The sequence below is a fragment of the Petromyzon marinus genome, chromosome 51 (genome assembly GCF_048934315.1).
Source record: "Petromyzon marinus isolate PM22_M1 ecotype Great Lakes invasive population chromosome 51, UKy_Petmar_22M1.pri1.0, whole genome shotgun sequence".
In the NCBI taxonomy this organism is placed as follows: Eukaryota; Metazoa; Chordata; class Hyperoartia; order Petromyzontiformes; family Petromyzontidae; genus Petromyzon; species Petromyzon marinus.
The window spans coordinates 9,652,392-9,872,899 of record NC_133717.1 but is presented as its reverse complement, the minus strand read 5'-3'; the positions used below and the strand labels follow the sequence as shown (position 1 = coordinate 9,872,899).

At 47.8% G+C, this 220,508-nt stretch overlaps 3 protein-coding genes, 1 long non-coding RNA gene and 1 other non-coding gene across 17 annotated transcripts; 2 read left to right on the top strand and 3 right to left on the bottom strand.

Annotated features, from left to right (window-relative positions):
- The first annotated feature begins 8,075 nt into the window (after nt 1–8,075).
- Nucleotides 8,076–57,376, top strand: STX11 (syntaxin 11). 7 transcript variants are annotated; one of them, XM_076074963.1, is made up of 6 exons: nt 8,076–8,300; nt 10,482–10,551; nt 49,604–49,798; nt 51,287–51,571; nt 53,918–54,187; nt 55,240–57,376. In XM_076074963.1, exons 3-6 carry the CDS (start codon nt 49,661–49,663, stop codon nt 55,414–55,416), a joined length of 870 nt encoding a protein of 289 aa, XP_075931078.1. In that variant the 5' UTR covers nt 8,076–8,300; nt 10,482–10,551; nt 49,604–49,660; the 3' UTR covers nt 55,417–57,376. The 7 variants fall into 7 exon arrangements, 5 of the variants coding, with proteins under 5 accessions (XP_075931078.1, XP_075931077.1, XP_032829477.1 ...); XM_076074962.1 differs by lacking the exon at nt 8,076–8,300 and adding an exon at nt 9,490–9,944; XM_032973586.2 differs by lacking the exons at nt 8,076–8,300; nt 10,482–10,551 and adding an exon at nt 32,127–32,375.
- On the bottom strand, nt 8,182–8,264 carry TRNAL-UAA (transfer RNA leucine (anticodon UAA)). The gene has a single exon. It is a non-coding gene; the product is annotated as a tRNA-Leu (tRNA).
- ARL13B (ARF like GTPase 13B) lies at nt 17,307–66,039 on the bottom strand. Its single transcript, XM_032973584.2, has 10 exons — nt 65,866–66,039; nt 63,845–63,916; nt 61,703–61,773; nt 60,101–60,350; nt 33,428–33,533; nt 29,450–29,652; nt 28,727–28,838; nt 25,627–25,864; nt 24,983–25,105; nt 17,307–21,545 (listed from the first exon to the last, which is right to left on the bottom strand). Exons 2-10 carry the CDS (start codon nt 63,901–63,903, stop codon nt 21,469–21,471), a joined length of 1,239 nt encoding a protein of 412 aa, XP_032829475.2. The 5' UTR covers nt 63,904–63,916; nt 65,866–66,039; the 3' UTR covers nt 17,307–21,468.
- An 8,919-nt stretch (nt 66,040–74,958) lies between these two features.
- LOC116953431 (fibronectin type III domain-containing protein 1-like) lies at nt 74,959–152,451 on the top strand. 4 transcript variants are annotated; one of them, XM_076074958.1, is made up of 23 exons: nt 74,959–75,208; nt 78,944–79,156; nt 82,559–82,645; nt 86,900–86,968; nt 88,939–89,163; nt 93,343–93,441; nt 94,660–94,783; nt 97,188–97,375; nt 100,840–100,947; nt 102,007–102,195; nt 103,057–104,682; nt 107,292–107,392; nt 110,843–110,954; nt 118,302–118,790; nt 123,874–123,930; nt 125,755–125,853; nt 126,967–127,191; nt 136,786–136,894; nt 137,921–138,000; nt 138,835–138,864; nt 143,588–143,749; nt 145,067–145,189; nt 148,444–152,451. In XM_076074958.1, exons 1-23 carry the CDS (start codon nt 75,139–75,141, stop codon nt 148,551–148,553), a joined length of 4,695 nt encoding a protein of 1,564 aa, XP_075931073.1. In that variant the 5' UTR covers nt 74,959–75,138; the 3' UTR covers nt 148,554–152,451. The 4 variants fall into 4 exon arrangements, with proteins under 4 accessions (XP_075931073.1, XP_075931074.1, XP_075931075.1 ...); XM_076074959.1 differs by lacking the exon at nt 82,559–82,645; XM_076074960.1 differs by lacking the exon at nt 102,007–102,195.
- Nucleotides 118,784–220,151, bottom strand: LOC142931260 (uncharacterized). Of its 4 annotated transcripts, none has more exons than XR_012947269.1 (5): nt 219,836–220,151; nt 192,176–192,343; nt 136,765–136,820; nt 135,071–135,157; nt 118,784–120,647 (listed from the first exon to the last, which is right to left on the bottom strand). It is a non-coding gene; the product is annotated as an uncharacterized LOC142931260 (long non-coding RNA). The 4 variants fall into 4 exon arrangements; XR_012947268.1 differs by lacking the exon at nt 118,784–120,647 and adding an exon at nt 129,305–131,268; XR_012947267.1 differs by lacking the exon at nt 118,784–120,647 and having other exon boundaries at nt 133,404–135,157; nt 219,836–220,148.
- Nucleotides 220,152–220,508: the final 357 nt, after the last annotated feature.

The following is a 220,508-nucleotide window of genomic DNA, read 5'->3' as shown; positions in this document are numbered from 1 at the left end:
CGAAATGGTTTATCAAATCCTTACAAATTATTTTGTATGTTAAACTTATTTCTCAGGGTACGTACCCAACCGTGCTGATCTCAAGGACAACAAACATAACACAACAACAGTTATAGAGAAATTCGTTTTCAATAACTCTCTGAAAGATGAAGCAATATGAAATAACTTTCATATAAAGTGGTGATGCCATTAGGAACAATTGACTGTTGATTAAACATCGGAAATGCATTTGTAATTCTTGCTATTAAAATTCAATGTTCAAATGTCATTCCTTTCACTCGTGTCACGTATGTTATTTTTAATGACTTACTAGATTTTTATTGTACATAGTTCTGAATGTTTATTTGTATTCCTCATGTTCATGAAATGTCCCTGTTTTTATTATAATGCAACCTTGTAAACCCACATTTTCAAATGTAACATGCTCAGCCGTGTTGGCCGAGTCCCGATTGAAAAACGCTTATTAGCTCAATGGGCCTTCCACGAAATATCTCACGACTGAGTGACTGAATTGATTAAAGGGTTTCCCAAAACTTTGTTATAAACCAGCGCTAAAATCATTATTCGTGGAGACAAACGCGATGGCGACGGCAGTATCTCTTTGCTTCACACGTCATCCCTGCGTCTCCACTCCCAGTGGCATCGTTGGGAACTCAAAGTTGTTATCGTTGATTGAATACCGTACTTCAGAGGCTAAATCCATGTGGATAATATGTTGCGGAATCCAAGATCAAGCATGGGTGAGTTTGGGGGGGGGGGGTGGGGGGCAATACCCTGCCCAAACTGGACACCATTATTCATTTATTTTCAGTAGTTGACAATAAAGGTTAAAAAGTAAATAAAATAATTATATTAATTCATACTAATGTAAGGACCCCTGCCTCCGCCCCCCAAATATAGAAGTCAAACTCCGCCTATGCTTTTCTTCCTGGTTTAAATTATTTTATTTTATGACCATACATTTGTAATGGGCGACTTCCGCGACACGTCGTGTAGAGGGTACTTCTTCTTTCATTCATATACGGGCACAACATAGGCCAACCATATCTATCACTCTGAGTACAACACTTGATGTTAACGTCTCTACAGGCTACACACACACGGCCGATCACTCGGCGTGGTTCCACCGTCCGCACTCGGCCACGCCGCTGGCTGGCGGCGTGCCGAGGAGGGTGATGGAAGCCCGCAGGAGATTTTCCACGTGGCCGGACGACGGAGAGAGATGACGGCGAGCAGCGACGCAGTCCGGACACAAGACTCCACGCACGTACCCCGAGTCCTCCTCCGTCCCCGCTTATATCACCGCAGGCGCGGCTAGGCTCCGCCTCTGGCCACGCCCTATCGTGGAACCTTCGAGCGGGTTTCCGGAGCATCCCGGCCAGCCCCGCCCATTACCTTTGGCCCAGATAGCTCTCCCTTTCGGATTGGATGCTGTTTTAGCGGTGCCTGTACCCGTGCTTCCCTTTTCTCACCAGCAGGTGTCATCATGTCATTACACATTCATTCAGAAAATGGTGCTATGAAGATAGGCCATTTCCCGCAAAGGCCACAGTGTTATTGGTGTATATGTTGAGGGTTTTTTGTTATTGTAGTTGATTGTATTTGTACAACATAACCAAATAATGTATACACTCATTAAGAGGTCTTCCAGTACAGAGATTCTGGGTTGGCTTTCTCTTCCCCAGACCGAGAACCACTTCTTACCCTCCAGCAGGGCATAGCACGGCTCGGGAAGAGACACCTCCTTCAGTAATGACCAGACTACTGACCCGGTATCCACTGCGCTCATACAAAAGCAATGACTTTAAACAAATTGGTCTTTATTTAAAGATTGCTATCAAAACACATTTTCTAAAAGTATTTCAAGGGTGTGCCAAATTAACTGAAAAGCAAAGTGCGATGCTCATTAAGGGCACGATTCCAGCTAAGAATCGGGGAGGGCATTGCCAATTAATGAAGGGCACGTTGCGGACAGACACAGGATTAGAGATTTACAAGTCAAATCCTGCTTGAGCTAAGTGTGCCGACTTCAATACATGCGCTGTGTAGCACCGTATAACAACATAAAAAACGCACCAACAATTGCCGAAACTCTGGAATCGCCTCGCCCAAGAAGCAGGCGCCACGTGTCTCTTATCATCAAGATATCGTCCACTTCCCGTTGTCCCATCGAGTTCTTTACTTTTTAGTGCGCTTTAAAATATATATCATAGGCGACGTTTCGGCCAATTGCCCTTTTTCATAAGACGCGTAATGAATGACACTCCCAGCTTTAACCCCGTACCAATTTCTCAGAATTCAGCACTGCGTGATGCACATTGCAACCTGATTATGCATTTTGCGACGCAGGCTGCGGCTTAAGTGTATAAGCCAGGGCCTGTCTCGCCATAATTCATTACCACGCATGTTGTTCATGCCACGGTTTCCAAGACACGTGCGTATTCAATTAGGCGTATTGAGACCGGCCACGGGTCAGACAGGTTGAAAGGCGTGTGAATATCTACAAATAGCGCTTTGGTGTTGCGTCCTAGTTTTAGGGCAACCCTTTGATCTGCCTGGCACGTTTTCAAATGGGTACGCTCCGAATAGTAATACGTGCTCCATGCATTATATTTGTGGCTCATGCATGATTGTGTATTTATGTTAAAAAAATCGACAACATATTTTATTAACGTGTTTAATATATACCCAATGTATCGTCAACATGTTAAATACTTTATATTATCGTCGACATGGTAAAACATTTCCACGTTTTTAAAAATAATAACGTTTGTTGCATTGATCATTGAGAATGTATTACGTAAGTAAATTAAATAGCTTGTCGGTGTTTGAACACACAAATAATCAAACGGCAACAAAATATCATGCCATCTGTGTCTGCTACCTTGACTAACCTGCACTTAGTTTGGCGACGTATGGTCATATAACACCCACGACCTGCACGGCAGTGCAATTCACAACTAATGCTGTAGTACATGTGCACACGTACACACACACACACATTAATTGCTCTTGCCACACAGTTGTATATTGGGTATGAGTTCAGAGCCCACAGCATTCCAAATCAATTGACTGTGCAGGACACGTTTTCATGAGCTTCGCACGCGAAATGGAAAACACTCCCTCCCATAGATACGTGAGGTCCTAGCCATTACGGGCAACGGCCCAGCTGTGGGGTATGAATGACTGCCCGCGTTGGTCTGCATGGGGGAAGGTGGAGTGAGGTTAGGTGAGATGGATGAACTGCAGGTGTTCTCAAAACCCAATTCTCGCTCACCCGAACGCACATTAAAAGGAAAAAAAACAATTTGTGTGTGTTCTCTGCCAACTCATTGAAGCCATTATCATAATTCTTATTGCATCGTGTTATTTTGCGAAGTAGATCGGCTGAATTCAATCATTCCACAATTTAAGGCGAAATCAGAGGTAAATGGGAATAACCCACTTCCCGAATTCATCAATTCTTCAATTGGCCACGCCGGGCCAACAGCTTTGCGCGTTGTACTTTGAAGTCTGCTAGAAAGTACCGAAACAAGCTATTTACTTATTGCAATTTGCTTCTACCCTTGGGGCAATAGCCCCTATATATAGGATAAGACACGGCGCCTTCTGTACAGCATCAAATATAGAAAATTCCCTGGTCAGCGAGGGTAATGTTTATATTCGTTTTCATGTTTTCTTTGTGATTGGGTCGGTGACCAAGTGTGTTAGACATCTTCAGGTGCAATGGTGTTCCCTTCTGCTGGTTTATAATTACAGTTCGACATTAAAATAATGCATATGCAGTTTGTTCACGTGCATACTGATATGTACGAGACAATATATTGATGGGAAACGATCTGTTTCAACGCCAAAAACGTATATATTTATTGTAATAGGTTTTTACCCTTTTATCTGGCACCAAAACTGACACCTTTATACAAGGGATCATGTGTGCAATAACCACAACACAAGCAGTTAAAATGCAAACAAAAAGCGACAACTCTGATAATATGCACTGTCCTTGAAATTGATTGGTCCACACCCGAGACGGCTTTTCTTAGAGCCTAGTCTCCACTGGTGTTGGACCAGATGACGCCAAAAGGCGTACAACTCAAAAACAGCGCACTACCAGAGTATTGAGAGCTCGGGGTAAGCATTTACATTATGAGAACTCCTTTGCCAGTAGCAAGATATAGTAATAGGTTTTTACGCTTTTATCTGGCACCAAAACTGACACCTTTATACAAAGACAGTGCATATCATTATCAGAGTTGTCTTTTTTTGTTTGCATTTTGACTGCTTGTGTTGTGGTTATTGCAAACATGATTCCTTGTATAAAGGTGTCAGTTTTGGTGCCAGATAAAATGGTAAAAAGCTATTACTATATCTTGCTACTGGCAAAGGAGGTCTCATAATATAATATATATTTTTTATGTCCATCAATATACAGGCGTTCTGAAACAATTTCAACGTTCATTCTACAAAGTCCCATCACAAGGGAGAACACAAACAAATGGACATGTTTTTTTTGTTGTTCCCCGTATTGAAACGGCTGTACGCCGTATGGACCTGAAAACTAAATTTCCCTGTTCAAGAATACGAAGTAAACCGCATGGGTTGACACGGTTTTATAGGTAAGATTAAAAGTGCTCAATTGCAGGCGAGATTCGTCCACTAGGGGCGTTGGGTCGCTACCAAGCAGCTGGAGGTGAGATTATTTTACGAATAAAAATACTTTTCTATAAATTAATCTAGAATTGAAGCCTTCGTGACTGCAGAAATTACTATACTCATTAGTTTTGTCGGTAAAGTCACGTATCTGGAAATGAAATAAAATTTTAATAAATAAAATAAAATTGTGATTTATTTTAATCTAATTTTATTTATAATTTTTTTAATTTATTTCCACATACGTGACTTTACCGAAAAAAACAATGAGAATTTTCTATAAATTGTTTTGTTGTGTTTAAAAAAAAAGAAACATGACTCTTTCAACGTGAATTTCCTAATGAAGGTAACATTTAAAGTTGCTGCAACAGCGCAGTCTGATTTGTGCCTAGGGGAGGTCTCGGGGCGGCTGTGAAGGCGTCCTCCGAGTGAGAGATTTCCCCTTCGTTCGTTGCGATGAGCTTCTAGCGTTGTAGCCACGCCGTTTGAAACCCATTCAAAGGCGGGGAGAAAGACGCCCGTGGCTGTAATGAGGCGAGGTCACGACGAGAGGTTGCACCGTGCAATTAGTAGCAGCTCGCAATACGCTGACTCACTCACACATCATACACTCACTTACACAACCACTGACTCACTCATCATACGATGACTCACTCATCATACGACGACTCACTCACACATCATGCACTCACTCACACTCCCACTGACTCACTCACACATCATACACTGGGAGTATCATGCTGCCAGATATGGCTGCAAGTTTGATCGTACATGCTATGTATATCGTTTATTGTTCATATTTTGTTTGTTGCTGTTTCACCCGACTCAAGAGTCGCGTGGCTCACAGGGCTGTACCAAATAAATGAAACTTGAAGGGCCTGTACACGCTCCAGGAGGAAGCAACAACAAAGTTTGTTTCTCAGAAGGAACGACGTGCAAAAATATTGTACAAATAGGCCAATTTAGAGGAAAGGGAGCCAGCTATTATGGGTAGCCGATCTTGGGGATATTATATACAGTGAGCTATGTTAATTATTTAATGGCGATTTAATGGGTTGATTGAAGTAAAGTTAAGGATGTAGCCTAAGAGCACTCATGTAGCCTTAAAACCAGAAATGTTTGTTACATTGCACTTAATAGCGTCTTCAACCCAAAATCAAATGTATAGGTTGTCAGTATGAGCCTAGCTATCCATCCGTCAAAGTGATGTTACTGTTGCCACAGATAACAGTGAGACAGAGTGACCACAACGAAAAGTGAAGTACATCGTAGGCCTGTGTACATTGTATGAATGTCCCCAGTGAATACAGATCAAAGGTTTTTGTGTAGGACGGTGTACGAGGGTATGTGGCTGTTATTGTTCAGTATGCGGTGTCTTTGTTGCCTTGGTTAATTTTTTTGAGCTGATCTTTAATTGTTCTTTTGCCAGTGTCAAAGGGGGTTGTGTAGTGTGGACTTGAGTGTCATGGGGACAATATTTGAGTGCTTTGTTTCGTATTTATTAATGCCTACGGCTGGTAGACGAGACAGAAAATCACTTTCACGGGAAGGCCAATATAACACGACGAGGTTGTTCTTTATTAGAACATAGGATTTTTTTTATTAGAACACCGCATTTTTCAGAGGTCACTCACGAACAGCCCCGCCTAGTGGAGATTTCGCGAGCCACCACTGCTCAACTGTCGAAAGCATATTCTTGGTTCTTTCGGTAAAGTCACGTAGAAGGGAAACCAAAAAAAATTATCACGACATTTCGACTGCAACACAAGCAATCATCATCAGGTGTGAAAACCACAGCAAGAACATTTGCAAAAAAATTATTGTTGTGGTTTTCACACCTGATGATGATTGCTTGTGTTGAAGTCGAAACGTCGTGAGATTTTTATTGTTTTATATTTTTTATTATTTTAATTATTGTATTGTTTCCCTTCTACGTGACTTTACCGAAAGAACCATGAATATGAACCCCTGCAGTCACGAAAGCTTTAAATACATTTTTTGTCGAAAGCGTGTTTGTTGAGTTTATTTTTTCAACGGTTTTACTCAATTTGAATCTCATGTTAGTCGTGGTCAAATCTTGTAATCAAAATGTAGTCTACTTCGTGTTGTCCAATGAATTCAAAATTTTGCACACGTACTCAGATCCGGTGACAATGCATGCCTGTATCAAAATCGGCATCAAATTAATCAATTAATTGCCTCTTTTAAAGCAATTCACATTTTGTATGGGCGGCTTATTAATTAAATACTTATTTGGGTGAGGTCAAAAACGCCGCGGTCCCTAAACTCTGGAATCGCCTCGCCCACGTGTCTCAGGCGCCACGTGTCTCTTGTCATCAAGATATCCTCCACTTCCCGTTGTCCCGTTCATGCTGCTCGGTGGCCCTTGCCTCGTTGCGCGTAGGGGGAGGGGGTGGGGAGGTACGGCAAACGAAATCGTTAACGGGGAGACGCCGTTCCCGTTCGTCCGTGTTGACGGTCAAATGACGTTCATATTGTGGCGCGACTCACGTAGGGGGTTTTTTAAAATTTTATTTAATAGTCGCTTGCGACGTTGTTTCGTGGTGGTGGTGGTGGTGGGTAGCGGCCCGTTTTTCTGAATGTTCACCAGGGGCTCGGCTGAATGCTACCCCGACTTATTTTTGTTCTCGAATGAGGGGGGCGGTGGGGGGGGGTGGCCCTTGCGAGCTATTTGGGTGCACTTCGAATCTATGTTTGCGTGTGGCAAATTCGTTCACTATGTTTATTTTCACTATGCTCATTATCTGTTAAATATGTTCACGAGCGACACATTTCAAAGTCGAGGTCTGCCGGCCACGACGAAAGGGCTTCATGAGAGAGTTGGTGTACAGCAGAACAGCAGGATGGTCCAGATGTCTTGTGACACCCCCCACTCCCCAAATAATTGACCCCTAACATTTGTTACCCTTTGCATATTAATTGCTGTTTTAAATAGCCCTTTACAAAAGTATATTGCGTTTTAGAAAATTAAATGGGGGGGGGGGGAAGAGGTCACAAGACAACTGGAACCTGCCTGCACTGCTGACTCGCCCATACTGAAAGGCATCTGTGTGTAACAAACAAAAAAAAGAGCTTTATAGCTCATCGGATTCATAAAAGGAATCTCCGACATGAGCAGCGCAGCCACCGGGGCCACTGCTGCGTGTCACAGCGCCGGCAAACAGCGCCGCCTCGTGGTGACAGGGCGCTAGTGCACGCCGCGACCCCACGCAACCGCAGTAACCCGTGGCCACCACTGGCGGCATTGGCGCTGGTCGCGGTGACGAGGGGGAGATGCCTGAAACACGTTTCCGCAACTTGCGACCGACGTCCGTCCTCTTCCCATCACATTTTAATAATAAATAAATAAAGCTGTTTTGGTGGCGAGGAAGAGTTATCCTAGCGGGGGGGGAGGAGGAGGAGGGGGGGTGGAGAGACGACGAGACGGCGTGGCACCCCGGGGAAAGGGGAGCGCTCGGATAATGAAAAGCGACGGATCGCAAAAAAAAAATGCGATCAAAAAGTAATGGCTACCAGGAGTGGGGTTCGAACCCACGAAGACATACGTCCATTGGATCTTAAGTCCAACGCCTTAACCACTCGGCCATCCTGGTCTACAGTGCTCGCTCCCGCACGATGGGATAAATAAGGTGGGAAGACCGCGCTTACTTGGTTGCCTACTCCGCACACGACAACAACAACAACGTGATGGGTGATGTTGGAGAGCGTTCGTTGGGAAGCGTGCGCTGCGCTACGCACAACCTCCCCCCACCACTACCACAGTTCGATTCTTGCTCACGGTCAACATCGGTGACGATTAACTGAGCCGTCTCCTAGGTCGACTCAGCCGCGAACGAGTAAAGAGAATATTTGGTGTGCGGTGCGGTGGTCGTCGCCGCCGCTCGGGATACAAAGGCGGCCGTGCGTGGTGCTGGCCGGCACCACCTCGTGTGCCGTGTCGGCCTTCACGCGGTGCTCTCGCTAACAGCGCTTGCCGCAAAAAAAGTTATCTTAATGGCTATACGGGAGCTTACCTTCATCCCTTGGCACATGGTCTATCCACCGCTGGATGATGGCCTCTCCAAGCCCGTCGTAGGTCACAGGGGTTGTTTAATATACTCCACGATTGTCAACGCCGGCATGGGTTCGATCCCGACCCTGACACCTGCTGTATATTTGGTGTTGACGTCTCTCTCCATGGGTGAGATGTTAACTACCTCGCCTGGTATACAGGAGGTCGTGGGTGTTCAATCTCGACCCTGACACCTGCTGCTGTGTATTTGGAGTTCGCGTGTCTCTCTCTCTCCCCGTGGTCGTGTGGATTGTTATTGGGCTATGTATATAGCTCAGCTGTCGCTACCTTCCACGATATATCCCGCGATGTTAAAGGGCTTCGCACACGTTGATTTAATCGCTCCGTCTCCTTCCTCGGCGGACGAAGAAACCAACGTTGGTTGGACGTTTGATATTCGTTTGACGTTCGCAACGAAAGCACTTTAGCCACACCATTACAACATTTACAATCCGAGTACATTTTACGCGATCTAACCACTCCAAAAAAAAACCTGTATCATGGATGATATTGGTCGCGAAAGCCTACGTGTTAAACTAATATGAAGGCAATTATGACCGAACAAAAATGCGTGAAAAACCTGTAAAATACTATAGTCCGTATATCTGTTCTTTGTCTTACCTGTTATAACCATTACACAGTCCAAAATCATATCTGCGATGCACGTTTGCTTATTAACATATCCCAGATTTTGCACACATTTTGGATTATAAATAATTAAATGTAGCTGCCCCCAAAGTGTTTGAACCACCGAAGTTTCGTTTCTTGGTATCCCCCCCCCCCACTATTAAACCATCTCGGTCTTCATTGAACTGTTGTCACTCAAAATCACTAAAGTTTAAGTATAATTTACCAACATTATTGCTTTTTTGGAATCTGCAAATGTGGGAATTGCCTTGATGTTGCAAGCCGGCCTAGTCGCCCTTGAAGAAATAGTTTATTAGCTGAATGGGTTTCTACTGGGCAAATAAACATCTTGATTCCCTTAATTGTGATCGGTGTATCGAGGTATACGGACTTCCCGCCCACCTCGACCGAGTCGCCAACTTTAAAAGCAACGTGGTTTCTCCGGCCACGTGGTTTGTTTTCTCCGGCCACGTGGTTTCTCCGGCCACATGGGCTTGAGCAGTCATCAATGGCAGCGCCTTTCAGCCACGTGTCTTGTGATTGTGAATAATTGCAGTTAATTTAACTTTTTTTTACCCGATATCGCCAAAGAAAGGTGAGTGAATGGTGTGACTGTAGTTTTTCTTGTTTTAACGGAGACACAAACCGCGTTTTTGTGTAACAATGTGCAAAAGAAAGGTGCCTTCTGATGGGAGTGTTTCGGCCATGGTCACGCCAGATACAAAATATTGTATCTCAAAATAGCGTTGTACTGTGCACCCACACAGAATGATTAACTCTTATTTTTTTTACTGTATTCTCGAATTGTCTATGATCTCAAACTAGGTATAGTTAACTTTCAGTAATTTATTGTACACCTGATGACGACCGTTTGTGTTATGGGCGAAACGTCGTGAGAATTTTTATTTTATATATATTTTATTGTAGTGTTTCCCTTCAACGTGACTTTACCGAAAGAACCAAGAATATGAATTAGTCTACGGTTAACGCCTTATTTTGAACACTGTATATAGGCCAGGCACCCAGACTTATCCGATCGATACAGACCGATGATGGCAAAGTCAGAATCGAATCTTTACGTATTTTTGGAGCAATCCGATGAGCTTTGAAGCTCTTGTTTTCGCATGTCCAGCAGGGACCGGATCCACAAGTAAGAACAACAACAATACGGGCATCGAGAGGAGTGCAAAGCTAAACAAAAGGTAAGCAAGTCACTACAAAATAAATCACAAAAGTAAAACATTGCGTGAGTAAATTTTGATTTAAAGCTTTCGTGACTGCAGTAATTCATATTCTTAGTTCTTTCGGTAAAGTCACGTTGAAGGGAAACAACAAAATAATAAAATATATAAAACAATAAAAACAATTCTCACGACGTTTCGACCATAACACAAACGGTCTTCTTCAGGTGTGTTGGTTTGCATACATTTATTTTTAAACGGTGTATTTATTTACATAAAAAAACCGTTATTGTTGTTTCCCTTCAACGTGACTTTACCGAAAGAACTAAGATTATTGCGTGAGTACATTGCGGCCTAGGATCCTAGCAAACCTGTTGGGCCAGCCACCATTTCGCCAACCCGATGTATGACAAAACTTGCTGCCACATCTATTAAGCTAGTTAATTCGTGGGGGGGATTGCAGACCAGTGTATTTAATACAGCGTTGTATTCTAAAGTCGCCCATCGGCACTGACCAGCGTGGTGAAGTATGGTCAAACAGACCTCCACGGCGTGGGGGGAGAGGCCCTGTGCACGTGAGGGACGCATCTCTGATGCGTCGGTTTTTTTGACACGCTTTTTATTAACTCTCTCTCTCTGTTGTTGTATCCTCAAATCTTGTAACTCAATTTTAACCCACTTCCCAATGTGTATTCGGCTTGGGTCTAATTGTCCACGCTCAACTGACGTTGGCTGTAAATCACCGCGGGCTCCTTACGTTATGGCAAGCTTCGGGGGCCACTTCCTGTAGTCGTGGAGTTGTGCCATTACTCGTACGGTACATTTCATTAAAGCGTGTTTAAAAACAAAGTTTTTAAAAAAATATATTACTTATTTATACTGGTAGGAACGAAGTTGTAAACTGAGTGTACCAGCCTGCAATAGATTAATGCGTCCGTCCGTCCGTCCCCTTTCAATACTTTAACGAAGTGAAATCTCGTGCTGTTGGGTGTAAAATCAGCAATAGACAGCGCAGAGACTTGTCCTACCAGCCCACCCTGCAGGGACCTGTTTGTTGTGTTCTCATCCAGCGTACAGGACGCCGTTTTATCCGTCACCGGCTTGCCCAGAACGTCAATTGTATGCCGGGGCCGTAAGACTCGGCTAAAACAACTTGACTCGGCCGAATGATTACAATCATACTCGATTATCCATAGTTATTTGCGGAACGGCTTCTTATCTTTTCCAGGAGTACAAACAACAATGTCCCACTTGTCATAGTTGGTGCACCTTGAGTTTTTTGACATGTCCGGTCAACGTGGAAGAGTAGACCGTATAAAACCCCCTCTCGTATCGCTCTGGTGGCATTGGCATGAGCATGCAATGTGCATGGTTGTTCCTGTACTTGTATTTAAAATAAGTGTAGACTCGCACCACGTCGTGGTCTGCTTTGCCGGTCATGCTCCAATGCCAAAACATCGGTGGTGCGACTTATTTTCTGGATATGGCCAATAACGTTGAATTTGTGATGACCTGTTGAAGCTTAATTATTATAAGAAGAGGTTTTACCCTTTCTGGCAATAAAACAGGTGAGCATCTACATCATTTGACCTCCTTTGCCAGTACCAAAATATAATAGTAGGTTTTACCCCGAGCCCTCATTACTTTTATAGTGCATTGTCTTTGAGCTGTACGCCTTTTGGCGTCATCTGGTTGAGCACCAATTGAGACGAGGCTCAAAAGAAAGCCGTCCCTTGGTGTGGACCAATCAGTTTTAAGGACAATGGATATATTATCAGTGTGTGTTTTTTGTTTGCATTTTGACTGCAAGTATTGTGGTTAATGCAGACATGAATCCTTGTAAAAAGGTTTCAGTTTTGTTGTCTGCAAAAAGGGGAAAAACCGTATTGTAATAAAACAGTTGTGTAAAGATGTTAAAACACCAAACAAATATTTTGCAAGGAATCAATTCTGAATTAACCACACGTAATTGTGGTGGACATGCAAAAAAAAACATTCTCAGATACTAGATGCATCGTCTTTGAAACTGGTAGGTCCACACCAGAGACAGCTTTCTTTGGAGCCTAGTCTCAAAGTGTGGGTAAGAAAGGTCCCATACCAGATAATTATTACATACCTTACAGCCCCCCCCATTCTTGGAGCGCACATGACACGTGTCTTACCTGATATACCAGGAGCTGGATAAATAATTAGAGCTCTCTCCATCGCAGCAACAGCGGTACCACTTATTTGTGCCATCACTGACGAAATTCCCATTCTGGAGTCGCAAAATAAAGCAGTCCAATGTTTGTCTTTCGACACAACTCGTCGGCCGCTTGGCCTTCTGGGAAATGCACATTTCAGCAATGCTTCACTGGATTCGACATTAAATATCTACAGGCTAGTTTGAACCAATGCAGGTGAACTGCCAAGGTGCTTATAGCAACCCGTTCTGCAGGAAAATGGGTATTTTCCACAAAACAAATGAATACCCAACGCAGAATAATCATGGGGTGTAAAATGTTAGTAATAAAATAGTAAAATACCTCCATTTATTTCTCTCCACCTTTATATTTTCTTGAAAATGTACCTTGACAGCTATAACATGTATTGTCAAAACGCTTAGATGCGGTCATTGCCAATATGAGATTATAGTGCACTGTTGAAAATGTAACTGAAGGTAAATTCTATTTGTATGTAAATAAGTATCGAACTCAGAATTAAAAGTGCAGTTTAGATGTCAAAGCTATAACGTTTTTGTTCATGCATATAAATGCTTTGGTTTAATTCCAGGAGATCATGGATCCTCTGCCGCATTACTGTTACACCTACAACTTGAGGAATTTGATGCGCTTTCCTCTCAATGAGGAGCCGCAGAAAAGAAGCTTGAACCACGATCACATCACAAGTTGCTTGAAATGTTCGCGCCATTACCCATCGGCTTCGACCGAGGACTCCCGTCGACACTTGCCGCATAGGCCGCGGAGCGTTCGGGCCCCGTCAACGGAACCTGCGACGGCCGCGAGTTCAGCGGCCCCGGGCAGCGCATCGCAACCTGACAAAATGGTGCCCATGAACACGAGTACGTTAACTGATCTGATGAAATCGGTTATTAACAAGACAGTTGAGCTGAGCTGCGCAGCGGCGGCGGAGGGTAACCGGCCAGGATATGGTGTCTTCCGGGGGGTTCCAATGAACCCGCTAGCTCTGCAGACACACCCTTATCCACACAAGCATCCAATGGCTGGCTTTGTTTGGCAAATTCCTCCGCAGATGCAATGTAACACTCCAACACTGTGGCAGCAGCCCCCGATGTATTACCCACGGCAGGGTTTGCCTCCCTGCGTTCCTGGGCAAAGCAGTACTTGGACGGCACTGGGTAACAGTTATCCACCGGGTTACTCTTCAAAATCCGCCTTCTCACCTGTATCGACATCATCATCATCATCGCACCTTCAAGATCATAGTGTTCAGCACCAACATCCACCTGGTGTTTTTCCTTTTGGGCCCCCGCCACTTTATCCTGCCCCCCCCCCAGTGCCCACATCTTCAACAGTAATGCCAAAGCCAGAAATTCCAACAGCTGTGAATGTGCAACCCACCGCCACGACTGCACCAATGCACATTCCCATGTCGATGCCACAAAGCCATTCCGTAACCCCGCAGATGGTCAACAGAGGTGACTCTGCACTGCCACTGTATGCTGGTTATGTAGGCGCAAGTGTAGGTTTGGATGTCACTTTGCCAGCCTTGCGTAGCACCATACAGGAAGGCATGGATCCCAGACGGAAAGTTGTCAAGTTCATCGCGGCTAAACAGAAGGAAGAGCATGGCGCGTGCACAAGCCATAGGAATGATTCGCTGGCACAAAAGTCCCGTGATGAAAAAGCACCCAATCAGACCACAAATGTAACAGAATGCCGAGTGGCCCAAGCTCATTCGAGCACAACCTTGCATGCAACCAATAGCTCGTTGGGAGAGCACAACAAAGAACCCACTAAGTTCAGAAAGAAGCATTTGGTAGCACTGTGGGATATGGAGCTTAAATCTGCCGAGCCACAAGGGAGTTTGATAATTGATAGCAGTTGTGAAGACTTGTCAGGTCAAGGTGGACACAAGTCAATATATTTAGGCAAGCAAATGATGAAAATGAATTTCTGCAGCAGCGTTCAATCAGAAACTGCAGATTCACAAGGCGGAAAGGAATCCCCTTTGGCTTGCTTGCCTGAAGCAGTACTTGGTCAGAGATTAGAGGACAATGCTGCAACTGCTGCTGAACCTTTGGTTGCAATGAAGATTACTGAAGGTGAACAAGTCGAGGCAATCGCAGCAACTCCAGAGGCCAAATATGTAGCTGCAGGAAATTCTGAAATTGGATCAAACCAGAGTGCAATGCAAGTGGCAGAGTCTCGTTTCACGCAAAATCTGGAGGAACAAGAAGCAGCCACAAGTGAGCAACATAATGCAGCGAGTGTTGTTTTTAAGATTCGTGATGTATATTCGGTGACGAAAAGTGAATTTGATACATTGTATAAAACTAACATTGGCAACGATTATTCGAAGACAGAAAATGAAAGCTCTAGTGCAGCGACTGAAACCATTGGAAATAGAGATGCTAGAACCACAATTGTGAATACAGATGGTGTAGAACATCCGTTTTCATCCGGAAGTGACATGTGCAAAGCTCAGACAGATGATCACGAGATGCAATTGTCATCTGGAAGTGAAATAACAAATTCTGTGTTTACGGAAATGTTTCTGAAAGGACGATCTCGGAAGACCAAACACTCGGGTGAAAGTGGCATCAACACTGGGGATGACGAAAACTGTTCCAAGAGTAAAATCCCCAGAACAAAAATGAAAGGGAATGAAAAACACTTCGGTACAAATCGCCCAAAGGAAGAAGTAATTGATGACTTTGACATAATTTTGAAAATCGTAAAGCAAGAAGATGCAGACGCAACCGATGGGGGCGAGCCTCGCGTTGGCTCGCCTCTCCGCTGTTGTGAAATCGATGTCGAAAGCCAAAATACCTTGGCGAGTCTTTTGAAGGTGAAGCACATTGGGCAACTGGAGGCGACTCGAGGCGATGCCAATTGTGCGATTGCGCCGTGTGTCGGTGACAGATGGGGAGCCTTGACGAGGACCCCGCAACCAAAGCGGCCGATCAGATTAGAGTGCTCGAGGAAATCTTGGGTCCAGCCATTCGGGCTAACAGCGATAAACCATTTCCGTGATTTTAAAAAGCAGGGGCTGGAGTCGCAGGCTAAGGAGTGGGGGAAAGCAAGTCCAGAAGTCAAAGAGGAACCCTCGTTTGCAATGAGCCCATCCACCAACTGGTGAGCTGGGGCAGTATTTTTGACATGTAAGAGCGAAGCCGATCGGTGAATATCGGCCCGTGAGTTTAAATGCACTCAATGCCTGATGAATCTCTTCCAAGGCAGGGGGGGAGATGGTGATTTGCACTGCTAACCTGGTGTAGCTGCCGGACGATGTCCTTGTTCTGTAAACAGCATTTAGCAAATGTTTGCAGTCTCTTCAAATGTTTTTACGTGGTAGTTCCAGAACTTTATCGTTCAAGTGACGTTTGCGTTGGGTTTTGAAGGTCGTTAAAAATATTTCTTGATTTTTACGTCGCATTCATTCTCACACATTTTGTAATTAAAGCATGTGATAATTTCAATTCATGCTATTTTTTGGCAGAGTAATATTTCACTGTTCGCCGATGTGTGTTCGGGTTGTACCACATGTTTTTTGGTATGTCCGAGGCTTCTCTCTGCACGTGCGAGGAGCTTCAGAAAAAATTAAATTCAGTTCCTGAAGCTCTCAGAGTCTTCCGTTCTCATTCTGTTTCCACTCTCTCCCACCTCGGCATCTCTGGCACCCACCTCTTGGCTCAAGTCTTACCCTCTCACACATCCTCAGTCTGCTTCAATCACTCCATCAGAATCTTTATCCTGGAGCAATCTGATGAACTATGGTGCTATCAGTTCACATATCCAGTAGGGGCTGGTCAAATCCAATCAGTGTTCTGCAGGGTTCAGTTCTGGGTCTTTACTATTTATATTTTACCTCTTGAATCTTTTAGCTCCCGCTTTTCGTCGTCATTTCTTTGAAAATGCCCAAATCGTCTTCTTTTCCTTCATTGACCCCCTGACCTTGCCTGTCGCAGCTCTTCCTGTGTCTGGCTGTCGGACAACCCAGCATGGCGCTTTAATCGTGTTACTCTGCAATCAAGTTTGACAACGGCAGAAACACTTGTAGGATGGTTATAGCTTTTGATTTGTTTACAGCAAAGACAATAGGCGATTACCATTGTAATGCCAAGGATTAGTGAGCAATATTAAAGCACTAATAATAATAACCTCGGGCATTCCCTTACCCAAGTTTTACCGTGTGTTCTTTGCAACTATTTTGTTGCCAAAGTGAGTGATTTCGGCCAAATGCTTTGGTAGAGCGTATGGCTGCTGCCGATTAAACGTTCGGTATAGTTTGCGTTTTAGTGTAGACATTGTTATTGCCTGGCATCTACATAAGAAAGCCAGTTTGGATATTGCTATGGGAACAGAAAATACGTTTTATATACTGTTCTGTTTTTCATGTTCCACTTATAAAATTAAAACTTGCGTTTTTGTGCTTCAGTACATTCGTTATATTTTAAACAAACGAGTTTTATTTAAAATAAACTGGACCGCTGCCATTTCGCGGGTCATTGTAAAACGACTTACGGCTGTTTATTACCAGTGCCAATGAATACAATCAAACCTAAAATGAATACAATCAAACCTAAAATGATCCACTTTTCAATGTCATATGTTTATTGACTACGCGCATATTACAAGGCAAGGTATTTGTAACAAAATAAAGTGAATACTGCCATTAAAGTACACGCGCACGAAAAAAGTGTGCTCTTCATAAAACGGCCTTCATCCAAAATGATGGTAATCGTTAACAAACCAGCTGTGAACAACACCTGCAGTTTACCTTTTATCATCAACCACGGACGATCCACTGCTGGACGAAGGCCACCCCCCTCATCCCCCTGCCCCCCCAAGTCGCAGCCACCACTTCTCGTGATCCTGTAACGTAATAATCTACCTGGAACCTGCACACACATATACTGATGTTGGTGACTTCATGGCCGACCTCTATTAGCGATAGAGAATTCTGATATTTGTTATCCATTAAAAAGGTACAGTACAGCTGAATGTATGTCATTTCAAACATCGCCGTTATAAAGTACACATAAAAAAACCCCGTGCTTGTTGGGAAGTGAATTCTGACATTTTTTTACATAAATGCGTAGCTGCGAAGCAATAGGTATTCAAAAGTAAAACATTGGAGTGTATCGTACTAGAGGTAATAATTCACTGGTTCCCAACCTGTGGTCCGCAAGGCCAATGTGGGAAGTGGTTTGAAAAAACTTCCAGACACTACGATTTAGTAATTTTAAGTTTTAAAACTACGCTATTGGTGCACGGTGATCCACGAACAGTTTTTGAGAGTTGGCTGCAGTCAGTGGGTCCAGAGAGGTTTTGGACCGACAATTTTAAAAGCCTACTCAAAAACACATTATGGTGTAGTTTTCGCAGCCAATGATTCTAAATAAATGTTGGTTCGGTCCCTTGTATGCAAGATGGTCACACGTTCATGTGTAGATATAATCGGGGTTTCCCAAACTCGCAATCCACATCTTTCCAGTTTGATAAATTTTAAGCTCACCGATTTAAATGAGCTCTACATGAAGTTAAGACATGTACACACAACACACGTAAGATGGCTATCGCGATAATTAAAAGAGAAAAATTCTCAGCACGTGAGCCCTGACCAAATTACCCAGAGTAAAACTACTTGTAACGTACACAAATGTTTACTAAACGCGAACTTGGAGGTACAAAGCACAAGGTCGCGGTTCTTCCGTGTGCCAGTCTGAACAAGTGCGATGCCTTCAACAACCGACTCCTGCAGGTACAGGGAGTTGAAATGTTTCGTACGTGGAGCAGGAGATCCAGATGCTGCAAACAGCCACACACAAACTCTGCTCAGCCAGGACAACCCCTGGAATGTTCCTGATCTCATCAGACCTCGGAAACTAAGCAGGGTTGACCCTAAATTAGTGCTTGGATCAATGACCACCATGCATAACAGGTATTATAGGATGTGGGTTTTTGGTGGGCAGCAGAGGTCAGTCATTGTATTGTGTACCCCAACACCCACGCGCTTACAAACCCACTGACCGACATGGTGAAGTATGGTCAAATAACTTCCACGATTCGCACAGCATGGGGAGGCCCTCATCCAATAGATTGACAAACGGGCTGTACGTATACACACATGTGATTATTATAATTCATCAGACGCATGCAACGATTAATTAATTTGTATTTGAAAGGTGAGCTCAGAAAGATGTGCCTCGATATGTCATTAGGAATGGTATTGCGTAAAACCTGAGTAAAATGTGTGGCTGTGTTCATGTAAAAGCCAGGCAGCCCTAGAGTATGAATAACCAAGGGGATCTATAGCTAGGTCACCCTGTACCTTAATCACAGTGGCAAACAAGCTTGCTCTCCAAAGCATTGGCCTGCGAATGTGCCGCGTTAACCAGCAGGTTGTTCTGCTGCATGTGGACTTTCTCTTTCGAAATGACAAAAACACTTCAAAGGAGTGACAAAACAAATAAGGGACTGCATTGGCCACTGTGCAAAGGGGCAACACAAAATATATATTAAAAAAAAACCCACACTTGTTTAAAATGCCTTGCAAAGGAGCAATACATAGAAACTGAAGTTTCAGGTGAGTCTTCCTTCAGCACCAAATGGTAGAGGTTACACTTTAATCTGGGGATTTGCAGGAAACTGTAATTTTGACAGAGCTAGGAAACCGTTCTAAGTTGACTGCAGAAGTAGTCTACTGTTATTCGACAGCAAAAGATGGTGTGTATGATCGCCAACGGTGGAGGGGGTGCTACTGCCTGAAGTTAGTGGACCCAGTGGCCTCCGTAAAGGCGTTGTAGAGGGGAAATAAGAGACACCGAGTAATTACCATGGCTAATATGAGTGCCAAGAGACATACGGACCCAGTCCTGGGCCTCTGCTCAGTGGAATCAACTTTAAATGAGTAACTGATGCAGGGTGAAAACATCAGCACTGGGGAGACGAAGGTGGCCAGGCATGGCCCTTGGTCACACCCACCCCCTTTGTGCACTTAGGACCCAGAGTTCTGAATGGATCATCCAGATGACCAACAGTCACATTTATCCTCTCCATAGAGGATAAAGTGCGACCTATGGCTATCCCTACCATCTCCATATGTTCTGAAGAAGCACCTTTACGCAAAACATCAGCCACTACATATTTTTTACATTATAAGCAGTGTTAATTATTTATGTGGCTGAGTTTTTGAGTTGTAATTTAACTTCAAACGACGTATAAAATGTAAAACTAATGAACTGACATAAATCCATGAATTTGATATTACCTTACTCAGGCTCCACAGAGGATCAAAATAAAAGTGTACATTGTGCTACGTCTACAGTTGGTTAAAATGAATGTAGGAGTTGCACACAGCCATCATGTGAAGGTTTGAAAACAATGCGTTCGTAGAAAAAATTAAGCTGCTTAGGGCAGTGACGTGGCCGAGCGGTAGGGCATCTGCTGCCGGATGTTGCAAGGGTTTGCGGTTCAAGTACAGTGGTCACCCTGGTTAATACTGTGGATGTATTAACCATGAATACACAGCAATTTCCCCTGCAGTGGACGTTAAGTATCCAGGTTATTTGGAAAAGAGTAGGTTATGGGTGCTTGTGCTACGGTCTAAATATTCGACATTTGAAGAATTACCTGCATATCACGCTACTGCTCATTCTACCATTGAGCCTCCAAGCTGGATTCGCCGACTTTATCTATCTGTGAAATGGGGCGCTTTCATGATAGCCTTGCGCGATAGCAAAAGGCGACGATACTAAATGTGCCAAATTATTATCAGAAAGTAGAATGCGTTTGTTTTGTTCAGGAACACCATATGGTTCCTTTCAATGCATGGTTTGTCTGTGAAGTCCTGTGGTCCCACGTTTAATTACATACAGTTTCCTTTCATCGTGATCCGACAGTATTTGTGATCGCGTTAAATAACACACTCTTGTTTTCTGCAGAAACACACACGTTCTCTGTTAGGTATTAATAAAATAAATCGTAACAAACATGGTAATCTCTTTTGAAAACCGTTTGAGTCTTTATCAAAATATAAAACGTTAATCGGTAGACCTAAAGGAATTGTGCTCCATCTGCAGTTTGGTCACTCTTTTTTAGTCTCTATATTTTTCATATCTGATAGTGTCAAGTGAACCAATTTAGTGCTGTATTTTTATGCTTCAGTTTGAAATAAACACGTTCTCTTGACCATTCTAAATTCAGTATTCTAGCCAATATGCGACTATTAGAAATAACCCGCCAAGCAGCTTGACTACAGTTTGACTTTTCACCCCGTGTTCTTAAGATGAAAAAATGCAAGTTTCTGAAGTGATGAAAGCACATGATTAGAGCTCAGACGGTTAATCGATTACGTGAATTATTTTACTAAAAGTTTGCATTTGACTATTTGTTTCATGGTCCATTGCTTGGGCCCTCTTTAAAAACTGGGGCTACCCCCACATCCTGCCTCCCGAAGGTGGGAAACCCCCTACAAGCCACAGCCAGCGTGATGTGGCTGATGATGCTGACAACATCAAGCCCCGCTCATCACCTCTCGTCCAGAGACACACGTAGGAACAGAGGTGCGACTTTTCCCCCCAACGATTTTCGTGTTGTTCGATTAGCCGAGTAATCAAACTCATAATTGGACCGATAAATAATCAGATATCCCATATGGACTGATCTTCGCGTGACGACTAGGGTGGTCTGTTGATGGTCCCGATGAGTCCTCAGGTGTTTGTCCATGCCGTGGGTTATGTGGGTTGGTTGTTTAGTTGAGAACGTCATTGGACTCGCTGTTGGGAATGGGACGCAGGATCAGTGGTGGTAGTGGTCGTCCCCGAACATCTGTCGGTTAAAAAAAAATGCAACAGCAACAACCGGTATTATGTTCTGGCCTGAGGACGTCTGGAAACACAGGGTAATATTTCTTTACTTTGAGGCCTTTGCCGAGTCAGGTCGGCATGACTCGGGAGGCACGATGTTGTTTTTTTAAGCTGCAGAACTCGAGCCGTGCGTGTCGCTGACGTCACAAATTGAAAGAGTTACACTTCCTCAGGGCACCCTCAGCCCATACCCATTGTAACTCTGTTTACAGTAGCACTCCACTTCGCCACATCGATATGGAGGGTGCTCCTTGCGGATCCTATTATCTACAATTATCCTCTAATCTGCTGAATGGCCGCGGTTTAACAACCGTTGTCGCTGGGCGTGGCACGTTAATGAGCTGCAGGTGAACGAGGTTAATTGCAGCAAATTGCCACGGCACTTCTCTCATCTGTGAAATGACCGAGGATATTAAGAGCAAACTGTTCTACATATAACAAGGGACTCCCAGCTTCTGTGGCGTTACACCAGTCTATATCCACAACTACAGGGTAAATTTAATTCTTAAAATGTCTAAAATCAATGACATGGCAATTACCAAAATTTAAACCTGCCAATCCTAATATAATGAAGCATGCCGTTCAAGAGCAATAGACTATCAATGTGCCAACGCATGTGTAGTTTCGGGCACACAATGGAATACTGCACTGCAACATCCTGCCTCTCAGAAGAGGGCAGTGTTAAGCAGCAATACAGCAAACACCAATGTTTGATATACATTCAAATTATCATTATTGCTGTTAGACGCAACACCATAGAGAAAGGAGCCACATCAATACCCAGTATAAAGGAAGACAACCCAAGCATTAAATAGCTCTTGTAGATGATGACCTAAGATGTGTTTTTCCAGGGCTGTCTCCAATCATTTAAAGTCACTTTTGTAGTGAGTTCCGGAGACACTTGTAGAGACGACGCGTTTATTACAACGCACTACAGCAACAGACCTTCGTATACAGACTAGGGACTCAGTCTACGTCCAGCGTGCATGACACCGGCTACGCTCTCAGGTCCTCCGGCTACGCATTACCTAGGGGAGGCTATCTGACCCGACCCAGCCAAGGTGCGGGTCTAGACCACTGGCTTCCTCGGACCTGGCCCTTACAAGGACGTCGGGCCGGGAGTCCCAGGGTCTCACCACTAGCCCGCAAAGAGCCCCGGCCCTTACAAGGACAGCGGGGCTAGGGGGTCCGGGGTCCTAAGCTGGCTGGTCTTCTGGCTTCTGTCTTCGACTGGTCCCGAACCTCTGGAGAGGTCCGCTTATATACACCTTCCCCACCGAGGGGCGGGGCTGCGTGGGATCCTGGAACACCCCGCAGCCCCCTCCCGTTGGGAGGGGCCTCGGGGGATCCCAGAACACCCCGCAGCCCCCTCCTGCCTTTGGGCTGGGCACTGCAGCAACTCCCCTGCCGGTAGGAGGTACCGCCCTTGATGGGTCCTGTCGACCACTGCAGGTAAGTGTGGCCCATCATGAGCGCCAATGAAGTGCATTCTATTGATATCATTGTGGTACAAACTGCTAGGGATGTAAAGATGTAACACATCGTCCACTGAAACCGATTCTTACGTTCACAATAGATATGCTGAATTGTCCGTAAATAATACATTGTTCTCGCTTCATGTGAATATAAAATTTAGACCAAGAAAACAGACAAAACAGAAATAGCGAGATCAAACAAACGCGAATCAATTGAAACAGTAAAACCTAGACAAAGAATCGAATCTTCAACTGAATCACCGAATGAAAGTTCGACCAATCGCTCGGATAGTAAATCATTACTTGTCTAATACTGTACTAGTTAATACAAATACTTAACAAGACATTGTGTATGGTGGGAACCAGTCACATTGAGTCTTAAGAGGTTACACATCACAAGATAGACATACAATATCTATCCTGTGATAGTGCCAATCAATGCGGGAACCACGAAGCTGGAACTTAAAGAGGAAAATTGGCATTTTCTTATTAACAACAGGATACTTGTGCTTCCGCATAACCATGGAATGATGTTGTTTTATGACAAAATAAAAAAAAACCAACCCAATTATCTACTCGGTTGTGTTATTAAGGATGCACGCCACAAGGCAAACTGGCCAATTTCTAGCGACAGCCAATGAGTAAAGGTCACGATACACTCGGGCAATTCGAGAGTACAGCAATTGTCACTGGCAGCGTGCATCTATCAAAACTTGGCATGGCAGATAGAGTTGTGTCTTGTCACTAAAAACAGAGTTGAAAAGTGTGTGTTCAAGAAAAATGCTGAGTCTGCACAGCACAAAGCCTCGAGTCATTACGTGATCTCACCGCGATCTGATTAGAAGCTGCCATCTTAGTTGCCCACTAGGGGGCGCTGCGATTAGATTTTGTCAAGAATTGGTCGAGTGAATTTATGTTGCATATTGCAGGGGCGGGGAACCTTTTTTCTACCAAGGGCCATTTGGATATTTATAACATCATTCGCGGGCCATACAAAATTATCAACTTAAAAAATAGCCCGTCATATTTGGTCAAACATTTAATTCACTCGCCCCTAATGCGATGGATGGAACTGCTTCTCTTTGGCGAGGCGTGTGGTGATGTTAGCCGGTATTGATGATGTTTGCTACTCGCAACTGCTTTTCCAGGTTTGCGCCTAGATTTATTGAATTTCGAGTCGCGCCTGCGGTTGCCTTGGCAGGGCCACACCAAATGATTTTGCGGGTCTCATACGACCTGCGGGCCGGACGTTCCCCACCCCTGGCATATCGGAACAAGTGTTAACGTACGTCTCTTTTGTCAATCCACTGCTGGATGAGGACCTCCCCACCCCCGTACGGGTCGTGGCGAGATCATTTGACCATATATCACCACGCTGCTCAGTGCCGGTACCGATGGCAATTGCCAGTGACGATTGCTCGTGACGTATTCCGTGAAACTCTCCGAACGTACGGTGATATCTTGACCTTTCAAGAGCAGGCGACGCCCATTTTAATTTTCACCCTGCTTCATACCTATCGCCCCGTGGTGTAACGTTACGCGGTGGCATTACAGGTCCAGGTCAAGTGCAGTGGTCCCATGACTGGGTGTGGGAGCAGCGCAGCTCACCTGGAGTGGTCGTGTCGCAGTTAGCGCGCTGTGGCACGAACCCGGCCGCCGCCCCGGTTCGATTCCCGCTCACGACCAATAACAGCGACGAATATTTGAACCGGTCCTGGGCCTTCCCTAGGTCGACTCAGCCTCAAATGAGTACCTGGTGTGGTGTGTAAACATCGCCACTAGGGAGACAAAGGCGGCCGGGGGTGGTGTTGGCCATCTACCCCCTCGTGTACCGTTCTGCCTTTCATAGGGTGCTCGCTAACAGCACTTGTCCCAACAGTCTTGTTAAGGCTATATTGGAGATCTTTGTTTGTGTTTTGCTGACCTGAAGAGGTAGTAGTGGCCGTGAAGGCGGCGGTGCCACCCTCCGTGTGGTCTTCCAAGTTGACGGGCTCCACCTTGTTCCGCTTCACCTTCTTGCGTTTCTTTTTGGGCTTCTCATCAACGCCTGTGGAACGCCATCAACAATTGCACTCGGTGGAAACAAGCCCTGAACGTCGAGTGTGTCCTGGACACATCCGAGCCAATGTTAACATCACAAATTGTAACATGAACATGTTAAATGCAAGTCACGTACGTAAACTTTAAGAGCAGGTTACATGTAATTGATTGCTTAAATTATTGGATCGCTCAGCTCTACATATTACTCACCTATGTATGCCCAATCACGTGGTTTACAGGTAGTCCTGATGAGTGCTCAGATGCTTTGCCATGATGTGGATGGAGGGGGACAGGCCTGGACTTTTTCACGTTATCTGATCAGTTGAGTCATCAAACCAATATTCGGCAGAGTAACCAATTACTTAAATAATCGGACAGCCCAGCTGTAAACCTCTCAGAAGCCTCGGGGGTTTGCTCACTCAGCAGCGGAAGCATCCGTTAAAAAGAGCTTAATAGCTCATCGGATTCCCCCAGCACACATAAATATTCAGATTCTGAAGTCTTGCAGCGCCGACGGCGTGAACGTACCGGCGCTGGTTGTGTCGGTGCGGTCGGTGTCGCCCTCCGAGTGTTGGAGGCGCGCGCTGCCGCTCGCCGGTCGTCCCGCCTCGTCCGCGCTGTCGCCCAACGCGGGGCCTCGCTCCCCCAAGCTGGGCTCCGCGTTGCCCGCAGCCGACGTTTCCTTCTCCTGCAGCACCACCTCGCCGTTGAGGGCACTCGCGCCCCTTTTCGCCGTGTCCTTCTCTCGCTTCATTCGATCTTCGTTCTGCGCGGTGGACAAGAGCGGTGGCGACAGCCAGTTCGCGCGAGTTTATGCACGCACGGGTGAGATAACACAGCGGGCAGTGGCAGACCCACTCGTGCACATTTCACACCTGCGGTTAGCACGGCTGGCTACGTACGGCGCGAAAGAAGTTCTACATACATGTACCAGTGTGTGTATGTACAGCCCCCTTTGTCAACCCACTGCTGGATGAGGGCCTCTCCACGCCGAGCGGGACACGGGGGTTATTTGACCATACTTCACCAAGATGATCGGTACACGTCTAGCAGCGAAGGCCTGAGTGTATCATGGCCTTTAATAGCAGGGTTGGTGAGGGTGGGGAGCGTTGACGTGGGGAGAATATAAGTACAGTCCAACAATCGATTTTGCTGGATTGCCCTGAGATGACCACTATGTAGGACAGCCCCACAACAGCCTATGACAACCTGACTTGTATGGTGATCACCAATTCAATATCCAGGTTCAACCCTGCCTGGATTCTGAGATCTGCTGAGATCAGGCACATTCTGGGTGATTTTTCATCCGTGATAGGTTTGTGATTACATCTCAAAATACTGTAAAGATAATGTAATAATGTTTACAGCACTTTGTCAATACACTGTCGGATGTAGGCCTCCTCATTCTGTGTCAGCCATGCGGGTTATCTGACCATACTTTACCATGCTTGGCAGTGATAGCTGGTAAAGGGTGCGGGGAAGGGAGCAGGATATCACTCGCCCCTGATGATTGCCGTGGCTGGGAATTTAACTGAGGTGGCCAGGTTCATCACAAAGTGAGGCACCTTCCACTCCATAAGAATAATGCAATTTATTTATCCGAGAAATACCCATGACCATTGCAGGATGGTTCTGCATTGGGATATTTTTAATGTGGGATGAAACTGGAGCACCCAGGAAAAACCCACACATATGAGGAGTCACACACCCACTTGTTGTACTGCCATCTCTAAAAATGAGGGGGAAATGTGCATCTGGGGAGGTAGAGAGATAGATGTATTTGATTTGCGTTTATAGGTGACCTCCCTTTACGTATCAAGTACGTACCTATGAATAGCACCTACGATTAGTGCGGCTGGCTACGTACGGTGCGAAAGAAGTTCTGCATACATACAGTACACTATAAAACACACTTGATTTATATATCTATAAAATAGTTTTAATAAGGAATTGTTATATAAGGTGCAGCCCTGTAATTACGTGCTCACGCCACTACTGCTGGCAGAAGGGCCACTGCTTAAGGGACCTCTAGAGAGGATATTTGCCCTACTCTAGTACGCTGGTCAGTCGCCTTGGAAAGGTGGGAGCACCTATAATTTGTATCATTTTTTATTTTACCGGGAAAGGCCCACTTTTTCAAAAGCGACCTGACCATAAATGATAGCTCAGCGAAGTGGCTTATCGCGTGCAAATTTATATCAGCCAAATACTCAAAAACACATGTTTATATATGCGGAGGGAAAAAAAACGGAGGACCCGGAGAAAGATCCATGCGACCATGGGGAGAGAGAGAATGCAAACTCCAAATATACAGCAGGCATCAGGGTCAGGATCAAACCCACGAACTGCTTAATACCAGGCGAGGTCGTTACCATCTCCACGGGGAGAGAGAGAGGGAGACACACAAACTACAAATATACAGCAGGCATCGTAAAAGTCGGGATTGAACCCACGACCTGCTGTATACCAGGCGAGATAGTCAACATCTCACCACCGTGGCACCCCAATTTATTGCACAGCACGCCGCGACCTGCCGACTGACCAAACTCTTGTGTAACCATTTACACTGCTGGATGGACAGAGGTGGTGGGGGCGATGATTTAATGAACCCTGCACCATAGTTTTAATTGCCCCACCGGGAGATCAAATCTGCAAACTCTGGGTTGCAAGTGCAGTTTGCTAACCATTACACCATGACAGCATAGTTGTTATAAGGATTAATGAACAAGAAATGTTCTCCTTTCTCTGAGTGACATCTATAGACTTGGGTAAAAAAAAAAGCCATTAACATTTTGGCACATTTTACTTGTAGATCAATTTAAATGCAGATTAACAGGAGGCAGATTACATAGAGGTGCTCGGTTAAACAGAGCTGACTGTAATGTGAGTTTTGTGATGCTCAAAAGAGCTACTACAGCATGTCTAAATGTAGCTCGTCAAGCAGCCAGTCGGCATATAGAGATTTGTATTCATCAATTAATATCGATTTGTCTCCGAGTTTTCTCCGGGTATTCGGGTTTCCTCCCACACGAAGCCAAATGCTTAGGAATGGAATTGGCCAAACATCCCCAGTGCATGACCCTTCCCAAAAAATCATGGGCCTTGAGAGAGTCAGTGAGACCTTAAATACAGACGTTACATAATGAGCACGATTATTTTTTTTTTTAGATTTGAAGCTTTCGTGACTGCAAGGATCCTTACTCTTTGGTTCTATTAGGTAAAGTCACGTAGGTAAAAAATAAAACAAAAATCACGACGCTTCGGTCACCTGATGAAGGCCGCTTGTGTTGTGGCTGAAACGTCGTGATGTTTGTTGTTTTATTTTTTACCTACGTGACTTTACCGAATAGAACCAAAGAGTAAGCGCGATTATTGTGCTCATCGATCGAATTGGGCGCGTATGAATGTATGATTTTCAATCAGTGGCAATTCCATGCAAACAAATTTGCTTCCGGTGCGATTTGTGCACAAGACGGAACCTACGGCAGCGCACACAAGACCGTACGGACGTGACGGCGCAAAAAACGAGACGCACGGTACAATTCATTGAATTGCGGGCAGGGGGTTCGGTAAGGATAACCATTCCATAGCTATAAACCACAAAAGCAAGTTGATGTAGCTCGGTCACCTGGGCGATGACGTTCTCGATCGGCTGGAAGGGGTTTTCCATCACCTCATTGTCCTCGTCTCCCTTCACAGATTTCCCCTGTCTCTCCGCCTCTTCGCGTTCCTGCTGGTCCCTGAGTACAGCACACACGCGATTGCTCGTTCACACAGAGCCCAGCTCCTGCACACGAGCCGATTTAATCGCTCTGTGTCCACAGTTGGTGTCCTCTCAGGCGCCGTACCTTGTTTGGCTAATGCTCCACTGTTAGTTGAAAAATAATAATTGTGTGTGTGCTACATGCTCTGACATTACCCGCTATGACATTAACGATATAGAACAAAAACCTGAGACGTTTGCAAAGATGTACGAAAAGATGCATGCTTGGGATTAAGATGGAATGAGCAACACATGAACTCGAGAACATACGCAGGTAAATGAGATCATCCATAGCATTAAGTAAGTGGCCTTTGGAAGGACATGTCGTGAGAAGGGATGACGGATGATGGCGAAGAATAATAAAGGAGTAGCAGCCAATGAATGGAGCACATCCAAAATGATGTCCACGTAGGCGACGGATCGATGAAGCCAGCTCGTGTGCAGGTTCTGGGTGTAATTGTTGCATCGCAAAATCGTGAGAGGTGGCTTGAGGAGGCCTTCATCCAACAGCAAACCGATCATGGCCGCTACTGCTGACGATGATGATGATGATCCAACAATAATGATGATCACCGCAGCGCCACCCACCTCTCCTGGCGTACCCGCAGGACCCTTTCCCTGCGCTCTTTGCGCTGGGCGGCCTCCTGTGCGCGCTGGGCGGCCGTGTCGCGCTCCACACGCTCCTTGAGCTCGGCGTAGTCGTGGCTGATGGTGCGCAGGATCCAGTGCAGCCCGGTCACGATGGCGCGGTCCTGCTTCTTGCCGCTGCCAAACACGGCCGAACACGTCTCCTGCCGCGGACGAATTCCCGGTACGTGTGTGAGACCGTTGGTCTCGCTCGCTCGTGGAGTACTGCTACTATAACCTTATTTACACGGTTATAAGATGCAATTCACCCCTGCCCCCCCCCCCAAGTATTTTAAAAGTGAAAGTTGGGGGTGTATCTTTGGAAGCCAGAAAATAGTGTACATTTATCTCTGAGAAGATGTGTTTTAATCTAGTTGTTGAGAATCATGGACCAGAAGACAAGTTCTCCATAGCAATGCGTCACAACCCAGAGGACAGAACACCACCAGAAGCTGCTCAGATTGATCTTCCAGAAGAAGAGCTGCTCTATTTAAAGCAGCTCGTTCATAATCATTTTCTGGAAGATGGTAATCCTTATTACCATATTCTCCTGATTACAAAACACAGTTCTTTTTATAATTATGCCAACATTTGGGGTTGGCTTTCACCTTCTAGAGCATCTTAAGTCCAGATAATACGAGCACAACTACTGCTGTTGAAACCGTGTAGCTACCAAATGTCCTGGTTTGGCTGGGAATGTCCTGGATTTTTAGAAAGGCTGTCTTGGTGTTGCAAAGCTTCAGTGCAAATTTTTGCCTTAAAACTTTCGTGACTTGCAGGAATTCATATTCTTGGTTCTTTCGGTAAAGTCACGTATTATTTTAATTTTTATTATTTTTATTTTATTTAGCTTCAGTGCAAGTTGGGATTCTGTCTCCCGTTTAACATTTCCTTGCCTCCTGCGCAGGGGACGCAAAGACCTATTCCAACGGGTGGGGTATGCAAGATGTGACTGTGGGCCCCCCTCCTTTCTCCCGACTCACTTTTACTGAAAAAGCTACGGATGGTTCTAACCCGCATACAATCATATGTAGGCTCTAATTCAATATATGATTTTAGTTCCACCGCGTATTGGGTTTAGGTGAAGACAAGTCTTATCTAAAAGGCCTGAGTGTATCATGGCCAACACTCACAATGAAGTTATCATGCATCTTGCTTTCGAGCAAGCCCATCAGTCTCGGATTTCCTTAGAGGAGGTGGATCGTGCAACTTTACGCTCTATTGATATGATAGTCAGATGCGTTAATCGGGCTTGGTCCATGGTAGACCACGGGTAATTTTTAATGGATATATATATTTTAAAAAATTACACTCTTTACTTATTTTTCTGTTGATTCGGGCCGTCTTGTGGCCGACTGCGCCCCTATGCGTCGCATAACGCTGCTATGTACCTCCCCACCCCCCATGGTTGCGCCCTTGATCCTGCTCTTATCAAAGAGCAGGGCTACCCAACTAGTGGGTGTAGTTAGCAGGGGAGCAAAGCTGGGCTTGTGAGCAATGGACAAGGGCTAACATAAGAAAGACGGAGGGAGTGGGCCACTTACTGTGGTGGGTGGCGATAGCGGTTGAGTGGGTGTGGTTGGGCCTGTCAGGTTGAGCTTCCCGGAAACATAGTAACTACTACTTGATTCTAGTTGTAGTAACTACTACTAGAATCAAGTAAGAGCTAATACAAGCTGTGCAACATTGTGAAAGTACAGGCTTTTTACCGCGCGTAGATTTTTCTTTACTTAACTGTGCTTAAAAAGGAAAGTATTTACCATCTGAAATAATTTAACTTTTCAAACTTAAGCTTCGGTACCAATTCCAGCATAAGTACATTTGGACACATACGCATCGACTATTTAAGATGGCTTACATTTCAGTTTCTAACTTTTTTTATATGTATAGCTAACCATTACTCTCTGCATTGACTAATTTCAGAAAACTCCTTATCAGCACGATGGCTTTTGCAGCCAGGAAGTCCGTGCAAGAAACCGCAAGCTGCGAAACTCGCATTAACCAAAGGGAACTTATTTGGACACAGCAATTACACAGCAATTATGGGTAAGAGCATATCCAAGACATTTTGTTTAGTTTATCATCGGCCCAATAGTTTTTCAGACCATTATTACATAGCAGCGTTTGTTGAAGCAAGAACACTGTAAACAAATTTCAGCCTGCCCGAGTCTCATCAGCAAGTCATGCACGTTCAAGAAAATGCAGCTGAATTAGCAGATTTGATTGGCAACAGCACTTCATGTATGTATGTAACTCTGAAGAATGGGACACACCTCTGAGTTCATAAGTCCATGCATTCCAAAGCTGCTCCAGTCACCAGTGCAGTGAGTGATAGGTGCGTCCGTAAACACACGCAGTCTCTTGCTGTACTTATCCTTTCCTCATTGCCGTTAATGATCATCTGCTCTTTACTGCTGTGAGTCACTGACTGCGATCATTTGCATAAGAGTGATAATGATGATTTGAATAATATCCTTTGGAATTTTAAACACTTGCTTCCAACAAATCCCAGATTCATAATGCACCAAATAGCACTTTTATTGTCAGGGCATGCAAGTGGTAAGATAAGTTTCGGCCAGTCAACCGACGTGAAAATCCCCTCCGCCTCATTCCCCCCCCGCCCCCCCCCATGACCACTCCAATAAGCATAACCAATCGTCAGCTCGGGTGGGTCAAAGGAAACCAATACAGTCTGGGGGGGTAAATGCACTTCCCGAACGCGGCAAGCGAGACGGTTGGTCGGCACGCGCTCCCGTAACAACGTGCTCTCGGCCATCAAGACGTTCCGCTAGCGGAAAGTGCATCGGGTGCGTTACGTTACGCGCAGTCCGGATCCACGAGATAGAAACGTCGTGAGAGGCAGGAGAACGGAGAAGCCTCTCTGAAGGTACGTCTTCGTTTTACAGTTATCGTGAGTTATATTTAAAACTACACAATGTTATCTGTCATCTGGTCACGCAAAATATGCGGGAGGCATGTTCTGTGTTCGTCGCTTAACATAAAACCACACCAAGCCTGAATGGCACAGTCTCCTTTCTCAACTGTATATTATTTATTCTACCACTGACCCATGTGATGTTAGTTTTCAATTTACCAAATGTATTGTACAGTCCGTTTGTCAATCCACTGCTGGACGATAACCCCCCCACGCGGGGCGGGTCATTGGGCATTATTTTCACAATACTTCACGATCGTCAGTGTGCATTGATGGAGGGGAACATAGACTTGGGAGCATATTTTTCAGTTTCAGTTTATTTATTTTGGTATAGCCCTGTGAGCCATTCGGCTCTTGAATCGGGTGCAACCACAACAAACAAAAAACACAAAAACACGAACAAGAAAAACATCTTAAAGTGACTATGTGAAAGTACAGCACAGGATTGTTTTTTGCTGCACTGCCCTCTATTGTGTGCAGTGCAGAATAATAATTTACATATAGGGGCCTTGGCTTAAGGAAGTCGCCTATAAATGTATGCACATATGTTGAACTGCTTTTGCATCGTACGTAGCCAACCGTGCTAATCGGAAGTGCTTAAATAAAACACATTTTGATTGATTGTTGACGACCAAAGCCCTGTAACTGCAGTGTGTGATGGTTACCCATCCGAGCACTATCCAGGCTCAACCGCAAACATGGCTTCAGAGATCTGATTAAATCCAGCACATTCCCCGGGTGATTTGTTCAAAGGCAATTCACAAGTTGCAGGCAGTGATATAAAGTGTTTAGGCCAGGGAGAGCAAAGCGGGGGTAGAGCTGAGTGGGGGCGATCTGGCTTTAGGGGCACCCAAGGACACGCAGATCCAAACATCGTGACGGACACAGTGACGAATGCAGCTGGCAACAATTTGGCGATGAGAAGCGTTCAAACGGCAAACACGTAAGTCCAACCACGGCTCAACCAGAGCGCGCTCCTCGGGCCCTTTGGCGACGGCACTTACGATGTGACAGATGCACTTGTTGTCGTTGACGAGCTGCTCCAGCGAGAGGTGCTCAATCACTTCCGCTGCACCCAGGGCGCCGACTTTGTCCTGTTTGTTGGCCAGCCTGAAGAGTACGAAAGGGGGCGGGGGGGGGGGATGGTGGAAGGAAGCACTAGGAACTCAACTGTAGCTAGTGCATCGAATGTAAAACACGCTGGAAACGCAAAGCAGCGCTTACGACACTTCGAGGATGCACGTAACAAAAAATAACTGTGTTGTGTAAAAATCCTTACGATGGCCCCTGTTGGGACAAGTGTTGTGAGCAAAAGGCAAAGGTGCAGCCCTGCAAATTACACGCTCATGCCGATGTTGTCAGAAGAGGCGCCTGCACTACTGTGAGCTCTCGAGATTACCGTGGCCTACTCCTCCACGATGGCCAGATGTCTTGGGAAATGTGAGAGTACCCACAATTTACCCCACCGCATGCGACCTGAAAATTTATCAACTGTAGTTGCACCCACTTGCACGGGCAGAGGTGGGGGGCGATTTAAGAAACTTGCCCTGAGCTTCAGCTGCGGTGCCGGCGGATTTAATCGAACCGGCGACATCTGGATAGCCATCCACGTGTGCTAACCATTATACCACGGGAGCAATCATTTAACTGTGGTGTACTTACTTACAAAAACAGATGCTGGCTATAGTGCTGCCACATTACTTACATCAAATGCAAAGCGGTATGTAAAAACACTTAAAAGGATAAAAACTAAATAGTGCAATACCGTGCCACGTAATAATCCCATACCAAGCCACCCCCATATACGAAGACGACTAGGGGTGAGGTCTGGAGCAGAAATAGCCAGAGCCTTGCTCAGCTGCCTTTGTGCTACCAGTGTTGGTCATGGCCAGTGCAGCAGGTATTTCTTTTGTAAGAAGCGTTCACCTGGGGGAGACTCACCGAGAGGTCAGGCAGTGTTTTATCCTTCACGGTCTAGCATGCCTGCCTGCGTTTTGATTAATTAGCACGATTCATGAGTCACAATTCGAGAAATGCTTTTGTCCCCTTTGTATAATTTCACCTGCGCCGCCTATCTACTACATTTTTAAAATTCTTTACTTCTCGTTCATTACATTTCCCCTAAAGGTAATGTTTGCATATAATTATAATGAATTACAAATAATTCATGTCCTGCGCACAAGATCTGGTGCACGTATTGTTTGCCTTTAATATCGGTGAATAATGATTCAATTGTTAAATCCACTCCTATTCTCACGAAATGTCGAACAAATCTTGCAGAACAGCTACAGATTACGTGCATGAATGTTGATGGAGCCATAGTATAAAATGCTTATGAAAAGATAAGTGTGTGAAATACAAACTGAGCACCCCTTTTCTCTTTTCCCAATAATAATAATAAATTGCACTTTAATTTTATATAGCAGGCATTCATGCGAGTAGCATCCCATAACACTGTACAGTAATTATATATACAGACCAAATCCCACATACAGCCACTACCAAGCAAACGAAAACCCTACTAGCAAGGAAAATAAAGGAATAAATCAATTAAGAAATGGAACCAAAACAAGAAACACAACAAGATAATTATCACAACAAATACATTAGTCCATTCGCTCTACACATCCCAGACCACAATCCCAACTTCTCAACCAAGCCAGGAAACCTTCACAAGAGGAGAAATCGGTGGAGTGCCAAAAAGTTGTAACTAATTATATTAAAATAGTATTTATCAGCGTCATATTATGATACAAAATCATACATTCGGAACTCTTCAAGAAGCGTATACTGTCCTCCATGTTTTAGATTTCATAGACCTACTTTTGAAATAATGTTAAGTTATATTTTTATTCACACACCTAGGGGAGCACACATTTATACAGACCGTGACGGTGAGAAATGTTTTTTTTACAATTTCTCACAACTGGAATTTTTCCACATTAAGAGAAACAAAATCTAATTAAATGTGATGTTTTATTTGCGGAAGCCATATTGACTGACCAGAGACCATTAACTCACTGCACTTGAGGACTCGGTTTTCACTAACCATCGAACAATGGCGGCCACCGCATCGCACGATTCCAGATGCGCTTCTGCGGCCACCTGGAACGCTCTTCCTTTCCGATATTAGGAAGTCACTGGAGCTAAGCACTTTCAAATCATGTAGATTGAAAACCCATTTCTTCAGAACTGCTTTTTGTGATTATTCTGGTGTCCTTCTCCCGCACCTCCGATTAGTACGGTTGGCTACGTACGGTGCGAAAGAAGTTCAATATACATAGATACACATAATCACAGGTGGCTGAACACTATATTTAAACAGAGGATTTCAGCGGCGCCGGCTCAATGTCTGTGACCCCTCAGGCACAGGACCAATTCTTATAATGCACAGCATAAACAAAACAGAGCATCACCACACACAATTTCCATCACACCAGCTCCGGTTATTAAAGAGCTAGACAATTATATGTACGAATATTGGCAGGAGGGTAAAACAGAAACAACGACCTGTTCGATAAAGGTCACAGTTTCAAAAACAATTCCGTTATTTTGCGGAAATTATTCGGTGCTTTTTTTCTTTCCACCAGACCCTCGCTCGCTCGGCAGTTCGGTGGACTGGCCCACGCGCTAATTCCGTTTACAATATACGGCAAAGGCTATCCGGGTGTAGCGAGCCCAACACCATCCCCGCCGTATCTAGATCTCGTATATATTAACAAAAAAACCCATGCGTCATGTTTAACAAAAAAAACAGAAAAACTTGCCACGAGTTTCGATATGGATTATTTCAGCAATGCATACGTGTGCGCGCTGCAAAAGGGACACATTTAGAAATGTTGCGTAAACAAAACAATCCAGTGATGTATGTATGTATGCACGTTGAACTTCCTTCGCACCGTGCGTAGCCAACCGTGTTAATCGGAGGTGTGGGTCAAGGACAACAAACTAAACACAAAAAGCAGTTCTAAAGAGTGCTGACATGACATAGTAGGAACGAAAGGGAGGGTAAATAATAATGCACGTTTACATTCTTATGCGCCTTGTCACTAAGCATGACACAACCCAGATCCGTGCCTTCAAGTATATCAAGTTATTTGCAAGTGTTATACATTGTTGTCTGTTACAAAGCTAACCATATATTAGTGCATATCTAACCATATTGATGTATGGTTAGTTATACACAACAATGTAAGGCACCGAATGTCAAGACATATACAATATAAATAAACATTGACGTGAATAATATTGGATATGAATGACATACTCTTTGGTTCTTTCGGTAAAGTCACTTAGGTATAAAATACTGCTATATTTACGTGACTTTACCGCAAGAACCAAAGAGTATGGATCCCTGCAGTCACGAAAACTTCAAATCTAGATTATGAATGACATGTTAACGTAATAAAGATTAATAAGACAGCAGTTCAGGTTGTCAAATGGACATCAATGACGTGTGATTATCTACAGAATTTAAAACAAATCTATTTAAGTATAATATAACGTGTCCAAAACCCTTTGTCATTCCACTGCTGGAGGATGATGGCCTCTCACGCTGCATCAGTCAATGGGCGTTATTTAACCATACTTCATCCCTCTGGCTCGTTTAGGTCAAGGAGGGGGTGGGTCAGACCGGTTCAGATACCACTTGTCATGGAAATTAACCGTCGCAGGAATCGAACTCAGGCCACCCGAGTGCGCTAACCACTGAGCCACAGCTCCACCCCATTTAGGTACTGTATGACACTAAATATAGCGGTGAGTTGGACCGTGGCATTGCAGGTCCGTGATGCCTGGTGACAGCATAGGGAGGCCTCCATCTAACAGTAGATAGACAATGGCTGATCACGATGGTGATGACCATCTGTATCCGCTGACAGACATGGTAACATCTACACATTGCTTATGTAATGTAACATGTACTTTTGGCGAACACAACTCTTCCTCCCGAAATTAGAACGCCACTGGAGCTACGCACGTTTTAAATCATGTAGATTGAAAACTCATTTCTTTAGAACTGCTTTTTGTGTTTAGTTTGTCCTTACCCCGCACCTCTGATTAGCACGGTTGGCTATGTACAATGCGAAAGAAGTTCAACATACATACAAAGATAGTTAATGTGCTTCTTATCACCTCTTAGACTGTTGCTCCGTTTAATCTCACCTCCAGTCCATGCTCTGTGCTGTGAGCCCAGACACTTGAGTTGGACTCTCAGTCTCGTCTAACATCAGCGACACGTGATATCTGAAGTGGTACTGGTTGCACTACTTCACCAACGTACACTGACTATTGTGAAGTATAGTCAAATAATCCCCACGACTGACAGCATGGAGAGGCCTTATTCAGCAGTCAATTGACAAATAATTAATCATTATTATAATCTTAATTATCCCACCTTTAGGTGTGGGCTGGTGGTTAAACTGCATTACATGTCCATTGGTCATAAAGGTCAAAAGAGTTGTTTTAAAACTATTTTGAAACCCATTTTGCAGGCGACGCTATAACAAAGCAAACGCGTTTTTCTGGCCCCAAAGCACCCAACTCAAACCGATCACTTGGGAATGGTCCTCTGTACCGTTAAATAAACATCTCTCCTAACAACAGCCACCTATTACTATTATTATTGTTACGCTTGTTTAGCCAGCAAAGCCTCTCTGAGTCTCCAGACACTTTTTTGCTGTAGGTGGAGATGTGGGTATGTGTAATCCCGTTTGTGTAATTTGCAGGTAATTTTTCAGCACTAGGATGTTTGGTCAATATAATTAATGTTGTATTTTTTTTTTAGCTATGGAAGGAAACCGGAGAACCCAGAGGGAACCCATGCAGAACAGTTGGAGAACATACACATTCCATACAGAGATGCGCCTGAGTCGGGAATGAGACCCAGGCAAATTCTTGCTCTGACAGACACGTGTTAACCACTGCGCCGCCCTTCTGCCCATGTGGGTACGCCTAGGCAGACTACATTCCACTTCTATCTCAAATGTATCCAGCTTTTTTTTACCCTTTGTCAATCCACTGCTGGAAGGTCTTCCCACGCCATACTTCACCGCGCTGGTCAGTGCGGGTTGGTAAAGCTTTGGGGCCCGAGGCCAGTTCAGATATTACTCGCCACCCATGTTAGCTATGGCCGGGAATCAATTTCAGGTTTCCAGGTGCACAGTGCAGTGTGCTATCCACTGCACCACCACTCCTCTCAGCCGTCTGTCTTTACGCTGCATTTGCTTTTGCTATGAGCACAAATAAAACGATGGCATCGGTATCATCATAAATGGACGTTTCTGTGATGTGTCAACAAAGAATAATCCCAAATCCACACGGGGCGAGCAGTTAACTGTGGGATTATGTTTCAGCAACTGACTTTACTGGGCCATACGAAGTAATCTTATTGGGGAGCCTGATGCTATAGGCAACTGCTATATAAATACAGCTAGCAGAGAAATGTGCCATACTGTGCATAGCTGAAACGTTGACAAAGAGCATCTTACACAACAGAAACGAAAACCAGTTTTCTTTGTTTGTGTTGACTCCCTTTCAAGGCATCACCAATCACCTGCTACGTTTCAGGAGAGCGTGCGTGCGAAGCTTTGTGCTTTGCTACGACTGCTCATGCCCTACAGCACAATTCGGCGAACAAGCCTTTGAGAGGTATATGGTCAAACTGGTCGGGGGAAGGACCTGATCTTGGGATAATGTTAGGATTGCCGGAATCACGCTTGGAACCTGCTAAGCCACTATCCACGATACATGCATGAGACAGATTGTTATAGGCTGCTACTACAGAGCTATGTGGTGGGCAGCAGAGGGCAGTGCAGAAAAATCCGTTGCCCTAGTGTACTGGTGTGCTGCTAATAGCTCAGTAGGCTGTACCTGGTAAGATAAAAGTACTGTAGTTAGGTTTTATTTGTGTATATGTTAAGTGATTTGTTTACCTTTTCTATACTTTGCCTTCCGATTGTAACGTTCTGACCTGCTCCTACTAGACATCTGTGAAAAAGAGCATTATAGCTCATTAGATTCCTCCAGTGTAAATAAATACTCAGATTCTGATAGTATGCTACCAGCCTTCAATGGGTCAAATAACTCCCAAGACCCACTCAGCATGGGGAGGTCCTTAATCTAACAGTGGAATGACAAACAAGTTATATATGTGCATGCTTAATAATTCTCGTGACTCATTCGAGAATAATGTCGCTGTGGGGAGATGGACTACATTTTTCATTATCCAATGGCATACAATGGGGTTTGTGTGGCTTTCAATGTATAAAATTTGCCTATGTCTGCAAACATAACAGCATCGTCATCCATGATCGATCCACTGCTGGATGCAGGCTTTTCCCCAGCCGTTGGCATCTCTCACGCGATGTAGCAATCCTACTAACTCGCACACGAGCTGATTGTGTCGCTCCATCTCCACGGTGGACATATTTGCGTGTTATTCCCATCATTGGCCGCCGTTCCATCGCTAAACCAATACTCTTTTAAAAGTAACGTAACATCATTGGTTTAATAGGGATCAATCTGCTCATGGCAGATGGATGCTAATGTGAAAAAGAGAATGAGCTGAAGTACATCCACACTAATCAATACAAACGTCTTGTGAATCTAAGTGAATACAAAGCAACAATATAACATCCGTCAACACGGGCAATATCTACCAAGCCAATGTAACGTGTAAACGCTGAATATACTATACAGTCATTTAATGTAGTGTAGGTTTTATTCAGGCAGTAAAAAATGTAATACTTCTAAAGTAATTAATTAATTGCAAGTTTCTGATTATAAAAATGAGAAAAATAAAACAAAATCTACATTCACAAGTTCGGTATATATCTTAATATTGATGCAATGTCGAAGTACATTCATGAGACTTTTCCATCTACTGTTGGATGTCGGACTACCAGTGTTACCAAACCCTGGCTGGTTTTGTCAGCTAAAAGCCGACCTATAATGTGATCACCTGATTTTATCGCAGCGTCATCATCATCATCCCATCACCGCTTTTATCGGTCATGTTTAATCTCTCCTAGCAACATGTTCTGACTAGGTCTGCATCGTGTACGTATTATTCATGATCATGAGCGCGTGAGTGACGTCAATTCTACCTATGTTCCAGAAGGGTAAGCATGCTGACATTTAGCAGAGAGATGTTAGCAAATGAAATAAGCAGACAATACGTCTTCTTCTTATATCCATCTCTCCACATAAACGTATATCGTTCAAAATCAATCAGCTGCACGGCCTTCTGGGACCGCATATTTTTAGCAGCATCCATTCAAGACAAGCAAAACTCTGGATCGGTTTTGACACGTAGTGGTCTCATCAGCGGAGTTGTTCGCTTATTTATTTAGTTATTTATATTCTCCCCAATGACAAAACAATATAAAAGTCCATGCTTTATTGTAGAAAAAATACAAAATTCTATATTTTCTTCGAATTTGGGCATCCCCACAGAGTTGCCGTACAAAGGTGAATTAGTTTTACCCACTGGGTAGGGTCACCATAACGGTGTGCACTGCTTTAAGTCTCGTGCTAACTACTTACAAATGTAAGATCTGCTTCAATGGTGAACCGAGTCATTTGCCTCCTTTGATGACGCACTACAGCCAGTAGCAGTTGAATTCTAGATTTGAAGCTTTCGTGACTGCAAGGATCCATACTATTTGGTTCTATTCGGTAAAGTCACGTAGGTAAAACAACAAAAATCACGAAGTTTCGGCCACAACACAAGCGGCCTTCATCAGGTGAAGGGACCAGACTGTCTCGACAGAAACTATTTTAAAGTATAATTCTAGTACAATTACTAGGTGCTACATAACACTGAAATTGTCACGATACTATTGGAACCGTGCTGAAAATTTCCCAAACACTGTTCGAGTTACAAATTTTCATACTCTGTCTCGACAGTCTGGTCCCTTCACCTGATGAAGGCCGCTTGTGTTGTGGCCGAAACGTCGTAATTTTTGTTGTTTTACCTACGTGACTTTACCGAATAGAACCAAAGAGTATAGTAGCAGTTGAAGTCCAATCAGTAAATCGTATACATGTAGACAACCAACTGCATGTCTTCACTGGGTTCTCAATGAATATGTTATGTTTATTTAAGTTAAAATGGTTTGCAAAGCCAAATACGAGGATGAAAAAAAAATCCTCCTTAATGTTTAAATATCATTTAATTTCGCCACAGGAAGCACGAAGGATAAATCATTGTTATTTTTATTAATCAAATAATTTCTCAAATTTCTAATTGTAAAAAAAACAGGTATTGCTCGAGGTTACATATCAAACAATCATAGCATACGCTGCTTGTGTTATCACTCTTAAACACAAACTGATGGCTTATGGGTGAGGCTATATGGAGTAGATCTAATATTAAATAATTTCGGCCATTTGGCTGGAAAACCTATTGCACGTGGATGTTCGGTGGTGAAAAAAAACTACTTATCGGCACACAGCACGCAAATGGCAGTCATTAAACATAACAAAAAACACAGTCGGAAAATTGACTTGTGGAAGAACCAGTTTGGCTGCAAAAATGTTCCTGCCCAGGGCAGCTAACAATGGGAACCATGCAACCTGTGTTTACCCACTCGCTCTTACGTACTTCCCCTGCCAAACCATCCAGCAAAGAGAGATAGACGGCTGACGCCCCACCTCAGTTACATCCCCGACACCGTACGTAGCACTACGTCTCTGAGACTCGGTCGGTCTTACAAAATAAGAGCAGCGCCACCCATCACCACTAGCTGTGAAAACATCGCCGCGTGTGCGGCCAGAGCTGGGAGATTGTTTGGGGGGTGCTGCTGCTGGAGACGACGGGACGCCATGTATCGGCCTTGAAGCTCGAGTTTGCGTTGAGAAGAGGAACGCGATTTATTTCTGCCGCCTCCCTTTCGTCGCCTTCAGTCACAACTGCGGGGAACTTTGAACCCAACGTGTTTGAAACCGACAGCAGCAGCTTCCCACCGTTCCAACTGTTCACATCAATGTTACTTCTCAAGACACGCCTGTGTATAGCTTTCCCTTGGTGAGTTTGAATTGATTTCGTATTCTATTAAGTACTTCTAACTGGTTATGTTTTTTTTCCGGTTTGCTTGATCTCTGTTTGTAAAACACAGTAACATGTCCGTTCCCACTTCACTTTAATATTTACACAACATAGAACGTTCACTCAGCACATCCCATCCCGAGATGCAGCTACAAGTAATGCCACAGGTCTGTGGAGTGTGATACTTTCATGTGGTCTCTGTGGTTAAAGGCTGGACTCGTAATCTCAGGAGCAAGCCTGCAGTGTCACAAGGCGTTGCAAACAAACCCACACTCTCAAACAGGGAACAAATAGGCAATTCTACAATTTCGGATGTACATTTCGGCCACTTTAGAAGCATGGGTAATCATTCGCATGATCACGAAGTTTATTTTCAATTGAGCTTTGTATGCTACTCAATTTAAGACTGTAAGATGAAACATGTCCACCTTTCTTGATAAGGGAGAAGTGCTCATTAAATACCACGATGTCAGATAGATTCAAACAAACTGACTTCTATGCTATGTAGGACCACTGCCTTAAATGTCGCTGTTTATATTTTAATTTGAAGGCCACAGTGCTATTGACAAACGTGTTGAGTGTTTAAAACAAAAAATATACGTTATGATAATTGTTTTTTTATCCTTTTATCTGGCAACAAAACTGACACCTTTTTTTACAAGGAGTCATTTTTACATTGACCACAATACCTGCGGTCGGAACGCAAACGAAAAACAACTCTGATAATGTATGCACTGTCCTTGAAATTGATTGGTCCATACCCGAGACAACTTCTTTAGAGCCTCGTCTCACGTGGTGTTGGACCAGAAGACGCCAAAAGGCGTTCCGACCGCAGGTATTGTGGTCAATGTAAACATGTCTCCTTGTAAAAAAGGTGTCAGTTTTGTTGCCAGATAAAAGGGTAAAAAACCAATTATCATATTGGCAAATGAGGTTTCCAATGGTGAAAAAATATACGTATTTCCACATGCCGGGAAGATGACGAATCTAGTGTTGTGCACGTGTCAAACTATTACATACTCTATTCTTGGTTCTTTCGGTAAAGTCACGTAGAAGGGAAATCATAAAAATAAAACAATACAATTAAATTCTCACGGCGTTTCGGCCACAACGCAACCACACGCTGTCTTTCCGACAGCTCTGTTCTTCACCTGAGGACGGCTGCTTGCGTTGTGGCCGAAACGTCTTGAGAATTTTATTTTGTTTTATTTTTATTATTTCCCTTCTACGTGACTTTACCGAAAGAACCAAGAATATGAATCCCTGCAGCCACGAAAGCTTTAAATCGAAATATTAACGTACTCTGCTATTAAGTCATTCTATGACATCTATAGATTACCTTTAAAATGATACTAGTGTAGGATAATGATTTTTTTATTTTGACTTTGGTTGCCTAATTTGTGTAACTGCAAGATTCAGTCAACTTGAGTGAGCTTATTGTTAGTAATCGTTCTAAGAATAACGAGTAAATATGTATTAAAAAACTGTAAATGTAAACATTTAGCCGGCCGTATGACGTAACACAACATGAGTCATGTTTGAAGTGGGCTTGACATATTTCCTTGATTTAATGAGAAACTCGTTTATCAGAGTTATCTTTGTCTGCCATTACAATCAGTATTTTTTTTTGTTAAAATTTTCAATACACCATTTTCAAAAGTTAAATTCTAGTATTTTTTTTTAAATAAACGGTTGCCCAACAGAAATCAAGCTGCGTACAGTTGCAAAATAAGTACGGCTACATTTGTAACTATCTGCTACGGTTTACAAAGTTTCCTCCTCCCATATTTCCCCATCGATATTTCCTTCCCACCCGTCCACCCTCCCCCCCTCCCCGTTTCACCCACCAAAGCGTTTCTGCTGAGCGTGCGGTCAAACGTCGTTTCATGCGCCGCCGATATGGAACGGAGAGAGGAGCCATGCTTTGTCCCCTGAACAGTTTCCCCCACCTTCGTTACGGCGACAAAACGGGCAAAATAAAATAGGAACGAAACGGCAGGATTCGTTCTTTCTTTTTAAACGCATTCACGGCGTACAAACTTCATTAACAAAAATGCAGAACGATAACCCATGGGGGGAGGGGGGGGGGGCAGCCATGATCGCTGATGCAAAGACCCGCATAACGGAAGCTGGAAAGAACGGCAACAGGTTTAATTTAAAACTGCAAAGAGCACGGCGGCATCGCGTGCATAGAGGGAGGGCAAAGACTAATAGCTTTCGCAGAAATTCGCAATGCATGCCTGGTGGCTGTGCCTCGCCATAGAACTCCCTGAGAATCACAGGCTGGCTCATTGCACTGCACCGGGGAGTTTAAAATGAGCCCAGAGCAATATCAATTTCTATTTCGGCCCTCCGATGCAGCAATGTGGAGATGGGGTTGTATTTTACCCTTGGACTCGACTGGTCTGCAACAAAATAATTACCTTTACCTGTCAGCCGCATTGCAGGAGCACGGCCTTCACCCGTACCTTTGGTGTAAGCCATTTGCAGAAAGGATTAAAGTAAAAAAAAGAACAGTAGGGCTATTTCCTAGGGTATAAATCAACTGCAAATTAAATTCACACGCATCTTTCAAAATCAATAATGACCCAGAAACTATAAGGCCAGTGTGCCTATCGCATTACCAAGCGTTAGAAGAAATACGTTTTTCAAGGCAATGAACCAATTGCTTTCTTCGAGCACAATGAAATTATTACAGTGGACAAGCCTAACTGAATGCCACTTTGATGTAGCTGGGCAAGTTATCGTGGCTGCTATGCTGAAGCTCGCCATATCCATTTTCAGACCAGTTTGTTTAAGTCAACAAAGATGTCCCGTGTAACCTTACAGGATTGTTGGGGTAAGGGAGCACCTATTAAGGGTGGAATTGCGCACTGAGGAGTTGTGGGGCCAGAACCAAGCCCAGCTGCCGTTCTCACCAGTGATGATGTTTACACTCTGCACCAGGTTAACAATCAAGGCTGAGTCAACCTAGGGGAAGTCTATGACAAGGTCAAATGGTACTTGCCACTCGAAGTGACATCTATCGCAGGTTGTTTGATGGGATTGTAGCGCAATTTGCTAACCGCATGCACACAATTGTTGTGGCATGGCCGAGCAACTGCTGGTTGCACAGGTGACTGCTTGTTGCACAGGTGACTGCTTGTTGCACGGGTTCACGGGTTGAGCCCAGCGGCCACCCTGGTCAATACTCTAGGTGTATTAATCATTAATAGACACCATTTGCTTCACAGTAACCGTTAAAGATTATATGATGTTATAAAAAAAAAGGCCGTGTGTGCTGGCGTCATGGTCGAGATTGACCACGATTGGGTAAAAACTACACGGTAACATCAGTCCCTACTGTGAAACTACTGCAAACTATAATCGCCTGTGAAACATTGTATCTTCATGATATTATAGTCTTGTGCTATACGAATGGCGTGAACACCAAACATATCGATGCTTGGAATTGAACGCACAGAAAGCCAGACCACTAAATGCCATTATGTTAAGTGGCCATTAATCAAACTCGGGTTGCTGGGTTCGTAGTTCAGTGAGAACCACTACTGCAACTACTTTGGACAAAACACACGCACGCAGACACTCACTCCATGTCCACGCACTTGCACAATCATTGCCGTCATTGTTACCTCATGCCATCTGGCTTCTAAAAAAGGGGGAGGGCAACAATAGTAAAACTGGCTGTATAATCGTGGGCATTTTGCAATGCCAGTTTTCTTTTTCTCTCGAAAGATATTATAGGGCAAAACTTGCTCCGTGATTTGAAGCTATTTAAAAATCCCAAATAACAAGGCACACCTCCTCAACCCCTGCAGTTAAACGGCACAGATGCCGGCACCGCCCCAGAGAGAAATGCCACGCTGCACAGTTTGTTTAGGACACCTGACAACCGATTGTGACATTCGGGTAGATGTACGACGCAATTTAATCTTACATAGAACTACTGTAGTCATGCAAAGCATCCCTGGTTGGTGCTATACAGAAATTACAATACAGTACTCGGAACTCAATAAGCCATTGCGCAATCAGAACCAGCTCAAACGTAGTCAAAGCAAACAAATGTTTTAAAACTTCAATTAAAAATATGTCGTTTGTGCCAGCATCATTCTTAATGTCTTGGAATAGAGTTGCAGAGGCAGGGAGCATAACAACTGTAAAGGTCTTCGACTCTCCTGACTTTAGATGAAATCTAGGAATGAACAGGAGTCCAGTACTGACTGATCTCAAAGAGCGATGAGGTGCATAAGGCGTCAGCAGTTCCTGTAAATATTAAGGCACAATATTGTGAAGGTCCTCATAAGTAGTAAGCATACTTTTTGTTCCATCAATCTTAAAGTCAGTCCAATTATTTGTAAATTAGAGTAATATGTGGTCACATCAGATCTCGGAAGCTAAGCAGAGTTTCCACCTGCTAAATACTTGGGTTGGGAGACTCCCTGGGGATACCAGGTATTGTAGGCTTGGGTTCAGAGGTTATCCAAAGTTGGCAATACAGAAATTCATGACTGAATCTATTCATGCAGAGATGAGTGTTTTATGTCATCGTATGCATGGGGGTTTCTCCGGGCACTCCGGTTTCCTCCCAAATGCCAAACAATCGGTAACGCAATCGGCCAAACATTGCGATACAGGACACTCTTGAAAAAGAGTGACTCAGTGAGGCTTTCCTGTGGAAACAAATAACGTTACCATCAGCACTTAGTTTTCCCATTTTTCTTCGTGCAAAGAGTTTACGTCTTCAAGTGTTACATATTTCTCTTCATCTGGAAGACAGTCTAATTCCTGGGCAACGTGTTTTTTGTTTTGCCAGAGATCTGCATCACATTCTTTCACTTATTTTCAATGAAGGATGGCAGCAACTTGGAGAGGCCTTCATCCAGCAGCAGACTGATATTGGCAGTTGATGAAGATATAGATTTTGTGATAGAGGCCTTAACTCTGTCCCCCATAACTCAGTCCCTCCCCCCGACCACAACAAAAATAACTGCTACTTGGCCATACCCAATGAAACGGGTGACATCTGGCAGTAGTCATACATTAATAAGCACGTGGAAACAAAAGCACGAGACATGGTGACGGCGGTGCACTTCAGTTCACGCCCGCTCCCTTGAACCTCAGCTGTCAGTGCCTCCCTGTTGAAACCAAACCACGCCGAACGAGCCTGACCCAAACTAGGTTCGGTGTGTTCCGATGTGCACAGTCACATGCCCGCCGTCTGCTGGCTAACCATGCTGGTGAAGTTCCCTGTGAGCGAACCCCCGTGAATGCATACAAAGACGAAACAAATCTCTGTACAGATAGATTCCAGTAATTCATTTCTGAACGTGCAGTCTCCTGACTACCTAGAATCTTGACCTTAACCGATATTAATCGGTTACATCCCTCTTAAAACCGAGCGAGTAACACCGCAGTGCCTCACGAGAGTGCTCCTGTATTTTTAAACGTTTTACTCACGGAATAAATATTGTACTTGCGTGGGAAATATACCTTAAGAGGAGAGCTCTGTCTGTCAATCCACGCAAAATGGGGGGGGGGGGGGGTGCATGATAACTGAACTAATTATGATACAATATGATCCTAACTTTAGTATAAAGATGTTGCTATTAGTATTAGGGCCTGTAATCTCCAGCGAAACGCTCATCTTCAAGATGTGTACATATATATGTGTAACCTGCTATGACATGGATTGCAAAATGGACAATGACAAAGAAATTGGATCAAAAGCTGAAAACTATGCAATGAAAAAGATCCTCGTATAACCTTAACAGACTTTTGGGGCAAGTGCTGTTAGCGAGCAACTATGAAAGCCGAAACGGCACACGACGGGGTGGGTGGCCAGCACCACGTCCGACCGCCTTTGTTTCCCAAGTGGCGATGTTATTAGAAACCACACCAGGTACTAATTTTGAGGCTGAGTGGACCTTAGGGGAGGCCCAGGACTGGTTCAGATAAACGCCACTAGTGTTGGCCGTGATCCAGAATGGAACTCGGGTCCCCGGGTTCCCAACGCAGTGCACTAACCGCTACGCCACCGCTCCCGTCAAGACAGTTAGCGATGGGCATGCACCTGGTTACACAGGTCGGCTGATCACCACAACAAACAAAATGTGCCAGAATAGGGCAATAATGAAAAGCACAATGCTGGTAGTTACAGTAATTCGTACACTCCACCAAATGACAAGTTTAATAAACGGCTCGGCCTAAACATCGACCGCAGTCAATAAAACTGAAGGACAAAACCTTTAGTCATAACTGCAAAGCTATTTTGAGAGCTTGTACCCAGGGTACCGTGTGTTTTACAAACAGGTTGAATTTTGCTCAAGGTTGCTTTGATAGTTGCTAAGCATGAGCTAACCCCCAGCTGAAGATGTAATACGTAATTGTACTGCAATGGATTGATCCAAGAAAGCTCAACCGAGTCTCAAAACACTTTCACGAGGGTCCTGCATTGGTACATGTGGCCAATACATAATAAATACTAGACGCAATTATAAAGATATAACCCTCAAGTACTATACTTGTTGCTATCATCATCAGCAGCAGCTATGATCTATTCACTGCTCGATGAAAGCCTCTTCACGCTGTCACCATCTCCCATGGTCTTGTGATGCAACGATCCGTCTCACTCCTGCACACAACCTGAGCTCAGCACTCCTCTGTAGTAAACTTCCTCTCGGCATATTTCTCCTTTGACTGCTATTCCGTTATCAGTCTCAACCGCCTGCCATAATCCTTCTTGCGACTTGTCCTGCCCACATACGTTAAAATATGTATATTTTTTTATTTGTTTTTTGACCCTTATGTTCCCATGTCTATCTCCCCGTGTAATTCCTGGTGCGGGATGGGAGAGGGCCAGTTACATAGATGGGCATTAGAAAGGTCTCCATCAGTCTTGCAATCAAGGGGAAGAGCTAAGAAGAGATGGTGAGACACAGTTGGGGTGGATTTTGGAGGTCCCTTGTCAACTGTGCAGCAGCTGTCGGATCTGGGAGAAGGTAGAAAGCGAAGTGTGTGGCGGTGCCATCAATGGGTTTGGCCATGATGACATCTTGGTCTTGAAATAATGAAGATCATGAATGAGAATTTAAAATATAATATTTTGCTTCCTCCCTCACCCCCCCCCAAACAGACCCCTGGACTGATCTGGGAGGCAGGGCAGGCAAGCGGCTGTGCTTAAAGCAACAGGATGAAAGACAGATTGCAAGAGCTTATTACAATATCGCACAAGACCGAAGATGGTAAATCGGTCGTGGATGACGAAGTCGACAGCAGGCAGGAATCCGTCATCTTTGAGCATGAATCCCCCATCCCATCCCTGCACGAGGTGAGGCACTCAATACAACAGGGGTTGTGAGGTGGCTGGGTGGCCCGGATGCTAATCCTGTCACAGCACCACGCCAACACTACTCGGATCTCGGGTGTGAATGAGCAAACCACCCACGATTAATCCAGGTTTTCAACCGTTGGGTCACAACGAGCTTTGAAGGTTACAGCCATTTCGATGATCGCGCAAACAAACTTTCTCATAACTGGCGTTTGTACCAAAAATGTAGCTACTGCTCGGCAATGAACGGAAATCTAGCTTGACCACCCGATTGTGAAATTGTAGTTGTTGCTCTGCATCGACATCAGCCATGCGACAGAAGGATGACGGAAAATAATCGAGACGGAATGAATGTTGCACGCTGGCAGATAATGAAAATAAACTAAAGGAAAGTGAGTGCATTCAATACTGGGAGAAGATACAAATATTCCAGTGAAGTTGGTCTTTGATCAGACAGTCAAGTGGCATTTCCAGTTTACAATAGTGGAATGTAGCTTTGTTCTGCAAAAAAAGACACAGGCATGTTTTTAAAATAGTATGAAAGAGTAAATGAACATAAATATATAGTTACGGCTGGACATTCTGCATGAGTGAAATCATAGATCCAGCCAAGTGTACTGTGGCATGTAGTGTGTGACACAATAATAAGGCTGTGGTTTAAAAGGCAAATTTGGTGTCAACTCAGCCAAATTATCCCTCCGGGAGCTGATAGAATAAGCACCACTTTGTCAAAAGTCAATATTGGTTATTTTATGGTGAGACCGAGCTCAAACTGAAACACATTTCTGTGTTTCCACAACAGGCTCAAGGCCACCATACTTGCCACCCAATGCTTGTTTGGCTGTGGACACGCTATGACTATGATGGCACACACTATGCCGCCACTGAGCATTTTATCAGGTCCTCTAAAACAGCAGTGGCGAACCTAAAGCCCACAGGCTGGGCGAGGCGCACGTCTTAATTTCATCCAGCCCATGGGAAAATGAGCCCTAGCACTTGAAAACGACCCGCAAACGACATTTACCTGTCATTTCAAACATCTAAGGCACACTAATCGGGTACTAGAGGAGACTTTTTTGACCTGGTAAACAACACTGTTTCTAATTTCAGCATGCATAGTCACGTGTGCGACTGCACCGGACTCTTGCAGTGGCAGATAGTGGTCGAGGTCTGTCTGCTAATGTGTGGCCTGGCCGAATTGCATTTGAAACTCTTGCCGTGTTCTTCGGATTTGAAGACACCCTGGAAAGCAAGACACACCCCAAACTTGGGTGTCATTTTGAAAATAACAAAACATTTCTAGTATACACGAAGTCCTGGGAAAGCGGGAAACAAAGGGTATAACATGCAAAGTTGAGAAATACAGGAACGGCCACTGGAACAAAAAAGCGTCTTGTAAACCGGAGAATTTGGTATCCGGCACCCGGTAAGGGAAGTGTCCTGTCCTTGCTCTCGAACCTAACACTGTCCCCGTCGTGGCGGCTCCAGGAAACCGAGGCGATCCAGGATGAAATCGAGCGCCTCCAGTCGGACGTGCGGCGCATGGGCAAGCAGAACGCGCGCTTCCTCACCTCCATGCGGCGCCTCAGCAGCATCAAGCGCGACGCCAACGCGGTGGCGCGCGATGTGCGCCTACGCGCCGAGCGGCTGCACAAGCGTCTGCAGCTGCTGACTGCCAGCTGCGAGCAGCTAGAGGCGCGGCAAGGGGCACAGTCAGCGGCGGCGCGCATCATCCGCGCGCACGTCAATGCCCTCACCCAGCGCTTCCACCAGGCAAGCGCTGCAGGAATCTGATAAGCTTATGAAACTTTTTTTTTTTCAACAGGTGGTCTGTATTTCACACTCGTCCAGTAAGTGGATGGATGCGGCAGCCACCCGCGCCGATGCGCACCCCCCCACCCCCCAACCCCGCGTCAAAAAAGGAAGCGCCTCGTGTGTTCGCTTTGTGGTAGCTCGCTGGAATTCACTTGAGGATCTTGCCGATTCCGTCAAGGAGCATAAACCGTCACGCCAACTCCGGTCATCCTCGCAACAGCGGCGGCTTTTCATTAGCCATGGAACAAAGACGGTGGTCACCGCACCACGCGCCCTCAGATGAGCTTCTTTGGCTGTCTGGAACGCTCTTCCTTACGATATGAGGAAGCCACGGGAGCTATGCACTTTTAAATCTAGATTGGCCAAGTATAATGGACTTTTTAAAATTTTGTACACAAGTAGGATACATATGTTTCAAGGGTGTATAAATGTTTATTCATCCTATCAGTTTTTTCAAACAAATTTTAATCAATGAATGTCAATTATTTGACAATAAATAGTGAACCATAAATCCAACAGCTGTTATGTCATGAACTTGGCTCAACACAGTGGAATTCATTACATCTGAAAAGAGTCTAGATTTGAAGCTTTCGTGACTGCAGGAATCCATACTCTCTGGTTCTTTCGGTAAAGTGACGTAGGTAGAAAATACAATTAAATCACGACGTTTCGATTGCGACACAAGAACCCACCTGAAGATGATTGCTTATGTTACAATCGAAACGTCGTGATTTAATTTAATTTTATACCTACGTGACTTTACCGAAAGAACCATAGAGTATCTGAAAGGAGCTTCAAAATATAGTAAAGTCTTTGAAAATCTGCTTACTTGCCCTGTTAGGCATAGTAAAGGCGTTGCCAATTTAGGTGTGGCTGCCAGGTATCTCATACTTGCTAAACTTGCTGTGACAGTTTGATCTGATCGCCCTAAAACCCTAGCGCAGTCCATTCAAAGTGGCCTTAGCACTGAGCACCTAAAAGGGGAAGGTGTGGTCATGCATGACGTCAACTGAGCAAATATGTCTAAATGAAAAACGTGTTTGGACACCGTGCGTTTGAAGTTGTGATGAACTACACAGAAGCCAGCCGCTCCCTGACCATGAGATCAACAAGCAGGGGTCTCCGCGTGTGAACGTCATACCCAGGGATTAATTTTAGCTGGGTCTGTCCGGGTCAATGACCCGGAAAACATTTCCACACCCGACAACACCTTATTCCATGTATGCTTCTCACCTATGGCTTTGGTTATCACTCGTCACGTGGCACCTACTAAAGTCAAATGGCGACCCAAAATATATTCGGTGAAATGTTAAGCCCTTATTGTACATGAGCGGGAAGGGTAGCTCAGAGTCAGTCCTGTCAGATAACTGAGCAAGCGACACTGAGATTCTGTGTTAAGAATCCGGGTTTCAGACACCCATAGTTAAACCGAATTTTCAAAATACAGCGAGTTGACTTTCAGCCTGGCCAACAATTGCTGTGATAAAACACGATGCTCTATTGCTTTTTTAACTTAATTAGAATAATTTCAACTAAGAATAGACCTGTGGTTTGATTGACGTGAAAAAAATACACTCTGCAGCGCATATAACAGGTATATTTCTCCAGTGGACAGAGGGCCTACCGCAGCAGTAGTTCTGTGGCTATTCTTTGAGCATGTTGGTGATCTAGCTGCGAGCATTTGCCAATGGAGAATTTATTTCTTGCATGCCACGGCTGCGACGATAGCACAAGTGGAATATAAACGAGGTGAAAAAAAAAACACGCATGTGGACGGGAGTCATCTTTATGAGAGTTTTCGTGCCTCCCTGTGACAGACAGGCGGACGGAGCATACGCACAGATGCCTTCACGCTTAGCTGGAGAGCGTGAATGACAATAGGAATAACTATTAACTACTGTCAATTTACTGCTAGATTAAAGTCTCCCCCCCACACAAATTTTCGTGATTGGTGTTGTCTGACCATAATTCACTATGCAGGTTGGTGCGGGTTGGTGAAGAAGTGGGGTGGTCAGGACCAGTGTACTCTCGACTGATGTTAGCCATCGTCGAGAATCAATCTTTTTTCCCCATCATGGATTTTTTTGGGAGTAGAGACATTTATAGACAGAGGAAAAGAGCGTGTATTGAAGGGGGAGGGAATTTCACACGATAGGGCACAGCAAAGTAGAAAGAAAAAAAAAAACCTCCCACGAGGCGAAAGTTGACTGGTGGTTTCAGCACAGCGTGCCGCGTCCCCAGTAGGAATGTAACGGCGAGAAAAAATAAATAACAAAAAAAATGTCACAACCCCACGCCCTGCAGGTGATGCTGGAATACAATGCAGCAGAAATAGCGCAGCGGGAAAACTGCAAGCGGCGCATCGCCCGGCAGCTGGAGATCCTGGGCTCGCAGCCGGCGTCGGACGCCGAACTGGAAGAACGCATCGAGCAGGGCAACTGGGAGGTGTTCGCCATGGGCATCCTTGGGGAGACGCGCTCCGCCAAGGCAGCCCTCAACGAGATCGAGCAGCGCCACCAGGAGCTACTCAAGCTGGAGCAGCGGTTGCGCGAAGTCCATGATCTCTTCTTGCAGGTGTGTGGCGCACGACCCTCTTACGGGCTTCCAGTGTGTGTGTGACCTCGTGTGTTAGGCGTCTAAAATGCAGGTGTCTAAAATGGGTTGCCGCCTGGTATACGATAGGTCGTGGGTTCGATCCCAACCCTGACGCCTGTATATTTGGAGTTTGCATGTTCTCCCTGTGGTCATGTGGATTTTTCTCAGGGTCCTCCGCTTTTTCCCTCCCCATTCAGAATTGACAAGCGTTTAGAGTATTTGGCCGCTATAAATATCCACGCGATAAGCCCACTTCGTTTAGTTGTCATTTGTGATAGCCAGGTTGCTTCTGAAAATAAGCTTTATAGTTCAGTGGGCCTTACCCAGTAAAATAAAAATAGTAATAGTTACCTGATCGAAATACCCATTACACAACCTCTGGCAGTGCCCAGTGTGAGCTAATACAGGTGTCCTTTGTGTGATCTCCTTTAGGTCCCATTAAATAACTTTAAAAGTGTGGCCTGTGCCTCCCAAAAGGGCCAGGTCCTCTCACGCCTCCGATTTTTTTGTGTCTACTTCTTTCTTACTGCCGGGGCTAAGAGCTAAGGTGGATGGTAAATTATTAGCGGCATTGCTTCCAATGTTCAGGTGGATGTATTCATTATTGAGTCCAGAAACAATTGAATCTCGATGCATAATAATCCTAACTGTATTTTAAATGACATCAGATGAACAATGGGTAGATAAGTCAATTCATCAAGGAGTGTACATAAACAGTTATGTATGTATGTTGAACTTCTTTCACACCGGCCGTAGCCAACCGTACTAATCCGAGGTGCAGAATTATGATCTGCAGGTAGTAATTGATTCAATGTCTTGAAATAAAATAATTAAGAAATTAACTGAATAATAAATAAATGGACAACACTATACCTCGCAACATAGAAATACGATTAGCGTTTAGTTCATCATTCTCCTATCCCGCTAGCATTTGCTTAAGCTGAAATTCCTTTACCGGTTTCGATTTGCATAGTCTCATCAGCCAAGTAACTCTTAGTTTGTTTGCCCCCCACATTCCCACTCACCCTTAGATGGCACTGCTGGTGGAAGAGCAGGGCGAGATGGTCAACAACATCGAGAACACGGTGACCAACACGCAGGACTACATTGCGCAGGCCAATGAGACTTTCCAGAAGGCCATCAAGTACCAGAACCGGAACCCGTTCCGGAAACTGTTGCGCTGCTGCTGTTGCTGCTGCTACAGTTAACACCTGCCCTCCTCCGCTACGTTATCTACGCTTTTAGCTGACCCCGCGGAAGATCGGATCACGCCCCCCAACCTTCCGCTGACATTGTCTGCTGCGAATTCTGCCTGTCTCCCACGTGCTGACTTACAACCCTCCCGGCCCAGCGAAAGCTTTTTTTCTATTAAGAGTTCGCCGGCTGGTTTCCACGGAATATGTTACTCCAGGTTATTCCACATGTTGAGTATGTCTTCTCTGCAAGCGTCACCATGCACTACCTCTGGGGCATATTCAGGATTTGTTGAAGTTCAACTCCTGAAGGTGCCCCGCAGCAGTGCGGCAAAATCTCAAAATAATAAAAATCTCAATGCGTGGCCTAACCCAGAAGACCACCGCTCGGATCACGATTGTCTGCAGGAGTTTGCGTGCTAATTAATATGTTTAATTGTTAACTCAGTTTTACCCCCCTGAGTGCATGTTTGTCTGAGGCAGAAACATGCATGCTTAATTACTGCATGCATTCTTCATGCACTGGTGGGAATTTGGATGCCTGCTTTGCTGCAGGGCCACTTCAATTATTTCCTCTTTGGCAGTAGGCTACGACTGTCGCGAGATGCAGTTGTCGCCGTAAATGTTTTCAAGATAAAGTGTGTTTGTCGTGCAGAGTAATTATTGTCAGGTCAACTTGACTGTCAACAAAAAGGATGACGTAGCTGTGCAATTCTAGGAATTTCTATGCAGTCAAACTGAATCCACATTAACAGTTGAATGTTTGTAAAATCCAGCATTATATATGTATATATTTTTTAATGAAATGCTAAAAACAAAAAAATATCAAATGCAGACTGGCTAAGCCTTACTGGAAGCTTCAATTCTTCAGTGTTCATTTCACATGTATGCTTTGTGTTGTTTAATATAGCCTTATTAAAGATGCTAGGAAGATGTTCCTTGTACTATCATTAGATGAGTTGTAATAAAGGTTTAAATTAAGAACTGCAATGTTAAATAATTCCTGTCCACTTGGATTAACTCCTTCTGAGCTCAACTCTGTTGGCTTATCACACCAACAGCAGATGCACACTGCATTTAAACTAATTGATTCAAACAAATATTCAGAGAGATTTGCCAACTTTTAGTTAGGCCCACTGCCCATCATATCCTGGTTCTTTAACATTGGAAAGGTTCATAATCACTTGCTTATTATCTTGGCATCACTTGCATAAGAGTCATAATAATGTAGCATCACTTGCTTAAGGTTCATAATAATGTGGCATCACATGCTTAAGCAACTTGAGTGAGTCCACCAACAGTGAAGATCTCACACTGTTAAGCTTCTGATAAGGGATTTACAAATAAAGGCATGTGTTAATTGGTTTTGCTGGCTCCCAAACAGGCTGTCAGTTCTTGGCATATTTATTTTTACCATCACTGTATTTTGTACGCTTTCTTGTTATTACCGTAAGTTAATTTCTTTTAAAATAATTGACAACTCTTTCAACTTATACATGTAAATACAAATGCAATACCATTCACTGGCAATAATTTTGTTCAGCCTATGCAAAATAAAATAATTCACACGAACGAAATGGGCACAATGCTATCTTGTTTTTCTTCACACGTTTAACTAACCCCACCTGTGCATCACCACGCAAAAGTAAGCTAGCAACTTGAAGTTGGATTCTACTTTGAGAGTTTTTTTTCCCCCCAAAACGTTCTTTAGTGTAGAGAGCATTACTAGTGCAACCTATTCAACTTGTTTAATCCCGTGCTGCTGCTCACATTTGGCTTCAGAAAACGCACTGCACCGTACCGTTTATGCGAATTAAAATAGCAATGTGTCATTACCAGTGGGGAAACTCCATTTTCGTACTGCATTCCTTGCTGCATTTAAATACCATTGTATGTATATAGCATGCTAACAGTATATGTAAACGTATTTTTCTATATTACGATCGTGTGAATAAAGTTGTAAAGAAGGAATACATTCCAACTTTTGTCCCTTTTTAAGCTCAAATGCTAACTTTGCACTCTGAACCCCGGCGACCTCTGTTCGACTCCATTGGTGACGAGTGATATATTCATCATTTGTGAGCCACCCTTTATCCAAACTGCACTGACCAGCGTGAAGTATGCTCAAACAACCGACATGATCGGAAGATGTCGTGAGGCTTTCATCCAGCAGTGTAATGATCAATGGTTAAGATTAAATGGCAAAAATATACAGGCCTGGCAGGGTTCATCATGGATCATTGTTCCAGAAGATAACATTTAAATTACCCAGTCAGACTGGCTCAGCTTGCACGCCGAGTTCGTAATCATCATTTTAACTACAGAAATGTGTTTAAATAGAATGACAAAGTCTGAAAGAAATGTGAGGAAATGTTCTTGTCAGCCTTCACTTGCCTGCCAATCTCACAAAACAAGCTTTGGATTACTTCACGTGAAGTACTGGCAGAAAAATAGATCTCTCATCAACTTCTTGGCAATGATGATGCTGCACATGCAAATAAGCTCATGAATATCTCCCCACTGACAATAATGTGGACCTTATATATCCACAGCGATGTTTGCTCTGGCTAAATACACTACTTCTAGACTCATGGTCATCATCCATCAGCCATGATCAATCTACTGCTGGATGAAGAAGCCCTAAAGCCATCACTAACATCATCTAACTTGAGGTTTTCTTTGGTCGCGAACCACTTCAATGCATGCCTCTGTAGCTTGTCATCCTCTGTATCTTGACTCATCACAACTTTCTCTTCACAATGACATCTACAATTGTTTTTTTTGCTAAGTTGTGTTCACATTCAAAACATTACTCCAATTCCTAGCATCCTCTGCATGTACCTGCAGTCAAAGGTCAAATGTGTCTCTATAGCTGTTTTCTTAAATCTGGATATGTTCGCAATACATTAATACATAATTATTCCTGTCTCCAACACCTTAACCCTAAAGTTCACCACTCTACTCTGCCAGTGTTTATGGGGTCCCTCAAACACCTATTGGGCTCACAAACTACCTGTATTATGCATATTACAACTTAGACACAACACATTCCTGCGGAGGGAGCTGGTAGGAACGTTGGGTTGCTCGGTCAATGGCCAGGGTCAACGGCGGCGTGGTGTATTCCGCAAATATGCCGCGGGCACAAGCCGGCGTGAGTAGGTTAAACGTTGAGTTTTATAAAGGCACCACGGGGTGACCAGCCCCTCCTCACCCAGCCCCACCCCTCCCATCCCCCACCCAGCCCCACCCTCCACCCAGCCCCACCCTCCCCACCCAGCCCCACCCTCCCCACCCAGCCCCACCCTCCCCACCCAGCCCCACCCTCCCCACCCAGCCCCTCCCCACCCAGCCCCACCCTCCCCACCCAGCGCCACCCTCCCCACCCAGCCCCACCCTCCCCACCCAGCCCCACCCAGCCCCACCCTCCCCACCCAGCCCCTCCCTCCCCACCCAGCCCCACCCTCCCCACCAAGCCCCACCCTCCCCACCCAGCCCCACCCTCCCCACCCAGCCCCACCCTCCCCACCCTCCCCACCCAGCCCCACCCTCCCCACCCAGCCCCACCCTCCCCACCCTCCCCACCCAGCCCCACCCTCCCCACCCAGCCCCACCCTCCCCACCCAGCCCCACCCTCCCCACCCAGCCCCTCCCTCCCCACCCAGCCCCACCCAGCCCCTCCCTCCCCACCCAGCCCCTCCCCACCCTCCCCTCTCCACCCAGCCCCACCCCTCCCATTTTTGGATGCACGACGGACGGACACAATAATCCCCTGTGGGCTGGTGTAACCAGGAGGTTCCTACCAGTAGAATGTTCTTGCCTACAGACATAATCATTATTCGGCATACAATGATCATCCTGCCTGTAAGTTAATGAATTGTCACAATTCGGTGTCAGAATTCAATGAGCAATTATTTTTCATCTCACTCGTACTGCCTGGATTGTGAAAATATCAGTTTGACAGCCACGTGGTAACCATTATTCTTAGTAGCAGAGTGGGCAGAAAGGTGCTGCCCTTACTTTGTCCACCAGAGGTAGCTCTGTTGCATTGTCTTCTGTGGGCCATTCTCTATAACTCTGCGAGAGTTCCGAATTTACATTTCCATCTCGTGAATTGATAGACAGCATAATCAGGAACAAAACGCAAATAATTATCGCGAGACTGAGCGATCACAGCAGCAGCTTTGGGAGGCCTGCATCCAGCAGTGGATTGACCATGACGACCATTCCAATAAAAACTGGAACGATTAATGGAAACATTGAGAAAGCAAGGTAGTGCGACAGTGGCTTTGCAAGCTAGCACTGAAGTACGCCACCCAAAAATTACCCTGGTGTCAGTACAGGGGCACCACGGTGATACGATGATAACTATCTTGCCTGGTATGCAGGTCGTGGAGGCGATCCCGACCCTGACACCTGTATATGTGGAGTTTGCATGTTCTCCCTGTGGTCACGTGGATTTTTCTCCGGGTCCTCTGGTTTTTCCCTTCACATTTAGAATAAACAAGTGTTTAGAGTATCTGGCTGCTATAAATTTCCACGTGATAAGCCGCTTTGTTGAGCTATCATTTGTGGCCAGGTCGCTTCTCAGAAAGAACTATATAGCTTAGTGGGCCTTTCCTGGTAAAATAAAAAAAGATGTATAGTTTAGTGTGACGTGGAGAGATGTATGGCGAGTGCGTGCATGCGTGCGAACACTCACACTAGCAGGGGCTTGCCGGCGACGCGCGGGTCGACCAGCACTGCCGACAGCGTCTCGTGCGCCTCCTGCAGCCGCTCGGTATCGCTTGAGTCGACTGCGAACACCACGCCGTGAGCCTCTGCCAAGTAGTTGTGCCAGATGCCCCGGATGGGCTTCCCTCCGCCCAGGTCGAACACCGTAACGTCAAAGCGGCCGAAGCGCATCTCCGCCTTGGAGAAGCCCACTGTAGGGGTGATGTCCTTGAGGTCCTCTGGATGTGAGAATTTACATCTTATGTTTTTTAATCAAATAACAAAAGACAACATTTTCCCAAATAACCTTTCAGATTACCCATTGGTAATTAATTGGTAATTCACCAGTCCATCAATTCAAGAAATGTATCACCTCTTGTTATTACAATTTTAAAGTGCTGCTTGTTGCTGGCTGCTGGGTATTTTGAACCAGTGCTTTGCAACCGTAATAAAAAAAAAACTTTATTTTTAAGTTCACTGAGAAGAGCCACACACATGTGTAGGTGTGTGTAAAGCCCTTTGTCAATCCACTGCTGGATGAGGGCTTCCCCACGCCATGCAGACCGTGGGGGTTATTTGAGGATGCTTCACCACGCTCATAAGTGTGCATTGGTGAAAGCAGGGGGCATAAATGTGGGTGCAAAAAGTTGCAATGTATTTTGCTGCAGTGCCCTGTTGCCCACAACCTAGTTTGCACACCGTGGATGTCCATCCAAGCAATATCCAGGCTCACAAGCTGCTTAGCTTCTGAGATCAGGTACATTCTGGGTGATTTAGTCAAATGCAACCTTTCACATTAACCATTGGTAATTTAACCTTTGCGTTTTAAAGCTCACATTTAGCTCAGACACTATATATATACAATAACTATATTTATGAGCAAGTGATAGCCCATTAAGACAAGTCTAATTTGCGAATGAGACACAGTAGCGATAAAAGAGGGAATTATAAATGTGGAAAGACAAAGGGGAAAAATATATATAGAAAGTCCTGAATTCAAATAACATCTTCTTTATAAAATCTCTAAAACAGTGGTGCTATTTTTGAGCATTTATTTCCGTTGAAAAAAAAACCCTGTTGTTTTCTTGGACTCAACATTTTAAAGAAGCAGTAAATTATTAATTCATAAGGCACTCAACTACCCAGCTGTGACAAGGAATGTGGATTATTACAGTTTCTAAAAACATACTGTTCAACCAAGAGCCTTCAGGCCAACACACTTCCTGCTTCTTTCCTTTGCTAAAGTTGGGAATTCCCTCCAATTATCTTTTTTCGCAAGCTCTCATAACCTTGATCAATGCAAGACACGTGTTAACGCTTTATCTGTTACAATTCTAAAAGTGCTGTTTGTTGCTGACCGTTAGAGGTTTAGGCTTTGGGCCTATGCTCAGCAACGATGTAAATAAAAATAGCGCCCTCTCGTGGAAATAGTGCCCACTGTCTCTAAGCACTGCTTTGTTGTACTGTTTGTGTACTGGTTGTCAATGCCAGCAAAGGCAGTACACAGCTCGTATTAAACTGACTCTCTGTTCATGAGTTGATGTTCAAATTGTAAAATGGGTAACTGTGGCTGAATGCTCTTAAATTATACCTCCTTGTAGCCCCTTGACAGCAGCGGTTTTCCCAGCATTGTCCAATCCAAGCATGACCAAGGTTACATCCCTGCACGAGAGGTTAGATACCAACAGTTTAGAGCACTTGCAGCACTATGAATCAGAAACAAAAGCAGCTTAAGCATTATAGGTTTTTGCCAAGGTTGGGAACCGTCTCCTTTCATCAACACATCATTAATGCACACACCTCAGTAACTTCTGCCACTGTTTTGTTGAAGCGTATGGCAATATTCAGGAGCTAAATCCCAATGTCATGATCTGTTAACCATGAGACGGCTTCAGGAGAGAGTTCATGTAGTTTTGCTACTCCTCCATTGAAGGAGCGCAGACCACAGTGGTTTACTATAAGGTCCATCGTTTGGTTTGCTTGACCACAGTTGCATTGTGGCTTGTCGTTAATTTCCCATTAATGGAGATGAGCGCATCGGCCGGTTGATGTTCTGTTTTGGTTGATGGTATACCAGTGTCTTCGAGGAATATCAAAGCCAAAAGGTATGATGTTTGGATCTTGAACGAGGTGTTCATTCTGGCAATATTATCAAAGTTATGCCCTGTGCAGCAAGGGCTATGTCATCTGCATATATGAACTTGCGAGATAATGTACATGGCAGGTCACATATATATGTTAAATAGTGACGATGGTAGTACCAAGCCTTGAGGGGGGCATTTTAATCATTCCCTTAAGGCTGTGTTTACCAGCAAAGTTTACCCTGAAGGTTCAGTTGCTAAAGAGTGTGTCGATTCAGTGTACAGTGGAATTCCATGCAGTGCTTTTGGCCATCTTCAGCAGCAGGCCATAACCCCGAATGGTGTCATAGGCAGCAGAGGTCAAAATCATTGTTGTCTCGGTTTTCTGTTGATGCTGTGGGTTGTGAAGGCAATGATCTGTTCGCAGTAACTATTAGGAAAAGTCTGGCAACTATGGCATGTCCCAAAAGTCTAGAGGTAGAGTACAAGAAGGATATTGGCAAGTAGCTGTAGAGAGAATGGCCAAGACTTTGGCTTGCTTTAATGTCTTTGGAGTACTGCCTGTCCTGTGCATGACGGTGAAGAAGTTTGCAAGCCACTGTTGTCTATAAAGTTCCAGATTGTTTAAGAACTCAGGTCACCAGCCATTTACATGTATATCCTGGTGCCTTACTGGATTGTCTGGCCCTGTGGGCTGTTATATTTAATGCTTGCGGTAGTTGGCCTAAGGTGATGGCGAGTCGTTTCCGGAGAGCTTGTTTCATGAACTTGTCCATTGGTGTCTTTGAGCAGGACAACATGTGGGAAGCCACAGTGTTCTTTTGTAGTTTTTGGCGGTCTGTATTCTGTTGGCTTTGAGGGCACCTAGGTTCTCATGGCGCTGCCAGGCTTTAGGGCTGGAGTGATTGAAATCCAAATCTGCAGTGACATCTTCCCAATGTTTTCTTCGTGCAGAGTTCTGATGAACTCATTCAATAGTTGTATTTATGATTGCAACATCACGTGTAGCTTTTCTAATATCCCCGTCTGGATATTGTTTTTGTGGCAGACGGCAATATTTCAAGTTTTTAGGCTTTGGCTGTAGGTTTTTTTAAATGGGCTTAAGTTTATTTTTTGTAGCCAGGCCAGTTGGCATTCCAAAAATTCCAACACAGCTGTGGTTTGAGAAGGTTATGACCGGCATCAGTTATCCAGAGTGTGTCACTGCCAGTCTGTTTTGGCTCTTCAAGAAGCCATTAGAGTGACAGATGTGACTGAACACACTAACCCTAAAACACAATGTTGCCATGTAGAAAATATGTCCTTCTATTACCCAATTAGTGCAGCTAATATGCTTGCAGTGATAAATAAATATAATTTGTGGGCCGTTTCGAAGTAGTAGAATTCCCGTAGCCGCAGGCCTTGTGAAATGAAGTTACGGACCAATTTCGGCGTATGTTATCCACATCACAATAAGTGGATGAGCCAATACTATATATTTTAAATATCTTTATAAATATACCTCTTCGGCAGGCACTAATGAGTGGTAGAGTGCATGGACGTATGGGGGGTGAACAGTGTACAGGCATCCACAGTTACATGATAGTCAAGCGGAGCAAAACGTGCATACAGTGCTGGAGGTATACAATATATCCAGCGCTGGTGTACATTACCTCATAGGCTTGCGTTTCCACTTAACCCAGCTGCAGCAGTTAGCAAAAACGCTGAACATTTTTCATCCACCCCTGCACACACACACACACAGGCATGAGTAATTATTAATACACTAGAAATCATCTCTCCGAAACACCCAATGCAATCGATACTGTACATAGAGGGTTTCATAAATTAGACATGTTAGTTTAAGCATGCCAATCAAGTAATTAACATGGTATTGTTTGATTAACATAGTTCACAAGTTTAATTTACTGAGGTTTATTCGTGGTGTGCTCACGATCTTTAACACTGTTCTGCATTGTTTATGTCGGGTGGAACAGCGGCGCATTGGTTTGTGGACTGCGCTATTAAGCTAGCAACCTGAGTTCCATTTCCGACCATGGCTAACGTCACCGGCAAGTGATATCTGAATCGGTCCTATCCCCAGTCCACCTTTACCAAACTGCATTGACCAGTGTGGTGATGTCGGAATAAATAAACCCCACAACTAACACAGCATGGAGATGCTTTCAGAAGAGTTACATATTACAGGATAACTCATCTGATCCGTTACCATAATATCTATGACTATTATCCGTGCACGTGTGTGAATACACGATTTGTCGTTACAATCATGAAATGCTGTTTAATATGGAAAAGAGGTGGTAACTTCACAACGACAACAATAGCAAAAAGCATTTCAAGGCCATTGGTGATGAACAAATCTATTGTTTCAAATAACTGACAGCACCAAAAGTCAGCCACAACAATGACGAGAAAAAAAAAGCCTTAACACACTTCTAAACTTGGGGGACCTTGTTTCGCATATTACTCGCTCACGTGTGGACAAAACAGTTCAGAATAAAAATATGTATTTATACTTTTTCACAATTGTCCAGTTCGGGGCGATTTGATTGCGTTTTGCCGTAGCCTTCAGTTGCTGGGGAGGCGCTGTCTACGGAAAACTATGCGAAACCAACCATTTGTTTACTCTGCGAGCAATGAAGTGGGTTCATTAACAACAGGCGCACAGCTCTGCGTTACTAGGGCAGCCACCGATTTACCGACACTTCAAAACGCGCGTGACTATTGGCAGCTTAACACGAGGAATTGCATGCGGTACGTTACAAATCCGACCCGTCACATACTTGCCCTGATCAATTAATCGACCACACCAGCGCAGCATTTGTACACGGCGAAGCTATAATTGCCTAACGTGTAATGTATTTTGACATATTATACGCCTATACTCAAGTCAGATATGCGACGTTTTACTGTGATCCCAACGTCCTATGTATTTAATCAGGATGGATTCAAGACAGTCCTGCATTGGGATGCTTGACTCGTTAATTTTAAATCAGTCAAATCAAGACGGGCACTCCCAGTTACGTTGTCTTTAACAGTCGATGTGATGTATTTATACAGTACACGGTTAATTAAAAGCCATTAACACAGTCCGCGCCGTTTCTCAAAATCGACCCAAACCTTATAGAATTATTATATCACCATCAGCAACAGCCACATTGTCAATCCGCGCGAGCTTATTAAATCGCTCCATCTCCTTGGCGGGCGTTAAAAGGGGGGAAGGGGCCTCTCGGTACAGAATCACCTTGAGACAACGGCAGCCAGAAAATTAACAAACAAAAAAGCGAAACCATTCTCAATATTTGGGGAGGTGGGAGCAACGTATTGAGACCGACCCCTGTTGGAGACGCCGAAACCTCCCCACCGCGGGAGAGAAGGGAGCGCGGGGCTGGGGGGGTTGAGGCACCTCGGCCGGGCAAGCGGCCTAGGAAAAGCGTAAGGTTTTCCCGCGCAGCTAGGCCCGTTGCGACGCTCATGCGTAAACATGGCAACCGTGTGAGGCCGTGAGAGCGAGAGCCGTGAGGGCGATAGCCGTCGAGCGCGCCGAAACTCGGCAAAGGGCGACCGAGTTGCCGAGAGACAGAGAGAGAGAGGGCGGTGTGTGTGGGGGGGGGGGAGGAGGAGGAGGGTGAGGAGAGCGGAGAAAGACGAGGTTCGACGTGGAAAGCTTTACCGTTGCGCCCGGCGGCGGCGGTGGCGGCGGTGGCGAGAGTCGCGCTGAGCAGGCGGCTTCATCAGCTGCGATGAGGCGCTCGGGCAGCGCGCGCCACCGGGGATATCCCCCTCCACCCGCCCCGCGCTTGCCGTGACGTCACGTACAACGGTTTCCCGCGCAACTTGGGATTCCCTCCCTCCACCACCACCACTACCGCCGCCGCTTTCAACAACAACAAAAGCAGCAGCAGCAGCTACAACAGCGACAGAGTAACCACAACACGAGCTCAGCCAAGCAGGTTGGCAGGAGGGTGGGAGGGAGGGGGGTGGGCCGGGACGCACAGCAAACAGCAACCGGCGGCGGTCAAAGTGGTAGCTACATTTCGATTTAAAGCTTTCGTGACTGCAAGGATTCATCTTCTTTGGTTCTTTCGGTAAAGTCACCACGTAGAATGAGAATAAAATAATAAATTAATCAAATAAAATAACACAATAAAATTCTCACGACGTTTCGGCCACAACACAAGTGGCCTTCATCAACGTCGTGAGGATTTTATTGTGTTATTTTATTTTATTAATTTATTATTTTATTCTCATTCTACGTGACTTTACCGAAAGAACCAAAGAAGATGGTAGCTATAATCTTAGCTCTTTCGGTAAAGTCACGTTGAAGGGAAACAATCAAATAATAAAAAATATATATAAAACAATAAAAATTCTCACGACGTTTCGACCATAACACAAACTGTCATCATCAGGTGTGAAATTCATATTCTTAGCTCTTAAAAATCACGTAGGTAAAAAAAAACTAATTAAATAAAAATGAAAACAACTAAATTAAATCACGACGTTTCGGGCGCGACATCACCTGATGATGACCGTTTGTGTTATGGTCGAAACGTCGTGAGAATTTTTATTGTTTTATATATATTTTATTATTTTATTGTTTCCCTTCAACGTGACTTTACCGAAAGAGCTAAGAATATGAATTACTGCAGTCACGAAAGCTTTAAATCAAAATTTAGTTGTTATTATTATTATTATTTTACCTACGTGACTTTACCGAATAAAACCAAAGAGTATGGATCCTTGCAGTCACGAAAACTTAAAATCTAGAATCGTGTCTATTTTGTTTGTGTTTCTCCCTTGTGATGGGACTTTGTAGGATGAACGTTGAGATTTATAAGGGGTTACGGGGTGACTAATAAGGTCTGAATTGGTCTGTAGTAAGGTAGGGCACTGATAAGGGGTTGACAGGTAAACCGGCGGTGTTTGATAATGGCAATGATATTCTTGGTACTTTCGGTAAAGTCACGTAGAAGGGAAATACTACAAAATAATACAAATACAACAATACAATTCTCACGACGTTTCGATTGCAACACAAGCAATCATCATCAGGTGTGAAAACCATTATTTCCTTTTCTACGTGGTGACTTTACCGAAAGAACCAAGAATATGAATCCCTGCAGTCACGAAAGCTTTAAATCGAAATGTCAATGATGGTAATGACGTTTATAACGCGCCAGATGTTGCAGACTAGTCGACAACTCACGAGGCGCGTGAGCCAAGCCTCAGGGCTGCACGAAAGCCTGACCCAAACAGATAGATAAGGCCCTTCAGACGTTTCTTGAAAACATTGATCGGAAGAAACTCGACAACGAATTTAATAGGAGCCACTAAGGGGCCGTCCATAAATGACGTCACGCGATTTTGGACGATTTTTGACCCCACCCCTTCGTCACACAGCGTCACAGAAAGTCAGACCCTCCCTCAAATATGACGTCACAAAGCGCTGCCGCCCCTCCCCCCCAAATAAAACATGCTTCAAATCGCTTTAAACTATTGTCATTGTAGTGCATATTTAATGTGGCGCTGCACTCTGATGTTGTAGGAGAAAACATTAAAAAGTCTATTTCATTAAGTAGAACGTGTCGTCTATATTTATTTAAAGTTGCGCATTTTGATGTGTCGTCACATTTCTCACCCACCCCCCCCCTCGTCACACATCGTCACAAATGTCTGACCCCCCCCCCCTAGGTGCGTGACGTCATTTATGGACGGCCTCTAACCTAACTAAAGGGGGTTGTTTTCGGGGTGAGATCGCGTAAATATTTGTGTGTCGTTAAACCCGCCACCACCCGACATGTGAACAGACCGCAACATTTACAATTCGAATTACGACGTTTCGCTGGTGATTACAACAACCAGCTTCATCAGGCGATTATCCAGAATTGTGAAGAAGCCTTCATGTTTCCCAGCCACTATGTCCTCTTGAGCGTGTTATCTCCCCTTTGGCTTCCACTGTTTCGTTCGTCTCGACCACATGCCATCACGATCCCTTCTAGCCACGTGTCTTCGCCCAAACCAACTTCAGAATCAGAATCTTTATTTATTTTAGAGGAATCCGATGACCTATAAAGCTCTTTTTCACAGATGTCAATGACCCACAGCCTCTCTCAAGTTTAAGTTCACATTTGTTTTGTTTAACCAGGTGAGAAGTCAATAGACCACGATATTCTCACTTACAATAGCCCCCCTGGGGCATTAGTCTACCAGTAAAGGGTGATGATTGCTGTGTATAGTCCCAACCGAGTGATTTGCGGTGTAAATTCCGACTTTGGACTCTGACGCCCATATACAATCGCCCTGCCACAGAAAGGTGCAGGAAGGACCTTGAGGCCTCAGCTGATGTGCTGTGAACTGCCACCCTCTCGTTGATCTAGTCCAGGGATCGGCAACTTGCGGCTCCGAAGCCGTACGCGGCTCTTTGAGGACTGCTTCGTGACGTTGTTTATTAAGGACCCACCAATCTCGTATTCGCCACGTGGCATTGAGGCTCTTTAAATATTGAGGTTTTTTTTTTACAGAATTAGATTTTTGGTTTCAGACTCCTGGTCACGTAAGTGTAATGCGATAGCCTAGACCGGGAGTTCGTACACAAAACTGCTCAATGCATAATTAAATAACACAATGCACATTATAATATGAACACTGAAACCGACACCAATCCCCTGGCTGCCTGTTCTGGTGAATATTCTGCCACAAATATCCACGGAGACATGCAAACTGTAATGGAATTTACACGTTTTCTTGCCAATGACAACCTACCCATCAACCAAGACCTCAACAATGTACCTCGCCGCCAGCTCTTGTCCCTATCCTCCTTTCTGGGATCGTGCTGTCACCATCCTAGGATCTCACCCAGATCCGGAAGAATGCTGGCAGAGAGAGTGCAACAACGCAGACGTCCCGAATAATAAAACACCTCATTCGAGACCCCAAACAACGCACTTCCTGGCTTTGGCAAACCTCGAAGACGCTGGTGTAACCATCAACTGCATCAGAACATCAACAGGTAAATGCCAACATGTCCTTCACAATTTAAATTGAAAGACAGGCAAAAATGTACGATCGTGGCCATGCAACCCAAACTATGGACCACATCGTAAACCACTGAATTCTGGAGGAGAAACAGCAACACTGCGTGAACTCCCTCTTCTGAAGCCCTCTCGTGGCTGACGGACCTCGACATTGGAATTTAGCTCCTGAACGTATTGCCACGAACAAGAATAGAATGTCTTCTTTGGTTCTTTCGGTAAAGTCACGTAGAATGAGAATAAAATAATAAATTGATAAAAATTGTGTTATTTTATTTTATTTTATCAATTTATTATTTTATTCTCATTCTACGTGACTTTACCGAAAAAACCAAAGAAGATGAATCATTGCAGTCACGAAAGCTTTAAATCGAAAGAATAGAATGGCCTACTCTAGCGAATGACACCACGGGGTCATTAACGGCGCATGCTATTGCGGTTATGACACCTGCAGTAAGCGGCGAATGTGCTACCGCTCGGCCAGGGGTCAGCAACCAAAATAACAAGAAGGACCATTTTTTTTCGAATGCGAGACGGTGATCCTTCATAAACAACGTCGCGAAGCATTCCCTTAAACGAGCCGCATGTGGCTCCGGAGCCGCAGTTTTGCCGACCCCCTTACGCTAGGCCATGTCACCGCGTTTTCGTGTTTTAAAAAAAAAATATTCAACCGGAAACAATTCCGCTTCATGGGCTGGCGTAAATTCCCTCGGTGAGAATTCACGGCGGAGCGAAATACATTGCAAAGTACGTCTGTTTAAAAAATGTCGTGGGTGGCGGTAATTAAATTTAAAAACAGTGCAATCTTGACCTTGACTCGCAAGCATTTCTGGGAATGCTCTTAACTCAGAAGTATTTATGGGAAAGACTTGCCCAACTCACGTGATGACTGGAGCAACTTAGATTCATCATAGAAACGTCACTTTTCTTTGATCAACTTGATTTGCCCTTCAACTCAAGTACAAGCCAACGCAAGTGCACTCGAGTCGGCTTGAATTGGCTGTTCATGGACAGACATGATGTAAACCCTAGTTTATGAATACCACATTAAGAAGCCAAACTGTTCTGTATAGGAGCGTAAGGAAAAGCATACAGATGATGTGGGTCACATCAAAGTAAAAGTTTATACACAGCATCATCATCAGCCATGATCCATCCACTGCTAGGCCAAGGCCTTCCCATGCTATTTTCATATCTAAGTCCTGCGATACAACAATCTGCCCAGCTACTGCACACATTCAGTGCGATTCAAGGTTACCATAATATTTACTGTACGTATAATTAATTATCAATTATTTAAATGTTTGTAAACTACGAATAAACAATGCAAGAGCATTATTAAAGCTAAGAATTTGCATCTCTTCGTCAATCCACAGCTGGATAAAGACTTTCCATTCCGTGAAAATCCGTGGGGATTGTTTCATCATATTTCACCACGACTGGACTACTGCACACTACTGGACATCTGTGAAACATAGCTCATAGGATTCCTCCAGTCTAAATAAACATTCTGATATTTCACCATTTTTGTCAGTGAGGTTGGTACAGGAGGGGCCAAGGATCAGTTTTGGCATCAATCACCACTGATTGTTAACTGTGGCTGGGGGTCGAATCCAGGGCACTAGGTCACCAGTATTGGCCACCAACCACTGCACGACCGCTCCACTTGCACGGCATATATACACCTCGATTTACCCCATGAAGCACATTTTGAGATGCAGTTGCATTGAGAAATTAACTATAATTTCAACTTAATACGTCGCACAGTATTAATTGATAACTCATCACAATTATTATTCTCAGACAGAGAAACGACTCGGAGACGCGAGAAACTGCAGACAAGCGGGAAGGCAGAAGCCACGCACTGAGCCAACAATCTTCGCAAACTCTGCGGTCCTCCACATATTAAGGTGTTATCGGCCAATTGATGAGTGTTTTCCATGTTTGGAGGAAACCGGAGCACCCAGAGAAAACCCCACATACGCAAGGGCGAAACAGTCTATCCCATACAGACGGAACAGATGGAGCCCATATATTTTTTTGCCCTACCGCCTTCTCCCGGCAAACCGGGGTATGGACACCTCGAAGGGAGTCTCACGGCATTGCGCGATCCACCAACATCGCCTCCGCAGCGTTGGATTACGGGCATATGCGTAGTCAACCCCACCGCGTAATTCATCCCAAGCTAATTGTATTGGCTGCAGTGAGTGTAGCTGCAAGTAGAGGGCAGCCAGACTCCACGAAAGGGGGCTATAACATTTCAATAGTCTGTCAGGCCAACTTGAATGCGCCATTTGGATTTCGCACCTCATTTGATGTGTCAAGGAAAGCCATCGACAGTGTCCGAGGGGGGTAAATTTGGAAGCATGGTTTCTGGTGCAAGGTGTTAAAGGCCCTCCCTCTCCCCGCCACCACTGTCCATTTCCCTCTCTTTGTACCTCGGCACCTGGGCCCCTGTGACCCACGAGGCTCTGGTGCAGTTGCACCGCCTGCACGTTCAATAGCAACGCCACTGAGTGGGAAGCCGTCGCTCTCTGTACCTGGTAGGCTTGGAAGGCGCAAACATATTTCAGAATCATAATATTTATTGACACTGAAGGAATCCGACGAGCTATGAAGCTGTCCAATATTCAAGCCCCCCATAAAAAAATAAAAAATCCCCGAGCACAACGACTAGCTTGGAGGACAGAGCGTAGCCATCTGATTGAATGTTTTAACCAGTAAAAAGTATCTACTGTGTGATCGTTCGTCATCATGTTCAGCCGTTCTCTATCCACTGCTGGATGAAGGGCTCTCCATGCTGCTGCCATTCCTCACAGTCCTGCAACAATCCATTGCGCGCCTGCACACCGGCTGATTTCATTGATCAACCTCCGCGGTTTACGGCCTCTCTGGCACCTTCACTTCTTTGGCTGCTACTCCGTAATTATTCTCGACCACAGGCCATCATCGCCTAGAGTTACACGTCCTGCTGAATGAAGCCTACTTAATTTTCTTCACAGTCAATATGATGTTTCTAACTAGCTTATGCCTTTCAATCAATGTGGTCCTCTTCCTAATTCAAACCATGCTTCTACGTGCACGTTTCAGCTTTTGTAGAACTTTACTTGTTATTGTCCTCGTATCCATCTTTTTTGTATGTACGTTAAACTTCTTTCGCACCGTGCGTAGCCGACCGTGCTAATCGGAGGTGTTTGATCCATGCGTCACGAGCACACACGGTTTTACATTGCACATAAAAAACCTAAATACACGGTCCATTAACAATGTAACAATTCCACCCCGTTCACCCCAACCATGGCATAATTAATTATCAATTGTTCAGACAATCCAATTGCACTGGGGCCCACAGGCAGAAGGGGCCCAGATGCCAGGCTATCAATGGGGGGGGCTTTCACCCCCCCTCGCACCAGGGCCAATCCCAACCAGGCCACATCCCCCTAACGCCGCCAAATATCGGTGTCACCCCCGTGGCAGGAAGGTTAGCTAATGGCGTGTCCTTCACCAGTGAAAGTCTCTTTTTTAACGTTTTTAATGCTCCGTGTATTTTTGAAGTGCAGACGGGGAAGCTAAATTGTTACATAAAGAACCTCTGCGCGGTAGATTGTGGGCTCGTAGGGAAGGTTGCAAGGTCTGATGAGCGGTGCGGTTGGTGGGCGTGCACCCGAGTTTTCTGTTCTGCAACTTTTAATGCCTGAATTTACAAAATACTTTAGCGTTCCTGCGTAATATTAATAATAGAAACTTGATTGTTATTTCGCTTTGCAGTATTGCACTTGCGCGAGAGAATGCAGACAAGATAGCTGCGCATTAATGATATACGGTATGAACTGTATACACAGGTGTGTGCATGTGTATGTGAAGGCGATCCAAATTGCACAGAGGTCCACGGGTGAGCACGGTTGACTACGTACAGGGCGAAAGAAGTTCTACATATGCACATTCATGCAAATGTCTGTAAAAAGTCTCGAACATGCAGCAGCAGTGAGTTGTATACATCTACATTTTAATAAACTTTGTTTGTGAGTGCGTCAGTCTGGCAGTCACAGCACTTGAGTAGTTGTTGTCGTACAAAGCGGAGTAAGGGCTCATGCTCACCGAAATGTACCAGCGATGACCTCTGACCTATGGCGAAAAAGCCATGGCTAAAAAAAATCATTAACATTTTAGCGTAGTTTCGAACACTTCTGAGCTCTCTTCCCATTCTTCAAATGTGACATGTGCTGGAAGCAGAGTGTCTCTGTGTGAAGGATTGAAAATGGTAACACATGTAGGGCCATCTCTTGCGTCCTCCCCTCAATCCAGCCGCCTTTAACATATTTCACTGGGTCCACGAATTGCCAGCAATAGCGGTGACACAGCAGTCCCCCACCGTTGACGATCACCGTATCCCCCCTCTGATGTTTAGAGTGCCTCTTTCAATCCGTTCCTTCCACTGCCGTTGCGATTTGCTTTTGCTGGACCCCTGTTTTTGTAATATTCTTCATACATGATCGTGCAGTGGCGGTCTGGGTCCCTCGATTCTTTATATGATTGTTTGTTCATTGCCTAGTTGGCTACAACGCTGCGCTCGCGTTGCCTACAATGTTGTGAATTTTCGCTCTATAAAGAATTGGTGCTAAACTCGTTCATCACCAAACCTCAATTCCGATCTATAGCATGCAGGCTAGCTGTGCAGTGTACTAATCGATACGGGCTCTGTTATTATTAGGCAACCCAATCCATTTATCTCGACCATTGATAATTAATCAGAGACGTGTGCATGTTAAATTCAGCACAGTGCATGCTGCAAGTTGAAACGCAGGGTGCTGCGAGTCTTGAGGCTGTAATCAATAAGCTGTGAAGTATAACCCAAGCCGATTTGAGATACGCATTTATTATGAAGACACACGCGCATGATTGAAATCACGAAGAGCAGTTGCAGGTGAGCTTTAGTTGCCATCACTGGGCAATCATGCACCGAACAGAAGGCGTTAAATGGAGAGATTTTAATCTGGGTAATTTTTAATGAGACTGCCACTTGATCGCGTATATCAGAAGCAGCTTCGCCAGGATTATACACAGCGGGCACTCAAGTGTGACCTCGGGGATGATGAACAGTTTGTAGCTTTTTTTGTCCTAATTAAAGAAAAATATATTAACCAAAAAATGTATATTATTAAATCGGCCTCGCGAAGAAAAATAAAAGTTCGTCAAAGCTTCCGGCCTATTGGCGGATTTTAATTTCAAAGTCAACAGCGCGCATTCCTTCTCCTCGGTGCACGCTGCAAGAGCGCAGGATTTCTTGGACACGTTGCTGCTTTCTGCAAGTATGCAAGTCTGCCATGCGCACGGGAGGGAACATCCATCACCGGACCAAGCGATGCTGGCATGAGTGCTTCACAGCGGCGGGCGACGAGCAAATGTCCAGAGGTGGTGTTGCAAGTCCAGTGCGGCGGAATCGAATTGATCGTCAGCAGCTCTGCGTCCCGATTTACAAGTAGACACGATCGCGGCGCCGCCTTCACACTTTGCGAGCCCACGGTGCCCTGTCAGGGCTGGCTCTCTGCCAAGCAGCCAATGCAACGGGCCCACCCTGCCCAGCCCAAAAAAACTTTCGGAAACAAAAATTCCCCCAGCTGATGCCGGAGTTTCTGTACTACGGGACAATCCTAAAGCCTCTCCCAGTCCCTAAAACGGCGCCCCCCCCCTCCTCCTCCTCCTCCTCCCCAAGTTGGTTTTCCTTCTTCCCCCCCACTCCGGCAGCTCAGTGCAATCCCAGCTGCGTCCCCGCCCAGATCTTTTTTTTTGTTTCTCCTGGCTCGGGACGACCGTGCAGGATCTGAGCTCGTCCCCGTTCCGAAGCGGCCACGACCGGGCGATCCGAGCCGAGTGAATTGAAATCTCCATGAGCTGATAAGAGGACGTTAACCATGCGGGTAGTATTCGTGTGTTTGCTGGCTTGGCATGCTCTGCTCGGGTGCAGTGTGGCTGATGAAAGAGGTACGTGGACAACGTTGGGTCCCGGCGGTGTGTCACTTGGTCTGTTGGGGGCACCTGGGTTGAAATTATTTATTTGCGGGGCGCGCTCCCACTGACACTTTCAAGTAATACAATTTTGTTTAAGTGACAGAATATATAGAAATGTAGAAAGTGAGATAAACAAATGAAATGCGTACGAAAATATCGATGTGGTCGGGTAAGCATCGATAGAGAGAGGATACGAATGTGGGCTGATATCTGATTATAGTGCATTTAAATTTGAGCTGATATTTTTTCCTGAATCAAGCACCCCTTGAGCTGCATGGGATAAGAAACATTTACTTGGTTAACTTAGGTACTGCTCAGTGGTAACTTTTACATGTCTGGTCAGACAGACAAAAAAGCGGAAGGCATGCCTAAAAACTACCAAAATAAAACTGACGTTGTCACATATTAGTCAGTCATTTGATAAGATATATTGCACGAATTGTTAGATTCAGAAAAATTTTCATCATAAACCGTTAAGACAGCCTGAACATGTTTCGTAGGTAGATGTAATATGTTGATGATTGTATGTGTTTTCTTATTATTACTATTATGAATTTACAAATGCTTGCGGATTTTATGCGATTGTTGTATTATTGGGGATGAACCAGTGGCACAGTGGTTAGTTGACTGCGCGATGAACGGCATCAACCCGAGCTCCACGCCGGCCCATGGCTCACATCCGTAGCGGGTGATATCCTCATTTACAACCTATCGTTCTAACACTGCAGCCAAGACCCGGTGTGATATCTGAACCGGTCTTGCCCCTTCTCACCTTTCACCAACCTGCACTAAGCAGGTTGGTGAAGGGTGGTCGGACAACCTCCGTTTTGCCCAACGCGGCGTGACGAAGCCTTCGCTCAGCAGTGAGTTGACCAAGGATTGCACGATTATTATTGTGGCGAAATGATCATAACTCATGCAAACGTTACGCCTTCATGTACGACCCTGCACACTTTTTTTGAGAACGAGTCAAATCGTTCACGGTGCTGACCTGCAAATTGCTTGCTCACCTCACTGCTGGTGGCAGGGATGGTCCACCAGAGGGAGTTCTAGAAAGCCCCCTCTAGGGCACAGTTGGCCTTAGCAATCCATGCTGGCCAGACGCCTCGGTCGAGGTGAGAATATAGTCGTATAAATATTTATGAAGTGTCTAGTTTGATGCGCTGTGCCACTGCCGGTCACCTCGCTAATGGACAGTAATAGTTTAGTGTCGCCTATTATCGTGTGCACTTGACTCGGGGCGGTGGACGGTTCTATTTGTGGCGTTATCATTTATTTCTGCCGTGCAGAAGCGAGGCAGTATCTCGCGCCAGCAGCAGCAGCAGCAAAGCTAGCAGTGTCTCTTAATGTCTCAAGTGGGTGGAAGGGGTAATCTCTACCCATAAGTGTCACGAACAATATGCAGGAGAAGCGGCTCAAATGTCAGAGCGCTGAGCTCGCACTGCTGAGATCCTGGATTTGAATCAAGGCAGCTGTCTGTGATTAAACTTGGTTCTCAACTGCAGTGAGTTGATGGTCTCAACCCAGTCACTAATGGCTGTACAAACGAAGAAACAGGACCCCCATTGCATTCTATTTAATGCTACCTTTAATTTGGCAAAATTCCAGCTCTGAGAATACAAACATTGGTTTGCATTTCATAAAGGTAAACAATACCCTCATATGCAGAGTGGGTTATGAAAAAGTTATGCCCCCTACTGTGTGGAATGGAAGCCACTCGAAGAGCTCTCAGAGGTAGCTCTGTGATGTCCGCTTCCGCGAGCCATTCCCCCAACACCAAGGGCTGCATTGCTCCGCGAATGTGTTCTTCGTCTGAGTGACGCGATGATGCCAAGTGCACAATGAAGCCGATCCTGGGGAAAAATGCCAAAAATGGTATTAAGATGGATCTGCCTCGTACTGTTATTGTACATTCCGAGTTTCACCCCCCCTCCCCGGCCGCCACCCCACTCATTTCCCCCCACCCCACCTAATCCAAAGCCTTGGTCAGACAAAACCGGTGTGTGTCCCAGGAATCACTTTGAAGGGGCTTTCATCCTGCCGTCTTCCTCCGCTGCCCCCAACTTATTTATTAAATTCCTGCATGCTCTTCTCGGTCGTTTCCCCAATCTCCGCATGTGCTGCTCTCTGATTACGTTGTTGTGTGTGCGCGCGTGTGTGTTTTGTCACTTTTTTTTGTTTTTTTACGGGCGGCGCTCATGCTGCACACGCGAGACCACTGACTGAAACTCATTTCGCATTCCACCCACTGCGAAGGGTTTGCTTCGCCCATCCACGGTGTGACCCACACGCGGACCTGAGCACATGGCAGCGGTTACCACTCGTTCTGCTTAATTTCAGCCGGAACACTCCGGAACGCTGTTCCGAGGAATTATTTTGCCATTATTATTGTTGTTGTATGAATGCTTTTTTTTTTCCCAGTCATACGCCCGTTCATAGGAATATAGGGTTGCAATAATGAATTTTATAAGTTAGCTTTAACGACCAATATGATTCATAATGAGTAGATTTTTGGGTTAGATAATGTAGGTATGTCATGAAAACAAACTTTAACCTGAATCAGCAGTTGGCATATTTGCCAAATTGCCAACTCGATTTTATTGGCTGTGTCGGGTGGTGAAGGGTTGTAGTTAAGAAATGACATCAAACCTACACGACAATCTATCCCAAAGAAAACGAATCATGAATCAGTGTGCAATAATATAGGATGATTATGGATAGGTTTACCGTGTACTCTAGTTGTAGTGCCTTACGCCGATAATTCCTACTACTCCGAGCCAGCCAGCCGGCCTAGCAAGCCGCGTTCCGGAAAAAAATATCGAGTGAGAAATTAAGGCACTGCTTGTCACTCATTCCTCACCGCGTGTCCCTCTCCACCTCACCCATACGATACGTGCGAGGCAGGCCCGGATTCAGTTTTGATGGGGGGGGGGGGGGGCTTGGACCTAATAGTTTTTTTGTAAATTAAATTCCTTCCCTGGACTATTTTACCACCACCCAATGCCCGATGCTAAATGCCTCATTGTTTTTTTTCCCCCGCTTGGCTATTTCATTTCCACTTTTACAACGTGATGTAGGAATCATCGTGACGATAAATGCGAAGTTCAAAACAAACTATTTTCATCGCGGCACCCAATTTCTTGCAGCGCACACAGCCATGCCCCTGGCTTTACATTACCAAATCAGTGGAATGGAACAACTGAACTGCCGCAGTACCGTGCAGCATTGGGTTTCAACCATTACAGTACTAAGTATTATGAAGCTCCAAATACTTTTTCGGTAAAGGTGCAGCCCTGCAATTTCCTGCTCACGCCACTGCTGGCAGAAGGGCCTCCACTGCAAGGAGCGCTGGAAAGAGGTGGGTATTTGGCCAACTCGACCACTACGACCAGGCACCATACGCCGCTTTCGTATCTATTTCCGAGGGCCTCCTCGTAATAAGAGCTTCATGCCTCATCGGATTCCTCCAGTGCAAATATTCTGATTCTGAACTTACCCGAGACCACCGAGGTTGCTGCCCCTGAGATGCCCTCACCACACCTCCAACCACCACGCGGGAATTAATTCAGCCCTGCGGCGGTGCGACTTTCAGTTTCAGTTTTCAGTTTCATTTATTAGGTATAACCCTGTGAGCCATGCGGCTCTTGACTCGGGTGCAACCGCAACAAACACGCTGCTGCTGCTGCCCTCTCCGCGGCATCCCACCAGCGGCCCTCCCGGGGCACCCGCTCAAGCCCCAGCAGGTGCGGGTGAGTGCCGGCGCGCAGCAGGAGGGCCTCCGCGTTTCGTGGCTGCCTCCGCGCGACGCTGAGTCGGCGCGGCCCGTGGATAGCTACATTGTGGCCTTCGGCAAGGCCCTCACGGGGCTCCAGCACGTGCGCCTGGGCGCAGAGCAGCGCTCGCATCTCATCCGGGATGTTGGTACGCGCCGCCCCGTGTCCGTGCCTCCTTCTCTCTCTGTGTGTGTGTGTGAATGTCTGTCTGTCCTTGTGGGGAGCGGTGGTGTCGTGGTTTTAGCACGTTTCGCTGCGAACCCGCCGGCCCGAGGTCGATTCCCGCTCACGGCCGGTTATTATCCTTGGGTCGACTCAGCCTCAAATTAGTTCCTGGTGTGGTGTGTAAAACATCACCACAGGGGAGACAAAGGCGGTCGGGCGTGTTTCTGGCCACCCACCCGCTCGTGTGCCGTGCCGGCCTTCATAGGTGCTCGCTAGCAGCACTCGCCCCAACAGTCTGTTAAGGCTACACGGGGGATCTTTAACTTTGTGTGTAGACAATGTGGGCAGCACAGGTGGCGCATCTGCCAGTCATCTCGGTCAGTTAATCCATAACACCTGGGTCTGTCCCGTGGCCTCCTGCCAACAGGGAGCCCTCCACACTTCACGTGATGGCCTCAAAGTGCACTTAGGCTGGCACAAGCGCTGTGTTGACGCCACTACCACTTAGCGTCGAATAGCGGCTGTTGCGTAATTTTGTTTCTCGCCGTGTGCAGCCTTAATGGGTGCTCGCTAACATCACGTTCCCCAACAGTCTGTGGTGGGGGAGCGGTTTAGAGCGGTGTTTAGCGCATGGCCAGGAATCTAATTTCAGTTGCTGGGTTCGTAGCGCAATGGAAAGCAGTGGTGCAGTGGTTAGAAGATAATTACTTGCTCTGAACCCGATGACCTGGATTCAATTTCCATTCATGCACATCCGTGGAACGTAACAGCTGAACCAGTCTTGGAACCTCCCTTAGATCAGCTCAGATTTAAATGAGTACATGGTGTGGTAAATGTTAACATTTCGGGAAACAAAGGCGGCCAGGCAAAATGCTAACACACGAGCCACTCATACCCTTTGCCAGTCTTATTAAGTTGCTCGTAATCGACACGTTCCAAAACATTGTACGTGGGAGACTTTCATCTGTTTTGGGGAACACAGTGGAACAGTCGTTGTCCGTGCGTGATATAACCCTGGAAACCTGGGTTTGATTTCTGACCATACCATAACTTTCAGTGGAACGTGCTATCCGAAACATGTCACAGGATGACTCGACATTAAGCAAGTATACTCTTTTGGTAAAGTCACGTAGGTAAAAAAAAAATCAAATCACGACGTTTCGGAGGTAACTAGCACAGCAAAATCACTGTAAAAAATCTTCAAATCTAGAATTAAGCAAGTACCTGGTGCTGTGTAGGAATATGTCAGCACTGGTCAAGTGCGGGGCTGGCCACAGCCCACACCGCCCCCTCCCCCGCCTTGTGCTATTTCTGGCCATGACAGCGGCTCGCTGAGAAAAGTGCGGGGGTGGTGGTGGTGGTGGTGGTGGAGCGGGTGGGGGTCCTTTTTTTTTACGTGACCCCAATCATCAAATTGCACACACAAACACACGGGCGTAGCCGTAGGCCGTCAAGTTGCCACGTGAGGACATGAGCGGGACCGGCCTTCGTGTGCACAAATACGCTCGCCTCGAAAACGTGCCGGCAGTGTCACCTCATTGACCAAGGTGAAATCAAATCTACAATTACACCGCAGCGGTGGATAGAAGGGGAAGAATAAGAAACAACAGCTGGGCTATGCATGCACAGTTTTGCGTTGGCCGAAGTCATTCTCCACGATCGAGGGAGCGCCCTCCCGGCGCTCGCTGTCGCGTCTCATAGAAATTGCAGAGGGAGGGGGGGAATAACAATGCCCCCCCCCCACCCCTGACAGCAACGCTGTCCTCGGCTGGGTCTTGTGCGAAATTCACTTTGCCGAAATATTAATCGTTTGGCGCTCTGTGGGCAAAATCGCGGACCCTCTGAGACCAATCACAGACATTCATGCACTGAAATACGGTGCTCGGATGTGAATTCACGCACGGGTCTCCGATGTATGGCATCGATTCAAATGTACGGCATCAACCCGAGCAGACTGTCCAACCCGCTGGTGATTTAAATTAAAACTGGCGCAAAATGAAATTCGCCAAATTATCTGCACTCGTCACGCCGTTGCGCTGATATCTCGAGTCAGAGCATCAGCGCAGTGGTTAGCGCACTGCACCAATGAACCCGGTAACCTCATTTGATTCCTGGCCACAGCTCCAGTGGCGAGCGATGACTAAACCACAGTCCTGGGTTCCCCTTACACCAACCCGCACTGACCAGCGTGGTAAAGTATGGTCAAACAACCCCCTTGTCCAACACGGTGCCAGGAGGTCTTAATCCAGCGGTGGATTGACAAAGGGCTGAACATTTTTTTCCTAACCAATCTTGATACCTATTGACACAGTCACCACCCTTTAATTAGCAACGAGCGCACCAGCCAGCCAGAGGGAGTCAATTAAGGTCTTCCTGACTGGGTTTCCGAGATTATTATAATGATGATGGATACTCGAGCAGTGCATTCCTGCAAAAAAAAAATTAAGCGGAAGAGCTATGCGAATCTGACTGTCGGTGTTCCCAACAGCCGCTGAGCAATGCGATGCACTCGATACGGCGACACTCTAATGCTGACGACTTCAGAGATATTCATCAATATCTCATTGGTAGAATTTTCAACGCTTTGATTATGGCCCGCACAGAAGGGCGATGTCGTGCAAATAATGACGGAGCATATTAAAGCTGTTTTATGAAAGACAAAATAATAATAATAATAATGTTTTGATTGTGTAATTGAAGTCGTAAAAGAAAACATGCCAGCAGTTTCTAAATCAAAAAGCCTCACATCGGAAGTTTTATTCCACTATTAGGAAAGCGATTGTCATTTTTACGAGAATGTAAGCAATGAAATCTGCAAATTACCATTTTCTCCATCTAACAATGTACAGTGTGGCCCTTTATTGCTTGCACATTTAAGCGGTGCTGCGTTTCTTGCAAAGCCACGATGTGTGGCTAGGAGGGAGATTAATTGACTCGCAACCATCTAAGAGATGACCAGGCGAGCTCCCACGAGGGGGTTCGGGTTTCCACCTCTGAGATCTCCAAAAGAACTGGAATACATCACGAAAAGAAGAAGAGTATCTCACATTACCAGCAGAGGGGATAACTACATTTAAATGCATCGCCTTGAGCGGTGTATTATTACACGACCAAAAAAAAAACCTTAATAACCCTGGGAAGTCCCAACAGATTTCCCGGGATGACTATCACAACAAGAGGACAATCCTGGGGAAAACCAGGCCCGGTGGGAACTCGCCGAGGGCCGCCTTCCCTCCCCTGGACCCCCGTGACCCCTTCACCAAAACGGGGACAAATTCTCGGTCCGTAGACGGCAGCGACAACGCGACGCGAAGGCACGAAGTCGCCCCTACCCACCGGGAGTAACGTGCGTGCGCGCTGCGCTTTCGCGACCCATGCTTTGCAGAGCCTGGGGAGGTCTACTTTGTGGTGGTGAGCGCCTCCAATCAGCACGGCGTGGGCCATCCAGTGTACCGGGCAGAGTGCTCACCAGGTCGACGCTCGCTAACGTCGCCTCCGAGTGTGTCCTTTGCCACGGGGGGGGGGGGGGTGGTGCTCCGTGTGTGTCGTGTGCTGTGAGAGCGAACCACACTCGTGATGCTGCGTTGGAAGTGGTTGCTCACAAATAACGAAATAAACTCAACTCGCGATCGTCAATAACACTGCCCGTAAAACTCCCTCCTGAAGCCCTCTGTCGTCGCGAGCAGACCTCGAGGGTTTTTTTTGGCATTTCTCTCCTGAACAAGTTGCTGCCATCATAGGCAAGAATAGAATAGGACGAGATGAAGGACGTAACGGATGACGTTTTCATGAAAAAAATAAACCTTTTTCCAATAGAGGGAGACTATATGAAAGGCAACGCTCGAGGCGATGTCCAACAAGTTGCCGATTGAATGTGTAACCCTCTTTACGGCAGTGTCATTGAAGAATGTGTTGAGATATTTGCTTGCAATTGACACAATCACCAAGCAGGAGTGGCTCACAGCTTTATTAACCGGATCTTAAATGGCATAATTTCACCCATCCCACAACGCCATGATCCACAGACTAATTTATTGATTTAATTGCCTTTTTTGTTGTTGCTAAACAGGAACACATTTCTCTGTATTTTATTTCAGCTTCATGTACACATATGCTTGGGTGCAGCGGTGGCACAGCGGTTAGTGCACTTCACTCACTATGAACGTGGTCAAAACGAATATTTGTTCCGCCAGAATATTTCTTCCCTCCACAGGGGAATTGAGTGGGAAAATTGTTGCCTCTTAGGGTTTGGGTTATGACAAAAGATACAAACTGAAAACGTAACGCTATGCTGCAGGAAAATTAAGCAGCTGTTTGGATGTGATCTTAAAATTCAGGTTTTTAGTAAAAATGTAATCCGTGTCTATAGACTGACGTGCAAAGGAGGGCTGCTTTGCTGTAACAAAATAAGTGTATGGGGGTTAAATATATTTGCATAGGCAAAGTGAGTTCGATCGCTCGCCATGGCTAACACCAGTGGCGAGCGATATCGGCACTGGTCCTAGGAGCCTCTACCCCACCCCTTCACCAACCCACCACCACTGCCCATCAGCTGGTGAAGTATAGTCAAAAGACCCCCCCCCCCCATGACCAACATGACGTGCCATTATCCGACAATGGATTGACAAAGCCCAGTCACGTCGTTTCCATGTCGCCGCTGGCAGGAGCGTCTTGCAGCGTACGTTGCCAGGCATGACGCCTCCTCCGAAGGCCGACGGGAGGCGCGTCCTGATCGACGCGCGATCAGGAGGAGCGATCTTAAAGACACCGAAGCAATCAGCACTTCACAAGCGTGAAGCCCTTGCGCAGCATCGGACTTTTTTTTGACAGCGAAAGCAATTTTTATTAAACGAAATCAACGCGCGTGCGCGTCAAGGCCCTCCGCGCGCGCTCGCGTGTTGTTGCCGAACCGGGGTTCCCAAGCGTCGCTGTCTCTCTCGCTTCAGAGCCTCTCTATCTATATCTATCTCTCTCTATATATCTATCTCTCTCGAGAGAGAGATAGATATATATAGAGAGAGAGAGAGACTCTCTCTCTCGAGTTATAGAGAGAGATAGAGAGAGACGCTTCGGAGCCCCGGTCGCTCGCCGCTCCATGACGCTTCCAAGGGGTTTAACGCGAACGCGGATTTTGCACGGCGCAGCGCATCACGACGCGTCCGCTCGGCCCGCGTAAGTTGAAAACAGAAAAGAAAAATACAGCCGGTAGGATTACGTCGTTATTTGGCATAAAAGAAATGAAATGAAGCGTCAGCCTTTGATCGTGGCGGATTAGTTTGTCTATTTGAAGCCGTTGTCCTGGACTAACCCCGGTGGCACACGGCACCGCCACCCCCCTCCTCCTCCTCCCACCCTCCTTGCAGTGGACCGCCGAAGAATACGCGTTCGTAACAGGAGAGTGACCGGAGTTAACGGCAACACCCGCATTGTTGCCCGTTTCCTGCCCATGTGCTCGGCGTTTGGGCTGAAAGACAGGCACGCAGCGAGCTAATTGTGGGAAAGGAACCCGCTGCAGCCCCCGTAACCTGCGCGATTAAGTTACAACTCGCCGCGTGCTTTCATGATCACGCTCCTTCTCGCACTCCGAAGTCCTCTCTGGGGGGGGGGGAGGCGAGGGGGGGGGGAGACAATCGCGCAAATTAAAAGGGGGGGGGGGGGGGTTGCCGGTCGCGGTAGCAGCAGGAGCGGCGAGCGAGATGAAGGCTCGCAGAGAGGAGGAGTGGTGGTGGAGTAGAGCGCATTGCCCAAGTTGGAGTGGGATTGGGGGGGGGATGCAGTCGGGCAATGTTCCACGTGTGCCGAGCAAGAGCCAAGGCACACACCACCACTGGAGGAAGAATAAAAAACACACACACAGAAACTACTGTATTGCGTACCCACTCAAGTCAGGGACTGACAGAGGGCGGGGGGCTTAATAATTCAACTCTTCTGAATACACAAAAAAAGCAACTAAAAAAATAAACTTGGCGAGCACCTTACGTCTTCACTGAAATGTATGCGTATTCCTACACACACACACAGAGAGTATTAAATATGTTAAACATTGCCGGCGAGTTTTTTTCCACGCTCACCCCCCCCCGCCCCCCTCCCCCGAGTGATTCTTTCCCCATCGGCGTAAACATTCCAGCAGCTGCAGCTCAGTCGCTGGCACGGAACGCGTGGAGCGTCTGGGGAGGGCGCGGCGCTTGCTTTCGGTGGCCCCCCTCTCCGCCTGCCCGAGTCGGAGAGGTTTTTGGCCACCAGAGGCACACGCAGGGCGTCGGGTGGCCCGATTGGTTTTCACCACTCCGCTTAAGTCAGTGGTCTTCAAACTTTTCCACTCCACGACCTCGTTTTTTTTTGTTTTGTTTGCCAACCAAATCTCCCGTTGGCCTCAATTGCTCTCCCCTTTCCACCTCTGCTGCCCTTTTTCGTTTCTCTCCCTCCGCCTCTTCGCTTGACTTTGACTCTCTGCACCGAAGCATGCGCCAGCTGAAAGAGTGAGTCTGTTTTCTGAAACATAAAACCTATCAATCACCCCAACGCGCGTGAAAATAAGAACGCCGTCGTTTCTCGCTGACCCCGTGAGATCACCTGGCAACGTTCCAACTGCGGCAAGGCGCCTCCACTGCTGGATTTTCCCTCTCGGTTGCTTCCACCAGTTTGACATACTGGCTTCAGAGGCCCCTTTTCATTTCACCTCCACCCAACCACCACGGCCGCCCTTCACCGATACACTTAAGTGTGCTGCATCGTTTCGTATTGGCTGGGATATGTCGCACGTGGCTACGCATTGCTATGTGGGTTGTTTGCGTAATGTCTCTGTAGTGGTCTTTGGCACTGGCATGAGGGAGCATATCCACAGCGCAGGGAACTTAATTCTGTATCACGCTGCATGTCCTACTCGCTGAGGACTGTGGTAGATATGTGACATGGTTGGATGTGCGAACAGCTCTATAGATCCCGTCCACAAGAGTCACTGGACAAATGCCATTTCGTACAAACAGCTTTAAAATGTTGAAAATTGCTTTCGTGCGCTTTAGAAATAATATTTACGTATTCTTGGTTCTTTCGGTAAATACGTAGAAGGAAACGTCACGTAGAAGGGAAACAATAAAATAAGAAAAATATAAAACAGCGAGTAGGACATTTTTTTGTTATTGTTTCCCTTCTACGTGGCTTTACCGAAAGAACCAAGAATATGAATCCCTGCAGTCACGCAAGCTTTAAATCAAAATTTAATATTTACGTAGTAATATTCACGCGAGATTTGTGGAGGTCCATCTGGCAGCGGTGGTGTGAGCAAGACAATTGCACGATTGCGCCTTTAGGTTTCCCTTTTCCACATTATTATTTGGGCTTATTGGATGAGTGTGCGCAAACTGCTCAACATCATCTCACCTCCGCTGAACCCAATTGACAAACGGATAGACATCTCATTCAGCGGAGCTGTCGCGCCGTGGTGGGGGTTGCAACATGTGGCCCACGTGCATCGCAGCTCGCGTGTAACCCCCGATCTGACTCTGGGCAGAAAATCTAATAAAATAAAAAGAATGAGACCAAATCTTTTCCCCGCACTTGAAATGGGCCACCTCCTGCCATTGCCATCTGTACACAAAGCGGAGGGCATCGTCGGGTTGCTCGGGGTTGGCTGCGTACGATCAGCACGGTTGGCTACGTACGATGCAAAAGAAGTTGCTTACGTACGTACATATATATATATACACATGCGTTGTGTACTCTGCAGGCGGCGGATGGGTTAACCCGCAGGGACACGCGTCCATGAGCTCCGGATCGCTGAACGGCTCCGTGACAGGTGGGTCCTCCCCTCTTCAATCCGCACTCCACCTCGCCTCTTTCATACACGGCGACCGCCCATCCATGCACTGCCCAGGATCAACCCTGCTTAGCTTCTGAGATGTGACGTTATTGGGGGGGGGGGGGGGGCGGGGACGAGAGGCTATTACCCCTATAAGGGCAGAGCCTTTCGCCGGGAATGATCGACTGCTGGATGGTCCGGTGATGATTTCATGAACAACCTTAGACTTCCCCCCTTGCGTTTTCAAGCTGTGAACAGCTGCATATTTCTTTTTCAAACGTATGATGAATCGAGACAGGATTAGGATTATGTCACTTTTATCTGTTGCTCGTATAACTTGGTTAGAGTCCGGAACTCTTTTCCCCCAGCCACCCGTGGTGTCGTCTCCCTGCCTGAGTGGACTGTCCCTTTCTCTCTCTACATACACAGGGTGCTTAAAAAAATGTTAACACTTACATGGGACTAACGTTCTAATGGAAAAATAGAACGGTTAATACACTGTAATAAGATAACAAGTGTCATGTTAATAGCTTCAAAGAGTCTCCCACTTGTTCGCTATCATTGTCAACACGTGGCCTGGAATCTTCTCCAAGTGGTCTCCAGAGCTCGGAAGCACACGCGCATTTCTCGTGGTGTTGTTGCAAATTCTTAGAAGTGTTAAAACATTTTTGAAGCACCCCTGTATATAAAACACACGCGCCCACACGGTTGCCGTACAGAGTCTCGAGACGCGGTCGCAACTGGATTAGTGAAGGGCAGCGTGGGGGCTTTGGTCACGGCTTGCACACTGCCTACGTGTGCATGGGAATTGTCCGCCTGCTGTGTGTCTCTGTACGCGTGTTTGACATTACGGGGAGTGGCGGTGCAGCGGTTTGGGAGCACTTCGCTACGAGCACGGCGACCCCAGCTTCGATTGCCGCTCACGACCAAAAACAGCGGCGACTATTTGAACTGATCATGGGCATCCTCTAGGTCGACTCAGCCTTAAACGCATACCTGGTGTGCGGTGTGAACATCAACACGGGGGAGAGACGCCCTCGTGTGCCATGCTCGACTTTACTGGTGCTCGCGACCAGAAAGCACTTGCCCCGACCATTTGTTAAAGGATATTTAGGGGATATTTGTCTTTGTGTGTCAGTGTGCATCTACTCAGTATCTGTGTATTGTGGCAGTTACTTGTCAGAGTGAATGCTCGCTAACATCACTCATCCCAACGGTGCAACCAGCCTAATAAGCGGATCCCTGTCACTGTTCGCTTGCGGGACTGTGTGCTCATTTGCCTGTCAATGTGTTCATGCGTGATGGTGCGTATGTATGCATGTGTGTGTGTATGGATCTGGGAGTGCAGCGGTTAGCGAGCTGCACTACGAACCCAGCGACCCGAGTTCTATTTCCGCTCACGGCCGGCACCGGTGACGATTATCTGAACCGGTCCTGGGTCTCCCCTAGGTCGACTCAGCCTCAAATGAGTACCCGGTGCAGTGTGTAAACGTGCGACACTGGGGAGACAAAGGCGGCCGGGCGTGGTGCTGGCCACCAAACCCCTCGTCTGCCGTGCTGGCCTTCATAGGTTATCGCTAACAGCACTTGCCCCAACAGCCTGTTAAGGCTATATGGGAGATCTTTGTCTTTGGAGTGGGTGTGGAGTGATTAGCGCGCTGCGCTACGAACCCGGCGACCCGAGTTCTATTCCCGCTCACGACCAACACCGGTGACGATTATCTGAACCGGTCGTGGGTCTCCCGTAGGTCGACTCAGCCTCAAATGAGTTCCCGGTGCAGTGTGTAAACATCGCCACCGGGGAGACAAAAGCGGTCCGCGCGTGGTGCCGTTGGCCACCCCTCGAAAGCCGCTCGCTGACAGCGCATGCCCCACACGTAGGCTTACACACACACACGCGCACATTCTTCGTCTCTGCATTGTGCGCGCACGTTGTGTGTGTGTGTGTGTTGCGCGGGTGAGCGCAGAGACCCGCACGCCGGCCAGGCCCGGCCGCGTGCGGGTGCGCACAAGCGGTGACTCCGTTGCGCTCCAGTGGCGACCGCCGCACGGCACGGGGGCCGCCGCCGCCGCCGAGGGGGGCTCTCGGGGCCGCGTGCGGGGCTACGTGCTGGGCTACGGCGAGGCCGGCAAGCGGCTCGACTACGTGCACCTGCCCCAGGGAGCGCGCTCGCACAGCATCCAGTCTCTGGGTACGACCAAAAAAAATATATTTACTTAAGTTTTTTTATATTCTTGGTTCTTTCGGTAAAGTCACGTAGATAGAAAGGAAGCATAAAAAAATGTTAAAATAAAAATAAATAAAAATGAACAATTAAAGCAAAAAAAACACGACGTTTCTATCTATCTACGTGACTTTACCGAAAGAACCAAGAATAGGAATTCTTCCAGTCACGAAAGTTTTAAGTCGAAATTTTACTTTTTTTTAGTTTATTTGTACCAGGTAAGACCCATTGAGCTGTCCAGCTCTTTTTTCAGAAGCGACCTGGGCGATCACAAATGATAGTCCAGCGAAGTGGCTTATCACGTGGAAATATATAGCGGCCAAATACTCTAAACCAGTGGTTCTTGAACTTTACTGCAGCCTCAATCGTAAACACATAATGTCTAATGTTAATAAGTATATCATGTTTTATGAAACAAAGTATTTGCACTTACGTGCCCCAAGCTAAATTTGTGTGTTCGATGATTTATCTTTAAAAAAAAAAATACGGCCATGTCTCGCAACCCCCAGATAGGGCATCTCGCACCCCCAGGTTAAGAACCACTGCTCCAGAAACACGACGTTTCTAAACGTGCGGATTTCCCTCCTCGCTGCTGCCACTGCTGCCGCTGCTGCTGCGTCCCCGCAAGCCAATGGGAAGCAGGGACCCAGAGCCGTGCTGTTCGTTTCTCGGTGGCACAGTTCGTTTGTTTTTATTGTTATCAGCACTTTCAACCCACGTGTGATATTCACGCAATCTGTGCTCTGACAGTAAACAGGCTATCACGAAGGCACTGTTACGTCAATGCTTTAAAGGGATCTTTTCAGTCTTTTCCTTTCTTTTTTAAAATTTGACAAAAGCTCGGTACGTAACCTCGAGCGAAAACAAATATATACTTTCAGTCTCGAATCCAATGCAGGACTGGCTGATGGTGACAAAGCACAAGACAGCTGACCGACAATGAGCTTCACGTGGTTGGGCTAGACACCGCAAAACTGTAGCTGCAGTATCTCGATGTCCTCGGTACGCACCTCCGAGAAGCACGGTTGGCTACGTACGGCGCGAAAGAAGTGCAACATACGTGCGTACATACAACCAGCCACTCGGAACGAGCTGCGACGCTTGAAAGGCACAAAGTGCCCTCTCTAACGACGCATCTAGGCACGGCCCGAAACCCGGCGCAGACACGCTCATTATCACGAGACACAGACGCGCGCTTCGTTATTTGGCCTAATTGCAGTGCTTTGTCAAAGACGGGAATGCGCTCGTTAGCGCGAGTGATCACCGACGCGGGGATGTTTGCGTGCGCGAGCGAGCGCGTCCGAGCTGGGAGGGACGTTGACTCTGTGTAGGCGGGCTGCGGGACGGGGTGGACTTTCTCGCGTGCCCTTTGGGCGTCTTTGCAACAACAAAGAAGGGGTGGGACGAGCGGGGTGATTTAACGTTTCGTTAGAGGGACCAACGTTAATTGAGACGGAGACATCGCACCGAATGCGCACGTCAAGGCTTAGCGAAGGAGGTGGGAGGCTGTGAAATGGGCTGTCAGCTGGGAGCCCGTGACCCCATTTAACTCAGTCGACCGCGCGGAAAAAGGTTCTTGAGATTATAATAGTCCACAAAGCTAATGGATAATAATGATGATAGAGTCGCTCATGCAATCCATTGCTGGACGAAGGCCTCCCCGTACCATCAGTAATGTGGGGTTTTCTGGCCATACTTCACCACGCCGGTGAGTGCGGGTTGTTTAAGTGGTGTCGTTACATCACAGGCGGATGAAAGAAGGCGAAGGCTTGGGGAGGCCTTCATACAGCAGTGGATTGATCATGGCTGGTAATAATGATGATGACTGGGAATGCTAAGTCCCATCAACAGGTTCATCACGTAGTGCACTAACCACAATGCCAAAAACTCGATCCGGTTGCATTCTAAATACCCAAAATACAACCATAACAATAATGATGCAGTTATTATTCTAGGACTTTTTTGGACTTTTGTTGCGTGGATTGTCCTGTTTTGCATGTGGGTGAAAACTAGAATTCCCATTGACAAAACACACACATTACAGAACGTAACAGATCTTGGAAAAAGTGGCTTCACAAGTATTTTTTGTTTGCTGTACAGCTAGCCTACCAGCCACCCCGCCTCACAGCCTGGTGGATTTGGGGGGGGGGGTCTCACAAAAAATGAACACGCGACCCACCAACTCTCACCCGCAGAGCACGCGGCGAGAACATTTAAATCGCCCGTCATATCTCGCCCGTCGTAAATCCGCTCGGCAGCGGCGCCCATCGCGTCTTCCGCCGGTAACACGCCAGCAACGTCCGTCGCATTCTCCAAGGCGTGCCGCGCGAGTGAGAGCTCGTCCACGCGCAGGGCTATCGCGCTCAGCGCCGTCAGCGCTCGCCGCCGCGGCCGATAAGAACCGCGGTAGAACGCGGAACCCAACGGGGGGGGGGGGGGGGGGAGGACGTCTCCAAGATCGTTGATTGACGGGCGCGGACGTGGCAGATGCCTTTTGGTTTTAGCCGCGCGGCCGTCGGGGGGGGGGGGGGGGAAGGGATGGCGCACCCGCTGTGCCGTTTGTCACACAGATAATGTTGGCGTTTAAAACAAAAAAAATAACGGGTCGGCCGGGGTACAACTGGCCATGAATGTCGCTGCCACCATAAATGCCCCCCCCACCCACCCACTCACCCACCACCCTCACCCCCCCCCGATATTGTTTAACCTTTGCTGGCCTGAGGTCAGCCTTTAAGGTTGTAACTCCTGCGGCCCAATGCCCTCAATGTTTCGCATGGACAGTACGACGGTTTGAGTGTCGATGACGAATCGTTGGATTCTCAATCCCGTGTCAATTATCTGCCTGATTGAGATCTCCACACACCATATATTTTAGTCGGGACAATTTGACTATATTTCACCTCTCTAGTCAGATGTGGGGTTGGCAAAGGGGGTGGTTCAAGGACCAGTTGGGATATCTCTCGCCACCAGGTTCAACAATTTTGTCTGCACAGCTTGATGGGGGAGTGGTGGCGCACTAGTTAGCACACTGCACTTTGAACCAGGCGATACGAGTTTGATTCGTGGCCCCAGCTAATATCAGTGGCAAGTGACATCTGAACATATCATGGGCCTCCCCTTAGGTTAACGTAGCTCTAATGGAGTGGCTGGTACGGTGTGTAAATATCAGTTCTGGGCAGTGTTTAAAGTGATTTGAGGTGCTCGCATGCACGGAAAATAATATACTGTACCGCAAAACAATATTTTATTCTATTTCATATACACATCGTATAAATTAAAGTATGCTTATGCATTTAATACAGATTCATCATCAGCCATGATCAGACCACTGCTGGATGAAGGCCTCACACAATCCATCGAACACCGGCGCCTGAACCGATGTCATCGTTCCATCTCCTAAGTGGACGTCCAATGCATTTGATAGACGCATTGTCGACTACGTCACTGTGTTCTAGTGCAAATAAAATACATCACATACTACTTAACGCATTCGAGTGGCTCTGGGTCGAGACCGAGGGTGGCTTTGCGATGGTAATCGCCACACCAACTCCTCGCACGCCCCTGCCCACCTTAGCAGGGTACCGCAGATTTTATTTCCCGGCGCGGCAATTAAAACAATGGTGCAGGCTTCTTTAAATCATCGCCCCCAACTACCTCTGTCTACCCAGCAGTGTGTAAATGGTTACACCGTTTAATGGTTACACCAATAACAAGGCAGGTAGCAGCGTGCCGCATGGAACATTGTGGCTCCACCGTGGTGAGACGGTGACTACCTCGCCTGGTATGCAGGAGGCCGCGAGTTCGATCCTGACCCTGACCCTGACGCCGGTATATTTTGAGTTTTCACCTTCTCCCCGTGGTCGCGCGGATATTTCTCCGGGTACTCCGGTTTCCCCCCCCCCCCCCCCCGCCACATTAAGAATGAACATGCGTTCGGAGTATTTGTTCCGCGATAAACTTTCCACGTGAGAAGCCACATCGCCGAGTAATAATTTGTGATAGCCAGGTCGCTTCTGCAAAACAGCTAGACAGCTCAGTGGGCCTTACTTACTGGTAAAATAAAATAAAAAAGATTGCGCAAACCGTGCCTGCCCAACTGTCTGAAAAGGCTACGCGGGAGTTCCCTGTCTTTGTCTCCGTGCACAGCGCCCGAGTCTGTCTACCTGCTGTCTCTGCAATCCGCCAACGCCCTCGGACGGAGCCTGCCCGTGTACAGGGCAGCACAGACCAGGCGGGTGGTGTCAGGTGCGACACGCGCGCGAGCGTCACGCGCGCGCCCACGTGACGCGACGCGGTACAGCGGCGGCGGCGGCTTTCGCCACTCGTTGCAGAGCTTCGCGGTTAGAATTCAGCAGCCGCCCCCTGATTATTACTGCGGGGCGCAAAGGCCACGTCGGCAACTACGGACGGCGCCGTCCGCGTCAAAGCGGTCGTCGTTTGAAGATCAATTGGCAAGCGAAGGCCATTTGCCGAATTCGAAGATTGCACCGCAAATTCACTCAAATTGGGATTCTACGTAGCGATCGTCACACCCAATGCTGGCAGGCTAACGCCCAGGTCAGTCAACGTGAACCCCTTGAACTCGTGGCAATGAAACGAGTGCACAGATCTTCGTGGGTTTCTGCCTCTCAGCACCAGCCAGGGGCCAAGTGACCAAAAAACATTACAGCTCCTCTTGTGCAAATTTGACTATGACTAGTAGAATAACTCCGAGGAGAGAAAAACCTGCCCCGATTCATGGGAATAATTTCTCACGTTGGCGTGAATGTCAATTTCACATCTTGGATCAGTCGTGTGGCGTGTTGGCATAGGCCCTCCGCCACAAATGAAATGGAGGTCTCGTGTCCAATTTGCCCCCTGACCATCCCTGTCTTTTCATTAATTTCTTGGTTATAAGATGAAGTCGATATTTTATAATTTTAACTTTTAATACAATTGACTCTATGTAGTAGCACAACTTTTTATAAGTTTGCTTTTGTGAATATAACGAGTTTAAGTGGTGTGTATGTTACTCTATCTATTAATTGGTAACTATTCACGTGACAATTTATTAACTCTCTTTCTCTCTGAGCTCTTTATGTGCTATGAAGAAGGGCCATTTCCTGAAACATCACCTATTATATATTGTTTCTTTTTAACCTTTTGCCATTCCGATGACGTATGTGTACATGCATGTACGTCATCGGAACGGAATCGGTAGTCAAATGCCATACGGGAGGACGTGTGCCAGTTTGGCGCTAGTCGTGTCGCAACAGTTTTTGTCAGTGAGTCCAATGTCTTTAAAAACAGCGGCGCTACACCTCTCTCGATAAAACTAATGCGAAGCCGCTTGCGCGTGCTCCGAGAATCAGCGGTGAACGGGACACCGAACCCTGCACCTTGCAGACGTCTCGGAACGGGAACTAGTTCAAGGCCACGGAGTTATTGACGAACGTGTTGACTTTCCATGTCTGTACACGGCAGAGGTGAACCGTCTGTATGAGCCTGTGGACGTGAGCGCCAGGGTCCTCTCGCCGAAGTCCGTGCTCATCACCTGGAAGGACCCTTCCTACGACAAGGGCTACAGGCCCGGCAGTGGGAGCACCAGGTAACTAACTGCCTTGGGTTCTGCTGGCTGCACAGCAGAAGTTTCGTTGTTCACCTTCTACATCCTGTTTAGTGACGCTGAACAAAAAACTGAATTGTGGCAATTTCCCGAACCTCTGATGAGTACGGTTGGCTACGTACGGTGTGAAAGAAGTTCAACATAATGCATACACCACACCTCCGATTAGCACGGTTGGCTACGTACGGTGCGAAAAAAGTTCACCATACATGCGCACACCGCACCTCCGATTAGCACGGTTGGCTACGTACGGTGCGAAAGAAGTTCAACATACACACATTCATCGAACTCATCGAGGGGTGTGGATCATGACAATCGGGGCTTAATATCAACCGGAACTTTTCCGGGGCTGAGCTCTGGAAACTATTTCCCTGCTCTGTGTAAGGGAGGGGGTGGGGTCGGCGCGGGTGGGTGGGTGCGGAGTAAAGGGTGGGGGGGTATGGGGGATTGTTGAGGGCTATGGAAAATATTCCATTCGAAATTGAGCCCTGGCTTACAATCCTTGTAATTAGTACGTGAATGTGGCCCGGGCCACCCCTAGGTCGATTCAGCCTATAATGAGTACTTTTTGAATTGTGGTCAACAATTGCACTGCAGGGACAAATGCGACCACGTTGCGGTGATGACACAACCGCTCCCAATTGTGCCACGCTCGAGTTAATAGATCCTCGGTGACACCCAAATTGCCCCGAAAGTCCTCATAGCAAAGTGGGGATCTGTGCCATGCACTGCACACGCGCGTGCACATGCACGCACTGCGTTTATGTGAAGCTCCAGCGAACATTTTACTTGCACCGCTTCTTCAACATTGCCCGTGCTTGTGCCGCAGTCTGCTGTGGCTCTTGGAGTAAACCGAAAGCGGCCACGTTTTCCGTTTCGTGCCAGGTGATGTTAATTGAAATTGGATGATTTACAAACGCAAAGGTGACAACCGCCAATTATGTATATATGCACACCCCGGGTGCCCATTAACCTTCAGCGACACCATCGCTCGATGCCCACGCCAGGTTCACATCGTTGTTAACGGGTCAGCTGACTTGAGGCGACTCATTAGTAGAGGCAGCGCGAGTGAAACAGTAATTGCGACCAGCTCGGGCTCGTTTGTAAACAATACATACAACTGGAGCAGCAGTCACGCGCTGGTTTAATTTGGCCGCCCGTTCTTTCCCGGGCCGTGAAAATGCGCAGACTAATGCAACCAGTCACACAAATCTCTCCGGACGGACTTGGGCCTCGTAACATTCCTCACAGTCTGCTCAGGGGCCACCTAACGTGACGAGCCCTGCACCTCGTCGTGTGCCATCGCCGGACCGGCCGCTGTGGCACAGGAGCACAGAGGGTTGTCTTGTACGCCGACAGACCCTTATCGTCGATCCACTGCTGGATGAGGTCCCACCGTCATGCCGTATGGGTGGCGATGCTTCACCCTGCTGGTCAGCCTAGCCGGGGGGGCACACGTGCGGCGGCATAGGAGTACAGTAAAAACAATGTACTACGCCGCCCACAACTTAACGCTGAAAGCTCTGTGAAAAACCGTTTGTGATTGCTGACTGACCATACTGCAACTGTCCAGGCTCAATATGATTAGGCTTAGGTTTTATGATCTGATGAGATCGCGCAAACGCTGGATGATTTCGTCACAGGCAGAGGTTGCCATCAGTAAATGCTGTCTGCTGAAGAGCTTGCTCGCAGCAAGACAGCTCCTATTTAAAGATGACAGGGCAGAGGGCCCGTGTGGGAAAATCCCTTGTTATACTGTGCTTCTGTGCCCCCCTCCCCCCCCACGCCTTCACCAACCCCCACTCACCTTCGCCGCGAGGTATGGTGAAACAACCTCCAGTGTGGATTGGCAAAGGACGGTACATGTGCAGAGGGCTTTACGTATGATGTATACAAGAGGAATGCGTATGGGGACAGAGCCAATTCTACTTTGCTTACTTTCATAGGCTGTGCTCGGGCTCTTCACATGAGAGATGTCCAGCCTGTTTGTATGTTTGCATGTTGAGCTTCATTTGCGCCCTAAGTAGCCAACCACGCGAATTGGAGGTGCAGGTGAAGGACAACAAACTAAACACAAAAAGCAGATCGAAAGAATTGAGTTTGTCAATCTCGATGATTCAAAAGTGCATGGCTCCAGTGGCTTCCCAATATCGGAAGGAAGAGCGTTCCAGACGGCCGTGGAAGCAGCGCATCTGAAAGCGCCGCGCGATGCGTCTTTGGCCAGCCGAAAGCGGCTGCGATGATGCCCGGAGTCCGCGTGGTAGTCGATGGTCCTTAACGCTCTCGGCAAGGCGTTGTGGCAAACGCTGCCTGTGCCGTCGCTCGCCACTCTTGCGACCTTTCACCTCCACCCCCTACCCCGACCCACCCGCCGTGCCCGCCACAGGTACTACACGGTGCGCTACCGCGAGAGGGGCGAGAGCAGCGCGTTCGAGTACCAGACGGCGTCGCAGCTCCGCGCCACCGTGGATAATCTGGAGGCCGGCACCACCTACGAGTTCGGCGTGCGCACGTCGCAGGGCGAGCGGGACGGCCGCTGGAGCAGCCCGCACTTCCAGCGCACGCCAGAGTCACGTGAGCCCCCCCCCATCCCCCCCCCCACCAACAGCCCACCTGCCCCCCCCCCCCCGGCCACTCCCCCCCCCCCTCCGATGCTGTGTTCCCACGTCGGCCTTTGGCGTTGGGCACCCGATCCGTGGCGGGCGGTGTTTGTGGAAGACTGCTCCCCCAAGGTTTGAACAATGGCATGGGGGACCTGGAGAATCTCGTGCAGAGTGCTTCAGTTGTTTTCGTGGGCAGAGCTCGGTGAAAGGAAGGCGATGCTTGTCGACGTCTCTCAGGAAGGAGGTGGTTTACACAACGAAGATGGAGTGGCGGCAATTTAAGTGTTATTCATATTCATAATAATAAGTTATTATTACTTACGTAGTGCCATATTTTAAAAAGCTTGAAATTTTTGGACTGTTTTGCCCCTTCCCCCACCCCACTCTCCACCCCCCCCCCCCCCGCCATGTGAAATTCCTAGATCCGCCTCTCTTGGTCACGCAAATAATTAGCACACTGCGGTATTAACGCGGCAGCCTTAAGTTTGATTCCCATCGACGGCCAATAAACATCATTCACGGTGAGATTCCTGAGCCAGGCCACGCTCGTTTGCTCGGTTTGTCAAACGGGCCGGCCCTCTATTCCGCTGGGCTTGGGAATGTGGTGGTCAGAATCACCGAGTGCAGGAGCAATGCCTCGCTAATCACAATTGAACCTCATGGCGGAAGTAAAAAAGGGTAATAAAAGATCCGTCTATTTATTTATTTATTTATTTATTACGACTACGTCCCACCGCACACGTAAACGCCGTGACCCACCTGGCACGGATCTTTCTGTGGTCATGTGTCGTTCAAGCGCAGTGACGAGGACGAATGCGCAGAAGAGCTGAACAAGCGAATGCACTCCATGCTCGGGTGTGGGCAGGACCATAAGTCTTATCCAAAGCTGTTAAAACTGCCTACACGACTTAAGTCCTTTATTTGTCATAACGGTATGCATAATAGAGTGAAACTGCTCTCTTAACTTCATTATTATTTGTGACCTACCAATGTCTGCAGCCAGGATCAATCGATGACAATCCTATTACCTGCAGATATTTAACAGATGAGATGCGTTGCACCGTTAATTCCTCCTGTTTGATAATACTTCTCTTGTCCGTATGCATCTGTGCAGATAGTTATTTTGCGGTTAAGCTATAGTCCCCACATACCGCTCGTATCAATTCGGATAAGAGGAGCGACGACCCACTACTCTGTAGAGTAAAATTGGTACGTGTATAAACGCTTGTTACAATATGAACAGCGCATTGAAAACGCGTACTATTTTACGTGCTGTTTCCAAAGTGTGTTCACAAATCCACACTGAGAAACACGATGATTGACAGAGGGGTGTAAATTATTTTTTAGAAAATGTATTTAAATAGAGGTACTGCGGGTAAGTAGTTTTCAGTTTTAAAGGCATAGTTTAACAAGACAACACTTGCCACCATCCTTCAAATCCATTGGTGAAAAAGAGCTAAGCTTTTGTTTACATTATAATATAATGTTTATATTATATATACTATGTAATATAATGTTTACATTATAATATAATGTTTATGCGAGAGCCGGGGGTTTATGGGACCCCGGGGTCCCGCCATAAGGTTAATTAATGCTGAGAGGGCCCAGCACTGCTCAGATGTAGACGAATGTTGCGACCCCTCAAACATTAATTTATCTTGATCCCCCATACTGGATAAGGAATGCTGGAAGTGGCAAGGTGTACCCACATTTTACCCCACCGCACAGCAAACCTTAAATCACCCGGCCACAGCTCATCAATTTGACTCAATATTCAGCATAATTACTGGTTTAAAAAACAAATCTAGTAATTTTGATACACCGGGTTAACGCATTAAACAGGCCAAGTGCCAGTAGCAACAGTTAGCGTACACAAGGGGCACTTAATCAGCCTTGTCGCCGTCCCCCGAAAGACTAATTTGTCGGCCTGGCAGCACTGCAAGGTCACGGAATGTAGATTGTCTCTTTAATTAACGCGAAAAGACGGGGCCGCTTGCCTGGCACCTGCAAGAGAATTCCGCCTCTTGTCGTCTTCCGTCGCAATAATTCAGGACGGTTGCGCCTCCTGGTTGCCTTGCACTGCGCAGTTACTCAGCCACAAATCACTCCGATGCTTTGGGAGATAATGCATCGCCTCGAGTTATAACTAACGACAAGGCATTAGCTAAAGTGCCACGCAGAGTGATATTTTTTTTAGGCAGTTGCCCTTCAACGTCATTGAGATAACTCCGAAGGAGGATTGAGGGAGGTTGCGTGCGTCCAAGCGATATGGAGAGCAGCGCAATGAAATTATCCATTTTGTTGGATGAGGTTTTCGCTCATTCTTGTGACAGAAAGATAGGCGCATGGCTGTCATAAGTTCCATGCCATTGAAAATTGAATTCCGTACCACTGCTTATCACCTATCGGCAGTAGGGCTGCCCACGGGGTTTCTGGGGGACCCAAGGATGGAGGCCCAATTCAAGGAGGCCCGGGGCAGAGTGTCACATACGGTCTCCTTGTTTACAATCGACAAAAAAACTAAACAGGCCCATTGTGAGGCCGTCTTTTTGTGTGAGGGCTGGGGCAAAAGTTGTCCCATTTACCTGCCACCCTCCCTCCCCTCCCCACTCTGCGTGGCCCTTTGTGACAGAGCCATCTCCTCCAACTCGAGGTCTGAACCCCAGATCCTCATTTGTGACCCCAGGTGCCGCGGTTAGCGAGATGTTAACTACCTCGCCTGGGATGCAGAAGGTCGTGGGTTCAATCTCGACCCTGGCGCCTGCTGTATATTTGAAGTTTGCGTGTCTCTCTCCATGCAGTCGCATGGATTTTTACCTCGGGTCCTCCGGTTTTTCCATCCACATTTAGAAACAACGTGCGTTTAGAGTATTTGGCTGCTATACATTTCCACGTGATAAGCCACTTCATTGAGCGATCATTTGTGATAGCCAGATCGCTTCTGAACAAGAGCTATACAGCTCAGTGCGTCTTACATTACAAAAAAAAAGTTTAGTTTAGTTTTGTTACGTGCAAGCAAGGACATGCGTTCAGACGATTCAGATAATTTTGCTGCTATAAATGTCAAAAAGATAAGCCGCTTTGTTGAGCTATCATTTGTGATAGCCAGGTCGCTTTTGAACAATAAGTTAATTCCTCATTGGGCTTTTGTCTGGTAGTATGGGGATGGTTTAGTTTTATTTGTGTTTGGGTGATTGTTTACCTTTTCTCGTACTTTGCACTCCTATCGTGTTTTTGTGCTGTTTGCCGTTGTCCCGTTCATACCCCGGTCCCGACTCGACATCTGTGAAAACAAGGTCTTTATAGCTCATCAGATTCTTCTTGCATTATAAATACATTTTCTGATTCTTGTCATTCCATCGATCGACGACGTTTCTCTTGCTCTCGCTGGCACCAGTGCTCGATCGTTGCTCACGCCGTTTTCCCTTTTGGCAGCGCCCACGTCACCCCCCGAGGACTTTGAGGTCAACGCGGTGCCCGGGACGCCCTCCTCCGTTTCCGTGCTCTGGACTCCACCCACGGGAATGCAGGGACAAGTCACAGGTATGAGCGCAGAGCAACGCATGCAGCAAGATGAAAAAGAAAAAGAGGTAAAAAGGGTGCAGCCCTGCAATTGTTTCCCAACACCACTGCTGCTGGAAGTACCTCCACCGTCGCTCAGTTGCAACTGTGTGCCTCTTGGTCGCGTCCGGTGGCGTGGACGTGTCGACAGATGTCACGGGTTGCGGTGACCAAAGTGTGGCTTTTGCGAATCCTCAAACATCGCTCCCTCCTCCATGGCTCATGTGTTTCAAGTTTTTACTAACAAGTACATAGAGCTATCCAATGGCGTCTCATGTATATTTATGTTGGCACGCGATGATTCAACGCGCCTGTGATCCAATGAATTGCCATGATTCATTGACACAGCTGGATTTAACCTATAATTTTGTGTGATCATTTCGTTTTGTTCTCACTCATTCGTTCTCTCTTGGTAAAGCCGTTAGGATGTAACCGTGGGTCTGGGTGCAATTTGCATCGATTCTAAATAATAGATTATTACGCGTATCGCTCGACGCACGTGTCGTCAGTCGTTTGGTCTATGAATCGACGAATAATTTCGTGTGTACTTATTCACATTTGAACTGAGACTATTGTCAAGCACCTGCTGCAGTGATCCGTGGGAAGACAATTGATAACCTACGTACGTTGCTAATATAGTTTCAAAAGTAAAAGGTGTTGAAATGTATTTTATAAATACCTGGGTAGAATTGTTTTCTAATTATATTTAACTAAGGCTACGATTTTTGTCATGGTAATTTTTTTGAGTGAAATTCCTTACTGAGTTGCAGGAATAATAGTTAATAGAAAGGTTTACCACGAGCGGCTCTGGGAAGCAATGTGGGGGCTTCCTGTGTCCAGCTGAGGCCACTGCTCAGCGGTTAAAAACCAACATCGCTTCAATGTCTTAACAACACACATGCCCCACCCACACCCCCACACCTCCACACCCATTCCATTCCCACCTTTCCCCCATCTAAAACGACCTCCCCTGCTAATCCCCCAACCCCTGCCACCCATCCCATTCCCCGTGTGCTCCTCCTCCAACCACCCCATTCGCAGAGTACACGGTGTCCTACACGCCGGCACTCCGGCCCTTCAGTGGCAAAGTGATCACTTTCCCGGGCGGCGTCACTCGGGGCACGATAGGGGGCCTCTCGCCCGGCGAGCGCTACATTTTCCGCGTTCGTGCCGCCAACCGACGTGGCCAGGGCCCGCTGTCTAAGCCCCTGAGCCTCGTGCTGCCACCAAGTAAGGAGGGCCTCGGCCGATGGTACCGCACGGATGGGAAGACGGGCGACGCGCATGCCAGGCGGCAACGGCTTTCACTTCGAGTCCTATCCAATGCGCCTACCCCCCCCTCCCCCTGACGAATGACCCTCCTTTCTGTACGAATGTTTACGTCTCTCTCATATATCTGCAAGGGGGATTTGTAAAGAAGAAAAAAAGCCGGCATGACCGATGGAATAACATTTTCCATTCACGCGTCTCTCTCTCTCTCTGTCTGAGACGCTCGTGGAGAACGCAAGGCGCCGCAGCATCACTCTTTGCACTTTCCTTCCCTTAAAAGGTCACCACCAGCATCACGTCCATCCTGTCGTCATTCCAGCGACGTCCGTCGGCCTTGCATGGGCGCGACAAGAGTTGGTTTCACCTGCCCGTGCGATGCGCTCGCTCGCATGGCTATACCCGCACGTCCCCCCCCCCCACCCCCCCCCTCTTTGTCTCTAACTAAACGGATGAAGTGCAAAGACTAAGGAACCGTAACAGCGCTTGCTCGGTTTTTGATTGATTGATAGCATCCCGGTTTGTTGCACGGTGCACAGCTGTACAATCATTGCTACGCCTGGGCCGAATGCGTATCGACATCATCAGCCGCCCAATGCCTTTCGCTCGCCAGCGCCAGTGTGCCCTGCAGGCATGGGTGATGGCTCACGACTTCGAAACGCTTCGCCCTAATCTCCACGGATGGCCAGCTGACTCAAAATTGCGCGCTTCGCACAAACTGCTCCGGTTTTCTCGAGCTCGTTGCGATTTAACTGCGAATCAGCGAAGACGTTCGCTTGTTGTTGTTGTTGCCCTAATGGGAACTTGTGCCCTCTCCGTCTGCAGCCGTGAGCGCGGTCAGCTCCTCTTCCGCGGAAGCCGAATCTTCAAGTGAGCGGCGGTCTCCCGCTGCCCCAGAGTTAACAGATGCACGGACGTCTTCTAGGCAGGAGTCGAGGATTTCATCGTCACCTGTGTCATCATCATCATCATCATCAACAGGAGTGAGCAGTTTGCCGGCAGAACACATATCCCCACAGACATCAGCAGCAGTTGTCAGCAAGAGCAGGAGGATTGTCCAACCGGGGCAGTCGACGAATCCGAGAAGAATTGTTTCAAGACCAGGACAAACGTCGTCTTCATCTTCATCTTCTTCTTCTTCATCTTCCAGACCGTGGCTAAGATCTTCTCAGCCAGCGGCTAACAACAAACCGTCTGCAGTCTCATCGACAGAGGACAAATTCGGTTCGTCATCATCCACGCCGCCCCAGCCCTCTTCACCCAAGAGGGCTGGAAGCAGGGAATACGAAATTGTTGATGAGCCTGAGTCACCCCCTGTTGCATCCTCTTCACCACTGAACAGAGATATTTTCCCGTCTTTCTCAGAGACAGTTTCTTTCGGGGAAAGAACTTCAGATTCACAAGAAGCATCATCATCACCGTCACAGAATTCTCTGTCATCCTCCTCATCATCATTATCACCATCCTCAAGATTGTCTTCAGCAAGATCATCATCTAATTCTGTTTCAACATCACATTTGCCCCGAACTTCATCATCATCATCATCATCGTCAAGATTTCCACCTTCGACATCAGCAGCAGCGGCAACTTCTGCAGCAGCAGCATCAAGATCAGCATCTGTGACATCAGAAACATCAGCGTTGAAATTTAACAGACAGCCAAACGCAGGCACCTCGCGAAGTCCATCGGCAAATTCGCGAACCTCTTCGTCTTCCCCCTCTGCCCAGAATCCTCCTCACTCGCCCACTTATACAAGAAACAAAATTCCTGGGGAAGCTGCAAACGTTCGAATCGCTTCCAGTGCTTTGCAGTCTTCTCGTGTGTCTTCCTCATCAAGGTTATCCCCATCATCATCGTCGTCATCATCATCATCGTCATCCTCTTCCAGTGCGTATTCATTGGCACCTGTGACATCAACTGATTCGGAACCGCCGAGGTTGGCGTCGTCGCCTTCGAGTTCCGAAAGGTTCCCAAAAGGTTCGCCGTCATCTCAACGCTCCGGTTCATCGGCAGAATCGTCTCGGGAAAGGGCCACCAGGCCTCACTCTTCCTCTGGCCTATATGCCAATGAAAGGGACGATTTGCCACCACCACATGAGCCGCAAATCTCATCATCATCATCATCTACATCGTCATCATCCAGTTCAGCCGTTCGGATGCCTTCAAGATCTCTGTCTCCGTTTGCCTCGAGGACTACGGGAACATCAGTCTCCCACGCCGCTCCCTCTTCGACCTCCAGGCAAAATCCCTCCTACCCGTCATCTTCGTTGTCGTCGTCGTCATCATCTTCGTCTTCTTCATCGTCACCGTCGCAGCCAGCCAGACCGCAATGGCAAGGGTCCAGAAGTCGTTTCGCCGGCAGACCTCTCACATCTTCTAATCCCTCCACTGATACATCAAATGACAGGAATTACAGGCCCACCTCTGGCGAAAATCGCAGTCCCTACAACGGTAAGATTACTCCTGAACTACAGGCATTTATTCATCTTTTAAATGTATCTATCAAAACAATATCTGTCAAATGTACGTTCGGCAAGTATTGTGTGTGTTGTTCGGTACGCTGCCTCTGACGTTTCACTCCGGGCACTGCCGGGAAGCTTCTTCAGGAAACCGAACTTAGAGAATTTAATCGCTCAATTCAGTTCCCGGAGAAGCTCCCAGCGCCTGCAGCGGAACGTCGGACACCACCACGCTGAGCAGTGCGGCAGCGCAACCCGTAAACGCATCGGAGAACCCGCGGACAGCGCTGCTCGCTGAGGAGTTAGGGGCGGGCGAGCGTGCAGAGTTAGCGAGGGCAGGCGGTGGCGGAGAGAGGGTCTCTCATCCCCCGTCTGCGCCTCTCTCCTGACAGCGCCGTTCCTCCCACGTGAAGGGTGGCAAGATTTGACCCCTGTACCTGCAGAACCCGGTGCAGTGCGCGCGATGGGGTCACCGTGGTCAAAGTTGACGCGTGTGGCCTTGGCTGTATTCCCCGTCAACGTTTTACGGGCACCGACTGACTTATCTGTTCGAACAAATACGGATAGATAGATACGTGTTTTTACGTCTAACACTCGGTCCACTACTACTTTGTGATAAAGATGTCTTCAGCTTCCGATCGCCCCCATCTGGGCCTGCCCACAGAATGCGCCTGTGGCAAGCTGGCTCCCATTGGAATGAAGCCGCGTCTCTCGTGTCGCCAGACGCATTCACCCGCCACCCCCCCCCCCCCCATTCCATGGTTAGCGACTAAGCTGAGGACGTACGCAGAATGAGCATACGAAACCAGGCCAAGACGCAGAGCCCAAAAATTCGATCCCGCACAGCCGACTGGTCGCCATGGTGTTAGATGTGATCTGCGCTCGCCTGGGGTGGAGGAGGCTCGTGGGTTCGATCCCGACACTGACGCATGCTGTATGTTTGGAGTGTGCACGTGTTTTTTTATTCCCCCGTGGTGTCGTGAATTTGTTTTTTATCCGGGTCCCTCCGGTTTTCGCCTCCACATTTAGAAACGTGCGCTTCGAGCATTGGGCTGCTGTACATATCCGCGTGATAAGCCACTTCGTTGGGCTATCATTTGTCGCCAGGTCGCTTCGGGCAAAGAGCTACATACAGTGAGGGAAAAAAAGTATTTGATCCTCTGCTGATTTTGTACGTTTGCTCACTGACAAAGACATGATCAGTCTATAATTTTTAATGGTAGGTTTATTTGAACAGTGAGAGACAGAATAACAACAACAAAATCCAGAAAAAAGCATGTTAAAAATGTTGTAAATTGATTTGCATTTTAATGAGGGAAATAAGGATTTGACCCCTCTGCAAAACATGACTTAGTACTTGGTGGCAAAACCCTTGTTGGCAATCACAGAGGTCAGACGTTTCTTGTAGTTGGCCACCAGGTTTGCACACATCTCAGGAGGGATTTTTTCCCACTCCTCTTTGCAGATCTTCTCTACCATTAAAATGATAGACTCATCATTTCTTTGTCAGTGGGCAAATGTACAAAATCAGCAGGGGATCAAATACTTTTTTTCCCTCACTGTAGCTCAGTGGGCCTTTCCTGGAAAAAAAAAATTCCCACTGGCGCCTTGTAAATGGCGACGATGGAAAAACATAAACTCGGTTTATGACTGGCGTAGTGTCCCACTGACCCATTGTTACGGCAAGAATGAAACGCACAGTTGGCAAAGACACGTGGAGCACAACGCTATTCCCGTCCAATGCAAAAGGAAGCATTGTTTAGCGTTTGCAGGGGAAATGTGCTTTAAGTTAGCTTCATTGATTATACAACACGGGCCATGCGCGGTTATAAACGTTAACACAAGTTACACGTGTACGCGTCGCGCGGCTTAGTGGTCTTCAGCAAGGTGCAGGCGCCTAGATTGCTTTTAATGTTTGAAAAGGTGCAATTCAATTTGGATTTATCCAGCAGATAACCGAGGCAGCATCTCGGCGCGCTGTACAAATACGGATAACACTCGTGTCAAGACAACTCAACGGGAATTCCCTTTTTTGGGGAGAGGCTGAAGAGGTAGCGGGTGACCGGGCAGGAAAGGGAAATAGGACAGTAAAAGTACATTGCAAAGTAAATTCATAGAGTTCGAGAGATACAGGCTTAGGCAGATGAGCCGAGAGAGCCCCTGAGCCTGGACTTGAAATGGGAAAGGGACAGCCAGAGGTACTTCAAGTGACTGAAGAGTAGAAAGGCTCGAGGTCCAGGAGGCATACAAGACAGCATTGCAAAGATGTGAACAGTGGCGTAGCTATCGAGTGTGCAGGCGGTGCAACTGCACCAGGGCCGGAAGCTTACCAGGGGACCCCGCTGCTTTCCCTGCGCATGGGGCCCGTGCCAACCGCTTCGCGCTCCTGAATGCAAATTAGAGCAATGCATGGGGAACGGGAGAGCGTCAGTCATGGGCAGAGGTGAAGTGGGAGGGTGAACTCCGACGCCATGGTATGAACACCGCGTGCGCAACTCTGCAACAATCGGCGTCCACGTCGTTTTGCGGGCGCGCCCTTCAGTTGTATCTTCTCACCCGCGACTCCTGTGCCCAACGGCGAAAACGATCGTCGATTTGCAGGCCGAGCGAAGCCCTTCCAGTCGACGCCGGAGAGGCCGACCGGCGACAGCAGACGGAACGACAACATGAAAGTCATCCACGCGCCCAACGGCAGGGAGTGGGTAAATCGTCGTTCTTTATTTGTCGTGCCACTGAGACGCCCGCCGGCTTATCCCCCGCGGCGGAGGAGCTCGCGAGGAGGGAGAGCGCCATGGGAGGTGGCCGGCGGAGGTCGGGTCAGTTGGGTCACACAAACGGTCAAAAAGTCGATTTGCTGCTCAAAGCGAGCGTTGAGCCGGTGCTCATCTCTTGTTTCCTGAGCCAGTCGTCGGCATTCCACATTCCTGTGGCGATGTGTGAGACTTACTACCCCGCGGGACAACCACTGTTGACTTCCCTAAAAAGTGGTGACTATTCTGTCGACCCTGGAAGGGATGACGGGCAGTGTCAACTCCCCCAAGTGGGCAATACTGTGTGAAGGGTTTAACGAGCCAACGACGTTGCCTGAGAGCCTGGTTTTGAATCTGGGTTTAATGGCTGAAGTGTGGCATCGTGCGTGCAGCATTTGATGGTTTGAGTGCAATGTTTTAAGCGCTTGGCTAAACTTGATAAAACAAAAAACAAAACTTTTCAGCGACCTTTTTAAAAATTGTATTTGGCCCAAGCAGTGCTAGCCATGGAAGAGACAAAATATAATTAGCATCCTCTGTAGTTGAGCTGTTAAATTGCCAATTTGGGAGACCGGCATCATTTATGAGTGCCCAAGATAACCTCCACCAATGAACTTGGATATAATGGATATTTGTGGCTCCTTCCTGCTAATGAGTAATTCACATTCTTCGCTGCATTAATGGCACACAATAGATCATTATAACAACACCAACGCGTACACTTACAAGGGTTTTCGCTTTATTTTAATAACATCTCAGCGCACTTCACGAGCTATTTTCAGCTAAATTTCTCATATAATGAGCCATACACAGTGCATGTGTGCATAATTAATTTTACAGCATTTTCTGCTGCGTGTGTACATATGATTACTGCAATGCGCCATCCAAATGAATGTTTGTTTAACTGATTGAGTTTGTAGTTGTTAAGGAATATATGCAGTGTGTATGATCAGGGGTGGAGTGGTGGTGGAGTGGTTAGCGCACTGCACTGCGAACCCGGTGACCTGAGTTTGATTCCCAGCCATTGCTGATGTTAGCTGATATCTGAACCGACTCTGGGTCCCACCATCACGAACCTGCTCTGACTAGTGCGGCGAAGTAGGGAAAGACAAACCCCACAACTGACACAGCACGCGGATGCCTTCAGAAAAGTCATATATTACAGTACAACTCATCTGGTCCGTTACCCAAATGTCCATGTCTATTGTCCGTGCACATTCGTGAAAACAAGATTGGTCGTTACAATCTTGAAATTGTGTATTGTATGGAAAAGAGGTGGTAAGTTCACAACGACAACAGTAACATACATTTGCAGGCCATTGGTAATGAGCTAATACATTGTCTCAAAGAACCGACAGCACCGACCGACGGTCGGTCACAACAATTGCCAGAACAAAACAACAACATTGACGCCCTTCTAAACGCGGGAAACTTAATTCTTAAGTGGGAACCTCTAATGTGGGAACCTTGTTTGGCAAACTACTCGCTCGCATGTGGACAAAGCAGTTGCAGGCGTTCAAGGCCACGCCAGAGGTTCACCACCTGCGGCTACAGAGCACCATGCGGTCTCTTTAACAGGCAAAAATGTCTCTCCTTGTTTATTTTTTTTGGTTTACCGACCTCTGGGCCACGCGATTTCGCGAGCGATTTGATTGCGTTGGTGTTGTGGCCCAACTGTGGCTGGGGAGGCAGTCGGAGGCACCGGAAGTGCATCACGGTCAAACAACCCCTCCGCATATTCTTGGTTCTTTCCGTAAAGTCACGTAGAAGGGAAACAATAAAATAATAAAAATATAAAACAATAAAATTCTCACGATGTTTCGACAGCAACACAAGCAATCATCATCAGGTATGAAAACCACAGCAAGAAAATTTAAAATTTTCTTGCTGTGGTTTTCACTTTTCAATTTTTCTTGCTGTGGTTTTCACACCTGATGATGATTGCTTGTGTTGCAGTCGAAACGTCGTGAGAATTTTATTGTTTTATATTTTTATTATTTTATTATTATGAAAACCACAGCAAGAAAATTTAAAATTTTCTTGCTGTGGTTTTCACTTTTCAATTTTTCTTGCTGTGGTTTTCACACCTGATGATGATTGCTTGTGTTGCAGTCGAAACGTCGTGAGAATTTTATTGTTTTATATTTTTATTATTTTATTGTTTCCCTTCTACGTGACTTTACCGAAAGAACCAAGCATATGAATCCCTGCAGTCACGAAAGCTTTAAATCAAAACCCCTCCGCAACTCATTTTCAGTTTTGAGTTTCATTTATTAGGTATAGCCCTGTGAGCCATGCGGTTCTTGACTCGCATGCAACCTCAACAAACAAAAACATGAACATCAAAGTCTTCCAGAACAAAACACCGTATATCATCGCTGTGTGCAAAAATCCCAGTGGGATGCAAGTCAAACAATAACAACCATAAGACAATTTAGATTAAAGTTACCAGGCTAACTCTGACGCAACTTCGGGAAGGCCTTCAGCAGTGGACTGGCAAAAGTATTCAAAATTAAATTAACACAATCAGTATATATTAAAAAAAAACATGTTTGATTTGAAGCTTTCGTGACTGCAGGAATTACTCATTGGTTCTTTCGGTAAAGTCACGTAGATAATGGAATACACTGTGTATTCTGTGTATTCTTTATTTTATTTTATTTCTACGTGACTTTACCGAAAGAACCAAAGAGTAAAAACATGTTCTAACCCTTTAAGACATGGAAATATTTTGTTATATTTGATGTATTTATATTTATAAAATGTATATCTAGTGAATATAATTATAATCATTATGTATGCATATAAATAAAACGGGATAATTATATATTCTTTTTTATACAAGTATATAATAAAGTAATGCGTTATTATCTATTTATACGACATATAAATATGTAATGGTTTTTCATAAATATGTAATGATATCTACAAATATTTAACCATTATGTATAAACAGGTAATCCTTTCCCAAGAATACAAATAAATCTGTAATTTTTTGTAATTCACGCCAATTTTTTTTGTTAGTTTTTTTTCAAACATTAAACGCGGCCCTACATTTGATCAAAGCGAGAGATGCCACTGACTGCGAGCACCCCTCTTACCCCAACAATGTGCCCATAAATGTCCCCGGGCAATTTATGAGGATGGCCCCAGCAGGGGTGGGAGGAGGGGGGGGGGATACAGCTGCTCCCTGAGCAGAGTGAGCCACATGGCCCAGGAGGTGCCGGTAAGGCTACCGTGGGAGACTTATCTCGACACAACTCTGTAGAAGTATCATCGTTTGAGAGAAAAAAATATATAACTTGTTGCGTGAGCGAGTGTGGCGTCCCTCGCATCGTTGAGGTCCGCGGGCACTCCCGCCTCCGCGCTTGTGCCTAAAGCGCCGCGTTTCTGCTCCCCCAGATTGTGGACTTGGAAAAGAACATTCTCCTGACGCCCAATGGGCAGGTGCTCCAAGACATCAGGGGCAAGGCACTCAAGGTCAAGATTGGCAGCGACGGACAGAGCATAGAGGGTGAGGCCGCGCGGCTCATTCACGTGTGGTCACAGGTCGGCTGCAGCCTGAGCCTCTGAGGCTCACGCTTGCAGCTATCTAACTTCCCCTCCACATTAAACCTTCGCCCACTAGGTTCCGCTCCAGGGGCGGAGCCAGGGGGGTGACAGGGGTGACATTCTGCGTGTAAGTGTACGACACTCGCTCTGGCGGACTCCGTGCAACTGCATTGTCAGAGTGCGTCGCCAACCGATGGCGTCTAGTTCAACAGCCTGACTCTCTAATCATTCTTGAAATTAAAATTTGTTGAATGTCACGCCGGCCTGAAATCCTGGCTCCGCCCCTGTTCCGCTCCTCACTCGAAACCCCAGCTCGCCCCACGACAACCTTAATCTTCCCGTCATAACCACCACCACCGTTCCCTCTTCATTTTCTCATTATATGGCGATCACTCATTAACCCCATTCACTCAGTACATTCGTCATCATTTACTGTCATCAATTTCGCTTTCACCAAATTCACGCATCATCGCAGATTCGCCACCCACTGCTTCCTCTCATCTATTACATTCACATGTTGTACCGTTCTTAATTCTCTGTAAAGCGACGTGGTCAGGCGCTCTATGAATTACGTGAAGATAAGATAATTGTGCTTGCAGCATCACGTCAAGGTCAATGCAGCCCTACTTTCCTCAGGTGTACATCACACGTCGCCGCTTTTGTGGGAAGTCAAGAGTGTTTGTCCTATCGCTATTGATTTGTCACTCTGCCATAGGAATGTGGATGTTCCCTTCCTTGCTCAGACCTGCAAACTGAAGATAAGCACCGTCTATAATCGAGAAACTAGTTTGGCCTCATTAAGAAATTAATCGTGGTCAATTATAATTAACCCCTTTGAACGTTTTCTTCTTGTTTTCTTCCAGTTGTGCGTTAGTGGCATGCGAAGAGATGAACACATTTCACTTAATGGGCCCTGACTGTTCGCAGTTGAATCGGGGATAATCCGTGACAAAAAACACTTCTGAAGCCACTTCAAATAAGACTTTTCATGCCTGCAGAACTTTCATAAGATTTAATTAAACCATCATCTTTTAGCCTCAGAGCTGGAATTTAGACAAATTGAGTGAAAGGCCAGATTCTATTTGATGGGTTTTTTCTTGTTGTTGTTGAGTGTGTGCAGCCATTGATGACCAGGCTGAAAAGAATCCAACTTAAACTATTAACTAAACTAAGACACTAAACTAAAACTATTAAACTAAACTAATAACTAAAATATAAACTAAAACTAAACTATGGAAAAGGAAGAATAGGTTCTACCCTTTCTGGCAATAAAACAGGTGTTAAGATGTTCAAACACCGAATATAAACCTTTTGCCGAAAATCAAGTCTGCATTAACCACACGCAGCACTTGTGGTGAGCATGCAAACAAACATGCTCTGATAACAATGTAAGCGTTGTCTTTCAAACTGATTGTCCTACATCAGAGACAGCCTTCTTCAGGGCCTAGTCTCACCAGTGTCAGACCAGAGAACGCCAACACTGTTTCACCTTTTGGCGGCGCGCAACCCCCACATCCGCGCCGCTGTCCAACGTGTTCGCCTCATCACAATAAAAAAAAAAATGACAACGGCAGAATCGGTCAATGTGACCGATGAGAATCACAAGGGACTCTGCGGCTGTAAGTTATCGTCATCAGCGTTCGCGCGCAGCACGTGATTCATGCAACCAGCTCTTAATGACCATCGCACTGAAATTCCCTTCTTACATTTATTCGTTTGGAGGTGCCGTGTCTATGCTCTCTGATGTACAAGTGGCTACATTGTGGTTCATATAGGGCACTGGCTCCCAAAAATGTAAACCTACAAGAACTAACAACCAAATCAATTGGCATATTTGCCCATGTGACAACCTGATTTGCATTCATTCCTTCACGATCTAAGCCAAAATAAATGTGGAACTTATTTGTGTGACAGTGGAGAGCTCATGGCCGTTGACGATGATTATGACCATGATGATAATTATTAAATTACATTTTTTTATATTCTTAGTTTTTTCGGTAAAGTCACGTTGAAGAGAAACAACAAAATAACAAAATATATATAAAACAATAAAAAATTCTCACGACGTTTCGACCATAACTCAAACGGTCATCATCAGGTGTGTCGGTTTGCATAAATTTATTTTGAAAACGGCATATTTATTTATATATATAAAAATAACGTTTGCGTCACGCGCAACGATGGCAGTTTGCCAGGACTAGTCCATCTATTTTTTGAAAAGAGGAGGGGGGAGACGAAATTTGTTTTTATGTAAGCTGTCTGAAAGGCACTGTAAGCGTGAACAATCAATCAAGAACTGAAATGATTTATCAAATCTTTCCAATGATTGCTAAGATAGAATCCATCTTCTCGGTTGAAATTGTCTCTGTGTTTGTATTTCAACCGAGAAGATGGATTCTATCTTAGCAATCATTGGAAAGATTTGATAAATCATTTCAGTTCTTGATTGATTGTTCACGCTTACAGTGCCTTTCAGACAGCTTACATAAAAACAAATTTCGTCTCCCCCCTCCTCTTTTCAAAAAATAGATGGACTAGTCCTGGCAAACTGCCATCGTTGCGCGTGACGCAAACGTTATTTTTATATATATAAATAAATATGCCGTTTTCAAAATAAATTTATGCAAACCGACACACCTGATGATGACCGTTTGAGTTATGGTCGAAACGTCGTGAGAATTTTTTATTGTTTTATATATATTTTGTTATTTTGTTGTTTCTCTTCAACGTGACTTTACCGAAAAAACTAAGAATATGAATTACTGCAGTCACGAAAGCTTTAAATCAAAATTTACATTTTTTTGTTACAAATACTCATTTTGTATTCGAACCACAATTGTTTAGCCAACATTTTATCCAACGCAGCTGTAGTGCGCTGACAAAATTGTCAATTTCCACTCACACCAAACAATCCCCATCCGCCCTCCCTCGTGAGACGATCGTGCGAGGGGGTTCCGTTCATAATGAGACTGCGCATCCCCTCGCTTCGCGGAGGAAGGAGCCCCTCAGCTGGTTTGAAATGAGGCGTTAAGAGCAGCCGTCTGAACGTGCTCTGCAGCGAGACTGAGAGCGATGGGATGGCGATCCTCGAGGGCGACGGAGCTGGCTCATAACGCTGGAGCAACACTTATGTCATGTGGATATGCAAGCCAATGACCCTACTCACACGTGACTGCACAGATCACGAAGATGCGGGACAGGTGTGAGCACTAGCTTCGTGCGGCTTTCTGACATCATCTTTGCAAAGGTTATTTTAGCTCGGGGTTAGAGAAGGGGGCGGTGGGGGCAGAGCCTTCCTAGATACGTCGATAAGCTGACAATGCGGCTTGCGCGGCTGATCACTCCCCTATCTAATAAGGCACCAAATTGGAAAGAATAATGTTCCCACGGTGTAAATTGCGGCATGGCATTAAACGGATTCATGCCGCGAGATGCCTGATGGGGGTTTTATTGCCAGAGTGGAGGGTGCCCGCAGGTGCACGCGGTGAGATTGCTGGTGGGATTTCACTGAAACGGCATTGCAAGAAAAATAATGATGAAATCGTGACGGACTCTCGCGGTGCACATTTATTTCATTGTGTGCAATCTCGCCAAATGCCATTAACGTCCTGGGGAATACGTACAGAGGTGGGGAGGAACACCAGAAAATGACCCGATATTTCAAATTACACTTCACGATCTGGCCAATTCCAATGTGACGCAGCAATGTCACCGTTTTGATGAACTCTGAAAAGCAGCTCAGCCCGGTTTGTCAATCTGGAAAGCGTCATTGGTTCGGATTTTGACGGCAGACTGACCTGGCCAAGGGGGCTGTAACTGAGCCATGTGGCCCCACTTTTTCTGGGACAAGGTGGCTCACTTTGCCAGTGGGGGGGGGGGGGGGGGGGGGGCTACGTGAGTTAATTCAGTCCGTGGCTGCCCTCGGCAACAGTCGTGATGTTCATGGTGGTTTACAGGGGAAGAGACGTACGTGAATAAAGAGCGTCCTTCGCATCGGTCAGCGTCATGGCGGTGGAATGAAAAAAAATACAAATCCGTAAAACATTTCTATCATGAGAGAGCTTGAGCTCCGTTAGGTTCACTTCCCTCCCACCATGGAGGGAAGGTCGAGGAAACTGTCAGCCAGTTCTGCAAGTAGACTCGGGACTGAAACGTTCTGTCAAGCCTACGAAGCATAAACGCAGCACCTTCGTGATAGCCAATGTGCCATGATAATTGGGCGAATGCCAAATGTACTTTTTATTGTGCCATAAGAGGGTAGCGGCCGAGCCCATGCAGCTTCGCGTTGAATTAATAATTCCAATTTGTAACGCACCGCCGTGCAGCGTCGTCTCGCTTGCGGAGACGGAGAATGACTCAGAGGTGCGACGATGAACCGCAGACGAGCGGGAAAGGCAGCAGCCAGCGACAAAATTCTCCCCCAAGCTCTGCAGTCTTCTATATATTAAGGCGTTCTAGACCAATTCACATCGTGGGAGAAAACCGGAGCACCCGGAGAAGAACACACACGTGCGACGGGGCAATGCTCTATCCTGCACGGATGAAACACATCAGCTGTACCGCATTCTCCTGGGGAGCCAGGGGACATCCACCCACTGGCAGGGGATTCTCACAAGATTCGTGTGATCCACTAACCCTCACCTCTCCAGTGCTCGATTACGCATCGTGCGCGTAGCCGCGACCGCCCGGGCGGTCAAGAACCCGAGCCATCCGGGTTCCGGAAATCAGAATCTGTTATTTATACAGGAGGAATCCGATGAGCTAGAAAGCTCTTTTTCACAGATGTCCAGTCGGGGGGCGGCTGAGAACGTTACAACAAGAAACAATAAAAAAAACTCGATAGGAGTGCAAAGTGCAAGAGAAAGTAACCAAATCACCCAGACGCGTACAAATAAACCTCAACCATCCCCATCGTAGCAGGCAAAGCACACTCGGCTCATAGTTTGCAAAACGTCCCCGCAGACACAGCACAGGCGCGGGGGAGTCGGACTCGGCATAGGTTGAGGGAGAGGCAGTGGGGGGACATCTCGCTCTTTCAAATGCATCAAAGGATGGGCAATTGGCAGCCCCCACCCCCGCCCTCCCACAAACCACTCCTCACATATGCAGGAGGCGTTTTCCATAACCACTAAATTATTATGCCTTTTGCGGCTTAGGGCAGAGATGTGGGTTCTCTTTCTCTCTGTGTGTGTGTGTCTGCCCCCTGGCTTGCTGCAGTCTGCCCCATCAAACAGAAGCACAATTCGACTTTATTTGCCCTGCAAGCGGTCAGAGAAGAGGACCCCTCCGCCTCCACCCCACCCCAGTGTTTGATTGATGAGGAGCGCTGTCGCCATATCAGTATTTATCCTGGCTTGCGGATGAGCGTTGGCCCTCGATTGTCTATCTGGCTAGGGCTGGGCATTGCTGCTGGAGCATGCTTTCCCTTTTTTTCTTTAAGTTCTTCCGTAGCCCTTACCGCAGTTATAGAGATAGATATCAAAGGGAAATTAAATCCCGCCAGTAAAACAAAACAGCGTGCTTGTAACGACGTCTCATCGCGAGGGGCTGCTCAGCCTCAACTGCCTCTTGTTTGTCAACGTTCCAGATCGTTTGAGTTGAAGGCGGTTTGGGAAAATGCTTCGAACGGTTGATTTCTAAGATAGTGCCAAGTGGAAGCACTTGCAAGTCTGGATTGGACATAGATCACAGTTAAAACTGACCATTAAATTCCAGCTTTCACTCGATCGCAGGGTAGCTGCGGAGGACATTGGTACGTTAGTCATTTACTAAAACTATGTTTTACTTCACCTAGTAAGGTCCATTGAGCTGTATAGCTCTTTTTTTAGAAGCGACCTGGCTTTCACAAATGATAGCCCAAATGAAGTGGTTTATCACGTGGAAATGTATAGCAGCCAAATACTCTAAACGCATGTTTCTAAATTTGGAGAGAAACACCAGAGAACCTGGAGAAAAACTACGCGACCACGGCGAGAACATGAAAACTCGAAATATACAGCAGCAGGCGTCATGGTCGGGATCGAGCCCGCGACCTCCTGCATACCAGGCGAAGTAGTTAACATCTTCTAGCCACCGCAGCAACCAAAAGCCTGAATTTCTATGGCTCATGGTGGGTGAGACGATGGGGTGGCAGCCAAGGCAAGCACTGTGTCTGAGAATAACATCCACCATGGAGATGTCGTGATGAAATCAGGGCAACGTGCAAGTGCTTGATAGATTGTTGCATTGCAAGAATGTGCGAGATAGCGATGGCTTGGGCAAGGTTTCATCCAGCACTGGAGTGATGATGCTACTGGAATTTCATCTCTGGAAAGATCAAGCTAAACAGTCAAGATTGTTTTTTTTTTTTTACCAGTGGTGTAAATTCCACGTTTTTACGGCAGGAGCCAGTCTTTCTTTAACATACACCGCTATTTGATGTTCCACAAAGTGGTCCTCCAGCGTGTAACTTGAGAGACAACTCCCGAGACCAACAAGTGAATGGGAAAGCCTTCATCCTGCCGTGGATTGACCAAGGGGTATAAATCAAAGGTATTAAGACTGTGCTGTTTTTCCCCCGTTCAAACATTATGATTGCTGCGCATCGGGCCCAAAGGTGCAAAGCGCGCCAAGTGACCGGCAACAAATAGCACCATTGATGGTGTGGTTTGTAAGAATGAATACGTTTCTGTGAATTGAGCAAAGGATGTGGAGTGAGAACTTGGGAAAAGAAAAGAGCGGTACCGGGATAAGAAGCAGAAAGAGAAGTGTGGGTCGTGAAAAGTGGTGGTGGAACGGTGGTGGGATGTTAACTACCTCGCCCAGTAAACAGGAGGTCATGGCTTCGATCCCGACCCTAACGCCTGTATATTTGGAGTTTGCGTGTCTCTTTCTCCCCGCGGTCACATGGCTTTTTTCTCCAGGTCCTCTGGGTTTTCCCTCCACATTTAGAAGCATGCTTTTAGAATATTTGGCTGCTATAAATTTCCCCATGATAAGCCACTTTGTTGAGCTATCATTTGTGGCCAGGTCGCTTCTGAAAAATAGCTACATAGCTCAGTGGGCCTTACCTGGTAAAATATATATTTTCATACGTAGTTTAAGGAACGCAGTGCGGATGAGACGGAGACAGTCAGTCCTCCAGAGCGAGCCCTCAACACGGGTGGATGAACCACCGAGCGAGGTTGACGGCAACAGTGAGCGTGGCAGCAGCGATAGACGAGCGATAAGGAGGCGGACCCGGTTGCCGGCGAGCGAGTTGAGTGGAGCGAACCGGCGAGCGCTGAACACGACTGCGTTGACGTTGAATTCTATCGATCCCCTGGCGCAGCGGAGGACGGCACGCCGATCCTCAGCCGGGAGGGCCTCCCGGTGTTCGGCTACGGCCGCGACGGCAAGCCGCTGATGGACGCGCGCGGGCGCCCGCTCTTCTCGCCCGAGGGCCGACCGCTCCTCGGCCTCCACATCACCTTCCCGGCCCTCGCCACCACCACGACGACGGCCGCCACCACCACCACCAGGCGCACCACGACGAGGAGGACGACGACATCGACGGCGGCCACCACCACCACCACCGTGAGGACCACGACGAGACGTCCGACGACGACGACGAGACCCACCACGACCACGCGGCCACCTACGACGGTCGACCACGCGGCATACGAGGAGGAGCCCACGTCGGCGCAGCCGGACTCGTACGACTACGACCTGGACGCGGAGACCACGGTGGTCCCGCACGCCGCCACCACGGCCGGCAAGCCCTTCCTGTGCCCGCCCGGCGCGGCAGTCAACGGACGCGCCGACTGCGGCGGAGCGGAAGGCAAGCGAATGGGTTCACGTGCCCGGCGCGGCGCCTCGTGGGGACGGTCAGTCGGCGGCGGTTGTACTTACGCACGTGCGTTTACACGTGCGCACGATGTATGCGCGTGTGTGCGTTGTATGTACCTGGTGCGGTGTGCTTAGTACGCATCTGCACTGGGGAGACAAAGGCGGCCGGGCGTGGTGTTGGCCACCCACCCCCTCGTGTGCCGCGCCAGCCTTCATTGGTGCTACTCGCTCACAGCACTTGCCCCAACAGTCTGTTAAGTCTATACGGGGGGTTTTTGTTTTTAGTATGTACGTATGTGCGTTGTATGGATGTACGTTGTGTGAATGTACGTACGTTGTATATACGTATGTGCGTTGTATGCATGTACGTTGTGTGAATGTACGTACGTTGTATGTACGTATGTGCGTTGTATGGATGTACGTTGTGTGAATGTACGTACGTTGTATGTACGTATGTGCGTTGTATGGATGTACGTTGTGTGAATGTACGTACGTTGTATGTACGTATGTGCGTTGTATGCATGTACGTTGTGTGAATGTACGTACGTTGTATGTACGTATGTGCGTTGTATGCATGTACGTTGTGTGAATGTACGTACGTTGTATATACGTATTTGCGTTGTATGCATGTACGTTGTGTGAATGCACGTACGTTGTATGTACGTATGTGTGTTGTATGGATGTACGTTGTGTGAATGTACGTACGTTGTATGTACGTATGTGCGTTGTATGCATGTACGTTGTGTGAATGTACGTACGTTGTATGTACGTATGTGCGTTGTATGCATGTACGTTGTGTGAATGTACGTACGTTGTATGTACGTATGTGCGTTGTATGGATGTAGTTTGTGTGAATGTACGTACGTTGTATGTACGTATGTGCGTTGTATGGATGTAGGTTGTGTGAATGTACGTACGTTGTATGTACGTATGTGCGTTGTATGGATGTAGGTTGTGTGAATGTACGTACGTTGTATGTACGTATGTGTGTTGTATACATGTACGTTGTGTGAATGTACGTACGTAAGCACGTTGAACTTCTTTTGCACCGCACGTAGCCAAACGTGCTCGTTGGACGTGCGGGGGAAGGACAACAAACTAAACCCAAAAGGCATTTCTACAGAAGTGAATATTTCAACTCGTTAGCAAGTTGTTAATTAATATCGGCGATGTGAAGCCCCAACGACCTACGTTCAATTCCCGGACACGGCTAACGTCAATGTCTGAGCGAAATATGAACCGGTGCTGCGTCACGTTCATCCACCTGCACCGGCCAGTGTGGTGAAGTATGTTCAAACATACTCCCCTACCCCCTCGATCAATGTCACAGTGGGCGAGGGCCTTTATCCAGCAGTGGATTGATAAAAGATAGTGAGCTCGACAGCTCTCGCATGACATTCTCTGATCGAAGAAGGCCTGATTGTCTGTGTGTGGTGATAATGCTCAAGGATAACAATGACATCCGTGACGTTGTGTTTGATTACTGGGGCGAGGTTATCGTAGACGGAGAGTAAATAGTTCGTTAGTACGATTGAAGTGTCAACTAATTGTGAATTGGAACCCAACTGTAATTCGTAACCGTTGCATCAAAATTACCTCTTTGAATATCGAATTCATCTAACCAACGACCAGGGCCCACTCAACCCTGCCAATTGTACCTCACCCCAACAGCAACAGGTTTTGGGTCAAATCACCTCCTGTTAAAAAAAAACCCGATTACTTCATTGGCTGCAATGCCCAACCCACAAACACCACGGAGACATCACGGCGGCGATCCACTCCGGCTGCTCCCGACGCGCTTGTCTGGCTTGACCGACCTCGATGTGAAACTGCAGTTGTCGCTCTGCGTCTACATGAGCCGTACGAAAGAGGAGGAAGGAAAAGATAATCAAGCATATCAAATCAAACAGTCGGTTTCTCGTTTTGCGTAATTTTCCCGTGCTTACACGCAAAATGCGGTTTCTCAGTGGCGCACGCACACGCACGCGCGTGTGTGTGTGCGTGCGTGCGCGTGTGTGCGCGTGTGTGTGTGCGCGCGTGCACGTGCGTGCGTGTGTGCGCGCGCGTGCACGTGCGTGCGTGTGTGCGCGCGCGCGCGTGTGTGCGTCTCGGCGCGTGTGCGCGTGTTCGTCATGCGCATTCCTCGCAGCAACAAAAAATACAAAATAATCGCCGCCGACAGTGCCAAGCCGGTCGCGGTCGGTGGAGCGCGCTCTTTTATTTGTAGCGGCGGCAGGCACATGTGGTGGCCGAGGAGGCAAAACAATTCCCTTAATTATGTTGCTCGGGTGACCTGCCACCAAATGCATCCAGTCCGATGCGATGTGAGCACCGGTGACATCTGTCTGTCGCACAGCGTGATTGAATTGGCACATTGAGAGACCCATTCGAAACACAATTTACATTAACGACAGGAACATTTGAGTAAAAACTCAACTGCGATTGACCAGATCAAGATAACTCTGGTTACAATTGTGTTTTTCTATGTCTCTCTCTGCAACCAAATTTGCCCGTTGCTTACATTCATGGAATGCGGGAGGTTGGCATGACAACACCTAGGAAACATATGGTGTCCCAAAAAAAAAGTGTGTGTGGGTCTTCGTTTGAATCAGTCGAAGCCTCATTATCTTCTCATTGGGTGTGTAACGCTGTATGGAAGCTACCTGACCCAGCTATTCTCGCCCACAGTTATGCCCTCCCTTCTCTGCACCGTTTCGAAACATTCAGGCTGACCTGCTTACGATCCATCCTGGGTTTTACCAGGGTGGATTGGGTGAGGAGCTCGCATATCCTTGAAAGATCTCGACACAGTCTCATCAGTGAGCTGCATTGACACGGGTTGCAGAAGTGATGTGCTGATGTGGCACAGGAGCATGTGGAACTGGGTGGACTTGCTTATGACTGGTACGAGCGGTGTCAAGATCGGCCTCTGTGGAGGAGGATCGTTAACAACGCTACTGGGCACTTGGAGGCAGTCGCCCTCACAACAATGATCGTAGTGCCAGGCGGCTAAAACACAGCAAGTTAGGACTGTGGGGAGCATAGGTGGTACATCTGTCAGTTATCTCAGACAGTTAACCCATAACAACTGGGTTTGTCCCGTGACCTCCTGTCAGCAAGCCTTCGACACTTCACATGGCCTTAATAGTGCACCTAGCCTGGCACAAGTGCTGTAGTGACATCACCGCCACTTAGTGGTGAATGGCAGTTGTTCACCGTGTTTTTGTAATATCTCGATTTGGAAATGGTTCTTGGATACAGTGTATGTCACACCTATCCACTACAATCAGGCGTTTTGATTTGAAACGTCAAAGGTTGTGTGTTTTATGCTGGACTTGCAATCCAGAGGTTGCTGGTTCGATCTCCCGGCACGGCAGCTGTAACAATGGTGCAAAGTTCTTAAATCACCACTGCCTTTGCCAACCGGACAAATATAAATGGGTGTCCCAGTTAGTCCCATTGGTAGGTCGCGTGTGGTGGGGTAAAGCGTGAGCACTCCCACCTCTTCAAACTTAACTAGGCAGCGTGGAGGAGTAGGCCAAAATAGCCTCTGGAGTTGACGTGAGCAAATCAATTTTAAAGCGGCACCTTTGTATTTGACGTGAACGTGAAAGGAAGCAGTGACGTGCCCAGTTAATTTCCCGGCCACTGGAAAGTGATATCACGGCCAGGCCCGGTTACCTCACTCGCCCTGCAGCCAGCACTGACCAACGTGGTGAAGTATGGTCATGCAACCTCCATCACCGTCATGGCGCCGGGAAATTGAACACGGTGACAACTGCCATTCACCACTAAGTGGCGGTGATGTCACTACAGCACTTGTGCCAGGCTAGGTGCAGCAGTGAACTGCAACATTTGTTTAATTTTTATTAATTACTCTTGTGTAATGCAGAATAAATTATACATACAATGAAAGTAATTGAGGGTGGTAGATGATTGTTCGATGTTTTCAGGCCACTCTAAATATGATCGCAAATTACATAATTGAACTGGAAAGAAGAAGCATAAAAGGCCTATGAATGAACCACTTCGAATGGATTTCACCATTGCATTTAGTTTTACAATAATTTCAAATTATAATTCCACGCATTAACTCTGTTGTTCTGCAAAAATGCAACAACAATAACAGAGCGCGTTTGTCAATTCCAGGAATTCGTTCCAAGTGCCGACCCACCGGTCCAATTTATCCGTGCGTGCGAGTGTGCGCGTGTGTGTTGTTTGTTGTTTATGTCTTGTTTTGCTCGTTAGCATCGGAACACCGTGAGAGCACCGTTTCACGAGTCCACTCCGCTTGTTCCATGACGACGACACTCAGCTTCGTCCTCCGAGCCAATTCCGAGAAGCCGCACATTGGCACTGTTCCAGAAGAACCATGCATTGTGTGTTTGCTTTTTTTTCCCCTTCCCCCAATCATTTTGTTAACCTCTTATAATCATGTTGACCTTTGTAAGCCTCTTGGAGCGATGCTATTGCGCGTACGTATTCCAAAATCGTGGTCCATGAGCACGGGCCTAAAGGGCCAAAGGCAAACGAAAATGTATATTCTTGGGTCTTTCGGTAAAGTCACGTAGATAGGTTCAAAGAAAATTAGAAAAAATACAAAAACGAAGTCAAGAGCAAACGAAAACTGTTGAAGTTTTCATAAGGGGTCGGTGCTAAATACGTTTCTTGAATTGACCAAGGTTCGAATAACTTTTTTGGGAAAAAAGAGTCGATGGGGAGGGAATTCCCAAGCCGAGCTTCACGAGGTAAAGAAGAAGTGCCCGTGACCTGCAGTGCGGTCGCTGAACACAGCGCCGTGTGACGGAATCAACGAGTGACGTTCACGGGAACATCAGCTGCAATCGTAGCAACATAAGAGTGGCAAGGAGGCGGCTGACCGCCCGGTGAGCGAGTGAGTGTGGTGGCGAATCGCTGAGTGCCGAGTCATTAATCCACCTGGCTGATTCAGGTTCAATTCTCTCAGAGCTTCGGGGCTTCAGGCAGAGAGGAAGGAAGTGACGGAGTAAGGTGGCAATTGACGACCTCTCAACCTTAACCTTTTGTCCCTTTTCATTTCTTTCGTGCCCATGCAGAGTCATCAGGAGAAGGACCAATCGGACAATCTGAGGACCTGCCATTGGTAGATGAAGGTACCTACAATACCTGGCTACACAGCCCGCTTCATTGGCTGTATATTGTTGTTGTTTGAAGCTTCATGCCGTGATGCGGGTGGTTTTCCACCGTTTGCCATGACAAACCGGATTCAAGCTGATATCATTCAGCATCAGAATCTAGGGGCTAAGCAGGGCCAGGGGCGGGGCTAATGACACATTCATTGCATGTGACGTCACGTCGGTCAGTAACAATGCGTCGCCTTCACGCATCTCCGCGCGTTCGTTGCGCGTGACTTTAGCGGCACGGCTCGGCTTCGCTTCTACAGTGGGAAATCGACCTGGCGCCTCCAGGTCGATTTCGGCGCGGCTCGCGTACACCGGTGGAAAAAAAAGAGGCGTGAGCCGGGCCTACGGTCCGCCTGGCACCTGCCCAGTAATACGCCGTGGCTGCGGAGAAACGAGCCGCCTTGTGCCGTTCCGCGCCGGTGCGCGTGGCGGGCGCGGCTCACTGCCAGCCGGCGCGGCCTGCACGGCTAAAGCACGTCCTCCTCACAAGCTCCCCGGGCGCCGCACGAGGCAACGTGTTTGTCCTTTCCTCTCCTAGCGGTGAAATTGTGTCGGGTTTGAACGGCCGCGCCAATGCGCCGTTCAAACCTGCTGGGTTTCTCCCACCCACCCCCACTCGGGGTGATCGAACGGCGCACTGCGAGCACGCGCGACCGCGTCACTGACAGGTAGCGGAGTTGGGGGGGGGGGGGCTCCCTATCGAACTCAACGTCGCTTCCACCCCCGCCGTCGCGCTCCGGAGTTGCGTGTCGCTCAACGTTTTTCTGCTCTTTGGCGTTCACGCACGAGATCGCGGTCGGCGTCATCGTGAAGGCCGACTGTCGCTCGCCCAAAAGCTTGCGTGTAAAAAAAGAGATCATCGCAGCGCTGCGACCCGCCTCCCGGCTGCAGCGAGCTATGTCCTACAGTCAAATTAATCGTCGGGCGATGTTGGTTACATTCAGACCCTTTGTTTGAATCATGCAGCTACCAATTACCGGGTTGCCTATTCACCGTATTATATTGTAGTGGGATTGCCGTTCATTTGGGTAACAGTTCTCTGATTGCATTTATAGGACGAAATTATTGTTGCCTTTCCAAAAGAAAGGATTCTGCCTGAGTAGCAGGATAAAAAAAAATGCGTGTTGTTATTGATGAATTGCGTTTCGGATGCGGTGAATGTGTTTTCATAACTGTTTTTGAAATCAAAATGAGCTTCACATGATAGGTTCTATCCGCTTAAATACAGCTGGAATCAGAAGAGTGCTGCTATTATTTTCACTGCCGCTGTAAGACCAATACTGAGGGCGGTACACGACGCCCGGTCGTGGCTGTTGAAAAAAAGTGATCAATTCTACTTGAAAAAAAGAAAACGATTACTCAACTTAAAAAGCAGGGCAACTTCCTTCATAAAGAAGCCGTGCTGAGTTTTCCTGCCTGTTGGTGGAAAGCCAATTAATGGCGATCGTTGGTCCAGATCCCGTCAGATCTTTCGCTTCACGTGGGGCAATATTCTTCTTGAGCTCCCGAATGTATTTCCCGAGCAACCATCCCGCATGTGGAATGTGCCGAAACGTCGGACGTCGTGCTCTCCCCGATGTGATTTCAGCGCAACCCGAAATCACATCGGCGGAAGTTACGGCTGCTATCTCTCTCTCTCTCTGTGCCCTAGTCGCTGGCTCAGAGCGCGGAACATTCACATCGCGTGCTACGATCGTTTGTCCCCTGCGACTGCTGCTCTTGTGTGGCGGTGCGTGTACGGTGTGACCCCCCCCCATGCCGTCACGTCGCCTTCGCTGGCGCAACGGCCACCAGGTCTGCAGACCACGGATGTCGGCTCGCACCTGGACCACGCGCCGTTCCGCATGTACCCGATATCCGAGCTGGACTCGGCGGGAAGGAAGAGATTCACCGGTGAGGCGCGTCGTTCCCCGCTCGACCCACCAAGCGACCGCGCCACTGTTGGGCCGCGCTCAAGTCTGACGCCTTTCCAATATTGACCTTGAGAATTTCACTTCTGATGTTTTTTGTTGTTAATCTAGGATTGAAGCTTTCGTGGCTGCAGAAATTACTGTACTCATTGGTTCTTTCTGACCGACCTGGAATGTGTGAACGCAAAGAGCTCCGTCCGTCGTCCGTCCGTCTGTTCACGCATCTGCAATGGGGGTGGGGGTCACGATGGTTCAATGCAGTGTCAACTTCACGTCGTGTTGCTGTTACGGACTTGCCCTGTGGACAAGTGGCCAAATTGACTCAACAATTGCCCAAAACTTGGCAACACACACATCAGTGGCAGAAGCACCGTTTACAAAATAATGCAAAACGCGTTTTGCCCTGGCAGTCACTGTCAATTTCAGTCACTTCCGTGGGACAGACGCGCGCCGCAAGCATTTACCGCACCCTTGCGTGCGTGCGTATGAACTCGCATTCGTTCCCTTCATGGTTGTATTGAGACTATTTAGATTATTTTGCTGCTATGAATTTCCACATTGTAAGCCATTTCGTTGAGCTATCATTTGTGGCCAGATCGCTTCTGAGAAATAAGTTAATATCTCAGTGGGCTTTACCTGGTTAAATAAAAAGTTGTATTTGTATATTTGTTGATGATTTGTTTACCTATCCCATACTTTGCACTCCTATCGTGTTTTTTTGTATTTCTTGTTGGTGTAACATTCTGACTCACCCCTACTGGATCATCTGTCTTCATCTTCTTCGCCGTGTCTCATGTCCAACCTACATGGTCTTATCCCAATATTCTGCACAGGCCAACGCTTCTGGTGTTGGCATCCAAATCTCGAGGAATGGCATTGTGGTGCTGCAGGGCATCTCAGGAGACGATCAACGATCCATGATCATCCGTGAAAGAATTCATAGCTCATCGGATTCCTCCAGTATAAATAACCACATTCTGATTCTGTTCCTTTTTCCGTCCGTCTGTCTGTCCGTCTGTCCGTCTGTCCGTCTATCCGTCCGTCCGTCTGTCCGTTCGTCTGTCTGTCTGTTCGTCCATCCGTCCGTGCGTCGCAGCGCCCCACGTGCGCTATCTGAGCAAGGACACCGACACGCCCTGCTCGCTGTCCGACGCCCTCGAGCACTTCCAGGTGAAGACGCTCGATGACCTCATCCCCAAGGAGCTGACCCCCGTGGCCCTCCCGGGCTCGCCGCCCAAGAACCTCACCGTGGTGGCCGTCGAAGGCTGCCACTCTTTCGTCATCCTCGGCTGGACCGACGGGAGCAAGGCGACGCAGTCTGGTAAGAGTCGCTCGGCTGCTTCGTTCGTGAGAGATGTTCGCCAGCTCGTCTCGTATGCAGGAGGTTGTCGTGTTCGATTCCGGTCTTGTCGCCTGCTCTGTATTTGGCGTTTGCGTGGCTCTCTCCCCGTGGTCGTGCGGATTTTTGCCTCAACATTTAGAAACGTGCGTTCACAGTATCTGGCTGCGATGCATTTTCACGTGATAAGCCAATTCGTTGAGCTATCATTTGTGGCCAGGTTGCTTCTGAAATGGAGCTGTATATCTCAGTGGGCCTTACCTGGTAAAATAAAAAATAGTTTAGTTCGTAAATTGATGAATGTATGAGTACAAAAAAATGATTTCGGTGAGCGAGGTGACCCCGCGTGGCTCAGAGGTCATAGCTTGCTCATAAGACAAGGGCATGCACTTAACTGCTGATGAGACCCTGAAAGTTGGAACTAGTCCAGAGGTTGCTCGCTTCACTGCTGCTTGGCAATATCGATCTAGAAAGTCAAAACATGCGAACAGGATGGAGTTCAATGTACATGAGCTGAGGGGGTTGGTTGGCACCGCCTGGGCAGGAAAAGGCTGCTATTAACCAACAGGGGCTGTGTCCACCATGAGCAGTGTTCACCATGGACAGAAAGCTGAAGTATCTGTGAAAAAGAGCTTCATAGCTCATCGTATATCTACAGCACCCTCACTCAATGACATTCTTCTCGTAAAACTCGAACACGTTGACCCTGCAATCGGATGTAGTCGTGATTTATCGATACAATTCTTGAAACAAAAATAATAGCTGTTAAAATTTGCCACCCAAAACGGTACCACTTTTGGGCCAATTGCTCGTGGACCAAGAGCTGAGCTCGAACCGCTCAACCAAAAGTTCCACATTCACCACCAGTGGTCGATGACCACACACGCACGTTGAACCTCTTGCACACCGTGCGTAGCCAACCGCGCTTATCGGAGGTGCGGGGGAAGAACAACACAACCAAAACGCAAGAAGACCATGGCAAGCACACAGCCGGCGGGAGAGCATGGTAACTGCTGGCCAAGGCTCTTTGACATGGCGCCCTGCATGAACGACAGTGTGGCCACTGTTGTATCAGAGAGCACAGACACGTCTTCTTGGTTCTTTCGGTAAAGTCACGTAGAATGAGAATAACACAAAAAAAAATAAGACGATAAATTCTCACGACGTTTCGGTCACAACACATGTGGCCTTCTTCAGGTGAAGAAACATGTCTATCGAGGAGACAGAGCTTGAATGGACGCTGTCACGCAAGGACCGAGTCTTTTTTAAAGCTGTATGGGCGGAGTTGGATTAGCAGAGTTGGATTAGCATGTTACCAGCCCCCACCTCCGGAGCGGAGGAGGGAGGGGTGCTGGTAGGAAACAAACAACAATTCACGGTCACCTCTGGCGGAATAAACCCAATTTGGGGATGTCCTTCTTTTTTGGCCGATCGCGCAGGGGCGATGGTCATTTCAAGAGGGGGTTACATGAATCACGTGCTGCGCACGGACGCTGATGAGGATGACGTAGAGCCGCAGAGTCCCTTGCGATTCTCACACGTCACGTTCACTGGTTCAGCCGCGGATTCTCTTTTGCATTGCGATGAGGCGAACACGTTGCACGGCGGTGCGGTTGCGGGGGGGGGGGGGGGGGGGGGTTGCGCGCTGCCATTTAGAACGCTGTGACCGAGAGGCAGCAGCGTGAGTCAGAGGGTCAGGGACGCTGAGCCGGTAACCGCTGAGAACCTGGGTTCCATCAGCCTGTGATTAAATCGCGTTCTCGAGTGTGGTGAGGTGACGGTCCCGGCCCCGGTGATTAATGATTGCACGAAAAAAAAAAAAACCCCCCGTACGATTCTGAACTCGATATGGCTATATATTTCAGCTCTGAGTGTTATTTATTGGTTTGACTGGTCAAGGGACGAACTATACTCTCATATGCAGAGCGCGTGGTGAATCGCTTCCTTGTGCTGCAGTGCTTCTCAGCCTCTCTCATTTCAGGGCACACTCTAGTAGCTTGCTCGATCTTCACGGCACACCGAACCAAAAAAACTCGCCGTGTGCCCGGGCGGGTGGGCGGGTGAGTGGGTGGGTGGGAATGCTCTGCAGCCGAGAGAGAATTCACAATCCCGTGCTTATATGGATCTTATGGAGAACAAAGGAAATCGAGCGGCGCTGTCAAAATCCATAACAATAATTTGCCCAATTGTGTGAGTGTATTCATGACTGTGTTCTTTGCCCGCGTGTGTCTCCACGTCTCTGCGTGTATCTGCAGCCGTCTCTGTATGCGTCGTCTCCGTGTCTCTGTGTGTGTGTGTGTCTGCGTGTGTCTCTCTGCGCCTCTGTGTGCGTCTCTACGTGTCTGTTTGACCAACTGCACGCGCGCGACCGACAGTGTTGAGAGGGCCGGCGGTGGAGGCTGACGGCCATCTGCCGCACTGTGCATGCACGACCAATGGAGAGGGAGGGAGGGCGGGGGCTTAGAGGTTATTTCCCTTCCTATAATTCCGAAAACACCGCGGCACACCTGGTGCTATGCTGCGGCAAACTGATGTACCACACAGTAGAGTCTACCGTGTGGATAAGAGGTCAACTGACGGCACCTCAGAGTTGGCTCTTTTCTCCAGTACGGAGTGCCGTCGCACTGCTCTGTAAGAGATTGGAATGGGGGCACGCCATCTCGTGAACACATTTGGGGGGGGGGGGGGTGGGGACGGAATGACAAAAATGTAACCATAAAAAAGACCTGGCTTGTAATGATAAATGTGTTTCCAGTCTTTTTTAATTCCGCATGAGGCAAAAATTCTGGTTAATTGCCCCCCCCCCCCACCCCCACCAATTATCATATAAGAGCACGCAGAGCTACGGCCAATGACCGTAAACTCACGTTGCCTTGCCCTGTCCACTCCCATGCTGACCTTAAACAGTGGCAACTTAGCGTGTAATTGCTCGGGACCTACTCGCAATTCATTTGCGGTTCTGCCAAATTTGGCGGCGTGGGCCAAACTGTTGGCACGGCTGCCCTCTGGATCGTGCCATCGCGGCGGCGGCGGTAGTCGCGACGTCACTCCCGCCCGAGTGACCTTCGCAGCGATAGGCCCCCATGCGGCTCTTCACACCAGAGGGAGGATCATCGCTCAAAAAACCAGCGGTCTGAACATTTTGTAAGAAAAAAAAATCACTCCGGCGGTTTGAGATTAAGGAGGCTGCCATAGCGTATAGAGGTTGCAATCTATCAGTCGTCAGTCATAGCTGTAATATATTCATGATAGAGGGTTTCTTTTTTTGGGTTAGATCGCGTAAATTTTAAATGTGTCGTTAAACCCGCCACCACCTGACACAGCCGATTATGAAGATTTGTCACGTAAACAAAACGTTCCAATGTATTACTAGTTCAGCACACCGGTGTGTTGGAGAGTAAACCCACAACGTTTACAATTCGAGTTCGACGTTTCACTGGTTATTACAACCAGCATCATCAGGCGACAGCTAGAGTTATGGAGAAATCCTCCTCCTGTTTTGGTCTCAAATAAATATGTCATCACTTGTGAGCCAATCAGGTGCAAGGACCAGAGGGGGGGGGGGAGGGGGCGGAGGTTAAAGTATGCATATAAATGAGAATGGATCTCTATTATTGGTTGGGTTATTCATAGTTTATCAAGATGCATAATGCATGTAGATCACGCGTGCACATAACGTAGGTACATTCCGCTTTTGTTGGGTAAAAAAAAAAAAGCGAGAATACATATTTATTATTTTTTCTAATCTGGATCAGATTCACCAACAAAATACTTTTTTTGTTTTCAGGAGGTCCCTGCTACTTTGGCGCATACATTTAACAACAACAACAACGAAAAAGTCGCCAAGTTGTCTAGAAGGGACGACGATGATGGGCGACATTCAAGTATCGTGGTGCAGTCCAGAGCGGGCGTCCGCTGAGGAGATGGAGCAGTGAGAGCACCTCGTGGGCAGTTGCCAGGCGGATTGTGGTACATTGCAGAGCCTTGACAGATGGCAACGGCTTAGGGATGCCGTCTTCCAGCAGCGGATTGATCGTGGCTGTTGATGGTGGTGGTTTCCTGGAGAGCGCATTTAATATAGCCATGCAGCCCACACGTATCGGTTCATTAACCAATTAAGCAATTGCCATCAACTTCTCAGGGTAAGACCGACTAAGCAGTTACCACCAACTTCTCAGGTTAAAAACCACTTAAGCAGTTGCCACGAACTTCTCAGGGTAAAACCAATTAAGCAGTTCCACCAATTTCTCAGGGTAAGACCGACTAAGCAGTTGCCACCAACGTTCTCAGGGTAAGACCGATCAAGCAAGTTGCTGACAGCAAAGAAATTCAAAGCGGGATCTCTAAAGCTGTTCACCATCACACTCTGCGAATCAACAATCCCTGCCTTCAGGGTTATAACTCACAGGCGGATATCTTCCTATTCCGGGTCAGATATGTATCGAGATGTTTTACGGAGGTGCGTGGTGGAAAAATGTACAAGACCAGTGTGATTTTGCGAAGGATTTCGCCTCTTCATAACAAGTTTTGGGCAAAGCAGCCTCTTTATTTGACAAGTGAGGCGTTGCAACTAAATATGTATTTTGGGTCTCGGTTCGTGAGAGCTTGGATGACAGCATCGATCCCCACTGAGCCAAAATGCCTTTGCATAGTCCACAAAGGCTCGGCTTCGTGGTAATTTATACGGAGCGATGACATCAGCTCGTGTGCGGGAGCTAGGAGGACCGTTGCATTGCTGGACCGTGAGACAGTTTTAGGGGGGCGAGGGGGGGTGGGTCGACGGGGGGGGGGGGGTCATTCTCCAGCAGTGGATAAATGATGGCTGATGATGATTGATGACCACTGCAATCTGCTTGTTGTGGTCAGAACGTCCCCCTTGTTTAATAATGAAAAAAGGCTGCCTGCTCCCCAAATAGTTTTCGCAACGGTCCATATGTCCAGCCGTCCTTATGTGTATTAAAACAAAAAAAAGTTGATACGTTCCACTATTATTCCACCGTCCCACCAGAGGCAAAAGTGCTTTGCAAGGGCCACTAGGAAAATACTTTCTTCATGGCCCCGAACATTAGGGAGTTGGTTGCTTACAGCCGGCTGCCTTCCGGCACCAACGGTGAAGGCAGCGCCAGGCATTCTGAGCAGGGAGGGTGGCTTGGTGAACCGGGAGGGCACAGGGGGAGCGTTCGCGTCGTTGGAGAGGACATTGCGAAGTGTTCACCGCGCATTTATGCGTTTCTCTACATTGAGGACGATGGAGGGACGCCCTGTCTCATCTTGAGCATATGAATTCCAATATATTGATGATTGAGGGACGTATACATGAATGTCTTCTTCTTTGATTCTGTGCCCAGTGTCAGTGTCTTTGGCTCAGACTCACCCGTCGCCCTGTCCGATATTGAGCTCTCTCCTTTGTTTCACCGCGTCAGCCCCTTCCTTCAAGTTGTTAAGCAGCCGATTCATTTTCTGGCCCTTAGCCTCTTTCCTAACATCCTCAATTTTTCCAGAACAGCCTTCATCAAGCTTTCACCTCTGATCATTTTTCCAATTCAGATCTTTCTGGATTACCATCATCATCACACAGCATTATCACATTACAGCATCAGCGTTATCATCGGCATATTTCCTTACAGAACTTCCCTCCGTTTAGCACGGTTAGCTACGTATGGTGCAATGAAGTTCAACATACATTGATTCAAGCTTTCACCTTGGACATCTGTGAAAAAGAGCTTTATAGCTCATCTGATTCCTCCAGTATAAATAAATATTATTATGCTGAATGTATGCCCGATCCACATGTTAACCTGTTTTTGGATCTTCTTAATTAAGGCTTCTCTCTTACCTGCTCGAGGACTTCTTCAGTACTCTCTCTCCATCCATTCAACTCGATTTGCTCAATTCGACCCGAAAAAAAGCCACATCACAAAACCTTGCAGTCTCCCATTCCCAGAGACCAGGTGTCTGCCGCAGACAACACAACGCTGCGTACAACACGACGCTCCATATATCCGGGTCTTCGCGAGAGTGTCTTCTTCTGCTCATTCGTATTATCAGCGGCAGTCAGAGGGCAGACAAAATGTCTCAGAGGTCTGCAGAATCACTCGTTGCTCAGTACACGTGCTCAAGGGATGTTCATTGGATAACAAAAAAAACGGATATCAAACGCTTGGATTTTTTTAACTTGTGTGAATTTTCAAATAATTTTGCCTTACGCAATCGTTGAACATTTATTTGTGATAGCAATAGTGACATTACCACGTTTGGCAGGAAACATGGGCTATGGGACGTGACATTGTTTTTGCATCGAGCTGAAACGAAACACGTTTTTCGGATCTTCCGGCGTGTCAAGAATATGCTCGATTTTCATTTTTTCCGGATTCATCAGAAAAGTTGTAACATCTCCAGCGTGCTCACGAACACACGCACTGACCGCCTCCTGGCTGTTATTGGCAATGTCATGCCAAATAAGAAGAAGAAGAGGAAGAGGAGGAAGAAGAGGAAGAAGAGGAGGAAGAAGAAGAGGAAGAAGAAGAGGAAGAAGAGGAGGAGGAAGAAGAAGAAGAAGAAGAAGAAGAGGAGGAGGAGGAGGAAGAAGAAGAAGAGGCAGAAGAAGAAGAGGAAGAAGAAGAGGAAGAAGAAGAAGAGGAAGAAGAAGAAGAGGAAGAGGAAGAAGAGGAAGAAAAGGAGGAAGAAGAAGAGGAAGAAGAAGAGGAAGAAGAGGAGGAAGAAGAATAGGAGGAGGAAGAAGAAGAGGAAGAAGAAGAGGAAGAAGAAGAGGAAGAAGAGGAGGGAGAAGAGGAAGAAGAAAAGCCACGTGACTCTAGAGGGCGAGATCAAGAAAGGTACAGAAGCGTGCACAGCCACGTGCCGGCGTCCCCAGGATTAATTCCGCCACGTGGAAGTTGCTGAAGGTGCCGAAAATTAGCGCATGACAAATGACTTTGAGCCCACTGAGCAAGTGCTCATTATAACGGAGCGCAGCATTGTAACGCAGTGCTGCATTGCAATTGTCCCTGATTACGAAGACGTTCAATTGAGCCGCCCACACACTGGACATGTGTGGAAAAGAGCTTCACAGCTCATCGGATTCCTCCTGCGCTTCGAAACAAAGATTCTGAATTATAAATCAATCCGTTGTTTCACTCGGAAGCAACAAAAGCAGCCACAATATCGGGGAGACTCCCGCAACGCCGTGAGAAATTTCCTTTAGGGCCACAACCCAACATCCACCTCGAGTGGGGTTCACGCGTGTTTGGAATTAATGTGAGGCAGGGGTGGGGAAACTTTTTTCTGCCAAGGGCCATTTGGATATTTATAACATCATTCGCGGTGCCATACAAAATTATCAACTTACAAATTATCCTGTCATATTTGGTCAAACATTGAATTAACTCGCCCCTAATGCGATGGGCTGGAACTGCTTCTCTTTGGCGAGGCGTGTGATGATGTTAGCCGGTATTGATGATGTTAGCTGGTATTGATGATGTTAGCTGGTATTGATGATGTTAGCTGGTATTGATGATGTTAGCTGGTATTGATGATGTTAGCTGGTATTGATGATGTTAGCTGGTATTGATGATGTTAGCTGGTGTTGATGATGTTAGCTGGTATTTATGATGTTAGCTGGTATTGACGATGTTGCTACTCGCAACTGTTTTTCCAGGTTTGCTCCTAGATTTATTGAATTTCGAGTCCCGCCTGCGGTTGCCTTAGCAGGGACACACCAAATGATTTCGCGGTGCCTCATACGGCCCGCGGGCCGGACGTTCCCCACCCCTGATGTAAGGGCTCGTTCAAACCGCTGCGTTGCTTACAACTACGCGCGTTGGAAAAAGAAAGGATTTCCCCAACAAAAATCTGAGCGCACCGTGTAAGTCGCGTCCCCTGCGAGCGTCCTTGCGAGGGTGGCGATGGCGGCGACGCTCGTTTTCTTCCCAAGCCGGCAACTGGACATCTGTGCAAACAAAATAAAATAACTTTATAGCTCGTAAGATTCCTCCAGTGTAGATACATATTCTGATTCTGATGGATTGAGCACAAGTACTCGCTATGACCTAACCAACCAGCTAGCTGCTAGTACTCGCTATGACCTAACGAACCAGTGAACTACTAGTACCAGCTGTGACCTAACCATATAACTAGCTACTAGTACTAGCTGTCACCTAACCATCCAACAAACCGAAAGAGAAACACATGGATTACAGAATGCGTGCAGGTTAGTAGCATCATTAAAACCGTTGCGATTTTTTGTTTTATTTTGCCAGTTAAGGACCACTGAGCTATATAGCTCTTTTTTCAGAAGCGTCCTGGCTTTAAATGATAGCCCAACGAAGTGGTTTATCACGTGGAAATTTATAGCAGCCAAATACTCTTCAACGCACGTGTCTGAACGTGGAGGGGAAAAAACGGAGGACATGGAGAACACTCCACGCGACTACAGGGAGAGAGAGAGAGAGACACGCAAACAGGCGCAAATATACAGGCGTCAAGGGTCGGGAGTGAACCTACGACCTCCTGTATACCAAGCGAGGCAGTAGAGGAAAGTGAGTGGGGCTTGGACAGGACATGTCATGGCTTGAAAGGGTCGATGGCGAATGGCCAAGCATAGTAACGGAGTGGCAGCCAAGGCATGGAACGCGTCTAATAGCTCGCCCACCGAGGAGATGGGGACAATGAAATCAGTTCGCATGCACGGTGCTGGGTGAATAATTTCTTCAGACGTGGTTTTTTTTGTGTGTTTAGTTGGTCTTCTCCCTGCACCTCCGATTAGCATGGTTGACTACGTACGGTCCGAGAGAAGTTCAACATTTTTACATACATATACATACAGGAAAGACCTTTATCCAGCATCGGATTGACCACGGCCAATTGTAATGATGATGATGGTGGTGATTACTTTGTTTGAAACCAAGAGGAGGCATTGTTTTGCTTAAAAAATATGGGAACATTTCTCAAGCCTGTTTTTTTTTTCAGTCTGCACGTAAACCGTTGGGTTGCACAGGAAGCCAATATGTGACCTTAGTGCAAATAAGAAAAAAACTTTATTTATTGAAACGCAGATGTTTGAGATGGGCCCACAGCAGTCAGGACAGCTGTGACATCACTTTCCTTCGCTGGAAGTCATCAACAAAAGCCACCCGGAATGTTAAAAAAAAACAATTTTATCCAAAAGCGGTGCAGCTGGCAAATAATATTAGAGCAGAAGGCGATGAAATCGGGATTTCACCAATCACATCAAATGCCTGCTCGGGGCATGAAATCATGGCATTAATAATGATTGTTTCATGTTTATTTGTGGAACAACATGAACTTTAATATTCCTGCAAACCACCCACATCACCCTGAGTGTTCCTGATCGCATGAGAGATATCGGAAGCTAAGCTGCACGGGCCCAAACGATCCACAACACTCCATCGATCGCCGCAATTTCACATTGACGATTCGAGAAGCGATTCTGTCCGTGACGTTGCGACGAATGTCAGCGCCTCTGACGGCTGCCCGGAGTCACGTGAAGCCCATGGGGTACGACGACTCAAAGGGGACATTGATGCCGATGCTTACTCGTGCACTTTCTTGCCGCAGGGTATCTCATCCATTCGGCCACGCTGGAGGACATCCTGCAGAACAAGTGGGAGACCAAGTCTGTGGTTGACAAGCACGCGCCCATTGAGAACCTCAAGGCCAACACCAGGCACGGAAAACAACCACGCAGAGACAATAGGGGAATCTCCCCCCACCCAGACCCCTTGTGGCCTTGATAGAAGGGTTGGAGCACCGTCGCCTGTGATCGAGCAACCTATTAAGACCTGAACACACGTGCACGTGCACACAGATACAAAGATCCAGACAGCTGAGGCAAGTGTTGTTTGCGAGCATCAAGGCCAGCATGGTACACACGAGGGAATGGTGTTGGCAGCACAACACCCATCTACCGTTGTCTCCGCAGTACTGACGTTAACACACCTCACCAGGCACTCATTCAACACTTGAGTTGACCGGTGGCGAGAATACACACGGTAAAATTTGTACTTAAAACTTTTCTTTTCATTATTTTTATTATTATTTTTATTCACTTTATTTTTAATTATTCTTTTTCTATCTACGTGACTTTACTGAAAGAACCAAAGAATAATACACACGGTGGCAAGATGTTATCTACTTCGCCTGGTATGCAGGATGTAGTGCGATAAATCCTGGCCCTGACGCCTACATATTTGGAGTTTTCATGTTTCTCACCGTGGTCGCGTGGATTTTTATCCAGGCCCTCCGGTTTTTCCCTCCACATTTAGAATCAACATGCATTTAGAGTATGTGGCTGCTATACATTTATACATACATATAATAATAAGCCACTTCATTGGCCTATCATTTGTGGCCAGGTCACTTCTGAGAAAGAGCTATGTAGCTCAGTGTGCCTTACCTGGTGAAAATAAGAAATAGTTTTTAGTTTAACGCCCAGGACTGTTTCAGATATCACTTTGCACCGCCATAAGCCTCAGCTGGGACTTGAACTCGGGTAACAGGGTTTTGGGGCACAGGGCATCGAGCACCGCAGCCACATCACTTCGTGTGTCTCCCACCTCCTTGCGATGGACCAAGCCACGTCCACAGAGAGGGATGCTGACAGCAGCACGGGAGGAGTGCGACGGGGCCGTTTCATCACCCCGCCGAGACACTGCAGTGCTGCGTCTTAACGTGTCACGCCCATCTCTAACAGGTACTACTTTAAGGTGCAGGTGAAGAACAATCTGGGTGTTGGGCCATCGACCGAGCAGCTCTCCTTCGTCACGGAATCAGGTGAGACGACGTCTCAGCCCAGGGCCTCGATGCACACTGAGCACAGATGATGGCCCATTGGACGTCACAGCACAGGGCCTCGATGCACCCCGAGCACAGATGATGGCCCGTCGTTTTACATGCCAGTGTTTGTAGTGTCAGCCAAAAGCATGGTGGCTATAGCCGCACGGTCTCGAACGTTCGGAGCACGGTAGAGGTGTAATGATCAGTGGAGCAGCACAGTTAGCGTTCGTCCAACTTCCCCATCTCTTGGTAGCCTGGGGATTGGGTCCCCCCCCCCCCTCAGGCCAGTGAGGCCAGTGGCCCCCCGGTGAAGCTGCATGACTCGTGCCTCACAGCAAAATGTGCCTGCGTTCAATTCCTGATTCGGGCCGCCTTTCTGTGTGCAGTGTCCACGTTCACCCCCTTGCCCTGCCATAGTTTTTTTTCCTGCAGTTTCATCAAATCCCTCCTTTAGCTAACGAATCATAACAGTGTAACGGACATTGACCAAACATCCCAACTCAGAAAACAGGACTGGGATTACGAGCGGCAGCGTAAAGCCTACTTACGTGGCCAAGTGCCAGGTTATTATTTTTTTTATTGAAAAGTCAGCCAGGTGCTGTTTAATATTTGCGTAGCATATTCCATGTTGATGTCTCGGGGCAAATATTGGCTGAATGTCCTTGTTTTCTTTCTTTTTTCTGTCTTAATCTGTTGCATATTTGCGCCACATAGTACGTGCATATTTCTTGCATTTCAATTTTCCCAATTTAGATGTCCCAATTGGCAAGAGATGCTCTTCATCTGTGTTGCATTGCCGCATGTATATGGTTTTGTTTTTTGTATTTTCAGAAAATCCCCTTCTTGTGGTGCGGGCACCTGGTAAGTTACCATTTCAATGTCGCTATCAAAACACATATATTGGCTTTACGATAGAATTCGCAGTTTTTTTTGGTTATCATAGCCAGTGTCTAAATGCAACCCCGCATCTCCAGATGGTGTACAAAACGATGAGACATGCATATGGCATGTATTTACGTATATATGTTTTAAAGTAAGTTGTCAGTCACAGGCAGAGGAGGAGAGGCAGTTCTTGAGCCTGGACTTTAACAGGGGCGGGGAGTCAGCAGCATGGACCGCTGAGTGGGGGATAGGGTTTCAGACGTGAATGCAGCAGCAGAGAAGGTGCGACCTCCCATTGAGTAGAGCTTGTCATTACTATAAAACAATAGGTGACCCAAACGAAAATGTACCCTCTTATTAGACTTTGGCATTGCCGTTATGAACTAAATACATGTACACGATCTTTTGTCAATTTCCAAAATCATGCGGGTCATGGAGGAATATTTTACCAAAATCCACTACGCAGGTCAGTGCGGTTGGTGAAGATTGGGAGCATAAACAACGCAGTATAGTACGGTACAATTGTAGATTTTGCTCCATGCCTAATATTGTCGCTGACTTAATGCATCGTCTTCAGCATTTTTACAAAAGTCTTATATAGAAGGGACTCTTATCACCCTGAATGCACTCGATCTTGTGAGATCTTAGTAGCTTAGCAGGTTTAAGCCTGGTTTGTACTTGGATAGGAGATTGCCTGGGATTAGGACCTGTAGGCTTTTGGGCTGCGACATGGCGCAGAGATGGCAAAACCCAAATGAATTCTGTAATCTATATGCGTGGAGATTTAAGTGTTTATTCCCCATGATGTGTGGTTTATATCTGGGTAATCCGGTTTCTTCCCGTACAAAGTCAGACACCCATTAATGGGATTAGCCAACCATCTGCATGTTGTAGAACCCTCCTGAAAAAAAATGTCTTGAGACTCTTTGAGAGTTCCCTGATTAAAACATTTGCATTGTTATTAAACATTATGAATGATTTAGCATTTGGAAACCAGTGAATATTGCACATGAAAATTAAAAACCAGGGCGTCGAATTAATCTCTGTTGCGTCTCAATCAGGGGCAAAGCTTTTGGGTAGCAAATTTTCACTCGACCTTACTTCCTCAGGAAACCCACAATGTGCTGTCCTAAACCCTGAAACTCGAAATAGGCCAGGGCATTGAGGCAGTGCGCCAGGAGAGGCATCAAGCCGAGCCTCGCGTTTTTGCGACGTATTGAACGAGGCATTGGGCGCACATTGAGCACGGTGATTTTTATTATTCAGTCAGCCGTTGTTTTTTTGTTGTTGTTGTCCCGAGACCTCGGTTGCCGCATGACAACAAGAAACTTTGGGGCATTTGTTATTTTTCAAAGTCCGCTCGTCTGCCAGTGGCTTTCGATGATTTAAAAATGGTAATTTCACTCCCGCTCCCACCGCCGCCCTGCCCTCACCTCCTAAGAATAAAAATGAGCTCAACATTTCAAAGATAGGCGAATGCACATCCCCCTGGGAGATAATGAAAAAACCCTGCCAATGTTTCTCAGTAAAGAAAGCTTCTTTTGTGAAAGGGCGTGCATTTTTAGGATTAAACGATTTATCGCGCGTGTTATAGGGGGGAGGGACGTTTCAGTGGATGAACTTGGTTGATGGTGTGCTAGCATCCGTATCTACTACTTATACAGAGTATTTATATAAAAATAATAATAAAGCGGTTTTCAGTTTTTTTTTACGGTTGAAAGGAATCATTTCTTCTGGCCACGAGTGACATTTAAACGCGCTTGGGCCCGCGTGTGTGTGTGTGTGTAGATTCTGGGTCGAATTAGACGAATGCGTGTTTAGGATGGTACGCTCTGTGTATTTAGTGAGCGCTTGTGATTAGCGCTTAGCGCTAAGCACCGCCGCTTTATGAGCCCCGTGGGTCTGAGTTCGAATACCCGCTCACAGCCGACACCCACCGACGAACATCTAAACGAGTCCTGGGCCTCCTGAAAGGTTGATTCGGCCATAAATATGCGTCTGAGCATCAGCACAGGGGAGACAAAGGCGGTGCGGCCCATTTGGCCTCACCGCCGCCCTTGCGTATCGTGCCGTGTCCCGAATAGGCGCTCGCTAACAGCACCCGCCCCCAGCGGCGTTGCAAACAACGGGCGTTGGATGTCTTCGTTCGTGTGACGCTGCTAGGATGTTGCGGCTGGACCTCGTGCCTCAACTGTGACAGCTGGGGTAGTGTGTGCAATAGGAACGGTAATGGGACTGTCGCTCAGGATGCATTCCCCTGCTCTGTGAGCTCAGCTCTTCATGCGCCACGCCACTCCGTTCTCTCCGCAACGCCAAACTGCCAATGGCGAAACAGCGCCGGGGGGGGGGGGGGGGACATCAAAACACGATGCAGTGATTTATTAATATTTTTTTGGAGGAAGCAAGAACGATGTTTAGGTGTTTTTTTTAAGCTCAAGGTGACACTCCATTGAGGTTAAGATTATTATTGTTTTTACTTGCAGCCCTTTGTCAATCCACTGCTGGATGAATGTCTCGCCACACTGATACGGTTTTATATATGATGAAAGGTGGAGTGGTGGTGCTGTGGCTAGCGCACTGCACTTCGGGATGCTGGTTACCCCGAGTTCAATTCCCGGCCACGGATAACATCAGTAACGAGTAATATCTGACCCAGTCCTGGAAATCTCCCTTCGCTAAATCATGCTGACTCGTGTGGTGAAGTATGGCCAAACAACTCCCGTGACTGACGTGGCATATTAAGGCATTCTTTCAGCCGTGGATTGACTGTGAATTATTATAAATGTTAATTTATAACAGGTCTAGGGCAATACTCGCTATTCTGATAGAGTATTCTCACCCTCTGTGGCAATGGACCGTCATAAGCAATCTATCTGGCCGTATAGAATCCTGACAACTATCAAATCAGCGCGCACATCATCGGCCGGGCACAGGCATTTATTGGAATATCTATTGCTATATTCGATTTATTTTATTTGCATTGACACTTCACTTAAGTGGTGCATGCGCCAAGCAGAGCGCAGTTAGGACACCGTGTGTGTGTGTGTGGGGAGCGGTAGTGTAGTGGTCAGCGCTGCGCTGCACTACGAACCCGGCGACCCGAGGCCGATTCACGCTCGCGGCCAACACCGGTGACGATTATCTAAACTGGTCTTGGGCCTCTCCTAGGTCGACTCAGCCTCAAATGAGTACCTGGTGCGATGTGTCAACATCGCCACTGGGGAGACAAAGGCGGCCGGGCGTGGTGTTGGCCACCCACCCCCTCGTGTGCCGTGCCGGCCTTCATAGGTGCTCGCCAACAGCACTTGCCCCAACAATCTGTTAAGGCTATACGGGGGATCTTTGGCTTTGTCTTTGTCATTGTTCACCTACACAAGCAAGTGAAGCCCACAGTCAAATACAGACCTCCCACAAGTCGCACTCCGAGGTGCACCCGCTTCTCGGGCGCACCTCGCACGCAGGCAATGGAATTTGATTTCAGACCCGAGTGTAAAAAATCCAATTTTGAATACAACCACGAAGATCCCCCCTTGTAGCCCGGATAGACCTTTGGGGCAAGTGCTGTTTAGCGAGCAACTATGAAGGCCGGCATGGCACACGAGGGGGTGGGTGGCCAACACCACGCCCGGCCGCCTTTGTCTCCCCTGTGGCGATGTTTGCACACCGCCACCAGGTACTGATTTGAGGCTGAGTCGACGTAGGCGAGGCCCAGGACTGATTCAGATAATAATCACTGGTTGTTAGCCGTAAGCGGGAATCGAATTCGTGTCACTGGGTTTGTAGCGCAGCGCGCTAACCACTGCACTACACACACACACGGAAACGGCGCTGCATATATAAACGTATCAACTCGTGACATTGCTCCAACTCCCCTACCAATTTGATATGAAAAATATATATATTTCTGAGCCTCTGCAGGCATACACAAGTATGGTTTCAATTGCCTCTTTGTGTGTAGAGGTCGTAGGTCACCTCTGCCACAAAGTGCCGCCTCTGCGCTTATGTATGTTAAAATAAACACGTGAACCCACCCAATATCAACAGGTGATTATGTTCTTGTTGATTTTCAATCGAGTTATTCCTTTTTACTGGACCAATAATACCAAAACATTAATCTGCGCGGTTATTAAAGACGACACACCATCGTCAAATAGTCCACGAGCAGAAAAATGGTTGGAAATTGCTGCTCAAACGCATGCTTGTTCATGTGTGCATATACACGCGTATGCATGCGTGTGAGCGGTAGTGTGGTAGTTAGTGCGCTGCGCTACGAACCCGGCGGGCCGAGTACGATTCCCGCTCACGATTATTTGAACCGGTGCTTGGCCTCCCTTAGGTCGACTCAGCCTCAAATTAGTACCTGGTGCGGTGTGTAAACATCATGGTGTTGGCCACCCACCCCCTTGTGTGCTGTGCCGGCCTTTATAGGTGCTCGCTAACAGCACTTGCCCCAACAGTCTGCGCAGGCTAAACGGGGGGTCTTTGCCTTTGTGTGTGCCTATGTCCATTCAGCTTGAAATGGTTTGGTGTGTAAATATCATCAATGGTGAGGCAAGGGGCACCCAGGCGTGGTGCTGACCACTCACCAACCACGTGTGCACGTGCCAGCCTAAATAGGTGCTCGCCAACGGCACTTGGCCCCGACGATCTGTTGAAGGCTATGCGGGGGATCTTTGCCTTTGTTTCCTTTTTCCGCGCGAAGGTGGGGAGCCCATCTGGGTCCCCTTCTCGTTCCGCTACCACGCGATCGACACGGAGTGCAAAGGCCGCCAGTACGTCAAGCGCACGCGCTACAGAAAGTTCGTTGGCGTCATCCTCTGCAATTCCCTGCGCTACAAAATCTTCCTGAGCGACTCGCTCACCGGTAGGCACTGTTTCGCCTGAAGTTGCTTCCTCATGCCACGGTGGCGAGATGTTAACTACCTCGCCTGGTATGCAGGAGGTCGCGGGTTTCGATCCCGACCCTGACGCCTGCTGCTGCTGTATATTCAGAGTTTGCTGTGTCTCTCTCCCCCGTGGTCGCGTGGATATTTCTCCGGGTACTCCGTTTTTTTCCCCCCGCCACATTAAGAATGAACATGCGTTCGGAGTATTTGTTACCCGGGTCCTCCGAGTTTTGCCCTCCACATTTGGAAACCGCGTGTGTTTGGAGAATTTGGCGGCTTATAAATGTTCCGCGCGATGAGCCGCTTCATGGAGCTATCATTTGTGGCCAGGCCGCATCTGAAAAAGAGCTGTATATAGCTCAGTGAGCCTTACCAGGTAAAATAAAAAAAATAGTTTTTAGTTTCATGCCACTGCTGCTAGAGAGAGAGAGATCTCCCGAGAGCCACTCTAAATCCGTGGCGAGTGCATGAATGTGCGTGTATGGTTGAACTTCTTTTTCACCCTACGTAGCCAACCGTCCTGATCGGAGGCGCGGTGGAACAGTGATGTCTGAGCCAGTCCTGGCCCTTCCTCCTTCACCAACCGACACACACTCGAGAGAGAGAGCCGCTGTGTAGAGGGTTACTTTGGCCTACTCTTCCACGCCGGGCGGATGTCGTGGAAGATGGCAGTAACCACACTTCGCTGCAACAACCAAAGCGACCTGCCGGACAGCTGACTGGGGCGTACCCATTCATACCGCTGGGCGGGCAGAGGGGTTCAGGATTCTCGCGCCATTGTTTCGTCTGCCGCGCCGGGATAAACAAACCGAAGCTAATGAGGGGCCGTCCATAAATGACGTCACGCACCTGGGGGGGGGGGGTCAGACATTTGTGACGATGTGTGACGAGGGGGGGGGGTGAGAAATGTGACGTCACATCAAAATGCGCAACTTTAAATAAATATAGACAACACGTTCTACTTAATTAAATTGACTTTTTAATAAATGTTTTCTCCGACAACATCAGAGTGCAGCGCCACATTAAATACGCACTACAATGACAATAGTTTAAAGCGATTTGAAGCATATATATTTTTGGGGGGGGGGGGGCAGAGCTCTGTGACGTCATATTTGAGGGGGGGTCTGACTTTTTGTGACGCCGTGTGACGAAGGGAGGGGAGGGGGGGGGAATCAAAAATCGTCCCAAATCGCGTGACGTCATTTATGGACTGCCCCTGACCTCCGCAATGGAAAGTCCCGTGCACTGACGTTTGTTGGCCAGGGACCCACTCAGCCAGTGCTGTGCCTGTCCAGGAATGTACTACGGGATCGGAGATGAGGATGGAAAAGGGGAGGACCACTGCCAGTTCGTGGATTCGTATCTGGAGGGCAAGACTGGGCCGCGTCCCCCAGCCGATACGCTGTCCATCATACCCGGTACGGGACACTGCGCGCGCAGACGCGCGTACACACGTGTGCACGTGTGTGCGTGTGCACATGTCCACAGCAAAGGCAAAGTTCCCCCGTGTAGCCTGAGCAGACTGTTGGAGCAACTTCTGTTAGGGAGCATCTATGAAAGACCAACATGGCACACACGAGGTTGTGGTGTGGCTAACACCACGCCCGGCCGCCTTCATGTTCCCATTTAAGGCTGTATCAATCTAGGGTACAGACACACGCACAGCCATGTGTGTGAACGCATCAACATATGTATGCACGTACGTACATACATGCACATACATGCACGTACGTACATACATACGTACATACATACTGTACATACACACACACGAATACACATGCATGAGTACACATACGTACACACATATGGACTCACACACGTACGCACATGTACAGACACTCCGATATAGGTAGGCAATTATCACAAAAATATACAAAGGCCACTCACATAGCGTTTAGCACACCGGTGGTGCAAGTGCTATCAGTGAGCTCCCCTCAAGGACAGAATGCTACACGAGGGGGTAGGAGGCCAGCACTACGTCCGACTGTTTTTTGTCTCCCCAGTAGCGATGCTTACACACCATACCAGGTACTCATTTGAGGCTGAGTCGACGTAGGGGAGGCCCAGGACCTGTTCAGATAACCGTTGCTCGTGAGCGGCAATGGAACTCACGTAGCACGCTAACCGCTCCCCAAAGGTGTACAGACACACACACTTACAGTATGCATGTACACAGGTACATACGCACATCAACATTTGCACGCACACACGTATGCACATTGTTCTAAAGTCAACGGCACTTGTAGCATTGTTTGTGATGACCTTTTGACTTTACCTTTTTATCATCACCAACATCAACCAACATCATCATCATCATCTTTACAATCATTACAGATGACAAATATGAACGCTTCATTTTATTTTACGACACACTTATTTTGTGGAGTCCCGAAAGGATTCTTTGGCTGGCAAAGTGCCGGTGCTTATTTATAAGTGCAGGATGTCGAGGGTTAATTGTTTGACACAGGAACAATAAAACTCTCGGTTCGTAAGGGCAGCCGTTCCCATGCGGAGACTGAAACAAATAAAGTTGGGACCGCGGCTGTCGGTCGCGAAACAGCTCGGGAGAAAATTCACGAAGCTCTCTGCGAGTAATTTACAGCGCCTCCTTTTTCCTTCACTTCGGCAACCACAAATATTGTTTTTGCCCCACGACAGTCCTCGCAGCGATTAACGCCGATATTAAGAATACGTATATGCGCATAATTTTTGGTAGGACTGCCCGCGGGCTAATTTTAAGATGCAACAAATCACGCTGGCCTTACACGCGCACACGAATATTTATCCGCGAAATTAAAAAAAACACAACCTTTGCAATTGTGTTTTTCGCACAACGCAGGGAATCGTTTGCTCCGTGGGAATTCACGGCCCCCCGTTGTTCGTCCACCATGCCCGCGGCGCCCTGGGCCAATGCGCATTGACGGACGGCCGCTCGATGTTATCTACATTGCAGAACCTTCCGTGCGACCCCTTTGATGCCCGGACGCGAAGAATTCGTGTCGCGCTCACCAGATTTATGCCCGAATCTCCGCCATATGTTCGCATGCAGATCCCCCACCGCCATCCTTCTGTCTCTCTCTCTCTCTTCCCTCCCTCTCGCTCCTTCCTTAAAAAAAAAATTCTCCCTGGTTTTTGTTTTGCACTCGTTGGGTTGGCCGCGGAAGGGCGGGGAAGAAGGGAGTGAGGCTGGAGAGAATAACGCCGTTACCTCGATTGAGATTTACATCGGCCGTAAAAAACCTACAGCTAACAGTCCCAATGCAGCATCAACAACAATAAACACTCGGATACAGACGGCGCGACAAGACTGTAAAACAGTCGGGCTACGTTGCGGGCCCGTTGGAAACGATCGTCACGTTATTTTTTTTATTGACTTTTCGTGCGCCGCTGCGTAAAAAAAAAAGATTACGTGCAAGTGTACTACGAACATGCGCGCGCGCGTCTGTATGTCGGTGATTATTTTTCAGTTGGCGAGTCATTAAACGTGCTTGTCTTTTTTCTTGTACTGATCATTTTGGATTATGTTTACTTCAATGAATATTTGTTTTTTTATTTTTACTTAAAAATATATATTTTACATTTCATTTTTTATGTATATTTTTTTTTACTTCAATGATTCTTCAATGATTCTTACTTCAATGATGCTTGATTCAATGATTCTTGTGGCTGATTTTCTACAATAGGAAGGCGGCAGCGTGCACTCATTCATCTGTGAGGCAGGCCAAGTTTAAGCTCCCTCTCTCCCTCTCTCTCTCTCTGTTCTCTGCGTCCCATATCCGTGAGTTGGACCCCGTTGCCACATTCCTCGGCGCTATCTCGAGGCCTCCTGTCCCCTGGGGCCCTGCACGAAAATAGGCCACATTCATGGTCAACTTAATAAACGATGGATCTCCATCACAGCTGATGAGATTGGTTGTGTCCAAGAAACGAAACTATGAAAACTAAAATTGTATTTTTTTATTTTACCAAGTAAGGCACCCTGAGCTATACTGTATAGCTTTTTCATATGCAACCTGGCCACAAATGATAGTCGAACGAAGTGGCTTTTCTTGTGGAAATGTATAGCAGCCAAATACTCTAAACGCACGTTTTTTAAAAATGTGGAGGCAAAAACCGGAGACCCCGGAGAAAATTCCACACGACCACGGTGAGAGAGATATGCAAACTCCAGATATACAACAGGCGTCAGGGTCAGGATAAATCCTACGACCTCCTGTATACCAGGTGAGGTAGTTAACATCTCGTCAGCGTGGCGCCCAAGATAATTTCTTAAGGCCGTGGTTCTCAAAGTTTTTTGTATGACGGCCTCCCTAATCAAGACCACTGGTCCCCACGACCAGTACCCCTTCCACCTGGGCCTTACCCCCTCACTGGGTTACTACGGCCACAATACAAAGACGCCACACAGCCACACCTCTGGCCAACGCGGTCTAAGCGAGGCATTGGTTACCATGTTGCGTACCGAGTGTGTCTTGTCGCCGCGATGTGGTGACGATGTTCCCCGTGCTCATTTTGAAATTTCTCCCGCACGGTATCCCTGCCCTACCGAAAGCTCTTCAGGTTTGTGAGCCACGGGTTGAGGACGTCCGGATTTATTGTTCCAAGTCGTGCGATTCGTTGACTCTCCCTCTCTCTCTTTCTCTCTCCGTTGCGCTCATCCTCGCCGCAGGTTACTACAGGAGGTACAGGCAGCAGCCCGTGGAGTTTGGGCAGATCGGCGCCGGGAGGTATTACGTCGGGTGGTACGAGTGCGGCGTTCCAGTCCCGGGCAACTTCTAGAAACGCCCCCCCCATCCCCACCGCCGCCCCCCAACACACACTTACACTGAGCAGGAAACGAGCAGCCCCAGCAGCAGTGGTGAAGCAATGCTCCACGTAGACCCGCAAAGCGATCTCATGCACGAGTATTTTTTGTAACGTTTTCAAAATTCCTACTTTCGTTACGTGGCACTTGCGTATGCGTTCTCACGCTCGTGCTGTCTGGCCCTTCGGGTGGGTTGTCGGGATCGTACCGCGCGCTGTTCGGCACGGTGCCCGACGTTTCGCTTACAGTGCTCCGGGAGCCTCTTCCAGTTTCGTTGAGTTCCTGAAGAAGCCGGCGGAGCAGAACGTCTCACATCGTGCCCCGAGCAACGCGCGGCACAAGCCCAAAAAAGCCCGTTCGGAGAGTCGTTCTTTTCCCACCGCACCCCCCCCCCCTCCCATCGAGGTGCTCGTGGTGGAGCTGTAGCGCACGAGGAGTTATATAACTGCGCGCCAAGTAAAAAAAAAAGAAATCTACACCGCCGCCGTTGCCCGAGCGCCCGTTGTCTGGAATTGTTTACTAAACACGTGTTGGATCGCTTGGTGAGCTCATCTGGGTCATCACGCGAGTCCTAGAAGTCGGCGTGAACCTCGCAGAGTAACTGACAGACCGGTGCACCACCCCCTTCCCCCGACACACCACGGAATGCACGACTCCGCGCATGGTCACGTGGCTCCTGGGTAAAAAAAAACAGACTTTATATATAAAACGAAGCGAATCGTAAAAAATAAAAGATCAGCGATGTGTTTGGAAACTCTCCAGGTAGCCGCTGGTCTTGTGAGAGACGACGTGAGGTCGTGTGCCACTCACCACTCGTCTGCACGCACGCAGACACACACACACTCACACACATCCCCTCTATAACTCATTCCCGTTCAGATTGTTGGGGCAAGTGCTATTTGTGGGCACCTATTAAGACTGACATTACATGAGGGGAGGTGTAGCCAGTCTCACGCCCGACCGTATGTCGTTGTATACACACACAACTCGTTAGGTAGTCAATTAAGGCTGAGTCGACCTAGGGGAGGCCCATGGCCGGTGCAGATATTGTCAGCGATCTTGGCTGTGAGTGGGAATCGGATTCGTAGCACAATGCGCTCACTCGACGCTGCGCCACCTGAAAAAACAGAGATAAAGATCCCCCGTATAGCCTTAACATACTGTTAGGGCAAGTGCTGTTCGCGAGCATCTATAAAGGCTGGCACCGCACACGAGGGGGTGGGTGGCCAACACCACCCACGCCCAGTCGCCTTTGTCGCCCTGGCGACGATGGTCACACATCGCACCAGGTGCTCATTTGAGCCTGAGTCGACCTTGGGGAGATCCAGGACCGGTTCAGATAATCGTCACTGGTCGTTGGCCGTGAGCGGGAATCGAACCCGGGTCGCCAGGTTCGTAGCGCAGCGCGCTAACAGCTACACTACCGTTCCCCACACTCCCCAACTCACGCACAAACGTACACACATGTGCGTACACACACACACACGCATGCACGCACACACACACTTGCACAAAGCCTCAAAACCACGTGGGCGTCAGGTGACCATTTGGCTACTGGCAACCAACATCCACGCCATGTCTGATTGTGGAGCTGTTCTTTGGGGTCTTTCGGTAAAGTCACGTAGATATAGTTCAAATAAAATAACAAAAAAAACTGACGTTTCGATCGCAACACAAGCGGTCGTCATCAGGAAAAAGGGGGTGAGCTTTTAAAAGCAAACTGTTTATAAAGGTTTGAAATGGGCGTAGCCCAAATGTCAGCAGCATGGGCGGGGCAGCTAATGTTAATGTAGGTGGTTGGCAATCGACCACGACGGTGGTTGGTTTTCCACCAATCAAAGGGCTGGCAGGTAAAAATTTGCATGTTAATGTAAGATCGGTGAGCGGCCTCCACGGTGAGCGCGCTGAGGTGGCTATGTTAATGTGAGAGATACGCGTGTTAATGGGAGATCGCAGAGCTGCAAACTCCAGAGCTGCAACCACTAGGTAGTTTTTTTGGTCTTTTCTTTGAACTTATCTGTGTAATTTTACCGGAAGACCCAAAGAAAATGAATTCCTGCAGTCACGAAAGCTTTAAGTCAAGATTGTGGAGCTGTTGTCAATGACAGAGGTCATTCTGGCATGCGACTGCCCTGCATACATTTAATTACGTGCAGGGGCATGATTTGCGCCGGACGCTGGCGATATGATTAAAGCGCGAGCTACATTATAGTCAGTCACTCGGCAGCATCTGGCTTCCCCTACTCCGACACCTAGAGCGAATTGTCTCCGACCTCATTTGGAACGTTGGGAATATGATCATTATGGCATGCAAACGTGTCAAGCCTTGTGTATATAAAGGTCTAAGCCATTCACTACGAAGACATCACCTATGTTATATTATAATTTATCTTGTCCGTTTGCTTTTGTAATTAGGACTCCTACGGACGGTTAAGATGTTATTATGGAAATAAATAACGAGCTATAGTTACAGATTTAGAGTTTATCGCATTACTGAAATGAATATCTATCAACATGTGTATTTTATTTTTGCTTCACAAGGCTCTATTTAATGGCTCATTTTAAGTGCTAAAAACAGACGTTTTTAGGTTCATAACAAATACTGTACAACACAATTATACCTTCAGCAGCTGTTTTAAAAACAAAAATGCACTAAATTTCGACACGGCTTTTGAAAGAAAACACACTTGAACGTTCGGTCTGTTCTACTCGGATTTAATCGCTTTGATCGCCGCGGCGAAGTGAGCACACAAAACACAGACCCAATTAAAATAAGCTATTGCCACGCGGTACATAGTTACATCGCTGCGTTGTTATGATAAATGGGCCCCGCGCAGTGCCAACACTTACTTGGGTCGGTACAAACTCTCTTCCGCGCGTTGTTACTTTTTTCTGTATCGATAGAGGCTCGAGGCACACGGCGGGATCACTTTTCTGAAAATCGTCGTACCGGAGAGATTTTCCCCCAGTCTCCCATCCGTTTTCCCCACGTCGTGGGTCACCAACCCATCCCCCCACTCCCCTCCACATTCTGGAGGTGCAGGACACCAGCGCAGTGGTTGTTTCCCAGTGGCACGTGCGACACACTGGTCAAGTAACAGCGATGACTTCGCAGGCCCCCAGTTAACTACCGCTGGGTGCCCGAAGCGGAATTTTGAAAAAAAAATTGGGACGAGGTGGATGGGGCCCACAACAGAAGAGACATTAACAAGAGATAGAATGTGTTTAGTTTGTTGTCCTTCCCCTGCACCTCCGATCACAGTCGCACGGTTGGCCACGTACGGTGTGAAAGATGTTCAGCATACACACACGCATACAGATGAGACGGAGATGCAGTGGAATGACAGAGAAGAGGACAAGAGACAAAATACGACGTTAGGGCATGATAGGGACGAGATACATCAATGAGCGCATTAACGCTAATTACCTTGTCATGTTCATTTGGATTTTGAGCAGATATTTGGGTGACTGACCGATGCTTCGTTTCACGAGTTTGTGGCCCGCTCAGCTGTTTTGGGGACGCCCCAGGGCTTTTGGCCGATGCCCCGCGGCCACCACCGACCCACCACTACTTGTGTGGGGCACGGCGCGGGAGAGTGGCGCAGACCATGGTGCTATTAAACACAGTCGTACGCTGTGCAAATCCGCAGGTGGATAGTTCATCAACCTCACGATTGTTGCTATTGATATTAATATTGTTGCTGATATTTTTTTTGTGTGTGGGGCGGGCAATCATAACTAGAAGGTTTACGTGGGTTTCGTTTTGCTTCTTTAAGGGAAAAAATGGACTGGATAGCATTCAAAATAGCCATTGCAGTGTGATGTTACCTGTGTGGAATAATAATAATAATAAAAGATTTTCAAATGTTTTAACGTCGTTTATTTTGTGTGTCTGGTCACACAGCCGATTCACGCTGACTTCACGACTCAGGAGCCAAATCAATGCACGCACGGGGCAGGATTCAACACACGTGTAGTGTCAGTGATTCGGAAACGAGGTTTGTAGGAGGCACCTTCTTTATTTGGTAACATTCACGGTCGCTGTCTTGACACTCTCCACAGTCGCTTAGCCTGTACACAACACTAACCGTCTAACACTGACGGCGCTGACTGAGACAGCCAGCAACAATCTGGCAGCGCAATATCTAGCGAAGACGTTTAGCGACGACGGCAACGAGATGACAACGAGACGAGTCCACTCCCAGAACCGGCAGTCTCGAGCCACAGCTCTCGACTCCTTTAATGCTACCAGCGTGGCCTGGCTCCGCCCTGACCGCGCCTTCCTTGTCGAACCCACTGGCAGGTTCCAGTTGCCTCTAGATGGGATCCTCCGTGACCCTTGCCCTAGTTCCTCGGCCCTGCCAACACGCCGCGCACACCCTCGCCGGCGTGTGTGCTGTCTGTCCACCACAGTCGCCGCTGCCGTCCACCAGCCGGCGCTATTACACTACACACGTACAGCCCCGGCGTTCATGGGACGCTGCCACAGTGGTGCGCAACGGTGGGTTGCCAGTTCAATTCCATCACCCGGCGAGGAAGTCGAAACAACGGAGCGGGTTTCCTAAATCCCCCCCCCCCCGTCGATCGGCAGGCTACGTGTGGTGGGGTAAAGTGTGGGTACTCACACCTCTTCCAAGTTGCCTGGCCAGTGACCAAGGGTAAGACAAAGCAGCTACTAGATGGGAGCTCTCTCGGGCCCCCTCTGGTGGACGTCCTTCTGCCAGCAGCGGCGTGAGCGAAGCATTGCAGGGCCGCGCCTTTGTACAATGACTTTTGAATGTGGCGGGAATGGGGGTGGGAAATGTTGGAAAATATTTTCGATTCAGCGGTGATGTTGGCTCATTGCGGGGCCGAAGTAGACATTCTATTTGGGGGCGGGGACACATTTTTAATTTGTAAAATCTTCGGCTAAATAGCCTCCCGAGGGGTTCTCTCAAGCTCCCTCTCGTCGAGGCCCCTCCACCATTAGAGACATGAGCATACTTCACCACAGTGGTCAGGCTGGTTGGTGATAGTGCCCAGGACCAGTTCAGATATTACTCGCCACTTTATGATAGTCTCGGCCTGGAATCGACCTCAGGCCTCCCGGGGTTCACAGTGAAGTGTGCTAACCACTGCGCGCCACCACTCCAGATGTAATTTAGACGCTGTAATCGAACATTGTTGTAGAGTTTGTACAGATGGGCACAACTACAGCCACTGCGCTAGCCAGTCACTGATCACACTTGTCACACGTGCTAAGCAAGGGAGGCCATGTTACTGGTAATGAATAGCTGTGGAGAAAATAGGTCACGTTAGAATATATAGGGCAGGGGTAGTTTTACACTCGTTCAGAAGGAAATATGACAGATTGGATTGATTTATTTTGCCAATACGAGGCTTGCTCCATGCGGATCTCTTTGATGTCAGCTCTGCTGGCGCTGAGTGTGCAATGATTAGGCTATGGATGCTGTGCCGGTTTTGGGGATGTGAAGGCAGCCAGGGAAGGGAGCTGAGTCTCGTCGCGATAGAAGTGGGTATCGGGAACGGTACAGGTTGTTTCCGAAGCCGTCAAACCTATTCCAGTCCACTGACGAATGTCGGTCAATGGGGGTTGTTTGACCATACTTCACCACGCTGGGTGAGTGCGGATTGGTGGGTGAAAGAGGTAGGAGGGAGGGATTCACTCGCCACTGATGTTAGCCGTGGCCGGGACTCGAAGTTGCACACATTGTGGGCTAGCTTTGGCAAGGAATCAATTCGCAGAGCTTCATCATGAGCGGAATTTATTTCACCAACATTTCCACCGCTGCAGTGGGAAACATGGGAGCACACTGCAGAGAGAGAGCAACACAAATATGCACTACTAACATACAATGCCAATATAGAATACAGATATACTATTCAACATAGGCGACACGACATAAATAATACACAACACAAATACACTGCAAATACAGCAAACGATGCAAATAATACAAATTCACAATTCGTGTACACAACGCAAACGCACAATTCAATTCAGTGCACAATACACAATGTTAGTACGAAATTAAAATACACAACACGAATACACAAGACAAATACACAATGCAAATATACAATACGGTACAAATATAAGTTTGGATTTGTAAAGCGTCTAAGCGTGACCGTATCTTTTAGACACAATATAAGGGGCCGTCCATAAATGACGTCACGCGATTTTGGAAGATTTTTTACCCCGCCCCCCCCACTCGTCACACGGCGTCAAAAGAAGTCAGACCCCCCCCCCTCAAATGTGACGTCACAAAGCTCTGTCCCCCCCCCCCCCCCCCGCTTTAAACTATTGTCATTGTAGTGCGTATATAATGTGCCGCTGCACTCTGATGTTGTAGGAGAAAACATTTATTTAAAAGTCTATTTAATTCATTAGAACGTGTTGTCTATATTTATTTAAAGTTGCGCATATTGATGTGACGTCACATTTCTCAAACCCCCCCCCCCACCTCGTCACGCATCGTCACAAATGTCTGACCCCCCCCCCCAGACGCGTGACGTCATTTATGGACGGCCCCTAAGAATAAAGTAGAAAAACTAACGGATACTATGATTACGAGTTCATAGTCTATATACCACTTATCGTTTGCTCAATGACAACCACAACGTTGGCCCAACGCTGCATGTTTACTGGGTACACAGGAGCACGGCAAAATAACCATCAGGGCCCGCAAGACACGAAGGAGGCCCTCGCACAGAAGTAGAATAATCGCAAAGGAGGGTGCGTGTGCGGATGCACGTGTGTACGTTGAACTTCTTTCGCGCCGTACGTAGCCAACCGCGCTAATCGGAGGTGCGGGGGAAGGACAACAAATTAAACGGGAAAAGCAGTTCAGGAGAAATGCATTTGCCAATCCAAATCATTTACAAGTGCTTAGCTACAGCGACTTTCCTAACGTCGAAGAGCGTTTCCAGACGGGCCGCAGAAGCGCGTCGGGAAAAGCGTCGCGCGTTGCGGCCACCGTCTTCATTCACCGGCCAGGGAAAGAGCCGCCGCCGCCGCCGCCGCCGCCGCTGCGAGGACATGACCCGCGTCAGCCAATAAAACTCGGAACGTGGCCTCGGACGTGTCTAAGAGAACCGCGCACCGACCGACCGGGAGCTGCTCGGGTCAGAGGTCGCGCTCGCGAGCCCTCACGATCGCTCTCCGGGCCCCCCTCTCCCCCCGTCACGCTTGCGCCCCCCTTTTCACTTGCGCCCCCCCCCCCTTTTCACTTGCGCGCACGCCTCGCTGCGATCTCAGCATTTCGGCAACATCTGTTTTCACTTTGTCCCACCACCCCCCCCCCCTGGCCCACCACTCCCTCCCCCTAAAATAAAATAAAAGGGAGTAGTCTAAATTAGATTATTGATCTTTGTTCAGAAAGGGAAGACGAAAAAATAATAATCATAACAAAGTGGAATTTACAGAGGAGCGGAGTGGGCGAATGAGCGGGATCGCCGCTCTTGCGCGTACAAAGTTCGCTCTCGTATCACCCCGTGCTCGCTCACCGCCGCATGACAACAAAACGCACCGTGAGCTGTTTCGATTGCCATTCGCTTTATTTCTTTTTTTGCCTGCCGGGTCCGAATTTCGTCTCGGAATGCGCGTTAGAGCTGTTGCTCGTTTCGACGTCAATCCGAATCACCGTCAAAGTATTTGCCACCCCTTCAACGCGGTCACCCGCGATGTGAATGATCTCGTCGGAGGTCGCGAGCTAAGCAGAGATTTTTGGGCCCTGGATAATGCTCAGGTGGGTGACCACCACGCATGTAAAACACCCTCTAAATTAGATGCAAAACAACTTAATATATAGAAGACGGGAGAGCTTGGGCAATTAACCTTTTTTTTTAAATTCTCACCAGGGAAGTGCCACTGGAGCTATGTAGCTCTTTTTCAGAAGCGACCTGGCCACAAATGACAGCTCAAAGGAGTGGCTTGCCATGTGGACATTTATAGCAGCCAGATATTCTAAGTGCACGTTGATTCTAAATGTGGAGGGGAAAAACCCGGAGGACCCAGGGGAAAATCCACGCGACCACGGGGAGAGAGACACGCAAGCTCCTAATATACAGGCGTGAATGTCGGGATCAAACTCGCGACCTCCTGCATACCAGGTGAGGTAGTTAACATCTCGCCACCGTGGCGACCGGCTCACTGCTGCCCTCCAAGATTTTCCGTGTTATCTCAGCTACTGTGAGCTTTAATTTGCACAAAGGGCAGCGCTAAATAAAACCAATTATTACACAATAGGTGTTTGAGGATGCTGCTGGGCTGCATGATGTGTAGCAAGAGGGCAACGCAGCAGAATTCACGCTTGTACTCTACTTCTATGCTCCCATGTCAGCGTTACTTATTTATGTCTAAGGCCCTCGCCTTCACAACAACCTCCGCGCTGACCGGCAACGGCGAAGTGTGGTCAAATAACCACCCACGACCCGCACCACGTGGGGGAGGGAGGCCTTCATCTAGCAGTGGATTAGCAAAAGAGCTGTAGAGGCCGTGTAAACGTACCCCGTCCAGCTTTCGACTGACATCCAATAATTGTTGCTGCAACCTCGTTAAATTTGACTCCGAGGCAAAGCACAGAACGACCTCCTCCCCCCCGCCACTCAAATGCTAAAATAATAGCGAGGGGAAATTATAAGTCAGGGCAACATGATGTTTTGAAAGCCTCCACAAGTCTTCCACCGTTCTCATTGCACCGTTTATTTAAAATCTTGCAATACGCCTCGACGTAAAATATGGAGCAATCACTTCACTCGCAAGCATTCAATCAGCTGCTGAGAAGAAGACGAAGAAGAAGAAGAAGAGGAAGAAGAAGCAGAAGAATAAGAGGAAGAAGAAGGGCCATCAGAAACGTCGGTGGGGTTGTCTATGCACGGTGAAGGCAAAAGGCGCAGCCCTGCAATTGCTTGACTCACACCACTGCGGGTGGAAGGGGCCTACACGAGAGCAAGCTCCAGCGAGCCCTTTCTAGAGGACGTGAAGCCCCTCTAAGGGAGAGAGTATCCAGCCAACTTGTAGGAGGCCGGAGTATCCACACTTTACCCCACCACGTGGGACCCTGTCGATCGATTAACTTGTAGTGGTACCCGTTTATACTGCGGGGTAGACAGAGGTGGTGAGAATTCAAAATAAACCTGCACAATTGTTTCATCTGCTACGCTGGGTAATCCAGAGGTCGTCAAACCGACGACCTCTGGATTACAAGTCTCAGTGTCCTCACAGTTACACCACTGTGGCAGCATCCCCATATACAGCCAAATCAATCTGTGTATATATTAAAACAAACAAAAAAGCATGTAGAATTTCAATGCATATTGTCGCGTGGACAGAGGTTGGGGAAATTTGAGAAACTCGCATTGTTGTTTTAAGGGGAAGATGGAATTGAATCGGCGACCTCTGGATTGCAAATCCAGTGTGCTAACCATTACACCAAGCTTACACGACCTCCTCGTTCTGTAAATTAATCACAATGTATATTTTGTTACCATGTGCTTCAGCTTTGGTCTGCACACAGGACCCACAAGGCATGCATGCGCTGGCACTTGCAAAAAGCAGAATCCAGACGTGTGTGGTTCTGTGCGCTTTGAGTTCTTCCCCAGAAATCGACATTCCACAGCTCAGCCACATCTACAGGAATCACACGCAGAAGAATTCAAGCTGCCCGACAAAATGTGAAGCCAGACTCGGCCTGCTTTTGTTTTCAATTGTGAATATTTGGAAGGAGGGACAGATGTAAATTGTGTCATATACAATTTCATCATCGTAAATCCACTGCTGCGTGATACTGTAGGCCTCGCCAAGGGGACGCGGTCGCTCGCATTCCTGCGATGCAAACATCCGTTGAGCATCCTCACAAGAGCCGCGTTCATCACTCCATCTACCCCTCTGGACGTATTTTCTGGGAACGTGTTCCGATCCTTTGCTGCCACCGTCATTAAGCCTCCCAGGACAGGTGTCACGGCCAAGCCCACTTACCTCTCTTTACGGAGTGAACCGAAGCTAAGCTGGCTTCGGGTCTGGCTTTGTAGGTGTGGGATTGTTAGGTGGCGAGGTGGGTGGCGGTGCTGAGTGTGACCCCCCCCCCCCTACCCATGTGGGTTGCTGGGTTTTTTCTCCGGGTTCTCTTTGCTTCCTGCCACACGAAACTCTCATTGCATTAAATTGGTCCAACAACCCAGTCAGAGGCAGATCTCGTAACTTCTAAGGGTGTTGTGGGGGGGGGGGGGGTGTCCCAAAATGTCAAGCTTTTTCAAATTAGGACCGACATTAATAGAAAAATATATTCCACGTATTTTCTTTGCCAAATATCAATGAAATGCCAATTTTCGGGAGCGATTGCACCCATCGCTCCCCTCCTGCATCCCGGTTAAACAATTGACGTCATCGTGGTCATTAAACCTACATGAATGAGTTACTTTCTCAATTCAACGGAGGTCACTCGCATTCTCGATGCACAAAACAAAGTAACCTGGTGGTTACTTTGTTGAGCGGCGGTGGCTCCTGTTTCCCCACCTCGGAGCTCGTTCTCAACAACAAAGGGAAGACTTAGACAATGGACTCGGGGATTTATTTGCATCACAAAATGTATGAGTTCATGGAAAATTGCGCACTGTACGCGCATTTTTTTCTCTCAAGGCACTTGTCCAGAGATCGTCTGAAGGCAGAAAGCGTGGGGTGGGAGGAGGGGGGGTAGGTTTTCGGAAGTGGGTTATTATTCATGGCTCACAACTTGCAATAAAGATCATTTCGACAATTTGGAATTGAAAAGGGCGTCGTCTGCCAACAGTGCCATTGCCACACACTTCACACGGCAGCAGGCAACGTGGCAGCAGCATTCATTTACGTCGAATCCACCGGCGATGCCGCGGTGGTGTAACCGGTTGGCACGCGTGTGGGCTTGCAATCCCCAGGTCGCCGGTTCGATTCGATCTCTCTTGCCAGCGCGGCGGTTGAAGCAATGGTGCGAGTTTCTGAAAGCGCCACCCACCAAATTCGCTGACTCTGTCCACCCAAAGCAGGTAGGTCGCGTGTGGTGTGGGGTAAAGCAAGGCCGTAGCCATGGAGTGAACATTGGGGGGGACCAAATCTTCCAGGGTGTCTGGGGGTCCCAACCCAGAAAAAAATATCTAAATTTGAAAACTAATTTCCTGCCTAAAATATATAAAAAAAATAACGAACACATTTGATGGACTTTTTGTTTATTTTTACAATCATGTCTAATAATGTATTGTATTACATTGCTCTGTTTTTACTTTTTGACCATTTCTTGTTTCATTGTATGTAATGGCAGAGATTAGGGATTAATACAGTACAACTATAACCACAATCATATAAACAGAAATCTATGCATTGATTTATATGAAGAGAAGTCCAGATATTGTGGTCAAGGTTTAGCAAATAGTTTTTTTTCATTTACATAGCATAGCAATTACTTTTTAATAGCAATATATGGGGGGGGACATTTTGAGGATAGTTGAATATTGCGGGATGTGCCCCCCCCCCTATATATTATAATTACGGCCTTGGAGTAAAGTGTGGGTAATCCCACTTTTTCCGAGACAACTGGCCAATGTGGAAGAGTAGGCCAAAATAACCTCCAGAGGGTGCTTGCTAGGGCTCCCTCTAATAGGGGTACTACCGGTGGCAGAAGGGCAAGTGTAAAGCTGCACCTTTAGCTCTTCTGGCTCGGTTCACGACAATTCATCCTCGTAGACATTCCGCGGTGGAGCTCCAAGCGGCCTGCGGCCACCACGCTCCAAACCGAGAGAGTGCAGACGCTCATGCGCACGAGCATGAGTGCAAAACAGCTGTCTGGCATCGGACACGAAAGGCCCGTCTGCCACAAGGGGAAGAGGCTTTTCGGGGCGACCTTCATTGACTGAGCAACGCACATCCAAGATGAACAGCACACACCAACACACGTGCGTCCTATCCTAGCTCGGAATTCTTTGCATTAAGCCCCGGTGATTAAGAGTTTGTATTTTTGGACTGGAGGACCTCTGATGGGTGAAACTCGCACGTCCTCCACCACCACCGCCGCCCCCACGCAGTTTGTGTTTCCATGTATGTGTAGTCAACGATTCAGAGACAGTTTCCAGGAGGCACTTTATTTATTAACAACTTCAACGGTCTCGTCCGCACACTCTCCACAGTAGCTCAGCCCAGCCTGTACACAACACCGGCCGTCTAACACTGACGGCGCTGACTGAGATAGCCAACTGCTCTCCATCGTAGCGCAATATCTAGCGGAGACGTTTAGCGACGACTGACGAGACGAGTTCATTCCCCGAACCGGCAGCCTCGAGCTCATTTTATGCTACCAGCGCGGCCTGGCTCCACCCTGCCCGCTCCTCCCTTCTCGAACCCGCTAGCAGGTTCCAGGGGCCTCCAGATGGGGTCCTCCGTGACCCTTACCCTAGCTCCTCCCCTCTGCCCACACACCGTGCACACCCTCACCGGCGTGTGTACTGTGTCTGTCCGTCACAGTTGCCGCCGCTGTTCAACAGCCGACGTTATTACACTACACGTGTACAAGACTGAATGCACCAGCACGGTGCTGAAACATGGCGCAGTGCTGTGACACGGCTGAAGGGAACGCAATTCAGCCGCTTACTTTATGGTCGTGCAAGTGGAGAATATTGGCCATGATTTCCGGGACGTTATGAATGGACCCCGTGCCCCCGTGAAAATTTGTCGACGGATTTGTGTTGTTTTTCCATCCACCCAGCAACAAAACAGCTGTGGTATTGTCTCCGATTTATACAGGCTGGGTTACTGCCATCAAGACGGAGAGGGGGAGTGTCCCCTCCAAAGGACGGGCTGACTCCTTGATTTCCGGAGGAGGGAATCGTGGGGAATAGCAATGCTCTCAAACAGCTGTGGATTGGAGAGACAATTGGAAGTTGCTACAATGTGTATTTTTTTGTATTTTTTAATGTTCATATAAATTGTCTTGATGAAAATGATAATAGCTGTCATCAGCAATTATCAGTGTAATGTTTACACATTTGGTTTATGAATGAATATTACATGATCGTATATCGCCTGCTTCACAACTATGTCTGTCTTAATCTATTATTATTATTGTGATTGTTACATGTGGCACGGTAAGGTCAAACAGCCACCCATAACCGACGCGGTGTGGAGATGCATTCATTCAGCAGTGGAATGACAAAGGGTTGTAATTAATTATTAAGCAAGACATTATCAATTGATAGCAGTACTGTGGCAGCATTACATAAGTATAAATGCACAAGGTAGTGCAAATTGAAATAAGTGGTATGATAGCTACAATACCAAATGAGTAAAATGAATTGAAATAATCAAATATTGTACATCATAAATATAATGCAAAAGTGTATTACCACTTGAAGCCCGAGAAAAGTACACTACCAGTAATGTCCTTCACCCGCACCTCCAAGTAGCACGGTTGGCTAAGTACGGTGCATACATACGGTACAAAGCCATGGGGTGTACAAGAGGTGCAACTGCACCAAGTCCCACAGGCCCTGGAGAGGCCCAGGCACCGGGTTTTGTGGACTTTTTACAGGGGGCCCCACTTCATTACTTGCAAAAGGGCCCATTCCAACCACACTACGCCACCGGGCACAATCTATTTGATTACAGCATTGGACATTCAGCAACGTTCGCCAATAATGTCTCATCACCGACCTTAACCACTAAACCTCCTTCCCCCCGGGATTAGACCTGCATCAATTAAACAATGGTGCTCACCGAACCAAATGTACCACGGCGGACGCAGCCACCATCTGTTCAATTGGAATGTCAAGGAAAGACTGGCACGCGAAGTCACAAAAAAACAGACCGCGGACCACATCGTGAACCACCGAGAACCTCGATTAGTATTCAGCGGAGGCATTGAAGGCATCCATTATCGTCACCCGAGGCTGTACTTTGGCTATCAGATTTGGACATGAACTCACGGGTTGTTGTACAAAGCCGTTCGCAAGAGGATGTTTGGCTTCTGTTTGGGTGAGTGGAGCACTGCTACATAATGTGAGCCTCAGACCTCCCCTCGGGGCGTCTCACCCCACTGCCAAGCTGCCCCGTTACGTTTCAATGGGAACCAAATCTGCGAGCACCGACAGCAAATAAAATATCGTGAGGGGCCCATTCGGTACAGATCTGTGCCTGTTCTACTTTGCTGCATCATCATCATCATTATTTTCAAACTCTCTCGATGTGCCGTGTCCTTTCTCAAAGGCGTTGGAGATCGCGGCCTTCCGTTTTGCTCTGTCCATGCTTTTACTCAAGAACTTTGAATTAAATGCTCCCAGTTGCATCTAATTGTTCAGGTTGATCACGTGCTCAATTCACTGTAATCGCATTTGTTGAAATATGCTTGCCATTGATCTTGTCAATTGAGAACCACAAAGTGCAAGGATGAGCAATCCACCAAAAATGTTTTGCACAAAAAATAAAATAGTCCCCTTTCCATAATGGAGATTTAGATTGCTTTCTTTGGACATGTTGAATGAAGCATTTGGACGTTTGGTCCTTTGGGTTGTGACCACTCACTTGAGACACCGACTGACCGATGGATAATTAATTTGAAATATTTGTCAAAGCACATAGTGGGGCAGCAGTGGTGCTGTGGAATCCAGTGCGGGTTGGTGGAGGCAGGACCCAGGACCGGTCAGATATCACTCACCACTCGTGTTAGCCATGCCCAGGAATCGAACTTAGATCGCCAGCTTCATAGCATGGTTCACGAACCGCCGCTTCACCAAGACTCGCTTCATGACGGAAGAGGAGTTTCTACCACTGGCTTTGAGTTGTAAATGTGAACATCGCTTCAACGCTCGTTTGAGAAGGAAAATCACCTTTGGCTTTGTGAATGGTCGGTCTAATGGTATAATCTAATAATATATACGTCTAATGTAACTCTATGCAGCTTTATTCTTTCCATTTATATCGTCTGGCGGTATATTGTGTGTGTGTGTGTCTGGGCAAACGTCCCTATTTGTGGTTCGTCTGGCTTTGATAACCGGCACACATGATTCAAACTAAATTTGGCGCTTTTTGTGACTGCAGGAATTACTCGTGACTGCACACACATGATTCAAACTAAATTTGGCGCTTTTTGTGACTGCAGGAATTACTCGTGACTGCACACACATGATTCAAACTAAATTTGGCGCTTTTGTGACTGGAGGAATTGTTCTGTGTTTTATCTCTCTCTTAAAATTTAGCAATCTTTGGAAAACGTAATTAACCAGGTAGGGTGTTGACTGTTATGTTAGCCGACTCTCTGTGTTGTATTGCATTATATTTCTAAGTTTACTAGGTTTGATTTCTCTTTCATTTGTACCTGATGATGATTGCTTGTGTTGCAATCGAAACGTCGTGTGCTATTATTTAATTTATTATTTTCTCTTTCTACGTTACTTTACCGAAAGAACCAAAGAATGATTCAAGCTCACTGCGAGGAGCTTTTATGGCAACGTTTTATCCCCTCCGCATCGACACTTTCATCATCGCCAACGCACAATTATTAATATTGCCACAACCGCACCATATCGTCATCGCATAGTCGTCTAAAGCCACAATTTAGCGTGGAACAAAACAACTAAATAATTGTTCTTTCATCTTTCATTTAGCCAACTCTCAATTATCCATGGCAATGGCGGGGAGGGGTGTCTCATGTAAAATAAAAACACGCAAACTAAACATAAACATTTTTAGTGCTTCTCAATATTTTCTAATGCCACGGCAATCTTTGGAGCTTTCTCAACCTTGGCGGCACACGGCAAGCAGAACAATGACAACTGCGGAGCACGTGGGACGGCCGAAGGGGTTGAGAGGGCGCTTGTGTTGCGCCCGAAACGTCGTGATTTATTTTATTTTATACCTACGTGACTTTACCGAAAGAACCAAAAAGTATATACACACACACAGAAAGACCCACTCCCGACGAACCCTAGCTTTGATATTCCACGAAGCTCATGGTCCACCCTAAACCGCATCCACACAAACCATGGCAGACGCAGACACCTGATGCATATATGTAAACTAAATAAATACAACTCTCCAGCAGTGTGCGGCTGTGGTCATCCAGAACAGACCGTGCAACGGACAATGACGCAATGCCTCGATCCACAAATACGAAGGAGACAACGGCGATACACTCCGCCTGCTCCCGAAGCAGTTATCTGGCTTGACCACCTTGACCGTGAAAAATTGTAGTCCATGCTCTGCATCACGCATTGGCCGTTCAGAAGAAGAAACTTGCGAAACAGCGGGCGAGGTTATTTTCTTTCCTATAGGGGCCGTCCATAAATGACGTTACGCGATTTTGGACGATTTTTGACCCCCTCGTCACACGGCGTCCCAAAAACGTCAGACCCCCCACTCAAATATGACATCACAAAGCACTGCCCCCCCCCCCCACAATAAAAATATAAAACATGCTTCAATTCGCTTTTAACTATTGTCATTGTAGTGCGTATTTAATGTGCCGCTGCACTCTAGGAGAACACATTTATTTAAAAAAGTCTATTTTATTAAGTAGAACGTTTTGATTTAAAGCTTTCGTGACTGCAGTGATTCATATTCTTGGTTCTTTCGGTAAAGTCACGTTGAAGGGAAACCATAAAATAAAAAAAATATATATAAAACAATAAAATTCTCACGACGTTTCGACTGCAACACAAACAGTCATCATCAGGTGTGAAAACCAACGGCAAGAAACATTTGAAACCGCCACTTCTTTCAAATGTTTCTTGCCGTTGGTTTTCACACCTGATGATGACTGTTTGTGTTACAGTCGAAACGTCGTGAGAATTGTATTGTTATATATATATTTTATTATTTTATTGTTTCCCTTCAACGTGACTTTACCGAAAGAACCAAGAATATAAGTAGAACGTGTTGTCTATATTTATTTAAAGTTGCGCATTTTGATGTGACGTCACATTTCTCAACCTCCCCTCCCCCCTCGTCACACATCGTCACAAATGTCTGACCCCCCCCCCCCAGGGGCGTGACGTTATTTATGGACGGCCCCAATGACGGCATTTCGTAAAAAATATCGCGGCACCACGTGGGACTTTTCCGAAGTTGCGCACTGGTTGCAACTCACCGACTTGGGCTATACAAATAAAAAAATCACACAGTGCCGGATTATCGCAGTAGCTACTACATATGTAGAAGCTACTACATATGTAGCTACGGGCCCGCACTTTCAAGGGCCCAGCGCTAAATGCTTTCAAGTTATCAATTCTGGTTCAGTGATTCTGCACTTGCTCTGTTAATATAGTACTATACTGCCTTCAACTTTTATGAACGACTAGGTGTTTAAGGTTAGCGATTTGTCGTATTATTTGGCTGTATAGCAAATGGAAAAATACAATTACTTTACTATGCAAGTTAAAAATTTGTGTTTAAATATTTGTTTAGGGCGCCTTTATAACATATATAAGCGGGAAGTACCCGGCGTTGCCCGGGCGAAAAAGACAGACACATACACATCGACCTACACACACTTACAGACATTGACCCACACACACAAAGACATCGACTTACACACACACACACATATATGGACTCACACACACACACACACATGGACTCACACACACAGACATCGACTTTAGATATACACACACATGGAGTTACACACACACATGGACTAACACAGACACAAATGCACCTACACACACACACAAAGAAATGGACTTACACACACACATGGACCCTCACACACACATTGACTAACGGACAGACAGACAAAAAAATAATTGTATAGGTAAGATGCTACAGGCCCCGCGCTAGCTTAATCCGGCACCGCACACAATACACAATTGTTGTTTACCTCCGTCGAACGAATGTAAAGACGGAGAACGGGTCCCCTGTTTGTGTTTTTTGACGTCTACCGAGAGTAATCGGGTCACCGGGTCAAGTGTCGGGAGCAGACAGTAACAAAAATGGGTTCGGTCAAAGCCACAAATTAGCGCGGAATGATCAACATTTTCTATTTCTCTCAATGGTGGCAATAACGATGAATAACGGGCGACAGATGGGCCGCGCAGTGGTAACACACGTGCCTCACAGCAAGTGGCCCCTGGGGTTTGATTCCCGACTGCGGGTGTCTTTCTAGGTGGAGTTTGTACGGTTTTCCTGCAGGTTCTTTGGTTTCTGAAAGCCCCACCCACCAAACCCGCTGACTCTGTCCACCCCAAAGCAGGTAGGTTGCGTGTGGTGGGGTAAAGTGTGGGTAATCCCACTTTTTCCGAGACAACTGGCCAATGTGGAAGAGTAGGCCAAAATAACTTGCAGAAGGTGCTTTCTAGAGCTCCCTCTAATAGGGGTACTACCGGTGGCAGAAGGGCAAGTGTAAGGCTGCACCTTTAGCTCTTCTGGCTCGGTTCACGACAATTCATCCTCGTAGACATTCCGCGGTGGAGCTCCAAGCGGCCTGCGGCCACCACGCTCCAAACCGAGAGGGTGCAGACGCTCATGCGCACGAGCATGAGTGCAAAACAGCTGTCTGGCATCGGACACGAAAGGCCCGTCTGCCACAAGGGGAAGAGGATTTTTCGGGGCGACCTTCATTGACTGAGCAACGCATATCCAAGATGAACAGCACACACCAACACACGTGCGTCCTATCCTAGCTCGGGGTTCCTTGCATTAAGCTCCGGTGATTAAGAGTCTGTATTTCTGGACTGGGGGACCTCTGATGGGTGAAACCCGCACGTCCGCCACCACCACCACCGCTCCCACGCAGTTTGTGTTTCCGTGTATGTGCAAGACTGGGTGGGGAGCGGTAGTGTAGCGGTTAGCGCGCTGCGCTGCGCTATGAACCTGGCGACCCGGGTTCGATTCCCGCTCACGGTCAACACCAGTGACGATTATCTGAACCGGTCCTGAGCCTCCCCTATGTCGACTCAGCCTCAAATGAGTACCTTGTGCGGTGGATCAAAACATTGCCACTGGGGAGACTAAGGCGGTCGGGAGTGGTGCTGGCCACCCACCCCCTCGTGTACCGTTCCGGCCTTCATAGGTGCTCGCTAACAGCACTTGCCCCTACAGTCTGTTTAGGCTATACGGGGGCTCTTTGTCTGTGTAAAAGACTAAATGCACCAGCACAGTGCTGGAACATTGTGCAGTGCTGTGACACGGCTGAAGGGAACACAATTCAGCAAGCTTACTTTTTGGTCATTCAGATGGAGAATATTCAGGTGGAGAATATCGCCCTCGATTTCCGGGACGTTATTCAAATGGAGAATATTCAGGTGGAGAATGTTGGCCTTGATTTCCGGGACGTTATTCAGGTGGAGAATATTGCCCTCGATTTCCAGGACGTTATACCGGTGGAGAATATTCAGGTGAAGAATATTCACCTTGATTTCCGGGACGTTATTCAGATGGAGAATATTCAGGTGGAGAATATTCCGGTGGAGAATATTGGCCTTGATTTCCGGGACGTTATTCAGATGGAGAATATTCAGGTGGAGAATATTGCCCTCGATTTCCGTGACGTTATTCAGATGGAGAATATTCACCTTGATTTCCGGGACGTTATTCCGGCGGAGAATATTCAGATGGAGAATATTCAGGTGGAGAATATTGCCCTCGATTTCCGGGACGTTATTCAGATGGAGAATATTCAGGTGGAGAATATTCCGGTGGAGAATATTGGCCTTGATTTCCGGGACGTTATACCGGTGGAGAATATTCAGGTGAAGAATATTGCCCTCAATTTCCGGGACGTTATTCAGATGGAGAATATTCAGGTGGAGAATATTGCCCTCGATTTCCGGGACGTTATTCAGATGGAGAATATTCAGGTGGAGAATATTCCGGTGGAGAATATTGGCCATGACTTCCTTTCCATATCGAAAAAAAAAAACCGCCCGTACCATAAAACTAGCATTGGCGAAAGCATCCCATTGTTGAAGAAATACCGGGAAATTAAACATTTGGGATGAAACTTAGCAATGTAGACTCCCCACCAACCCTGACTGCGAAAATGAATCTTGAGATTCAGCGCCGCCTTCCTGGATAAACAACGGTAATGAATAAATTCAGGAACAAAACGTAAATCCGCAACACGGACAATAATTGAGAGCTACCGCCGCTAATTGTTTGTTCCCGGGGCTGTCGTTTGGCTTAAATTCAGTTCATGACAGCTCCACATTTCCCCAGCATTTCAGTTCCACTGGGAACGTAAAATAATCCGCAAGCTTAGGCTTTAAGACCTTAGTGGCAGACGAACTGTATATCCAATACAGAAACTAAAACATATTGCTGGTGTTTGTGTGTATGTGTGCATAACATTTTTTTTACTTGAAAAAGTAGTATACTGGAAAATGTTCATCATCCGCCCTTATGGAAAAGATGGCGTCGGAAACAAAAGTGTTTGCCAGCAGTACGAGCGAAAAAAATGACAGAATGGCTCACAGATGTGAACTGACAGGAGACTGTAGCTTAGAGGAGACTGTAGCTCACAGTAGACTGTAGCTTACAGTAGACTGTTGCTCACAGGAGACTTCAGCTACCCACGTGACTTTACCGAAAGAACCAAAGAGTATGGATTCCTGCAGTCACGAAAGCTTCAAATCAAGATTGAGACTGCAGCTTATAGGAGGAGACGACTGTAAGCTGGTTCCAAATCCAGCCCTGCATGAATTCAAAGATTATCCATGGACTCACCCCTGCCTACCACTCCCCATCTCATCGACGGGTAGACCAATAACCCAGGTCACTCTTGCAAATGAGATACGTGAATTCAGAGATCATCCATGGACTCACCCCTGCCTACCACTCCCCATCTCATCGACAGGGAGATCAATGCCCCAGGTCACTCTTGCAAATGAGACACGTCCTGCTCTTTTGAGCTCTCATCCGGTCAAGCAAAATAAACTTATAAACCTCAACGTATTATTAATATTATTGAATGGTGTTATACACAGCCAGCAATGTGCTGGTGGGGGTATAGATTCACGTATTGTTGTTGTGCTCCAACGGTTTGCATTAAAGTTCGAGTTCGAGTTGCGGTTGGAATTATAGTTTTGCAACGAGCAAGGTTCAGAACATATGCATTTATAATGCAAAGCTCTGAGATAAGAAGTTCCGCTTGTAATGCGCCGCGAAGTATTCGCTCCATTAAGAGACGCGAGGAACCACAGGCAAGTGGAAAAACAGCGAGGCAGTATGCCAGCTCCAATTTCCCCCCTAAAGCTCTGTGACCCTCTATGTATTAAGGTGTCAATTAGTGTTTACATGATTACACGTATGGTAGCTCACCAGATTGCCGCACCCCCATATCCACTCAACATCGGCTCCAATGAGGTTGTACCAGCACCACCACCACCACCACAACAACCACCTCCTCCCTCTTCCTAAAGATTTCAAATTTCGCAATCTCCGCCTCCCCCCCCTGCCCCACGAGTGGGCCACCGCTGGTGCTCGTGTCTCCGGCCAAAGAGACATCTGCTATCACAAGGCGCCTGCCAGCCTCGCGCGCCCAGATGGATGGGTGCCACATTCTTCAATAGAAACAACAATCTCCGCAGAGGGCTGTCATTTGCGATTTATTCTCTCTTACGCCCGAGTTCGACTTGCCGAGAGAGTCAACCGAAAGTCTCGAAGTGGCTTCTCCACGCTGATTTGATCGTGTGTGGCGGAGGGGAGCGAGGTGCAAGCCTGGTGAGAGAGAAAAAAAATTGAATTGATAAAATGAGAATGTGTTTAAATTGCTGTCAAAAAAAATCTGACGGTATTGGGTTCCATAAACATTGGCAAGTCGCGCGCCTCTCCGTGGATCCGGGGACACCAGCTGAGTGATTGTTATTCCAGCAGTGGTTTGTTGGGCTTGCAAGATTTACTTTCTTTTTTCTTTGAAGTCTAAGCTCTATTTAACTTTGCAGTAGCTGGCGTCAAGCATTTGAATATAACGTTTTAACGATGTTATAACCCCCCCCCCCCCCCCCATCATCATTACATTCCAGAGTTATTTATCACGGGGCTTCAACAGTGGCGCGTGATTGAATCGATCCTGGGCCTCCGTTTGGTCGACTCAACCTCAAACAAGTCACTGGTGCGGTGCGTAAACATCGGCACACAGGAGACAAAGGCGGCCGGGCGTGGCGTTGGCCATCCACATCCTCGTGTTCCGTTCCGGCATTAATAGGTGCTCGCAAACAGCACTTGCCCCGACAGTCTGTTGAAGGCAACGCGAGGGATCCTTGCCATGGATGCATCGCAGGACCGTGAGAAGAGGTGACTGCTTGTTGAGGTCTCTATCCAGCGGTGGATTGATCATGGCGGGAGATCGTGCGACTGACGCTGTAGTCCCCCATGCAGAGGCTCGCGATAGCGGAATTCTGTGAAACCGTGAGCCCCAAAGCAGTCTCCGGTAAACTTGGTAAAAAAGATAAAAATCCCCCTCCCTCCCTGCTCCCCCACCCTCCCTGCTCCCCCACCCTCCCTACTCCCCCTCCCTCCCTGCTCCCCCTCCCTCCCTGCTCCCCTCCCTCCCTGTTCCCCTCCCTCCCTGCTCCCCTCCCTCCCTGCTCCCCTCCCTCCCTGCTCCCCCACCCTCCCTGCCCCCTCCCTCCCTGCTCCCCCTCCCTCCCTGCTCCCCTCCCTCCCTGTTCCCCTCCCTCCCTGCTCCCCTCCCTCCCTGCTCCCCTCCCTCCCTGCCCCCCTCCTTCCCTGCTCCCCTCCCTCCCTGTTCCCCTCCCTCCCTGCTCCCCTCCCTCCCTGCCCCCCCTCCCTCCCTGCCCCCTCCCTCCCTGCTCCCCCTCCCTCCCTGCTCCCCTCCCTCCCTGCTCCCCGTCCCTCCCTGCCCCCCTCCCTCCCTGCTCCCCCTCCCTGCCTGCTCCCCCTCCCTCCCTGCTCCCCCTCCCTCCCTGATCCCCGTCCCTCCCTGCCCCCCTCCCTCCCTGCTCCCCCTCCCTCCCTGCCCCCCTCCCTCCCTGCTCCCCCACCCTCCCTGCTCCCCTCCCTCCCTGCTCCCCTCCCTCCCTGCTCCCCCTCCCTCCCTGCCCCCCTCCCTCCCTGCTCCCCCTCCCTCCCTGCTCCCCGTCCCTCCCTGCTCCCCCTCCCTGCTTCCGACCCTCGCCCTTATTTAAAAACGAAGAGTTTGTGTGTTTATTTGCTGCTGCCAAAACTCTAAATGGAAGTTAAGGGCGCACGCCTTCATTGGCGAACAGTTTGAAAAAGTCAACAAGCCTGCACTTTGCAAGATACGTTTGTCAGCCCCAACCAGAGTGGAGAACAAACACACATTTGCGTAAAAGAGTAAAATTAGATGGAATTTATTTATTTATTTTACAAAAAATCCCAGACAAGTCTCCTTCGTGAAAGAACAAAACACAAAAAAACATTTCCGAACCGTCGGGTTCACCGCCGACGAACGCCGTCGTTTTGGCAAAGCTGGAACTTGCCGAGAACGGAGCTGGATTCACGCGCTGCCCGCGGTAGAAGTGATTGATGGGAGGCAGGGAGTAAGAACATCCATGAAGCAACAATGAAGCAGCTGAGTTGGGTGCTCACTCCTTGAGCTGCCTCTCAGCTTTGAGCATGTTGGGATGCCAGCTCCGCTTCGGCAGCCCTGCTGAAGGTAAGTGGCCTTACGCCTGGTTAGCACTTGAAAGGAAGACTTTAAACGAAACTATTACGCTTTTTTTATTTTACCACGCAAGAGCCCACTGAGCGATATAGCTCTCGTTCAGAAGCGATCTGGCCATCACAAATGGTAACTCGACGAATCGGCTTATCACGTGGAAATTTATGTCAGCCAAATGCTGCTCTAAACGCGTGACGTTGATTCTCAACGTGAAGGGGGGGGGAGAGACAACCGAAGGAGCTGGAGAAAAATCCACGCGAGCACGGGGAGAAGAGAGACACGCAAACCGCAAATATACAGCAAGCGTCAGGGTCGAAATGGAACCCACGACCTCCTGCGTACCAGGCGAGGGAGATGTGGGGCTTGCCAGGTGTTGTGTCGGTGTCGGTTTGGAGCTGCAAATAAAAAGTCCCGGGGGATGGCAGCGTGGCCCAAGTCTCACCCAATCACATGCGCCCTCGGGTTCCGCGGTGTTCCTGCCACACGAAAGTCAAAGCCTCCGCGAATGGAACGTTGCCAAACATCCCCAAAGTAGCAGCAGCCACCCACCCGCTGAAGAGTCGTGTCGTGAATCATCATCAGCCATGATCGATCCACTGCCGGTTGCCGAAAGCCTTCCGAAGGCGTCGCCAGCGCCCACGTTCCTGTGATGCGACGATCCGCAGAGCAGCTTCACGCGGTCCGATTTCACTGCTCCATCTCTGCGGTAGGCGTCATCTCGGACGCGTCCCATCCCACACTTGACTGCCCAGCTTCATCCCGTCTGGCTTTCTTCTCGACAGTGTTGTCATACATTTATATAGCGCTTTAACCAAGGCGCTGGACAGTGAACTAACGATGGTACAAGATGGTTGGCGAGATGTAACGAGGGAGGGGGATTTTTATTCTTTACCAAGTGTGAAAAATGAGGCGGCGGTGGTGGCGATGCGTGGAATAATCGACGATGGAAATTAGATGAGTGGATCGATGATGGGTGACCATGGGAAGCTCGGGGACAGGGAGGGCGTTAGAGTGAGTGGGAAAGACAACAAGGGGATAATGAAGCAGTCTTTTTGCGACCAATATTGTTCATAATGAAGGTTATTTGGTTAGATCGCGTAAATATAAATGTGTCGTTAACCCACGACCCGACACAGCCAATTAGTAAGGTTTGTCACGTTTACAAAGCGTGGCCAATTAGCTATTATTCCTACGCATCGGTCCGATGGCGCGTAAACCCACAACATTAGCAATGAACTCAATCGTGTGATGCCGTTAACCTGCTTATCTTGTCTATTTCGACGTGTTAACTCTTCCCCTCTCTCAATTTAATGCCCAGTGTGCAACGTCTCCATACTTCATTGAACACCTCGCACTTTTTTGCACATGATCAATGTTCCTGGTCAATGTCTGTGTTTCTCATCAGTGTGTCTCAGTTGGACGGTGGTGGCGCCACGCACCTTTAATCCAACACCGTGGAGGCGAGGGTTGGTAGATGGAAGGCGGCACAAGGACTCCTCTACTAACGAACGAGTTAGGTTCCAGAGGTCTGTTCGTAAGTCGATGTGTTGGTAAGTCCAACTTTACTCCTGTCGATGTCAAACACGTTTTACAGCATGTACACTAAACACGGGGAATGGCTTTAAAAGTTGTATAATCTCCTGTCGATGTAGATGCCACTGGTTCAGCACGTTTTCCAGCTCTGGATGCCACCACCGCCATCTGTTGCGCAGCGGTAGAACTTACAAATCTCGGTCCGAACAGGCAACTGGACATCAGGACAGGTTTGTTCGTATCTCTGAGAGTTCGTAAGTCGAATGTTCGTAAGTAGAGGAGTCCCTGTACAGCAAACGTGGACCTCACCTGTTCGACCTGTGTGGCATAGAGCGTTGCCCTCTCATAAGTCTGGGTTTTCTCCAGGTGCTCCAGAATCAGAATAAAAATATTTATGTATGCTGGCAGAATCCGATGAGCTATAAAGCTCTTTTTCACACATGTCCAGTAGTCACAGATGTCCAGCAGTTCGATTTCGTTCCATATATTAACAGCCATTCATTGGACAATAACACCTTAATACATAGAGGAGCGCAGAGCTTGGGCAGTTGTTGACGCTGGCTGACCGAGTGCGGCTGCCTTGCCGCCTGTCTGTGGCTCCCCGTGCATCCGAGTCGTTCTCTCCTCGTGAAGCGTTACAAGTCAACATTCTAACACGTAGGAGTAGGCTTTCACGACCAATGTTATCCACAACAGAGGTTGGATTTTGGCTAGATCGCGTAAAATACAAATTTAAGAAGCCTACGTGTTAAACTGACCAACTCCTATGGGGAGGATACTTTTGACAAATAAGTTAATACCTCAGTGGGCTTTGTCGGGTAGGATGAGGATGGTTTAGTTTAATTTGCATATGTTTGGGTGATTTGTTTACCATAGGTTTAACACGTAGGAGACTTTCGCGACCAATATCATCCATAATACAGGGTTTTTTGGCTTAGAATCCGTAAATATATTAATGTGTCGTTAAACCCATCACCACCTGACACAGCCAATTAGTAAGGGTCGTCATGTAGAGAGAACATGCCAATTCGTTACTCGTGTGTTGTACGAGTAACTGTACTGGCAACGAATTGGCATGTTCTCTTTACACGACGACCCTTACTAATTAACTGTGTCGGGTGGCGGCGGATTTAACGACACATTTATATATTTACGCAATCTAATCCAAAGAAAACTGTATTATGGTTGTTTGCCTATCTTGCACTTTGCACTCATATAGTTTTTTTTGTATTGTTTGTTGTTGTAAGGTCCTTACCCGCCCCGCTTGGACATCTGTGAAAGAGCTTTATATCTCATTGGATTCCACCGGGATAGATAAATATTCTGATTCTGATCAATTGGAGAAACTCCGCATCACGCGGAAGGTAACTGATGCCTTCGCTAGCTTTCCTAAAAAGACGCAAGGGATCACATTTATATTTTACGCGATCTAACCCAAAAAAACCCCTCTCATTTATGGACATTGTCAACATTATTATCTAAAATTCTGTAACATGCCTTCGTTAAAAAAGCTAGTATTACAGAATACCGCGCGTAGATTTAAAAAAAAAAATATCTTCCTTGTTATATGTGTGTCTGTGGATGTCCTGTATACATATACAGCGGTAGTGTCGGGTGGGGAGTGGTGGTGTAGCGGTTAGCGCTACGCTGCGCTACGAATCCGGCGACCCGAGTTGGATTCCCGCTCACGGTCAACACCGGTGACGATTATCTGAACCGGTCCTGGGCCTCTTCTAGGTCGACTCAGCCTCAAAATGAGTATCTGGTGCGATTTGTAAAACATCGCCACTGGGGAAACAAAGGCGGACGGGCGTGGTGCTGGCCACCCATCCCCTCGTGTGCCTAGCCGGCCTTCATAGGTGCTCGCTAACAGCACTTGCCCCAACTGTGTGTTACTGTCAACACGGGGAATCTTTGTCTTTGTTTGTGCGTATACATATATAGGTGGCATTCAGCGCTCTTATCGACCTCTGATTGTTACATACCGTGTCATCCCGTATGGTTTACTCCGTATTCTTGTACAGGGAAATTGAGTTTTCAGCTTCATCGGGCAACAACAACATTTTTTGTCTGTTTGTGTGTTCTCTCCCTTGTGATGGGAATTTATAGGATGAACGTTGAGATTTATAAGGGCGGGCGGTGACCAATAAGGTCTGAATTGGTCTGTAATAAGGTAGGGCACTGATAAGGGGGTCGAAAGGTATGTTGTTACATGAGCAGCTCGAAGACTTAAACGTCCGCAATCTTACGCTCGGATGTTATTCTCACTTGCTAAACATTCGCCTTATTTTGGCGACGATCATATCACACCCGCAATGCACTCCGGTGCCGTAAGAGTTCAGAAGATCAGCCACGTGTTGAGCCCTGGGGAGTGCTTGGGAATGCCAGGAGCTGTAGGATTTTTATCCGCTGCGATGAAGCTGGTAGATTGCAGCGCACAAATTGATTTTTGAATCTTCTCTGTGCAGAGTTTAGAGTTTTTTTAATGATGACGTCACCCTGATGCTCTATTTAAGACCGGGAGCAAGTGAGGGCTTCACTGTTCTGGCAAATTTGCCCAATGATTCTGGATGTAATTACCAGCGAAACGTCGTACTCAAACTGTAAATGTTGTGGATTCACTCTTCAACACACCGGTGGGCTAAAGTAGTGAACTATTTTGTCTTTTGTCAACGTGACACTTTTTTACTGATTGGCCGTGTCGGGTGGCGGAGGGTTACGGCACATTTATAAATAACGAGATCTTACCCAAAAAAGTTTATTATGAATAATATACATAGTGATTTACATACTTTGGTTTAGATTTTTTTGTTTCAATTACCATATTGTTCAAATTATAAGATGCACCCCTCCCCCAACATTTGCCTTTAAAATATCGGGGGATATTACATGTCCTTTAACATAAAAAAGCTGTAACCAACGCAAGTGAATAACCAAAGGTTTGTAAATCGCAACGACCTCGCATTGCAAAGAGGCCACTCGCATTGCCTTGAGAACAGAGCTATGGCCGGGCCGTCTCTCCCTGTGGAATTCACAACAACGCCCCCGCCCCACCAACCCCTCCTCCCCCCCCCCCACGGTGAATTATTTTCCCAAAAGTGTCACATCAAGAGCAGAGGCATCCTTCACTCGAGGCCCTGGCCACGTGTGCACGCGAGCATCGCTCGGCCGGAAGGCAAGGGGGCCACGTGCACGCACCACTCCCGTACCCATCGTGTTCATTGATGGGTGGGGGCGGGGAGGGGGGCGACAGTGAAGCTAAACTTAAATAAATAAATAAGCCAAGAAACAATGAAGCCAAATTCGAAGACAAAATTGGGCCGGACAGGAAGCCACCGGGCTGACATAAGAACAAGCCAGCGGCAAAACATCGCACCGTCACTCCCAACTCTCGCCAGGCCTCTAATCGCTGTCCCTTCTAAATAAACCCCGCAGCTGGCCATCATTGTCACTCTAAAGTGTACGCGTATTGAAGTTAAGGGATGTGGAGCTGAGCACAGCAGGGGGGGGGGGGCGTTGCGGGGGGGGGGGATGTAGCTCTGCTGTGTTTCTTGCAGATACCCCGAGCTCTCCGTCGTCCGTGGGTGGATTTCATCCGATTATTCGGTCGCGGATTAACCGTTTCGTGCGCAGACGGAACGGAGCCAGCGTACGCGGTCGCTGTTCCACGGCGATGTGGGATTGCGCGCGCCCGAACGTGTTGTTCGCCGGCGCTGTTAGTCCACATCGGCGGGGTCGCGTGTGGTGGGGTCAAAAGCGTCGGTACTCTCGCCTCTTCGCGAAATCTATGGCTCGTCGTCGTCGGAGAGTTGGCAAGAAAATTTTGTATTCCTCTGCAAGGATACGAGAGAGCTCGCCACAGGGGGAGGAGGCCCCCTTCTGCTTGCAGGGGGCGTGAGCGAGCCATCGCGGGGCTGCACATTTGCGTTTACCGAAGTCACCATCCAGTGGCTGATTACGTCCCCATTCCACGCGGGCGAACGACAGCGTTTCGCGCATCCCCAGTTGACCCGTGGCGTGCATTATCCACGTGGGGTAAGGCCTCGCCATTGCCCCCACGTTATCCGAGTGTCGACCAGCACAAGCCCAGGCGAGGCTGGAGGGAAATTTGCCCCCCCCCGCCCCCCCCGATGTAAGTTATTTTAGGCAAGTCACAACGTGTTGGTTGGTACGTGAGTGAGTTACAATCCAGCGATGGGCGGCCGCAGCCTTTCCCCCCGTGTTGACACTGGGGGGTTAGCGCCAGAGCAGAATGCACGCTGGACCCTGGCACAGTGGTCTTCATGAATCTCGCCACGAAGAAACACCGCTTTCGGGAGATGGCGGGGCCAGAGAAGCGGTGAGCGCAGTGGTTTCTTCATTGCAAGGCCCGCGAGCCACTGGCAGGTCCCCTGGAGGTCTTTAGTGCGGCCCCCTGACGTGCGGACCATCCCTGACAATGCACAAAGAGTGACCCCCCCCCGCCCCCAATCATCATCATTGTCATCATGGCCGTGCCGCGGTCACAAAGCCCTAATGGTATAAAAATGGTGTGGCGGCCCCTCCCTAAACTCGCACTGATGATGTCTTGTCGGCCAAAGTGGCCCCCTCCTCTGAAAATTAGCGAAGAACTACTGCACTCAGTGGACGCTATCATTGCTCATTCTGTTCAGCCTTTAAAGTTCGTGTCGAGTTTGTCCGGTGTAGTCTGTAACAGTCGTGCCCTCCCGAGTTTGTGTGTACCCCCGTGTAATTGTCCAGGGGCGGGGGGGGTAGAGGGGTAGATACATTGGTGGGGGGTATGGGAGGACGGAGAGAGAGAGGGAGGATCGTTAAGTAATATACAATCTTTAAAATGAACCGGAAAGTTTCACGTGCAGTTGTTTGACCAGGTGATAACTCAAGGGTCGCATTTGCAAAGAATGACCCCGGGTCACGAGAACGACGGAGGAGCAATTCACATAAAATAGAGCAAATTGAAGCAGATAAGAATCAGCGCACGTTGCACAACGCGTTAGGGAGAGAAATAAAGCACCCTCTGCAAGCACAGACCACAATTAAGCACAATAAATATCTTGTCACGTAAATTTCCTTCGACCAAATTACTTTTGAACCATTCACGGTACAATGAAATTAAGTTAGTGGTAGAACAAAAACCCCACTATATTTTTAGGGCGATTCGTGCAATAAAATTCAACTGGACAAAAACGAATACAGGATAGCGAATATCATTGAGAACTGTACTAGACGCTGCCTGGTTATTTTCCTTTCTCGCTACAGTTCTGTGAAGTTTGGGGCTCCGGTCCCACCGGCCCGTAATGACGAGGCGGCATCACTGGCCTCTCGTTAACGAGGTCACCACTCCTGGGGGTGCGAAGGGAGGCTGCTGCTGCTGCTGCTGGCTGCTGTTGCTGCTGCCTGCTGCTGTATCGGCCGTTGCCTGGGGAGACTGCGCCAATGTTTGTCGTGGGTCGAGCGTTTACGAGACTGGTTGGCTGGCCAGGAGGCGCTGCTCCTCCTTCTTCCTCCTTCTCCTCCTTCTACTCCTAAACGGTCTCACGTGCGTGGTACGGCCACCCACCCACCCACCACCTACCCCCCCCCACACCCACCCCAGGCACGAAATTCACTTCAAACGCGAGTGCTCTTTTATTTTTCGTGCAGCGATACGCGAGAGGCCAAAACAACCCCCCCCCCCCCCAAAAAAAAAACCTGCAACGGTCCACCGGCATCCGTAATGCGTAAGGAACCAATTGAACATCTTAAAACAATCTTAAAAAGTTACCCACTTCATTCATCATGCTGCGGTTGTCGGTGTTATATTAAATGTACAATATTTATTTTTAGTTTTGGCTTCGGGGAGGGGGGAGGGATTATGAGGTGTTTTTTTTTTGCAAATGAGATGTGATTTCATAATGGGATATTTTTACGTTTCGCTCCGACGAAAGTACAGCATTGGTAAATAAATTAATATATAAGTTACATAGCTTACAGCCGCCCACTCACCCCAGATAGGTACGTGTTTATGTACACCGTTACCATACCAATGTGTACGGAAACAGTGTAATGTTCAAACAAAACAAACGAAAAAATACAAATAAATGTTTTTGTGTACAAATGCTCGGTGGATTATATACATATGACGTAGGAGGACCGTGAGAGATGGCTGGTGGATCGATTAATTTGTTATGGATGATTATATTCTATTATCATTTTAAACAGTTGCTGAGAACAGGGCACAGGGGCATGAAGCGTCAAGCGGTCAGCAACAAACAGCACGGTCAAAGTCGTAATCGACAAGAGTTCACACGTTTCTTGAAACGAGTGAGGTTATTATAAGAGCTTTGGAAAAAAAAGAAAAGAGACGATGTGAAATAATTCCAAAGTCGAGCAGCACTGGAGGCAAGAGCGGTGGCGCAGTGGTTAGCACACTCCGTTGTGAGCTTGGGTGACCTGAGTTTGATTCCCGGCCACGGCTAACATCAGTGGCGAGTGGTATCTTAACGGGTCCTCCTGGGTCTCTCCATCCTACACTAAACCCACACGACCAGCGTGAAGAAGTTTCATCTAACGAGCCCCATGACGAACAAGGTACGGTGAGGCCTTCATCCAGCAGTGGAATGGCAAAAGAGTCGAACTTTTTATTTATTTACTAAACCCTTGTTTACCCAGGCAAGTGTCGCTGAGTCTCAAGACTCTATTTTCAGGAGGATCTTGCCAAGTTGTTGCAGTAGGGGTGCGATGTTGCTGCTGCAGCTATCTGCAATCCCAATTGAGTAACTGGCTAAGTGATCTTTCATCATTGGGATGTTTGGCGAATACCAGTTACTTTGTGTGTGTATATACGTACATATTAGCTATGGGAGAAACCCGGAGAGCCCGGAGAAATCACATGCAGAACAGGGAGAGAATAATCGACAAGTTCCACGGAGAAATAATAGGGGTTTTCCCCTTTTTTCTGGCAACAAAACTGAAACCTTTCCCCAAGGAATCATGTCTGCATTGACCACAATACTTGTGGCCAAAATGCAAAGAAAATACATACTCTGCTAATATGTGGCATTGTCCTTGCAACTGATTGGTCCACACCAGAGACAGCTTTCTTTGGAGCCTCGACCTAATTGGTGCTAGACCAGAGGACGCCAAAAGGAGTACAGCTCAAAGACAATGCACTATCAAAGTAATGAGGGCTCGGGGTAAGCATCTACATCATTAGACCTCCTTTGCCAGTACCAAAATATCATAATAGGATTTTCCCCCTTTTTTGAGACGAAGCTCAAAAGAAAACCGTCTCTGGTGTGGACCAATCAGTTTCAAGGACAATGCATATATTATCAGAGTGTGTTTTTATTTGCATTTTGACCACAAGTATTGTGGTTACTGCACACACGATTCCTAGTAAAAAGGTTTCAGTTTGTTGCCAGAAAAAAGGGGAAAAACCCCTATTATTATATTTTGGTACTGGCAAAGGAGGTCTAATGATGATCCACGTAGAAAGTTGCCCGCCCGAGTTGGGAATCGAACCTAGACCCTTCTTGCCGTGAGTCACGAGTGTGTTACCACTGCGCAGACTCACCCGCCCTATGATATAACCAACCAATCACGACGCTACGGTCACGTCCAGTGATGCAATGAGCTCTGGAATGAGTCACACACAAGATGCCTTTCATCCTGCCAGTGCCAAGATCTCTCCACGCAAGTGGGTCAGGCCTCTCTCAACTCATTCTTCTTTTCCATTTCTCCACCCCCCCCGGCTTGGATTCTTGTTTTTATGAACATCGGGTTACATCAAGCAAACCAACCGACCAACCCAGGGACACTGCCGCGGTGTTCCTCTTAGCTCACTGGCCAAGCGAGAGGTCGCAGGGGGTCAGATTTATCTCCCAGCCGAGGCGCGCCATCTCTTAAACCCGCCCGGCCTCTTTGTGGGGTAAATTGTGGAAGAGTAGACCAAACACCCTCCAGAGTCCTCTCGAGTAGAGGCCCTTCCGCTAGCAGTGCTGTGAGCAAGAAATTGCAGGCCCTGCGCCTTGCATTACCCACACCGAGTGTGCGTGTGTGTGGGGGAATCGGCTCTGTGTTAGGGTCACCGCATCATCGCGCGGCGCTTTCAGCCGCGCTTCTGCGCCCGTCTGGAACGCTCATCCATCCGAAGACACTGGGAGCTATGCAATTTTAAATCATCATCTAGAGTGACAAACTCTTTCATTAAGAACTGATTTTTTGTGTTTAGCTTTTTGTCCTTTCACTCGCACCTCCAGCGATGCGAAACAAGTTGGCTGGAGATGGCTGAGCCCCCCCCCCCCCCCCTCTTCCATCTCCTGAAGGCTCAGCCCCCCCCCCCCTTGAGAATTCTTATCGCCAAGTCATTCGATACAAACTGCCCACAGTAACTGGAGGGTGGGTGGGTGAGTGGGGGGTGGACTAATGACACATGAGTAAAATTTGCGGAGTTGCCCTTTGAAAATGAGAATCGTAGCTCAGTGGGCCTCACTCGGAAAGTCGACTTCTTAAGCGACTGGCGTGGCGCAGACCTAACTCACACGCACGCAGAGGGTGAGAGGGACCGAGCGGCAAAGCCTCGGAGGCGAAAGCGGATCATCTTTCATTCTGTTCAGCATTTCAGCGTTTCTTTGAAGTTTATTCAACGTTGGCTGCGCAGTAGGGATTCGGTGGTGGCAAGAAAAAAAAACTAATCTAAAGTTGGACCATCCAATCGAGAGAAAAAAAATCGCGATGATCTATTCCCGTAGGATTTGAAAGGTGGGCAGAGAGTGGTGGTGGGGGTGGAGTGGAGTGGGTGAGCGAGTGGGGGCCCGTGCCAGCGCAGGCCCGCTGGCAAGCACTCCATCCGTCATCCGTAAAGTAATGAATAGAATCTTTCTCTGATGCCTCTCTCTGCCTTGTGTCCTCGGAGAAATTTAAGGCCTGGAAGTTCTTTTTTTTTTCGTGTTCCACTCTGCAATAATTCCGCGAGATTTCGCAGAGTTCCAAACGGCGAAATGAACCCCCGGCCACGGGATCTGCCACGCACTGCGAGCGAGAGCCCTTTCAGTGGGCACGAGTACTCCCTCAGCGCACATCTGCCACGGAGGTGGAGCGGCAGGATTGGCTCGTGTTGCAGGAGCTAGAGCGGTGTTCTCCATGGCAAGGCCAGCGGGCCACTGGTGGCTCCTGGTGGCCTTTAGTGCAGCCACTTGACGTGCGGCCCACGACAATACACAACACGTGACACTCCCCCCCCCTCCATCATCATCATCATTATCGTGCTGCTGTCAAACTCCAATGGTTTCAAATATGTGGCGTCGCCTCACACTGATGTGTTATCGGCGAAAGTGGCCACCACTGAAAGTTAGTAAAGAACACTGCGCTGGATGAACGCATGGATCAGAGAACAAATGTTTACTGTCATATGTATGTTGGACTTCTTTCGCACCGTACGTAGCCAACCGTGCTAATAAGAGGTGCGGGGGAAGGACAACAAACGAAACTCAAAAAGGCAGTTCTCTATAAATTAATTTACAATCGTGATTTAAAAGAGTACAGCTAGAGTGGCTTCCTAACATCGGCAGGAAGAGCGTTCCAGACGGCCCCAGAAGCCGAAATCTGAAAGCGCCGTGCGATGCGGTGATCCCCGACTTTGTTCGATGGTTGGCCAAAAGCCGCTGCTGCTGCTGCTGCTGCGAGACGAGATCAGAGAGCTCTTGTGGTTCATTTATGGCAAGCGCCTCGTATGTGCAATGAGCGAGACCTTGCGATGTGTTCGTTCGGCAAACCGGTAGCCAATGCAGCTCGGCGAGCACTTGACGGACACGGTCGGATCTCGCAGTGCCCATCACCACCACCACGTGCCAGCGAATGTTGTCCACGCTGCAGCGTGCTAATGCTATTAATTTATTTATGCCAGACGTCAGTGAGCTTCGTTCAAGAGACGATGGCCGACGGGTCGAGGATTTGTGACGGAGTGGCAGCCGAGGGACGGGCACCGAGATTAACGTCCGTCAAGGGGAGATGGAGCGGCGTGAGTAGGAGCCAGAGGCATTGTCGCGTCGACGTGACCACGAGGGATGGCGACGGCTTGCGGAGACTTCCATCCATCATGGACGATGATGAACTTTACAGATGTCTGGGAAGCGGCAACTGAAATGCGCCCCTCGCGTTGCTCCCGGCAGAAGGGGGCCTCAAGGGAATTTGGCGGACTCGTCCAAAAATGGCCCAACGAGGTGGGAGGAGTAACCAAGAAGAGGTGGGAGGAGTAACGAAGAAGAGGTGGGAGGAGTAACCAAGAAGAGGTGGGAGGAGTACCAAGAAGAGGTGGGAGGAGTACCAAGAAGACGTGGGAGGAGTAACCAAGAAGAGGTGGGAGGAGCACCAAGAAGAGGTGGGAGGAGTAACCAAGAAGAGGTGGGAGGAGTACCAAGAAGAGGTGGGAGGAGTACCAAGAAGAGGTTGGAGGAGTACCAAGAAGAGGTGGGAGGAGTACCAAATAGAGGTGGGAGGAGTAACAAAGAAGAGGTGGGAGGAGCACCAAGAAGAGGTGGGAGGAGTAACAAAGAAGAGGTGGGAGGAGCACCAAGAAGAGGTGGGAGGAGTAACCAAGAAGAGGTGGGAGGAGCACCAAGAAGAGGTGGGAGGAGTAACCAAGAAGAGGTGGGAGGAGTACCAAGAAGAGGTGGGAGGAGTACCAAGAAGAGGTTGGAGGAGTACCAAGAAGAGGTGGGAGGAGTACCAAATAGAGGTGGGAGGAGTAACAAAGAAGAGGTGGGAGGAGCACCAAGAAGAGGTGGGAGGAGTAACAAAGAAGAGGTGGGAGGAGCACCAAGAAGAGGTGGGAGGAGTAACCAAGAAGAGGTGGGAGGAGTACCAAGAAGAGGTGGGAGGAGCACCAAGAAGAGGTGGGAGGAGTAACCAAGAAGAGGTGGTAGGAGTAACCAAGAAGAGGTGGGAGGAGTAACCAAGAAGAGGTGGGAGGAGTAACCAAGAAGAGGTGGGAGAAGTACCAAGAAGAGGTGGGAGGAGTAACCAAGAAGAGGTGGGAGGAGTAACCAAGACGAGGTGGGAGGAGTAACCAAGAAGAGGTGGGAGGAGCACCAAGAAGAGGTGGGAGGAGTAACCAAGAAGAGGTGGGAGGAGCACCAAGAGGAGGTGGGAGGAGCACCAAGAAGAGGTGGGAGGAGTAACCAAGAAGAGGTGGGAGGAGCACCAAGAGGAGGTGGGAGGAGCACCAAGAAGAGGTGGGAGGAGCACCAAGAAGAGGTGGGAGGAGTAACCAAGAAGAGGTGGGAGGAGTAACCAAGAAGAGGTGGGAGGAGCACCAAGAGGAGGTGGGAGGAGTAACCAAGAAGAGGTGGGAGGAGTAACCAAGAAGAGGTGGGAGGAGCACCAAGAGGAGGTGGGAGGAGCACCAAGAAGAGGTGGGAGGAGCACCAAGAAGAGCTGGGAGGAGTAACCAAGAAGAGGTGGGAGGAGTAACCAAGAAGAGGTGGGAGGAGCACCAAGAAAAGGTGGGAGGAGTAACCAAGAAGAGGTGGGAGGAGTACCCAAGAAGAGGTGGGAGGAGCACCAAGAAGAGGTGGGAGGAGTAACCAAGAAGAGGTGGGAGGAGTAACCAAGAAGAGGTGGGAGGAGCACCAAGAAAAGGTGGGAGGAGTAACCAAGAAGAGGTGGGAGGAGTACCCAAGAAGAGGTGGGAGGAGCACCAAGAAGAGGTGGGAGGAGTAACCAAGAAGAGGTGGGAGGAGTAACCAAGAAGAGGTGGGAGGAGCACCAAGAAAAGGTGGGAGGAGTAACCAAGAAGAGGTCGGAGGAGTAACCAAGAAGAGGTGGGAGGAGCACCAAGAAGAGGTGGGAGTGCCCACACTTTACCCCACCAAACGCGACCTTCCCGATCGACTGAACTGCGCTGGTGCCCATCGACACTGCTGGGGAGGGATTTAAGAAACTCGCGTCTTGACATCGCACCGGCACTAACCCCAAACGACTTTCGCACGAAAAAATATCGGCGGCGAAAGCCAACGCGCTACATTTACCGCGAGTTGGACTTTTTGCAGCACCACGGGTCGCGATGTTTTTTTGTAGTAAATCACGAGCTTTTGTTTTGGATTTCTAAACTTCTGCAAGCACCGAGTCTCACCACTTGCTGACGAATAACCTCTCGGGGGAGCTGAAAGAAAAACAGCTTCCAAACATCGAGCTCGAAAAATGTGAATGCCTTTAGTCTACTGGGGTAGCGGCGGCTTTTACACGCGCAGAACAGCATTGACGACACAATTATGTTAGCAGATGGCAACGCCGTTCATTACGCCTCACTAATCCCTAGGCGAATAACAGCAGGATTTGTAAGGCTTGCGTGAACCCTACAGGGCAGGTATTCACGGTTGTTGCTGACAAGCTCTTCTGACGTCTTTTTTTTAAGCGTCCAGCACGTGGAACGGAACGTCGGACATCACTCCAAGCGGCCAGGAAACCACGTCGGAGAGTCTCTCGTATAAGAAAAAAAACGAATGCTGTTGTACGCGTCCGGGTGTTAAATTGCACAACCGTAATCCAAATAGCGTTAATAATAATTGTTACTATTTACAGCCCTTTGTCAATCCACTGCTGGATGAACGCTCCCCCAAAGCCATGTCGCCGAGAGGGGGATTTGTTTGAGCGGACTTCAACGCATTAAGTTCGTGCTGGTCGTTGAAATTTGTTGGAGAGCGCAGGACGGGGCTTAGACCTCACTCGCCACTGATGGTAACCGTGGCCTGGGAATCAAAGTCGAGTCGCACAGGCTCATAGCGCGATGCGCTAACCCGGCGCGCTTCACTCATTTCCAGAGTGGGGGGCCAATTTCGCCGATAAGACATCATCAGTGTGAGGGCCGCCACACCATTTTGACACCATTGGGGGGTTGACAGCAGCACGATGGTGATGGTAGGGGGGGGGGGTGTTTTTACTCTTTGTGTTTTGTCAGGGGGGCGCACTAAAGGCCATCATGGAAACGCCAGTGGCCCAGTGGCCTTGCAATGAAGAACTACTGCGCTCAACGCTTCTCTTCTGGCCCCGCCATCGCCCGAAAGCGGTGTTTCTCTGTGGTGAGAATCGTCATCTGCAGAAAATACGAATCGGCAATCGTGCTCGGGGTGGGGTTTTCCCTCGGTTCGAAATACCGCGGTAGGCAAACGCAAATGAGTTTGACCAATTTCCCACATGGCGCGCCAGACGTTTGGCTGACTTTAGCCGGAAGCGGGGGGGGGGGATAAATAAATATAAGCCATCGTCCCATTATAACCCAACAAATGTCAGCTATTATCTTGATGATATATGGGCCACAGCTGTGAACAACTGGCATCGACGAGCTGCACTTACAGCACCGTCGCCATCAGAACGACGGCGGCGGCACTTTTAGTGCCCAAAAGCGTGGGCACTTTTGTCATTCCCGAGCGAAAAACAAAGACAAAGATCCCCCGTGTAGCCTTAACAGACTGTTGGGGCAAGTGCTGTTAGCGAGCGCCTATGAAGGCCGGAACGGTAACCGAGGATGTGGATGGCCAACGCCACTCACACACACGTGCACACACACGTGCACTCGACAGTTGCGCGTGCGCGTGTGTGTGCGCACACACGTGCACACACACACACGTGCACACACACACACACGTGCACACACACACACGTGCACACACACACGTGCGTGGAGTTGTAACGAGGGTCTGATTTGCGGTGAACGCCTGCAAAAGTGGGGATACAAATTAAGGAGCGTTTAGAAATGTAGTGACAGACTGGCGCTTGTAATGAGCCGTTCATTCAGTTGACTTCCACGCTTTCATCATCATCATCACTATCAGCCAGAATTTATCCACTGCTGGATAAAGCCCCCCCCCCCCCCCCCTGGCGTTGCTCATATCCCCAGAACCGTCCAGCCCAAATGAAAGCTATCTCGGCAAAACATCCTCGGGGTAGTGAGTAGACAAAGCCCAGTGCCGACATGCATGGCTGCCGTATTTATTTTTTCGGGTTTTGTTTTGTTTAAAGAGACAAAAAAACCATAACAACTTTTGCAGATGCAGCAAAACACACCCCAGATTGGCCGTGGGTTTTTTTGCTTATCTTGCAATGTCTGCGTTCCTATCTTGATTCCTAGAGAACACAATTCATCAATATTCCGCTGAATTTGCCAATCCTTCAAAACCGGCCGTAACCCGTTATTGTCAGTGTTGTTTGATTATTTTTGTTCTTCTGTAGCTTTGACTGGAAGTCTGAGGATTTTTTTATTTAATCATTCTGGTTTTGTAAGGAAATGGATGTAAATGACTTTTTTGCAGAAGATACCAAACGTTTCCCCTTAGAAGAATGGACAAGGTGAGATGTTAACTACCTCACCTGGCATACAGGAGGTCGTGGGCTCGATCCCGATCCTGACGCCACTGTATATTTGGAGTTTGCATGTCTCTCTCCCCGTGGTTGCGTGGATTTTATCCGACTCCTCTGGGTTTTCCCTCCACATTTAGAATCAACATGCGTTTAGAGTATTTGGCTGCTATACATTTCCACATGACAAGCCACTTCATTGGGCTATCATTTGCGATAACCAGGTCGCTTCTGAAAACAACGAGCTATACAGCTCAGTGGGCCTTATCTGGTAAAACAAAAGTTAATATTTTAGTGGTATGTGGTAGTATGATGATAATACATCGGATCGTTACGTGGTGTACTGCTGCAAGGAAGTTTTCTTATTAACGAGGGTACAATCCAAACATCGTTGGTTCGTACGGGTGCAAGTCAGCATTTAGAGTTTAAGAATCAATATCAATTAACGATTCGATACATCCCCATTACATCCCCGCTTGTAATATCGTAATTTTGATTTTACAATGCCGATTAGTTGCTCTGGATAAACCTCGCTGAGCCTCAATGGTCACGTGTTCAAGCATGAACCAGGATTGGCCACTCCTCAGCTTCCAAGCGCCGATAGGGGCAGGGATATTCAGGGTGAATTGATGTTGCTAAAGCGTGATAATCTAATACGTCGATGGATCCTTCAAAGTAAGTGGAATCTTGCCGTTATTACCAAAGATGCGTGCACTCGTCGAGACAAGCCCCTCCACGTGCACTGCTTAATATGCACGTGGACTTGGCGGTGCCTCCACGTGGTCATCACACACGGCGCTTGCTCCGTCCGTTCACGTTCTCCCACTCTCTCCCTCTCTCTGTCGCTCGCTCACCTTGCCCCAGCAACAACAACAACAACAACAAAAACAGACACAACTCTCCAGCTGTTCGGCACCCCGGCCGTCTGCACTGCACGTCCACACGCAGCAGCCCTGATCCGCCAACCCCTGCACGGGATGATGCGTTCTCGGAAGAGCTCCCTGTAGAGACCCAACAAAATGAGCTCTGTAAACAAGGAGGCGCACGCCGCTGTACGCCGTGCGGTGTGATTATTTAACATCTCACCACCGTGGCGAGATGATAAACACCTCGCTTGGCATGTAGCAGATCGTGTGCTCAATCCTGACCCTGACACCTGTATATTTTGAGTTTGCATGATCTCTCTCCCCGTGGTCGCGTGGATTTTTCTCCGGATCCTCCGGTTTTCCCCTCCACGTTTAGAATCAACGTGCTTTTGGAGTATTCGGCTGCTATAAATTCCCACGCGATAAGCCACTTCGTTAAGCTATAATTTGTGTCCAGGTGACTTCTGAATATTAGCTATCTATCTCAGTGGGCCTTACCTGGTAATAAAACATAATTTAGCTTAAATATGTTATTGTTGGAATGTACCATGCGTCCAAAGTGTGAATAAAAAAAGTACGATTGTCATTTAGCCAACATGGCGAGACTGTTCGCTTTTAGAACACCCTGCCAGGAGGACCTCACGCGGATTTCCATCGCTCACTCCTCTTCAACCAAATGTGCGGTGTGATGTGCCCGCCGATGCCCGTGATGTGCCCGCCGATGCCCGTGATGTGCCCACCGATGCCCGTGATGTGCCCGCCGATGCCCGTGATGTGCCCATCGATGCCCGTGATGTGCCCGCCGATGCCCGTGATGTGCCCACCGATGCCCGTGATGTGCCCGCCGATGCCCGTGATGTGCCCACCGATGCCCGTGATGTGCCCGCCGATGCCCGTGATGTGCCCACCGATGCCCGTGATGTACCCACCGATGCCCGTGATGTGCCCGCCGATGCCCGTGATGTGCCCACCGATGCCCGTGATGTGCCCACCGATGCCCGTGATGTACCCACCGATGCCCGTGATGTACCCACCGATGCCCGTGATGTGCCCACCGATGCCCGTGATGTGCCCACCGATGCCCGTGATGTGCCCACCGATGCCCGTGATGTGCCCACCGATGCCCGTGATGTACCCACCGATGCCCGTGATGTGCCCACCGATGCCCGTGATGTACCCACCGATGCCCGTGATGTGCCCACCGATGCCCGTGATGTACCCACCGATGCCCGTGATGTGCCCACCGATGCCCGTGATGTGCCCACGGACCCAGCGCGTTGCGCTGGCGCGGCTGCAAAGTCAACCCGCCACGACCCGCGGTCACGTGGCCTTGCTGGCAGCGCGTCCGCCGCTTGCTGTCGACGTTCGTGGTGAGAATCTGACAGGCAGCCCTCGTTAATACTGCGCGTGTAGGAACCCCAGCACCCCCGGTTTTACCCTTTCTGGCAATAAAACAGGAGGTGTTAAGACGTTCAAACACCAAACGGATACCTTTAGCAAAGCATCAAGTCTGTATTAACCACGCGTATTTGTACAGAAAACATGCAAACACAATTATTTTCATACTTTTGATAGTAGCAACAAGGTCCCATAGACATATAGCCCCCCCCCCCCCCCCCCCACTCACAGTGAATGTCTTACGTCATTCGAAACGAGTAGGCCATCGCGTGCCCGCGTTAGGCTCCACATTTACCAAATTAAAAACAAAATTACTCGGTTTGGATTACACGTCGCAAGCATCGCTCCCTACCAATACAACTTCTGCAGACTCCGTGGAGCGTAGAGCGCCTTCACGATAGCCCCGTTGCCGGAGGAACGGCGCGAATACCCAACGCACTCAATCATTGGTCATTAATTTGAGAGGCTACAGCTCTTTTTTTGTGTGTGTCTGACCGAAAGGAGGTGGAAGTTAGGGCACCATGTGGTTGGCGGGGGGGGGGGCGGGTGTTCTCTCTTTCTCTTGCGCGCGCGTGCGCCTCGAGAATAATCAAAGGCACCACGTGCGGTTTGCTCAGCACGCCCAGCTGAGACGCAGCTGCTGCCCGCATACAGCCACCGCAGGTGCCCGCGACTCACTCCCTGGCCGGAGAATGAGCGAATGTGCGGGCCGACTGACGGCTGTCGGTCGAACGGGCTGGGCACGCCAATCCCGCCACGATATGAGCACCACCAAAACACCTTAATTTTTTGTCTTTATGTAGGGCCCTCCCTACTGCGCCTTGGCTCGGTTCGCTTGTGCCTGGCCTGCCGCCGCAAAGTCTTCCCATTCATTTGCGAAGGCCGCCTGCCACGGCGTCGGATCCCTTCGTTGATTTGGGACAACCCTAGAAATATCGTTGTCCGACGGAGAGATCATAATCAAGGTGAGATCTCCCCACAGGCGCCTTCTTTGGGGGGGGGGAGGGGGCGGGGGGGGCCTCTGACGTGATCCACTGCAGCGATAAATCACTCTGCTCAGAGAGCAAGAGATCGCACGGAGCTTCGGGGTAGGGAGGAGGGTGTTGGGCATGGGGATCGTTTCAGGGGTAGATAATCCCCCCCACCCCTCTATTGGGGGCGTTAAAAAACAAGAAAAACAGATTTATGGTGGAGACATCCTGGGTTGTCGGCTATTTGCCAAACAGCTGCGAGCAAGCAGTGGTGAACCCATGGGGGCCTGGGGGATGGGATGGGAGAGTGGAGTTGGGGGGGGGGGCACGTGGTCCCCTTACGTGCTGAATAAGCCTCGTGGTCACCGCGGTCAGGGTTGTGTGATCGTTCGGGTTCGCGGAGGTCAGGGCGCGCGACTCCGCCAGCCTGCCCCTGAAGTCCAGGCTCTGGACACTACCTCTTAAATCTACAGACGTCACATCAGCCGCGCCCCGAGCGAGTCGATGCCAGCGCCGGTTCCATCAAACGAAGTTGTGTGGGGGGGGGGGGGGGGGTAAATCGACCGCCGGCGCCACGGAGGATGAACTGCACGCTTCACGGCAGCCCACACGTGTCGGAGCTTCTGATGGGGGGCCTGTTCCGCTACTGCGTGCTTCGCTAACTAAACCCGTAATCCATTCAACTAAAACTGGATTCACCAAAGGCCTGTCCGTTCCGTCGGCTCGTCTTGCTACGATCGGGCTTAATTAATTTCCGCTGCGGGTCTATCCCCTTAGCCAGTTGTCTCAGACCTCTCGCCCCTTTGTCTTCTGGATCTTTAACCGCTGCGTCAATCCTCCTGGTTGTCTGTCTTCCCCTACTCTTGTTTCCTGCCACGTTGGTGGGAGTTCTTACCTCGCATGGTATACAGGAGGTCGTGGGTCCGGTCCCGAGCCTGACGTCTGTAGATTTGGAGTTTGCTGTGTCTCTCTCCCCGTGGTCCCGGCCATCTGCACTGCACGTCCACACGCAGCCCACATCCGCCAACCCCTGCGCGGGATGCTGCATTCTCGGAGGAGCTCCCTGTAGAGACCCAACAAAATGAGCTCTGTAAACAAGGAGGCGCACGCCGCTGTACGCCGTGCGGTGTGATTATTTATGATCTCACCACCGTGGTGAGATGATAAACACCTCGCTTGGCATGTAGCAGATCGTGTGCTCAATCCTGACCCTGCCACTTGTATATTTTGAGTTTGCATGATCTCTCTCACCGTGGTCGCGTGGATTTTTCTCCGGGTCCTCTGGTTTTTCCCTCCACATTTTGAATCAACATCATTGCGTTTGGACTATTTGGCTGCCATAAAATGCCACTGTGGCGGCCGCTATGTTGAGCTATCATTTGTGGCCAGGTCGCTTCTGAAAAAGAGCTACATAGCTCAGTGGTTCTTTGCCTGGTAAAATAAAAAAAAACAATTGTACTTCAGTTGTCGTGAAAGTCGCCAACAAATTATGAATAACTCATAATGACGTCGGCACACAATGGCCTACTCATTTCGAATGACATCACGTGATTTGTTGAAGTCCACCGCGCAGCAGACGGCGCGTGTTGTCTAATACACCTGCAGTAGTAACCAGGGCGGCCTGCCGGATACAAACCATGGACTGTTGCCACAAGCGGCCAACGCATCGTCGCCGTGCCAAGTCACCACCGGGTACCTCCCGATGAGTGCGGTTGGCTTGCGTACGGTGCGAGAGAAGTTCAATGTACACACGAAGGGTAACCCTGGGCTCGCTCTCTTAAAGACGTGTCCTACCCGCTGTAGTCTTCAAACAACGCGCGGCCTTCTGAAGTGGTCACTTTAACGCTTCCTGTGGTCGCGATGCAACTCCGGCTAGCACGGTTGGTTACGTACGGCGCGAAAGAAGTTTTAATATACCTTCGCACAACGTCGCCATGCATTCAAGTGACCTGGATGGATAGTTAAACAGCTTATTTGGTCTTGATGCTACTGCGTTGGCAGTGGTGCTCAATTAACAACAACGACACTCAACACATTCGTCAACGTGTTGAGATTCCCGCACCTTCGATTATCACGGTTGGCTACGTACGGTGCGAAAGAAGTTCAACATACATACGGTACGTAGCGACGGGGTGGGCCGGAGAGAACACTGTGCCATTCAGATAATACCACATATATAATAGGTGACGTTACGGGCAATGGTCCTTCTTCATAGCACATGGATTGAGCGGTGATTGAAGAGTTTTTTTTTATTCCCAAGTTTCCATGACAAACTCTGAGCGTGCTGGGAGTGCGATGATATTTGCCACATTAACAGATTTATGTCTGTGGTGAAGTTTTGTTTGAGGTTTCCCTAGCAATACTTGGGTGCCTCAAAATTAAAATGTTCTACCCCTTGAACGTAATCAGATGTACTAATCTGCAAGTCCCCCTCCCCTCCCCTCCCGTCCCCTCCCCTCCCAATGCAATTCCGAGCAATGCACCTCCCTCTCTCGCGCATCTCATTTGCCAGAGCGTGCAGGGGTCATGTGGTCTAGCCCGGATATGCGGTCATTCCAGACGCGTTATGAAACGTGCGGCCCAGACACAGCAAACGACTTTCCTGTGCTTTGCAGAAAAATGCCGCTGGATGTTTATCGCCCAACCGGTTAAAAGTACGCCGGCATTCGGATAAAAAAAAACCTGTCTAGAGGACACCGCTATTTTAGCACCTGTCCATTGCATTCCTGGACTTCGAGTCCAACTTGATAGATGCCCCCTACTGAGCAAACGAACACCACATCCTGCCCAGTGGGGTGGCATGGAATCCAATGGGGGGGGGGGGGGGATGGAGGGGGGGTATATATGCAGTAAACTTTATTATGAGCACATCGTAATCACCGTGGAGAATAAAAGTAACAACATAAATAAACGGACATAACGCCTCCATCCCATATGTGTCTCCATAAAGTAATGGTTTACACATCCCACCAACTCAAACGGGCGTCTGGGAGTGCATCCTTTTCAATGTCGTTGGTTTAATTCTTAAACATTTTTGGACCTGGTTTGACATTCGGTGTCTCATCAGCAGAAGCCAATGCATTTTTGGGGGGTTTTCACAGTAGGAGCGATGTTGCTGATGTATGTCTTCTGAATAGAGTCATTTTGCAGGTATTTTTTTATTCAGCATTTGGATGGTTTGGCCAATATCGGTTACGTCTTGATGCATGTTTAGCCATGGTAAAAAAAAATCTGGAGAGCCCGGAGGAAACTCATTGAGGGGCAACACGGGGGATAAAACACAAACTCCACACTGCAAGGGCGCCCGTGGCGGAACTCGAACCCAGGACCTCCTTGTTGTGAGGCACAAGTATTGCCACTCTGTCACCGTGCCACCCTGGCGTTACCCACAAAGGCGTTGCGCGGATTGAACTGTCGAGCGAGTGCTCGCAGCCAGCCTGTGAATGCCTGCGGGAAATTGGAACGGAGCTCTCTTGGCCCGTTGAGAAATATTGGCTTCATGTCCTCACCCACGGCCCTAAAAACGGAGAACCGTCTGCTCTGCACCTGCAGGCACACGAACACACCGATCTGGTGCCAGGCTGGGCATGGTGGCTTCCTTCCTGATGGGCATTTCATTTTGAGGAAATTATCAGCGCCGCTCATACGGCACGATTTAACGCACTGCCAGCGATCCAAAATTGGTCGAAACGCAGTAAGTTACAGCCAGTCCCAGCGTAACCCAATTTTAATGAATACATGTGAGGAATACAATAACATTTCCTTCAAGAAAATCTCAGAAGCGGTTTCGTGAAGGCTACCTCTGTATAAAAAGAACAATCCTCCGCCACAGCGCACAACAAGTTCCACACAGCTACGCTTTCTGTGGAGTGATCTTCGCGAAAGCACCCAGCTACCCAGGACTGACCTTGTGCCGATGAAATCGAGAAGATCGAACCGAGTCCACTCGGTTATGCCTGCTTAAATAAACGGTGCTTAAAAACACACAACTGTGGGAAGGCTAACAAGCCGGCGAAGAAAAAATAAGTGATTTGTATACGTTACGCTGAGATCGTGCATAGTTTAAAATCATCGTCTTATGTCGTAATGCACCGCACAGTATTTGCTTTCTCTCAAAGAGAGAGAACGCCGCAGAGGCGCGAGGATGAACCACAAGTGAGTAGGAAAGGCGAGCCAGTGCCAAATTCCACTCACAACCAAGCTCTGTGGCCCTTTACATATTCAGGTGCCATCGGGCAACCAACGAGTGTTTAACACCTATCCATTACCCATATATTAGCGCTGTTGGCCAAATACGGTGCGAAAGAAGCTCAACGCACGTACAATGGCAGGGCATGACAATGTCTCGGATACCTTCACGTGTGACGAGCGGCACACTCCGAGCCTGTGCATACCTTGGCACACACCCACGCACGCTAAAATGCATTAGCCCCATCCTCTCCCACAGAGAACCTGGGTCTCGCCCAGACGTGGCCTTTGCCATAATGAATTGGGGCGGCGCCATTGCGTTTCTCATCCAGCGTCCAAGCCTGCCTTGGCGGCGACGAGGCAATCATCTTTGACAGGTAAAAAAAAGGTGAAGGCACAGCGCGGAAGTTGTTTGCTCGTGCCACTGCTAGCGAAAGGGACTACAGACGCTCTAGTGCGCCCTGTACATAGTGCAGGGCGCTCTGAGAGAGCCCCTTTAAAGGAAGTTTGGCCTACTCTTCCACGCTAGCTAGATGTTTGGTGAAGAGGTGCGAGTGCTCTCACGTTTTCCCATCACACTCGTTCTGCTGATTGATCAGATTAGAGTTGGTGTTGGGGGGGGGGGGGGGGGTTAAGAAACCCACGACATGTTGGTTCAGCCACCGCGTCGGGGATATGGAATTGAAGCAGCAACGCCTGGGTCGCATGTCCAGTGCGCGAACCTTTGCGGAACGACGAGTTCCACTCCAGATGGCAGCAGCCCCAACTGTGAGTAGGAGCTCGCCTTTTATCCTCCCCAGCGTGGCCAGGCTCCTCCCTTGGCCCCGCACCCCTCTGGATCCCCCAGAAGGCTCCGGGTTTGTCCTAACAGCTCCAACTGGCAGAACGGGCTGCTACCCCCAATCCCATTGTCTACCAATCTCCCAGCGCCACGCGCTGCAGTGATTCATTCAATGTCACTACACTTTTAACCGGGTTAACGCGCAGTCATCCGCGGCCAAAATGTCTCCCTTGGAATATTGCGCCTGTTACTCCGCCGGAATTTAAGAAGCTATGCCAATACAAAAGTGTACGTGGATATTGCACCGTGCCTGCTGGTGGTGTTTACATTATCTAGATTCAACCACAACAAGAACACAAAACACTCAGTGTATTTTTCCACAGTACTCTGCTCTCGCTCCACGCAGCTGTGAGCGAGCTGATGTTATCTTAACTTAATGAGATTTATATAGGGCAGTTGTAAAGGCACTTCACAACAATCATAATATTGTACACAGCATGATAATCTAAATGAATAATTGGGGTTATTGTAAGTAGTGGTGTACTTTTGATGACAGTGAAACAAGAGGGATTGATCAGGATAGGCCTGGCCGTAGCTGTGTCTCGACGCAGGCCAGTGAAAGGAGAATTACTTCGTGGTCCACACCTGCTGGTGATGGAGGTCACCAGGGACCTGCTCCCGAATGCTGAGTTTCCACCACCAATGGGGAAGCGAGCTGAACCGGCCCAGTGTACTGGGGGGGGGGGGGGGGGGGGCAGTGGGCACAGCATAGATTCCTTACGGCAAGCCTTGTGGTCTCTGCATAATAGAGGTTTTTGTTTGGGTTACATCGTGTAAATATATAAATGTGTCGTTAAACCCGCCACCACCCGACACGGCCAATTAGTGAGGGGTGTCACGTAAACAAAACGTGCCAATTCGTTACGAGTTCAGCACACCGGTTGTGTTGGAGAGTAAACCCGCAACGTTTACAATTCAAGTACGACGTTCCGCCAGCAATTACAACCAGCATCATCAGGCGGACTGCCAGAGCTGCGGAGAACTCTTCCTGCTTCGAGGCTTAAACAGAGGCATGCATGTGATGCCGTCACTTGTGAGCCAAGCAGCTGCGAAGTCCAGACGATGATACTCGTTGTTCGCGAAGGCTTGCGTGTTAAACTCGAGGGTCTCTCTGGTCACCCCCCCCACTCCAACTCGGAGCTCTTCCAGCGTGCCCCCTGCTCTGCTATAACGAGCGTTAACCCCCCCACCACCTGGCGGTGTCAGCTCAGTGGAAAAGGCAGCAGGAGAGCTCACCGCTGAATGACGCCGCCGGCTCAAACACACGACGGCTATCCCAACCGTGTTATTGCGGCCAGTAAAATGTGTTTTCTTACGTGAGGCGCTCGTTCGGGTTTGCACATGACAGCAGCACACGATCGCAGCCTCGGATTGTTTATTTGTTTGCTTGTTTGTTTTTTACTGCGGGGTTATGCAAAAAGAATGCGCGTCGCGTAGGAACGCGAGAGCGAGGCAAGCACGTCGCGGATTGTTACATATTCCATGAAAGCTGAATTCCGCTCGACGCACACCTGGTTTGTATCTGACATTTACTGCCATAGTTGGTTGCGTGAGAACATACTTGCGGGCCACACGTCGCTGAATATGTCGACGCTCGTGAGAGATGCGTAATTTATGCGCATCGTCCGCCTGGAAAGCTCGCGCGCGCCCCGGGGCAGTGTCGGTGTCGGCGGCGGAGGCGGCGGCGATCGGTCGGTTAAACCCACGCACTAAAAATGAAATAGGCGTTTACTTTTCGAGCGAGCGAATATTTCTGGCAGATACGTGCCAACTCCCCCGACCCCCCCCCCACCTCCGCGCCCCTCCGTTCGCCTGCCCAAACTACGAGGACGATAAAAATGCGTGCGTCCATAAAAGGTAGGCTGCGCGATGATCCTACGGCAGGACGGCACCGATTTGTGGTCAAGATGAAATCACAACTCAACTTTGGGGCTGCGGGCCGGCCGGGGGTGGAGGCAACAAAAAAACCAGCGACAATTAATGGTGCACATCGCGATGATGTTCTTTAGTGGGGGGGGAGGGGGGGAGGATGGGGGGGCTTGTGTGCCACAATCGTAACTCTTCCGATTTAAGAAAAGGGGATCCAAAAACAATCTAACATAAACAATAATGTGAGGCTAACCAGCTCGTGTAAGTTCAAAGATTCTGCTCACCGAGAGCAGTTATGCTCCGTCTTTCGCTACACTGTCAGACTGACTGATGCGTGATTTTATCCGGGGTTAGAGCCGATTGAGATTAGTCGGGTCGTTTTTTCATGAAAACGTTGTCACGAGCAGCACGAGACGTCCAAAACACGCAGAGGTTGGCAATTGACACAAAAGAATACGTAAATGGTGAGAAAGACCAATTACATTTGAATGATTAAAGCCAGCTGGAAAAGCACGTTTCAAACAAGACGCAGACGTGCGTAAAAGGCACGCCTTAACATAAACACAATTCGTAATGCGCACATATGTCGCAATGTTCGATCGAGAACACGGAGACACGGAGACACAGCTCAAAGTCGCTCATACACCAGCCTGGACAGGTGAGGGCCTGGACAGGTGAGGGCCTGGACAGGTGAGGGCCTGGGCAGGTGAGGGCCTGGACAGGTGAGGGCCTGGGCAGGTGAGGGCCTGGACAGGTGAGGGCCTGGACAGGTGAGGGCCTGGACAGGTGAGGGCCTGGACAGGTGAGGGCCTGGGCAGGTGAGGGCCTGGACAGGTGACGGCCTGGACAGGTGAGCCTTGAACTGCTGTTTGAAGGTGGACGGTGCTTAGATGCGGCTGCTGCTAGTGCTGCTTGCGCAGCATTGGGAGAGAGAGAGATGCAGACGCCTGCCGATGCAGATACGGAGAAACGCAGGTCATCCAGGACAGTCCTGGTTCTGGGTACGGTGGGCAGATTGTTAGACGCGCTCCGTAGGACGCAGCAGTTCGTCGTGGTCAGTGGCGTAAGAAGGGTGCGGGGGTACGGCGAGAGACCTTGAGAGAGAAACTAAACTAAAGCTCATTTTGTTTTACCAGGTATGGCCCACTGAGCTAAATAGCTCTTTTTTTCAGAAGCGACCTGGCAATAAATGGTAGCCCAATGAAGTGGCTTATGACGTGGAAATTTATCGCAGCTAAATACTCTAAACGCACGTTGGTTTCAAAACGTGGAGGGAAATACTGGACAAATTCGCGTGACCACAGGGAAAGCAAGCAAACTCCAAATAATCAACAGGCGTCAGAGTCGGGATCGAAACCACGATCTCCTGTAAACCAGGCGAGGTAGTTAACATCTCGCTTCCGTGACGGTGCCACTGCAAGGTTTTTTGCGAAGCCGTGGAAGCCACGTGCCCCCACACCGCACGCCCACGACCGCGCAATGACAGATTGATTATGAAGCCACTGTCGTTTGTTAAGGTGTCTTCGTGAAGTCCGCATAAAGGATGGACGTTGCAATGATGAAGGCAGTTTGCCTTGTGGTGGCTGTGAGTGAACATTGGGACAGATGTGCCATAAGTTGAGGGCGTGGTTGTCGAGTAGAATGTGGAGTCCGTGGTGAGACGTTAACAACCTTGCCTGGTATCAAGGGGGTTGTGGGTTTGATCCCGATCCTGACGCCTGTACATTTGGAGTCTGAATGTCGTCCGGGTTTTCCCTTCACATTAAGAATCAATGTGCGTTCATAGTATTTCGCTGCAATACATTTCCACGTGATAAGCCACTTCGTTGAGTTATCATTCGTGGCCCGGTCGCTTCTGAAAAAGGAGCAATGCAGCTCAGTGGGCCTTACCTGCTAAAATAGTTTCAATAAAAATATCATTTTCATCAGTTTCTTAGTGATACTGAGGTTTTTCAGATGATTTGAGAGATGGATGGCGGAGCCAGCGATTCCTGAGTAGGTTTTCAGGGAGCGACGCCATGGGGAGCCGCTGCCAACTGCCTCCGCTCAGGAATCTTGTCCTACCTCTTCTTTCGTACGGCTCATGTAGACGCAGAGAGACAACTGCAGTTTCACATTGAGGTTGGTCAAGCCAGACAAGCGCGTCGGCAGCAGCCGAGGTGGATCGCCGCCGTGATGTCTCCTTGGTGTTTGTGGATTGGGCATTGCAGCCAATGATCTAATCGGGTTTTTTTAACAGGAGGTGATTTGACCCAAAACCTGTTGCTGTTGGGGTGAGGTACAATTGGCACGGTTGAGTGGGCCCTGGTCGTTGGTTAAGGTGGAGTATCGTTGAGTGTTCCTTGGCTTAGGTGGTGGTGGTGGTTTGTGCAACGACTTTCAATGAGGCGATCGTTTGGGGAGGTGTGGACTGAGAGAGGTAAAGGAGCCGGGACAGATCCCCTTGAGGGATATATCCTGATTCAGAGTAATTTGGCTGCTATCACATGTCCACATGATGATAAGCCACTTACTTGAGCTATCATTTGTGATCCAGGTCGCTTCTGAAAAAAAAAACGAATGGCTCAGTGGGCTTTTCCCGGTGAAATTAAAAGTTGAGTTTTAGCTTATTTATTTATATTGATTTGCCTACCATGCCCATACTTTGTAACTCCTATCGTTTTTCTGTGTGTTGTTTAATGTTGTGACTTTCTGACCCGCCTCTACTGGACATCCATGTAAGTAATCAAAAAGAAACAAGGGCTTCATAGTTCATCGGATTTCTCCAGGATAAATAAAGATCTTGATTCTGCCACTTGCAGTGGACGTGACGTACCAGGAACTACCAGCCTTTGATGGAGGGGGCTTCTATTGGAGAGATAAGATGCGAGCCGCTGACGAGCTCTGGCGCTGACGGCAACATAGGATAGTAGGCGTTCGACAACATTTCCCGTGTGATTTAAGGTGCGAAAGGTGGCAGGAGGGACGGATACTTCGAGACAGCCAAGAATTACGGTGGTCGACAACAACCCCCAAGACGGAACCGGCGTTGGAAGGTCTTGCATTCAGAAGCTGATTGACAAATAACCGCGAATTAGTATTGGCCGTGTCAAACAATAATGAATTGTCTCCGCGTGCAACAGTTAGTCTGGTAGAACGTCTTCGTTCAGAAACAGTGACCTCGCGTGGAAGCTGAGATACTTAACGCTGAGACTCACTCTCCCAAGAGGAGAGAGGGATAATAAGATCATCGCGTGTTGCCTTTTACCGCAGCAAAGGAACCCAACTGGGAGCGTGGATTATAAGATGCGGGCTTAATGGCATGAATGATTACTTTGAAGCTCATGAAAGACAACGCTCGGGGCAGATAGCTTGAGCACTTCAAGAAGTTAAATAATTTAAAATAGGTCAATTACCCAATCTTCTTTGCGAGGTGCGTGTTTAGAACATTTCCCGTGACACTTATTTACCAAATGATCCATCGCATCTCACCACCAAACACCCACGCAGAGGTGGGTGCTTGTGTTTACGCACACGTGTGTAAGGGTAACGATGTATCGATTGATTGATCGGTTTAGAATCGATTCTAGGACTCCCCGATACAAGTGTGTGTGTATTCAATCGCGCGCCTGAGAATTGGTAATGTACGACTTTGTGTGCAATTTATATGTCAACTGCGGGCTACTGCGATGTTGCAATGGTGTGAGCACACTGGACCTGCTAACCCAAGGTCACAGGTTCAATCCCCCTCCCCCCCCCGCGCCGTCTCTTACAATTCGGGCACAACCACAGTCAGTTGATCGCCTGGTCACGTGTGGTGGTGAAGAGTGCGGGTGCTCCCCTTCTTTTTCCAGATGTACGGCCAGGATGGAAGAGTAGGCCAAAGACCCTGTTGGAAGGGGCTCTCCCGAGCTCCCTCGAGTGGAAGCCCTCCTGCCAGAAGCAGTATGGGTTAAGGAATTGCAGTGCTGCTCCTTTACCTTTTAACTTTTACATGCAAATTAAATGAGAATATTACATTGGGGACAATTGAATGAACAAATCCATGCAAACAAGACGGAATCAATAAAGAGTCAATACAAACCAGCCGGTAAAAATAATCTATAATATAGAAAAATGATTATTTAATCGATTCATGATAATAAAAGCACCTGCGTGCGGTGAATCATTGCAATTGTAGTGTGTGTGCGTGTGTGCGTGCCTGTGCGTATGTCTCTTGCACTTTGGGGAGCGGTAGTGTAGTGGTTAGCGCGACCGGCTACAAACCCGGCGACCCGAGTTCCATTCCAGCTCACGGCCAACACCAGTGACGATAATCTGAACCGGTCCTGGGCCTCCCCTAGATCGACTCAGCCTCAAAGCAGTACTTGGTGCAGTGTGTAAACATCGCCACTAGGGCGGACAAGGCGGCCGGGCGTGGTGCTGGCCACCCACCCCCTCGTGTGCCGTGCCGGCCTTCATAGGTGCTCGCTAACAGCACTTGCCACAACAGTCTGTTCATGCTATACGGGGTATTTTTGTCTTTTTGTGTTCTCTTCAACTTTGGAGAGCGGTAGCGTAGCGGTTAGCGCCCTCCGCTACAAACCCGGCAACCCGAGTTCCATCCTCGCTCACGTCCAACAGCAGGTGACGATTATCTGAACCGGTTCCTGGGCCTCCCCTAGGTCGACCCAGCCTCAAAGCCAGTGCCTGGTGCGGTGTGTGAACATCGCCAATGGGGGAACAAAGGCGGTCAGGCGTGGTTCTGGCTACCGACGCTCAAGACGTCTGCTCAGGCGAGATTAGGGGGATCTTTGTAGTGCAGTCAAAGACGCGCGTTGCCCTGGCACGATACAGGAACGAAGCATTGCTGCCGCCAACCGGAGCCACGAAAAGCTCGAGATGTTTGATAGTGTTTTGGTGCTCACGTCCTGGCGTCGATGATTTATGCTCGGCTCAAGGGCCTCTTTCCAACTCCTCCCTGTGCTTGTGTCGGCCACATGTGGCCCAGCTTGCACATGAGCGCTAGTTGAGACTCTCCCTTGAGGGAATTCGATTGTGGGGCAGACTGCAGGTAATCGACCTGCGGGTCGTGTGTTGTGGTGGGTTAAAACGTGGGTGCTGCCACTTTTTCAAAGACGTCTGACCGCGCCATGATAGAGTGGGTGAACATTCTCCACTTCAGAATCAGAATATTCATATTGCAGGAGGAATTCGATGAGCTATGAAGCTCTTTATCACAGATGCCCAGTAGGGGCACGCGGTTAGAACGTTACGACAAACAGTGCAAAAAACACGATAGGAGTTCAATGTATAGGAAGGGTAACCAAATCACACGAACAAAAATATCCAAATGAAGCTGAAAAAATTGCATCTTACCAGGTAAATTCCACTGACTTATTTTTCAGAAGCGACCTGGCCACAAATGATAGCTCAACGAAGTGGCTTATCACGTGGAAATCTTTAGCAGCGAAATTGAGAGGCTTTTCTTAGCGCTCCCTCGAATTGAGGCCCTTCCGCTAGCAGTGGCATAAGAAATCAATTGCAGGGCTTCGCCTTTACGTTATGTACAGTATACGTACAATCGCTGCATAGAAACTCTACAAAGCTGGGCAAAAAATCAATTTCCAATTTTGCTAAACTTTCACAAAGGCAAAAACATCTTTTGGAGAAAGAGTAAGAGCGAGAGAGAGAGTTGAGATTATTTTTTTTTGCTGCTAAGAAGTGGTGGTGGTGGGGGGTGGGGGAGACAGCTGGGTTGGGGAAATCAACACAGAAGCTTTAATGTGCCATGTGTAGAATAATCGGTCATCAAAGGGGATGAGTTTCAGCAAAAAAAATACAATTCTGCAGAGTTTATGCTAAGGGATATGGGATGGTTCAACACGCCTGGGCAGATGCTGCAAGAGAAGCGGACTTTCGTTGTCCTTCCCGCCGCGCCTCCGATGAGCACAGTTGGCTACGTACGGTGCGAAAGAAGTTCAACATACAGACAAATTGCTCTTCCCGCCGCGTCTCCGATGAGCACGGTTGGCTACGTACGGTGCGGCAAAAGATTAGCAAACATACTGTGCAACAACAGAGCGATGGTCGACGACTGACTGAAATTTCTTGTTTTCTAGAAATATCGGCGGGAGTTACAGAGCTCCGGCGATATCGTTCTGTGCCAAGCGAACCGTGTCTGTACCCAGACATCTTTATCGGGTGGGAATAAGTCGGTGATTAGGGGGGAGGGGGGGGTGAGAGAGAAGCGGGCCCGTGGATCCAACGATCGCGAGGCCCAAGAGATTAAGTTTACTGCAAATGTCCGGCCAAGACAAAGCAGATGTACGAACCGGCCAGACGAGGCATTTCCTTCTTCCCATGCTCGAAAAATGTTCATCTCCATTTTAAATGTAATCGTCAAACGGCAGCGCCTTCAGCGAGCGAATTGATTCCAATTCACGTACACCAAATTTTCCAACTAGATTCAACTAAATGTTTTTTTTTGCTCGTTAGTTTTAATATATACACACACACATTGATTTGGCAGCATATGGCGAAACTGCCACAGTGGTGTAACGGTTAGCACGCTGAGACGTGCAATCCAGAGGTTGCCGGTTCAAATCCATCCTACAGTTCGAACAACAGTGCAAGTTTCTGAAATTCCCCCCAACCTCTGTTCACGCGGCAGTATGAATTGAAAATTTTTAATGTGTCGTTTATTTTTGTTATATATATACATTTCTTTGGCTGTATATGGGGATGCTGCCACAGTGGTGTAACTGTGAGCGCAGCAGATGAAACAATGATGCAGGTTTCTTTTTTAATTCTCCCAGGCTCTGTTTACCCCAGCAGTATCAACGGGTACCAACCACAGTCGATCGATGGGCAGGGTTCGCATGCGGTGGGGTAAAGTGTGGGTATGCCCACCCTCTTCCAAGAAGCCTGACCAGCACGTAAGAGTACGTTAAAAAAAAACTACCCCGTAGAATGGGCTTTGCAGAGCTCTCTGTAGCGGAGGACCTTCTGCCAGCAGTGGCACGAGCAAGCAATTGTAGGGATGCACCTTTACCTTTTACGTTTTTATTCTATACTAGGGGTTGTTCGGGGGCACTTCGGCGCCCCTCACAACCATTGACGGCCTTCGGCCAGGAAAGCCAAGAAAATGTTTTGCACACTAACGACGCATTCACGCAAGCACCCGATGCTCCGTTTTGAAGTTTTCAAATGAAACATCTTTGAATTGTATTTTGATTTAAAGCTTTCGTGACTGCAGTAATTCATATTCTTAGCTCTTTCGGTAAAGTCACGTTGAAGGGAAACAATAAAATAATTAATATATATATAAAACAATTAAATTGTCACGACGTTTCGACCATAACACAAACGGCCATCATGGTTGAAACGTCGTGAGAATTTTATTGTTTCATATATTTTTTAAAATTATTGTATTGTTTCCCTTCAACGTGACTTTACCGAAAGAGCTAAGAATATCTTTGAATTGTATTATGTTTTGAATTGGATAGTTTCATTTCTTCATTAAAGGCTTATATCATTTTACATCTGGAAGACTTCATTGAAAACGACATTTCGCGGGAATTTTCTCTGGTCGTTAAGTAGATGGCATTGCTGGGGGTTCGGTTCGATGCGGACCTTCATCTGTTTGGGATTGCGGGATCGAGATAAGGCGACATAGAGCTGGCCGTGCGAGAAGACCGCCGTCTGCAGATCGATTCCAACGTAGTCGAACGTCTGTCCCTGCGCCTCCGTCGTTCATGCAGGGGGCGCGCGTAGGTTTGCAGCGCCCCCTGCATGAAAACGACGGAAAGTGCAGCGTTCATTACAGATAAAGTTGTGCGCTTATTTCGGAGTATGGGCTCGTGGCACAAGTGCTTTGCACATCACACTGTGAACCCAGCCACCCGAGTGTGATTTTCGGGCATGGCTAACATTAGTGGTGGCGAGATGTTAACTACCTCGCCTGGTATACAGGAGGTAGTGCGTTCGATTCCGACCCTGACGCCTGCTGTATATTTGGAGTTTGTACTGGTAGGAACCTCCTGGTTACACCAGCCCACAGGGGATTATTGTGTCCGTCCGTCCGTCGTGCATCCAAAAATGGGAGGGGTGGGGCTTGGTGGAGAGGGGAGGGTGGGGAGGGGCTGGGTGGAGAGGGAGGGGCTGGGTGGGGAGGGGAGGGTGGGGAGGGGCTGGGTGGGGAGGGTGGGGAGGGTGGGGAGGGGTTGGGTGGGGAGGGTGGGGAGGGGCTGGGTGGGGAGGGTGGGGCTGGGTGGGGGATGGGAGGGGTGGGGCTGGGTGGGGAGGGGCTGGTCACCCCGTGGTGCCTTTATAAAACTCAACGTTTAACCTACTCACGCCGGCTTGTGCCCGCCCTCACAGTCGGGCATATTTGCGGAATACACCACGTGGTGCCGCCGTTGACCCTGACCATTGACGAGCAACCCAACGTTCCTACCAGCTCCCTCCGCAGGAATGTGTTGTGTCTCTCTCCCTGTGGTCGCGTGGATTTTTTTCCGGGTCCTCCGGTCTTTGCCTCCACATTTAGAATGAACATTTGGCTGCAAAAAAATGTCCAAGTGATAAGCCACTTTTTTGAGCTATCATTTGTGGCCATGTCGCTTCTAAAACAGATCTATAGAGCTCAGTCGGCCTTACCTGGTAAAATTAAAAAAAACATTTTTATAGTTTTTAATAGTGTCATATATATAGGCATGTAACAGTTAGTTGACCGGCAGGTTGTGTGTGGTGAAGTAAAGTGTGCGACACTACCACCTCTCCCAATGACGTCTGCCCAGCGTGGAAGAGTAGGCCAAATACCGTCTTTGTTGAGCTCTCTCAAGCGGAGACCCCCTTCCTCCAGCAGTGACGTGGGTGAACAATTGCAGGGCTGCTCCTTAACCTTTTTTTTACATAGCAAACTTAGAGGTTCGTGCTTGTGCAACCCTGTCAATGGGTTTTGGCTAAACGCTTGTACACTTTGCAGCTGTAATAATACAAGGAGATGCTTTTAGTTCCCCGCCAATGTGTACGCGGCACACATATAAAGCTGGCCAAGTAGCACGTGTGGTTAAAGAGAGCATTGCCACCAATTGGGAAGCTTGGTGGAGTCCAATAGCAAAGTTAGAAGTTATATCTCTTGCGTCTGATGGGAATGTCTTCAGGAGCTACGTAGATGTCCAGTGTCGAGGTCTGCTAGCCTCGACGAGAGGGCTTTAGGAGAGAGAGAGAGAGAGTTTTCGTAGTTAATTTTCCGTTCCTCCTCCGTCGAAGGAGCTCAGACTGCGGTGGTGGTTCACGATTTGATCCATAGTCTGGGGTCGCATGGCCACGATCGCACGACGTTTTTTTTCATTTACGAAGGAAGTGTGTGCATCGGCCTGTTAATGTTCCGGTGCGGTTGATGGTCACACCAGTGTCTTTGAGGAGGACAGTCTTGGGGAGGCGCAATGTTTCACCTAGCCCTCCATCCCTCCGAGAATCACGATTCCTGACTTGACGTTTGATCTGGCCTAACCCGAAAACCAATAATGAATGATATTAAACTAGGTACCAGTTTGTGCGAATTCAACAGTTTTGGGGATGGAAAATTTCCCCTGCCATAGGAATGTGGATTTTATTCTACTTAACGTCTCAGAACTCTAGAATTCACAGCCCCTCCTCAATCTGCCGTGCGTGATTCGAGAGGAATGTATTTTAATTGACGAATCAAAACGCGTGTTTACATGCCTTGTCTCTACTTTCACACACACGCATGTCACACGCACACACACACATCCACCCACCCACACACATATATACATTGCTGATGAATGACCGTCCTGTGCACAGAGCGTGAACTCTTTCCGCACTTGGAAAACATTGGGACCGGTTGCCAGATCCATGCAGCCTGGGGAAACGGCGCAGCAACACGTGCCCGATTGCTCAAGAATCAGTCAGGGAAAAATCGAGAATAACTCGTGAGGCTGTGTCCGTATCCTCGGAGCAAGGCAAATGTCGAGGTTGTAAATAGCAGCGGAGGTTCGTGCCACCGAGTCGCAGGACGCGGAGGCGTGCGTAGATGAGCGATGTTTTCAGACAATTAATGACGAATGTTTTATGCGCGCGCGTGCGTGCGCGCATCTGAGAGTAAATCCGAGCGACCGGAGAAAGCCCCTCTCCCCCCGTCCCACGCGCACGAGGGAAGAATCACTCGATCCCACACAAGATAGGACAGATGGCGTTCGTCCAGACTTTACTGCGTTGCTTTCTCTCGGAGAGCCAGGGTATGGCACCTCTTCGAGGCCTACGGGACGGGGAGATTCGTAACACTTGTGCGATCCACCGACACGTGCGTGCCATATATTGCTCACCCGGTCGGGACCGAAGCAGCTGGTGAACTCGTGCCCCTGGGACGCGAGTCCTGCTCAGTCGTGGTCTCGGGCTCTCTTTGTTTTTTGGACGATCGCTTTTAAAAATGGGAAAAATAAAATAAAAGTTTTGCTGGCTGGCTGTCACGCGGGCGGCGAGTGACTTCGGCACCGCGCTGGCCGTGCATCCCACGCAGATGCGCGGGCAATGGTCGCCTAAAAGTGAAACAAGTTCCATAAATAAATAAACAGAACACACAACTCATACTTAACTTCAAATTTAGCAATCTTTGGAAGAACGTAATCAACCAGGTAAAGTGTTAACTGTTGTGTTAGCCGACCCTCTGTGTTGCATTGCATTACATTTTCTAAGTTTCCCCGGTTTGTTTTCTCAAACTTCCAATTTTAACTGTTGTGTTAGCCGACTCTCTGTGCTCTCTCCAAGCTTCCATTATTTTATTTTATTTCTACGTAACTTTACCGAAATAACCAAAGAATATTTCCTTTATTAAAATTAATTTTTCCCACCCATCAACTCTGGACGCCATTCAAAAAGTAAAAAGGAAACAGCAAATATTACATTGCATTTGCCCGACCTCCACCAGGGCTTCGACTCAAATTGTGGCGGTTGTGGTGTTGGCTGGCTGGCTCGGCACCCTGATACTGGAGCAAGCCCGCTTGAGGCCACGCAGCCACAGCAGAGCGAACACATACATACTCTTTGGTTCTATTCGGTAAAGTCACGTAGGTAAAAAATAAAATAACAAAAAATCACGACGTTTCGGCCACAACACAAGTGGCCTTCATCAGGTGAAGGTACTGGACTGCCCAGAGGACAGCGCTGGAGTGAAGACAGCAAGCCCAGGTCGCGTCCTTTAAGCTTTTACCTACGTGACTTTACCGAATAGAACCAAAGAGTATGGATCCTTGCAGTCACGAAAGCTTCAAATCTAGAACACATACATAAATAATATGCGAATCTAATTTTGACTTTAAACTAGTTTTTTTCTCCCCGCCTGATGAAGACCGCATGTGTTGCGATCGGAACGTCGTGGTGTTTCTTTGCTTTCATTATTTTCAATTTATTCTTTTACATTTAATTTTATTTTTAATCTACGTGACTTCACCGAAAGAACCAAGAATGTAATTTGCGAATCCCCTAGCCGAGCGGCATGCGCGGCTTCGCCTCTCTTGGGATTCCGCCGCATCCGGGGCCATGCCAAGGTTGGCTCTCAGATGCGTGCACACTCGTTGTTCTTGTTGTTATTGTTGTTGTCAGCCGACGGAGGAGGCTCGTGAAGGACGATGTGGAACTGGAGCCAGTTCGCTCCCCGACAACAATGGAGGGCACAGGAGCGACGCTCAACAACAATGAGCGGAGGCACCGGGCGGCACAGCAGGGTGCAAAAGCTGGGGGAACGCAGGTGCCATGGTCAACCCATGGCGCCTGGGTTCTGCCCTGTGACCTCGCGTCAGCGAGCCTTCGACGCTTCACGTGGCCTCAAAGTGCACCCAGCCGGGCACAGGCGCCGTTGTGACGCGACTGTCCCTGAGTGGCGGATGGGGCGGATCGGTCAGCCTGTAAGTTGCCACTGCGAGGCAATCGCCCTCCGTCATTGTCGTCGATCCCTTTCCTCTGCCCCCGAGTGCGATGTCGCCTCGCTGCTTCCGCTAATGACCGAGCCGAGTTAATTTCGTACGCGATTGTGTAACGTTGGGAATAAGGCTTCGGAGAGACAGAGAGAGAGAGCACAACGGTTACATTGAAGGAATCCAATGAGCTATGAAGCTTTTTTTTTACAGATGTCCCGTCTGGGCGGGTTAGCAAGTAACACGTGCAAGCAGTCTTAAGGAATCTCATGTGATAATGAGCAATCAAGAGGCTTGTAAATCTTTCAAATGCAACTTGAAAACAGTGAATTCTTGATTGTGTGAGAATAATGACAATGCCTTCCAAATTGCCAAATGCAGAGCGGATGAAACAGAAAGTGCAGCCTGCACCATAGACGTGTGAAGTGTTGCTGTAGATACATCCACCTTCCGTTAATACACTTCTCTTTGGAAGGTGTGAATGCCAAAAAAACGTAGGTCTGGCACGATGGAAGGGGCCTGCCTTTATTTTGTGGTTCGGTTTTAGTGTTTTAATTTGCTATTAACATAGTTTACCCCATATTGTTAACTTCAATATTACAGTAGTAGTCACCCAATATCAGTCGTATAATATGTATTGTTGGTATTCGTATCTTACACAGGGCCAGCACGTTATCTTTTTATTAGTTGACAATTAAAAAAAATTGTATTTAAATGTACCTTTTAAAATTGTGACTAATTAAATAGAACAATGTAGCAAAACAAAAGAGAGAGAGAGAGAAAACACGAGACGACTGCAATCGGGCTGCGTCGGACGAATTAATTATTTCTTAGTTACGGACTCATTCCACGCAAACCTACAATGCAAGTATTTCTTTGTGAAGTCTATATTGACTGGCTGACCTCGCTGAACTTGACGAAGCCCTCGTTGACACTGAAGCCCCCATTCCATCGTGGAGTCGGGCGTTTGGACTCTGTAGCCCTTACACGCCTTGCCAAAAGTGAACAACAATGACCCACATTTAGCAATATTAGGAAGCCACTGGAACTCATACACTTTTGAATCTAAATATTAAACTAATTTCTTTACACTTGCTTTAGTTTATTGTCCTTCCCCCCGCACCTCCGATTAGCACAGTTGGCTAAGTATGGTGCGATAGAAGTTCAACATACATGGACAACGGCTGTTGAGGTTATCACGTGTAATAAATCTTGTTTAACATTCGCGGTGTAATGTCCCCACTGAGCCTTTGTCTGTCCCCCTTTAAACCAAGTCTGCAGGATTTGTGCTATAATTAATCTTTGTCTGCCCTCGGGCACTTGAGAAGCGTTTCGCTAAAACTATAAAAAAAACGTCTAAACCCACCGCAACTGCGGCAACTTACCCATGCAGCTTTCGTATTACAGAGTCCGGGTTAGGCTATAATAGGGTTAGGTTATTTTAGGGTTAGGGTTAGGTTATTTTAGGCCGTTCCACAAACCAGTCAATCTTAAAGTAAAAAATGTTAGAATCATTCGACCAATCCACATTGGGTGCCATTCATAAGATAAACGATCTATCCACATTTACAAACCGTTACTACATAGTATAATATTACAAGTCTAATATTTTATAGTCCAAAGTATAGGGCAGTGTATAGTAACGCATTGTATAATTCAAGGGTGGGGTTTGTCTTTGGCAGTGTATATTAAGGTGTATAGTCGTGTAATTTAGAAAAAAGTTTCGTTGGAGGCATATCAATATAATGCATAATGTTAGAGCTTACATTGGGCTGTGTATACGATATTATACAATGTAGTTTAGATTGGAAGGTATAATATTGTAATGTATAGTAGTCTAGTTTATATCATAGTTGTAACGCAACACAGGACAGAGCAGCGCATCGTGGCTGTTTCTCTCTCCCCCCCCCTCCTCCGTTCCGAACATAGATGGACTCGTCCGTCTGAACAAAGCTCGTCGCTTTCCGTGGTGCTAACGTTGAAAATAAAAAATAAACCGACATGCTAATCCCTCACTAAAATTCTGCTAATCCAACACATTAACACGGCTATTTCAATGCTAAATTCTCTCCCCCCTCCTCCGTTCCGAACATAGATGGACTCGTCCGTCTGAACAAAGCTCGCCGCTTTCTTGGCAGTGTTCACTAAAGCGCTGTCTTCCCGACAGTTCTGTTTCTTCACCTGAGGAAGGCTACTTGAGTTGTGGCCGAAACGTCGTGAGAATTGTATTTTATTACGTTTTATTTTAAATTATTTTATTTCCATTCTACGTGACTTTACCGAAAGAACCAAGAAGATAAACCGTTACTTACTTACTGAATAAGTCACTCACAAAAGTAAACAGTTCTTGCCATCAAGGAGCATACACAATCGCGCAAACTCGGGTGATGCTCGCAGCGGCTCTTGGCTAACCATCAAACAAAGACGGTCACTGCATTGCGCACTTTCAGATGTGCTTCGCCGGCCGTCTGGAACGCTCTTCCTTCCAATGTTAGGAAGCCACTGGAGCTATTGCACTTTCAAATCTTGAGTAAAAACTAATTTCTTTCGACCTAAATTTCGATTTAAAGCTTTCGTGACTGCAGGGATTCATATTATTGGTTCTTTCGGTAAAGTCATGTAGAAGGGAAATAATAAAATAATAAAAATACAAAATACAATTATCACGACGTTTCTATTGCAACACAAGCAATCATCATCAGGTGTGAAAACCACAGCAAGAAAATTTCTTTAGACCTGCTTGTTGTGTTTAGTTTAGTGTCCTTCCCCCGCACATCCGATTAGCGCGGGTGGCTTCGTACGGTGCGAAAGAAGTTCTATATACGTACATACATCCCAGCATGGTTGAAAAGGTCAGCTTCTAAGAAAATATTTTTTTATAAACGCGTGACTCCTATGGCTTAGGTAATCACGAGTGTTTGATTAATCATCTGAGGACATCTGACACTGTGTGGAATTTCACGAGCATTTCTCCCTTATCTTAAAAATATGGACAAACGATTTCTATCTGAAATGCAGTCCTAATTGGTCAACATTCCCCAAGTAAAAAAGGCCACTTCACCGTTACGCTAATGAATATCCACATCTTCAAAGGGTCTGAAATTTACATCTAAAAATCACATGCTGATACAACTGCACCAGATCTGTACTGAGAATGAAATGTCTCACAAGGTAATGACATATTTCAAAAGGCAGTTTGTATATACGGTACTGTACTGTATATATATAAGTTCTGCACACCATTCACGATTAGCGCCAAGTGTGCACGCGGGAGTAACCCCCGCTCGGTCAATGTAACAAAGGCCCCGATGGTGGATTGGTTTGGTCGGCTTGCTAAACGCGTGCAATGCTATCAAAGTGCATTGCATGCACGGTCGCGCTGCTAGCAAACAAACCAAACACCGCACAGCACGGGGTGCCCCCTTGCGCGAGCTGAACCAACACTGAGACAGCACCAGACTCGTAATTTCAACGCCAATAACACCCGCTCGCTTAATCGCTAGAGCCGTGCATAGGCCACGCGCCTATCACTCGCCACCGTGTGCCGCGGTGCGGACGGTTATCAGGACGAACTTGCAACCCGGAGTGTCTCTGGTTTCTACTCGATCTCTTGCCACACCACCTGAAACGATGGTGTAGGTTTCCACAAACCCCACACCCACCCCACCAGAGCCCCTGTCCACCCAACGGTTTAATCGAGAACACCACGCAGCGAGACGTGCATGCGCATGAGTCATGCGCGCTGGGGCAAAGTGGTGAATATTTCCCCAAAACTTCTTCTAGCGTGTGCGAGTTTGGTGACATCCCTTCTCGGGGGTGGTGGGGGGGCGCTATTGGGCTCCCTCGAGTGGTGTGTGCCGAGCGATTGCCGGGCTGCGCCTTTATTTACCTCTTGACGTTGACACCATCGGTGTGTGAGTGGAAGAAGAAACACAAAAGGAAAAATGAATTTCCACCCGCTGGCGCCAAAAGAAGCACATTTTTCTCATATCGAACGAATTGCGAGTTAGCATCAAACGTCTCGCCCACGCGCCTGGTATGCAAGTTCGGAATTCCAAAATCTCGAGAAGGCTGGCGGACCTCCGGGAGCCACGTCCCATTGAATTTAGCAACTCGTGCAAAGATATTGCATTTGCAGGTTAGAGTCCCGCGGTGGGCAATGCAAGTTCAGCATCTGTCAAGTTAAGGCAGCGTTCGAAACACTGCCCTTAGATTTGATTTTTCAGAGGAAACGGTTTAGGTGCAGCCCTACGTTTGCTTGGTTGCTTACGCCACCGCTGTCAGAAGAGCCTCCACTAGGATTGTATGTACAGACAGTCATCGACTTACGAACGGACGACTAACGAACACCCACACTCCCGAACCAGCTTCCATGGAATATTTTTGTTGTTTTAACTTTGGCTTAAAACGCGAACTCTCACTTGCAGTATTTTCTCCAGCTGAGCAATCATCCCCGAGATGTAAATGAGTCAGCCTCTACCTGGGAGTGAGTGTTTGTGTTCGTGTGACCATTTAAATATAAAGTAAATTCCTGCGTTCCGACTTACGAACCGTTCGATCTACGAACGGGCCCCAGGAACTAATTGTGTGCGTAAGTCGATGGACTGCCCTATGCACGTATGTTGAACTTCGTTGACACCGTACGTAGCCAACCATGCTAATCGGAGGTGCGAATGAGCTGTTCAAGCCCCTCCTGAGGATATACCTTGGCCTACTCTTACACGCTGGCCAGGCGTCTTGAAAGAAGTGGGAGTGTCCCGCACTTTTCCCCCATTTATGCAGCTGGGTGGGGCAGAGGCGGGCGAATTTAAGAAAACCTCGACCCAATGTTGCAACTGCCGTGCCGGGAAATCTAATCGAAGTGGCGATCTCTGGATTACAAGTCCAGCGCGCTAGCCTTTACAGCACGGCAGCATCCTTTATATGGTAAGAGTAACGTCGTCTGATGATTCATAGTATATCGTCGATTCACTGCTGGATGAATATTACGTTGGTTGTGGGATTGCTTGACCATACTTCACCATGCGTGTCAGGAGGGGGATTGGTGAAGTGGATTGGGGGCGGACACTGGATGCGCTCACCCAAAATTTGCCAACTCAGGTTAGCCGTGGCCAGGACTCAAACTCGCTTCGCCGGGTTCATAGGGCACGGCTTACTGACCGATGCACCCGTAAATAACTTTCAATTACGGAAACAAACAAAAAAATCCCCGTAGAAAAGAAAATTCCGCCGTGTATATGCAATACCCCACTAACAACAATAACAACAACAACTGGGGGCTAGTAAAAACAACAACAACAACAAATCCTCTGGTAAAATGTCGGTCACCGCGAGTCACAGTGGGGAAAGCGAGTTCTGTTTGGCCCGGTCGCATTGCCTCCCCGGTTTCTCAGCGGTACTGGTGGTGAGAGAGAGAGGGGTGGTGGGGGGGGGCGGCACATCGGAACAGTGGGGGGCACATTGCGCCCGCACTTCACGCTTGCCAACCCCCGACGCCAACCAAAACGCCGTTCTCTCTTTCTGCGTGAAGCAGCAGCAGCAGCAGCCACTTAACTCATCGTCCAAACTCTACCGCGGCGTCTCGGCCTCAAGGGCTCTGTGGGGTAGCAATTGGCGCAGGGCCGGCAGTAAAAAATACCAAGATGCCGCAAAATCAGCGGGCCATTGCATAGTAGCGTCTCCACTCGGTACGAGCCAGCGTATACTTTTCATCCGCCACACGAATCGGAACTGTCGTTGGCTTCGTTGTTGAAAGCTCGACGCTTCTGGGTCCAGTTGCCGTCGGATGACTGATGATGATGATGATGCTGCTGCTGCTTTGGCGTAATGGTCGCCAACGCTGGACCTGCGATCCAAACGTCGCCAGATTTGGATTCGATCTCCCCCCGGCCTAACGGAGGCAGTTGAAACAGCGGTGAAAGTTTATTAAATGATCGGCCGCCTCCACCTTCCTGTTCACCCAAGGAGCGTAAATGGGGTTCACCACATTTATTAGATCGGCAAGTCTCGTGCGGTGGTGGGGGGGGGCAAAGTGTGGGTGCTCCCGTCTTTTCCAAGACGTCTGGCCACCGTGAAAGAGGAGGCCAAACTGTGTCTCGAGGTAACTCTCACAAGAGGCCCCACTCGTGGAGGCCCTATCGCCAGTAGTGGTGTGAGCAGGGCATTGCAGGGCTCCACCTTTTTACCCGTTTACGGTATCTGCGGGTACGAATCCATTGCGAGCCAACTCCTTTCGGGTCGTCGGGAGGATGAGAATCACATGCGTGGCTGGCTAAGGTGCGTGGGTAAAATAAACGATAATTACAAGCCACGCTTCGCACGAGCAGGTCATCATCCATCTCATTATGGGCAACATTGTTTCATTTGTCCATTGCTTTATGACATGCTACGCTCAAATCACTGTTATTTCTAATGCAGCGCACGTTTTTATACGATACTTTACCAATGCATGTCTAAAAGCTGCATGATGATGATGATGATCATAATCATCTTTATTTATGCAGGAAATCCACACTGAGTCTGAAATGCGATTTTTAAAGAGGGGCCCCGTTTTGGGATCAGTTGGCAAGTTACACCGGTTCATTCACATGAGGCTTCGTGTGTCAGGACACAGAAGAGATCTTGAAAAAGCCCTCACATTGGGAAGAGGCGAGACACTCGAAAGCTGGACACATCAGAGAGACGCAATTGTTTGTTGCTACACTGCCATTTCCTATGCAGGAAACGGCTTGGTGTTGCCTCCTATGCATTTTTTATGATTGCATTTTAAACATGCGACAAATAAAAACGGTGATTTTGAAACAATAATATGCACGGGAATTTTTTTTTTAATGAAGTGAATATAAACTCTAGTTAGTCACGGGCAAGCTATGGCAAGCTGTGGAGTGGCTGTGCACTGCTGTGGTGACATTCAGAAACACTGGGATTGCTGGCACGTATCTAAGGAAACATTAATCTCCATAACACACTTTATCACTTACAGTCCATGGCGGTGTCCAGAAATAATCTCCACCAGCATCCTTGTGGAACGCATTGCGAAAGTCACGAGTCCAGCATTTCTGAAGCCAGTGCTTGCTGTGAAGCAGTGGTGAGCGCACCATGCTCTCAACCAGGCAACCCAAGTTCAATTCCTGGTCATGGCTTACAGCAGAGGGTATCCGAATTGGTTCCACGCACCCTCAACTTACACTTCACCGTGGTGGAGTATGGTCAAACAACGCACATGATCGACAAGGGCATGGGGCGGATGTCATCCACCAGCGGAGTTACAAAGAGCTGTCCATTGTAAACACGATTATACAGTTGCAAACATTAACAAATAAAATTATGTTTCTTATTTGCTCTCTCTAGAAACATATGTATGGTCTTGCGATGTTAATGTAACAAAAAAAAACAGACAGGCTTTGATTCACCCCCCCTCCCCAACCTCACTATGAAATACACGGGCTGCAATATTTAGACGCAAAATATTCGGAGGTTTTCGGGTGGCTGAGTGTTCAGAGACTCCGGCACTATTGATATTTTGGAATTCGGATTGAGCCATCCGTGGTGAAACTGGGTTCTCCAGCATTAGCGAGTTGATAGTCTCAGCCTGGCCACCAATGACAAAGACCCGCCTTCTAGCCTGTAACAGACTGTTGGGGCATGTGCGGTGCACCGAGTTCGATGTCTAGGTCACGGCTAACATCAGTGGCGAGTGATATCTGAACCGGTCATTGAAGGCCGGCACGGCACACGGGGGGGGGGGTGGGGTGGGGTGGGGGTGGGTGGCCAACACCACGCCCGGCCGCCTTTGTCTCCCCAGGAGTGATGTTTCCACACCACACCAGGTACTCATTTGACGCTGAGTCGACCTAGGGGAGGCCCAGGACCATGGCCACTGGTGTTGGCCGTGAGCGGGAATCGAACTCGGTTCGCCAGGTTTTGTAGCGCAGCGCGCTAACCGCTACACACACAAAAACATCATTATCACATCAAATTTTTGTTTTCACTTTGTGCGGTTCAAAGGTTAGTTTTGATCATTTAAATATTGTTTTGACTATCATGCCTGCACCTCTGACGCGTTCTATTCCGTTGCTGCTTGTTCCATCCGTACAAACCACTTTGATGTTGTTGCCCTGTGCTGATGCACCGCGGATCTCCATTGCAAACTAGCTGGGTAACTGGCTAAGTGGGACTTTATGTGTAACAAATAAAAATTGACTCATCGATGTCCCAAACACCGACCTACTGGCCATCTGTGAAAAAGAGCTTTATAGCCCATCGCATATCTCCAGTATAAATAAATATTTTGATTCTCTCTTGAGATCTCATAGAAGTATGGGAAAGTGCACCCCCTAGTGAGCAAAGATTTTTTTAAAATGCCACCAGAAGGGTTTTTCAGAAGTTCAGGGAAAAATCCCGTATCGGCGCAGCCATTCTCAGCCATGCGGCCGTGCTGCTCTGTGAGATTTCCGAATGGATTCTTTGCTTCGAGACACTGCGCTGATAGTGTACCGGAGATTAAAAAAAAAACATATCTAAATATGTAAAATAAATAACTGTTGATAAAAAAAACTACTTATTATGTCATGCTTTTTGTCAGTAATTACAATATATCTTGTTCATTCAAAAACATATTAGTGAAGCAAATTTAACCATTGATTTAAGTCATAAATTGCATGTAACATTAATGAGTCGAGTCAAAACATTCCCATTATAATAATCACTTTGACAACGTTCGTAAATATTTAAGCGAACGTTTGGCTGACATTTTAAGCTCATTTCTTGGGAATTTGGCAGAATGCCACAACAATATTTCCAATGGATTTTGGCAAGTGTACGAACCATTATTTAACTTTTGTCTGTGGTCAGCAAAGGATTTATAACAAAACAGCGGTTGCATAACAGCATATAATACAACAGCAACAAAAATGTATTACATACTTCTATGGGGGGGGGGGGGGGAACTAGTATGGTAAAAAAAGTACGGATACAGTCGGAGTAAGGAGTAGAAATAACAGAAGCTTAACACGAGATGATCACCCAACCCCCTTATAAGACTCGATGGACGGTCAACGGATTCCGTTATTCAAATCGGTACATGACGTTTGAAATCCACCCCTTTGTCCAGAGGATTTGTCACAACCAGGCGGCATTGAACGAACGCGGCCATGTGAGCCACCGCTACACCAGGAGGAAATGGAGACAAGTCACGCTGGTCGCAGAACGAGCGAACGGATGCGCGTGGTCCTCGGCGAGTCGGGGACCGACTGTGGGTTTGTTCTCGTGCGGTGACAACCACCCGCATTGCGGTGGTTACCGCCCCTGTTAACCACCCCCACCACCCCTGTTCACCGCCTCTGTTCACCACCCCTGTTCACCACCCCTGTTCACCACCCCTGTTTACCGCCTCTGTTCACCACCCCTGTTCACCACCCCTGTACCACCCCTCTTTACCACCCCTGTTCACCACCCCTGTTCACCACCCCTGTTCACCACCCCTGTTCACCTCTCCTGTTCACCACCCCTGTACCACCCCTCTTTACCACCCCTGTTCACCACCCCTGTTCACCTCTCCTGTTCACCTCTCCTGTTCACCACCCCTGTTCACCACCCCTGTTCACCACCCCTGTTCACCTCTCCTGTTCACCACCCCTGTTCACCTCTCCTGTTCACCACCCCTGTTCACCACCCCTGTTCACCACCCCTGTTCACCACCCCTCTTCCCCACTCCTGTTCACCACCCCTGTTCACCACCCCTGTTCACCTACGGACTCACCCGTTGGGTTCGCAGGGCCGTAGGAAGCGTCCCGTGCAACTGTTGTCGAGGTGCCACGTGCTTCTTGTCTCCTCAAAAAGCACGAGTTTCATTTCCATTTCGTTTGTTTTGACGTCTCACGGAAGGGGGGGGGGCAACCGCCAATCGTGTTTAGAGGCTCCCGGTGGAAGCTGCCGGCTGAGACGGCGCGAGCCGTTTGAGTCGTCGCAGTCGACAGCTCCCCCTGGCGTTTGCGTTTACAATTCGTTTACAATTCGTTTACAATTCGTTTACAATTCGTTAACAATTCTTTTACAATTCGTTTATAATTCGTGAACAATTCGTGAACAATTCGTCAACAATTCGTGAACAATTCGTCAACAATTCGTCAACAATTCGTGAACAATTCGTTAACAATTCGTCAACAATTCGTGAACAATTCGTCAACAATTCGTCAACAATTCGTCAACAATTAGTCAACAATTCGTGAACAATTCGCCAACAATTCGTGAACAATTCGTGAACAATTCGTGAACAATTCGTGAACAATTCAACAATTCGTGAACAATTCGTTAACAATTCGTCAACAATTCGTGAACAATTCGTCAACAATTCGTCAACAATTCGTTAACAATTCGTGAACAATTCGTGAACAATTCGTGAACAATTCGTTAACAATTCGTCAACAATTCGT

Bases quoted from the DNA above. Each gene is read 5' to 3' on its own strand.
- STX11 (XM_076074963.1), top strand. From the start codon at position 49,661: ATGAAAGACAGATTGCAAGAGCTTATTACAATATCGCACAAGACCGAA. The intron at 51,572-53,917 runs GCAAGCGCTGCA...CACGCCCTGCAG, and splicing joins TCACCCAGCGCTTCCACCAG to GTGATGCTGGAATACAATGC. The intron at 54,188-55,239 runs GTGTGTGGCGCA...ACTCACCCTTAG, and splicing joins TCCATGATCTCTTCTTGCAG to ATGGCACTGCTGGTGGAAGA.
- ARL13B (XM_032973584.2), bottom strand. From the start codon at position 63,903: ATGTTCAGCGTTTTTGCTAACTGCTGCAGCTGGGTTAAGTGGAAACGC. The intron at 61,774-63,844 runs GTAATGTACACC...CCTCTCGTGCAG, and splicing joins TGGAAACGCAAGCCTATGAG to GGATGTAACCTTGGTCATGC. The intron at 60,351-61,702 runs GTATAATTTAAG...TCTCACATCCAG, and splicing joins TGTCAAGGGGCTACAAGGAG to AGGACCTCAAGGACATCACC.
- LOC116953431 (XM_076074958.1), top strand. From the start codon at position 75,139: ATGCGGGTAGTATTCGTGTGTTTGCTGGCTTGGCATGCTCTGCTCGGG. The intron at 82,646-86,899 runs GTCGACGCTCGC...TGTACTCTGCAG, and splicing joins CCGGGCAGAGTGCTCACCAG to GCGGCGGATGGGTTAACCCG. The intron at 86,969-88,938 runs GTGGGTCCTCCC...GGGTGAGCGCAG, and splicing joins GCTGAACGGCTCCGTGACAG to AGACCCGCACGCCGGCCAGG.